Here is a 207,125-nt window from a genome sequence, read left to right on the forward strand (position 1 = left end):
GAGACAGAGATTAGAGAGAGATTAGAGAGACAGAGATTAGAGAGAGATTAGAGAGACAGAGATTAGAGAGAGATTAGAGAGACAGAGATTAGAGAGAGCAATAAAGAGAGACAGAGATTAGAGAGATTACAGAGAGATAAAGAGATAAAGAGAGACAGAGATTAGAGAGAGAGATTAGAGAGACAGAGATTAGAGAGAGCGATAAAGAGAGACAGAGATTAGAGAGAGAGATTAGAGAGACAGAGATTAGAGAGAGCGATAAAGAGAGACAGCAATTAGAGAGAGATTAGAGAGACAGAGATTAGAGAGAGCGATAAAGAGAGACAGAGATTAGAGAGAGAAAGAGATTATAGAGAGAGATTACAGAGAGAGAGAGAGATAAAGAGACAGCGATTAGAGAGAGATTAGAGAGACAGAGATTAGAGAGAGATTAGAGAGACAGAGATTAGAGAGAGCGATAAAGAGAGACAGAGATTAGATAAAGAGAGAAAGAGATTATAGAGAGAGATTATAGAGATTACAGAGAGAGAAAGAGAGAAAGAGAGACAGAGATTAGAGAGAGAGATTAGAGAGACAGAGATTAGAGAGAGATTAGAGAGACAGATTAGAGAGAGAGAGATAGAGATAAAAAGAGAGAGATTAGATAGAGACAGAGATTAGAGAGAGAGAGAGAGAGAAAGAGAGAGGGGTAATTGTGTCAATTACAGACATACAGTACCAGTCAAAAGTTTGGACACACCTCTCATTCAAGGGTTTTTCTTTATTTTTACTGTTTTCTACATTGTAGAATAATAGTGAAGACATCAAAACTATGAAATAACACATATGGAATCATGCAGTAACCAAAAAAGTGTTAAACAAATCAAAATATATTGTATTTTTAAAGTAACCACGCTTTGCCTTGATGACAGCTTTGCACACTCTTGGCATTCTCTCAACCAGCTTCACCTGGAATGCTTTTGCAACCGTCTTGAAGGAGTTCCCACATATGCTAAACACTTATTGGCTGCTTTTCTTTCACTCTGTGGCCCAATTCATCTCAAACCATCTCAATTGGGTTGAGGTCGGTGATTGTGGAGGCCAGGTCATCTGATGCAGCACTCCATCACTCTCCTTTTTGGTCAAATAGCCCTTACACAGCCTGGAGGTGTGTTGGGTCATTGTCCTGTTGAAAAACAAATGATAATCCCACTAAGCGCAAACCAGATGGGATGGCGTATCGCTGCAGAATGCTGTGGGAGCCATGCTGGTTAAGTGTGTCTTGAATTCTAAATAAATCACTGACAGTCACTGATAAATCACATAAAACCAGCAAAACACCATCACACCTCCTCCTCCATGCTTCACGGTGGGAACCACACATGTGGAGATCATCCGTTCACCTACTCTCCGTCTCACAAGGACAGAACCAAACATTTCAAATTTGGACTCACCAGACCAAAGGACAGATTTCCACCGGTCTAATGTCCATTGCTCATTTTTCTTGGCAAGTCTCTTCTTATTGTTGGTGTTCTTTAGTAGTGGTTTCTTTGCAGCAATCCAACCATGAAGGCCTGATTCACGCAGTCTCCTCTGAACAGTTGATGTTGAGATGTGTCTGTTACTTGAACTTTGTGCTGCAATTTCTGAGGCTGGTAACTCTAATGAACTTATCTTCTGCAGCAGAGGTAACTCTGGGTCTTCCTTTCCTGTGGCGGTCCTCATGAGAGCCAGTTTCATCTTAGCACTTGATGGTTTTTGCGACTGCACTTGAAGAAACTTTCAAAGTTCTTGAAGCTGGTTGAGAGAATGCCAAGAGAATGAAAAGCTGTCATCAAGGCAAAGGGATGCCACTTTGAAGAATCTCAAATATAAAATATATTTTGATGTTTTACACTTTTTTGGTTACTACATGAATCCATATCTGTTATTTCATAGCTTTGATATCTTCACTATTATTCTACAATGTAGAAATTAGTATAAAAAAAAGAGAAACCCTTGAATGAGTAGGTGTGTCTAAACTTTTGACTGGTACTGTACATTTAATCAAAGTTGCCTCTTTCATTCCATACTCAGTATGTTCATAATATATGTCTTCTCCCCCCCCCCCCCCCCCCCCCCCACCTTGTTCTTGCAAAGCAAAGCATTGTGGTCCGTGTGTCAGGCCGCTGGGAGTAGGGAGCCATCAGGCCCAATGACAGCGCTCCGATTGGTCCCCTCTAAGGGATCAGTCATGTTTTCTAGCCCTGACAGCTACTGACAGCTGCTATATTAATACACTTAATACACTGCAATGCACTGCAGAACGTACACACACACACACACACACACACACACACACACACACACACACACACACACACACACACACACACACACACACACACACACACACAAACTAGCTAAGACTCTCCCCAGGTCTGTATATATTCTATAGTAGTTATTGCATTTACACATACAGTAGCCTAGTGTTTCATCCATTCCCCTCAGCATAAAGCTCTCAGTCATGCCAAGTAGCTGTCCAGTGCTGATCTTAACACTCTCGTCTGGTAGGCCAGGGGCAGGCAGGGTCTCTGTCTGGTCAATGGGTAGGGCTGCAGTGTAGGGCTGCAGTGCTCACTGTGAGGTCTGAGACAAAGGGCTCAGACCACCTCGTGACACTGTGACCCTGTATGACAGCATGTCCACAGATGCTTTATCCCCCCCCCCATGACCCATGACCCATGACCCATGACCCTAACTCAAATAAAACCCATGTGACCAGCTGCTGCTAGTTGTGGCACTGTAGCTTGTGTTAAGCAGAGGGGAGAGTCTGTAGCCTGTGTTACGCAGAGGAGGAGAGCCTGTAGCCTGTGTTAAGCAGAGGAGGAGAGCCTGTAGCCTGTGTTAAGCAGAGTGGAGAGCCTGTAGCCTGTGTTAAGCAGAGTGGAGAGCCTGTAGCCTGTGTTAAGCAGAGGAGAGCCTGTAGCCTGTGTTAAGCAGAGAGGAGAGCCTGTAACCTGTGTTAAGCAGAGGGGCAGAGGCCTGTAGCCTGTGTTAAGCAGTGGGACAGAGCGGACCCTAATCTTCCTGGCTCTCAACACACATTAACTTCAAGTAAAGCTAAACTAAGCAGACTTTCATCTCTTGACCTAATACTAAAGAGTTAATTTGTAAAAACACATTTAGGCTAACTGCTGTTACCATTTATGTTACCTTACCATTCAAATACATTACCATTCAATTCACATTACCATTCAATTTACATCACAATTTAATTTACATTACCATTCAATTTCTCTCCTCTCCTCTCCTCCTCTCTTCCTTCTCCTCTCCTGTCCTCTCTTCTCCTCTCCTCCTCTCCTCTCTTCTCCTCTCTTCCTCCTCCTCTCCTGTCCTCCTCCTCATCTCCTCTCCTCTCCTCTACTTTTGATCAGGGCCTAAGGGCTGAATAGGGAACAGGGTGCCGTTTGGGACGCGGACAAACCCAAATGCTCATTACACTGCTTTAGAAACCCACTTGGCTTGTTTGTCCGCTTCACAATCACCTGACAGAGGTAGAATAAATTCAGGAGATTGTGCTAGTAGCATACTTTCTCAGCACCGGGTGGTCAGACTTTAAAACGCCCATTCATCGTCCTGCTACTGTAACAGTATAACTTTAAACCGTCCCCTCGCCCCGACACGGGCGCGAACCAGGGACCCTCTGCACACATCAACAACAGTCACCCACGAAGCGTCGTTACCCATCGCTCCACAAAAGCCGCGGCCCTTGCAGAGCAAGGGGCAACACTACTAATAGGTTTCAGAGCAAGTGACGTAACTGATTGAAACGCTACTAGCGCGTACCCGCTAACTAGCTAGCCATTTCACATCCGTTACACTACCCACTGCCAACTCACCTTGTGTTTAATCAAGAGTTTCACCAATGCTTCTTCACATGAAGAAGAAGATGTTACTCTGAAACTAGCTGAAAGGTAAGTTTAATGAAGAGGGAGATGCAGTTTAGGGTTGGAAGAGAGAGAAAGTACAAAAGGATACTCCATTACGAAGCAACACCACCTAAATCATGCTCATGTGAAGAGGTTCCCACTGCCCAGGCTGTTTCTAATGATGTAACTCAGACAGCCTTATAAAACTCAGTGAATTTTGGCAGACTTTACGTACCCTTAAAACACATTCATTTTTTACAAATTTAATTTTTACATGAATAATACAAAAAAACAGTTAGTTACTAATGGAAAATTACTGGAAAATGTGCAATGAGATGTGCAAATTTGTCCGTATTGCCAGTGTAAAAAGTATAGCTTTTGTCCCTCTCCTCGCCCCTACCTGGGCTCGAATCAGGGACCCTCTGCACACATCAACAACTGCCTCCCACGAAGCATCGTTACCCATCGCTCCACAAAAGCCGCGGCCCTTGCAGAGCAAGGGGAACAACTACTTCAAGGTCTCAGAGCGAGTGACGTTACCGATTGAAACGTTATTAGCGCGCACCACCGCTAACTAGCTAGCCATTTCACATCGGTTACATCTGCTACATAAGATATATCTAAAAGTGACTATTCTGCACAGTTTTTGTATAATATAACCTATTCTATACACATAATATTTTAAATATAGAACCTAGCCATATCCAAAATGATACTACACTTGAAGGATGAGGGGAAACCCCATATAACATGATCAAAAACAACGGACAGAAGACACAATCTATCTAGAGTAGTTATTTATCATCCACATCTCTCTAGAATAGTTATTTATCATCCACATCTCTCTAGAATAGTTATTTATCATCCACATCTCTCTAGAATAGTTATTTACCATCAACTACTCTATGAAATTGTTATTTATCATCAACATCTCTCTAGAATAGTTATTTACCATCAACTACTCTATGAAATTGTTATTTATCATCAACATCTCTCTAGAATAGTTATTTATCATCAACATCTCTCTAGAATAATCTCTAAAATAGTTATTTATCATCCACGTCTCTCTAAAATAGTTATTTATCATCAACATCTCTCTAGAATAGTTATTTACCATCAACATCTCTCTAGAATAGTTATTTACCATCAACCATCTCTCTAAAATAGTTATTTATCATCAACATCTCTCTAGAATTGTTATTTACCATCAACATCTCTCTAGAATAGTTATTTATCATCAACATCTCTCTAGAATAGTTATTTATCATCAACATCTCTCTAGAATAGTCTCTAAAATAGTTATTTATCATCCACGTCTTTCTAAAATATTGCATGGACGCTGGCCAGCCGAACACTGAGCAAAGCATGGAAAAGTAGCAGACAATGTTATGAGAGAAAAAACATAATTTACTTAAGGAGGCTGATAAAACCAAAGAAGCCATCAGAGTATCTAAAAGCTACAGGTAACTGCCAAAATAAAGGAAACACCAACATTAAGTGTCTTAATAAGGCGTTGGGTCACCAGGAGCCAGAACAGCTTCAATACACCTGGGCATAGATTCTACAAGTGTCCTGGAACTCTATTGGAGGGATGTGACACCATTCTTCCACGAGAAACTCCATAATTCAGTGTTTTGTTGATGGTGGTGGAAAACACCGATCTCAGGCGCGGCTCCAGAATCTCTCATAAGTGTTACATTGGGTTGAAACCTGGTGACTGAGACACACACACACACACACACACACACACACACACACACACACACACACACACACACACACACACACACACACACACACACACACACACACACACACACACACACACACACACACACACACACTTTAAACCCCCCATGTTCCTTTTAGACCACTCTATCAAAGTCACTAAAATCTCTTTTTTTGAGCCATGGTTGGCAAAATAATGGGCATCGGCATTTTTATAAGTAACCCTAAGCATGATGGAATGTTAATTGCTTAATTAACTCAGGAACCACACCTGTGTGGAAGCTTTGTTCTTTGTATTTTCTCAGTTACCTGCACATATAATACCCTTCATTTCCACCAGTTTTATTCTATGATTAAAAAGCCTCCTCTTAATCTAATGTGATCATATTGCTACTCTGTAATGCATGTAACAAACACCATTACATTACACAACAACATCCCAATCCTCCAGTCTAACAAACACCATTACGTTACACAACAACATCCCAATCCTCCAATCTAACAAACACAATTATATTACACAACAACATCCCAATCCTCCAATCTAACAAACACAATTACATTACACAACGTCCCAATCCTCCAATCTAACAAACACCATTACATTACACAACAACCTCCCAATCCTCCCAACCGAACAGCAGTGGATGGGGGTTCAAGGTGACCGTTTGGTTCACCCACTCACACATACCCACACACATGCACGCACGCACACACACACACACACACACACACACACACACACACACACACACACACACACACACACACACACACACACCACACACACACACACACAAACACACACACACACACACACACACATTATGTAATCTTTAATTCTCTCATCAGATCCCGCAGCCCTTAGAATACTATGAAGCTAAACTGTTACAAATTCTAGGTTGATCTATTCTACACAGAGAGACAAGTAGAAACCCTTAAACCCTGAGGACCTGGTGACCTGAAATACCTTTACAAACCTTTACCCTGAGGACCTGGTGACCTGAAATACCTTTACAAACCTTTACCCTGAGGACCTGGTGACCTGAAATACTTTTACAAACCTTCACCCTGAGGACCTGGTGACCTGAAATACCTTTACAAACCTTTACCCTGAGGACCTGGTGACCTAAAATACCTTTACAAACCTTTGCCCTGAGAACCTGGTGACCTGAAATACCTTTACAAACCTTTACCCTGAGGACCTGAAATACCAATACAAACCTTTACACTGAGGACCTGGTGACCTGAAATACCTTTACAAACCTTTACCCTGAGGACCTGGTGACCTAAAATACCTTTACAAACCTTTACCCTGAGAACCTGGTGACCTGAAATACCTTTACAAACCTTTGCCCTGAGAACCTGGTGACCTGAAATACCTTTACAAACCTTTACCCTGAGGACCTGAAATACCAATACAAACCTTTACCCTGAGGACCTGGTGACCTGAAATACTTTTACAAACCTTCACCCTGAGGACCTGGTGACCTGAAATACCTTTACAAACCTTTACCCTGAGGACCTGGTGACCTACAATACCTTTACAAACCTTTGCCCTGAGAACCTGGTGACCTGAAATACCTTTACAAACCTTTACCCTGAGGACCTGAAATACCAATACAAACCTTTACACTGAGGACCTGGTGACCTGAAATACCTTTACAAACCTTTACCCTGAGGACCTGGTGACCTAAAATACCTTTACAAACCTTTACCCTGAGAACCTGGTGACCTGAAATACCTTTACAAACCTTTGCCCTGAGAACCTGGTGACCTGAAATACCTTTACAAACCTTTACCCTGAGGACCTGAAATACCAATACAAACCTTTACCCTGAGAACCTGGTGACCTGAAATACCTTTACAAACCTTTACCCTGAGGACCTGGTGACCTGAAATACCTTTACAAACCTTTACCCTGAGGACCTGGTGACCTGGTGACCTGAAATACCTTTACAAACCTTTACCCTGAGGATACGAGTCGATTTCCTAGTGACACACACACACAGACGTACGCATAAATGCAGGCCTGCACTCTCTCTCTCTCTCACACACACACACACACACACACACACACACACACACACACACACACACACACACACACACACACACACACACACACAGACACACACACACACACACACACACACACACACACACACACACACACACACACACACACACACACACATAAGTTATAGAGGACTAAGAGGTAAGAGTGTTGTGGCTCAGGAGGTTGACATTCAGAGCAGGTCCTGGTAGAGGAAGTAAAGACCGGGACCAGGTGGGGAGCGACTTGGAACGCGGACGCTTTGTTACACAACCCCTCTGGACACAACTCACAGTGGCTTAAGTTGTGCTCTTTCTTTGACCTGAATCAACTCGAGATATTTATCTGTTCATTCTCACAGTGGCTGGGCACTGGGCAAAACAGCTACGACTGTAGGGCTTCTTTATAAGGCCTGAATTAACTCAAGATATTTCTCTGTCCATTCTCACAGTGGCTGGGCACTGGGCAAAACAGCTACGGCTGTAGGGCTTCTTTATAAGGCCTGAATCAACTCGAGATATTTCTATGTCCATCCCATCTTATCCTTGCCATGAAATCCAACCGTCAAAGGAGGATAGAAGTGTGAGTGATAAGACTTACAGAAGCAGTGACCGTAGCACATCCCAGATACGTGAGAAGACATATGAGCTAAATGACTGTGGTGTTGCCCGTGAGCAACAATCAGGGTTCCCAGTCATAAAGAGAACAGTGAATTCATAATCATGCCTCCACAGGCTCTGACTCAATGTGAGTCTCAAATGGCACCCTATTCCCTACATAGTGCACTACTTTCAACCAGGGCCCCGATCAAAAGTAGTGCACTATAAAGTGAATAGGGTACCATTTGGTACTCAAGCAATGTGTCTCTTAACAAATCCTCCTTCGACCGGTAGAAATGTCTACATCAACTGCCTCTATGAGTGACTAATATGCTTCATATTTGATCTTGGGAGTCACGCTCGCACACACCCCCGCAGCTCGCCTATGGCCACAAAGGGATTTTATAATGAGCACCTTTGCCGAAAATAAGTAGAAACCAACGTTTCCTACCCAAGGCTCCTATGAAGGATATCCTACGCCGAAACCTAAGCCTGTTTGTATGTCCTGAAAATACATTCTCAGATCCGATGAGATCGGATGAGATCAGATCCGATGAGATCAGATCAGATGAGATACTGAGTGTTCCATTTTCTTTCTTGTTCTTTTCCTGGATATCCCATTAAAGTGTCCTGTCCTGGACATCCCATTAAAGTGTCCTGTGCTGGACATCCCGAAACCTGATCTGACCAGCTCTGCTTAGATTCTTCCTCTTGGTCTCCCTGTTCTAATTGAGCAGAAAGCGGGTGCAGTAGTCTACTTCTGAATGTGAATGTGTTGTTGTTGTTGATTATGTTTTACTAACTTCTCTTTTATATTGTATAATGTAATTCAGCTCTTAGACACTGTTGATACTATTGTAGTGTAATTCAGCTCTTAGACACTGTTGATACTATTGTAGTGTAATTCAGCTCTTAGACACTGTTGATACTATTGTAGTGTAATTCAGCTCTTAGACGATGTTGATATTATTGTAGTGTAATTCAGCTCTTAGACACTGTTGATACTATTGTAGTGTAATTCAGCTCTTAGTCGCTGTTGATACTATTGCAGTGTAATTCAGGTCTTAGACACTGTTGATACTATTGCAGTGTAATATAAAATCTATTGCCCTAATGTACCGGTCTGTTTCCCCACAAATGACAACCTGGTACACAACAATCAAAACAATCAGCATGAGCTGTAACATAACATGTTGTTCCCCTCCTCTCACAGATTCTCCTGTTATTCTCCTGTTATTCTCCTGTTATTCTCCTGATATTCTCCTGTTACTCTCCTGATATTCTCCTGATATTCTCCTGTTATTCTCCTGATATTCTCCTGTTATTCTCCTGATATTCTCCTGTTACTCTCCTGATATTCTCCTGTTATTCTCCTGATATTCTCCTGTTATTCTCCTGATATTCTCCTGTTATTCTCCTGTTATTCTCCTGTTATTCTCCTGTTATTCTCCTGATATTCTCCTGATATTCTCCTGTTATTCTCCTGTTATTCTCCTGTTATTCTCCTACTTCTCACAGGAGACAGCCTTTAAAGCAGCTTACACACATCACATGAATATGTCAGTGATTTTCTCCCTCCATCCTTGCTCCCTCGCTCTCTTCCTTTCTGTATCTTTCGCTCTCTCTCCATCTACAATACTGCAGCAGAGAGCCTTTGATTCCTCATTTCCACCCTCCCTCATCCCTCTTTCCTCTCCTCCCTCTGAGTCCTCACTCCTTTCCTCTCCTCCCTCCTTTCCCCACCCCTCCCTCTGTGTTCCATTGCGACAGCTTCATTCAGCAGCTCCTCCTGCTGCATTCACCCATCCCTCTATCCCTCCTTCTCTCCATCCCTCCATCCCTCCTTCTCTCCATCCCTGTGTAACGCAGCCTCCTCTCCCTCCATCTGGACTCTGGGGAGGTTTGCAGGCCCGGCCAGAAAAACACACTGCCTGTGAGCATAGTGTACGTTATGGGAAAGAAGGGCTCTCATTCCCTCCATGTTTCAGAAAGGGGAGCCGCATAAGAGACTTCATTCCCCACTAAACAAAGAGAAAAAGATACACAACCGTCACCATGCCACAATATGTACAGTTGAAGTCAGAAATTTACATACATTTAGGTTGGAGTTATTAAAACTCATTTTTCAACCACTCCACAAATTTCTTGTTAAAAAACTACAGTTTTGGCAAGACGGTTAGGACATCTACTTTGTGCATGACAGAATACATTTTTCCAACAATTGTTTACAGACAGATTATTTAACCTATAATTCAATGTATCACAATTCAGGTGGGTCTGAAGTTTACATACACTAAGTTGACCGTGCCTTTAAACAGCTTGGAAAATTCCAGAAAATGTCATGGCTTTAGAAGCTTCTGATAGGCTAATTGACATAATTTGAGTCAATTGGAGGTGTACCTGACGATGTATTTTAAGGCCTACCTTCAAACTCAGTGCCTCTTTGCTTGACATCATGGGAAAATCAAAAGAAATCAGCCAAGACCTCAGAAAATAAATTGTAGAACTCCACAAGTCTGGTTCATCCTTGGGAGCAATTTCCAAACGCCTGAAGGTACCACGTTCATCTGTACAAACAATAGTACGCAAGTATAAACACTATGAGACCACGCAGCCGTCATACCGCTCAGGAAGGAGACGCATTCTGTCTCCTAGAGATTAACGTACTTTGGTGCGAAAAGTGCAAATCAACAACAGCAAAGGACCTTGTGAAGATGCTGGAGGAAACAGGTACAAAAGTATATATATCCACAGTAAAACAAGTCCTATATCGACATAACCTGAAAGGCGGCTCAACAAGGAAGAAGCGACTGCTCCAAAACCGCCATAAAAAAGCCAGACTACGGTTTGCAACTGCACATGGGGACAAAGATCGTACTTTTTGGAGAAATGTCCTCTGGTCTGATGAAACAAAAATAGAATTGTTTGGCCATAATCACCATCGTTATGTTAAGAGGAAAAAGGGGGAGACTTGCAAGCCGAAGAACACCATCCCAACCGTGAAGCATGGGGGTGGCAGCATCATGTTGTGGGGGTGCTTTGCTGCAGGAGGGACTGGTGCACTTCACAAAATAGATGGCATCATGAGGGAGGAAAAGTATGTGGATATATTGAAGCAACATCTCAAGACATCAGTCAGGAAGTTAAAGCTTGGTCGCAAATGGGTCTTCCAAATGAACAATGACCCCAAGAATACTTCCAAAGATGTGTCAAAATGGCTTAAGGACAACAAAGTCAAGGTATTGGAGTGGCCATCACAAAGCCCTGACCTCAATCCTATAGAGCATTTTTGGGCAGAACTGAAAAAGCGTGTGCAAGCAAGGAGGCCTACAAACCTGACTCAGGTACACCAGCTCTGTCAGGAGGAATGGGCCAAAATTCACCCAACTTATTGTGGGAAGCTTGTGGAAGGCTATCCGAAACGTTTGACCCAAGTTAAACAATTTAAAGGCAATGCTACCAAATACTAAATGAGTGTATGTACATTTCTGACCCACTGGGAATGTGATGAAATAAATAAAAGCTGAAATAAATCATTCTCTCTACTATTATTCTGACATTTCACATTCTTAAAATGAAGTTGTTATCCTAACTGACCTAAGACAGGGAATTCTTAATAGGATTAAATGTCAGGAATTGTGAAAAACTGAGTTTAAATGTATTTGGCTAAGGTGTATGTAAACTTCCGACTTCAACTGTACCTGCTTTTATTAATTCCAAAAATGTTGTCTGTGTGGCAAAGCTTTACTAAAATTAATGCCAACAAGGCCGAACGCAAAACAAACCTGCACAAAATCCTGTCTAAGGAAGCCACAAACAAAGAGGTAAAAATACCTGCAGCACCTGTTTGAGGCGCTCGCCACAATCCAGGCCACCTCCGTGAAGGCCGATAGATCCTTCTCAGTCTGTGGCCAATGTATGACGAAGATCAGAAACCGCCTGAGTCTGGGAAGCATTGACGCACTGTGCTTTTTGAGATTCCACTTCAGCAGAAAAAAATCTAAGTTAAACAGGTCAACCTACCAGGTCTATGCAAATTATTTTGTTTGTTCATCTGCTACAGGATAGGCAGGTTGTTTTACGTAGCCTATAGCCTAAGTTTGTGTTTAACATGTTATTCTGGGCCTCCCGAGTGGCACAGCGGTCTAAGGCACTGCATCGCAGTGCTTGAGAGGTCACTTCAGACCTGGGTTCGATCCCAGGCTGTGTCAAAACTGTCCGTGATCGGGATAGTCCCATAGGACGGCGCACAATTGGCCCAGCGTCGGCCGGGTTAGGGGAGGGTTTGGCCGAGGGGGCTTTACTTGGCTCATCGCGCTATGGCGGGCCGGGCACCTTGTTACAACCTGCAGGCTGAGCTCTAGTGACCCCTTGTGGCTGGCCGGGCGTCTGCAGGCTGACTTCGGTCGTCAGTTGAACGGTGTTTCCTCCGACACATTGGTGCAGCTGGTTTCCGGGTAAGCAGGCGGGTGTTAAGGAGCGCGATCGTGAGGGGATATAGAAAGCAGCTGTTGCTTCCGAAAGGTATCTCTACCTGAAAATACATAATCTAAGTGACTGATAGTTGGTATGCCTTATTTACTTTGAAGATCTACTAAAATAGTGATTTTGTCAGACAGCAGCTCTATAGAGGTGAGATGATGACTTGGAATGAAATAATAAAGTCATTAAATAAAACACATGTAATATACACAACAACTGAAATATTGTATTAAAGTAAAGTATATAAATGATGGTTAATAAGTGCTGAGCAGTAATGGTCAGTCACTACCATCATGGGTTTTGTATCAACTGTTTTATTCTGTGTTGTTACAGCATTCAACCCCATAATGCATAGTGCATTTAATGTTTTAAAAATAATTGAAACCGAAAAAAAGAAGGAAAAAAAGTGATTATTTTGTAATAATCTAAACCGAAACTGAACCGGACGCAAAACGTACTAATCGCTCAGCACTATTAGCTGGTATTATAATATTTTAAAAACCACTTCTGGTTTGAATGGGAATACCAGGAAGCCTGGTCATTTCTTGCAATTTTCTTGGGAAGGAAAATTGGTGCAGTCTCAAGGATAATATGAAACCCTAATTCAAACACAGGAAACAGTCAGTTGAGATCTATTATATTACTGCTACTGTTCTGAACTCTACTGTACATTTCAGCTGTCCCTGCTCGCCAAATATCCTCCATTGTTTGAAAAAAAAGCACGACACAATTCAAAGGCCTTGAAGAGGTAAACATTGCCAAAACACAAGCTTGAATAACTGTTATTTTATTCAGACACACGCACTTCACTCTCTCTCTGTCTTCCAGCTCTCTCTCCCGTTCTCTCCCTCCCTTCCCTCACTCTCTCTACCGCCGTCTCTCTCTCTCTCTCTCGCCCCTCTCTTTCTCCCAACCTCTCTTTCTCTTCCCTCCTTTAGCACGTTCTTAATCAGCCTGAAACATAATCAAGCTGGACGCCGAGGCCTAACTGTGGATGTTGAGCCCTTCACTGAACAAGCAGATCCCTCCCTACACAGTTCTGTACACAGTCTGTGATCAAAAAGCCTTAGGAATAACACTATCTTTTCACTGCTGATCATTCTGTTCTTATGTGCAACTTGCTATAATGTCATTATATTATGCGTGTGGTGGTGCACATTAAGATCAGGTCTTTGTAGCTTTCAGACTGGATTAATGCTGTCTGCTAAATCCTTTGATGGCCCCTGCCTTGCTGTTTGACCCTTGGTTTCGTTTTTCTGTTTGACCCCTGAAGTAGTTTGCTCCCATTACAGATACTACTGTATGATGCTGCTTATCATTGGGAGTGACTGGGCAGAGACTACTTCTGCATCCCAAATGGCATTCTATTCCCTACATAGTGCACTATAGGCCCTTGTCAAAAGTAGTGCACTATATAGGAAATATGGCGTACTTTGGCACGCAGACTACTACCGTATGGCTGACTGGCTTAGCCTTAGTCAGCTGGGAGGGAGGGTGCATAGAGACAACTGAAAAACCCCATGCAGTATTTCCATCAAATTCATTTATGTAACCGACTAACTGTAGCTGTCTACTGGCCAGGGCGTACTGCTAGGGTTGTCGACATACCGTGGCTATCCTTAGTGTATTGTGGCGAGGACATGGTAATGCACAATTTGTCGCTGAACTCCATTGCTATGCAATTACAGAGCTATTACCAAATGATTATGTAACAGCAATGTTGTTTCTGTAATTACAATGTTATTACCAAGGTTTAGGAGTTGAACTCAAACTTTAGTGGTGATAACGCAGCCGGCAGAAGAGAAAACTTAGATCTCATAGACTCCCGAGTGGCGCAGCGGTCTAAGGCACTGCATCTCAGTGCAAGAGGCGTCACTGCAGTCCCTGGTTCGAATCCAGGCTGCATCACATCCGGCTGTGATTGGGAGTCCCATAGGGCGGCGCACAATTGGCCCAGCATTGTCTGGGTTTGGCCAGGGTAGGCCGCCATTGTAAAAAATGATTTGTTCTTAACTGACTTGCCTAGTTAAATAAAGGTTACTTTTTTTATTAAATAGCCACAATAACACAGATGAAAGTAGTGTGCCAGCCAGGGCACAAATACTTTACCTCACCCACATCAGGATCCAGTGGTATGACATTACCCACATCAGCAGCCAATGGTGTGACATTACCAACATCAGGATAAAGTGGTATGCAAGCTGTAGTATTCAGGCCAGATCCAGGGAGCTAGCTGTAGTATTCAGACCAGATCCAGAGAGCTAGCTGTAGTATTCAGACCAGATCCAGAGAGCTAGCTGTAGTATTCAGACCAGATCCAGAGAGCTAGCTGTAGTATTCAGACCAGACCCAGGGAGCTAGCTGTAGTATTCAGACCAGATCCAGAGAGCTAGCTGTAGTATTCAGACCAGATCCAGAGAGCTAGCTGTAGTATTCAGACCAGATCCAGAGAGCTAGCTGTAGTATTCAGACCAGATCCAGAGAGCTAGCTGTAGTATTCAGACCAGATCCAGAGAGCTAGCTGTAGTATTCAGACCAGACCCAGGGAGCTAGCTGTAGTATTCAGACCAGATCCAGAGAGCTAGCTGTAGTATTCAGACCAGATCCAGAGAGCTAGCTGTAGTATTCAGACCAGATCCAGAGAGCTAGCTGTAGTATTCAGACCAGACCCAGGGAGCTAGCTGTAGTATTCAGACCAGATCCAGAGAGCTAGCTGTAGTATTCAGACCAGACCCAGGGAGCTAGCTGTAGTATTCAGACCAGATCCAGAGAGCTAGCTGTAGAATTCAGACCAGATCCAGAGAGCTAGCTGTAGTATTCAGACCAGATCCAGGGAGCTAGCTGTAGTATTCAGACCAGATCCAGGGAGCTAGCTGTAGTATTCAGACCAGACCCAGGGAGCTAGCTGTAGTATTCAGACCAGGTCCAGAGAGCTAGCTGCAGTATTCAGACCAGATCCAGAGAGCTAGCTGTAGTATTCAGACCAGATCCAGGGAGCTAGCTGTAGTATTCAGACCAGACCCAGGGAGCTAGCTGTAGTATTCAGACCAGATCCAGAGAGCTAGCTGTAGTATTCAGACCAGATCCAGGGAGCTAGCTGCAGTATTCAGACGAGGTCCAGAGAGCTAGCTGCAGTATTCAGACCAGATTCAGGGAGCTAGCTGTAGTATTCAGACCAGATCCAGAGAGCTAGCTGCAGTATTCAGACCAGATCCAGAGAGCTAGCTGTAGTATTCAGACCAGGTCCAGAGAGCTAGCTGCAGTATTCAGACCAGGTCCAGAGAGCTAGCTGTAGTATTCAGACCAGGTCCAGAGAGCTAGCTGTAGTATTCAGACCAGATCCAGAGAGCTAGCTGTAGTATTCAGACCAGATCCAGAGAGCTAGCTGTAGTATTCAAACCAGGTCCAGAGAGCTAGCTGCAGTATTCAGACCAGATCCAGGGAGCTAGCTGCAGTATTCAGACCAGGTCCAGAGAGCTAGCTGCAGTATTCAGACCAGATTCAGGGAGCTAGCTGTAGTATTCAGACTAGATCCAGAGAGCTAGCTGCAGTATTCAGACCAGATCCAGAGAGCTAGCTGTAGTATTCAGACCAGGTCCAGAGAGCTAGCTGCAGTATTCAGACCAGGTCCAGAGAGCTAGCTGTAGTATTCAGACCAGGTCCAGAGAGCTAGCTGTAGTATTCAGACCAGATCCAGAGAGCTAGCTGTAGTATTCAGACCAGATCCAGAGAGCTAGCTGTAGTATTCAAACCAGGTCCAGAGAGCTAGCTGCAGTATTCAGACCAGATCCAGGGAGCTAGCTGCAGGGCTGGGATGGAAGGGATGGCATCCTGTCTAACAACAGCTTGTGATGTTAACTAGCAGGGTGTCAACCTGGCCTATTTCAAAAAGAAAACACATCACTGAAAAGTCCCTCTCCAGTATAGTGTTGAGAGCTAAGATGGCATCCTGTCTAGTAACAACAGCTTGGATGTTACCTAGGAGGGTGTCAACCTGGCCTATTTCATAATGAAAAAATGTCACAAACTGTGAAATCCCTCTCCAGTTCAGCCTTGTTTACTTGATGCTGGTACATTTGACTAGCTGAATTGTCGCAGCAAATATATTTTTTTCATTACTCCCTGTAACCTTGATATACACTTCCTTCTTCTATGATGTGACATGATATTCAAGTATTGATGATCAATGCAAAGACATGTCTAATCAGAATCGATTCAGACATAACGTTTAGCAGGAAACCTCTCTCTCTCTCTGTTGGAATGGGACCATCGTTGGCTGAAGAGTTTGCCCTCCATCTCTAATTCCTCAGTGAGGTGACCGTGAATAGTATTATCTCTGATGATGCGATCTAACTCACTGGAACTCAGTGGAGGATGCCAGCCTGCCAGGCCAGCCATACTTGGTTTAGACATTGGGCTTCCTGCCTCAGGCTTCACTACGATGCCAGCCTGCCAGGCCAGCCATACATAGTTTAGGCATTGGGCTTCCTGCCTGAAGGCTTCACTATGCCACTACTCCCAAGATGCTCATTACCAGGGATATCATGATGTACCTAGTCGCCATAATTAAGGACAAATGGCATCATCCATCATATGGCGGGGCAGAGAGACAGACTGACAGACAGACAGACAGACAGACAGACAGACAGACAGACAGACAGACAGACAGACAGACAGACAGACAGACAGACAGACAGACAGACAGACAGACAGACAGACAGACAGACAGGCAGGCAGAGAGAGAGACAGGCAGAGAGACAGTGACAGACAGACAGCGAGAGAGAGACAGAGAGAGACAGAAACACAAACAGAGAGACAGACAGATAGACAGACAGAGAGAGAGAGAGGGAGAGACAGACAGAGAGACAGACAGACAGACAGACACCTACAAACTGTAGGACAAGAATAATGAATAATAGATGATTAGGTGAATGGCGATGCTTTAAAAAAAATGTGTATATCATTCAGATATGTAACACTGGTGGGAGAGCTATCGATTATTTGGTTCTGGTTCTCACTTTTATTCCTGATATTCTATGATCTCCTTCAAGTTTCATATTCTTCGGGCTGCTGTCTGTACTGGTAATCCTGAGGCTTCCTTTACATCTCAGCATCCTCTTATATTTCCAGAACATGACTGAAGAATGCGGTCCAGACATTGATCCCAGTACAGGAAGCTATGATATTCCCCAAACTAGATTATATTCGCCTTGAAGTCATTGTTTCAATCCCATGTCTTTTCTGATTATGTTTCCAAACGACTTATCAAAGGAATATTTGCAGTCTGTACGAGCCATCTCTCAGGCCTCTTGAGGTGTCAAATTTACAAAAACAACACATTGTTTAAATACATTTTTTTTTTAAAAGGTGTTCTCATTTTTGTCACTGAGTGAGCATATTGCACCATTCCATTAGTGACCTACTACAGTTGTCCTGTATCAATAATGTATTGTATTCAATGTCTTTGCTGCATTAGGATGACTACAGCTCTTCCCCCAAATAGAGGCATTTTTAGTTTTTCCACAGTCTCCAATCTTTCTATAGGCTTATCATATACAGTAAGGCACTGCCCCGACACATCTCATCATCACTGTGCAATAACTATGTCAGGTGGTCCATTCATTCATGATCTTTCTAGATGAATCAATTTACTCTTCAATACAAATGAGTAAATGTGCACTTTATAATTGAGATGGTTTGATGCAAAGGCATTCTATAGGAGATGGGAGTCCATTGTCCACACATAGGCTATTGCACAAGGTGCAAATGACATCAGAGAACGGGTTGGAATACATGGCCATGTATAAAGCACTGGGTGAATGGTCTACCGTTCAAGTTGATAACATCTAATTCAACTTCATTGTAGGTCTTGATCAGATCTAAAGAAGCAATGTCAATAAGTAGAATTATTTGCACCTAGTGTTCCTCTGTCGTGTACACGCATGACAGTTGGATATGACGCATTCTATCTGTGTACTGTAATTAATTGCCACATTACTAGGACAGGTGAAGTGACTTCAATCAGGCACGGTGTATTATCCAACAAGGTTGTCAAAATAATATTGAATATGATCAAACCACGTAGAAAATATAGCTGAAATAGCCTTATAAACTCTAAATAATAGACTACCATTCATTCCTGTATGGCCATATTCATTGATGTTGCAACATTGTTGCCATTATATTATCAACTGCTGATACATAAAGAAACCACATCAAGCATATATGCACTAGCGGAAAAACAACATTTTGTCCTGCATCAAAACGATATCCTATCAAATCAACGCATTTTTAACACTTCCATCACACTACTACCCACCGATGTATAATATAGCTACACAGGACAACAGAGTCAAATCAAAAAAGTTTGTTATTGTCGCTGTCGCGTTCCAAAGCGGAAAGCATTGGTTAACCTTCGTAGCAGATCAATATTCACCACCCCACCCTTCAGCCGTTCCCGCTGCATTAATATCACTTCCACCGCATCGCTCCCGCACCACACCGCGCACACCTACCATTCCGTGCCAGCTGACGACGATCCTAGTCCGGTGACAGTTCTGTTCAAAACATTCCGACGGGAGACATTTAACGACTTTTACACGCACAGAATAATAAACGTGAAGATGGAGATAACTAGAAAGAAAGAAAAACCCAGCGATGGATGAAGAATACCCTAGAAATCGAGATTGCAATGCTGAATCACTCCCCGTTCACCGTATTGCAACCATTGTGTTGTAAGATGCTGGCTGTACAACCATTGTGGACCTACCAGAGAAGAGGAGGGAGAAGAAAAAACACAAGGGGTTTAGGGAAATAAGTTGCTATGGCAACTGAAAGGAGCAAATGTGACGTCAATGCCCGGAGCACATAGGAGGGCCTGGATGGGAGGGGTGGGTATGGAGGAGAGAAGGCTCGAGCTACCCCCTCTCTCTCTCTCTTCCTTTCTCTCTGATCCTGCACCTTCCTCCCTCTGAGCATGGCCATATCAGTAGGCCTCACTCATCAGCCCACTCACACACAGCTTTCCTTTTTTGATTCTATAAACATTTAAGAATGCTAACACAGTGTAGGCGACAGATAATTCATGTAAAAACACCCCACAGCTCAAATTCAGTGACTGTGCCTGTGCAAAGCTACAGATTTGTTTTTATTTTTTAACGCAAACTGAACCGTTTTAATGTCTTTTTGTATATATTTTTTTACCTTTATTTAACTAGGCAAGTCAGTTAAGAACAAATTCTTATTTACAATGACTGCCTACCAAAAGGCAAAAGGCCTCCTGCGGGGACCGGGGCTGGGATAAAAAATTATAATAATAATATATAAATATAGGACAAAACACATCACGACATGAGAGACAACACTACATAAAGAGAGACCTAAGACAACAACATTGCAAGGCAGCAACACATGACAACACAACATGGTAGCAACACAACATGTTAGCAGCACAAAACATTGTACAAACATTATTGGGCACAGACAACAGCACACAGGGCAAGAAGGTAGAGACAACAATACATCACACAAAGCAGCCACAACTGTCAGTAAGAGTGTCCATGATTAAGTCTATGAATGAAGAGATTGAGATAAAACTGTCCAGTTTGAGTGTTTGTTGCAGCTTGTTCCAGTCGCTAGCTGCAGCGAACTGAAAAGAGGAGCCACCCAGGTGCTTTGGGGACCTTTAACAGACTGTGACTTGCAGAACGGGTGTTGTATGTGGAGGATGAGGGCTGCAGTAGATATCTCAGATAAGGGGGAGTGAGTCCTAAGAGGGTTTTATAAAGAAGCATCAACCAGTGGGTCTTGCGACGGGTATACAGAGATGACCAGAGGAGTTTACAGAGGAGTATAGAGTGCAGTGATGTGTCCTATAAGGAGCATTGGTGGCAAATCTGATGGCCGAATCGTAAAGAACATCTAGCCGCTCTAGAGCACCCTTACCTGTCGAACTATAAATTATGTCTCCGCAATCTAGCATAGGTAGGATGGTCATCTGAATCAGGGTTAGCTTGACAGCTATGGTGAAAGAGGAGCGATTACAATAGAGGAAACCAAGTCTAGATTTAACTTTAACCTGCAGCTTTGATATGTGCTAAGAGAAGGACAGTGTACCATCTAGCCATACTCCTAAATACTTGTATGAGGTGACTACCTCAAGCTCTAAACCCTCAGAGGTAGTAATCACACCTGTTGGGAGAGGGGCATTCTTCTTACCAAACCACAATCTTTGTTTTGGAGGTGTTCAGAACAAGGTTAAGGGTAGAGAAAGCTTGTTGGACACTAAGAAAGCTTTGTTTAAAGCATTTAACACAAAATCCGGGGAGGGGCCAGCTGAGTATAAGACTGTAGCATATGCATATAAATGGATGAGAGAGCTTCCTACTGCCTGAGCTATGTTGTTGATGTAAATTGAGAAGAGCGTGGGGCCTAGGATTGACCCTTGGGGTACTCCCTTGGTGACAGGCAGTGGCTGAGACAGCAGATTTTCGGATTTTATACACTGCACTCTTTGAGAGAGGTAGTTAGCAAACGAGGCCAAAGACCCCTCAGAGACATCAATACTCCTTAGCTGGCCCACAAGAATGGAATGGTCTACTGTGCCAAAAGCTTTGGCCAAGTCAATAGAAATAGCAGCACAACATTGCTTAGAATCAAGGCAATGGTGACATCATTGAGGACCTATAACGACTTGGGGCTAGCCATTATAAGTTCAGAGTCACTCGCCCAAACAGTGTGTGTGTGCTGGAGGCGAGCGAGAACTCAGGAGAGAGGGGGGAGTGTGGTGGGGGTACCTGTACCAGACAGGGGGAGACAGGCCAGGAATCCAACAATGTCGACCGCCATATCTTAGAAATGTTCTTTAAATCTGTCCTGCAGAGCGTGCTGTCCATTGGTCTGATATGCTCGTCCATATATTTATACAGTTGAAGTCGGAAGGTTACATACACTTAGGTTGGAGTCATTAAAATTTGTTTTTCAACCACTCCACAAAATTCTTGTTAACAAACTATAGTTTTGGCAAGTCGGTTAGGACATCTACTTTGTGCATGACACAAGTAATTTTTCCAACAATTGTTTACAGACAGATTATTTCACTTATAATTCACTGTATCACAATTCCAGTGGGTCAGAAGTTTACATACACTAAATTGACTGTGCCTTTAAACAGCTTGGAATATTCCAGAAAATGATGTCATGGCTTTAGAATCTTCTGATAAGCTAATTGACATCATTTGAGTCAATTGGAGGTGTACCTGTGGATCAGGTACACCTCCATCAGCCAATCAGCCAAGACTTCAGAAAAAAAATCGTAGACCTCCACAAGTCTGGTTCATCTTTGGGAGCAATTTCCAAACGCCTGAAGGTACCACGTTCATCTGTACAAACAATAGTACGCAAGTATAAACACCATGGGACCACGCAGCCCTCACACCGCTCAGGAAGGAGATGCGTTCTGTCTCCTAGAGATGAACGTACTTTGGTGCGAAAAGTGCAAATCAATCCCAGAACAACAGCAAAGGACCTTGTGAAGATGCTGGAAGAAACGGGTACAAAAGTATCTATATCCACAGTAAAAACGAGTCCTATATCGACATAACCTGAAAGTCGGCTCAGCAAGGATGAAGCCACTGCTCCAAAACCGCCATAAAAAAGCCAGACTACGGTTTGCAACTGCACATGGGGACAAAGATCGTACTTTTTGGAGAAATGTCCTCTGGTCTGATGTCCAATGACCCCAAGCATACATCCAAAGTTGTGGCAAAATGGCTTAAGGACAACAAAGTCAAGGTATTGGAGTGGCCATCACAAAGCCCTGACCTCAATCCTATAGAAAATGTGTGGGCAGAACTGAAAAAGCGTGTGCGAGCAAGGAGGCCTACAAACCTGACTCAGTTACATCAGCTCTGTCAGGAGGAATGGGCCAAAATTCACCCAAAGTATTGTGGGTTGCTTGTGGAAGGCCACCCGAAACGTTTGACCCAAGTTTAAATTGTTTAAGGCAATGCTATCAAATGCTAATTGAGTGTATGTGATGAAAGAAATAAAAGTAATCAGCCCGGTGCCACCTGTACCGGTCCCACGCATCAGGCCTCCAGTGCGCCTCCACAGTCCAGTACGTCCTGTGCCTACTCCTCGCGCTCGTGCTGAGATGCGTGTCACCAGCCCGGTACCACCAGTGCCGGCCCCACGCACCAAGCTTCCGGCGACAGTTCCCAGTCCAGAGCTTCCGGCGACAGTTCCCAGTCCAGAGCTTCCGGCGACGGTCCACAGTCCGGAACCTCCAACGACGTTCCACGGTCCGGAACCTCCTGAGAACCTCCTGGTACTGTCACGCCCTGACCATAGAGAGCTGTTTATTCTCTATGTTGGTTGGGTCGGGGTGTGATTTAGGGCGGGTTATCTAGGGGAATTGTATATTTATGTTTTGTATATTGTATATTTAGTACAAAAACAAAACAAACAAAAAAAGTATGAATGTATGTACTTGTAAGTCGCTCTGGATAAGAGCGTCTGCTAAATGACTTAAAATGTAAAAAAATGTAAATGTATGTTGGCCTGATATGGTTCCCAATCAGAGGCAGCTGTTTATCGTATTTAGGTAGCCATTTCCCCATTGTATTTGTGGGATCTTGACTATGTTTGTGTGTAGTTGCTTTCTGCACTGCATGTAGCGTCACGTTTCGTTTATTCGCTTTATTGTTTTTGTGCTTTAAGTTTCTCTTCTAAATAAAAGGATGGAAACATACCACGCTGCATCTTGGTGCACTCATTTCAACGACCGTGACAGTTTTAGGTATTTGTTGTGAAATTGTTAGATATTACTTGTTAGATATTGCTGCATTGTTGGAACTAGAACCACTGGCATTTTGCTACACCCGCAATAACATCTGCAAAACACATGTATGTGACAAATCAAATTTGATTTGATTGGACTTGATATGCGTGTTTGCAAACATACGAGTGCAAGACCAAGTCAAGCTTCAGCGCGTGATTAAGACGGCGGGAAGGATAATTGGTATAGATCAAGAATCAGCCTCCAACCTGTAAACTCATCCTCCTAAAACTCGAAAGCATTTTACAAGACAGTACTCATTACCTTCACTCAAAACTCATCCTTCTAAAACATGACAGCATTTAACATGACCATACTCACCCCCTTCACTCAAACTTCAGCAGCAGCCGAACAAGGGGAAAGAGACTTCTTCAAAATAAAATTAAAACAGATAGATGTGGGGACTCTTTTATTCCAACAACCATTGGGCTGTTTAATAGATATAGTCTGTTGGTCCCCCCCTACACAGCACATTGCACTTTCACTTTAAATGTGTAGCTATGGCACTTTCAATTCATTATATTGTGTAGTTTCTGTGTTTTCATGTTTTATGTACCGTATTTTTAATAAGCACATGATAATAAGCACATGATAATAAAGTAGATCTGAATCTGAAATACATTTAAAAATAAGAAATAAATAATGTCATTAACACAAAGGACATGACCAAATTTTTAGGAAGGCAGAGCTAACCTGAGAAGTCTTTCACACACACACACCCACACACACAAATACATTCATGCTACACACACACACACATCACAATTGCTGCTATCAGACTCTTATTTACTATTCCTAATACTTCACAATTTAAGCCACATACACCTACAGTGACGTTCTTCACATTCACGCAAACTCACGTACACACACACACACTCATGCACCCATACTCACACACACACACACACACACACACTCACTCATTACCATGCACGCAACACACACAATGATGCCATTCTTGATGGATTGATTATAATGATTATTTTTACCATTAGTATTGATCCTGCTATCAGACACTTTTACCCCTGTTTACATGTACATTGCTTACTCAAATCACTCTCATAGGGCAGCGCACACTTGGCCCAGCATCGTCCGGGTTTGGCCGGGGTAGGCCGTCATTGTAAAATAAGAATTTGTTCTTGACTGACTTGCCTAGTTAAATAAAGGTTAAATAAAAAATAAAAATATCAGACCTGTATATTAAACCTGTATATTTAAGCAATAAGGCACGAGGAGGTGTGGCATACGGCCAATATACCACGGCTAAGGGCTGTTCTTTTTAAGCACGACACAACGCGGAGTGCCTGGACACAGCCCTTAGCCGTGGTATATTGGCCATATACCACAAACCCCAGAGGTTCCTTATTGCTATTATAAACTGGTTACCAACATAATTAAAGCAGTAAAAATAAATGTTTTGTCATACCCGTGGTATACGTTCTGATATACCATGGCTGTCAGCCAATCAGCATTCAGCACATGAACCACCCAGTTTCTACCCTTATTTCAGACCTGCATATCAGACCTGCATATCAGACCTGCATATCAGACCTGTATATTAGACCTGCATATCAAACCTGCATATCGGACCTGTATATCAGACCTGTATATCAGACCTGTATATCAGACCTGCATATCAGACCTGCATATCGGACCTGTATATCAGACCTGTATATCAGACCTGTATATCAGACCTGCATATCGGACCTGTATATCAGACCTGCATATCAGACCTGTATATCAGACCTGCATATTGGACCTGTATATCAGACTATTCTCATGTTTTTTTAATGCATTTCACGTTTTTTCTCTTATCTATATTCATACCTTTATTGTTGGGAAAGAGGTGGCAAGTTAAGCATTTCACTGTATTGTTTTACACCTGCTGTATCCTGCGCATGTGACAATAAACCTTGAAATAACAAATAAACAAACACACACAGTTACAAAGACCTGTGTGTTAAAATGAGTTTGTATCGGTACAATTGACACATTCCTGAAAGATATCCCTCCCCAATGCATGAAGGAAGTTGGCCTCATTGAGCAGAATATGCACTAAAAGTCTGTTATCACATCCTGCTTGCAATGATTTAAAAAAACCACTAGATGGCAAATAATGAGCTTGAAACGGCCAGCCCAGTGCAAACTGAGGAAGTGCTTGATGCAGAATTACTTCCTGACTGACTGACTGGATGGCATCAGATTTCCAAACAAAAGAGTTGCTGTGGCAGTGCTCTCATAGCTGCTATTTTTTAACTGCAATGTTCAAAATGTTTTTTTGTTGTTGTTGATATTGTGATTGACATATAGGGCATATACAATACAATATTGTTTATGCTTCTGATAATATTTTGAAAGTTTACATTTAAGTTCGTAAAAGTTTTGTGCTACTTCTTGAAATGCATGGTGTCGTCAAAGGATACACATCTGTGAATCCCAGATGACCAATTATCCAGGCTGTATCGAACCGGGCCGTGATCGGGAGTCCCATAGGGCGGCGCACAATTGGCCCAGCGTCATCTGGGTTTGACCGGTGTAGCCCGTCATTGTAATTAAGAATGTGTTCTTAATTGACTTGCCCAGTTAAATAAAGGTTAAATAACTAAAAATATATAAATAAATACCAACTGACTGTACCACGATATATATTCTCTCCTCCCACTCCTACTCCTGTATTTGCTATCATGCATGTCATTAGGTGGGTTTAATGAGTTTGGTCTATAGGCACTGCTGGCAAATGCTTTCCGTTCGGTCCACAGGTTCTAACAACGTATGGTTTAAAATAGCCTAGCCTGCTTCCATCCCTTGTGGGTAGGATGTTCTCTCATTAAAATACAAAACATGAATCATCATCTATATTGTGGTCAATAGTTACAAATAGTTTACAGTGCAGATAAAGAAAAAGTTAAAGGAGAAGTGGATTATGTTGGATTACAGCATAATACAGTACAGTACAGTATTGAATCACTTAGCCTATTTGCTGTGCTCTGATTTAAATCTTGTGGGAAAAAAATGTCCTGAAACAAACATTTTGTGGTCTGCTTGGAAATAGCTTACTTTCTGCTGCTCTGGATAATGTTTCTGAAAGAGAAATGTAGAGGCTTAAGAAAAACAACAGAACCAGAGTTGAGCCTATTTCTTCCCTTCATACCCCGCCATTTGTGGTGTGAAACCTCATTCTTCTCTTGTTAGTCATTGAAAGTGGTGAAATGACGTGCTACTTTCCTCACGAGTAACTATGGCCGAAATAGACCCCCCCAAAAAAACACTCGTATTGTGTCAATAGGACTACAACGATTGATAGTTGTTTGTTAAAAAGTGAGAAAACGAGTGAGAGAAAGTGTATGAGAGTGAGCGTGAGAGACAGAGAACAAGAGAGAAAGAAAGAACTGAGAACGTCGTGCGTTTGTGTGGAGGAGGGGGAAGCTTGGAGAGATACTGTAAGTATACCGTAGCCCATTCCTAGCAGCCTCTGTGGTAGGTTAACTGAAGAATATCCACGCTAGACATTGGAGTGGAGAGAGAGAGTTTGAATGCACGATTACTTTACGTTTGTTATTTAGTTGTTTCTATTTGTTGACCTGCCAAAATGCTTTAGATTCAAGGGCCCAGCTATTGTTAATTACTCAGACCATAGAATAGAATACATAGGCCTGCTCCATTGTCGATTTTTGTACAAATATACTGTATACCACTGTTCAATAATACCCACCATGAATGGCTACCCTCTATCCCTAGAAAACCACATATGGAAAACCTTGGACAGATTTTATACTTGACCAAAAGAGTACTGGTACACCTATATCAACATTAGTAGCCTTAGCCTACTGTACAGTATTTTCCTCCCTGTTGAGGGTAACTATAGAGACGTCTCAGATGCTTATATGACGAAGACGGTCCCCGTGCAAAGAGCCAATGAACAGTGTGAATATGGCGTCTGGTTACTCCCAGTCCGCCACAACTAGATGGGCGAAGGGAGGGGACTGGAGAAGGAACACGCTCATAAGCAGTAATGGTTACAGGGCTTCGCCGAACAAACTGGGGATTGACAGACAAACCCGCCACGACTGTTTAAAAGTAGATATTTTTTTTCAACGCAGGGTTTTGTTGCTTTTAACGGATATATATATATATTTTTTGATCGAATACGTTGTCGTGAGGACATTAACCTGTTGCATCCTTTCCGACAGTCTCGCGGCAGCGGTCAACTTTAAGATGTTCTATTGTGGATGCGATGACGTTCCGTTTCGTCTGTTTTTTGCGCTTCTGTAGGATAGTCGGACTGCGAACATTTTTCCTTCAAGCTCTTTAGTGTCATACGTTGCTCGGTAAGTTGACTAATTGTATCTATTTTTCCAAAGGTTGGGCTTTCTTTCTAAAGTTTGTTTAGCATAAAAGTTTATGGACGTGCAAAGCGGCTAGCACTACTCAGCCAATCACTCGCTCTTCACAACCGAAACGGTGCTAGTGTTCTAGTTTTGTTATCATGGGGTTAAAGCCAACCTTTTTTTTTCAGGCAGGAATGTGCGGAAACACCCATTTAAAAAAAATATATATAATAATTAGTCTGTTTTACTTTTCATTACTTGTCTTTAATGGTTACATAGTTGCTGCGTTTTAGTGGAAACTTGACCTATGCGGTTTGAACGTAGCATGGAATGTGTGTTGCAACAATGTTGTAAAGAAAGGTATCGCTCGAGGAAAAATGCTGTAGCACGAGATGCCACAGGATGGAACAACAAAAAAGCCCAGTATCAGCGCTCTGAAGTAGCCAGATGAATCAACTGCAACATCGCTCTGTGTACATTTTGTAACGATGTTTCAACGTGCATCTAAAAGGTCTAATGTATAATATTAATCATCATTCCTAATAAAAGGCTCACAGTTGCTTTAGAAGCCAGGGTTGAAATCCACCAAGGGTCATTTTGGCGGTTCTGTCAGATTGTAGGTTACATATAGGCCTGTATCCTCTAAAACCTGTGGAATTCTCATGGGGGGGGGGCTACAGCTAGATAATCTAACGCGTGTTCAATTAGATTAATGGATCATGACTCAATATAGAATTTCAGCTGTTCCTTGAATCTCACTTAACTTTCAGATTTTAAATGGAGAATCATCCACTTATCTAGTCTTGGTTCCTAGGTTGACAACATTGCATAAAGCCTAATGCAGATCTCCCCTCCCCCCATCCATAACTATAAGTTGTTTGGAAAGTCAACACTCAGGTTTTTTTGGGGGGGGGGGGGGGGGGGGTTGGCCATGCAGCAACTAATGAGCAAAGTCCCAATTTTAACAAGGAAAAGTTTGATTAGGAAGGTGTTACTTTACCGTCTCCTTTATCACTGATGGGCTAAAAGGCCGTTTTTATGTTTGAGTTCTAATACTATGGGGAAAACCAACATGCTTCATTAGTTGTATGTACATGGTACACATTGTGTGTATATATCATCTAACTGAATGTTTACTTTCAGGCTCCTTTCTTGACAATGCAACAACAATAAGAAATAGGAAAACATAAGAATAGGAACATTGAGTCTTGGGTAAGGTTGCAACATTCCAGAAACTTTCTGGGAACTTTACCCAGATTTTTCAGAAGTTCTGGTTGAAGTCAGGGATGTCAGAAATCCCAGAATCAGGAGTGAAGGGGGGGGGGGGATGTATGGTTTAGTAAAAACCATGAGCTGCATGTCACTGTCTCCATGGTAATGCTGTGATGAGCAGGAATGGGCGGATGAGGTGAAGACCAATAGAGTGCTGCGGGGGAGGGGTAGAGAGGGGGAGAGAGATGACTGAAGGGCTTAGTAATGATGGACCTGCTTTATGTCTAGCTGCCTGTCATCAAAACATCAACAACAGGACATGATGTTTTCCCCCACATTTAAAGGAGAATGAGTGACAGAGCGAAAGCCGTTGCTCTTTCACCTGACCAGGAAAGCCGTTTCTCTTTCACCTGACCAGGAAAGCCGTTTCTCTTTCACCTGACCAGGAAAGCCGTTGCTCTTTCACCTGACCAGGAAAGCCGTTGCTCTTTCACCTGACCAGGAAAGCCGTTGCTCTTTCACCTGACCAGGAAAGCCGTTGCTCTTTCACCTGACCAGGAAAGCCGTTGCTCTTTCACCTGACCAGGAAAGCCGTTGCTCTTTCACCTGACCAGGAAAGCCGTTTCTCTTTCACCTGACCAGGAAAGCCGTTTCTCTTTCACCTGACCAGGAAAGCCGTTGCTCTTTCACCTGACCAGGAAAGCCGTTGCTCTTTCACCTGACCAGGAAAGCCGTTGCTCTTTCACCTGACCAGGAAAGCCGTTGCTCTTTCACCTGACCAGGAAAGCCGTTGCTCTTTCACCTGACCAGGAAAGCCGTTGCTCTTTCACCTGACCAGGAAAGCCGTTGCTCTTTCACCTGACCAGGAAAGCCGTTGCTCTTTCACCTGACCAGGAAAGGCTTTGGTGATTCCTCATGAAACTAGAACAAAATAGGACCATGAATTTTCACAATTGACTCTATAGAAGAATCCTTTGGAGGAAGGAATGTTGACATATGTTTGACATTTGTATCTTAAATCATAACTGAGATAATGAATTGAAGTTGGAACATTTGTGACATTTTGCCCTTACCATGCCTCCTTTTTAAGATGCCATAATGTTTCGTCTGTAGGTGCTACAAAGCAAAAACAAAAATAAATACAAATTCATACTTAGTCAAATATCCATATATCGTTCAAAAATAATATTGTGATGTGCAACTGTCGAAAAATATATATTTTTTCCTTCTCCCCCCTATCACTATTACAGTTGCTTCCCCCCCTTCTGATCCAAATGGTTTTACCGGCTCCAACACAACCTAAGCTCTAAAGTCTGGAGAAAATGAACCAGCAGCTCGTTTTCAGATCTCTGAATTATTATGCCGTTGGAAACTAAAGCCTGCATGTGTAACATTCTCAGCTTTTCTTTTGATTGCTTCAAAAGTTGTCAATTATTACTTGTGAGTTTGAGGGATTTCTGTGAAGTTCGGAAAGGAAGGTGTGTGTGTGTGTGTGTGTGTGTGTGTGTGTGTGTGTGTGTGTGTGTGTGTGTGTGTGTGTGTGTGTGTGTGTGTGTGTGTGTTTGTTGTCTCCTTTAAAAAAAAAAATCTTTAGTAGGCCTAAAAGGCAGAGAAAAATGGCAGTAAAATCTGAGGCAATTTATGTTATCTGACTGATTCAGTCTTATTCACCCACTTGAAAATGTAATTTTACAGAGTGGGTTGTTTTTCATGGTGAGTAACTGCGCCAGTCAGACCGGCGAGAGGAAAAACACTACAGCACCACATAATAGGGCTACGTCCCACATGCCGCCCTATTCCTTATGTAGTGCACTACTTTTGACCAGGGTCCATAGCGCTCTTCTCAAAAATAGTGCACTAGTCACTCTACCTACATGTACATCTTACCTTGACTAACCTGTGCCCCCGCACATTGACTCTGTACCTGTACCCCCTGTATATAAAGCCTCATCACTGTTGCTCTTTCATTATTAGTTATTTTTCTATTGTCTTTTATTTTTTCAGTTTATTTTAGTAAATACTTTAACACTTCTTAAAACTGCATTGTTGGTTAAGAGCTTGTAAGTAAGAATTTCACTGTAAGGTTTACACCTGTTGTATTTGGCGAATGTGACAAATACAATTTGATATAGGGAATAGGGTGCCATTTGGGACAACCTAAGACTAGGAACTCTTAAGTTAAAAGCCTTCTTGTGACTGTTACCCTGTATACCATAGTAGTCTTAGTTAATATCCTTCTTGTGACTGTTACCCTGTATACCATAGTAGTCTTAGTTAATGTCCTTCTTGTGACTGTTACCCTGTATACCATAGTAGTCTTAGTTAATATCCTTCTTGTGACTGTTACCCTGTATACCATAGTAGTCTTAGTTAATATCCTTCTTGTGACACTAACCATGTTTCCATCCACAGTTTTTATGGGAGTAAAGTCATAACATGTTAACAATAACATGCTGTGATGGAAACGTACTATTTTATAAATGCCGTGACGTACACTAAGGCATTTTTTGGCAGAATAGATGGATGCAGTTCAATGCTTGATTAATATAATTTACCAATACATTTTCTTGGTAGTCAAAAAAATATTGCTATCATTGTTTGCTGCCTCCACCCATTCGGGATGCACTGTTTTATGGGCGACTAAGGCTGGAAATGTCAATATAATCAGACTAGCAAGGGCAATGATCACAAGTCAGTCATAAGGTGGCAAATAAGCTAGCGTCTACCTGTCAAACCCAAAGCCTGTGGGCCGACTAGGACAACCAAGCGAGTCAACAGTTGAGCCATCTACTTTATGAAATTAAATTGACCAATGCCAGCACATCAGGCTTTAACTTGAATTGCTCTGAAATGCGTTTGTCCCGTTTACAACGCACAGTGGAGGGAACGTGTAGTAATGCGTTTGTCCCGTTTACAACGCACCGTGGAGGGAACGTGTAGTAATGCGTTTGTCCCGTTTACAACGCACAGTGGAGGGAACGTGTAGGAATGCGTTTGTCCCGTTTACAACGCACAGTGGAGGGAACGTGTAGTAATGCGTTTGTCCCGTTTACGACGCACCGTGGAGGGAACGTGTAGTTCTACAGACACACTTCAGTCATAGCTAAGCTACTCAAATGTTGCAGTCTGGCTTTGGGTTTTTAAAGCTTCATAATGAATAACCAAAACAAACTAAACCTGCAACAAAACACCATGCAGAGGACAAGCATGTAGACCTGTTACAGCAACGTTAGAGCAGTAGAACATGTAGACCTGTTACAGCAACGTTACAGCATGTAGACCTGTTACAGCAACGTTACAGCATGTAGACCTGTTACAGCAACGTTACAGCATGTAGACCTGTTACAGCAACGTTACAGCATGTAGACCTGTTACAGCAACGTTAGAGCAGTAGAGCATGTAGACCTGTTACGGCAACGTTACAGCAGTAGAGCATGTAGACCTGTTACAGCAACGTTAGAGCAGTAGAACATGTAGACCTGTTACAGCAACGTTACAGCAGTAGAGCATGTAGACCTGTTACAGCAACGTTACAGCAGTAGAGCATGTAGACCTGTTACAGCAACGTTACAGCATGTAGACCTGTTACAGCAACGTTACAGCATGTAGACCTGTTACAGCAACGTTACAGCATGTAGACCTGTTACAGCAACGTTACAGCATGTAGACCTGTTACAGCAACGTTAGAGCATGTAGACCTGTTACAGCAACGTTACAGCATGTAGACCTGTTACGGCAACGTTACAGCATGTAGACCTGTTACAGCAACGTTAGAGCAGTAGAACATGTAGACCTGTTACAGCAACGTTAGAGCAGTAGAACATGTAGACCTGTTACAGCAACGTTAGAGCAGTAGAACATGTAGACCTGTTACAGCAACGTTAGAGCAGTAGAACATGTAGACCTGTTACAGCAACGTTAGAGCAGTAGAACATGTAGACCTGTTACAGCAGTAGAACATGTAGACCTGTTACAGCAGTAGAACATGTAGACCTGTTACAGCAGTAGAACATGTAGACCTGTTACAGCAGTAGAACATGTAGACCTGTTACAGCAGTAGAACATGTAGACCTGTTACAGCAGCAGAACATGTAGACCTGTTACAGCAGTAGAACATGTAGACCTGTTAGAGCAGTAGACCTGTTAGAGCAGTAGAACATGTAGACCTGTTAGAGCAGTAGAACATGTAGACCTGTTAGAGCAGTAGAACATGTAGACCTGTTAGAGCAGTAGAACATGTAGACCTGTTAGAGCAGTAGAACATGTAGACCTGTTAGAGCAGTAGAACATGTAGACCTGTTAGAGCAGTAGAACATGTAGACCTGTTAGAGCAGTAGAACATGTAGACCTGTTAGAGCAGTAGAACATGTAGACCTGTTAGAGCAGTAGAACATGTAGGCCTGTTACAGCAACGTTAGAGCAGTAGAACATGTAGACCTGTTAGAGCAGTAGAACATGTAGGCCTGTTAGAGCAGTAGAACATGTAGGCCTGTTACAGCAACGTTAGAGCAGTAGAACATGTAGACCTGTTAGAGCAGTAGAACATGTAGACCTGTTAGAGCAGTAGAACATGTAGACCTGTTAGAGCAGTAGAACATGTAGACCTGTTAGAGCAGTAGAACATGTAGACCTGTTAGAGCAGTAGAACATGTAGACCTGTTAGAGCAGTAGAACATGTAGACCTGTTAGAGCAGTAGAACATGTAGGCCTGTTAGAGCAGTAGAACATGTAGGCCTGTTACAGCAACGTTAGAGCAGTAGAACATGTAGACCTGTTAGAGCAGTAGAACATGTAGGCCTGTTAGAGCAGTAGAACATGTAGGCCTGTTACAGCAACGTTAGAGCAGTAGAACATGTAGACCTGTTAGAGCAGTAGAACATGTAGGCCTGTTAGAGCAGTAGAACATGTAGGCCTGTTACAGCAACGTTAGAGCAGTAGAACATGTAGGCCTGTTACAGCAACGTTAGAGCAGTAGAACATGTAGACCTGTTAGAGCAGTAGAACATGTAGGCCTGTTAGAGCAGTAGAACATGTAGGCCTGTTACAGCAACGTTAGAGCAGTAGAACATGTAGACCTGTTAGAGCAGTAGAACATGTAGGCCTGTTAGAGCAGTAGAACATGTAGGCCTGTTACAGCAACGTTAGAGCAGTAGAACATGTAGACCTGTTAGAGCAGTAGAACATGTAGACCTGTTAGAGCAGTAGAACATGTAGACCTGTTAGAGCAGTAGAACATGTAGACCTGTTAGAGCAGTAGAACATGTAGACCTGTTAGAGCAGTAGAACATGTAGACCTGTTAGAGCAGTAGAACATGTAGACCTGTTAGAGCAGTAGAACATGTAGACCTGTTAGAGCAGTAGAACATGTAGACCTGTTAGAGCAGTAGAACATGTAGACCTGTTAGAGCAGTAGAACATGTAGACCTGTTAGAGCAGTAGAACATGTAGACCTGTTAGAGCAGTAGACCTGTTAGAGCAGTAGAACATGTAGACCTGTTAGAGCAGTAGAACATGTAGACCTGTTAGAGCAGTAGAACATGTAGACCTGTTAGAGCAGTAGAACATGTAGACCTGTTAGAGCAGTAGAACATGTAGACCTGTTAGAGCAGTAGAACATGTAGACCTGTTAGAGCAGTAGAACATGTAGACCTGTTAGAGCAGTAGAACATGTAGACCTGTTAGAGCAGTAGAACATGTAGACCTGTTAGAGCAGTAGAACATGTAGGCCTGTTACAGCAACGTTAGAGCAGTAGAACATGTAGACCTGTTAGAGCAGTAGAACATGTAGGCCTGTTAGAGCAGTAGAACATGTAGGCCTGTTAGAGCAGTAGAACATGTAGACCTGTTAGAGCAGTAGAACATGTAGACCTGTTAGAGCAGTAGAACATGTAGACCTGTTAGAGCAGTAGAACATGTAGACCTGTTAGAGCAGTAGAACATGTAGACCTGTTAGAGCAGTAGAACATGTAGACCTGTTAGAGCAGTAGAACATGTAGGCCTGTTACAGCAACGTTAGAGCAGTAGAACATGTAGACCTGTTAGAGCAGTAGAACATGTAGACCTGTTAGAGCAGTAGAACATGTAGGCCTGTTAGAGCAGTAGAACATGTAGGCCTGTTAGAGCAGTAGAACATGTAGACCTGTTAGAGCAGTAGAACATGTAGACCTGTTAGAGCAGTAGAACATGTAGACCTGTTAGAGCAGTAGAACATGTAGACCTGTTAGAGCAGTAGAACATGTAGACCTGTTAGAGCAGTAGAACATGTAGACCTGTTAGAGCAGTAGAACATGTAGGCCTGTTACAGCAACGTTAGAGCAGTAGAACATGTAGACCTGTTAGAGCAGTAGAACATGTAGACCTGTTAGAGCAGTAGAACATGTAGACCTGTTAGAGCAGTAGAACATGTAGACCTGTTAGAGCAGTAGAACATGTAGACCTGTTAGAGCAGTAGAACATGTAGACCTGTTAGAGCAGTAGAACATGTAGACCTGTTAGAGCAGTAGAACATGTAGACCTGTTAGAGCAGTAGAACATGTAGACCTGTTAGAGCAGTAGAACATGTAGACCTGTTAGAGCAGTAGAACATGTAGACCTGTTAGAGCAGTAGAACATGTAGGCCTGTTACAGCAACGTTAGAGCAGTAGAACATGTAGACCTGTTAGAGCAGTAGAACATGTAGGCCTGTTAGAGCAGTAGAACATGTAGGCCTGTTAGAGCAGTAGAACATGTAGACCTGTTAGAGCAGTAGAACATGTAGACCTGTTAGAGCAGTAGAACATGTAGACCTGTTAGAGCAGTAGAACATGTAGACCTGTTAGAGCAGTAGAACATGTAGACCTGTTAGAGCAGTAGAACATGTAGACCTGTTAGAGCAGTAGAACATGTAGGCCTGTTACAGCAACGTTAGAGCAGTAGAACATGTAGACCTGTTAGAGCAGTAGAACATGTAGACCTGTTAGAGCAGTAGAACATGTAGGCCTGTTAGAGCAGTAGAACATGTAGGCCTGTTAGAGCAGTAGAACATGTAGGCCTGTTAGAGCAGTAGAACATGTAGGCCTGTTAGAGCAGTAGAACATGTAGACCTGTTAGAGCAGTAGAACATGTAGACCTGTTAGAGCAGTAGAACATGTAGACCTGTTAGAGCAGTAGAACATGTAGACCTGTTAGAGCAGTAGAACATGTAGGCCTGTTACAGCAACGTTAGAGCAGTAGAACATGTAGACCTGTTAGAGCAGTAGAACATGTAGACCTGTTAGAGCAGTAGAACATGTAGACCTGTTAGAGCAGTAGAACATGTAGACCTGTTAGAGCAGTAGAACATGTAGACCTGTTAGAGCAGTAGAACATGTAGACCTGTTAGAGCAGTAGAACATGTAGACCTGTTAGAGCAGTAGAACATGTAGACCTGTTAGAGCAGTAGAACATGTAGACCTGTTAGAGCAGTAGAACATGTAGGCCTGTTACAGCAACGTTAGAGCAGTAGAACATGTAGGCCTGTTACAGCAACGTTAGAGCAGTAGAACATGTAGACCTGTTACAGCAACGTTAGAGCAGTAGAACATGTAGACCTGTTAGAGCAGTAGAACATGTAGACCTGTTAGAGCAGTAGAACATGTAGACCTGTTAGAGCAGTAGAACATGTAGACCTGTTAGAGCAGTAGAACATGTAGACCTGTTAGAGCAGTAGAACATGTAGACCTGTTAGAGCAGTAGAACATGTAGACCTGTTAGAGCAGTAGAACATGTAGACCTGTTAGAGCAGTAGAACATGTAGACCTGTTAGAGCAGTAGAACATGTAGACCTGTTAGAGCAGTAGAACATGTAGACCTGTTAGAGCAGTAGAACATGTAGACCTGTTAGAGCAGTAGAACATGTAGACCTGTTAGAGCAGTAGAACATGTAGACCTGTTACAGCAGTAGAACATGTAGACCTGTTACAGCAACGTTAGAGCAGTAGAACATGTAGACCTGTTAGAGCAGTAGAACATGTAGACCTGTTACAGCAACGTTACAGCAGTAGAACATGTAGACCTGTTACAGCAACGTTACAGCAGTAGAACATGTAGACCTGTTACAGCAACGTTAGAGCAGTAACCTAGGCTGGCTACTTAACATAAGGACATTTTGAGTGCGCAATGCTGCATTCAACTGCACTGGTGATCCATGCTGTGCAAAAACACGAAAAACATGTTTGAAGTTTAAATGTTACAACAACTTATAGCTGCATTTTTGTTGTTTTGAAGTTATTAAATACTTTTTGATTAGTCGCAGCATATTATGCACATCTGCAAGCATAGCAGCACAGGCTGTATAAATATTATTTTTTGTTTTTTTAATTTTAAAATGCTATATACAGCATCCTGTGGACATTTATAAAGGGACATGTTTTTTTTCTAATAAACAATGGCCAGTTTGGGTCGCAGTTGCTCGTGTAAAATACAAAATACATTGTTGTTTTCACTGATTTATTCCCCTTATTGTTTTTCACTGCCTACAACTAGAGATGCAGGTGTCAATTGCTTAGCTAGCTATTCTGAACATGAATGACTGTTATCCACAATTAGCATATCTGTTTTCAGTCAAATGTATTTGTCAGGCAGGCAAGTTCCCTGTCAGTTGTCAAAACGTGGGTTGGGACAAGCGTGCATTGGCAGGCAAACTGCAGAAGGATGAGCAAGGCTACTGTTCCCCATCGTTTATCAGTGCAGTTGACGGCCAACTAGCTGAAGAAAGTTTGATCGAATTTATCTAGTGTTACCTCGTTAGATTTTAGCGCGTCTCACTCTGGCTAGCATTAGTTGTTGATCTTGTTGTTGATGTGCATAGGCTCTCGCCATCAGTTGCCTATCTTTTCATGGTGTTTTATCAATAGGACTGTAAAGTTCCCAAATGTGAGGCACTCCTGTGGTATTTGCAGAAATCCATTCAGGTGTGGCTTTTGGCAAGGGAATGATGGCAGGCCCGTGCGGCAAATGATATAGGCCTAATGCAGCTCTGATTGGCTATATATAGGCCACCGGTCTGTGTAGGCTCCAGTCCTGGACAAGACAGATGTTTTTATTAGGTTTTATGTACTGCAGTGTCTTAATTGTACAAACGCACAGCCGTTTTCCCACTCTATATTGCTACAGAATTTTCACAAATTCCTTAGTATACAGTACCAGTCAAAGGTTTGGACACACCTACTCACCACGCACTCATTTTGATCTGCAACAGTTTGGTGGAAACACACCACTGGAAACACCACTGGTGGGAAAAGGTGCATTTTTTGGGGGTGAATTTTAGAATATACAACCTAGCTTGTGACCATGTATAGCACCTTCTTGTGACTGTGACATAGTAGTCTTAGTTTGTTCCTCTCTAAATGTAGTGTGGGAAATAACTTGGAATAGAACAAACCACAACCCTCTTTTGGAAAGAGAAAATGACACTCACACCCTCTTTCTCTCCTTTCGCTCTCTTCTTCTCTTCTCGTTCTTGTGCTCTTTCTCACTCTTCTTCTCTTCTCGTTCTTGTGCTCTTTCTCACTCTCACACACTTTCTTTTTCTCTCTCGCCCGCCAGCTCTCTCTCGCATGCCAGCTCTTTCTCTCTCTCTCTCTCTCTCAGAGAATAGGGCCTGCCCTCCATAGCAGCCTCTGTCAGGATAAAAACATTCCTCTGTTAGGTCTCTGTTGAAATAACAAGAACGCTGAACAATTGGGCCAAGGTCTTCTCCACGCTACTCACTCTCACCCATTCTGTCGTTTTTAATGAGTATCGTTATAGGTTGTAACCCACTTTCCCTTTAGTCCTGGATCCATCTCATTGACCAAAGTATTTTAACTTGCATTCTTGCATAAATATGTATTACTATCCCTACATGCCTATTCATCAACTCTACCGTACTGATCCACTTAACATCCATTAGAATAATTGTGTCCACATTTGTACCCATTTGGCTGATTTGTAGATTGTGATGCTGATTCTTATCTATTTTTTTCTGCGTTTTGACCAGCGTGGATTGTGTTAGATAAGCTTCAGGATTTAGCAGAGGTTTCTGCAAAACCGATCCATCCCTGCGTGTAATATTCATGACAGAATCTATGTTTCAGTGTTTTATTTGGTGGTGGTGAGCAGCAACTGGTTTCTTCCTGGGGCCATTCATCTATACACATATATAGGGGAAACACTACAACCCATAAGTGATGTAGCCCTGTTACATCAGCATTACAGCAACAGGCAGTAAACCCCACATACGGTCCGACTCCACATTTCAATTGAAATGTGGCGCACATCTATTTAGGTACTCATGGTTTTTTGCTTAGTTAAATGTAATCCCTTTAAAACCCGACGTTTCCGATAGTTCACTTGCATCACATCGGATTCAGAGGATTTAAACATACTTTATCGTCCCAGCCTAGCAGCTGGGGTTTATCACACTGAATGCGTCCCAAATGGAACCCTATTCCCTATATAGTGCACTACTTTTGACCAGAGCCCTATGAAACCCTATTCCCTATATAGTGCACTACTTTTGACCAGGGCCCTATGGAACCCTATTCCCTATATAGTGCACTACTTTTGACCAGAGCCCTATGGAACCCTATTCCCTATATAGTGCACTACTTTTGGCCAGGGCCCATATGGCACTATGGGGATAGGGTGCCATTGGGGACAGTGAAAAAGGTGAAAGAAGGCATCAAACAACTCTTTCTTTATTAGTGTGACTTACATTGAGCTGGATGTATCATTTGTAGAAAGTGACTTTTTGGACCTGAATGCCAAAACATTCAAGAGGTCAAGGTGCTGAAAGTTGAGCCCCTGCCACTATACCGTGAGACATAGAAACATCAATCACTGGAAAAGATAAACGGGTGAGATTGCTAACATTTTTAAATGCTTACACACAAGGTTGTCAAACTATTAATTCTTAAGTTTTAAAATACAAATGTTGACATTTTTTCACAACAAAAAAAATCCTACCGATTTTAGTCTAGTAAAATCCTCACCAAATACATGTTTATTATGTTGTAGTCTAAACCCTACTAAACCCTACATCTGAGGTGTTTGTTGTGCCCACCATTGGTTGAGTCATAACATTCTTTTGAATACAGGATGGGTGATATGTTTTGGCTGATAAATGTACATTTTAACTTTTCAAATGGCACCATAAAGATGGTTGGAGGTCCACACATCAGAGAATAACTTGAATGGGAGAATACCTATCTGTAGTAAATTATACTGTCATTCCTCCATAGAAAACCTATTGAAATATAGATAATGGAATGGACGTGGCCATTTTTAAATTGCCATTCGACAGTCGGTGGACCAGCGACCGTCTTATAGAAAGCGCAATTCCGGAATTGCGTTTAACAAACCATAACTCTATGCACAAGGACTACTTTTAACAATGTACGCTGGACATTTCACAATAACATTTACTGGAAGAACGGTGCATATGCAAAGTTTGTTAACAAGAATTTCGGTAAAACCTCCCTCCGTTTATATCCACGTTTTCCAAAAACTCTTAAATATCTGCTCCGGCTATGACGTGACACAAATCTATTTTGGTAATTGAACTACAGTAGGTGAAGTGGATTTACACCTGGTAACCACCTTTCTGTAATGGAATTTTATCATGGGTCCCTGATGCATAAGAAATTAATAATTATGGAAATGAATATCGTTTTCTTCATGGTGATGTATCCTAAATAGGTACACAAAAGGTATACATATGAAATATCCTCCTTTTGCTTATTTGGGTGTTATTTTACACACTATTATATGCTGCTATTTTAATGAGGTCTGCCCTCCAAAAAAATACCAAATCTGGTTGGTCTGGACTGGATCAAGTCTGAACCAATCAAAGATGTCTGTTTCACAAGTTTGTACAGTACAGTACAATACAGTATATTATAGTGTACTCAACTGTAGAGTTCTCTACTGTGTAATGAACTCTACTGTAAGATATACTTTATCATCCATTTACATAACATTTTTTTTGTGGCGTCAGCATACAAATACACAACACTATTACATGCAGTACTGAAAACTTGAAAGTCACAGATTTACATGTTCACATACTGTATTCAAAGCCTGCAGCCTACCGTCCCACTGGTTCAGCAGCTCGATGGCTGATGGAACAACTTACCCTGCTCCTATTCTTAACATTGGGCAACATTTTGTGTGGGGTCCTATATGATGCGCTTCGCCTTGTCCGTTGCCCGTTAATCATAGACACTCTAACCCCCCCCCCCCCCCCCACACTGCAAACTCAGCACAAACTGTTCTCCATTTTGGGAATACATTTGTTTTCAGCACTTTTTATTTCCATGACTGATCAAAACTAGTTTTCTCATGTCTCATGTCTCTATCCCTCTGCAGCAGACATATGGTGAGCAATGTTTGGAACATCGAATCGCAATAAAATCACAGTATCAAATGCCATTATATAATGACCAAAAATATAAACGCAACATGTAAAGTGTTGGTTTCATGAGCTGCAATAAAAAAAAATCCCAGAAATGTTCCATATGCACAAAGCTTATTTCTCTCAAATTGTGTGCATATACACTATATATACAAAAGTATATAGACGCCCCTTCAAATTAGTGGATTTGGCAATTTCAGCCACATTGCTGACGGGTGTATAAAATCGAGCTCATTGCAATGCAATTTCCATCGACAAACATGGGCAGTAGATTGGCCTTACGGAAGACCTCAGTGTGACTTTCAACGTGGCACCGTCATAGGATGCCACTTTCATCAAGAAGTCAGTTCGTCAAATTTCTGCCATGCTAGAGCTGCCGCGGTCAACTAAGTGCTCTTTATTGTGAAATGGAAACATCTAGGAGCAACAACGGCTCAGTCGGGAAGTGGTAGGCCACACGGTCTTTAGAACGGGACCACCGAGTGCTGAAGCACGTAGTGCATTGAAGTCATCTGTCCTCATTTGCAACACTCACCAAGTTCCAAACGCCAGCACAAGATCTGTTAGTCGGGAGCTTCATGAAATGGGTTTCCATGGCTGAGCAGCCGCACACAAGCCTAAGATCACTGTGCGCAATGTCGCAATGTCAAGCGTCGGCTGGAGTGGTGTAAATCTCACCGCCGTTGGAATCTGGAGTGATGAATCACGCTTCACCGTCTCGCAGACAAATCTGGGTTTGGTGGATGCCAATAGAACACTACCTGCCCGACTGCATAGTGCCAACTAAAGTCTGGTGGAGGAGGAATACTGGGGCTGTTTTTCATGGTTCAGGCGCTAGGCCCCTTAGTTCTAGTGAAGGGAAATCTTAATGCTACAGCATACGATTCTATTCTAGACAATTCTGTGCTTCCAACTTTGTGGCAAGAGTTTGGAGGAAGGCATTTACCGTTTCAGCATGAGAATGTCCCTGCGCACAAAACGAGGTCTATACAGAAATGGTTTGTCAAGATCGGTGTGGATGAACTTGACTGGCCTGCACCGAGCCCTGACCTCAACCTGACCCATTGAACACCTTTGGGATGAATTGGAACGCCAACTGTGAGCTAATGCTCTTGAAGAGTGGAAGGCTGTTATAGCAGCGATGGGGGACCAACTCCATATTAATGCCCATGATTTTGGAATGAGATGTTCGACGAGCAGGTGTCCATATACTTTTGGTCATATATTCGTTTACATGCCTGTTAGTGAGCATTTCTGCTTTGCCAATATAATCCATCCACCTGACAGGCGTGGTATATCAATAAGCTATTTAAACAGCATGATTATTACACAGGTGAACCTTGTGCTTGGGACAACTGTACATTTTCAAGTGGCCTTTTTTTTCACAACACAATGCCACATATGTCTCAAGTTGAGGGAGCCTGCAATTGGCATGCTAACAACAAAACAATGTCCTTAAATCTAGACAATACCCCATAATGACAAAGCAATAACAGGTTTTTAGATTTTCTAATTTATTAAAAATAAAATTGCATTCACAGTTGAAGTCGGAAGTTTACATACACCTTAGCCAAATACATTTAAACTCAGTTTATCACAATTCCTGACATTTAATCCTAGTAAAAATTCCCTGTCTTAGGTCAGTTAGGATCACCACTTTATTTTAAGAATGTGAAATGTCAGAATAATAGAGATTTATTTAATTTCTTTCATCACTTTCCAGTGGGTCAGAAGTTGACATGCACTCAGTTAGTATTTGGTAGCATTGCATTTAAATGGTTTAACTTGGGTCAAACGTTTTGGGTAGCCTTCCACAAGCTTCCCATAATAAGTTGGGTGAATTTTGTCCCATTCCTCCTGACAGAGCTGGTGTAACGGAGTCAGGTTTGTTGGCCTCCTTGCTCGCACATGCTTTTTCAGTTCTGCCCACAAATTCTCTATCGGATTGAGGTCAGGGCTTTGTGATGGCCACTCTAATACCTTGCCTTTGTTGTCCTTAAGCCATTTTGCCACAATGTTGGAAGTATGCTTGGGGTCATTGTCCATTTGGAAGACCCATTTGCAACCAAGTTTTAACTTCCTGACTGTCTTGAGATGTTGCTTCAATATATCCACATAATTTTCCTCCCTCATGATACCATCTATTTTGTGAAGTGCACCAGTCCCTCCTGCAGCAAAGCACCCACACAACATGATGCTGCCACCCCTGTGCATCACGGTTGGGATGGTGTTCTTCGGCTTGCAAGCATCCCCCTCTTTTCATCCAAACATAATGATGGTCATTATGGCCAAACAGTTCTATTTTTGTTTCATCAGACCAGGGGACATTTCTCCAAAAAGTACGATCTTTTTCACCATGTGCAGTTGCGAACCACAGTCTGGCTTTTTTATGGCGGTTTTGGAGCAGTGGCTTCTTTCAGGTTATGTCGATATAGGACTCATTTTACTGTGGATATAGATACTTTTGTACCTGTTTCCTCCAGCATCTTCACAAGGTCCTTTGCTGTTCTGGGATTGATTTGCACTTTTCGCACAAAAGTACGTTCATCTCTAGGAGACAGAACGTGTCTCCTTCCTGAGCGGGATGACGGCTGTGTGGTCCCATGGTGTTTATACTTGCGTACTATTGTTTGTACAGATGAACGTGGTACCTTCAGGGGTTTGAAATTTGCTCCCAAAGATGAACCAGACTTGTGGAGGTTTCTTTTGATTTTTCAGAGGCACTGAGTTTGAAGGTAGGCCTTGAAATACATCCCCAGGTACACCTCCAATTGACTCAAATTATGTCAATTAGCCTATCAGAAGATTGGCACACCTGTATTTTGGGGGGGGTTCTCCCATTTCTCTCTGCAGATCCCCTCAAGCGCTGTCAGGTTGGGTGGGGAGGGTTGCTGATCAGCTATATTCAGGTCTCTCTAGAGATGTTAAATTCTGGGCTTTGGCTGGGCCACTCGAGGACATTCAGAGACTTGTCCCGAAGCCACACCTGCGTTGTCTTAGCTGTGTGTTTAGGGTCGTTGTCCTGTTGGAAGATGAACCTTCACCCCAGTCTGAGGTCCTCAGCGCTCTGGATCAGGTTTTCATCAAGGATCTCTGTACTTTTCTCTGTTCATCTTTGCCTCGAGCTTGACTAGTCTCCCAGTCCCTGCTGCTGAAAAACATCCCCACAGCATGATGCTGCCACCACCATAGGGATGGTGCCAGGTTTCCTCCAGACTTGACGCTTGGCACATCATAGAGTCCATGCCCCGATGATATGAAGCTGATTGAATGTAGACATTGTCTAGACTTGTTCTCAGGTCTTGCCTCATTTGACTGTATGAAATGAATTCAAATAGGTTTTTCCCAAGCAGAGCTTTGTTAAGACACGTCTCTAGTGGAACACATGTTAGTTCTGCAGTTAACCTACTGTAAATGAGGCATGTCTATGATAGTCCTAATTGACACCCTATTTAGTTCATTACTTATGAGCAATTCCATAGTAAGGTCAACCTGCGCATGGAAAAACAAAATCCATGAATTCCTTATGAAACTGCTTAAAAGATTTACCTTGAATGTGTGCATTTTGAAGTAAAGACTACATTTGGCCTTTTAAAAAGGCTCTTTTCAGTCAACCAGAATTCCTAGCTTTTGACAATGGGCTCTTATAACTTGTTTTGTTACTCCCATCTGTCCCCCTGTGTTTCTGACCAAGTCGGAAGGTTAATGAAACTATAAAGAAATGTTTTTCCATTCAGTGCTATTATAGAATGAACACTGATTTGGACAGGCAGTGTCACATCCGTAACGGATGAGGAGAGGTTGTTATTGTCGACTCATTTCGAGTATGACTGAATACAAACTTTCTGTGCAAAGTTGACTTTCGCCAAGAGCTTAGGTGTGTGTGATTGGTTTCCTTTTGTCTCTTTGTCAGTACTCGTTCTAAGCGTACCGGATGTGACCATTACAGACAAGCTAGCGGGCAATCTTTATCTGTGTGTGTGATCTATCTATACTCCCGTTCTCATATGAACTGTAATCATGTGTTCTGCTAACTGGAGCATTGCATGTGATCACATGGCATAATAAAGGTCTGATATGTATTTCTTTTTATCCAGAAACCTTCACTGGTCATACTGAGTTTAACTTCCTGAGTAACTACGGGTACCCCCCAGTGACAATATTGGTCTGTGTATGCATGCTTGTTAACTGCAACTGGCAAGCCTTAGGTGATTTTACAATCTGACAACAAATGTATACTAAAATGCAAAACCTGTGCCACTGGTAGGTTATAATTTAATGGTTTTTTTTACCATTTCACATGACGAAAATTAAGTTTAACCCTTCATAGGAAAGACATCAACATAATGATATATGTCAATATATAGCAGGGATGAGTTAAGAATGAGTCCATCTGGCTCAAATAAACAAGGGAATGAAATGAGTATCAGTCCCTGAGTCTAGGGTTAGAGGTATACACTTAGTCTCTTAGTCTCACATTAGGCTCTTTCCATGACAGACTGACCAAGTGAATCCAGGTTAAAGCTATGATCCCTTATTGATGTCACTTGTTTAAATCCACTTCAAATCAGTGTAGATGAAGGGGAGGAGACACGTTAAAGAAGGACATGCCTGGAGGACATGGATTGTGTATTCTGTGGTATACTCAGTGTATATACACAGGTAGTTTGTGCGACTGGTGACTGACTCTGATGCTGTTGAGATGCAGTTCTTAAGGAGAAACGACCACACAGGATTTGTGTACATCTCGCCAGCCAATGACGACCAGGCCTGGGTGGCTGCAGGTCAAGTTGTTCAGTCTCTGTCCTTTTTGTGGACAACAGAGAGGAGGTACCATTTTCAAATATTCTTAATAAAACATCTGTCATTAATACTATAGAATGACATTTCTAAATCGTTGTAAATTTGCTTTCTGTCTTTTGGGACCCTGTCACATCCATAATGCAGAATATCTCGTCCATAACGTTTTATCTCTAGTGTTTTTATGAAAGTGCAGATAATTATATAATTGTTGAGGTATGCAGCACTCTAATTCCTAATGAATTTCAAGGAAAGAATTGTAAATGCATTTTATAGCACAGTTTGTATTTATTGTGGGTTAAGAAAGGACCCAGGCGTGCACTAGCCTAAGCAATAACTATTCAATATACTGGTGATTTCTTTAATATATGTATGTATGTATGTGTGTATATATGTATGTATGTGTGTATATGTATATATATACATACACGTGTGTGTGAATGACAAATGTTATATTTTCATCATTGTTGCTATATCCCTGGTATAATGTACATTTTCTGCAGCATTACGACAACTCAGCGACACAATGGTAGGGATTAACGGAGCTGTTCTTGGGTCATTGTCTCAACGCAGCCTTGAAATGCGTGGACAGAGTCCTGGAGCCAAGATGATTTGGATGGACTCCTGTAGAACATCTTCTGTTTCCTAAAGGCATCAAACTAATCTATGAAAGTGATTCCACCAGTGCTACAGTGTTGTGTGTTTGTGTGTCCAGATGTGTATTGCCAGTAGCCTGCTGAATCTTTCACGTCCACGGCCCAACGATGGTACCTGAGATAATTGGCCACTTTTTAAAAATTCTTTCATTGCTAGAATCAGTTCTTTTTAAAATACATTTTCAGGAGTTCTGAGCTAGCCCTCCTGATGTCGTTTGACCCCACATTGTTTATTTACATTTATTTTATTTCACCTTTATTTGACCAGGTAGGCTAGTTGAGAATAAGTTCTCATTTACAACTGCGACTTGGCCAAGATAAAGCAAAGCAGTGCGACCAAAAACAACAGTTACACATGGGATAAACAAAACTACAGTCAATAGCAATAGAAAAATCTGTATACAGTGTGTGCAAATGAAATAAGTAGGTACGGCAATAAATAGGCCAATAGTGGCGAAGTAATTACAATTTAGCAATTTACACTGGAGTGATTATGTGCAGATGAGGAAGTGCAAGTAGAAATACTGATGTGCTAAACAGCAGAAAAACAAATATGGGGATGAGGTAGGTAGTTGGTTGGATGGGCTATTTACAGATGGGCTCCTCTGACAGCTGACACTTAAAGTACATTTTATTTTATTTGTTTATTTTTTTGCAATTCATTCAAGTCATTGGCAGCAGAGAACTGGAAGGAAAGGCGGCCAAAGGAGGTGTTGTCTTTGGGGATGACCAGGGAAATATACCTGCTGGAGCTCGTGCTACGGGTGGGTGTTGCTATGGTGACCAGTGAGCTGAGATAAGGCGGACCCTTACCCAGCAAAGACCCATAGACGACCTGGAGCCAGTGGGTTTGGCAACGAATATTTAGCGAGGACCAGCCAACGAGAGCATACAAGTTGCAGTGCTGGGTAGTATATGGGGCTTTGGTGACAAAATGAATGGCACTGTGATAGACTGCATCCAATTTGCTGAGTAGAGTATTGGAGGCTATTTTGTAATGACAGTTTTACTAGGGTATGTTTGGCAGCATGAGTGAAGGAGGATTTGTTGCGGAATAGGAAGCTGATTCTAGATTTAACTTTGGATTGGAGATGCTTAATGTGAGTCTGGAAGGAGAGTTTAGTCTAGCCAGACACCTAGGTATTTATAGAAAGATGCCCAGGGTCCCTGCTCATCCGCGTGAACGTGCCTTAGGCATGCTGCAAGCAGGCATGAGGACTGCAGATCTGGCCAGGGCAATAAATTGCAATGTCTGTACTGTGAGACGCCTAAGACAGCGCTACAGGGAGACAGGACAGACAGCTGATCGTCCTCGCAGTGGCAGACAACGTGTAACACCTGCACAGGATCAGTACATCTGAACATCACACCTGCGGGACAGGTACAGGATGGCAACAACTGCTTGAGTTATACCAGGAACGCACAATCCCTCCATCAGTGCTCAGACTGTCCGCAATAGGCTGAGAGAGGCTGGACTGAGGGCTTGTAGGCCTGTTGTAAGGCAGTTCCTCACCAGACATCACCGGCAACAATGTCGCCTATGGGCACAAACCCACCGTCGCTGTACCAGACAGGACTGGCAAAAAGTGCTCTTCACTGACGAGTCGCGGTTTTGTCTCACCAGGGGTGATGGTCGGATTCGCGTTTATCGTCGACGGAATGAGCGTTACACCAAGGCCTGTACTCTGGGGCGGGATCGATTTGGAGGTGGAGGGTCCATCATGGTCTGGGGCAGTGTGTCACAGCATCATCGGACTGAGCTTGCTGTCATTGCAGGCAATCTCAACGCTGTGCGTTACAGGGAGGACCATCCTCCACCCTCATGTGGTACCCTTCATCCTGACATGACCCTCCAGCATGACAATGCCACCAGCCATACTGCTCGTTCTGTGTGTGATTTCCTGCAAGACAGGAATGTCAGTGTTCTGCCATAGCCAGCGAAGAGCCCGGATCTCAATCCCACTGAGCACGTCTGGGGACCCCCCCCCCCAGAAATGTCTGGGAACTTTCAGGTGCCTTGGTGGAAGAGTGGGGTAACATCTCACAGCAAGAACTGGCAAACCTGGTGCAGTCCATGAGGAGGAGATGCACTGCAGTACTTAATGCGGCTGGCGGTCACACCAGATACTCAATCAAATTTATTTAAAAAGCCCTTCTTACATCAGCTGATGTCACAAAGTGCTGTACAGAAACTCAGCCTAAAACCGCAAACAGGTGTAGAAGCACTGACTGTTACTTTTGATATTGACCCCCCCCCTACCCCCACCCCCCTTTGTTCAGGGACACAATATTCAATTTGTTAGTCACATGTCTGTGGAACTTGTTCAGTTTATGTCTCAGTTGTTGAATCTTATGTTCATACAAATATTTACACATGTTAAATTTGCTGAAATTAAAGTTGACAGAGGACGTTTATTTTTTCTGAGTTTTTACATGTAAACAGGAATAATAGTGACTAGTAGCAGGATAAATAACAACTAATGTAATGACACTCAATAATCAATGGACAGCAGGGTAATGGGGTTATTTAATCAATAATCATTTTAGCAGCAGCGTAGGTTGTCTTGAGTGTGCACCTGTGGATGGGCACAGTCAGTGTGGATAGTCTGTAGTAGAGCAGTAGTTGTTCGCCATTTAACAGTCTAGAAGTTGTGTGAGTCTGTTGGTCTGAGCCTTGATGCACCGGTACCGCCTGCCGGACTGTAGCATGGAGAACAGTCTATGTTTCGGGTGGTTGGAGTCTTTGGTTCATTTTTAGGTGTTTCTCGTATATAATAGTGTCCTGTGTTCTTGGAGGGAGTTGTTATTCCTCACACTTCCTGGCTTTTATAAGTACGTCAGCGGGCCGGTGCGTCGCGTCAGCGGGCCGGTGCGTCGCGTCAGCGGGCCGGTGCGTCGCGTCAGCGGGCCGGTGCGTCGCGTCAGCGGGCCGGTGCGTCGCGTCAGCGGGCCGGTGCGTCGCGTCAGCGGGCCGGTGCGTCGCGTCAGCGGGCCGGTGTGTCGCGTCAGCGGGCCGGTGCGTCGCGTCAGCTGGAGGAGAGCACGATATGATGGGAGACCTAGCCCGTATTACAGTGCTGGTCTTGGGAGTAGTGACATTGCATTCTCTCCTCTCCTTTAGCGGTTTTAAATCTTATGTGGAAGAATGAATCACATAACATAAGATCTGTTTACAGGAGATCCCCACTCCCTGGAATGAACCCCCCCCTAATTACAACAAACCACTAAGCTAAAGTATGTTTTAAATGTATTAGTTATTTCTGTCCCTCAGTGATGATGCAAGTCCATTATTTTATTTTTTAAATTGGTTTTGTTATATAAAGCAATATACTGTAAGCCACTGTCCCCACTTGGCACGTTTTAATAATGTGTGTGTATGTTTTCTCCTCTCAGGGACGATGCATGTCTCTCTGGCTGAAGCTCTGGAGGTACGAGGAGGTCCCCTTCAGGAGGAGGAGGTCTGGGCTGTCCTCAGTCAGAGTGCCGAGAGCCTCCAGGAGCTATTCAGAAGAGGTACGTTGATATAGCACCCGGCACAGCCAGAAGAGGACTGGCCACCCCTCATACTCTAGTTCCTCTCTAGGTTTCTTCCTAGGTTTTGGCCTTTCTAGGAAGTTTTTCCTAGCCACCGACCTTCTACATCTGCATTGCTTGCTGTTTTGAGGTTTTAGGCTGGGTTTCTGTACAGCACTTTGAGATATCAGCTAATGTAAGAAGTGCTTTATAAATATGATTGATTACAGTAATCACAAGATTCATCAAAGTTTCAGTACCCCCTGAGACGAGACTGTTGAGCATAAAGCGAGTCTGCCATTATTCAGTGGAGCGACTGCAGCCACGACATATCGCTAGGTAATCAGAGTTCACTGTGTATATACCTTAGGGAGTGAGACTGCTGAGAGCTCGTTGTCCAGACACACTCTACTTCTTCCAGCGCACGCACACCAGAGAGATTCAGAGGTGTGTGTGTTCGTTGCGTCATCCAGTTCCCCCGGTTTGTCTGGTCTGATCGGATGAGTTGAAGTCTTTTATCTTTCTGTCATTCGCTGTTCTCTCTTTTCTTTCTCTCCATTCTCGGCATTAACCATCCTTGTTATGTTAACTGTTGTGTATCGGCCTCCATTTTGTTTTCCTCACCCCAAACACAAAGCCCACAAAATACCCCTCTTGTTTTCTTTCGCCTCTCTTTCTATCTCTCTCTAATTTTCATCTCATTTACACATTTCCCAGAAAGTCTATGGTCCTGTTGAGACAGTGACCCAGGATGGTGGTTTATTTAAATGACTCATGATTCTTCTCTGCTATATCTCCAATGTCTCCATGGCTGTGGTAACTATATTTTTTTTATATGCAGTGCATTCAGAAAGTATTAAGACCTTGACTTTTTCTATATTTCGTTACGTTACAGCCTTATTCAAAAATGTATTAAATTGTTGTTTTTCCTCATCAATCTCCACACTTAACCCATAATGACAAAGCAAAAACAGATTTTTGCAAATGTATAAAAAATGTCAAACTGAAATATCAATGAAATGTATTTATAAAGCCGTTTTTACATCGGCCGATGTCACAAAGTGCTACACAGAAACCCAGCCTAAAACCCCAAACAGCAAGCAATGCAGATGTAGAGGAAGGAAAAGGTTAGGAGGCTAGGAAATACTCCCTAGAAAGGCAAGAACCTAGGAAGAAACCTAGAGGAACCAGGCTATGAGGGGTGGCCAGTCCTCTTCTGGCTGTGCCGGGTGGAGATTATAACAGAACATGGCCAAGATGTTCAAAATGTTCATAGATGACCAGCAGGGTCAGATGATGATGATGATGATGATGATAATCTCAGTGGTTGTAGAGGGTGCAACAGGTCAGGACCTCAGGAGTAAATGTCAGAACAGTTGAAACTGGAGCAGCAGCATGACCAGGTGGACTTGATATAACATTTACATGAGTATTCAGACCCTTTACTCAGTACTTTGTTGAAGCACTTTTGGCAGCGATTACAGCCTCGAGTCTTCTTGGGTATGACGCTACCAGCTTGTCACACCTGTATTTGGGGAGTTTCTCCCATTTCTCCTCTGCAGATCCTCTCAAGCTCTGTCAGGTTTGGATGGGGAGCGTTGCTGCACAGCTATTTTCAGGTCTCTCCAGAGATGTTAGATTGGGTTCAAGTCCGGGCTTTGCATGGGCCATTCAAGGACATTCAGAGACTTGTCCCAAAGCCACTCCTGCGTTGTCTTGGCTGTGTGCGTAGGGTTGTTGTCCCTTTGGAAGGTGAATCTTCGCCCCGGTCTGAGGTCCTGAGCGCTTTGGAGCAGGTTTTCATCAAGGATCTCTCTGTACTTTGCTCTGTTCATCTTTGCCTCGATCCTGACTAATCTCCCAGTCCCTGCCGCTGAAAAACATCCCCATAGCATGAGGGGGGGAGTCCAGGGGTCTGAATACTATCATTTATCCGGACTGTTAAAGTAGGGGGATGATCTGATTTCAAGAATGTTAGGAATTTCTTTGCCGCAAAGCGCAGACGGATCAATATATTGATTTCATGGATCTAGTTCACTAGTCCCAAACAGAAACAAGCTAGGCGTGAGGGATATAAATCTGTTAACTTTCTGAAATTGTGTCGATTTACGGATTCCCAAAACATTGAATTAAGATTCCATGTCCACAAACGTGATTAATAAGTACCCTTTTTGCCTCTTACAGCGCCAACAAAGGAAAGACATTTGGGCATTCATTCTCGCTGTCTGCAGCGTTGCATCATGCTTTGATTCCACCCCTCTGATCCTGTGTTACTTTGACCTTTCCTCTACCATGTCTCTACCGTCTCCTACTGTCTCTCCACTCCCGTCTCTCTACTGTCTCCACACCCGTATGTGGAGTCTCCTACTGTCTCCACTCCCGTCTCTCTGCCGTCTCCTACTGTCTCTCCACTCCCGTCTCTCTGCCGTCTCCTACTGTCTCTCCACTCCCGTCTCTCTGCTGTCTCCTACTGTCTCTCCACTCCCGTCTCCTACTGTCTCTCCACTCCCGTCTCTCTGCTGTCTCCTACTGTCTCTCCACTCCCTCTCCACTCAAATCTCTCTGCCGTCTCGTACTGTCTCTCATCTCTCTCCTCTCCTATTCATTCAGCTTTTCCTGGTTGTCCCCCAGTCTCTCCCCTCTACCATCTGTCCTCTCCTCTATCGTCTCCTACCTCATCTTTATTCAGTTTTTCCTGGTTGTCCCTCAGTCTCTGAATATCTGTTGCATTTGTTTTTTGAAAATGTACCTCATTTGATAAATAACTAAGCTAAAATACAACAGCGTGGTTGAGAGCCAGCTTAGTGCAGAACTGACGAGTATCAGTAACTGGCTCAGACAACAAGCTGTCTCTTTATTTGGGGAAAACGGAGTCCAATTTATTTGGCTTTAAGATTAGGCTAGGTAGATCATCAGGTGTTCGTCACGGTTGGTGACACAGCGGTTACAGCCAAGAACTGTGTTAGATAGTTAGGCTGTGAACAAGACCGGTTCCCGACAGGGGAGTAATTGCCAAGGTCAACCAGAAAGTGAAGTTTCTAGTCAGAAAAGGCCACATTTCTAGAGAAAAAGGGACCTTGAAAACACTTGCAGCAGTGTTCGTGCAGCCTCAGTTTGACTGCGTACAATATGTGGTACAGAAGCTCTCATTTGTTCATTTAAGAACAAGCTACAGGCAGCTCAGACTATAATGTCAAGGGTCATTCTGAATCTTCTCCCTCGGGCTCTTGTTGGCCCTTCTCAGCTCACTACGGTGGCTATCAGTTGATGAAAGAGTCATTCATCTGACGCTTGAATTAGAACATGAAATCGTGCACGGTTCAGTCCCCCAGTATCTGAAGAGCTGCCTTACTACTGTTAGGGACTGTCATTCCTGCGCCACGAGAGGCAGTGCTACAGATTTTGTGCCATGTCGATTCAAGAACGGTACGGGCCAGAACACGTTTTTATATATGGCAGTGGTAGAGTGGGAAAAAAACTCCATTGCTGAGAAACCGTTTCTGCCAGTCTTTTGGTTCAAACAATCCTGCAAGGCTTGGTTATTGTTGAGATGGCATCCTAGCCAAGTGTAAAGCCACTCTGCGCTAGTGTGTGTGTGTATGTATACACGTGTATGTGTATATGTGTATGTATATGTATGTGTGTATACAGACAGTTGAAGTCGGAAGTTTACATACACCTTAGCCAAATACATTTTAACTCAGTTTTTCACAATTCCTGACATTTAATCAGAGTAAATATTCACTGTCTTAGGTCAGTTAGGATCACCATTTTATTTTAAGAATGTGAAATGTCAGAATAATAGTAGAGAGAATTATTTATTTCAGCTTTTATTTCTTTCATCACATTCCCAGTGGGTCAGAAGTTTACATACATTCAATTAGTATTTGGTAGTATTGTCTTTAAGTAGTTTAACTTGGATCAAACAATTCGGGTAGCCTTCGACAAGCTTCCCACAATAAGTTGGGTGAATTTTAGCCCATTCCTCCTGACAGAGCTGGTGTAACTGAGTCAGATTTGTAGGCCTCCTTGCTCGCACACGCTTTTTCAGTTCTGCCCACACATTTTCTATAGGATCGAGGTCAGGGCTTTGTGATGGCCACCCCAATACCTTGACTTTGTTGTCCTTAAGCCATTTTGCCAAAACTTTGGAAGTATGCTTGGGGTCATTGTCCATTTGGAAGACCCATTTGTGACCAAGCTTTAACTTCATGACTGATGTTGCTTCAATATAGCCACATCATTTTCCTCCCTCATGATGCCATCTATTTTGAAGTGCACCAGTCCCTCCTGCAGCAAAGCACCCCCACAACATGATGCAGCCACCCCCGTGCTTCACAGTTGGGATGCTGTTCTTCAGCTTGCAAGCCTCCCCCTTTTTCCTCCAAACAAAATGATGGTCATTATGGCCAAACAGTTCTATTTTTGTCTCATCAGACCAGAGGACATTTCTCCAAAAAGTTCGATCTTTGTCCCCATGTGCAGTTTCAAACCGTAGTCTGGCTTTTTTATGGCGGTTTTGGAGCAGTGGCTTCTTCCTTGCTGAGCGTCCTTTCAGGTTATGTCGATATAGGACTCGTTTTACTGTGGATATAGATACTTTTGTATATGTTTCCTCCAGCATCTTCACAAGGTCCTTTGCTGTTGTTCTGGGATTGATTTACACTTTTCACACCAAAGTATGTTCATCTCTAGGAGACAGAATGCGTCTCCTTCCTGAATGGTATGATGGCTACGTGGTCGGTGTTTATACTTGCATACTATTGTTTGTACAGATGAACGTGGTACCTTCAGGCATTTGGAAATTGCTCCCAAGGATGAACCAGACTTGTGGAGGTCTACAATTATTTTCTGAGTTCTTGGCTGATTTCTTTTGATTTTCCCATGATGTCAAGGAAAGAGGCAATGAGTTTGAAGGTAGGCCTTGAAATACATCCCCAGGTACACCTCCAATTGACTCAAATTATGTCAATTAGCCTATCAGAAGATTCTTAAGCCATGACATAATTTTCTGGAATATTCCAAGCTGTTTAAAGGCACAGTCAACTTAGTGTATGTAAACTTCTGACCCACTGGAATTGTGATACAGTGAAATAATCTGTCTGTAAACAATGTTTGGAAAAATGAATTGTCATGCACAAAGTAGATGTCCTAACCGACTTTCCAAAACTATAGTTTGTTAACAAGAAATTTGTGGAGTGGTTGAAAAACAAGTTTTAATGACTCCAACCTAAGTGTATGTAAACCTCTGACTTCATCTGTATGTATAGGTGTAAAATATGTTGTTTTTTTTGTAAATATGTGGACGTTGTATATGATTGCGTTCATGTCAGAGTGCCCATGTCACTTTTATGTTTCTGCCACTAATCTAGCAAAAGAGGACAACAATGGAAACAAGTCTCTGACTTTGTGTAATTGTATTACATGTGTTAGTTGCCTGGCCTTTATGTATTTTAAAATGGCTAATCAAATGCTGGACAAATGACATGTTGTGTTTCAGTACGTCATGAAGATGCAGTATGTAGCTACCTAAATGTTTTGTGAATATTCCTTAAACCGATTTGGTAGGCTCACGAGTCAAAGGACGTAACCACCTACTCTCGTAAAACTTGTTTTATTTTATTATTTTTCGTTTTATTATATTTGAGCCAATAAGCCTACTGTTTGGTGTGAGATTAATCATAGCAGATGTCAAACAGAATATGTCATAGTTCTAATGCCCGGTCAAAATATAAACACACACTTTCTTCCAAACCACAGCGATCCTGCCTCTAGCTAGTTACCTCACTTAATGTGGAAATATTTGTCTTTGGCATTCTAAGCTCTGGATGCATCTCAATTGGCTCTCTATATAGTGCACTGAGCACTATTGGCCCTGGTCAAAAAGAGTGCACTATATAGGGTGGGATTTGAGACTCAGTCTAAGTCTGTTAGCGCTTCCATATGATGGTTTGGCATTCCTAACAATGGAACTGCTCTTGAGCATTTCAGCCTTTAAAAAAAAAAATGTATATATATTTGAATGAACTTCTGTGATTTGAGGCTCTCGATCCATTTTTGATTTATGAACATATTTAAAAGTGAATCCAATATGACTTTACTTACTGGACTTCATATTAGCTGTTAAGGGAGAAAAGTTGCCTCAACCATGTTTTCTTTACTTCATTCTAGGTGGTTCTTTGCCTTCTCATCCTCCGTTAGTCCTTCAATGAAAACAATGTAGCCTATATTTTGTAGTGCGATGTTCAAGGAAATGTGTGGCAGATTGACTTATAGAAATATGATTCATATATTTTTTTATTGATTGACTAATTTCTCATCTCCAGCAAATGGCCTACTGAGCTTTGAGATGTTCCACAATGCAAGCTGCTGGTACCTCAGCCTGCACAACCCCAGTGTTCAACAGATAAGGATAGGGGGGGTTGTGGTGCTGGCCAACAGACTTTCATACAAAGGATGCTTTATTTTCCACTGCCTGTGGTCTGTATTGACAACATGGAGGTTCAAAGGGCTCTGCTGCCGTGGGTCGCTCTCTCGGGGCCGTGGGTCGCTCTCTCGGGGCCGTGGGTCGCTCTCTCGGGGCCGTGGGTCGCTCTCTCTCGGGCCGTGGGCCGATCTGTCTTGTATGCCTGCCAGCCTTTTTGACCACATACTGGTCATCTATGCAAAGGCCCTTGATGTCATCATCAGACCGGTCACTGTAGAGAGACAGAGATGGGAGACTCTGTGTAGATTGTCTGTGTCACTAGGGTCAGAGGACAATACCCAGCTTCTGTCATATGATCCTTGAAGTAGGGTTGTACAATTCCGGTAACTTTTCCAAACTAATAAGGTTTTCAGAGAAATCCCAGTTGGAGGATTCTGTTCCTGATTCCAGGAATCCTCCTTCAGGATTTTGCTAACCTACTTCTGAGTGAGACAGTCTCCTTGCTCCCTCTTTGACTCAGGCCTGCCCTGTGTGGTTGTGTAATTGGCCTGTACCTTCAGGGTGGTGGGTTGATAGTCTGGCATGCGACTTCAGAATGCTACTGTCCTTGGTTAATGAATGTGAAATGTAGCCTTGGTCTAGGGCCCTCATGCATACAGTGGCATGAAGAAGTATTTCCCTTATTTTCTCTACTTTTTGCATATTTTAGTCACTGAATGTTATCAGATTTTCAACCAAAACCTATTTTTAAAGGGAACCTGAGTGAACAAATGAGTCCAACATATGGATACTCCTCCCACACACACATTTATTTAGTAAACCGTTATGCAACACCCTATGCCCCTGTGTGAAAAAGGAATTTGACCCCTTACTCTCAATAACTGGTTATGCCACCTTTGGCTGCAATGACTGCAACCAAACACTTCCTGTAGTTGTTGATCAGTATCTCCCATATAGGGATGGGCATTTGACCTTTTTTGACTGTTCCAAGTAGTCACATGATTTTTTTTCCCCTGGTACTAAAATAAAAATAAAAAAGCTATTTTTAGAACAAAGGCCGTACTGGGAAAGAATTTGCACATTTATCTATAGACCTAACAGTGGTGTGTGTGTGTGTGTGTGTGTAGAACATTTAATTCAAAAATCATGGGCTTTGACATGGCGTTGGTTCCCCCTTTGCTGCAATAACAGCCTCCACTCTTCTGGGAAGGCTTTCTGCTAGATGTTGGAACATTGCTGCAGGGACATTCAGCCACGAGCATTACGAGATACAACCTCTCTTATCATCACTCAGTGCCTGGGCTTACCTCCGCTGTACTCGCACCCCACCATAACCCTGTCTGCACATTATGCCCTGATTCTATTCTATCACGCCCAGAAATCTGCTCCTTTTATTCTTTGTCCCCAACGCTCTAGGCGACCAGTTTTGATAGCCTTTAGCCGTACCCTCATCCTACTCCTCCTCTGTTCCTCGGGTGATGTGGAGATAAACCCAGGGCCTGCGTGTCCCCAGGCACTCTCATTTGTTGACTTCTGTGATCGAAAAAACCTCGGTTTCATGCATGTCAACATCAGATGCCTCCTCCCTAAGTTAGTTTTACTCACTGCTTTAGCACACTCCGCTAACCCTGATGTCCTTGCCGTGTCTGAATCCTGGCTTAGGAAGGCCACCAACAATTCTGAGAATTCCATACCCAGCTACAACATTTTCCATCAAGATAGAACTGCCAAAGGGGGCGGAGTTGCAATCTACTGCAGAGAGAGCCTGCAAAGTTCTGTCATACTTTCCAGGTCTATACCCAAACAGTTTGAACTTCTAATTTTAAAAATGAATCTCTCCAGAAATAAGTCTCTCACTGTTGCCGCCTGCTATCGACCCCCCTCCGCTCCCAGCTGTGCCCTGGACACCATTTGTGAATTGATCGCACCCCATCTAGCTTCAGAGTTCGTTCTGTTAGGTGACCTAAACTGGGATATGCTTAACACCCCGGCAGTCCTACAATCTAAGCTAGATGCCCTCAATCTCACACAAATCCTCAAGGAACCCACCAGGTACAACCGTAAATCCGTAAACATGGGCACCCTCATAGACATTATCCTGATCAACTTGCCCTCCAAATACACCTCCGCTGTTTTCAATCAGGATCTCAGCGATCACCGCCTCATTGCCTGCATCCGCTATGGGTCCACAGTCAAACAACTACCCCTCATCACTGTCAAACGCTCCCTAAAACACTTCTGCGAGCAGGCCTTTCTAATCGACCTGGCCCGGGTATCCTGGAAGGATATCGACCTCATCCCGTCAGTCGAGGATGCCTGGTCATTCTTTAAAAGTAATTTCCTCACCATCTTAGATAAGCATGCCCCGTTCAAAAAATGCAGATCTAAGAACAGATATAGCCCTTGGTTCACTCCAGACCTGACTGCCCTTGACTAGCACAAAAACATCCTGTGGCGGACTGCAATAGCATCGAATAGTCCCCACGATATGCAACTGTTCATGGAAGTCAGAAACCAATACACGCAGTCAGTCAGGAAAGCAAAGGCTAGCTTTTTCAAGCAGAAACTCGCATCCTGTAGCTCTAACTCCAAAAAGTTTTGGGACACTGTAAAGTCCATGGAGAACAAGAGCACCTCCTCCCAGCTACCCACTGCACTGAGGCTAGATAACACGGTCACCACTGATAAATCCATGATAATCGAAAATTTCAATAAGCATTTCTCAACAGCTGGCCATGCCTTCCTCCTGGCTACTCCAACCCCGGCCAAAAGCTCTGCCTCCCCAGCTTCTCCTTCACCCAAATCCAGACAGCAGATGTTCTGAAAGAGCTGCAAAACCTGGACCCGTACAAATCAGCTGGGCTAGACAATCTGGACCCTCTCTTTCTAAAACTATCCGGCGCCATTGTTGCAACCCCTATTACCAGCCTGTTCAACCTCTCTTTCGTATCGTCCGAGATCCCTAAAGATTGGAAAGCTGCCGTGGTCATCCCCCTCTTCAAAGGGGGTGACACCCTAGACCCAAACTGTTACAGACCTATATCCATCCTGCTCTGCCTATCTAAAATCTTCGAAAGTCAAGTTAATAAACAGATCACTGACCATTTCGAATCCCACCGTACCTTCTCCGCTGTGCAATCCGGCTTCCGAGCCAGTCACGGGTGCACCTCAGCCACGCTCAAGGTACTAAACGATATCATAACCGCCATCAATAAGACAGTACTGTGCAGCCGTCTTCATCGACCTGGCCAAGGCTTTCGACTCTGTCAATCACCGTATTCTTATCGGCAGACTCAATAGCCTTGGTTTTTCTAATGACTGCCTCGCCTGGTTCACCAACTACTTTGCAGACAGAGTTCAGTGTGTCAAATCGGAGGGCATGTTGACCGGACCTCTGGCAGTCTTTATGGGGGTACCACACGGTTCAATTCCTGGGCCGACTCTTTTCTCTGTATATTTTAATGATGTCGCTCTTGCTGCGGGCGATTCCCTGATCCACCTCTACGCAGACAACACCATTCTGTATACTTCTGGCCCTTCCTTGGACACTGTGCTACCTAACCTCCAAACGAGCTTCAATGCCATACAACACTCCTTCCGTGGCATCCAACTGCTCTTAAACGCTAGTAAAACCAAATGCATGCTTTTCAACCGTTCGCTGCCCGCACCCGCCCGACTAGCATCACCACCCTGGACGGTTCCGACCTAGAATATGTGGACAACTATAAATACCTAGGTGTCTGGCTAGACTGTAAACTCTCCTTCCAGACTCATATTAAACATCTCCAATCCAAAATCAAATCTAGAATCGGCTTTCTATTTCGCAACAAAGCCTCCTTCACTCACGCCGCCAAACTTACCCTAGTAAAACTGACTATCCTACCGATCCTCGACTTCGGCGATGTCATCTACAAAATAGCTTCCAACACTCTACTCAGCAAACTGGATGCAGTCTATCACAGTGCCATCCGTTTTGTTACCAAATCACCTTATACCACCCACCACTGCGACCTGTATGCTCTAGTCGGCTGGCCCTCGCTACATATTCGTCGCCAGACCCACTGGCTCCAGGTCATCTATAAGTCTATGCTAGGTAAAGCTCCGCCTTATCTCAGTTCACTGGTCACGATAACAACACCCACCCGTAGCACACGTTCCAGCAGGTATATCTCACTGATCATCCCCAAAGCCAACACCTCATTTGGCCGCCTTTCCTTCCAGTTCTCTGCTGCCAGTGACTGGAACGAATTGCAAAAATCGCTGAAGTTGGAGACTTATTTCCCTCACCAACTTTAAACATCAACTATCTGAGCAGCTGCAGCTGTACATAGTCCATCTGTAAATAGTCCATCTGTAAATAGCCCACCCAATCTACCTACCTCATCCCCATACTGTTTTTATTTTATTTACTTTTCTGCTCTTTTGCACACCAGTATCTCTACTTGCACATCATCATCTGCTCATTGATCACTCCAGTGTTAATATGCTAAATTGTAATTATTCGCTCCTATGGCCTATTTATTGCCTTCCTCCTCATGCCTTTTGCACACACTGTATATAGACTTTCTTTTTTCTACTGTGTCATTGACTTATTTATTGTGTTATTGGCTTGTTTGTTTACTCCATGTGTAACTCTGTGTTGTCTGTCACACTGCTTTGTTTTATCTTGGCCAGGTTGCAGTTGTAAATGAGAACTTGTTCTCAACTAGCCTACCTGGTTTAGGTCTAGACTTTGACTAGGCCATTACATAACATTTTTAAAATGTTGCTTTTCAGATGTAGACTTGCTTGTGTCTTTTTGGATCATTGTCTTGTTGCATGACCCAGCTGGGCTTTAGCTCACAGACGGATGGCCTGACATTCTCCTTGTAGAATTCTCTGATTTTTCAGAGCAGAATTCATGGTTCATTTATGGTTCCTTCAATGATGGCATGTCATCCAGGCCCCGAGGCAGCAAAGCATCCCCACACCATGATACGAACACCACCATGCTTGACCGTTCAATAGGAGATTCTTACTGTGGAATGCAGTGTTTGGTTTTTGCCAGACATAACAGGACCCATGTCGTCCAAATTGTGACCTCATGTGCATGGTTATGGAATGCTGAGTGAAGGATTTGCAATGAGAACCATATGTAATTGAAGTAACTACAATGGTCCGGAACATTCCCCTACCACCAAAACAAACAACCATCCGCATTGAGATTGCATGCTCTACTGTGTCCTTGGTTAGTTGATGGGAATGCTATGGAATGTTTATTAGCCAAGCGGAATCCTGTGCATGTCAACCATGTCCAAAAAGCCTTCATTTTATACATGTAACCATACATGACTATACCAAACATTAGCAAACACCTTCCTAATATTGAGTAGCACCTCCCCCTTTTGCCCTCAGATTCCGGCCTATGTCGACTAATGCTTCCCACAGTTGTGCCAAGTTGGCTGGATGTCCTTTGGGTGGTGGACCATTCTTGATACACACAACTGTTGCGTGTGAAAAACCCAGCAGCGTTGCAGTTCTTGACACAAACCGTTGCGCCTGGCACCTACTCCATACCCCATTCAAAGGCACAAATCTTTTGTCTTGCCCATTCACCCTCTTAAAAATCCTTCTTTAACCTGTCTCCTCCCATTCATCTACATTTTGAAGTGGATTTAACAAGGGACCTCTAAGGGTTCATCGCTTTCACCTGGATTCACCTGGTCAGTCTGTCATGGAAAGAGTATCCTTTAATGTTTTGTACATGCATGTACAGTGCCTTCAGAAAGTATTCATACCCCTTGACTTACTCCACATTTTGTTACAGCCTGAATTAAAAATGGATTAAATAAAACATTAACCATCTACACAATACATCATGACAAAGTGAAAACATGTTTTTAGACAAATGTATTAAATGAAATACAGAAATCTAATTTACATAAGTATTCACACCCGAGTCAATACTTTTTATAGAAGCAGCTGTAACACGGAACCCAAACCGGCTAAGCGTGTGCGCCATCGTGCATACATGTATTTTGTCCCCCCTACACCAAACGCGATCACGACACGCAGGTTAAAATATCAAAACAAACTCTGAACCAATTATATTAATTTGGGGACAGGTCGAAAAGCATTAAACATTTATGGCTAGTTAGCTTGCTGTTGCTATCTAATTTGTCCTATTTAGCTAGCTTGCTGTTGCTATCTAATTTGTCCTGGGATATAAACATTGAGTTGTTGTTACCTGAAATGCACAAGGTCCTCTACTCTGCCAATTAATCCACACATAAAACGGTCAACCGAATCGTTTCTAGTCATCTCTCCTCCTTCCAGGCTTTTTCTTCTCTTGACTTTATATTGCGATTGGCAACTTTCATAAATTAGGTGCATTACCGCCACTGTTCTCATTCGTCTTTCAGTCACCCACGTGGGTATAACCAATGAGGATACCTGTGGGTACCTGCTTCTATAAACCAATGAGATGGGAGAGGCAGGACTTTCAGCGCGATCTGCGTCAAATGGTACTGATTTCTATTTTAGCCCTTGGCAACGCAGACGCTTGCAAGCGGTGTGGGTGGAATAATTGAATAACATAGATTTCCACATTTATTTTGCAACGCGAGCGGTATGGTCAGCCTAGCCTGTAAGTCTCTAAGAGCTCTGCACACCTGGATTGTACAACATTTGCCCATTTTATTTATTATTATTTTTTATTTAAAAAATTCTTCAACCTCTGTCAAGTTGTTTGTTGATCATTGCTAGACAGCCATTTTCAAGTCTTGCCATCGATTTTCAAGATTTTTAAGTCAACTGTAATTAAGCCACTAAGGAACATTCAATGTAGTCTTGGTAAGCAACTCCAGTGTAGATTTGGCCATGTGTTTTAGGTTATTTTCCTGCTGAAAGGTGAATTCATCTCCCAGTGCTTGTTGGAAAGCAGACAACCAGGTTATCCTCTAGGATTTTGTGCATATTCCATCTCTTTTAAGCCTAAAAACCTCTAGTCCTTGCTGTTGAAGATCATACCCATAACATGATGCAGCCACCACCATGCTTGAAAATATGAAGTGGTACTCATTGATGTATTGGATTGGCCCCAAACATAACACTTTATCAGGACAAGAAGTTCATTTCCTTGCCACATTCTTTGCAGTATTATTTAAGTGCCTTGTTGCAAACATGATGCATGTTTTGGAATATATTTTTATTCTGTACAGACTTCCTTTTTTTCCCCCTCTGTTATTTATGTTAGTTATTGTGGCGTAACTACAATGTTGTTGATCCATCCTCAGTTTTCTATCACAGCTATTAAACTCTAACTGTTTTAATCTCACCTCATTGTCAAATCCCTGAGCAGTTTCCTTCCTCACCGGCAACTGAGTTAGGAAGGACACCTGTATCTTTGTAGTGACTGGGTGTATTGATACACCATCCAAAGCCTAATTTAATAACTTCATGCTCAAAGGGATATTCAGCATCTGCTTTTATTTGTTTTTTTGTTATTTTTACACATCTACCAATTGGTGACCTTTGTAAGGCATTGAAAAACCTCCCTGGTCTTTGTGGTTAAATGTTTGCTTGAAATTCACTACTCTCCTGAGGGACTTTATCTGTATGTGTGAGGTACAGAGACTGGGTAGTTATTAAACAAATCATGTTATTATTGAACATGGAATGAGTTAAGCAAAATGTCACTTTGACATTTATTGGGTATTGTGTGTGTCGATCTGTGACAATCTTAATTTCAATACATTTTACATTCAGGCTGTGTAACAACAAAATGTGGAAAAGTGAAGGGGTGTGAATACTTTTTGAAGGCTGTGTGTGACTGCGATTTTTATTTGCTTGTAGTCCTCTATATTCTTGTATACCAGTGCCCTGCTTTTACTAACAGATTCATAAAGTTTTGTTTTTGTGGAAATAAACCAATTGATTGCAGGTGTTACTACCACTAAACTAGAGGGTACAAGTAGAGACCTTAGTTCAACCCAGCCCCCATATTATTCCTAGTCAGGAATGTGTCCTGCTCCGAGACGAACTAAAGAAATGATACCCTCTGTCTATATCCAAAATGGCTCCCTATGACATGCTCTACTTTTGACAAGTCACAATTACCTTTTTTCCCAAAGGAAGTGCACTACGTAGGGAACACAGTACTATTCTGTTTACAACGTTATGACTGTGACAGAGCAACACTGTCTGTCCAAACACAAAGTCTTCACCTCCAGTGATGTCATATATAACCTACTTTGTGTAAAATAGTAGTTTGTTTGTTTGTCCGGTTTATTAGTTACCTACAGATTTTGTTAGCTACCATGTTCGTGGGAATGGAGTTGTTTAACTAGGTTAAGTAATGTGTTGGGTTTTCGTGATTTAAGTGGCTTTTCTGCTTCCTGCTTATCACTTCAATTCTAGACAGTATGATCTAAAAAAATAATAAAAAAAGGTCTTGTGGTGATACCTAGTGCCCTCAAAGCTTGTTTAGTTTGTGCGATAAAAAAAAAAAAAAAAACTGATAGCTGGTTAGCATGATACTGTACAGTTTGCTGCCTGCCTGCTGCTATTTTTAGAGCCCTAGCTACTCCCTGGCCTGGCTCTCTGCCTCATCATTGATCTGAGTCCCAAACCCTGATAACAAAGCTTATCTGATGGTGCTGCCTGACTGGAGTAGTTTAAGGCTGCTTTTAACCAAGGGCCCATGTGGCTCAGTTGGCTTGCAACATCAGGGTTGTGGGTTCGATTCCCATGGGGGACCAGTATGAAAATGTATGCACTCACTACTGTAATTTGCTTTGGATAAGAACGTCTGCTAAATGACTAAAATGTTAATGTCAAGTATATAGGGAATAGGGTGCAGTCTTACTGTGGGATCTCCTTCAAGTGCGTTAAGTGTTTGGGTTGTTGGACTGCCTTTTTGTCTCTCTGTTGAATTTTATCAAGTATGGGTGTTGCCTTGAAACTCAAGTGTTTATGATGGTACGGATAGGAATTGGAGTTGTACATGGATTTTCTTGAGTAAAATTACTTACAATGACATCCAGCTTTTCCAGTGAGGTCTTTGCAAGACGGTCAAAAATAATTCAACAGGAAACATCCTATTTACTTTGTGAATTCCAGTCTTTGAAAAAATGTTGTACTTAAACCTTTTTTTCCCCGTCTTTTTTCTTTCTTCTCTTCCTCTCGGAGGAGCAAAATATCAGTCCGTCAAAGAAAGGAATTTTGCAATGCAGCTCTAACATTCCTTTGTATATTTTTAAGACGTTAGTTCAGTGTAACTCAACCTCCTGAGTGTTGCTTTGTAGGAAAGGAGAATTACTCCATTTCTGAGGGCCCATTTCTCTCTCTCACACCTTTCAAACCAAGAGTTTTATTTATTTTTTTCGACCTTGAGCATCCCGACAACATTTCTTTATCTGAAAGGTATTGGCGGCGAACCAAGCCTCTACTTTTTATTTCCGCCCAACCGACCTAGTCATGATTGCGGTAAAGTTCTGCCTATGGCTTAGTATGTAATGCTGATGCTCTTAAGTTCTTGATGGTTGCTAGGTGGCAGCAGTTAACCATCATCCTGGCGTTTTCTGAACTTTGGCTAGCTAAGCTCCTGCGCAGAAACACGTCATCGGGTGTAACGGTCATCTCATGCCAAACTGCGGATGTGCAAACTAAAGACGCGCCTTTTCATTTTTGTCAATAAAAATGTACTTTCACAAAGTTGGAGTAATAACGGGACTTAATAATAATGAATTTCCCCAAACATTATTTCCTACTGACCCCCATTGTAAAACAGGCGACTTCCTTGTTGATAATTTTTGCTGTGTTTCCTCTGAAAAAAAGTTGTTCATTTTGGAGTAGAATGTACCTTTAAAAAGTCCCTAGAACTGAGCTGCTCAGTCCTTCTATATAAAAAAATGATCCGGGGGAGGACACCGGACCCCCAAAACAAGGAGGGGAAGGACTTCTCCTTAAACACCCCCCCCCCTCCCGGGTCCTCCCCTCAGATAATTTTTATGTAGAAGGACTTTCTTCTCCAAAATGAATTAAAATAAAATGTCTATAATTTCCACCTCCCAGAAATCAGCCGAATAACATATTGGTAAAATTGTTTTAAAAATATATACACTTCAACATATTGGCTATAAATAAATAGGCTGAGGCATGGGGTTGCCGATCTGCATTTACCCTACTGGGCTAATTATTAGCTAGATCCCAAATGTGATCATTTTAACTACTTTGCATCCTATTGATGAATTTTATGCCCTAAAAACATGCATAAACTGTGAGAATAATGTGGGCCTACCTGTTAGGGTAACATGCCACCTGCCTGTACTTCTCACTTCATGTCACTATTTTTCCTCCCAACACTTTCCCTGGTTGCCACTACTCTAAAAATGTCATCGGTCTCATCGCAATTTAAGTCAGTCCCTCAAAAATAATTGTGTTTTGGTGGTGTTACCCTACAATTGACTCGTGTTACATTTAGCCCCTCTCTCCCCTATGCACTCATGGTGAATTGCTGAGTGGTAATGTGCTTTAACGATGACGCTACTAAAAACTCTGAAATGGTGCAGTTAGTGCATATTTAGGAATTGACAAATAAATTAAGTAGGAATGGAATGCTGGGAACATCTCTTTAGCAAAGGGAATTTTAAAACGGCTGTTTTCCTGTGATTGCAAGAATTGTTGTGCATTGACTGCTTGTCAGAATGCAGGTTTTCCGCCCTATGGCACTCGTTACTTGAATGCTCCTCGAGAGTAATGTTTCTCTCTGAGGACACAACGAGCAGACTAGGTAAATAGGTTCAACTATTGTACCATGGGGTTATCTGACTTTTCTCTATACATTTACTCATTTTGTTGTCAGAGGAAAAGGAAATGTGGACTGTTCTAGCATCTTCAAACTGCGCCTTGACAAATGTTTAAAAAATATTGGCATGGCGGCAATGATTTTGCCTTGGCTCAGTGCCACAGTTGAATGAGTGCAGTGGGAACACTGACTGTGTTTTTAAATATATTTATTGACGGTTATTTTATTTTCATGACTGTCTTCATCCATAACCGTACTAAATCATCATACCTGCAGGCTTTGATTAAAGTCTCTCGGCTAAAGCAACTGAAGTCCTAACAATTGAGATTCATGATGATGTGCTGTGTGACTGTTGTATTGAATCAAGACGCTCCGGTTCCCTCTCATCCCATGCTGTCTCCCTCCAGACCCCTCTGCCCTGGGCTTCATCATCTCTCCCTGGTCCCTGTTGTTGATGCCCTCAGGCAGCATCTCCTTCACAGACGAGAACGTGACGCAGCAGGACCTGAGGGCCTTCACAGCTCCAGAAGTCCTGGAGGGAGTCACTCTCTCATCTCTGTCAGATATAGAGAAGGTATTTATCATACTGTGTATTATTATGTTAGAAGGTGCAGTGGTCAAACAGGGAAATGGTTCCAATCGTTTTCCACCATTTTTTGATTTTTCCCATAGGGGATTTTTAGAAACATTTAAAATAAGAACTGTTTTGTGTAGGCTTATCCTTTTGATAACCGTGTAAATCTCTCTGACAAAGGTGACTTTTTTTTTTAATAGATTTTTATATTTTACTCTCGGATTTGTAAATGCTAATGAGCATCAAAGTAGACGTCATGTAAAACTTTCCTGTCTCTCTGCCTCTCGCTCTCTGCCTCTGTCGTTTCTCTTCGCTCTCTCTCGTCTCATAGAGAAGATACTGTATTGTTTCAGTAGCAACACATCTGTTTGTGGGGTTGTTGCTTTGTGTACATAAAAAAACTGTCAATCAAAAGCATAACAGAGTGTGGTAGGGTTGGGGTCAATTCCATTTCAGTTTACTTCCTGAATTGACCCCAACATACCTCCTATCTCTGGCCAAGAATCACATACCTCAACACACAGCGCTGTACACAGTCAATAGTGACTATCCACTGTAACTGTATAGGTTAGGCTACAATAAGGTTTCGATTCTCATTTATAATAGAAATAAATATGAATGATATTACAACATCCTATGCTTTTCTCTTTTTTTATGTTTTTAATATATTTTTTAAATTTTACCCCCTTTTCTCCCTAATTTTCGTGGTATCCAATCGCTAGTAATTACTATCTTGTCTCATCGCTACAACTCCTGTACGGGCTCGGGAGAGACGAAGGTCGAAAGTCATGTGTCCTCCGAAGCACAACCCAACCAAGCCGCACTGCTTAACACAGCGCGCCTCCAACCCGGAAGCCAGCCGCACCAATGTGTCGGAGGAAACACCGTGCACCCGGCCCCCTTGGTTAGCGCGCACTGCGCCCGGCCCGCCACAGGAGTCGCTGGAGCGCGATGAGACAAGGATATCCCTACCGGCCAAACCCTCCCTAACCCGGACGACGCTAGACCAATTGTGCGTCGCCCCACGGACCTCCCGGTTATGCTTTTCTCTTTTATTTGCACTATAAATGCCATGCTCTGTATAATTACAGAGAGGACATGGCGATTATGAGGGGTTTGTGAATCACATTCATAACTCAAGAAATTGTAGTTTTACTCTTTTAAGCTTGTGGTGAACTCTGACTGTTCCTAAGACATTCAAGGCTATGATGTTGCATTCTTTGGCAATCCTCTAGTTATTCTTTCCTTCACCAAGCCCAACTCTGAGGGGAAGCTATTCCTCTGCTCTTGGGAGCTTTCCTGCAGAATTCTATGGAATAGAACAGGTTTGGATCTAGTCGCTTAGTTCCAGAACAGAACAAAGGGTCAGGATATTGTTGTACTAGTCAGACGAGAGCTCGTCCTCCCTTGTTTCCCCCCCCCCCCCCCCCCCCAACTACAGCTGCTACTTTTTTTGTGTGTGTCTAAATGATTGGAACCACTTATCCTGTTTGTATTTATTTATTAATTTTTCACAGATGCACATGTATTCCCTTGGAATGACCTTGTTTTGGGGAGCTGACTATGAGGTTCCACAGAGTCAGGTACAGCTACAACATTCATAATCCATAGATGATATATTCACAAGTTGGAAACGGATCAGCAATCATGTTTTTCTAATTTGCAGAAATTATGTTTTTATGTCAACTTCTCGTCCCGTGTAAGTGTTCATTAACCCCTCTGTGATGTCTGTCTCAGCCGATGAAGCTGGGTGAGCACCTGAACAGTATTCTCCTCAACATGTGTGACGACACCACCCTGAGCCGTATGTCTGTTCTCACCGTAATGGACGCCTGCAGCACACACATCAGAAATTCTAGCTGCGAACCCTCCTTCACACACATCAGAAAGCTGGTCCGACTGGTGCTGGGCAGCCTCTCCCAGGTAAACAACTACAACACATCACTGTTAGCTAGTGTTGTAACATTTATAATGGACCTGTGGGTTTAATGCCCCTTATTCTTAACAAAATACAGTATGCTTGGGCGGTATAGAGCTTTTCATACCATTCTTACGGTATTACCTGGATAGCACTCAAGGGGTGCGTAAAAAAACACAAAAATAATTCCTTCCTGTTGGCAATCTTACCAGAATGCTAACAAAATTAGCAAAAGTAATAGCTAAATCAGATGGACGTTGTTAGCTAAATGCTCACGAACATAAACTAATTGCAAGGACAGGCAAATTCGGCTCAAAGTTATAGAAGCATAGCTAGTAGCTACCGAGTGTCAGTTTTGGTGAGTGTGGACATTTACAGGCGAAAGTGAACGAGAGAAATTGTCCAAATGAAGAAAGTTGTGATGCATGTGTTAGCAGGTGATGTTGTTGTTTAAATAACACAGACCCCAAAGCAAATCAGGGGGAGAAATAGTTTTATTCGAAGAAGACAAATCATACGAGGAGGTAGATGGTCATTCTCCCCTGTCCTCAGTGATGCTCTCCTGTGATTCTCTCCACAGAACAGAGGGACAGGATATAGTTTTATAACCCAGCCCTAGCCTGTGGTTGACCAATTAGAAGTCCTTGCAGTACAACTGGGCCAATGGCCAAATAACAAGTATCCTGTTTCAGGCTCAATGTATAGACACATTCCTCCCATGTCTCTGACCCATTGATCAATAATTCCCTATTACAGAAAAAACACTATTTCCATTCATCGTTAATTCGATTTTACTTCTCCTCTTGACCTCTCGTACTCGGTCTCTGCGTTGTGTATTTATCTTCAAAAAATTCTTAGAAATGCTTTTCTGAAGGAAGAGCAGCATGTGTACGCGGAGCGGAGGGCAGAAGAACGGAGGAACAAGATAGCAAACATTTAGTAGTGAATTGCATATGTGTAACTTCCTCACCTCGTGTGCTGCACCACAGAGATTCTCCAATAGATATAGAACTCTATGGACTCACCAGCTCCCTCTTTCTACCGTTGTGCTATTTACTAACTAACACGTGACTGGCTCAACTTTTCTGGGGGAACTATGGTAAGCTTCATAATGTGACCGGTGAAATGAGGAACGCAATCTGCTTTTTCTCCTAAGGTATTACACAAGTTGACTGCAGGTATTTAACTTAAAGTAGCTACAAATATTTCAATTTATTGGGAAAAACTTAAAATAAATCATTTTGATGGTATTTTTCCAAAAATACCCAGGTATTTGGTATATTGCCCAAGCCTAAAACACATTAATTCTCTATAGTCATATTTTGATCTATAATAGAGAACTCTTAACTGTTTAGTGAAGCCCATTGCCAAATGGCAAAGCTTGAAACATAACAGTTTGAAGGGACTCTACTTTACCTACTGTGCGCCCCGCTCAGCCTGGTCAAAGCTCTTCTCTGTTCTGGCTTCCCAATGACAGAACAAGCTTCCCCATAACGTCAGTACAGCGGAGTCCGAGCCAGTCTTCCCAAAATGTCTGAAACCCTACCTCAGAGTATCTTAATTAAATACCACTGCGCTTGTCTTTTACTACTACCACTGACTTTGCTGAAAGCTACTTTGAGGGGAAAATGCTACGATTGTGGTATGCTGTCTCCCTAGCTCCAGTATCTTAAGATGAATGCACTAACGTAAGTTGCTCTGGATAAGAGTGTCTGCTAAATGACTAAAATGTATGACTGAATCCAATACGGTCTTTCCCTGTGTCACACTCCCTAGCTTCTCATCGAAGTGCAAGCAGAGGATGGACAACAGGCTTAAAGGCCGTTATCTGATTGGTTACAGCACAACGTAACCAATATACCATGTTTCTGTTGTGAGGAATGTGGTCCACGTCAACCCCAAGTGATTTTATGACACCTCAGACAGACTATTTAATGTCCCCTTCAGCTCCTTGTGATAACCTCAACCATTGTCTTTTTTTCTTTCTTGCTTTCCTTTATTCTCACTCTCTCCTTCCTGCTCACTCTCTCATTTTGCTCGCTCTTTCTCATTTTCTTGCGTGCTCTTGCCCATTTGTTCTCTCTCTCTCTCGCTCCCACTTTTTCTGTCTTTCTCCATCAGTTGGATGGCCTGCTGTCCCAGAGTGATAGGGAGTCTATTCCAGAGAGGAGCAAGGAGATTCGGGAGAGGCTTCGGGGCAAAGGCCTTCCCTCAGGTAACATGATCCTCACAATCTCAACCTCCCAACCTCCTGCATAGAGGCTTGTAGTGACAATAGAGAACCTTACCCTCTACCTCTGTGTACACACACACACACACACACACACACACACACTGTGGGGTCCGAAATGATTGACACCCTTGATAAATATGAGCAATAATGACGAAAATAAAGAATTAAAATACTGAGCGACATTGTATGCCACTTTTTTTTTGGTGCATTTTATACTAATACAATTGCTCAGATTTTAATACTTTTTCTCAACAAGGTAGGGGTTCAAATTATTGACACCCCTAAAGATTTTTATAAATGAAGTAGTCCAAGTGTAGTATTTTGTCCATATATTTCCAGCACACAATGCCTAAATCAAGCTTCGGACTCTACAAACTTGTTGGAATCATTTGCAGTTGTGCCCAGTAGGCATGAATGACTAAATATTGTATTGTCATTTTGGAGTCACTTTTATTTTAAATAAGAATAGAATGTTTGTAAACCCTTTTCTACATTAATGTGGATGCTACCATATTTACGGATAATCCAGACTGAATCGTGAATAATGATGAGTGAGAAAGTTACAGATGGTCAAAGATAATACCCTCAAAAACATGCTAACCTCTCCTGTTATTGGTAATGGTGAGAGTTTAGCATGTCTTTGGCCCTCCGTAACTTTCACTCATCATTATTCACGGTTCTTTCAGGATTATCCGTATTCATGGTAGCATCCACATTAATGTAGAAGTGTTTAGAACTATATTCTATTGTTATTTACAATAAAAGTGAATCCAAAATGATACAATGTGTTTTACCATTCATTTCTTTTGGGCAAAAAAATTATCTGAGACACAACCAAAACAAACTGCAAATACATCCAATAAATTTGAGTCACAAACTTGATGTAATCATTGTGTGCTAGGAATATGGGACCAAATACTAAACTTTTGGCTAATAATTTCCCTCGTTTAAAAAAATATATATATATATTTTGAATTTTATGCAGGTATTATTTCTCATCTTCATCAAGGGTGTCAATCATTTAGGGCGCCACTACAGGAAGGTGGGCACCGTGCCTTCAGAAAGTACTCACCTTGACGTTCTCCACTTTCCATTTTGTTGTAACATCCTGAATTTAAAATGGATTAAATTGAGATTTTGTGTCACTGGCCTACACACAATACCCCATAATGTCAAAGTGTAATTATGTTTTTAGAAATGTTTACAAATTTAATTAAAAATTAAAAGCTGAAATGTTTTGAGTTTAATTTATTCAACCCCTTTGTTTTTGGTAAGCCTAGATAAGTTCAGGCGTAAATGTGCTTAAAAAGGCACATTGATTGGACTCACTCTGTGTGCAATAATAGTGTTTAACCTTATCTTTGAATGACTACCTCATCTCTGTACCCCACACATATAATTATATCTGTAATGTCCATCTGTCGAGCAGTGAATTTCAAACACAGATTCAACCACAAAGACCAGGGAGGTTTTCTAATGCTTCACAAAGAAGGGCACCTATTGGTAGATGGGTAAAAAAAAAAATAACATTGAATATGCCTTTGAGCATTATGAAGTTATTGATTAGGCTTTGGATGGTGTATCAATACACCCAGTCACTACAAAGATACAGGTGTCCTTTCTAACTCAGTTGTCAGAGAGGAAGGAAACCGCTCAGGGATTTTCACCATGAGGCCAATGGTGACTTTAAAACAGTACCAGAGTTTAATGGCGGTGATAAATCTGGGGATGGGTTAACATTGTAGTTCCTCCACAATATTAACCTAAATGACAGAGTGAAAAGAAGGAAGCCTGTACAGAATAAAAATATTCCAAAACATGCATCCTGTTGGTAATAACGCAATAAAGTAAAATGGCAAAAAATGTGGCAAAGAAATTAAATTTGTCCTAATTCAAATCAAATGTATTTATATAGCCCTTCTTACATCAGCTGATATCTCAGTGCTATACAGAAACCCAGCCTAAAACCCCAAACAGCAAGTATTGCAGGTGTAGAAGCACGGTGGCTAGGAAAAACTCTCTAGAAAGGCCAACACCTAGTAAGAAACCTAGAGGAACCAGGCTATGTGGGGTGGCCAGTCCTCTTCTAGCTGTGCCGGGTGGAGATTATAACAGAACATGGCCAAGATGTTCAAATGTTCATAAATGACCAGCATGGTCAAATAATAGTAATCACAGTGAACAAGTCAGGGTTCCATAGCCGCAAGCAGAACAGTTGAAACTGGAGCAGCAGCACGGCCAGGTGGACTGGGGACAACAAGGAGTCATCATGCCAGGTAGTCCTGGTGCATGGTCCTAGGGCTCAGGTCCTCCGAGAGAGAAAGAGAGAATTGGAGAGAGCATACTTAAATTCACACAGAACACCGGATAAGACAGGAGAAATACTCCAGATATAAGACTGACCCTAGCCCCCCGACACATAAACTACTGCAGCATAAATACTGGAGGCTGAGACAGGAGGGGTCAGGAGACACTGTGGCCCCATCCGAAGGTACCCCCAGACAGGGCCAAACAGGCAGGATATAACCCCACCCACTTTGCCAAAGCACAGCCCCCACACCACTAGAGGGATATCTTCAACCACCAACTTACCATCCTGAAACAAGGCCGAGTATAGCCCACAAAGATCTCCGCCATGGCACAACCCAATCCAGACCACGTCAGAAGACCACGTCAGTGACTCAACCCACTCAAGTGACGCACCCCTCCTAGGGACGGCATGGAAGAGCACCAGTAAGCCAAAGTATTATGTTTGGGGCAAATCCAACAACACATCACTGAGTTGCACTCTTCAGATTTTCAAGCATGGTGGTGGCTGCACCATGTTATGGGTATGCTTGTCATTGGCAAGGCCTAGGGAGTTTTTTTTATTTTTAGGATGAAACGGAATGGAGCTAAGCACAGGCAGAATCATAGAGGTTAAACCTGGTTAAGTCTGCTTTTCAACAGACACTGGGAGACAAATTCACCTTTCAGCAGGACCATAACCTAAAATTCATGGTAAAAAATACACTGGAGTTGCTTACCAAGACGACGTTGGCATAGTTAGTTTTGACTTAATTCGTTTTGAAAATCGATGGCACGACTTAAATGGCTGTCTAACAATGATCAACAACCAACTTGACAGAGTTTGAAGAATTTAAATATTGTACAATCCAAAGCTCTTAAACTTAAACAGAAAGCATTGACACAGGTGTGAATACTTATGTAAATTCGATTTATGTAGTTCATTTTCAAATACATTTGCCAAAATTACTAAGAGCATGTTTTCACTTTGTCATTATTGTCTTGTGTGCAGTAGAAGGGTGAGAAAATAGATTTAATGTTGAATTCAGGGTGTACCAACAGTGTGGAAAACGTCAAGGGGTGTGAATGCTTTCTGAAGGCACTGTACATACTTACGGTTGGCCTACAGTCAATTCACCTGACTGAGTATACACCTGATTTGATGAATATCTGATCTAATGACTTTCTGAGTCATGTCAGTGTTGCTGCTGTTACTGGGAGGAAGTGATTCACAATTTCAACAGAGACGGGCCTTGGTCTGGTTCTAACAGGCTTGGTCTCCTCTAGCTGATGGAAGAAAATAAATCCCTGGGGGTGTTACAGTAGGCGGGCTGAACATAACACTGACTATAGAGACCCTGGTAGGCTGGTATAGACAAGTTGGGACAGTGAACTGAACACTAGTTTTAGTTCATAGATCCTTCTTTTTAATGGGAGGCGGTGCATTACCACTGTCCTAATGTTGACTGACTCCCACACTTCCTGAACCATGGCCAAGAGGGAGGTGCTCAGAAGACAAGTCAGTGGTGAGAGAAAAATGAACGGCCTTGAAATGTGCTAGAAGTTAGCTAATAGAATTGGTGTGGATACAATAGAAAGTATCAAGTGTACATGTGTGGATTTTAAGTATAATCCAAGGGTTTTGAAGTGTTTCTTAAGGTAGGAAGATCCAGGGGCTTTCTGTGTTACCCTTGTAGATTAAACTCCGTCACTCCTCAGGGCATCAGACTTTTTATTAATACTTTAAAGATGCCTACTTCCTTCGATGAAAAAAATGGGAGGGGAGAGGTGGGTTATGTAACCATTGCATGGTATTGATTATAGTTCCTAAGCTGGTCTGGGTTCAATACTAATTTAAATACTTTAGCTGGACTTGATTGAGCATGCCTGGCACAATGGAACCAATATAAAAGTCTCAAAAGACCAACCTCCTCCCACCTGGCACTCCAGGCAGGCTAAAGCAAAACCTAGAAGTATTTGAGCGGCATAGACTAAGATACAGTAGGATAGAATACAGTGTATACATATGAGATGAGTAATGCAAAATATGTAAACATTATTAAAGTGTCTAGTGTTCCATTGTTTAAGTGGCCAGTGATTTCACGGCCTATGTACATTCCACCAGCCTCTGTGCTAGTGATGGCTATTTAAAAGTCTGATGGCCTTGAGCTGTTTTTCAGTCTCTCGGTCCCAGCTTTGATGCAACTGTACTGACCTCGCCTTCTGGATGATAGCGGGGTGAACAGGCAGTGGCTCGGGTGGTTGTTGTCCTTGATGATCTTTTTGGCCTTCCTGTGACATTGGGTGCTGTAGGTGTCCCCCAGGTAGTTTACCCCCGGTGATGCATTTGGCAGACCGCAACAACCTCTTGAGAGCCCTGCGGTTGCGGGCGGTGCAGTTGCCGTACCAGGCAGAGATACAGCCCGACAGGTTGCTCTCAATTGTGCATGTGTAAAAGTTTGAGGCTTTTAGGTGCCAAGCCAAATTTCTTCACCACACTGTGTGGGTGTACCATTTTCAGTTTCATTGATGTTTACGCCAAGGAACTTGAAACTTTCCACCTTCTCCACTGCGGTCCCGTTGATGGGGGGGGGGGGTTAATCTCTCTGCTGTTTCCTGAAGTCCACGATCAGTTTTGTTAACGTTAAGTGTGAGGTTATTTTCCTGGCACCACACTCCCAGGGCCCTCAACACCTCCCTGTAGGCTGTCTCGTCATTGTTGGTAATCAGGCCTACTACTGTAGTGTCGCCTGCGAACTTGATTGAGTTGGAGGCATGTGCGGTCACGCAGTCATGGGTGAACATCAATTGTGTCTTTCTTTCTGCAGATCAGACATGTCAGTGGTTAGAGTTGAAGTGACTGTGGAGAAAATGCTGTCATTGCTTTGTTTTTCATGCTGGGCGACGTGATTGTTTTCCTTCTGCTTTAGTACCACAGCGCTGACTGTGCTGTGGCAGCTTACCCATGCCAACCACCACTAATAGTTCTAGATAAACCTCCTGGAAACAATTCTCTGAATGTTGCAACTAAGAATGAAAGGCCAATGGAGCCTCAAAACAAAGATTCTATTTCGTTATTTTTTTTAATCAATCTTGTCCTGGTCTGTCTGCTTCCATAGCAACAGTGTTCCTGGAAAAGTTTCTGTCTGCCCCATAGCGAGTGTTCCTGGAAAAAAATTAATTCTGTCTTTGATGTTCTGTTTTACTGTAGAGATGGAGCCATATGCTTTGTAGATTAAAGCAAGGCACTACATGTTTTATAGGCCCGAGTCCCCTCCCCCTCTCGCCAACATTAGCTGCTCCGTCTCTCTCGTTCTTCAGTCGGAAGAGGTCCCAGATCTATTTGTGCAGTTTTCACAACTCCTTATGGTTGTGACAGCATTGGCAAGACAACACAGATCGGACACCAAGCTAGTTATACAGTGCCTTCGGGAAAGTATTCAGACCCATTGACTTTTTCCACATTTTATGTTGCAGCCTTATTCTAAAATGGATTAAATAACCCATAATGACAAAGCAAAAACATGTTTTTAGAAGTTTTTGCAAATGTATTACAAATTTTAAAAAACTCATTTTATATATGTATTCAGACCCTTTACTCAGTACTTTGTTGAAGGACCTTTGGCAGCAATTACAGTATTGAGTCTTCTTGGGTATGACCCTACATGCTTGGCACACCTGTATTTGGAGTTTCTCACATTCTCTGCATATCCTCTCTAGCTCTGTCAGGTTGGATGAGGAGCGTTGCTGCACAGCTATTTTCAGGTCTCTCCAGAGATGTTTGATCGGTTTTAAGTCCGGGCTCTGGCGGGGCCACTCAAGGACATTCAGAGACTTGTCCCGAAGGCACTCCTGTGTTGTCTTGGCTGTGTGCTTAGGGTTATTGTCCTGTTGGAAGGTGAACCTTCACCCCTATCTGAGGTCCTGAGCATTCTGGCGCAAGTTTTCATCAAGCATCTCTCTGTACTTTGCTCTGTTCATCTTTGCCTCGATCCTGACTAGTCACCCAGTCCCTGCCGCTGAATAACATCCCCACAGCATGATGCTGCCACCACCATGCTTCACTGTAGGGATGGTGCCTGATTTCCTCCGTACGTGATGCTTGGCATTCAGGCCAAAGAGTTCAATTTTGGTTTTATCAGACCTGAGAATCTTGTTTCTCATTGTCTAAGAGTCCTTTAGGTGCCTTTTGGCAAACTCCAAGCGGGTTGTCGTGCCTTTTTCTGAGGAGTAGCTTCCGTCTGGCCACTCTACCATAAAGGCCTGATTTGGTGGAGTGCTGCAGAGATTGTTGTCCTTCTGGAAGGTTCTCCCATCTCCACAGAGGAACTCTGAAGCTCTGTCAGATTGACCATTGGGTTCTTGGTCACCTCCTTGACCAAGGCTCTTCTCCCCCGATTGCTCAGTTCGGCCGGGCGGTCAGCTCTATGAGTCTTCGTGGTTCCAAACTTCTTCCATTTAAGAATGATGGAGGCCGCTGTGTTCTTGGGGACCTTCTATGCTGCAGAAATGTTTTGTGCTCTTTCCCAGATCTGTGCCTATACAACGATCCTGTCTGAGCTCTAAGAACAATTCTTTCGACCTCATGGCTCGGGTTTTTGCACAGACATGCACTGTCAACTGCGGGACCTTATAGACAGGTGTGTGCCTTTCCAAATCATGTCCAATCAATTGAATTTACCACAGGTGGACTCCAATGAAGTAGAAACATCTCAAGGATGATCAATGGAAGCAGGATGCATCCATTTGCAGACATTTATAAAAAACAGTTTTCACTTTGTTATTATGGGGTATTGTGTGTAGATTGCTGATGGAAAATATTTATTACATCTATTGTAGAATAAGTCTGTAATGTAACAAAATGCATACAATTGAGCACACAGCCATGCAGTCTCCATAGACAAACATTGGCAGTAGAATGGCCATACTGAAGAGCTCAGTGACTTTCAACGTGGCACCGTCATAGGATGCCACCTTTCCAACAAGTCAGTTCGTCAAATTTCTGTCTTGCTAGAGCTGCCCCGGTCAATTAACTGTAAGTGCTGTTATTGTGAAGTGAAACGTCTAGGAGCGTCAACAGCTCAGCCGTGAAGTGGTAGGCCACACAAGCGCTACGCTGAAGCACGTAGCGCGCAAAAATTGCCTCTCCGCGGTTGCACTCACTACCGAATTCCAAACTGCCTCTGGAAGCAACGTCAGCACAGTAACTGTTAGTCGGGAGCTTCATGAAATGGGTTTCCATGGCCGAGCAGCCGCACACAAGCCTAAGATCACCATGTGCAATGCTAAGCGTCATCTGGAGTGGTGTAAATCTGGAGCAGTGGAAACGTGTTCTCTGGAGTGATGAATCCTGCTTCACCATCTGGCAGTCCAATGGACGAATCAGACTTTGATGGATTCCATCAGAACGCTACCTGCCCCAATGCATAGTGCCAAATGTAAAGATTGGTGGAGGAATAATGGTCTAGGTCTGTTTTTTCATGGTTCAAGCTAGGCCCCTTAGTTTTAGTGAAGGGTAATCTTAACGCTACAGCGTACAATGACTTTATAGAATTCTGTGCTCCCAAATGTGTGGCAACAGTTTGGGGAACACCCTTTCCTGTTTCAGTATGACAATGCCCACGTGCACAAAGCGAGGTCCATACAGAAATGTTTTTTTCAAGATCGTTGTGAAAAACTTGACTGGCATGCACAGAGCCCTGACCTCAACCCCATTACCTTTGGGATGAATTGTAACGCCGACTGCGAGCCAGGCCTAATCACCCAACATTAAGCTTTTATCTCAAGGCCATCAGACTGCTAAACAGCCATCACTAACATTGAGTGGCTGCTGCCAACATACTGACTCAATCTCTAGCCACTTTAATAATTAAAAATTGGATGTAACAAATGTATCACTAGTCACTTTAAACTGTGCCACTTTATATAATGTTTACATACACTACTCATCTCAAATGTATATACTGTACTCTATACCATCTACTGCATCTTGCCTATGCCGTTCGGCCATCGCTCATCCATATATTTTAATGTACATATTCTTATTAATTCCTTTACACTTGTGTGTATAAGCTAGTTGTTGTGAAATTGTTAGATTACTTGTTAGATATTACTGCACGGTCGGAACTAGAAGCACAAGCATTTCGCTACACTCGCATTAACATCTGCTAACCATGTGTATGTGACAAATTGTCTTTTTTTTATTTCACCTTTATTTAACCAGGTAGGCTAGTTGAGAACAAGTTCTCATTTACAACTGTGACCTGGCCAAGATAAAGCAAAGCAGTTCAACACATACAACAGAGTTACGCATGGAATAAACAAACACAATCAATAATACAGTAGGAAAATCTATATACAGCATGTGCAAATGAGGTAGGATAAGAGAGGTAAGGCAATAAATAGGCCATGGTGGCAAAGTAATTACAATATAGCAATTAAACACTGGAATGGTAAGATGTGCAGAGGATGAATGTGCAAGTTGAGATACTGGGGTGCAAAGGAGCAAGATAAATAAATAAATACAGTATGGGGATGAGGTAGATTGGATGGGCTATTTACAGATGAGCTATGTACAGGTGCAGTGATCTGTGAGCTGCTCTGACAGCTGGTGCTTAAAGCTAGTGAGGGAGATATGAGTCTCCAGCTTCAGAGATTTTTGCAGTTCGTTCCAGTCATTGGCAGCAGAGAACTGGAAGGAGAGGTGGCCAAAGGAAGAATTGGCTTTGGGGGTGACCAGTGAGATATACCTGCTGGAGTGAGTGCTACGGGTGGGTGCTGCTATGGTGACCAGTGAGCTGAGATAAGGCGGGGCTTTACCTAGCAGAGACTTGTAGATGACCTGGAGCCAGTGGGTTTGGCGACGAGTATGAAGCTAGGGCCAGCCAACGAGAGCATACAGGTCGCAGTGGTGAGTAGTATATGGGGCTTTGGTGACAAAACGGATGGCACTGTGATAGACTACATCCAATTTGAGTAGAGTGTTGGAGGCTATTTTGTAAATGACATCGTCGAGGATCGGTAGGATGGTCAGTTTTACGAGGGTATGTTTGGCAGCATGAGTGAAGTATGCTTTGTTGCGAAATAGGAAGACGATTCTAGATTTAATTTTGGATTGGAGATGTTTGATGTGAGACTGGAAGGAGAGTTTACAGTCTAACCAGACACCTAGGTATTTGTAGTTGTCCACATATTCTAAGTCAGAATCGTCCAGAGTAGTGATGCTGGTGGGCAGGTGCGGGCAGCGATCAGTTGAAGAGCATGCATTTAGTTTTACTTGCAGTTGGAGGCCACGGAAGGAGAGTTGTATGGCATTGAAGCTCATCTGGAGGTTAGTTAACAGTGTCCAACGAAGGGCCAGAGGTATACAGAATGTTGTCGTCTGCGTAGAGGTGGATCAAAGAATCACCAGCAGCGAGAGCGACATCATTGATGTATACAGAGAAGAGAAACGGCCCGAGGATTGAACCCTGTGGCACCCCCATAGAGACTGCCAGAGGTCCGGACAACAGGTCCTACGATTTGACATACTGAACTCTATCGGAGAAGTAGTTGGTGAACCAAGCAAAACAATCATTTGAGAAACCAAGGCTGTTGAGTCTGCCAATAAGAATGTTGTGATTGACAGAGTCGAAAACCTTAGCCAGGTCGATGAATACGGCTGCACAGTAATGTCTCTTATCGATGGCGGTTATGATATCGTTTAGGACCTTGAGCGTGGCTGATGTGCACCCATGACCAGCTCGGAAACCAGATTGCATAGCAGAGAAGGTACGGTGGGATTTTAACTTCTTATGGCTGCAGCCCGACACCGGTACACTTATGACAACAGCCAGCTCAAAGTGCAGGGCGCGAAATTCAAAAGATATATTTTTTAAATATTTAACTTTCACACATTAACAAGTCCAATACAGCATATGAAAGGTACACATATTGTGAATCCAGCCAACATGTCCGATTTTTAAAATGTTTTACAGGGAAGACACAATATGTAAATCTATTAGCTAACCACGTTAGCAAAAGACACCACTTTTTTTACTCCATCAGTAGCTATCACAAATTCGACCAAATAAAGATATAAATAGCCACTAACCAAGAAACAACTTCATCAGATGACAGTCTGATAACATATTTATTGTATAGCATATGTTTTGTTAGAAAAATGTGCATATTTCAGGTATAAATCATAGTTTACATTGCAGCTACAGTCAGAAATTGCACCGAAAGCAGCCATAATAATTACAGGCACCAATGTCAAATACCTAATTACTCATCATAAAACATTTCTGAAAAATACATAGTGTTCAGCAAATGAAAGACAGGCATCTTGTGATTCCAGCCAATATTTCCGATTTATTAAGTGTTTTACAGCGAAAACAAAATGTAGCGTTATATTAGCGTAGCCACAATAGCCAGAAACACTTGGGCGCCGACGACTAATTCACATACACGACAGATATATGAAATAGCATCATAAAATGTTTCTTACTTTTGGTGATCTTCCGTCAGAATGTTGGACAAGGTGTCCTTTGTCCAGAACAGTCGTTGTTTGGATCTGGAACGGCAACTTTCCCTCTTCATTTAGCATGCGCACTTGCCAAGTGGCACGGATCTCTCCAACGTCAACAAAGTCAGAGAACGGAACACGGCAAAACTCCCGAAAAAATTTCAATAATCTGATTAAACTATATTGAAAAAACATACTTTACGATGATATGGTCACATGTATCAAATAAAATCAGAGCCGGAGATAGTAGTCGTCCATAACGGCAGCTAAACAGAAGGCAATCCCACTGTCCACCTCGCGCTGCCAAGAGTACCGGAAATGAGGGACACGTCATACAAAGAGCTTGTATTCCAATTCAGACCAAGATAAACACAAAATTTCTTCTCTCACAGCATCTTGACATCCAGGGGAAGGTCTATGAAGTGCACGTAGACTCTTACGTATCATGCCCATGTATAGGCAGGAAGTAGAACAGAGCATCGATTTCAGACTTTCCACTTCCTGGTCAGGAAGTTTGTGCCAAATGAGTTCTGTTTGACTCACAGATATAATTCAAACGGTTTTAGAAACTAGAGAGTGTTTTCTATCCAATAGTAATAATAATATGCATATTGTACGAGCAAGAATTGAGTACGAGGCCGTTTGAAATGGGCACCTTTTATCTGGCTACTCAATACTCCCCCTGCAGCCCAAACAGGTTAAATGGTCGGTAATCTGTTTGATAACTTGGCTTTCAAAGACCTCAGAAAGGCAGGGTAGGATAGATATAGGTCTGTAGCAGTTTGGGTCTAGAGTGTCTTACCCTTTGAAGATGGGGATGACCGCGGCAGCTTTCCAATCTATGGGAATCTCAGACGACACGAAAGAGGTTGAAACAGGCTAGTAATAGGGGTTGCAACAATTTCGGCAGATACTTTGAGAAAGAGAGGGTCCAGATTGTCTAGCCCAGCTGATTTGTAGGGGTCCAGATTTTGCAGCCCTTTCAGAACATCAGCTATCTGGATTTGGGTGAAGGAGAAGTGGGGGAGGTTTGGGCGAGTTGCTGTGGGGAGCGCAGGGCTATTGACCGGGGTAGCCAGGTGGAAAGCATGGCCAGCCGTAGAAAAATGCTTATTGAAAATCCCAATTATTGTGGATTTATCGGTGGTGACAGTGTTTCCTAGCCTCAGTGCAGTGGGCAGCTGGGAGGAGGTGCTCTTATTCTCCATGGACTTTAGTGTCCCAGAACTTTTGAGTTTGTACTACAGGATGCAAATTTCTGTTTGAAAAAGCTAGCCTTAGCTTTCCTAACTGCCTGTGTATTGGTTCCTAACTTCCCTGAAAAGTTGCATATCACGGGGGCTATCACGATGCTAATGCAGAACGCCACAGGATGTTTTTGTGCTGGTCAAGGGGAGACAGGTCTGAAGTGAACCAAGGGCTACAGTGGGCTCCAAAATTACTGGCACCCCTGACTGGCAATGTACAAACAATACTTAAACAAATATAAACAATATAATTATAGAGACAAACTCAAAATACCAACATGTGAAAAATACTGTACTTTATTAATGTTTCAATGGAACCCTACAAAATAATTAAATTAAATTAAATATTAATGTCTTCCAAATCAAGGTTTCACAATTAATGGCACCCTTAAATATTATTGTAAATAACATCTACCAAAATTAAACCAGGAATTAAGTTCCACTTATTTAAGTTTATCTAAGTGTTAAGGAACTATTTTGAGCCATTATATCACTTCCTGTTTCACTAGGGTATAAAAATGAGGTAACACATGCAATATCCCACTGTCATCCAACACCATGAAGAAAACAAAAGAACTGGCAGTTCAAAAGAGACAGATGGTCGTAGACCTTTATAAATCTGGTAATAGCTACAAGAAGATTCCAAAATGATTGAATATACCACTGAGCACTGTCAGGGCAATTATTAAAAAATTCTAAAGATATGGAACAGTTAAACCTCACGGGTAGAGGACGCAAATGCATTTTGCCCCCCAGGATAGGGAGAAGGATGGTGAGAGAAGCAACAAAATCCCCAAGAATCACTGTGAAAGAATTGCAGGCCTTGGTGGCGTCTTGGGGTCACCAGGTTTAAAAAAGCACTATCAGACGCCATCTCCACAACCACAGGCTCTTTGGAAGGGTTGCCAGAAGAAAGCCCTTTCTGACCACAAGACACAGACGCAAACGCTTGGAGTTTGCCAAACGTCATTTAAATTATGACTGGAAGAAGGTGCTCTGGTCAGATGAGACCAAAATTGAAAGTTTTGGTCAGATACATAATAGGCATGTTTGGCGTCGAAATACCCACGGTGAAATATGGTGGTGTCAGTGATGTTTTGGGGCTGTTTTAATTCCAGAGGTCCAGAGGCACTGGTTAAGATTGATGGCATAATGAATGCCACCAAGTACCAGGCAATTTTGGCTGACAATCTGGTTGCCTCTGCCGGGAAGGCTGGGACTTGGCCGTAGGTGGACTTTCCAACAAGACAATGACCCGAAACATACCTTAAGATCCACACAGAAATGGTTCTGTGACAACAAAATCAATGTTCTGCCATGGCCATCTTAGTCGCCGGACCTCAATCCAATCGAAAAACCTGTGGGCTGAGTGGAAGAGGGCAGTTGATAAGCGCAAACCCAAGAATGTGAAGGATCTTGAAAGGATCTGCATAGAGGAATGGTCCAAAATCCCTCCAAATGTGTTCCTTAACCTTGTCAAACATTACAGGAAAAGACTCCATGCTGTTATCCTTGCCAGAGGTGGTTATACTAAGTACTAAATGAGGAGTGCCAATAATTATGAAACCTTGATTTTGGTGAAATGTATTTTGTATTAAATAATTGTATGATTTTGGTGGGTTCCATTGGAACATTAAGATGAGGAAGGCACTTTTAAAGAATAACCAGGCATCCTCTACTGACTGGATGAGGTCAATGTCATTCCAGGATACCCCGGCCAGGTCAATTTTAGGGAGCGTTTGACAGTGATGAGGGGTGGTCGTTTGACCGCAGACCCATTACGGATGCAGGCAATGAGGCAATGATCGCTGAGATCTTGGTTGAAAACAGCAGAGGTGTATTTGGAGGGCGAGTTAGTTAGGATGATATCTATGAGGGTGCCCGTGTTCATGGATTTGGGGTTGTACCTGGTAGTTCATAGATAATTTGTGTGAGATTGAGGGCATCAAGCTTAGATTGTAGGATGGCCGGGGTGTTAAGCATGTCCCAGTTTAGGTCACCTAGCAGCACGAGCTCAGAAGATAGATGGGGGGGCAATCAATTCACATATGGTGTCCAGGGCACAGCTGGGGGCAGAGGGTGGTCTATAGCAAGCGGCAACGGTGAGAGACTTGTTTCTGGAAAGGTGAATTTTTAGAAGTAGAAGCTCGAATTGTTTTGGTACAGACCTGGATTGTAAGATGGAACTCTGCAGGCTATCTCTGCAGTATATTGAAACACCGCCACCTTTGGCAGTTCTATCTTGGCGGAAAATGTTATAGTTAGGGATGGAAATTTCAGGGTTTTTGGTAGTTTTCCTAAGCCAGGATTCAGACGTGGCTAAGACATCCGGGTTGGCAGAATGTGCTAAAGCAGTGAATAAAGCAAATTTAGGGAGTAGGCTTCTAATGTTAACATGCATGAAACCAAGGCTTTTACAGTTGCAGAAGTTAACAACTGAGAGCACCTGGGGAGTAGGAGTGGAGCTTGGCACTGCAGGTCCTGGATTAACCTCTACATCACCAGAGGAGAAGTAGGATAAGGGTACGGCTAAAGGCTATAAGAACTGGCCGTCTAGCACGTTTGGAACAGAGAGTAAAGGGAGCAGGTTTCTGGGCACGATAGCATAGATTCAAGGCATAATGTACAGACAAAGGTAAACCTAGGCATTGAGTAATGATGGGAGAGATATAGTCTCTAGAGACGTTTAAACCAGGTGATGTCATCGCATATGTGGGAGGTGGAACAACATGGTTGGTTAAGGCATATTGATCAGGGCTAGAGGCTCTACAGTGAAATAAGACAGTAATCACTAGACAGTAATGGACAAGGCATATTGATATTAGGGAGAGGCATGCGTAGCCAAGTGATCGTATGGGTCCAGTGGGTGGTTGGGCTGGCTGGGGACACGGCGATTCATACAGTTAGCAGGCTGGGGCTAGCATAAGGGCCTTAGATGGACGTCTCGATGGGGGAAAGTCTGTTTTTGCCTCCTCGCGCAGTGACGTCGATAGACCAGTCGTGGAATGAATAGGGTTCCAAGTAGCAGAGGGGTCCAAGTCCAATTGGCAAAATGGGTATAGTGGTCCAAGAAACTGGCCGGTGGATCAGCTAACAGTCCAATATGCTATAGATAGCTAGCAGGCCGCGGTTAGCAGAATGGGCCTTCAGGGGACGTCGCGCCTGAGGGGCCTGTCGGTATTCCAGTCATGAAGGATCGGCCGGGTTCCGTGCCCCGTACCGACAATAGAAGGGGTCCGGAAATTGTAGCCGAGGAGTGGGCTTCAGGAGTAGCCCAGGAGCACTAGCCGGGAGATGGGTCTAGCATGGGCTAGCTCCAGGTTAGTTGGCGCTAGCTCCGGGACGGAAACGTTAGCAAGGAGTTGTCAACCCGGGTTGCGGTTAGCTAGCTGCCATGATCCAGATGAAAAGGTTCAGAGTTTGCGGTAGGAATCCGGGGATATGGAGAGAGAAATAGGTCCGGTATGTTCTGGTTTGAAACGCGTTGTACGAACTGGCGAGAGCTTTCCGAGCTAAAGGTTAGCTGATGACCGCTAGCAGTGGTTAGCTGACTGATAGCTGGTAGCTAGTTAGCTAACTAGCTTCAGTTGAGGTATTCCAGTTCGAAGGTAAATATAAATACTTTAGAAAAAAAACAGATCCACACCACATTGGGTGAGGTGGGTTGCAGGAGAGTATTTTGAAGTTGAGGTTTAGGAAAAATATTGAAAAGAATGCGAAGAAAAATATATAAAAAGATATACATGGGACGAGACAAGACAAAGATGTCTGACTGCTACGCCATCTTGGATATCCGAAGAATCTGATTTGATTTGTATGTTCTGTCCTTGAGCTGTTCTTGTCTATTGACGTTCTGTATTGTCATGTTTTGTGTGGACCCCAGGAAGAGTAGTTTACATTTACATTTAAGTCATTTAGCAGACGCTCTTATCCAGAGCGACTTACAAATTGGTGCATTCACCTTATGATATCCAGTGGAACAACCACTTTACAATAGTGCATCAAAATCTTTTAAGAGGGGGGGGGGGGGGGGGGGGTTAGAAGGATTACTTTATCCTATCCTAGGTATTCCTTAAAGAGGTGGGGTTTCAGGTGTCTCCGGAAGGTGGTGATTGACTCCGCTGTCCTGGCGTCGTGAGGGAGTTTGTTCCACCATTGGGGTGCCAGAGCAGCGAACAGTTTTGACTGGGCTGAGCGGGAACTGTACTTCCTCAGAGGTAGGGAGGCGAGCAGGCCAGAGGTGGATGAACGCAGTGCCCTTGTTTGGGTGTAGGGCCTGATCAGAGCCTGAAGGTACGGAGATGCCGTTCCCCTCACAGCTCCGTAAGCAAGCACCATGGTCTTGTAGCGGATGCGAGCTTCAACTGGAAGCCAGTGGAGAGAGCGGAGGAGCGGGGTGACGTGAGAGAACTTGGGAAGGTTGAACACCAGACGGGCTGCGGCGTTCTGGATGAGTTGTAGGGGTTTAATGGCACAGGCAGGGAGCCCAGCCAACAGCGAGTTGCAGTAATCCAGACGGGAGATGACAAGTGCCTGGATTAGGACCTGCGCCGCTTCCTGTGTGAGGCAGGGTCGTACTCTGCGGATGTTGTAGAGCATGAACCTACAGGAACGGGCCACCGCCTTGATGTTAGTTGAGAACGACAGGGTGTTGTCCAGGATCACGCCAAGGTTCTTAGCGCTCTGGGAGGAGGACACAATGGAGTTGTCAACCGTGATGGCGAGATCATGGCACGTGCAGTCCTTCCCCGGGAGGAAGAGCAGCTCCGTCTTGCCGAGGTTCAGCTTGAGGTGGTGATCCGTCATCCACACTGATATGTCTGCCAGACATGCAGAGATGCGATTCGCCACCTGGTTATCAGAAGGGGGAAAGGAGAAGATTAATTGTGTGTCGTCTGCATAGCAATGATAGGAGAGACCATGTGAGGTTATGACAGAGCCAAGTGACTTGGTGTATAGCGAGAATAGGAGAGGGCCTAGAACAGAGCCCTGGGGGACACCAGTGGTGAGAGCACGTGGTGAGGAGACAGATTCTCGCCACGCCACCTGGTAGGAGCGACCTGTCAGGTAGGACGCAATCCAAGCGTGGGCCGCGCCGGAGATGCCCAACTCGGAGAGGGTGGAGAGGAGGATCTGATGGTTCACAGTATCAAAGGCAGCCGATAGGTCTAGAAGGATGAGAGCAGAGGAGAGAGAGTTAGCTTTAGCAGTGCGGAGCGCCTCCGTGACACAGAGAAGAGCAGTCTCAGTTGAATGACTAGTCTTGAAACCTGACTGATTTGGATCAAGAAGGTCATTCTGAGAGAGATAGCAGGAGAGCTGGCCAAGGACGGCACGTTCAAGAGTTTGAGAGAAAAGAAAGAAGGGATACTGGTCTGTAGTTGTTGACATCGGAGGGATCGAGTGTAGGTTTTTTCAGAAGGGGTGCAACTCTCGCTCTCTTGAAGACGGAAGGGACGTAGCCAGCGGTCAAGGATGAGTTGATGAGCGGGGTGAGGTAAGGGAGAAGGTCTCCGGAAATGGTCTGGAGAAGAGAGGAGGGGATAGGGTCAAGCGGGCAGGTTGTTGGGCGGCCGGCCGTCACAAGACGCGAGATTTCATCTGGGGAGAGAGGGGAGAAAGAGGTCAAAGCACAGGGTAGGGCAGTGTGAGCAGAACCAGCGGTGTCGTTTGACTTAGCAAACGAGGATCGGATGTCGTCAACCTTCTTTTCAAAATGGTTGACGAAGTCATCCGCAGAGAGGGAGGAGGGGGGGGAGGGGGAGGAGGATTCAGGAGGGAGGAGAAGGTGGCAAAGAGCTTCCTAGGGTTAGAGGCAGATGCTTGGAATTTAGAGTGGTAGAAAGTGGCTTTAGCAGCAGAGACAGAAGAGGAAAATGTAGAGAGGAGGGAGTGAAAGGATGCCAGGTCCGCAGGGAGGCGAGTTCTCCTCCATTTCCGCTCGGCTGCCCGGAGCCCTGTTCTGTAGTAGTTGCCGCTTTTGCAACAGCTAATGGGGATCCTAATAACCCCCCCCGACCTCACTAATGCTTGTGGCTGAATGTCCCCGTAGCAATGCTCCAACATCTAGTGGAAAGCCTTCCCAGAAGAGTTGAGGCGGTTATAGCAGCAAAGGGGGACCAACTCCATATTAATACCAATGATTTGGAATGAGATTTTCGACAAAGAGGTGTCCACATACTTTTGGTCATGTAGTGTAACACAATCACCTGTGGTACACTTTCTCATTAGTCCCTATACGGTATGTTATTTCCCTGTTGTCTGATCTACCTTCTGTCTTTCCCCTCAGGGAGGAGTGCAGCCCCGAGGGTACTGGAGCGTTACAAGGCTCGTAGTCAGGAGCAGGCATCTCTGAACCGTGGCCTGAGTCGCTCCATGGGTTCCCTCCCCATCCAGGACCTCCTGAGAGGTGAGGGGGCCCTGCCTGGTCCCTACCCGCCATCGGACTACCATCCTGGGTCAGAGTCCTCCGCAGACCTCGAGCCCCAGCAGAGAGGCAGGCCGGTAGAGCTGGACAGGAGGTCCCTGCCCTATAGAGGAGACTCAACAGCCCAACACAAGAAGAACTGGGCGTCTTCTGTAGACCTGGCCCACATAGACCCGGATATGCTCCGCTTTGGAGCCCTTGAGGATGCCAGGCGGGGTAGCAGTGCCCTCAGTACCCGCTCAGGGGGAAGGCATAAGTCAGCCTCCCGGGTGTACCGGGATCGAGACAGGGAGAACCGCTACTCAGACTTTGGGGGATTGGAGACACCCAGGACGAAGGCCCACCACCACTCACCCCTGTCGGTCAGCTCAGCTCTGACCTCAGCCTATGACCGCATCAAGGAGAAGCAGAGGAAGCTGCAGGTGCTCCGCCAGGCCATGGATGGTGAGACTTTTTTTTCTGGTTTTAATGGTAGGATAAGGAAGTAGATGAAGAGATTCAAAAATCCGCAGCACTACCATGTAGACCAGACTCCTCCGTGGACCTGCTGCTATGAAATTGATAACTAGTAGTCTATCAGCTGTTGAGACGTTTAGAAGGGTGAAAAATGTGTGAGAGATGACATTATCAGAGCAGAGAGGCTGACTGGTTAGTGAGATGTTCTAGATGGCCGGGATGTGGGAAGCTGTGTTGGTCCAGGTGCATCCCAAATGGCATCCTATTCGCTGTAGTGAACTCATTTTTACCCCAGCTCTATGGACCCTGGTCAAAGTAGTACACTATAAAGTGAATAGGGTACCGTTTGGGATTAACACCCAGAGTGCATGAGACAGAGTGGCTGTGGTTTCCAAATGCCTGCTTTTTAATAAGAGACAGGATAATTCTAGCCCTTTAACCCTCTCTCACTTATAGCCAAGTCTGCCAAGTCTGCCTCTCTCTCCTGCTCTACTGTCTGTCTGTCTGTGTCTGTCTGTGTCTGTCTGTGTCTGTCTGTGTCTGTCTGTGTCTGTCTGTGTCTGTCTGTGTCTGTCTGTGTCTGTCTGTCTGTCTGTCTGTCTGGTCTGTCTGTCTGGTCTGTCTGTCTGTCTGTCTGTCTGTCTGTCTGTCTGTCTGTCTGTCTGTCTGTCTGTCTGTCTGTCTGTCTGTCTGTCTGTCTGTCTGTCTTTGACACTGCTTGCGTGCTGCAACCAGCCATGACAGCCGTAAGCTACTTGCCATGGCTCTTATTTAATTTCTGAGAAGTGTCACTGATATGAAGTCACATGGGACGTTAATGTTTATGTCCTTCTCTAATGCAGCGGTGTCTGGTGGCCATATGGAGGCTTTGGGGCTGGATGGAGGGAGGGAGGGAGGGAGGGAGGGAGGGAGGGATGGCTGGAGGGAGGGAGGGACGGATGAACGAGCTCCTATAATAAACCTCAGGCCTTCCTATCCGGCCTGCCTGCCCCTCCTCGGTTGCATCCCAATTGGCATCATATTCCCTTTTAAGTGCAGTACTTTTGACCAGGGCCCATACTACTCTGGTCAAAAGTAGCGCATTTTGTATGGAATAGGGTCCCAATTTGGATGGCAGCTTGCTCTGTTTCTTTTCTCCTTCCTCTGTGGTTGTTTTTAAATGATGGCACAGCAGCGGTTAATGCTCTCTGGTTACCTCCATGTATATGGAGCTTTAATCTGTGACTTGCTCCTCGGGCTGCAGTGTACCAGCCTCCTCCTCTTTCCATCCTCCCCTCTCCTCTTTAACCTTTCTCACCCCTTACCAACATATGGAGCCTTAAACTGTGGCTTGTTCCTCCGGCTGCAGTTCAACACCACCCTTCTCTCTTCCTCCACCACCCTTCTCTTTCCTCCTCCTCCTCCACCACCCTCTCCCCTCCACCACCCTTCTTTCTTCCTCCACCACCCTTCTCTTTCCTCCTCCTCCACCACCCTCTCCCCTCCACCACCCGTCTCTTTCCTCTACCCCCCTCCTCTCCACTTCAGGGCCAAGGTGCTTCAATCAGGACTATAGTTTCCTAGCTTCCCTGAGGTCAGTAATTGGAGTCATGTGTAGCGGATGAGGGGAAATCCAAATGTTATTGGACTTTCCGGTGCTTGGCAGCGGGTCATGTGGCGCTCGAATAGGCTGGGCTGGGTTCTGTAATGGGCTGGGATAGGATTGGCTGGGCTTGAGATATGATAGGATGGGCTTGGCTCCGGGATGGGATTGGCTAGACTGGGCTAGGATAGGATGGGCTGAGCTCCCGAATGGGTTGGAGAATGAGGGGAAGGGGCCTAACTAAACTAATTACCACAGTATTTCTAAATCGGGTTTTTCTGCTTGTTAACTTCAAAAGTTGTCGGCTGTCGCAAGGCTTCGTTAGGTTAAGTCGGAAGGGAGGGAGGGCTTTTAACAAGAGGTTGACGGATGCTTGGCAGTACTTTGGCTCAGAATAATTGTTGGGAATGCAGAAGCAGTAGCTGTTGAATCTAGTAGCTCTTGTATGTACAAGTCCATCAAATATTTTTCCTCTGGGTATAGCTAACCACCTTAATACAGTAAATGTGAGATACTATGAAACGGTGGTCAATTCATATAATGAAGAACATGTTGTCTCAACCTATGGTGGGTACAACACAACTTCAGATGACGAAAAATAGGGTCTGCTACAATATATGCGAATGTGAAAAAAATCTAGTTTTTAGAATTTACATTTAAGGTAAAAAATATACATAAATAAAGTAATGGAAACAACTTTGAGCACTTTCACGTCTAAAAAGCCACTTTCTGACCACTTCTACAATGGGCAAATATGAAAGGTTTCATTCAAATCAAAAGGGGTGCTGTCCAAGTGATTGAATTCAAATGGTTTACCCACAGTCCTCTTGTTTTGTCACTTACTCACCTTGCAGTGTGACTGAGCATGTGTTTGATTCACAGACCTAGATGATATGGTCCTCTAACGTAATCAGATCCATAGGCTCAAATCTGTGTCAGAGATACCTGGTGTCAGGAGCAGAAACTGGGGAAAACGGTAGCTGCTGAGGATTGCATTGCTTTGCAGGGCAGAGAATATTTATCTAATTTTGGTAAGGGGTAAAACCCCCTGAAAAAACACAATTCTGGAAAATGAAAATCTATCACACCAAAAACGTTTATTTCTTTGTATCATGTTTTGCACTGTAAAACAAACTTCAGTTACCGGAAATGCTGAGTTCTAGTAAGCTATCATTATCCAGTTAGCATATGTTCTAGTGGGAGGGAGGCTCTTCTGCTAGTAAGCTATCATTATCCAGTTAGCATATGTTCTAGTGGGAGGGAGGCTCTTCTGCTAGTAAGCTATCATTATCCAGTTAGCATATGTTCTAGTGGGAGGGAGGTTCTTCTCCGAGTAAGCTATCATTATCCAGTTAGCATATGTTCTAGTGGGAGGGAGGTTCTTCTCCGAGTAAGCTATCATTATCCAGTTAGCATATGTTCTAGTGGGAGGGAGGCTCTTCTCCGAGTAAGCTATCATTATCCAGTTAGCATATGTTCTAGTGGGAGGGAGGCTCTTCTCCGAGTAAGCTATCATTATCCAGTTAGCATATGTTCTAGTGGGAGGGAGGCTCTTCTCCGAGTAAGCTATCATTATCCAGTTAGCATATGTTCTAGTGGGAGGGAGGCTCTTCTCCGAGTAAGCTATCATTATCCAGTTAGCATATGTTCTAGTGGGAGGGAGGCTCTTCTGCTAGTAAGCTATCATTATCCAGTTAGCATATGTTCTAGTGGGAGGGAGGCTCTAATGCTAGTAAGCGATCATTATCCAGTTAGCATATGTTCTAGTGGGAGGGAGGCTCTTCTGCTAGTAAGCTATCATTATCCAGTTAGCATATGTTCTAGTGGGAGGGAGGCTCTTCTCCGAGTAAGCTATCATTATCCAGTTAGCATATGTTCTAGTGGGAGAGAGGCTCTTCTCCTAGTAAGCTATCATTATCCAGTTAGCATATGTTCTAGTGGGAGGGAGGCTCTTCTCCGAGTAAGCTATCATTATCCAGTTAGCATATGGTCTAGTGGGCGGGAGGCTCTTCTGCTTCCTCCTTGGAGCCACCAGACTGTAAATAATCTGAGTTGTCCCCTCTTTCTCTCTGTTTGAACATCGCTGAAGGCAATAGCTTCTATGCTGTCACACATTCAACAGCAAGGACTTTCTTCAGAGCTTGTTTTCCAACTCACCTAAGGCCCTATTCCCACTAGGAGATATGCAGGAGAGTCTGAGGAGCGGGGTGGTGAAAGAGAATTCGACTTTGGAAGTCACAACAAAAAGGCAAGGATGTCATGTGAAATTCTTTTGTCTGCAGCTCAAATTGACCATAAATGTCCCAGTAGCCACTAGCCAGTAAGCACAAACTGTTCAAAAATGACAAACAACTCGCAGGGTTCTGGTTCCGGTGGCATGCGTTGAAACGTGTGGCCTTATCGTGGTTTTCTTTTGCTGAATGACGACGAATTAACAGACTTGTTTTCTAAATTTGTCAATTGTAAACACCATATTAAGGTGTGGCACATTTCATTGTGTAACAAGTATCCGAGAGATTGTTTGTGAGGAGATTACCTCTGCCCTTGCAATTAAAACTGGTAAATGAATCACTCGCATTGCTCCCTTTTGAAAGTGTATGCCTATTCAACTAAAGTGGACAGTCAGTTGAAGGCAGCCAATGAGACAGAGGTACAACTCCATGACCTGGATACAACGTGCGCCAAGTTAGAAGGGAAATCAATCTCTTAATAGAGAAAATAGAATCACCTTAAGTTATTCACTTAAATTCAATGTGAGGATAATAGGATTTGAAACTGTCGTGGAAACGGGCAACACGACTTCTTTTATGAGCAGTCTTTTCTATGAACTGGTCAGGCAGGAGAAGCTGGGTCCCATGATGCTAATTAACACTGCACTGGTCCTCTCCGGAATGGATCTTGCTGTATGATTGTACGAATCCACAGAAGTCAAAGAACAAATTGTTCGCCTTGCAGCGGAATCGGGGAGGGTTCTGGCCTAATGTGGAGAAGAGGATCAGCATCTACCCAGACCTGAGTGCTGACTGCTAAAACAGAGGGAAACATTCAATGAAGTGAGATCCAAGCTATGTAGGCTAAATCTGAGATATGGCTTCATCCACCCGGCAAAACTCTTCTTCACCTTCCAGAATACAACACATTCTCTTCTGCCAAAGCAGCTCAAGACTTCTTTGAGAATATTATTAATAACATATATTTTTTAACAATGGTAACGCTAGCTATTCTCTCGTGGAATTTTAAAGGCCTTAATAGTCCTATTAAACCTTCCAATTGTCTTGATATTCTAGCAAGAAACAATGTTTATATAGCCATGCTCCAAGAAACACACCTGTTTCAAAAGGACACACATTGAATAGAGAACCATTTGTACAAACTGGCTGCTTTTTCATCATTCCCAAACAAAACTAAGTGTATTCATAATGATACATAAGAAACTCAACCACCATCTTGGGTAAAGGCGAAGACCAAGAAGGGAGAAACACTTCCCTTAATGTATTCAAAATGGAAAGAAAATGACCTTTTATTCATGCGTGTGTGTGCATCAAATTCATATTATCCTATTTGTTTTTCCTCTCTATCATTAATTAATTCCATTTGGTTATTGTGACCGACATGAATGTCATTTTGGACATGCGAGACTACAATCCACACACAACCAAGGCTCTCCAGCGTAGACTTTCTGATTTACAACCTCATTGATGCCCGTTGAGCACATAATCCTAAAGCAGAAGTGTACACTGTCTACTCAAACAGGCATAAGTCATTCTCACAAATTGAATTCAAACTATCTACACAATCTATTGTCTTTTCATTAATAAAAATAGTGCCTTCTGAAAGTATTCAGACCCCTTGACTTTTTCCATATTTTGTTAGGTTTCAGCCTTATTCTAAAATAGTTTTTTTTTTTATGTCCCTCATCAATCTACACAAAATATCCCAAAAAATGTTGCTAATTTTATAAAAATAGCACTGAAATACATTTATATAATTATTCAGACCCTTTACTCAGTACTTTGTTGAAGCACTTTTGGCAGCGATTACAGCCTAGAGTCTTCTTGGGTGACGCTACAAGCTTGGCACACCTGTATTTGGGGAGTTTCTCACATTCTTCTCTGCAGATCCTCTCAAGCTCTGTCAGGTTGGATGGGGAGCGTTGCTACACAGCTATTTTCAGGTCTCTCCAGAGATGTTTGATCGGTTCAAGTCCGGGCTCTGGCTGGGCAACTCAAGGACATTGAGACTTATCCCGAAGCCACTGTTAGACTGGGGCAAAGGTTCACCTTCCAAGGTCCTGAGTTCTCTGGAGTAGGTTTTCATCAAAGATCTCCCTGTACTTTACTCCGTTCATTTTTGCCTCAATGGTTATCCCATCTCCACAGAGGAACTCTAGACCGTTGTCAGAGTGACCGTCGGGTTCTTGGTCCCCTCCCTGACCAAGGCCCTTCTCCCCCGATTGCTCTGTTTGGCCGGGTGGCCAGTTTTACGAAGATTCTTGCTGGTTCCAAACATCTTCCATATAAGAATGATGGAGGCAACTGTGTTCTTGGACTTTCAATGCTGCAGTAAGAACTCCATCTCTACTTATGGAATCACAATCGTTTCCCATTTGAAATGCTTGTAGATATATTTCCTTCCTTTAGATAAAACCATTGCCAGACACTTTAACAGAACACTCAAATAAATTAAATTTACATTTACAGTTTACATTTAAGTCATTTAGCAGACGCTCTTATCCAGAGCGACTTACAAATTGGTGCATTCACCTTATGATATCCAGTGGAACAACCACTTTACAATAGTGCATCTAAATCTTTTAAGGGGGGGGGGGGGGGGGTTAGAAGGATTACTTTATCCTATCCTAGGTATTCCTTAAAGAGGTGGGGTTTCAGGTGTCTCCGGAAGGTGGTGATTGACTCCGCTGACCTGGCGTCGTGAGGGAGTTTGTTCCACCATTGGGGTGCCAGAGCAGCGAACAGTTTTGACTGGGCTGAGCGGGAACTGTACTTCCTCAGAGGTAGGGAGGCGAGCAGGCCAGAGGTGGATGAACGCAATGCCCTTGTTTGGGTGTAGGGCCTGATCAGAGCCTGAAGGTACGGAGATGCCGTTCCCCTCACAGCTCCGTAGGCAAGCACCATGGTCTTGTAGCGGATGCGAGCTTCAACTGGAAGCCAGTGGAGAGAGCGGAGGAGCGGGGTGACGTGAGAGAACTTGGGAAGGTTGAACACCAGACGGGCTGCGGCGTTCTGGATGAGTTGTAGGGGTTTAATGGCACAGGCAGGGAGCCCAGCCAACAGCGAGTTGCAGTAATCCAGACGGGAGATGACAAGTGCCTGGATTTGGACCTGCGCCGCTTCCTGTGTGAGGCAGGGTCGTACTCTGCGAATGTTGTAGAGCATGAACCTACAGGAACGGGTCACCGCCTTGATGTTAGTTGAGAACGACAGGGTGTTGTCCAGGATCACGCCAAGGTTCTTAGCACTCTGGGAGGAGGACACAATGGAGTTGTCGACCGTGATGGCGAGATCATGGAACGGGCAGTCCTTCCCCGGGAGGAAGAGCAGCTACGTCTTGCCGAGGTTCAGCTTGAGGTGGTGATCCGTCATCCACACTGATATGTCTGCCAGACATGCAGAGATGTGATTCGCCACCTGGTTATCAGAAGGGGGAAAGGAGAAGATTAATTGTGTGTCGTCTGCATAGCAATGATAGGAGAGACCATGTGAGGTTATGACAGAGCCAAGTGACTTGGTGTATAGCGAGAATAGGAGAGGGCCTAGAACAGAGCCCTGGGGGACACCAGTGGTGAGAGCACGTGGTGCGGAGACAGATTCTCGCCACGCCACCTGGTAGGAGCCACCTGGTAGGAGCGACCTGTCAGGTAGGACGCAATCCAAGCGTGGGCCGCGCCGGAGATGCCCAACTCGGAGAGGGTGGAGAGGAGGATCTGATGGTTCACAGTATCAAAGGCAGCCGATAGGTCTAGAAGGATGAGAGCAGAGGAGATAGAGTTAGCTTTAGCAGTGCGGAGCGCCTCCGTGACACAGAGAAGAGCAGTCTCAGTTGAATGACTAGTCTTGAAACCTGACTGATTTGGATCAAGAAGGTCATTCTGAGAGAGATGGCAGGAGAGCTGGCCAAGGACGGCACGTTCAAGAGTTTTGGAGAGAAAAGATACTGGTCTGTAGTTGTTGACATCGGAGGGATCGAGTGTAGGTTTTTTCAGAAGGGGTGCAACTCTCGCTCTCTTGAAGACGGAAGGGACGTAGCCAGCGGTCAAGGATGAGTTGATGAGCGAGGTGAGGTAAGGGAGGAGGTCTCCGGAAATGGTCTGGAGAAGAGAGGAGGGGATAGGGTCAAGCGGGCAGGTTGTTGGGCGGCCGGCCGTCACAAGACGCGAGATTTCATCTGGGGAGAGAGGGGAGAAGGAGGTCAAAGCACAGGGTAGGGCAGTGTGAGCAGAACCAGCGGTGTCGTTTGACTTAGCAAACGAGGATCGGATGTCGTCGACCTTCTTTTCAAAATGGTTGACGAAGTCATCCGCAGAGAGGGAGGAGGGGGGGGGGGAGGGGGAGGAGGATTCAGGAGGGAGGAGAAGGTGGCAAAGAGCTTCCTAGGGTTAGAGGCAGATGCTTGGAATTTAGAGTGGTAGAAAGTGGCTTTAGCAGCAGAGACAAAAGAGGAAAATGTAGAGAGGAGGGAGTGAAAGGATGCCAGGTCCGCAGGGAGGCGAGTTTTCCTCCATTTCCGCTCGGCTGCCCGGAGCCCTGTTCTGTGAGCTCGCAATGAGTCGTCGAGCCACGGAGCAGGAGGGGAGGACCGAGCCGGCCTGCAGGATAGGGGACATAGAGAGTCAAAGGATGCAGAAAGGGGGGAGAGGAGGGTTGAGGAGGCAGAATCAGGAGATAGGTTGGAGAAGGTTTGAGCAGAGGGAAGAGATGATAGGATGGAAGAGGAGAGAGTAGCGGGGGAGAGAGAGCGAAGGTTGGGACGGCGCGATACCATCCGAGTAGGGGCAGAGTGGGAAGTGTTGGATGAGAGCGAGAGGGAAAAGGATACAAGGTAGTGGTCGGAGACTTGGAGGGGAGTTGCAATGAGATTAGTGGAAGAACAGCATCTAGTAAAGATGAGGTCAAGCGTATTGCCTGCCTTGTGAGTAGGGGGGGAAGGTGAGAGGGTGAGGTCAAATAAATAAGGAGAGGAGTGGAAAGAAGGAGGCAGAGAGGAATGAGTCAAAGGTAGACGTGGGGAGGTTAAAGTCACCCAGAACTGTGAGAGGTGAGCCATCCTCAGGAAAGGAACTTATCAAGGCGTCAAGCTCATTGATGAACTCTCCAAGGGAACCTGGAGGGCGATAAATGATAAGGATGTTAAGCTTGAAAGGGCTGGTAACTGTGACAGCATGGAATTCAAAGGAGGCGATAGACAGATGGGTCAGGGGAGAAAGAGAGAATGTCCACTTGGGAGAGATGAGGATCCCAGTGCCACCACCCCGCTGACCAGAAGCTCTCGGGGTGTGCGAGAACACGTGGGCAGACGAGGAGAGAGCAGTAGGAGTAGCAGTGTTATCTGTGGTAATCCAGTGCCAAGAAGTCGAGGGACTGGAGGGAAGCATAGGCTGAGATGAACTCTGCCTTGTTGGCCGCAGATCGGCAGTTCCAGAGGCTGCCGGAGACCTGGAACTCCACGTGGGTCGTGCGCGCTGGGACCACCAGGTTAGAGTGGCAGCGGCCACGCGGTGTGAAGCGTTTGCATGGTCTGTACAGAGAGGAGAGAACAGGGATAGACAGACACATAGTTGACAGGCTACAGAAGAGGCTACGCTAATGCAAAGGAGATTGGAATGACAAGTGGACTACACGTCTCGAATGTTCAGAAAGTTAAGCTTACGTTGCAAAAATCTTATTGACTAAAATGATTAAAATGATACAGTACTGCTGGCTGGTGAAGTAGGCTAGCTAGCAGTGGCTGCGTTGTTGACTTTGTTTGAAAGTGTAGCTGGCTAGGTAACCTCGATAACTGGCTAGGTAACCTCGATAACCTCGATAATTACTCTAAACTACACAATTATCTTAGATACAAAGACAGCAAAGACAACTATGTATCTAGATAACACTACACTAATCAAATCGTTCCGTTGTAATGTATTAGTTTCTACAGTACTGCTAGTCGGTAGAAGTTGACTAGCTAGCTAGCAGTTGTTGACTAGGTAGGAGAACGGTGGCGCGGCGGACGAAAATAGCTGGCTAGCTAACCTCGATAATTACTCTAAACTACGCAATTATCTTAGATACAAAGACAGCAAAGACAACTATGTAGCTAGCTAACACTACACTAATCAAGTCGTTCTGTTGTAATGTAATAGTTTCTACAGTGCTGCTATTCGGTAGAAGTTGGCTAGCTGGCTAGCTAGCAGTGTTGACTACGTTAGAAGGACGAAAATAGCTGGCTAGCTAACCTCGATAATTACTCTAAACTACACAATTATCTTTGATACAAAGACAGCTATGTAGCTAGCTAAGAAAAAATTGCTCAGATCAAACAAATCAAACCGTTGTACTGTAATGAAATGTAATATTGCCTGTGGAGCGAAGTGCGACTACTCGCTTCCAACCCGGAAGTAAATCCGACCTCTTTAGATGGAATAATATCCCAGTTGCTTTAACCGGCAGATACCTATTGTCAAAATGTATACATTGCCACGGCAGAATTTCTGTAGTTCAGTGCTTCCCATGGTTCCCCCTTTTGGCTATTGGGATACAATTCCTAGTGTGGATTCAACATGTATATGGCAAGGTTAACGATCCCGAATAAAACATTTAAAAAGTACTATCACGTACCAAACTTTAAATTGTATTTCCAGGCACTAGCATTTCACCCCATCCTAAATTGGTTTAGACATGATTCTTCAGCCCCCTGGCTGAGTAAAGAGAAATATGGTGTCTCCTATTGCCCTGGAAGAGGTGCTCGTCATTGATCGGTCCCTTAATCTTGTCAATAGGGGGGCGCCATTTCGACTTTGTAAAAATGCGTTCCCAAATTAAACTGCCTCGTACTCAATTCTTGCTCGTACAATATGCATATTATTATTACTATTGGATAGAAAACACTCTCTAGTTTCTAAAACCGTTTGAATTATTTCTCTGAGTGAAACAGAACTCATTCTGCAGCACACTTCCTGTCAAGGAGTGAGATTTCTGAAATCGAGGTCTCTGTTTTAGGGTCAGTTTATAAATTCCCATGTAAGCTATGGGGCTACATGCACTGCATACGCCTTCCTCTAGATGTCAGTAAGCGGTGAGAATTTGAATGGAGTGGATTGCACCATCTGGGGCACTATAAAAGCCCGTGGAACGGAAGGTCCGACCTTTTCAACGGGGCGCCTGGCGCAGGAGGGACATCACAATGGCGTCCTGAAAAGCTTTCGTTTTAGCAGTGCTATATCTCCGGCTCTGATTTAATTTGATTTTTGTCTTAACTTCATAAGGTAGTTAATTTAAACCGACTTATAGCAGTTTATATCAGTTTATTGCGATTTTCTGGAATTTCTTTGTGACGCGCTATCACGAGTTGGACACCTTTCCGGCACATAGCTAGCGTTAGCTGCTATTTCTACAGGAGAAGAGGACATCTTTCAACCAAAAGACGATTGTTCTGGAGAAAGGACACCTTGCCCAAGATTCTGATGGAAGCTCGTCAAATAGTAAGAAGTCTTTATGCTGTTAATTCGTATTTATGTTGACAAATGTTAAACAATAATTCCGCCATGAATTTCGGTGCGGTCTCGCTTTAGCGCACGCTGTATGCGCAGTAACGTTAATTTTGAAAATTTAACACAGCGATTGCATTAAGAACTAATTTATCTTTCATTTGCTGTCCAACCTGTATTTTTTAGTCAAGTTTATGATTAGTTATCGATTAGAATAGGTGCCTTTCCCAAGATTTCTCCTGACATTTTCTTTGCAGCTTGGCTACTTTTCTCATTGTATAACCACGATTTGTGCCGCTAAATATGCACATTTTCGAACAAACTCTATATGTATTGTGTAATATGATGTTATAGGACTGTCATCTGAAGAATTCTGAGCAGGTCAGTGAAAAAATTAATATCTTTTGCTGGGTTATACGTTATCGCTATTTTTGGCTTGAATCAATGCTGTTGTGTGGTTTGCTATTGTGGTAAGCTAATATAATGCTATATTGTGTTTTCGCTGTAAAACACTTAAAAAATCTGAAATATTGGCTGGATTCACAAGATGTTTGTATTTCATTTGCTGTACGCTGTGTATTTTTCAGAAATGTTTTATGATGAGTATTTAGGTAATTCACGTTGCTCTCTGTAGTTATTCTAGTCGCTTTGGTGAGAGTTGTGATGGTGGCTGCAATGGTAAACTATGATTTATACCTGAAATATGCACATTTTTCTAACAAAACATATGCTATACAATAAATATGTTATCAGACTGTCATCTGATGAAGTTGTTTCTTGGTTAGTGGCTATTTATATCTTTATTTGGTCGAATTTGTGATAGCTACTGATGCAGTAAAAAAATGGTGGAGTAAAAAAAGTGGTGTCTTTTGCTAACGTGGTTAGCTAATAGATTTACATATTGTGTCTTCCCTGTAAAACATTTTAAAAATCAGAAATGTTGGCTGGATTCACAAGATGTGTATCTTTCATCTGGTGTCTTGGACTTGTGATTTAATGATATTTAGATGCTAGTATTTACTTGTGACGCTATGCTAGGCTATGCTAGTCAGCTTTTTTACTGATGGGGGTGCTCCCGGATCCGGGTTTGGGAGGAATTAGAGGTTAATATAATATGGTATCTCCTATTGCCCTGGAAGAGGTGGTATTCACGGATACTGTATATTCCTTAGACAATGTAAACTACGCTTTGGTCCTATTAATGCTCACAATTTCTATTTGGCGCCAAGTTGCAAAACAATATAACTGGGAATCAAAATCTCATGCCCGTACTCCAATATTTCACAATAATGCCTTGTGATCTGGAGTGTGGCCTTTATCATCTACCCCCAATGGTCCAAATAAGGAATCCATACGCTTGCCGATTTATGATGGACAGTAATGAAAACATTCCAAGATTTTAAAGATACATGCACATTACCGGGCAACTCCCCTTCTCTATATTTACAACTTAGGACAGCTATGCTGACCTATGAGTCCCTTGGCTAACCCAACTACCGAACCCCATCCAATGATGACATTTATAAATAAATTATCTGGGCTTCCACAAGGTCTGATGTCTCTAATATACAGTGCCTTTAGAAAGTACTCAGACCCCTTGACTTTTTCCACATTTTGTTACATTACAGCCTTATTCTAAAATTGATTAAGTAAAAATACAAAATCCTCAGCAATCTGAGGAGTATTCAGACCCTTTGCTATGAGACTCAAAATTGAGCTCAGGTGCATCCTGTTTCCATTGATCATCCTCGATGTTTCTACAACTTGATTGGAGTCCACCTGTGGTAAATTCAATTGATTGGACATGATTTGGAAAGGCGTGCACACACCTGTCTATATAAGGTCCCACAGTTGACAGTGCATGTCAGAGCAAAAACTGAGCCATGGGGTTGAAGGAATTGTCCGTAGAGCTTCGAGACAGGATTTTGTCGAGGCACAGTTCTGGGGAATGGCACCAAAAAATTACTGCACCATTGAAGGTCCCCAAGAACACAGTGGCCTCCATTTAAGAATGGATGAAGTTTGGAACTACCAAGACTCTTCCTAGAGCTGACCGCCCGGCTAAACTGAGCAATTGGGAGAGAAGGTTGATCAGGGAGGTGACAAAGAACCCAATGGTCACTCTGACAGAGCCTTCCAGAAGGACAACCATCTCTGCAGCACTGCACCAATCAGGCCTTTATGGTAGTGGCCAGACAGAAGCTGCTCCTCAGTAAAAGGCACATGACAGCCCGCTTGAAGTTTGCCAAAAGGCACCTAAAGACTCTGACCATGAGAAACAAGATTCTCTGGTCTGATGAAACCAAGATTGAACTCTTTGGCCTGAATGCCAAGCATCACGTCTGAAGGAAACCTGGCACCATCCCTACAGTGAAGAATGGTTGTGGCAGCATCATGCTGTGGGAAGGTTTTTCTGCAGCAGGGACTGGGAGACTAGTCAGGATCAAGGAAAAGATGAACGGAGAAAGGTACAGAGATCCTTGATGAAAACCTGCTCTAGAGCAATCGGGACCTCAGACTGGGGTGAAGGTTCACCTTCTGTCAGGAAGACCCTAGGCACACAGCCAAGACAATGCAGGAGTGGCTTCGGGACTAGTCTCTGAATATCCTTTAGTGGCCCAGCCAGAGCCCGGACTTGAACCCGTTCGAACGTCTCTTAAGAGACCAGCAGGGTCAGCAGGACAGCAAGAAGTCATCGGGGGGGGGGGGGGGGTTTAGAACTTTGCTTCTAAACCGTAGTACATTACTGAATGACGCAACGATTCACAAGAATGTATGTGCAGACAATTAAAGGGTTTATTTTCTCATCTGTAGGATACTCATTACGTTTTGGCTTCAAGACAAAAGCGCAGAGTTGGTAATAGCATGTCTTCAATTGTGGCAAAAGCAAGTTGCGACTGAATGTGGGTAAAAGTGAATTCACTGTGATTAGCTATTTTATATGGAAGCCCATACCACCACCATTTTAAAAAAGTATTTTAATGAAATGCCTCGTGATTTGCCACAGCTGCAGGTAGCCTACTGATAACAACCACAGCTGCAGGTAGCCTAGAGCACCATACTGATGTCAACCACAGCTGCAGGTAGCCTAGAGCAGCCTACTGATGTCAACCACAGCTGCAGGTAGCCTAGAGCACCATACTGATGTCAACCACAGCTGCAGGTAGCCTAGAGCAGCCTACTGATGTCAACCACAGCTGCAGGTAGCCTAGAGCACCATACTGATGTCAACCACAGCTGCAGGTAGCCTAGAGCAGCCTACTGATAACAACCACAGCTGCAGGTAGCCTAGAGCACCATACTGATGTCAACCACAGCTGCAGGTAGCCTAGAGCAGCCTACTGATGTCAACCACAGCTGCAGGTAGCCTAGAGCACCATACTGATGTCAACCACAGCTGCAGGTAGCCTAGAGCAGCCTACTGATAACAACCACAGCTGCAGGTAGCCTAGAGCAGCCTACTGATGACAACCACAGCTGCAGGTAGCCTAGAGCAGCCTACTGATGTCAACCACAGCTGCAGGTAGCCTAGAGCAGCATACTGATGTCAAACACAGCTGCAGGTAGCCTAGAGCAGCCTACTGATGTCAAACACAGCTGCAGGTAGCCTAGAGCAGCCTACTGATGACAAACACAGCTGCAGGTAGCCTAGAGCAGCCTACTGATGACAAACACAGCTGCAGGTAGCCTAGAGCAGCCTACTGATGTCAACCACAGCTGCAGGTAGCCTAGAGCAGCCTACTGATGACAACCACAGCTGCAGGTAGCCTAGAGCAGCCTACTGATGTCAACCACAGCTGCAGGTAGCCTAGAGCACCATACTGATGTCAACCACAGCTGCAGGTAGCCTAGAGCAGCCTACTGATGACAAACACAGCTGCAGGTAGCCTAGAGCAGCCTACTGATGACAAACACAGCTGCAGGTAGCCTAGAGCAGCCTCTGACAACCACAGCTGCAGGTAGCCTAGAGCAGAATCTGATCCCATCTGGTCCAGGGGAAAGCTATGTATTTATAACCTAAATTAGACACATTTTATTTGTGTTCTGAGAAAATGTGAATGTCATCAAATTTGGTTTATATTCAAACTTCAGGTGGTTAGGCTACCTACGCCTTTTTAATCCAAGATGATTGACTGGAATGAATCAATCAACACAATGGTGATGAAATACTGTGAGTATTCTTTTAAATTACAGATGCAAAGGCCTTCAGGATGCAACCCTGCATACAGCCAGTCCAGCCCTGTTTTAGTTTTTGTCCAATCGCAGTTGTTGTCTCTTTGTCTGTGTAAAGGGTTTGTTTTCATTGTTCCTAGGGCCAGGAGTTTTTTTTATTTATAAACCGTATGATCAGATTTAGAAAAGTAATCTGGTTCCATCATTGCCCATATAAAACCTTAAATATATATATTTTTTTTTACATTTACAGCAGATGTATTACTACATTATACGCTACAACCGCAGTTGGTTAGGGCAGCCTACTACCTCAACTCTCCCCAGGAAAACAACCCCCCCCCCCCCCCGACCACCACTTTTGCTTCCTTAGTTTTACGTGGCTCAGTGCAACCAGATGCTACTGCGACAATTTCAGAATGCAACAGGCTGTTACTGCAATTTCAGGTAAAAACACAATAAAACAAGTCTATACATTCAGCTGTTTCAAAAACATGGCTCTACTATTACCATTTAGTCTGTAGCAATGTTGGCTTAATGAGACAATTCTGTTTAGACTGCCGTGCTTCGGGGGTGGGGGGGGCAACTATCAGCGTGGGTATCGAGCGCTACCTCTGGAGGTACTGGTTGAGACGTAGCAAGTCCGCTAGTTTACATTTGAGTAATATGTTTAGCAGACGGTATTTTTAGGAAAGGTGTAGTTCGTGTGAAGAGGCTCTAAGAGTGTTCAGAATGTTGATTGACAAGGCTGAGAGGAAAAACAACCAGTTATAATGAATAAAGTCATACCGTATATTTAAATCACTACTACTCTGATGGAAACACTGTGGAAACTTTTTGTGGCTATAAAATTTATGCCACAAATTGGAGTGGAATTTCCCTAGTGTCTCTTCCCTAGTGTGACTCAGATTAACATAGTGGGGCCTTTCCTTCTCTCTCCCCTAGTGTGTGACTTAGATAAACATAGTGGGGCCTTTCCTTCTCTCTCCCCTAGTGTGTGACTTAGATAAACATAGTGGGGCCTTTCCTTCTCTCTCCCCTAGTGTGCGACTCAGATTAACATAGTGGGGCCTTTCCTTCTCTCTCCCCTAGTGTGCGACTTAGATAAACATAGTGGGGCCTTTCCTTCTCTCTCCCCTAGTGTGCGACTCAGATTAACATAGTGGGGCCTTTCCTTCTCTCTCCCCTAGTGTGCGACTCAGATTAACATAGTGGGGCCTTTCCTTCTCTCTCCCCTAGTGTGTGACTTAGATTAACATAGTGGGGCCTTTCCTTCTCTCTCCCCTAGTGTGCGACTCAGATTAACATAGTGCGGCCTTTCCTTCTCTCTCCCCAAGTGTGCGACTCAGATTAACATAGTGGGGCCTTTCCTTCTCTCTCCCCTAGTGTGCGACTCAGATTAACATAGTGGGGCCTTTCCTTCTCTCTCCCCTAGTGTGTGACTCAGATTAACATAGTGGGGCCTTTCCTTCTCTCTCCCCTAGTGTGTGACTCAGATTAACATAGTGGGGCCTTTCCTTCTCTCTCCCCTAGTGTGTGACTTAGATAAACATAGTGGGGCCTTTCCTTCTCTCCCCTAGTGTGTGACTTAGATAAACATAGTGGGGCCTTTCCTTCTCTCTCCCCTAGTGTGCGACTCAGATTAACATAGTGGGGCCTTTCCTTCTCTCTCCCCTAGTGTGTGACTTAGATAAACATAGTGGGGCCTTTCCTTCTCTCTCCCCTAGTGTGTGACTTAGATAAACATAGTGGGGCCTTTCCTTCTCTCTCCCCTAGTGTGTGACTTAGATAAACATAGTGGGGCCTTTCCTTCTCTCTCCCCTAGTGTGTGACTTAGATAAACATAGTGGGGCCTTCTCTCTCCCCTAGTGTGTGACTCAGATTAACATAGTGGGGCCTTTCCTTCTCTCTCCCCTAGTGTGCGACTCAGATTAACATAGTGGGGCCTTTCCTTCTCTCTCCCCTAGTGTGCGACTCAGATTAACATAGTGGGGCCTTTCCTTCTCTCTCCCCTAGTGTGCGACTCAGATTAACATAGTGGGGCCTTTCCTTCTCTCTCCCCTAGTGTGCGACTCAGATAAACATAGTGGGGCCTTTCCTTCACTTTCCCCTAGTGTGACTCAGATAAACATAGTGAGGCCTTTCCTTCTCTCTCTGCTAGTGTGTGTGTTGGTGATTATTGCCTTGGAAGCAGAAAATCCAAACAGTTATAAAATAGAAAGACAAAAAATGTATGAATCAATTATCAAATGATTCACTGGGAGGATTAGATCTTCAAAGTAAACTATTCATCTTCCCACACACACACACACACACACACACACACACACACACACACACACACACACAGTCTCTCTCTTTCCCACTCTGCCCTGTTCTCCTTCCTCCCTTCCCTCTGCGGAGTGTGTTGGCGTGGGGAATGTGCTGAGATGTTCATTCCAGATTAGCTGGGGGTGTGTCTGTGTGTTTGAGCCTGGCCCTCCTCGGCTCTTTATCCTCTGTGTCTTGGCCTTGACTGCCACCCTCCCACAGCCTGTGTGACGATGCCTAAGGCAGTACAGGGCTGGATGGCCTTACCACGTTACCGTTTCTCTCCCAGAGAGGAGTCGGTGGCTCTTTTTTGATTTGTTGACAGCAGACTGTGTGAGTGGAGGCAGCAGGAAGCACCTGTGTAGAATACAGATGTGTGTCTTGTCCTCTGGGAGTCTTTCTGGCTACTCTGACTGCATGAAGAATCATGTCACCTTTACTGCTGGTCTGCTCCTCTCGCTCTCTCTCAGCAGAGCTGTTAGTCTAATGGTGAAAACAGATTGATTTAATGACTCTTTTTTTGTTTGTTGTCTGAATTAAATTAAAGGTTAATGGTTGGTTAAAAGTAATAGAGCTCCCATTCGAAATTCATTATCAGGAGGCCATCCCTTTAAACCACTGTCCACACCCTCTCTTCTTTATAGTTAGATACCGCTGGGCTATATTACCCCGGCTGGGATATATTACCCCGGCTGGGATATATTACCCCGGCTGGGCTATATTACCCCGGCTGGGCTATATTACCCCGGCTGGGCTGTATTACCCCGGCTGGGCTGTATTACCCCGGCTGGGCTGTATTACCCCGTCTGGGCTGTATTACCCCGTCTGGGCTGTATTACCCCGGCTGGGCTGTATTACCCCGGCTGGGCTGTATTACCCCGGCTGGGCTGTATTTCCCCGGCTGGGATGTATTTCCCCGGCTGGGATGTATTACCCCGGCTGGGATGTATTACCCCGGCTGGGATGTATTTCCCCGGCTGGGATGTATTTCCCCGGCTGGGATGTATTTCCCCGGCTGGGCTGTATTTCCCCGGCTGGGCTGTATTACCCCGGCTGGGCTGTATTACCCCGGCTGGGCTGTATTACCCCGGCTGGGCTGTATTACCCCGGCTGGGCTGTATTACCCCGGCTGGGCTATATTACCACACAGACGTATCAAGACAGATAGCTGAGATCAGACAAGTAAATGCACGTTTTGCTCTAGTTTTGACTAGGAAAGTCAGCTGAATGGGAGGTCAACCGGGTGAAGAGTGAATAGAGTCTGAACTGAACGTGCATGTCGGACGGCAAAGGTCATAGTGAATGATTTTAAAATAACAAAAACATATATACACCGGTGTATTTAGACGGACGGACGGCACCTTCACAACCTGCGTTAGACTGAGTCTGTATGATACAACAACTTATCTCTTCATCAACGTGACGGAGACTACTAATGATCCCCTTCCCTCTTCAGTACCACAACCGTTCAGAGAGTGGTCACGGCACTGAACCTTATCAGGGTTGGTGGAACAACGGGGCCGGAAGGAGGACCGGAAATAAAGAGAAGTCATGTTAAACAGGATGGGATCAGACATGTTGGTACTGTTGTAGACGTGTGTTAACAGGATGGGATCAGACATGTTGGTACTGTTGTAGACGTGTGTTAACAGGATCAGACATGTTGGTACTGTTGTAGACGTGTGTTAACAGGATCAGACATGTTGGTACTGTTGTAGACGTGTGTTAACAGGATCAGACATGTTGGTACTGTTGTAGACGTGTGTTAACAGGATCAGACATGTTGGTACTGTTGTAGACGTGTGTTAACAGGGTCAGACATGTTGGTACTGTTGTAGACGTGTGTTAAACAGGGTCAGACATGTTGGTACTGTTGTAGACGTGTGTTAACAGGATCAGACATGTTGGTACTGTTGTAGACGTGTGTTAAACAGGGTCAGACATGTTGGTACTGTTGTAGACATGTGTTAACAGGATCAGACATGTTGGTACTGTTGTAGACGTGTGTTAAACAGGGTCAGACATGTTGGTACTGTTGTAGACATGTGTTAACAGGATGGGATCAGACATGTTGGTACTGTTGTAGACGTGTGTTAACAGGATGGGGTCAGACATGTTGGTACTATTGTAGACTAAACCAGCCTCTCTCTCTCCCTCTCTCTCTCACACTCACACACACACATCTTTTGATTGTACGTTTCCACTGTCTCATGAGTCATTTGGCTCAGTCAGTGCGTCACTCACGAGGCTTTTGCCTCAGAGCTGCTGCTGGTGGGCAGAATGACAGAATCTCCATTTGACATACCTTTGCTGTCGGAAATGTATGTACGCGCGCACATGATGAAAATATATTTAGCTTACAATTATCCATGAAAGATGTCCCTTGAATCATTTGATTGGCTGTAGGCCTACAAAAAACCATAACCACTTGACCCCGCCCTGTAGCATTTAGTAAGGTCTTCAAAGCCAATGTCAGATTTATTTACTACTTTTACTTACTTACTTTATCATCTTTATTCCCAATGGGACAGACGTAAGTCAGGGTCAGTGTGAATCCACTTTATTCTCTGAGATCTGGAGTCGCAGTGGAAGGATCTGAGGAACTATTTTTTTGTCAATAGGTGAACCGGTCGATCGTGGCCTACTCGCTCAGCATCGATATCCCTGTTGCTTTAAGTGTCTTACCATTCTGCTCTGCTCAGCTCATTGTTTACATAAGACACCAAATAGGCCAGAAACCTACTGTACTGACAAGTGTTTTTTAACCCCAAGCCCACATGAGAAATCTCTGAAGAATGTTGTTTTTAAATATGTGCAGTAGCATGGAGTGAGCAGGACTTTCTGGTTTTGTAAACACTTGAAGGTATGTTGGACTGATGTCATGGGTTTTACCACAGAGAGGTATACTACAAAGCAGGTTCAATGAGTTAGCTAGCTAACTTACCTAAATATTCAAGCGTATCCTTTTTTCTAAGGATACGCTTGAGTTGTGCGTGGTCTAATTGACTCAACCAAAAACACATCTAAGTTTGTTTTTCTGATTGATTTAAGAAAGCTAATGGTGATTTCTGGTTCTTTATTCAAAGTTAGATGGCTAACTCATTGAACCTGCTTTTGTAGTGTACCACTCGGAGGTTACATATTTTATTAATCAAATGTTTATTTGTGTTTTTATAAAATAGTAACGTTCAAATATATCACAGTCCGCATTTTGGAATGACAGAATGCATTTTAAACGTGTGGTTGTGCATTGATAAGCGACGAAGACATTAACGTTCAGTAATAAAGTAAAGACACCACAGAAACCCTCTTACACCCGTAGCCTGATGAATTTTCCAGATCACTTTTCTTTCATTTTGATTTCGGCACAAATGGAAAATATGGCACTGACTCACCAATGGATTGATCTTTTAGCATTGTCTCATTGAAGAGTTCGGACTCACCCATGGAGTCTAGTCAGATCTCCTCTCACACAGCCAGCCAACCCTGCCTCTAATCCATCTAGTCAGATCTCTCACACAGCCAGTCAACCCTGCCTCTAATCCATCTAGTCAGTTCTCTCTCAGCTAGCCAACCCTGTCTCTAATCCATTTCGTCAGATCTCTCACTCAGCTAGCCAACCCTGCCTCTAATCCATCTCGTCAGATCTCTCACTCAGCTAGCCAACCCTGCCTCTAATCCATCTATTCAGATCTCTCACACAGCCAGCCAACCCTGCTTCTAATCCATCTATTCAGATCTCCTCTCACACAGCCAGCCAACCCTGTCTCTAATCCATCTAGTCAGATCTCTCTCACACAGCCAGCCAACCCTGCCTCTAATCCATCTAGTCAGCTATCCTGTCACACAGCCAGCCAACCCTGCCTCTAATCCATCTAGTCAGATCTCTCTCACACAGCCAGCCAACCCTGCCTCTAATCCATCTAGTCAGCTATCCTGTCACACAGGCCTGCCTGTCTTTAATCCATTTTGTCAGCTCGCCTGTCACAAAGCCAGCCCTGCTGCTATTCCATCTAGTCAGCGCTCCTCACACAGCCCTGCCTCTTTCCCTGCCCGAGGCTGTTAAGACTAGAGGAATGTTCACAACGCTTTGCAGCGTCAAGCTAGCTGGCTTCACCTATTAAATATGATATTTTCTATCTGATTTATAGGGACTTTTCATGACATCTTTCCATGTTTGTTTACTTTCCTGGTATGAGTTATTTGTTTTCTTACTGTTGTCTCCAACAGGTTTAATGTGTTTGTTCACAAACTATTTTGGAGAATCAAATTCCCCCAGCAGTTGGAAAGGAACCGCTGCTCAGAGTTCTCAGGCTGTGTCCCAGATGGAACCCTAGTCCCTATATAGTGTACTACTTTTAACCAGAGCCCATATAGGGAATAGGGTGGCATTTGTGACACTGCCTCAGTCTCACCACCACGTGTAGACTCCATTTCCCCTGAGTTAGAACGTCTTCACTGCTAATCAGTCAAATCCTCTTAAAACAAATTTATTTAAATGTATTTGGTCGGGACATGAAATATGGCATCTTGGCTCACTAGTTTTTCTGTGTCAAAATGAAAAACCTACTTTGCATGATTTTATAGCCATAACTCAGAGTGATGCTGTGTCTACGGATGTGTTGGAGCTGTGAAAGCAAAACGTGACTATGATGCAGTGGCTGTTCTGTCATGAAAATTCACTGAGTGTACAAAGCATTAGGAACACCTCCCTAATATTGAGTTGCACCCTATTTTTGCTTTCAAAACAGCCTTAATTCGTCAGGGCATGGACTCTACAAGTTCTCGAAAGCGTTCTATCGGGAAGCAAATTGACTCCAGTGCTTCCCACAGTTGTGTCAAATTGGCTGGATGTCCTTTGGGTGGTGGACCATTCTTGATACACTGAAAACTGTTGAGCATGAAAAACCCAGCAGCTTTGCAGTTCTTGACACACTCAAACTGGTGCGCCTGGCACCTACTACCATACCCCGTTCAAAGGCACTTTTGGCTTGCCCCATTAAATCTTTTGTCTTGCCCATTCACCCTCTGAATGGCACACATACACAATCCATGTCTCAATTGTCTCAAGGTTTAAAAATCCTTCTTTAACCTGTCTCTTCATCTACACTGATTTTGAAGTGGATTTAACAGGTGCCATCAATAAGGGATCATAGCTTTCACCTGGTCAGTCTCATGGAAAGAGCAGTTGTTCCTAATGTCTTATACACTGTCTATTTGACACACTGCAGCTTCTCTACTGTCTGAGTAAATGTCTGTCTTTCAGAGCATAGAGATCCAATATAATAACTCTGATTTTAATATGTCTATCTTTCAGATCCTCTCCACTCCCATCGGAGGTACCACAGTGACTACAGCTCGTCCAGCGAGAGCCCCTCTGTAGCATCCTCCGACACTGACTACAGACAAGGTAGAATATCATTCAAGCCAGTCCTTTTTAAACTTTAAAATACAAACACTGCATGTTCATTACACACAAGGTGTTTCAAATTCCACAGCGAAAGAGGAAAATGTGTCACTGAATGTAGATTCGTTATGAGTCATGTATCTTAAAGCCACAGCTGACTATCCACCAGTGGTGGAAAAAGTACCCAATTGTCATACTTGAGTGAAAGTAAAGATACCTTTTTAATAGGAAATTACTCAAGTGAAAGTCACCCAGTAAAATACTAATTCAGTAAAAGTCTAAAAGTATTTGGTTTTAAATAGACTTAAGTATCAAAATGAAATGTAATTGCAAAAATTTTAAATTTAAAGTAAATTATTTCAAATTCCTTATATTAAAGAAACCAGATACAATTGATACCAGATACCAGATACAATTGTTTGTGTTTTTAAATTTACAGATAGCCACGGGCACACTCCAACATAATTTACAAACAAAGCATTTGTGTTTAGAGAGTTGCCAGATCAGAGGTAGTAGGGATGACCAGGGGTGTTCTCTGTTTAGTGAGTCCGCCAGATCAGAGGCAGTAGGGATGACCAGGGGTGTTCTCTTGATAAGTGCGTGAATTGGACCATTTTCTGTCCTGCTAAGCATTTAAAATGTAAGAAGTACTTTTGGATGTCAGAGAAAATGTATGGTAAGAAAAAGTACATCATTTTCTTTAGGAATGTAGTGAAGTAAATGTTGTCAAAAATATAAATTAAAATACAGATACCCCCCAAAAAATGACATAAGTAGTACTTTCAAGTATTTTTTACTTCTGTATTTTACACCACTGCTATCCACTTCACGTCCCCCTCATCTTGGAAAGGAAATTATATACAGCTTAACTGCACTCCCAGCAACCTCACTGACACACAAAGCTGCTGTTAACCGTTGCCTAGTTCTATGAATGTGTGATACTTCTGATTCGTCTGTTCCACTTTCACCGTCCCTACTCGACCAACGCCCCTCGGAGCCTGCTGCCCCTCGGAGCCTGCTGCCCCTCGGAGCCTGCTGCCCGTTGGCGCGTGCTGTTGATCATGTGATGTAACTTGATATATTTGATTTCTTCTGTTTCAGTTAAGAAACCAGAGGAAGTGAGACGTTACAGCTCCCAGTTGGCTCTCTCAGACCATCACGGCATGTCTCACACCAGACACAGGTACGTCCCTGTTAAGAATTACACCTGAGATGCAGGTATGTCCGTTCCCAGAAGATTCACCTGGGCTTTGTTCATTAGGATACGCAATGGAAGAAAACAGTCGGAAACAGGGAGGTACCATCTGAACTTGTCCAATAGCAAAGGCTCCTTTTTCGGGTTTTTTCTTTACACAATGTTTAAAAAAAAATACGTTGTGCTCTAATGAAAACAACCCTTCACCTGAGTGTGCTCTCTCCCGTCTCGCATTCCTAGTGTCCAGTCAAATGTCTGAGTCCTGCTATAGAAATGTGTGTTTGTGTGTGTGCACACCCTGCTCTCTAGCATTTAGATTATATATCCAGCAGTATGTGGACACCCCTTCAAATGAGTGGATATGTCTATTTCAGCCACACCTGTTGCTGACAGGCGTATAAAATCGAGCACACAGCCATGCAACCTTCATAGACAAAACATTGGCAGTAGAATGGCCTTACTGAAGAGCTCAGTGACTTTCAACGTGGCACCGTCATAGGATGCCACCTTTCCAACAAGTCAGTTCATCAAATTTCTGGGCAACTGTAAGTGCTGTTATTGTGAAGTAGAAACATCTAGGAGCAACAACGGCTCAGCCGTGAAGTGGTAGGCCACACAAGCTCCCAGAAAGTGACCGCCGAGTGCTGAAGCGAGTAGCGCATTAAAATCGTCTGTCCTCGGTTCCAACACTCACTACTGTGTTCCAAACTGCCTCTGGAAGCAACGTCAGCACAATAACTGTTTGTCGGGAGCTTCATGAAATGGGTTCCCATGGCCGAGCAGCTGCACACAAGCCTAAGATCACCATGCGCAATTTCAAGCGTTGGCTGGAGTGATGAATCACGCTTCACCATCTGGCAGTCTGATGGAGGAATCAGGGTTCGGTTGATGCCAGGAGAACGCTACCTGCCCCAATGCATAGTGCCAACTGTAAAGTTTGGTGGAGGAGGAATAATGGTGTGGGGCTGTTTTTCGTGATTCGGGCCCCTTAGTTCCAGTGAAGGAAAATCTTAATGCTACAGCATACAATGACATTGTAGACAATTCTGTGCTTCCAACTGTGGCAACTGTTTTGGGTAAGGCCCTTTCCTGTTTTCAGTATGACAATGCCCTGTGCACAAAGCTAGGTCCATACAGAAATGGTTTGTCGATCGGTGTGGAAGAACTTGACTGGCCTGCACAGAGCCCTGACCTCAACCCCATCGAACACCTTTGGGATGAATTGGAACGCCGACTGCGTGCCAGGCCTAATCACCCAACATCAGTGCCTGACCTCACTAATGCTCTTGTGGCTGACAGGAAGCAAGTCCCCGCAGCAATGTTCCAACATCTTGTGGGAAGCCTTCCCAGAAGACTGGAGGCTGTTACAGCTGCAAAGGGGGACCAACTCCATATTAATGCCCATGATTTTGGAATGAGATGTTTGACGAGCAGGTGTCCGCATACTCCTGGTCATGTAGTGTATATTCCGTGGCCCAGGATAGACACCTGTTAATGTTCAACTAAATGTATGTATCTCTGAGTAAAGCTATTCTCACACCGCTCACTTTGCACAAGCCTGGGAAAACGGAGAGGTGTGTCGTTAAGGTATGGAAACACGTCAGTCCGAGTGGAGTTATTTATCAGGATAAAGGTTAAATAAAAATCTGGAAACGTATATCATAGAAGGTAAATCATCCCGTTTTCAATTATTCACACCTGTTCCAGTGTAAGGTGTGCTTCCTAAAGAGTAATGTTTTAACTTCCTGAAGCAGCCTTACCCATTAGCTGTATGATGTTTTATCTATGGCCCTCCTGCACCCCCTGCTGGTTAAGTTAATGTATAACCTGGCTCTATGGTCTAGTCTTTTATTTTTTACCTTTATTTAAACTAGGCAAGTCAGTTAAGAACAAACTCTTACTTACAATGACGGCCTACGGTAACTGCCTTGTTCAGGGGCAGAACGACAGATTTTTGGTCTAAAGTAGTGCACTATATAGGGAATAGGGTATCATAGGGCTCTGGTCTAAAGTAGTGCACTACATGGGGAATAGGGTTCCATAGGGCTCTGGTCTGAAAGTAGTGCACTATATTGGGTTCCATAGGGCTCTGGTCAAAGGTAGTGCACTATAGAGGGAATATGGTTCTATAGGTCTCTGGTCAAAAGTAGTGGCACTATATAGGGTTCCATAGGGCTCTGGTTAAAAGTAGTGCACTATATAGGGCTCTGGTCTAAAGTAGTGCACTATAAGGGAATGTGGTGCCAGTGGGGACTCGTAGTGGGTTAATGGGTCTGTCGTGGTAACAGCAGTCTGCTACTGGCTGTGTGTGTGATATCAGTGTGACATACACAGTCGGCGGCAGGCAGGCTGTCGTGTGGTAGGTTAATCAGTGCCAGTTTGATTTCATAATTGATCCTGTGTGTAGGCAGACAGTTTGGGCACCGGGCCACAGAGTGGAACGACACACTCACCGAACAGCTCGGGCTGCCAGCTCTAGGATGAGTCTTGGTGGTTCCAAACTTCTTCCATTTAAGAATGATGAAGGCCACTGTTTTCTTAGGGAGCTTCAATGCTGCAGACATTTTTTGGTACCCTTCCCCAGATCTGTGCCTCGACACGATCCTGTCGATTCACGATTCGACCTCATGGCTTGGTTTTTGCTCTGACATGCACTGTCAACAGTGGGACCTTATATAGACAGGTGTGTGCCTTTTCCAAATCATGTCCAATCAATTGAATTTACCCAAGGTCGACTCCAACCAAGTTGTAGAAACATCTCAAGGATGATCAATGGAAATAGGATCCACCTGAGCTCAATGTCGAGTCTCAATACAATGGGTCTGAATACTTATGTAAATACGATGTTTCGGTTTTTTATTTTTAATACATTTGCAAAAATTAAGAAACCGGTTTTCGCTTTGTCATTGTGGGGTATTGTGTAGATTGCTGAGGATGATTTTTTTTATTTCATCCATTTCAGAATAAGGCTGTAATGTAACAATGTGGGAAAAAGTCAAGGGGTTGGAATACTTTCCTGTGTGTGTGTTCATATGTTTATCTCTATCTATCATCTCTAGAACCAGTAACCTAATGTCCATAAAGTTAATGGAGTATGTTCAACTATCCAGTTTTATGTATGTGATGCAGGCAGATTTGCTATGGAACCAAGATGTCTGTTCTCCATGTTTTAGTTGCTTGGGGGATTTTAGGACGACTTAACAAAACCTTTTGTGGTGGAAGAATGAAAGAAGGTGATACTCGTGACTAGTGACTGGCTAGCGACTGGCTAGCGTGAGAGCACAGCGTGATGATGAGAGAAGGTGATACTCGTGACTAGTGACTGGCTAGCGTGAGAGCACAGCGTGATGATGAGAGAAGGTGATACTCGTGACTAGTGACTGGCTAGCGTGAGAGCACAGCGTGATGATGAGAGAAGGTGATACTCGTGACTAGTGACTGGCTAGCGACTGGCTAGCGTGAGAGCACAGCGTGATGATGAGAGAAGGTGATACTCGTGACTAGTGACTGGCTAGCGTGAGAGCACAGCGTGATGATGAGAGAAGGTGATACTCGTGACTAGTGACTGGCTAGCGTGAGAGCACAGCGTGATGATGAGAGAAGGTGATACTCGTGACTAGCGACTGGCTAGCGTGAGAGCACAGCGTGATGATGAGAGAAGGTGATACTCGTGACTAGTGACTGGCTAGCGACTGGCTAGCGTGAGAGCACAGCGTGATGACTCAATCACCATTCATGGCACTGTTTGAATGACTGACCATCTGTGGGCTAACACAGTGGTCAAACACACCTGATCTGTAGCAATCTCTTTGAAGAGACATTCCAACAGAAGTCCTAGGCTCACTGAAGCCAGGAGAGTTGAAGACTGATTAAACTTGAATCGACAAAATGGATGTAACTGTGAATTAAATTGTCATGTTTGGATTGTTTCAAGCGTTCATAAAGAGCCTTGCATTTTGATATGTTTCATTGTACTGTAAGTTGTATGGAATTACTGTTACAGAGACACTGTGTTATTCTGTTCATCGGAAGGCTGATAGTTCAAAGAGGACCGACACAGGGGTGCACCCTGTATAATTTAGACGAGTTGTGATGATTCGTTTTTTTTCATGCCTTTTTTGTTTTAATGTTTTGGGCCATGCAAAGTGATGTTAATTAGACGATAGGAGATACTGGGCCATGCGAAGTGTGTTAATTAGACAATAGGAGATACTGGGCTGTGCAAAGTGACATTAATTAACGATTGGAGATACTGGGAGTTAGTGCTCAATTCCGAGTCTCATTGCAAAGATTCTGAATACTTATGTAAATAAGGTATTTCTGTATATTTTATATATATATATATATATTTTTTGCAAACATTTCTAAAAACCTCTTCGCTTTGTCATTATGGGGTATTGTGTGTCGATTGATGCGGAAAACATTTTAATCAATTTTAGATTAAGTCTTTTATGTCACAAGATGTGGAATAGTGGAAAGGGTCTGAAAACTTTCCAAATGCACTGTTATGTTCTTGTGCTTTAGATTTATGTCTAAGCTTCAGTTTGGCATTAAGCAGACAGGGCCGTATCACATCCATGAAAGACTTGAATTTCGGGTTTTTCCACATCTAAAATAAATCTCCTTGACATAGCTTGTCAAAAATCCAATGAATGCATAATTAGGACAATACACAACCTTTCTCAGGCATTTAACTTTGTCACCATGTTGCTGACTGACAGTGTCTGGATAGAAATGTCTAATGTAGAACATACACTGAGTGTTAAAAACATTAAGAACACCTACTCTTTCCATGACCGACTGACCAGGTGAAAGGGAAAGGGGGATACCTAGTCAGTTGTTCAACTGAATACATTCAAATGTGTCTTCCGCGTTTAACCCAACCTCTCTGCATCAGAGGGTTGCGGAGGAGTGCCTTAATCGACATTGACGGCGCCCAAGGAACACCAGGTGAGAGCTCTGGTCCCTTATTGATGTCACTTGTTAAATCCACTTTAATCAGTGTAGATGAAGGGGAGGAGACGGGTTAAAGAAGGATTTTTAAGCCCTGAGACAATTGAAACATGGCTTGTGTGTGTGTGCCATTCAGAGGGTGAATGGGCAAGACAAAAAATGTAGGTGCCTTTGAACAGGGTATGGTAGTAGGTGCCAGGCGCACCGGTTTGTGTCAAGAACTGCAACGCTGCTGGGTTTTTCACGCTCAACAGTTTCCCGTGTGTATCAAGAATGGTCCACCACCCAGCATCCCTGTAGAGTCCAAGCCCTGACGAAACAAGGATATTCGGAAGAGCAACTCAATATTAGGAAGGTGTTCTTAATGTTTTTGTACACTCGGTGTAAATGCTTGTCTAGGTCATGTAGAGTAAGTAATCATGGCAGTTCTATGCATCTTTTTTCTATGTCCTCCCCATGCAGGCTGTATGAAGGGGCTGCACACATATGAATGTCTGCAATGTATAGTATGGAATCCATCGTGTCCGTTCTGTTGTACATTTCAATCTGTTTTTCCCCAGGCGATATGAGGGTGCAGCCGACGAGGGTCTGATGCTCCAGAGACGTGAGGAAGAGGTTCAGAGGCTCCAGACTCACCTGGCTAACAGGCTGTCCAGGGCCTCCCTATACCCAGGGGACGACCCCCGAGCCAGCCTCTACACCGGGGATGAGCCCTTGGCACGCACCTCCATGCTGGACCTCCGGGACCCTCTCAATGCAACGCTACCACACCACCGCAAACCTAAGGTAGCCTACCGCATAGCAGACCTAAGGTAGCCTACCGCATAGCAGACCTAAGGTAGCCTACCGCGTAGCAGACCTAAGGTAGCCTACCGCATAGCAGACCTAAGGTGGCCTACCTACATCTCAGGCCTACACTAGATCTAAACCAAAGCTGTCTCTTTGTGAAATGGCTGCTGGTGTGATTTTTAGATAGTGAGAACAAGTAGGCCTAACATTTTTACAGCACGACATGGTGCAGTCTGTGTGTGTAACCTCTTCTTACTCTGTCTCTCATTCCTATTGCAGAATTTCTTTGGTCCTGAATTTGTGAAGATGAACAGCGAGCCATGTGTTGCCTTGACGGTTCCCTCGTCAATAATGGTGAGACTCCTCAAGGTGTTTCAGATGGGGTACTAGTGGAGCAGACTGATTTCTAGCCCGGTGGTTGTGGGAGTGAGGGTTATGTCAGTGTAGTGGAATACATCCTAACCTCTCCTCTAGCTCTGGGTTCAAACAGAAATCTTTCATTTTGAATCATTTATCTCTGCTTGATTGAGCTGGCCTGGCTATAATGGAACCAATGAAACCCTGCCTACCTAGAACCTCCAGGCATGCTCAATCAAACTGTCTCAAACTATAAAAATACAAATAAATAATCCGCTCTGGAGAGGAGAGATCCCAGGTCTGGTGGTCAGTGTAATGTACTGGCCCCCTCCTGGTACAGGGCAATGTACTGGCCCCCTCCTGGTACAGGGCAATGTAATGGCCCGCTCCTATCCCATGTCTCACCCTAAATTACCCCTTTCTATCTCTCTTCTGTCCCGTGTCATCTCTCTCCCCCAGAACAAGCGTGGGAAGCTGGATGAGGTCCAGAGGAAGGTGGGGGTGGTTCTGCTGACCGGCCAGAAGCTGGAGCTGAGCTGTGACATCAAGGCTGTGTGTAAGGATGTGTTGGACATGGTGGTCGCTCACATTGGACTGGTGGAGCACCACCTCTTCGGCCTGGCCTGCCTCACAGGTATGGTATGGGTGGAGGGTTCATCCTGTGTGTGTGTGTGTGTGTGTGTGTGTGTGTGTCAGGGGCCGACTGGGACAAGAATTCGGCAATGACATTTTAACCACACCAGCCCACATCCCTGCATGCGGCGGCAACTTTTCCCGCAGTTGCATTTTGAAATGTTATATGATCAGAACGCGTTTTTCTCTGGAACGTATGCGGGGAGAGTAGAGAGGCTTGCTCATTACAGCAGCAGGCGAAGGGCTGGGAAGACACTTTCATTACAGAAATCATGGAGGATAATGCACTTTACTGTTTGAACAAATCATGCTTTTAAGCCCCTCCCCTCCCCCCCAAAAAACGATGTTTTGAGTGAGGTGACAACGTAGAATGTGCTCTTTCTACATTTATAGGCAACCTTACCGTTTTTCATGATCTTGGCTGTCTAACTGATGAGTCGGAGCAGCTCTCTTTGCTGATTCTGTGTTTGACTTTGAATGTGAGTTTATGTGACCTTAGGCTGCGCTATCAGAAAACCGGTCCTGCCCATCTTGGTAGAGGGGTCAGCCAAAGTATCATTATAGATTAGTAGAACCTTTAGAAATTTGTATTTTGTGCATATCAATTTCGACCAGCCCACTCAACAAAATAATGGGCCAGCCCATCATATGACCAATCTGCTCCTGCTGGGTTTGCGCTCTTCTGCCCTCCTGTTGTCTGTTATAAACCAGAATCTAGACACTTGTTGATTTTCCTGCCTACTTTCTGACTGCAAGTTTCTTAGTTATTTTCAGTGTGTCTGCAAGTGTCCAGCTCATTCTGACTTATTCCTATGTTATCGCTCTCTCTCACTCTCCCCACTCCTCCTTTCCCCCCTCCTCCTCTCTCCTCACTCCCTGCTGCATCGTTCCCTCCCTCTACTTCCTCCTCTCATCTCTCCTCCCTCCCTGCTGCATCTCTCCCTCTCACCTCCTCTCCCTGCGCCCTCCCGCCTCCTACTCTCTCCCTCTCACCTCCTCTCCCTGCGCCCTCCCGCCTCCTACTCTCTCCCTCTCACCTCCTCTCCCTGCGCCCTCCCGCCTCCTACTCTCTCCCCTCACCCTCCTCTCCCTCCCTCTGTGTCTCTTTTATCTAGACAATGAGTTCTTCTTCATTGATCCCGATGCCAAGCTGTCCAAAGTTGCTCCTGAGGGGTGGAAGGAAGAACCCAAGAAGAAGAAACCAGACATCCAGTTTAACCTATTCCTACGCATCAAGTTCTTTGTGGATGATGTCAACCTCATACAGTAAGACCATGGGGCTATTCATCTTCTCAGAGTATGAGTGATGATCAAGGAGCAGTTTGACATTTTAGATAAATAATGATTACGAAGACATGGAGAGAAGGGGACCTGATTCCCCACTCTTACTCCGGGACAGGCCCTGTCCTCCATAAAGTAAGACAATGGAAACATGTTCTGCCCACTTCCTGTCAGTGGAGTTCGGCCATTATTCATGAAGCATCACAGAATAGAAATGCTAAATCTAGGATCGCTTTTGCCTTTATTGGTCGAGCATGACTCTTGCAACGTCAGGATAGTGGGTTCGATTCCCGTGAACAACCATATGTAAAATGTACGCACGCATGACTGTAATTCGCTTTGAATAAAAGAGCCTGCTAAATGGCACATATATACAGTACCAGTCAAAAGTTTGGACACATCTACTCAATTGTTTTCCTTCATTTTTTATTATTTTCTACATTGTGGAATAATAGTGAAGACATCAAAACTATGAAATAAGACACATGGGATCATGTAGTAATCAAGTGTTCAACAAATCAAAATATATTTGAGATTCTTCAAAGTAGCCACCCTTTGCCTTGATGAGAGCTTTGCACACTCTTGGCATTCTCTCAACCAGCTTCATGAGGTAGTCTCCTGGAATGCATTTCAATTAACAGGTGTGCCTTGTTAAAAGTGAATTTGTTGAGTTTCTTTCCTTCATGCGTTTGAGCCAATCAGTTGTGATGAGGTAGCGGTGGTATACGGAAGATAGCCCAAGTCCATATTATGGCAAGAACAGCTCAAATAAGTAATGGACTGTCGTTTCTCTTTGCTTTAAGACCTAAAGGTCAGTCAATCAGTAAAATTTCAATAACTTTGAAAGTTTCTTCAAGTGCAGTCGGAAAAACAAATCAAGTGCTGTGATGAAACTAGCTCTCATGAGGACCACCCCAGGAAAGGAAGACCCAGAGTTACCTCTGCTGCAGAGGATAAGTTAATTAGAGATACCAGCCTCAGAAATTACAGCCCAAATGAATGCTTCAGAGTTCAAGTAACAGACACATCTCAACATCAACTGTTCAGAGGAGACTGCGTGAATCAGGCCTTCATGGTTGAATTGCTGCAAAGAAACCACTACTGAAGGACACCAATAAGAAGAAGAGACTTGCTTGGGCCAAGAAACACAAGCAATGGACATTAGACCAGTAGAAATATTTCCTTTGGTCTGATGAGTCCAAATGTGAGATTGTTGGTTCCAACCGCCGTGTCTTTGTGAGATGAATAGTAGGTGAACGGATGATGTCTGCATATGTGGTTCCCACCGTGAAGCATGGAGGAGGAAGTGTGATGGTGTGGGGGTGCTTGCATTCTGCAGCAACATGCCATCCCATCTGGTTTGCGCTTTGTGGGACTATCATTTGTTTTTCAACAGGACATTGACCCAACACACCTCCAGGCTGTGTAAGGGCTATTTGACCAAGAAGGAGAGCGATGGAGGGCTGCATCAGATGACCTGGCCTCCACAATCACCCGACCTCAACCCAATTGAGATGGGTTGGGATGAGTTAGACCGCAGAGTGAAGGAAAAGCAGCCAACAAGTGCTCAGCATATGTGGGAACTCCTTCAAGACTGTTGTAAAAGCATTCCAGGAGAACCTGGTTAAGAGAATGCCAAGAGTGCGCAAAGCTGTTAAGGCAAAGGGTGGCTACTTTGAAGAATCTCAAATATAAATATATTTTGATTTGTTGAGAACTTTTTTTGTTTACTACATGATGCAATATATGTAGAAAAACCTTTGAGTAGGTGTGTCCAAACTTTTGACTGGCACTGTATGTGTCCAAACTTTTGACTTACTGTATATATATAGTACCAGTCAAAAGTTTGGACACACTTACTCATTCAAGGGTTTTTATTGTTACTATAATAAAGAATGCTGTGGTAGACATGCTGGTTAAGTGTGCCTTGAATTCTAAATAAATCATCATAATATGGACCCTGATCTCAGATCTGTGCCAAGCATGGCAACAACCAATAGGACTATACAGCACAAACAGATCTGGGACCAGGTTAGTCAAAGCCTTTAGCTGAAGTGAAACAAGCCCTTGGTTAAACAACAATAGCCTGCTTCAGAATAAAGTATCAATACTGTGCTCCACTCCAGACACACCATGACAAAACACCAGTACTACTTGCAGCTGAGGAAGGATATCTTGGAGGAGAGGGTGTGCTGTGACATGGAGAATTCCATGCTCCTGGCGTCCCTGGCTCTTCAGGCAGAGTTTGGTGACTACCAGGCAGAGGTAGTAGTATAGTTATTATACAGTGTTTACCACATTGACATAATGGGGTGGTTTCCTAGACCATATTAAGCCAATCCTGGACTAAAAAGCTATTTCAGTTGAGGCTCTCCATTGAACATGCCTTTTTAGTCCAGGAGTCGGCTTAATCTGGAACCAGGAAGCCGACCAACCCTATATGTGAGGGCTACAATTATACCATCTGTTTCTTCTAGCTCCATGGAAAGACGTACTTCAGAATGGAACATTATATGTCTGCCTCTGTGCTGGATAATATTGACCAGAGCTCCATCAAGGAAGAACTGCTCAAACTACACAGCACATACTATGGAGCCACAGAGGCAGAGACAGAGTTTGAGTTTCTCAAGGTAAGTGCCCAGATGGCTAGCCTAGCCTGGTCCCAGATGGCTAGCCCAGCCTGGTCCCAGATGGCTAGCCCAGCCTGGTCCCAGATGGCTAGCCTAGCCTGGTCCCAGATGGCTAGCCTAGCCTGGTCCCAGATCTGTTTGTTCTGTCTTTCCAACTTGATAACAAATCTGGTCCCAGATGGCTAGCCTAGCCTGGTCCCAGATGGCTAGCCTAGCCTGGTCCCAGATCTGTTTGTTCTATCTTTCCAACTTGATAACAGATCTGGGACCAGGCTTCAAGATGGCGTGATTGAACTACTATGTCAAATGACGTAAAGATGCTGTAACGTCAAGGGGGTGGAAACGTTATGGTGATCGTAATTATGATTGATCCCTGTTTTTGAGTTTTAAAGACTCCTTTTATCCTGTTTTCTTTCCTGAAGGCGAGCCAGAGGCTGACAGAGTACGGGGTTCACTTCCACCGTGTCCTCCCTGAGAAGCGGTCCCAGACAGGTATCATGCTAGGGGTCTTCTCCAAGGGTGTCCTCATCTTTGAGGTCCTGAATGGAAACAGAACCCCAGTACTAAGGTTCCCCTGGAGAGAAACCAAGAAGATTTCTTTCACAGTAAGTGTATTGCACTCTGAACTCCAAGCAGAGTTCAATTCCATCATTAAATCGTTTTATTTAAATTTTATTTAACCAGGCAAGTCAGTTAAGGACAAATTCTTATTTACAATGACAGCCTATGAACAGTGGGTTAACTGCTTTGTTCAGGGGCAGAATTACAGTTTTTTTTTTACCTTTTACCTTTACCTCTGGATTCGATCCAGAAACCTTTCGGTTACTGGTCCAACGCTCTAACCACTAGGCTTTCTGCCGCCCCTTTTAATAGACATGTTGTGTGGGGGACGATGAGGTACTTATGTTAAAGGCTTTCAACTAGGTGCTCTATAAATCCAATATGTTAATTAATCTCAACATTTCAAAAGACTTAGTCTATAAATGATAAAAGTGAAGCCTCTAGTCTGGTGTAATGTTTCTCTCACTCACTGGAAATGTACCCTGTTTCTTCTGCATTGCTTTGTAAACATTTCTCCATCACTCATGGAATGCAATTTTTTTTCTGTTGTATTTCTCTCACTCACTTTTCTTATCCTTCCGTTTCTCTGCAGAAGAAGAAGATCTGTCTTCAGAACACGTCAGACGGGATTAAACACCTGTTCCAGACAGACAGCAACAAGACCTGTCAGTACCTGCTGTGCCTTTGCTCTGCTCAGCACAAGTTCCACCTCCAGACGAAGGCCCGACAGAACAACCAGGAGCTGCAGGACTTAGGTGAGACAGAGGGAGGTGGTGAACTTAACTACAGCATGTCTACATGAGCTTTGTCACATGTCCTCATCCTAAACAATAGAACAATTTAACTGATTCTGTTAGACCTACTTATGGGGTGGAGACATACATTTTAGTTAACCTTTACTTGACACTTCAGTTATATGAATTATTGTATAAGATTTAGCATTTAAGACCCTCTGATAATGTCTTGTCATAATATCCTACCTGGTACTTCTCCCTGTTCCACAGAGAACTCTCCACTGAACCTCCTGCAGTACTCTCTGGGCCAGGGGGGGGTGGAGGGGATGGGGAGGGCCGTGAGCTCTGCCAGCCTGACCCCTAGCTCCTCAGCCCGCTCCGCACACTCAGACTCAGACCTGAAGAGGATTTCCTACTCAGAGGTAATTGATGTTTTACATCTTTAGAAATCCCCGGTCCAATCCCCAGTTCCTCTATGTTCTTTTTGGTGTGTAGTTTTAATTACATCCATTTTTTGTGAAAAACGTTTTATCTCAGGTGGCCCTGAACAAGGCTCCTGGCGGCCGGCTCCATGCCCAGGAAGAGGTGCTCTTCCCTGGGTTCAACTCCGGCCTCGGCCCCCACCACCACCACCCTTCCAATGCCCGGCTAATGATGAGCAGATCACACCACAACCTGGGCCAGGTATGATGCCATTTAATCATGCTGTCTTATGGATGTCTATGGCACTTCTTATGGCTCCTGACTATGTATTTTATTATTTTTGTTGTGCGTGTTTTTATCTACTGTTGTATGACATTTTCCCATCTGAGATAAATAAAGTTCCATCTAAGTAGCTATTAAAATATTTATCTATCCATGTATGGCTCTATCCAGGTGCCTGAATCTCCAGAGCACCGTGCAGTCTCCTTCAACAGCCAGTCTCAGTCTGCTGTGAACCATGCCCAGCTCCTGGACTGCCACCACCGAGCCAGCTCAGACACAGACTCCATCTCTGTAGCTTACCAGCAGGATAGGTGAGTCACCTATACCTTAAGTGCTCACCTAAGCCTCTTTAGTTAAAGGGAGAGACCATCCGATGATCCAAAACACTTCCCTGATATTGATTTAGAAGATGGATTACGGTATATGTTACCATAACGATAAAACATTTTGGAAAATGGCATGTTGTAATGCGAAGTCAGGCGCAGGAGAATGAACTAAAAAACGGAGCTGTTTAATAAACATTCAAAAATCCTCCGAAAACCAAAGTATACAAAAATATCATAATAGGGTGCAAAACCCGTCGCACACCAGACCAAAATAACACACCAGACCAAAATAACACACCAGAACAAAATAACACACCAGAACAAAATAACACACCAGAACAAAATAACACACCAGAACAAAATAACACACGAAGAACAAATAACACACCTACTTACAACAAACAATATCTGATAAGGACATGAGGGGAAACAGAGGGTTAAATACACAACAGGATAATGAATGGGATTGGAACCAGGTGTGTAGGAAGACAAGACAAAACCAATGGAAAAGGAAAAATGGATCAATGATGGCTAGAAGGTCGGTGACGTCGACCGCCGAACACCACCCGAACAAGGAGAGGGACCGGCTTTGGAAGTCGTGACACATTTTTGGGTCTAATCAAATCATCACATTTTATTAGTCACATGCTTTGTAAACAACAGGTGTAGACTAACAGTGAAATGCTTAGTCAATAACAAAACTTTTATTGTATTTAACTTTTTTTTAACTAGGCAAGTCAGTTAAGAACAAATTCTTTTTTACAATGACGGCCTACCGGGGAACAGTGGGTTAACTGCCTTGTTCAGGGGCAGAACGACAGATGTTTATCTTGTCAGCTCGGGGATTCGATCCAGCATCATTTCGGTTACTGGCCCAACGCCCTAACCACTAGGCTACCTGCCAGGCCAATCCCAGCTCTTTTCATGTGTTCTGCTTCCTTCTCCAGCTTACTCTTCATTGAAAGCAGAATCTGACTTTGTCAGGCAATGTTTTGGTGCTCCATAGAAACAGCCCGAGCTTTTGAATAAAGAAGGTTATTATTGCAGCAGACAGCACTGTGTCGTCCTGACTGAGCCGGGGGCCATTTCTAACATTCATCTTGGTGGGGCAAACAAACAAAAAAGCTAATGGGGGGGATGAGTGCCAGCAAAGTCACAACATTAAACAATACATTAAGTGCACTATAACGGTGACAAACGGTGCCCACAAACTGTTAGGGCCTACATATAAAGCTGTCCCAACTGCAGATTCCCAACTGCAGACTCCCAACTGCAGTCCCAACACATTACCACTGCTACAGTGGAGTGGAGCTTTGTCTGGCAGTGAAGCAGTTCATTCAGCCTCTTTTACTGCTTTAAAAAAAAAACATAGCTGAAATGGCTGACTTAAACAAATGTGGTTTCTACTGACTATTGAGATGTACAAACTATGGCATAAGAGGACGACAAGCGGGTAAGAGGCCATCCGTAATTTCGATTAAGGCACTAATGCGCGAGCTAGGATGGACGTAGTCGATATAACGATTTGTTCAGCACTTTTGAAATGTACAGCGCCAGAATTCAGAACATGGGCAATAGTGTTCTCCCTGTACACCAAGTCAGAAGCGTAGGATAAATAAAGGGGGCGTATAAGCAGACAATGAAAGCTCTTACAAAATTCAATGATTACATTTCTCTAAAACAGGCTTTAGGCTACATGTGCACCACCAAGTCAGAACAGTAGGTGAAATTAAGAGGGGAAAATAGACCAACTTATTAGGGTGAGGCTACTAACAACTTACTACACAACATACACTTAGTATTACTTTCTTAGCTACAGTATACATATCTCCCTGGCATATTATGTAATTTATGCAGCATATAATACATTTTTGGACTCACCTTGTTGTGGTCACTTGAACAGGAAGGTGGTGCGGCGGTCCTTCGTGGGCAAATTTTGTAATCAAAGTCTGGTATTCTCTGAATTTATGGTGCTTTCAAGACAACTGGGAACTCTTAGGGGGGTGGGAACAAGGTCCAATCATGATAATGTCAGTGATCTTCAGGTACTAGCTCTAGAAAGACGCCCGAGTTCCCGACTTACAATTTCGAGTTGGATGACCGTTCAAAACGTATTTTCGCAGTCGGAGTTCGTTTTTTCCCCTGAGTTCCCAGTTGTCTTGAACTCACTGAAATCAGATTTCCCAGTTCTGAGTTAAGTTGTTTTGAGCACGGCAGAAATCATGCTGGATTGACAGCATGGCCAATGTTGAATGTTTATCATTTTAAGTTTGGAAAAGAGACACTTAAAAACTTCTTAACGATCAAATCCCGTTAACGGGATAGATTTGACAACATCCGGTGAAATTGCAGAGCACGAAATTCAAATTACAGAAATATAAATATTTAACTTTCATGAAAATACAAGTGTCATACATCAAAATAAAGCTAAACTTCTTGTTAATCCAGCCGCTGTGTCAGATTTCAAAAGGCTTTACGGCGAAAGCACATCATGCGATTATCTGAGGACAGCGCCCCGCATACGAAAGCATAAACCATTTTCCAACCAAACAGATGCATAACGAAAGTCAGAAATAGCAATAAAGTAAATCGCTTACCTTTGAAGATCTTCATCTTTTTGCAATCCCAAATGTTTCAGTTACACAATGAATGGTCGTTTTGTTCGATAAATTCCTTCTTTATATCCCCAAAATGTCCATTTATTTGGCGCGTTTGATTCAGAAATACACCGGTTCCAACTCGCCCAACATGATTAAAAAGTATCTAATAAGTTACCTGTAAACTTGGTCCAAACATTTCAAACAACATTTCTAATCCAACCTCAGGTACCCTAAAATGTAAATAATCGATAAAATTTAAGATGGAATAAACTGTTTCCAATACCGGAGAAAAACAACACGGAGCGCACAGTCGTTCACGCGCACCAAAAGACTAGAGTCCACCTGAGTGACACTTACAAAGAATACGATCACTTCTTAATTTCCCCCCACAAAAAACATTGAACAATTTCTAACGACTGTTGACATCTAGTGGAAGCCATAGGAACTGCAATCTGGGTCCTAATAAATCAGGTTTCCCATAGAAAAGCATTAGAAAATCCAATGACCTCAATTTTTCCCCCCCCTGGATGGATTGTGCCCGGGGTTTTGCCTGACAAATCAGGTCTGTTATACTCACAGATGTTATTTTAACGGTTTTAGAAACTTTAGAGTGTTTTCTATCGAATACTGCCATGCATATGCATATCCTAGCTTCTGGGCCTGAGTAACAGGCAGTTTACTTTGGGCACCTCAGTCATCCAAACTTCCGAATACTGCCCCCTAGAGAGAATTGGGACCACACCCACTCCACTGAATAGCAGGCTATTGATTGCTTTGCAGTGCTTGCAGATAGCCACTGATTCCTTCCAAACCACTCATTGTTGAATTTATGATTTCCAACTTATTGTGTAATGTTTATGTTCAATGGCCGATGTGCACTTCTAATGTAACTCTATGGCAGCACCTAAAGGGCTTGAATTTTCTAGCTCTACCCTTAGATTTGGCAGTGACTTAGTGTCCCCATGAGTGACAGAACACTGAGCCAATCACAGCGCAACTAGAGAACATTACCAACCCCTACGCTACACATTTTCCGCTGGCTGCCCCACCACCACAGAAAGCACTGAGCTAGGCTGAAACACCTGCATTTTGGAGCTGCCTTACTCAAGAAAATGAAAAAGAGACCATGTTTGTATGCAGGGCTTTATTAATTATTCTTTTTTACGTTGTTTGAAAACTGATATGTGACACGTATTAATGCCAAAATAACTTTGCAAAATAGGCAAAAAATGTGGGACTCAAAACAGGTGGGCCTCTGTCCTGAATGACGGGTCGCCACTGGACTGAGTTGACCTTAGAGCAGGGCAGGGGTTGCCTACCTTCAGCATCACAGAAGACTCTTTACTATGTAATGTCTCTTCATTCCTTTGTCTGTGGATCAGTGGGTGTTCTCGTCATGTGTTTAATTAGCCCTCTAGGGGAGGAGAGGCGAGGGAGGGCCTTTCTGCTTCAGTGCTGAGTTGACAGTACTTTGTCTTCCCTCGTATCTTCCTCCCACCGAATTTTGTTTTGAGGCTTTTTTGGAATGGAAAGACGTTCTGCTCTGTTCTTAAAAATGTGTTTGGTTCTGACCCATAGACTAGAACAGGGCTTCATATTAACATCATGTTAATTAGTGAAGGGGTTTGTTGTATTCAGCCACAGTCTCTCTGTTGTTTTTGCTTCGACAGATTGTTAACTACCATCTGAATATGGATTTAGTTCTATCCTAAGACTTTCTCTTTTAATACAGCAGTATAGTTTGGGCTGTCCCAGATCAGTTTGCCCCCCCCCCCCCCTGGATTGAATAGTAACAGAAAGATCATGCTCTGTAGAGGCCCTGTAGAAGGGTGTTAATGCTCTTTCTCTTTCCTTCCTCTCTCTCTTCTCTCTCTCCCTCTCTCCTCAACAGAAGGTTTGGCTCCTCAGCATCGCACGGCAGCACCGCCTGGAGTCTTAAGAGCTTCCAGAAAGAGTCTGACTCCTCCTCCGTGGAAGAGACGGGACATGCTGATGTCGTAGGTCAGGGTCTTTTTCTGGTTGCTATGAGACATGCTGTGCTTGTCTTTCTGTTTTTGGTTGTTTGCTTTGACATTGGCCTTGGCAGTGCCAACACTGTCTGTCTGTGAACATTGTCCAACGCCATGTGTTATGTCTAGTAACCATGTGAGGATGTTTCTTGTATTCAGGTAGGCATACCATACTTGTTTGTTCCCTTTCCAGGTGTGAGCTCTGACTAGCGTCAGCGCCTGTCTCACTGACTGGCGTTGGCGCCTGTCTCCCTGACTGGCGCCGGCAGGAGGTTCTCCTTGGGCTCTGTCTCATTCTCAACAAGCTATTGTTTTCATCCTAAATGGCATCCTATTCCCTTTATAGTGCACTGCTTTATAGTGCACTAATACCCTATTCCCTATAGTCCACTACTACCCTATTCCCGTTAGTCCACTATTTTATAGTGCACTAATACCCTATTCCCTATAGTCCACTACTACCCTATTCCCGTTAGTCCACTATTTTATAGTCCACTACTACCCTATTCCCTATAGTCCACTACTACCCTATTCCCTATAGTCCACTACTACCCTATTCCCGTTAGTCCACTATTTTATAGTCCACTACTACCCTATTCCCGTTAGTCCACTATTTTATAGTCCACTACTACCCTATTCCCGTTAGTCCACTATTTTATAGTCCACTACTACCCTATTCCCTATAGTCCACTACTACCCTATTCCCGTTAGTCCACTATTTTATAGTCCACTACTACCCTATTCCCGTTAGTCCACTATTTTATAGTCCACTACTACCCTATTCCCGTTAGTCCACTATTTTATAGTCCACTACTACCCTATTCCCGTTAGTCCACTATTTTATAGTCCACTACTACCCTATTCCCGTTAGTCCACTATTTTATAGTCCACTACTACCCTATTCCCTTTATAGTCCTATAAAGGGAATAGGGTGCCATTTGGGACACTTGTCGGTCTAGTGAGTGTGGGTTTTTAGCTGCATTTAGCCTTAGTTATATAGGGGTAAGTAACTGCAACAACACTAAGTCTCATTGGTAGAGTTCCAGAACTCTGGCTTCTGTTCCCCATGTGTGGCCAAAATGGCACCCTATTCCCTATATAGTGCACTAAATTGGACCAGGGCTCCCCAGTTGAATAGCCTCATGCTTGGCACCAGAATGTATCGTGATCTTTTACCCTAGCTTAGCCTGTGTTAACTCCCATTAGCCACTGGCCAACACACACACACACACACACACACACACACACACACACACTGCTTCTGTTGCGCTGGATGACAGTGATATATAGATGTGCTAAAGCGATCAGCCTGTTTAAACCTCTTCACTACGTCATACATACAGGCTGCTCCCAGTTAGAGAGCAGGGCAATGTGTTACATCAGTCTCTGTGACTAGACCGGAGAGAATGCGTACAGACACACACCCACAACAGATAATGCTGTCCATTCACACTTAGTTAATGTATTTAATCATGTAGGTCATTTATCTTGCGGAGTGATGTGCTCACCATAGCGTGTTATTAGGTTACCCAGGTTCCTGCAACACGCTTCTTATTATTTTACGTGTTATGGTCAGTGGGACAGGAAATCCTCAGTCAACTTAATACAACCTTGATGTTTTGATTCATAGTGGTACTGTTTAAATGTACATCACGCTCTAGCGACTCCTTGTGGCGTGTCGGGCGCCTGCAGGTTGACTTCGGTCATCAGTTGAACGGTGTTTCCTCAGACACATTGGTGCGGCTGGCTTCCGGGTTAAGCGAGCGGGTGTTAAGAAGCGCGGCTTGGTGGGTCATGTTTCAGCTGACACATGACTTGACCTTCGCCTCTCCCGAGCCCGTTGGGGAGTTGCAGCGATGAGACAAGATCGTTATCATGAAAATTGGGGAGAAAAAGGATGGTATTATTATAATAATAATAAATAAAACATCAGATTTGTGATGATGACATGCAAGAGATCTGTCATTCATTCATTGCTATGATCATTGAGCTTCTGAAGAAGATATCCCTCTTCCTTACTTTCTGTGCCCCCTGAATGTACTGGTAAAGTTACCAGGTAGTTAGTTAGCTAGCTAGCAATGAAGTAACATGACTGAACAAATGGTTAACTATGTCAACGCGAGAGCAGTTTTAGAACATGCGGTCCCGGCGATCTGCTACAGGAAGCAGAAGATGTTGTACACATAATATGGGTCAGATCTTTTGACCTGATTATTATCTGGGATTTTTCTTTTCGTAGTCACACAGTGCTCTCAAAATAAAACTCCTGGTCACACAGCAAAATATTTAGTCGCATATGTGACCAAATTGGTTGCACTTTAGAGCCCCGAGAGCCATTTTAGTCATTTAGCAGACATACTTATCCAGAGCGACTTACAGTAGAGAGTGCATTCATTTTCGTACCACATACATGATCTAGTTTTCGGTAGCTTTATATACACACTTCTGTAAAGCTAACTAAATGCTTCTCCTTGGATGGCGTTTTACCAAGATTCCCTGAAGACCAAGCTGAATGCCTTGCCTTCCCCAGAGAGAGAGATTACCACAGTCAATCTGAAGAAAGATGTGAAGTCTGGGCTGGGTGAGTTCCCTTCTTACTCTGTGGTGTAGCTTGGATTGTCGGGACGGGTTTGACAGATTGGGAAGTAATAGATCCATGGAACCTGGAATAGAACCGGCTGAGTTGATACAGAGACACTGATAAATGGCTGAGGTTAGTCCCACGGCTTTCAGAAGGGTTTTCAGGCCTAGAGCAGGTACACTGCATAGACGTGCACTAAGACTCTCAGACAAAAACAGCCTCATTTAGTGCTGCCAACTACCACGTCACAACATTTAGCTGTGATGGATGGACCTCCAACATAGGGGAAACACTATTGGGCTACAGTGCCTTCGGAAAGTATTCAGACCCCTTGACTTTTTCACATTTTATGTTACAGGGGCAGAACTCTGGTCTGTTGCTCTGTTCATACTAACCTGCTGTCTCTCTGTCTACTACAGGGTTTCAGATAGTAGGGGGGCAGAACTCTGGTCTGTTGCTCTGTTCATACTAACCTGCTGTCTCTCTGTCTACTACAGGGTTTCAGATAGTAGGGGGGCAGAATTCTGGTCTGTTGCTCTGTTCATACTAACCTGCTGTCTCTCTGTCTACTACAGGGTTTCAGATAGTAGGGGGGCAGAACTCTGGTCTGTTGCTCTGTTCATACTAACCTGCTGTCTCTCTGTCTACTACAGGGTTTCAGATAGTAGGGGGGCAGAACTCTGGTCATGTTGATCTTGGCACCTTCATCAGCTCCATAACTCCTGGGGGTCCTGCTGATGTCAACGGCTGCCTCAAGCCAGGTCAGTGAGAAAACGATGTATAATAATAATGTAGTGTGTGATAATCATGTAGTGTGTGATAATCATGTAGTGTGTGATAATCATGTAGTGTGTGATAATCATGTAGTGTGTAATAATGATAATAATAATCATGTAGTGTGTGATAATGATAATCATGTAGTGTGTGATAATCATGTAGTGTGTGATAATCATGTAGTGTGTGATAATCATGTAGTGTGTGATAATCATGTAGTGTGTGATAATCATGTAGTGTGTGATAATGATAATAATAATCATGTAGTGTGTAATAATGATAATAATAATCATGTAGTGTGTGATAATGATAATAATAATCATGTAGTGTGTGATAATGATAATAATAATCATGTAGTGTGTGATAATGATAATAATAATCATGTAGTGTGTGATAATGATAATAATAATCATGTAGTGTGTGATAATGATAATGATAATCATGTAGTGTGTGATAATGATAATAATGTAGTGTGTGATAATGATAATAATAATCATGTAGTGTGTAATAATGATAATAATAATCATGTAGTGTGTAATAATGATAATCATGTAGTGTGTAATAATGATAATAATAATCATGTAGTGTGTAATAATGATAATAATAATCATGTAGTGTGTGATAATGATAATAATGTAGTGTGTAATAATGATAATAATAATCATGTAGTGTGTGATAATGATAATGATAATCATGTAGTGTGTGATAATGATAATAATGTAGTGTGTGATAATGATAATAATGTAGTGTGTAATAATGATAATAATAATCATGTAGTGTGTGATAATGATAATGATAATCATGTAGTGTGTGATAATGATAATCATGTAGTGTGTAATAATGATAATAATAATCATGTAGTGTGTGATAATGATAATGATAATCATGTAGTGTGTGATAATGATAATCATGTAGTGTGTAATAATGATAATAATAATCATGTAGTGTGTGATAATGATAATAATGTAGTGTGTAATAATGATAATAATAATCATGTAGTGTGTGATAATGATAATGATAATCATGTAGTGTGTGATAATGATAATCATGTAGTGTGTAATAATGATAATAATAATCATGTAGTGTGTGATAATGATAATAATGTAGTGTGTAATAATGATAATAATAATCATGTAGTGTGTGATAATGATAATAATAATCATGTAGTGTGTGATAATGATAATAATAATCATGTAGTGTGTGATAATGATAATGATAATCATGTAGTGTGTGATAATGATAATAATGTAGTGTGTGATAATGATAATAATAATCATGTAGTGTGTAATAATGATAATAATAATCATGTAGTGTGTAATAATGATAATCATGTAGTGTGTAATAATGATAATAATAATCATGTAGTGTGTAATAATGATAATAATAATCATGTAGTGTGTGATAATGATAATAATGTAGTGTGTAATAATGATAATAATAATCATGTAGTGTGTAATAATGATAATAATAATCATGTAGTGTGTGATAATGATAATCATGTAGTGTGTAATAATGATAATAATAATCATGTAGTGTGTGATAATGATAATGATAATCATGTAGTGTGTGATAATGATAATCATGTAGTGTGTGATAATGATAATCATGTAGTGTGTAATAATGATAATAATAATCATGTAGTGTGTGATAATGATAATAATAATCATGTAGTGTGTGATAATGATAATAATAATCATGTAGTGTGTGATAATGATAATAATAATCATGTAGTGTGTGATAATGATAATCATGTAGTGTGTGATAATGATAATAATGTAGTGTGTGATAATGATAATAATAATCATGTAGTGTGTGATAATGATAATGATAATCATGTAGTGTGTGATAATGATAATAATGTAGTGTGTGATAATGATAATCATGTAGTGTGTGATAATGATAATAATAATCGTGTAGTGTGTGATAATACTGTAGTATGTAGTAATAATAATAATGTAGTGTGTGATGTAGTGAATAATAATAATAATGTAATGTGTAATAATACTACTACTACTAATGTGTATTATACTACTACTAATAATAATAATGTAATGTGTATTATAATAATAATTGCTGTATTGAATAATAATGTATTGTATAATATAGCATCATTTACAAAATGCACTTGATGTCTAAAATGTATTGCACCATGTCTTTGAAACCAAGCCAAAGGGTCTGCTCGTACTTGTGTAATATACACTACATGACCAAAAGTATGTGGACACCTGCTCCTACTTGTGTAATATACACTACATGACCAAAAGTATGTAGACACCTGCTCGTCCAACATCTCATTCCAAAATCATGGGCATTAATATGGAGTCGGTCCCCCCTTTGCTGCTATAACAGCCTCCACTTTTCCGGGATGGCTTTCCACAAGATGTTGGAACATTGCTGCAGGGATTTGCTTCCATTCAGACACGAGCATTAGTGAGGTCGGGCACTGATGTTGGGCGATAAGGCCTGGCTCACCGTAGGCGTTCCAATTCTTCCCAAAGTTGTACGATGGGGTTGCGGTCAGGGCTCTGTGCAGGCCAGTCAACTTATAGTTGACCGGGGCAGCTCCAGCAGAGCAGAAATTTGACGAACTGACTTATTATTCTACATTTTAGAATTATAGTGAAGACATCAAAACTATGAAATAACACATGGAATCATTTAGTAACAACAACAAAAAATTGTTAAACAAATCTAAATATATTTAATATTTGAGATTCAGATGGATTTAGCCCTATTTGATAAAAGACCATCTTCTGTATACCACCCCTACCTTGTCACAACACAACTTATTGGCTCAAACGCAAAGCTGTCAGCCACCCTTTGCCTTGATATTTGAAGAATCTCAAATGTAATATATATTTTGATTTGTTTCACACTTTTTTTTTTTATTACTACATGATTCCATATGCGTTATTTCAAAGATTTGATGTCTTCACTATTATTCTACAATGTAGAAAATAGTAAAATTAAGAAAAACCCTTGAATGAGTAGGTGTTCTAAAACTTTTCACTGATACTGTATAGTGTAAATGGTTCAGAAAAGTGTCTTTTGCATCCATCAGGGAACCATATCTGAATTGTGTGGAATAGATGACTCCAGATTGCTCCAGTATGTGCAGTGTGAGTGACAGTACTAGTGTGTGTTGTGTTCTGCAGGGGACCGTTTAATCTCTGTGAATGAGGTGAACCTAGAGGGCCTTCTCCACACCGCTGCCACCGAGGTCCTGCAGAGCGCCCCCGATGATGTCACGCTGGTGGTGTCTCAACCCAGAGAGAGGCTTTATGAAGGTAGTTATAAAAGTTTATGGGCAGTTATTAGCAGCTATGTCGTGCATTATAATGCATTATGTATCGCTCACAGCCCAGAGAAATGCTCTTTGTATGTAGTTATTATAGATGTTTGAGTAGTTATAAGCACCTCTTGTTGTGCATTATATTCCATTATTAGTGCTGAGAGATTAGTGCTTTAAGGCGATTTCGGTTCAAACAGTTTTAGATTTATTTATTTTTAACATTAAATGCATAATGAAATAATGACTCTTCCTCTCTGATCCGTCTCTGTCTGAGCCGGGAAAAACAGGCGCAATGGATTATGGTCATTATAGTTAATTACCACGTTTCTGCGTCTGAACTAGGTTGAATATTTGCTTAATGAATTCTCTCGTGAATGATTTAAAATTCTCTCACAAAAAGAAACATTCAACGTAACTAAATGGAGGTCATGGAATGGAACCGACGTCAGGTCAACTAGTTGTTTAATAACCGAGGTTAATCATTCCGCACGATTCATTATGTAAGACTCACAGCCCAGAGAGAGACTCTATGAAGGTAGCTATGTACTTATTATAGATGTTTATGAGCAGTTAAAAGTGCCTTTGTCCTGAATTATTTTTACATTATGTAAAGCTCATAAGCTGTTATAAATGCACTTATAATGCATTACAAAGAGGATATTCATAGGAAGTGAGGTAGGTCTGACTGGCTGGGGTTAGCGCTAGGTCTGACTGGCTGGGGTTAGAGCTAGGTCTGACTGGCTGGGGTTAGCGCTAGGTCTGACTGGCTGGGGTTAGCGCTAGGTCTGATTGGCTGGGGTTAGCGCTAGGTCTGCCTGGCTGGGGTTAGGCTAGAGCAATCTTATAACTAGTATCCTTTATGAATGTAGTTATAGATGTTTGAGGCGCTTATAGTGCCTCAAACATCTATATGTCACGCTTTATAATCAGTAGCAGTGCAATCATAACCAGTATTCCTGTCTGTCTCCTCTAGAGCCTCCGTCAGGGTTTGTTTATAAACCCCAGGCTCCTCTGGCGGTCTCCGGACAGCGACAACAGGACATGGACTTTGAGTCTTCAATTGAGGAACAGGACGCAGGAACAAGCTCCCCCAGCCCTCCTCTCCCCACCACCACCACCCCGTCTGTCTCCACTGTCCCACGCCAGAGCAGCCTCCGCTCACAGGACTCCAGGACCGAGAGCACCAATGCACCCCTCCAGACCCCCGTCAACGGCACCCACCCCCATCGCACCCTGCCCACTGAAGCTGCCTCAGTACCCGTATCCATACTCCATCACCAGGATCGAACCAACAACATCGCCTTGACCTTCGACCCACTCAAAGCGTCTCCACCGGCGTTGCCACCCAAAACCAGGAAAGCTAAGATCCCTGAGGTCCCTAAAGACCCAGACTATTCAGATAGAGGGGACTCTGAAATGGATGAGGAGACGTACTCTAGTAGTCAAGAGAAACCTAAGTTTAAAAAGGTAGGTAGCGGCTGGTGTTTTTTCTGACAAAACTTTAACAAAAGTTCAACAGGTGCCAGCTCTGTTTCAGTTACCTGTAATGGAGAGTTTTTCTCTGGTGGTGTTTTGGTGCTTTTGACATGTCTGGAAGTCAGTAGGCTACAAGATCAAATTCAAGAGCAACATGTACAGCGAATAATGTTGAACATCTTGTGTATCACCTGAAAACTACCTGAGAAACAGTCCCTAGTATTTAGTCATATGTTTGTAGGTATCCTCAAGGTAGACTATACAATGCCACTACAAAGATGCATGCAGTTAACAAACAGCCTCTCAAATGCTTGACGTTTTTTACAAACTAATTGCATGTTTTGTTTAATCATGTCTGGCTACATGTCATTGCATTTAGAATTTTAACAAATGCAATACAGCGTATTTATAGTATGGCTGCATCTTGATCCTTTCCTATGTTATACTTCCTATACCAAATCCTCCCCCTCCTCTAAAACTACTTCCTGTTATTCTCTCTGCATGTCTGTTGCCTGGCAACAACCCCAACGTTCCATTTACTGCCATGTTCTCTGTTTGCAGGAGTTAACTCCTCCTCTCCCCAACGGCAGCATGGGAGGGTTAAGTGGCAATGTCCCAGGGGTCAGTAGTCTCTCTCCTGGAGATCTGTTTGACGTTGAGCTATCTAAAAAGGACAGCAGCTTGGGCATAAGTGTCACGGTACTGTTACTGATGGGTCACGCTTCTGTTACTGATGGGTCACGGTTCTGTTACTGAGTGTACTGTTTCTGGTACTGTTCTGAAAGGTTCTCTTTGTTTTTGGTCTTGTTTTCTTTCCTCATGACTGGTGTATGTGTTTTCCTGTAGCTCTGCTGCCTAGCGTCGCTCTGCTGCTTGATTTTCATTGTGGGATTTTGTAGATTGCTTTGCGTCTCTGCATGCACATTTTCTCAAACAGACATGTTGAATGGATGAGGATTCACACATGGTGACACAGCCGCTGTAGGTACAGATTACAGAAGGATCATTTGACCCTGTGATGACCCACCAGTTTAATCGTGGTTTTACTAATATCTGCTTAGATGTTGTGCCACTGCCTGTTTGACCACTTTGATTTGCTGAAGTGACCAGCAGTGTAATTTTCCCTGTGAAGGAGTGGTATTATTATTGTTAAAGGGTCTTTCAACTTGAGTCATGTGGTCTATCATGGTGATATGTCAGGTTAACAACACGACTTGGATAAATCTGATCTGTATAATACAACCCCACTAATAACCCCATAGACCGGTAGTCTGTGGAAGACATGAATACAGCATTATATTCCAACTCTGTCTGGTGGATGTAGTGAATACAGCATTATATACTCCAACTCTGTCTGGTTGACTGTAGTGACACGACCTGTTCTCCTCAGGGTGGAGTGAATACCAGTGTGAAGCATGGAGGGGTTTATGTGAAGGCCATCATCCCTAAAGGAGCTGCAGAACTGGACGGAAGGATCCAGAAGGGTAAGCTATAGCACCTAGGTCCTGTTCAGTAAGGCACACCGTAGCAAAAAGTTTTAAAACAAGGGTTTCTTATTGGACATGTCCAGGTAGTCCCTCCGTGTTTCAGTCTGTGTTCCATTTGGTGCCTGATCAACACATCAGTAGGGAGAAAACATTTAGAAAGGGGGAGTACTACCTGAACTTGTCCAATAAGAAAACAGATTTAAGTTTTCCGTAGCAAAACCTTGTGCCATGGTGTACCCTACTGAACATTACCCTGATGGACTGCAGCCAGCATGGAGGATTCCCACCAAACCTGCCGTGGTATCATGTTGTCAGCACATTAATGCTTGACTGGTGTTTGCTGAGTCAGACTGTTTATATACACTGAGTCTACAAAACATGAACAACTCTTTCCATGACAGACTGACCAGGTGAATCCAGGTGAATCCAGGTGAGAGCTCTGATCTCTTATTGATGCCACTTGTTAAATCCACTTCAATCTGTGTAGATGAAGGGGAGGAGACAGGTTAAAGAAGGATTTTTAAGCCTCGAGACACAGATTGTGTATGTGTGCCATTCAGAGGGTGAGTGGGCAAGAAAAAATATTTAAGTGCCTTTGAACGGGGTATGGTAGTAGGTACCAGGCGCACCGGTTTGTGTCAAGAACTGCAGCGTTGCTGGGCTTTTCCACAATCAAGTTTCCCGTGTGTATCAAGAATGCTCCACCACCCAAAGGACATGCAGCATTGGAGTCAACATGGGCCACCATCCCTACGGATACTTTCAACACCTTGTGGAGTCCATACCCCGACGAATTGAGGCTGTTCTGAGGACAAAAGGGGATGCAGCTCAATATTAGGAAGGTGTTCCTAATGTTTTGTACATTCAGTGTAAAACCCGTCTCTATTGTTACTAGGTGACAGGGTGGTGGCTGTCAATGGGAAGAGTCTGGAAGGAGCCACTCACAAGCAGGCTGTGGAGACCCTCAGAGATACTGGAAAGGTCAGTATTTAAACTGTTATCACTGTTAAAGCGATAGTTCACTTTCATCAAGTTTTACCTTATTTCCACTTACCTATGGTGGTGATTGATTGCCTACTACGGTATGATTCAACCAGACTGTTTTTAAAGTCCATTAGCTTGTTTAGCAAGTTCCAGCATCTACAGTGGAAGTCTGAAGTTTACATACACTTAGGTTGGAGTCATTAAAACTCGTTTTTCAACCACTCCACAAATTTCTTGTTAACAAACTATAGTTTTGGCAATCGGTTAGGACATCTACTTTGTGCATGACAAAAGTCATTTTTCCAACAATTGTTTATAGACCGATATATTTCACTTATAATTCACTGTATCACAATTCCAGTGGGTCAGAAGTTTACATACACTAAGTTGACTGTGCCTTTAAACGGCGTGGAAAATTCCAGAAAATGATGTCATGGCTTTAGAAGCTTCTGATAAATTATGTCAATTAGCCTAAGTCAATTGGAGGTGTACCTGTGGATGTATTTCAAGGCCTACCTCCAAACTCAGTGCCTCTATGCTTGACATAATGGGAAAATCTAAAGAAATCAGCCAAGACCTCAGAAAAAAAATTGTAGACCGTCACAAGTCTGGTTCATCTTTGGGAGCAATTTCCAAATACCTGAAGGTACCACGTTCATCTTTACAAACAATAGTACGCAAGTATAAACACCATGGGACCACGCAGCCCTCACACCGCTCAGGAAGGAGACGTGTTCTGTCTCCTAGAGATGAACGTACTTTGGTGTGAAAAGTGCAAATCAATCCCAGAACAACAGCAAAGGACCTTGTGAAGATGCTGGAGGAAACAGGTACAAAAGTATCTATATCCACAGTAAAACGAGTCCTATATCGACATAACCTGAAGGGCTGCTCAGCAAGCGAGAGCCACTGCTCCAAAACCGCCATAAAAAAGCCAGACTACGGTTTGCAAATGCACATGGGGACAAAGATCATACTTTTTGGAGAAATGTCCTCTGGTCTGATGAAACAAAAATAGAACTGTTTGGCCATAATGACCATCATTATGTTTGGAGGAAAAAGGGGGATGCTTGCAAGCCAAAGAACACCATCCCAACCGTGAAGCATGGGGGTGGCAGCATCATGTTGTGTGGGTGCTTTGCTGCAGGAGGGACTGGTGCACTTCACAAAATAGATGGCATCATGAGGGAGGAGAATTATGTGGATATATTGAAGCAACATCTCAAGACATCAGTCAGGAAGATAAAGCTTGGTCGCAAATGGGTCTTCCAAATGAACAATGACCCCAAGCATACTTCCGAAGTTGTGGCAAAATGGCTTAAGGACAACAAAGTCAAGGTATTGGAGTGGCCATCACAAAGCCCTGACCTCAATCCTATAGAAAATTTGTGGGCAGAACTGAAAAAGCGTGTGCGATCAAGGGGGCCTACAAACCTGACTCAGTTACACCAGCTTTGTCAGGAGGAATGGGCCAAAATTCACCCAACTTATTATGGGAAGCTTGTGGAAGGCTCACCAAAACGTTTGCCCCAAGTTAAACAATTTAAAGGCAATGCTACCAAATACTAATTGAGTGTATGTAAACTTCTGACCCACTGGGAATGTGATGAAATAAATAAAAGCTGAAATAAATCATTCTCTACTATTATTCTGACATTTCACATTCTTAAAATAAAGTGGTGATCCTAAAACAGGGAATTTTTAGATTTGGCTGAGGTGAATAGAATAGATTGAATAGATTTGGCTGAGGTGTATGTAAACTTCCGACTTCAACTGTATCTACTATATAGGCTTATGGTGTCTTCTCTCCTACTTGAGACTCTGTGCTTTCTGACCAGTGGTGTTACTCTCCACTTCTCCCCTTCTCCTCCGCTTCTCCCCTTCTTCTCCCCTTCTCCTCCGCTCCTTCCCTTCTCCCCTTCTCCCCTTCTTCTCCCCTTCTCCTCCGCTCCTCCCCTTCTCCCCTTCTCCTCCCCTCCTCCCCTTCTGCTCCGCTCCTCCCTTCTCCTCCCCTCTTCAGATGGTCCACTTGCTGTTAGAGAAGGGTCAGCTCCCTGCGAACCGTATCCACGCCCCTCTGACGCCTCAGTGCACCCCTCCCAGCGACCAACAACAACCGGCGCCAGAGGCTGCTCCGCCTAAAGCCCAGCCAGAGTACAGCTTCATCACTGATAGTGAGTGTACAGTACACACTCATTACTTTCTTAAACGTCACCAGCAGTTGCTAATCTTTGATGTGTAATGTTTGATTATGACATTGTGCCCTACTGCCGTTGTGCCCTTGAGCAAGGCACTTAAACCATAATTTGCTCCAGGGGCGTTACTCTGCAGTTGACCCTGTGCTCCTACCAGTATCTCAGGTGTGTGTGGTGTCAGAGTTAGCAGTCAAATACACATTTACGTTTTGTTGGACAATAAAGTTTTCTTGTCTTCCTGTCCCCAAGACAATGTATTTGAGGTGCCCTTGCTGAAGAATTCGTCAGGCCTAGGGTTCAGCTTCAGTAGAGAGGAGACCCTCCCTGACCAGAACACTGGTAACGGCCCTGGTAACAGCTCCAGCATGGTCCGGGTCAAGAAGCTTTTCCCTGGGCAACCTGCCGCTGAGAGTGGACGAATCAACGTGGGTGACGTCATCCTCCGTGTCAACCAGACGCCCCTCAAAGGACTCTCACAGCACGTATGTCACCCTTTCAATATTGATCAATCAGTCAAACAATAGGTTACATTAGGGGATGGGGTTTCAAATGGCTTTTTCAGTTGAAGAACTGACTCCCTTGTATGCCAATACTACATGACTTTTAACCATTTTCATATCAAATATTCTGTTGTGTTTCTCTGCCCTGCCACTAGGAGGTGATCTCAGCGCTGCGAGGGACCGGTCAGGAGGTCACTCTGCTGCTCTGTAGACCTGACCAGGGTGTCTTACCTGAGATGGACGCCTCTGCTCTGGTGAGGAACTCTACCAGCCAGCAGCACCTCTCATGTGGTCCACAAACTGGGCAAAATGTCTGCGCTGCTTTTCTCTTATAGTGATCGCATAGGACCATTTATCACTATAACTGCATTCACTATAAGTGGAGTGCAGTGTATTTTTGATATTTAGTGAGCTATACACTAATATACTTAGTGTATCTCATTCTCCCTCCCCAGACTCCCATGGCGTCTCCTCGTAAGGAACCAGTAGTCCAGACCCAGCAGCCTGAATCCAGCCTGGCCAGGCCCAGAACAGCTTCTCCTGTGGGGTCTGAGGGGAAGAGGAGCCTGGGTCTGGGGCCTGGGCAAATGGAGGAAGCTCTGGACAGGCTGCTCATGAAGTCCCCCAGCCGTCGGGACAGCTACAGCGACAGCACGGATGATGAGGAGGTAACGATTTCATTGATAATTAGTAACAATTGATAACAAGAACCACAATAGGAATGGGTCTGTAAACTATTGAGTTTTTAATCGTCAAATTATTTTTAATGTGTGTATTGTTTCACTCGGCTGAGGCAACTGGACATTTTGTCAAATTCATGAATGACTAAACAATGGATTTATTTATCCATTCATTCATTACTTAATTCATTCAGGTGGAGGAGGCCTTCAGCCCATCTCAGGAGCAGGGCCGACAAGCCTGGGATCGTAGTATCTACCAGACCCCCAGCAGTAACCTCACTCTGGGGAGACTCCGCCAGTATGAGACCCCCTGTGAGCTGGATGACACCATCCGTTCTGCCTACTACTCTTCCAACCTGTCACTGCCCAACCTCAGCAGAGGGTAAAGATTATATCCTACTGCTGATATTACTCAAGTTAGCCTGATCCTTGAGAGGGGGGGTGTGGCCTGATTCTTGAGAGGGGGGGTGTGGCCTGATCCTTGAGAGGGGGGGTGTGGCCTGATCCTTGAGAGGGGGGGTGTGGCCTGATCCTTGAGAGGGGGGGTGTGGCCTGATCCTTGAGAGGGGGGGTGTGGCCTGATCCTTGAGAGGGGGGGTGTGGCCTGATCCTTGAGAGGGGGGGTGTGGCCTGATCCTTGAGAGGGGGGGTGTGGCCTGATCCTTGAGAGGGGGGGGTGGTGGCCTGATTCCGGAGAGGGGGGGTGGTGGCCTGATTCCGGAGAGGGGGGGTGGTGGCCTGATTCCGGAGAGGGGGGGTGGTGGCCTGATCCCGGATCTAACAAAGAAGGATTCATGAGTTAGCCAGCTAACCTGCCTAAATATTCTGAAAAATACTTGATACTTTTTAGAAAGATGAGCTTGAAATGGGGATAATAATAATAAATAATCATTATTTCCTACCAGGGCAGCAGCTGCTCTTCCTGGGGTCCAGCAAAATTAAGGCAGTTTATACAATTTTAAAACATTACAATACATTCACAGATTTCACAACAAATTGTGTGCCCCCTACTCCACCACTACCACATATCCATGTGTATGTGTGTGTGTGTATAGTGAGTATTTTATCGTGTGTGCATTCAACATGTCAATACAGCTCATAAATAGTAGTGATGTAGTGATGAAGTCAATCTCTCCTCCACTTTGAGCTTGGAGACATTGACATGCATATTATTAATATTAGCTCTCTGTGTACATCCAAGGGCCGTGCTGCCCTGTTCTGAGCCAAATGCAATTTTCTTAAGTCCCTTTGTGGCACCTGACTGAACAGTAGTCCAGGTGAGAAAAAACACCTGAAAGCACCTTGTCTCCCGAGTGGCACAGCGTGTCTAAACGCACTGCATCTCAGTGCAAGAGGTCGTCACTACAGTCCTTGGTTCGAATCCAGGCTGTATCACATCCGGCTGTGATTGGGAGTCCCATAGGGCGGCGCACAATTGGCCCAGTGTCGGCCGGGGTAGGCCGTCATTTGTAAATAAGAATTTGTTCTTAACTGACTTGCCTCGTTAAATTTTTAAAAAACTAGGGTCTGTAGGACCTGCCTTGTTGTTAGTGCGGTTAAGAAGGTAGAGCAGCACTTTATTATGGACCGACTAGAGTAACTAATGAGAGGTGATATAGTTTCCAGGTCATTAGTACCGTAACCAATGAGAGGTGACTCATTGCAGTTAGGTGAAATGTAATAATATTGTATGATCTGTTCTACACAAGATATTTCTATGTTAACGTTATAGACTAAGAATGTCACCTCAGTTTAACACTGTGCTTCAGCTTCTGCTTGCTCTGTGGGGTCTAAACCAGGTTACAGTAAAGAACCTTGCGACAACTGTTGGTTTAAATATCACTTATTCGATTGATTCCTTCTGTTCTATTTCCGCAGGTGTCCCTCTTCCCCTCGGGTCCCTGACCTGACCACCACCCCTCAACCTATGGTATTATCTCCAGAAGCCCCCAGTCCCGACCCCCTGCCTCTCCCTCGACCACCACACTTCAACCACACCCTGACGGACAACAGACAAGACATGGATGAGTTTGTGCCGGTAAGAGCAGGGGAACACTAGGACCTGTCTGAAAGCATAAGTACTTTGACCGTCCTGGTTTCCTCCATTCCTTTCTCTTACAGCACATCGGAGGTGTAGAAGGTCCAAGGGAACCTCTCATGGGCAGAGGAAGCAAGGATGTAATGTGTATTATCCATGTAATTATGTAACTAACCTCAGCAAAAAAAAGAAACGTCCCTTTTTCAGGACCCTGTCTTTCAAAGATTATTCGTAAAAATCCAAATAACTTCACAGATCTTCATTGTAAAGGGTTTTAACAATGTTCCCAATGCTTGTTCAATGAACCCATAAACAATTAATGAACATGCACCTGTGGGACTGTCGATAAGACACTAACAGCTTACAGACGGTAAGCAATTAAGGTCACAGTTATGAAAACTTAGGACACTGAAGAGGCCTTTCTATTGACTTTGAAAAACACCAAAAGAAAGATGCCCAGGGTCCCTGCTCATCTGCGTGAACGTGCCTGAGGCATGCTGCAAGGAGGCAGTGTTCTGCCATGGCCAGCGAAGAACCCTGATCTCAAACCCATTGAGCACGTCTGGGACCTGTTGGATCGGAGGGTGAGGGCTAGGGCCATTACCCCCAGAAATGTCTGGGAACTTGCAGGTGCCTTGGTGGAAGAGTGGGGTAACATCTCACAGCAAGAACTGGCAAATCTGGTGCAGTCCATGAGGAGATGCACTGCAGTACTTAATGCAGCTGGTGGCCACACCAGATACTGACTGTTACTTTTGATTTTGACCCCCCCCCCCCTTTGTTCAGGGACACATTATTCAAATGTCTGTGGAACTTGATCAGTTTATGTTTCAGTTGTTGAATCTTGTTATGTTCATACAAATATTTACACATGTTAAGTTTGCTGAAAATAAACGCAGTTGACAGTGAGAGGACGTTTCTTTTTTTGCTGAGTTTATGTAGTATTCAGTCTTGTTCATTTTTTAGCACAGTTTGATTCCAACAGTGTTTGTTTACCACTGTCTGTTCGTCAGGACGTGGAGCTGAAAGTGTCCCTTGTGAAGTCTGAGAAAGGAAGCCTGGGGTTTACTCTGACCAAAGGGAACGACCTGGGCTGTTACATCCATGACATCATCCAGGACCCTGCCAAGGGAGACGGCAGGCTGCGGCCCGGGGATCGCATGATCATGGTACACATCTGCTGAATGGAGCTACTGAACACTCTCAATTTGGTTTTCCTTGATTCCTCACCTCCTCCTCCAATGTGTTTTAAGGAGGTGAGGAGAGAGACTTTGGGTCTCCTCCAATGTGTTTTAAGGAGGTGAGGAGAGAGACTTTGGGTCTCCTCCAATACGTTTTAAGGAGGTGAGGAGAGAGACTTTGTGTCTCCTCCTCCAATACGTTTTAAGGAGGTGAGGAGAGAGACTGAGTTTCCTTCTCCAATGCAGTTGGAGGACACACGGAGAGAGGATACGAGGAATTGAAGACAGACAAATTGATAGTCATGTTTGAACACTCACTCTGTCATGCTGTATCACAAGCATTTCACCTGTAGCTCTTTACTAACGATCCCCCCCAATCCCCTTCAGGTGAACAACAAAGATGTGTCCAACATGGGTCACACTGAGGTGGTGAACCTGGTGAGAGCGGCCCCCAGGGTGGTCGATCTAGTGGTAGGAAGGGTTATAGAGGCTCCTAAACCCCCTATAGAGGCACACCTACTGCCGGACATCTCCTTCCAGTGCCCTGACCAAACATTAGGTAAGAGGAGATATAGAGATCTATTTAGACTGCCTAAAATGATCTATTTAACTAATGTGTATCATCTCAACTGTTGAACTGTTGAAAATATCTGTGTTGGTTTGGGGTTATCAACTTCAACGATGATGATGATGATTGTGAAGGAAACATGTGACATGGACAGGGCTTAAGAAAGCACAATATGTAAGGGTGTTAGATTGCAGTTTGAAAGGAATGTGTGGTTGGTTTTTTTGGGACTATAAATAAGCTTCCACTGCCTTGCTGTGGTGTTTTAGGTGACAGCTTTTGGTTCAGAAGGTCAGGGTTGTGTTTATTAGGCACCAAACAGAAGAAAATGGACTGAAACAGGTAGGACCTAGCTGGACTTCAGTTTTCCGTAGCAAAACATTTTAAAACATATTATTTTCCCTGCAGGGATGGTGTTGGACGGGGGAAGTGGCTGTGTGTATGGGGTGTTGTTCATAAAGATTAACGTTGTTGTATCGCTCCCTACAGGTTTAGTATTAGACAGGGGAAGTGACTGTGTGTGTGTGGGGTAGAGGTCTTTCTGTGTCCGAAAACTTTGATCCGAAGATAATCACACCGAACAGACCTGCGATTTAAAGGGGGACCTGGACCCGAGAACAATCAGGCCCGACGACAACCAGACCTAGCTAGACCTAACGGGTCCTGGTCTAGACGAGACCTAATTGGACCCGAGCGACAAATTATTTATCAGCCAAGTTGATGTTAGATCTTCATATGTTGGCTAGGCCTTCTATAAGTCAATAAATTGACCTTATTAGCGTAGAATAAATATGCTATAGACAAGACCCGACGACAATCAAACAGGACCCGAGGGGAAATGTTAGAATTTTGGACCAGGACCCTCTCGGCTATTCAGGTTCGGGGGGATCCATGAAGATCACCTAGTATTGGGCAGTGACAGTGTGTATGGGGTGTTGTTCATAAAGCTTAACGTTGCATCTCGCCCTGCAGGTCTAGTATTGGACGGGGGCAGTGACAGTGTGTATGGGGTGTTATTCATAAAGCTTAACGTTGCATCTCGCCCTGCAGGTCTAGTATTGGACGGGGGCAGTGACAGTGTGTACGGGGTGTTGTTCATAAAGCTTAACGTTGCATCTCGCCCTGCAGGTCTAGTATTGGACGGGGGCAGTGACAGTGTGTATGGGGTGTTATTCATAAAGCTTAACGTTGCATCTCGCCCTGCAGGTCTAGTATTGGACGGGGGCAGTGACAGTGTGTATGGGGTGTTGTTCATAAAGCTTAACGTTGCATCTCGCCCTGCAGGTCTAGTATTGGACGGGGGCAGTGACAGTGTGTATGGGGTGTTATTCATAAAGCTTAACGTTGCATCTCGCCCTGCAGGTCTAGTATTGGACGGGGGCAGTGACAGTGTGTATGGGGTGTTGTTCATAAAGCTTAACGTTGCATCTCGCCCTGCAGGTCTAGTATTGGACGGGGGCAGTGACAGTGTGTACGGGGTGTTATTCATAAAGCTTAACGTTGCATCTCGCCCTGCAGGTCTAGTATTGGACGGGGGCAGTGACAGTGTGTACGGGGTGTTATTCATAAAGCTTAACGTTGCATCTCGCCCTGCAGGTCTAGTATTGGACGGGGGCAGTGACAGTGTGTACGGGGTGTTGTTCATAAAGCTTAACGTTGCATCTCGCCCTGCAGGTCTAGTATTGGACGGGGGCAGTGACAGTGTGTACGGGGTGTTGTTCATAAAGCTTAACGTTGCATCTCGCCCTGCAGGTCTAGTATTGGACGGGGGCAGTGACAGTGTGTATGGGGTGTTGTTCATAAAGCTTAACGTTGCATCTCGCCCTGCAGGTCTAGTATTGGACGGGGGCAGTGACAGTGTGTATGGGGTGTTGTTCATAAAGCTTAACGTTGCATCTCGCCCTGCAGGTCTAGTATTGGACGGGGGCAGTGACAGTGTGTACGGGGTGTTATTCATAAAGCTTAACGTTGCATCTCGCCCTGCAGGTCTAGTATTGGACGGGGGCAGTGACAGTGTGTATGGGGTGTTGTTCATAAAGCTTAACGTTGCATCTCGCCCTGCAGGTCTAGTATTGGACGGGGGCAGTGACAGTGTGTATGGGGTGTTGTTCATAAAGCTTAACGTTGCATCTCGCCCTGCAGGTCTAGTATTGGACGGGGGCAGTGACAGTGTGTATGGGGTGTTGTTCATAAAGCTTAACGTTGCATCTCGCCCTGCAGGTCTAGTATTGGACGGGGGCAGTGACAGTGTGTATGGGGTGTTGTTCATAAAGCTTAACGTTGCATCTCGCCCTGCAGGTCTAGTATTGGACGGGGGCAGTGACAGTGTGTATGGGGTGTTGTTCATAAAGCTTAACGTTGCATCTCGCCCTGCAGGTCTAGTATTGGACGGGGGCAGTGACAGTGTGTACGGGGTGTTGTTCATAAAGCTTAACGTTGCATCTCGCCCTGCAGGTCTAGTATTGGACGGGGGCAGTGACAGTGTGTATGGGGTGTTGTTCATAAAGCTTAACGTTGCATCTCGCCCTGCAGGTCTAGTATTGGACGGGGGCAGTGACAGTGTGTACGGGGTGTTGTTCATAAAGCTTAACGTTGCATCTCGCCCTGCAGGTCTAGTATTGGACGGGGGCAGTGACAGTGTGTACGGGGTGTTATTCATAAAGCTTAACGTTGCATCTCGCCCTGCAGGTCTAGTATTGGACGGGGGCAGTGACAGTGTGTATGGGGTGTTATTCATAAAGCTTAACGTTGCATCTCGCCCTGCAGGTCTAGTATTGGACGGGGGCAGTGACAGTGTGTATGGGGTGTTGTTCATAAAGCTTAACGTTGCATCTCGCCCTGCAGGTCTAGTATTGGACGGGGGCAGTGACAGTGTGTACGGGGTGTTGTTCATAAAGCTTAACGTTGCATCTCGCCCTGCAGGTCTAGTATTGGACGGGGGCAGTGACAGTGTGTATGGGGTGTTATTCATAAAGCTTAACGTTGCATCTCGCCCTGCAGGTCTAGTATTGGACGGGGGCAGTGACAGTGTGTATGGGGTGTTGTTCATAAAGCTTAACGTTGCATCTCGCCCTGCAGGTCTAGTATTGGACGGGGGCAGTGACAGTGTGTACGGGGTGTTATTCATAAAGCTTAACGTTGCATCTCGCCCTGCAGGTCTAGTATTGGACGGGGGCAGTGACAGTGTGTATGGGGTGTTATTCATAAAGCTTAACGTTGCATCTCGCCCTGCAGGTCTAGTATTGGACGGGGGCAGTGACAGTGTGTATGGGGTGTTATTCATAAAGCTTAACGTTGCATCTCGCCCTGCAGGTCTAGTATTGGACGGGGGCAGTGACAGTGTGTATGGGGTGTTGTTCATAAAGCTTAACGTTGCATCTCGCCCTGCAGGTCTAGTATTGGACGGGGGCAGTGACAGTGTGTATGGGGTGTTATTCATAAAGCTTAACGTTGCATCTCGCCCTGCAGGTCTAGTATTGGACGGGGGCAGTGACAGTGTGTACGGGGTGTTGTTCATAAAGCTTAACGTTGCATCTCGCCCTGCAGGTCTAGTATTGGACGGGGGCAGTGACAGTGTGTACGGGGTGTTGTTCATAAAGCTTAACGTTGCATCTCGCCCTGCAGGTCTAGTATTGGACGGGGGCAGTGACAGTGTGTACGGGGTGTTGTTCATAAAGCTTAACGTTGCATCTCGCCCTGCAGGTCTAGTATTGGACGGGGGCAGTGACAGTGTGTACGGGGTGTTGTTCATAAAGCTTAACGTTGCATCTCGCCCTGCAGGTCTAGTATTGGACGGGGGCAGTGACAGTGTGTATGGGGTGTTGTTCATAAAGCTTAACGTTGCATCTCGCCCTGCAGGTCTAGTATTGGACGGGGGCAGTGACAGTGTGTACGGGGTGTTGTTCATAAAGGAGGTACTGCCTGGCTCGGCGGCGCTGCTGGACGGGAGTCTGAGGCCTTTGGACCTGGTCCACTATATCAACGGAGCTCCAACTCTGGACCTGACCCTCAATGAGAGCTGCAGGCTGCTGGAGATCTCCCTCAGGGAGCTCACTATCAAAGCTACAAGGTAAACTTAACCCTCACCCTGAATTCCAAATAGACCCCTAGCCCCTACACACTAGGCACTTTGGGTTAGGCGTTGACCTGCGAGGGTCCCTCAGGGACCTTACCAGGTAAACACTAGCCTTATGTACCGTAAACACATTTTGCAGTGCTTGCCAGCTAGTGCCAAAGAGGTTTGGAACTGAGAGACTCAACAAATGATTACTTCCTGTAACTCCCTCTTCAGATCCCCGTCCAAGAGGTACATGTGTTCATTATCCTTGACCTAATTGATATCTCTCCTCCCTCCAGGGATGGGAAACCAGTGTCTCCAGGACAGAAGAGTATTTCATTTCTCAACAACAACATCAGCCCTGAAGTCTCCACCAGCCTCAACGGTAAGTACTTGTAAAAGCCTATCCATACAATCGTAGATTGTTATCCTTTGAAAGATTTGCTGAATGTGTATAGCATTATGGTACATATACAGTAAGTACATCAGTCAAGTTCTCTCTTACCTTCTTCACAGTCAGGAAGTATACACACCCCTATACTTTTTCCACATTTTGTTGTTACAGCCTGAATTTTAAATTGAGTTTTTGTGTCACTGATATACACACAATAGCCCACATCATTTTTTATGACTAGCCAATCTCTGTACCCCAGACATACAATTATCTGTAAGGTCCCTCAACTGTGTAGTGAATTTCAAGCAAAGACCAAGGTTGTTTTTTTTATGCCTTGCAAAAGGGATGCCACCGATTGGTAGATGTAAAAAAATATATATATATTTTTTTTAAAAGCAGTTGAATATCTCTTTGAGCGTGGTGTGGTGAAGTTATCAATTAGGCTTTTGATTGTCACTACAAAGATACAGGCGTCCTTCCTAACTTAGTTGCCAGACAGGAAGGAAACTGCTCAAGGATTTCACCATGAGGCCACTGCTGACTTTAAAACAGTTCCAGAGTTTAATGGCTGTGATAGGAGAAAACTGAGGATGGATCAACAACATTGTAGTTACTCTACAATACTAACCTAATTGACAGAGTGAAAAGAAGGAAGCATGTTCAGACTAAAAATATTCCAAAACATGCGTCCTGTTTGCAGTAGGGCACTAAAGTAATATTGCAAAAAATATGGCAAAGCAATTCACTTTTTGTCCTGAATACAAAATGTTATGTGTGGGGCTGTAACGTCCTGACCAGAGTTCTTATGTGTTTTGCTTGTTTAGTGTTGGTCAGGACGTGAGCTGGGTGGGAATTCTATGTTGTGTGTCTAGTTTGTCTGTTTCTATGTTGGGTTAAATGTGTTGCCTGATATGGTTCTCAATTAGAGGCAGGTGTTTGACGTTTCCTCTGATTGAGAACCATATTAAGGTAGGCTATTCTCACTGTTTGTTTGTGGGTGATTGTTCCTGTGTCAGTGTTGGTGCTACACGGGACTGTGACGGTTAGTGTGTTTTGTCATTTTGTATAGTGTTTTGTTTTTGTTTGATTAAATTCATTATGTCTAATTACCACGCTGCACATTGGTCCTCTGATCCTTCTCGCCTCTCCTCGTCTGAGGAGGAGGACGACGTAGACTGCCGTTACAGGGGCAAATCCAATACAACACATCAATGAGTACCTCTCTCCATATTTTCAAGCATAGTGGTGGCTGCATCATGTTATGAGTATGCTTGTAATCGTTAAGGACTTTTCAGGATAAAGAAACATAATGGAGCTGAGCACAGGCAAAACCTGTTTCAGTCTGCTTTCCACCAGACACTAGGAGATTAATTCACCTTTCAGCAGGATAATAACCTAAAACACAAGGCCAAATGTATGCTGGAGTTGCTTACCAATAAGACATTTAATGTTCCTGAGTGGCCTAGTTACAGTTTTGACATAAACCAGCTTGAAAATGTATGGCAAAACATGAAAATGGCTGTCTAGCAATGATCAACAACCAACTTGACAGAGCTTGAAGATTTTTTTAAATAATGTGCAAATATTGTGCAATCCTGGTGTGCAAAGCTCTTAGATTTAGTCACACAGCTGAAATTGCTGCCAAAGGTGATTCGAACATGTATTGACTCATGTGAATACCTATGTAAATTAGATTTCTGTATTTCATGTTCAATAAATTTGCAAACACTTCTAAAAACATGTTTTCACTTTGTTATTATGGGGTATTGTGTGTAGATGGGTGACAAAAATATATATATTTAATACATTTTCTGAATTCAGGCTGTAACACAACAAAATGTGGAACAAGTCAAGGGGTGTGAATACTTTCTGAAGGCACTGTATGTTATGAACAACACATGCTGTCTTTAACATAACGCTGGTATGTTGTTGTGGAGTATGATGTGACCGTTCCTTCCCCTCTGTTACAGATTATGTCTATGGGGCTGATCACAGAGAAACAGAGGCCTTCTCTGCACTATGTCCTCCAGAGGTAATTACACCTGCTTCCATCAGTCTACCACTTTTATATTATTGGATAGATTGAGAACACGTTGCTTTACATGTGACTATAGCAACTCAACTTCAATCACTTACACACATTTAAATTGCATTAACTCTGCTATAAGGTTATGTAATTGGGTTAACTCGGCTATAAGGTTATGTAATTGGGTTAACTCGGCTATAAGGATATGTAATTGGGTTGACTCTGCTATAAGGATATGTAATTGGGTTAACTCGGCTATAAGGTTAACTCGGCTATAAGGTTATGTAATTGGGTTAACTCGGCTATAAGGTTATGTAATTGGGTTAACTCGGCTATAAGGTTAACTCTGCTATAAGGATATGTAATTGGGTTAACTCTGCTATAAGGTTATGTAATTGGGTTAACTCGGCTATAAGGTTATGTAATTGGGTTGACTCTGCTATAAGGTTATGTAATTGGGTTAACTCGGCTATAAGGATATGTAATTGGGTTAACTCTGCTATAAGGTTATGTAATTGGGTTAACTCTGCTATAAGGTTATGTAATTGGGTTAACTCGGCTATAAGGTTATGTAATTGGGTTAACTCGGCTATAAGGTTAACTCTGCTATAAGGATATGTAATTGGGTTAACTCTGCTATAAGGTTATGTAATTGGGTTGACTCGGCTATAAGGTTATGTAATTGGGTTGACTCTGCTATAAGGTTATGTAATTGGGTTAACTCTGCTATAAGGTTATGTAATTGGGTTGACTCGGCTATAAGGTTATGTAATTGGGTTAACTCTGCTATAAGGTTATGTAATTGGGTTAACTCTGCTATAAGGTTATGTAATTGGGTTAACTCGGCTATAAGGTTATGTAATTGGGTTAACTCGGCTATAAGGTTATGTAATTGGGTTGACTCGGCTATAAGGTTATGTAATTGGGTTGACTCGGCTATAAGGTTATGTAATTGGGTTAACTCGGCTATAAGGTTATGTAATTGGGTTAACTCGGCTATAAGGATATGTAATTGGGTTGACTCTGCTATAAGGTTATGTAATTGGGTTAACTCGGCTATAAGGTTATGTAATTGGGTTAACTCTGCTATAAGGTTAACTCGGCTATAAGGTTATGTAATTGGGTTAACTCGGCTATAAGGTTAACTCGGCTATAAGGTTATGTAATTGGGTTAACTCTGCTATAAGGTTATGTAATTGGGTTAACTCTGCTATAAGGTTAACTCGGCTATAAGGTTATGTAATTGGGTTAACTCGGCTATAAGGTTATGTAATTGGGTTGACTCTGCTATAAGGTTATGTAATTGGGTTGACTCTGCTATAAGGATATGTAATTGGGTTAACTCGGCTATAAGGTTAACTCGGCTATAAGGTTATGTAATTGGGTTAACTCTGCTATAAGGTTATGTAATTGGGTTGACTCTGCTATAAGGTTATGTAATTGGGTTAACTCGGCTATAAGGATATGTAATTGGGTTAACTCTGCTATAAGGTTATGTAATTGGGTTAACTCTGCTATAAGGTTATGTAATTGGGTTAACTCGGCTATAAGGTTAACTCGGCTATAAGGTTATGTAATTGGGTTAACTCGGCTATAAGGTTATGTAATTGGGTTAACTCGGCTATAAGGTTATGTAATTGGGTTAACTCGGCTATAAGGTTATGTAATTGGGTTAACTCGGCTATAAGGTTATGTAATTGGGTTAACTCTGCTATAAGGTTATGTAATTGGGTTAACTCGGCTATAAGGTTATGTAATTGGGTTAACTCTGCTATAAGGTTATGTAATTGGGTTAACTCTGCTATAAGGTTATGTAATTGGGTTAACTCTGCTATAAGGTTATGTAATTGGGTTAACTCTGCTATAAGGTTATGTAATTGGGTTAACTCGGCTATAAGGTTATGTAATTGGGTTAACTCGGCTAGAGAGAGTTCATTAGTCACATGCACAGAGTTGTAAATGTAGTGAAAAATCTTGAGCTGCAACAGTACCAATTGGGGGGGCGGTTAGCGGTCTAGTGGTGACTATTCAGCATGATAAATGTCCATTCGTTGGGGGGGGGCAGTGTAAATGTCCTAATGGTCTGGGGTTAGAAGCTATTGGCCAGTTTAAGTTTTTGCCATGATGCTCCTCTACTGCCCGCATCTGAATCAAATTAAATGTTATTTGTCACGTGCCGAATACAACAGGTGTAGACCTTACTGAGAAATGCTTACTTATAAGCCCTTAACCAACAATGCAGAGTAAAGTAAAAAAAAAAAAAAATGTAACACAATAAAATAATGATACAGGGGGTACTGGTACCAAGTCAGTGTGCGGGGCTACGGGTTAGTCGAGGTAATTGAGGTAATATGTACATGTAGGTAGAGTTAAAGTGACTATGCATAGATAAACAGCGAGTAGCAGCAGTGTAAAAAAGAGGGTCAATGCAAATAGTCCGGGTAGCCATTTGATTAACTGTCCAGCAGTCTTATGGTATAAAAGTCCTGGATGGCAGGAAGCTTGGTCCCAGTGATGTACTGGGCCGTATGCACTACCCTCTGTAGCGCCTTGCGGTCGGATGCCGAACAGTTGCCATACCAGGCGGTGATGCAACGGGTCAGGATGCTCTTGATGGTGCAGCTGTAGAACTTTTTGAGGATCTGATGACCCATGCCAAATCTTTTCAGTCTCCTGAGGGGGAATAGGTGGTGTTGTGCCCTCTACACAACTGTATTGGTGTATTTGGACCATAATAGTTTGTTGGTGATGTGGACACCAAGGAACTTGACGCTCTCGACCCGCTCCACTACAGCCCTGTCGATGTGAATGGGGGCGTATCAGTGAAGTCACTTGCCAGTTGGTCAGTGCATGCTCGGAGTACACATCCTGGTAATCAGTCTGGCCCTGCGGCCTTGTGAATGTTGACCTGTTTAAAGGTCTTACTGACCGGCTATGGAGAGCGTGATCTCACAGTCGTCCAGAACAACTGATGCTCTCGTGCAAGCTTCAGTGTTGCTTGCCTCGAAGCGCACATAGAAGTAATTCAGCTACTGTCACTGGGCAGCTCGTGGCTTGGCTTCCTTTTGTATTTCGTAATAGTTTGCAAGCCCTGCCACATCCGACGAGCCAGTGTAGTAGGATTCAATCTTTGTCCTGTATTGAAGCTTTGCCTGTTTGATGGTTCGTCTGAGGGCATAGCGGGATTTCTTATAAGTGTCCAGATTAGTGTCCCGCTCCTTGAAAGCGGCAGCTCTAGCCTTTCGCTCCGTGCGGAGTGATGGAAGCGGGGACAGCAGTCCGTGGCTGAGGTCCTTAATGATCTCCTTGGCCTTCCTGAGCCACCTGGTGTTGTAAATGTCCTGGAGTGCAGGCAGTGATGCGTTTGGCTGAGCGTACCACCCTCTGAAGAGCCTTGCGGTCCGTGGTGGTGGAGTTGCCATACCAGGCTGTGATGCAGCCCGACAGTATGCTCTCGATGGTGCTCCTGTAGAACACTGAGGGCCCTAGGGGACAGGCCAAATTTCTTCAGCCTCCAGAGTTTGAAGAGTCGCTGTCATGCCATCACCAGGGTGTCTGTGGTTTGACCATTTCAGCTCCTTGTAGATGTTTATGGCGAGGAACTTGATGTTTTTGACCGTTTCCCTATTGATGGCTATAAGGATATGTCCTTTAGTAGTCAATAAAAGGTGTAGACTAAAGTGTTCTGATCTGTTGACTCCAAGCTGTGTGTGTCTGAGATTTTCTATTGCCCCTGGACATTGGACAGTGAAAGTAATATTCTAATTCTGTTTTGTTGTGCTTCCAGGAGGAGATCATTCAGTTGGACCTGGACAAGCCTGCAGCAGGAGGCCTAGGCTTCTCTGTTATCGGAGGAGAGAGGGGCATCTTTGTCAAGTCCATCACCCCTGGTGGCATAGCAGATCGTACAGGACAGCTGCAAGTGGGGGATAGACTGCTCAAAGTAAGTCTGATCTACTCTTGAGGTGTTTTCAATGTAATAACAGCTCTTGTCCACTAGGTGGTGGTCTTTGACCATAACTCATCTGAATGCAGGGTTGTGCACTAGGGCACGTGGTAATAAACGTTTTACAACAGCAAAACAAAAAGATTTGTTCTCATTGGACAAATTCAGGCATTACCTCCCTGTTTCACTCCATTTCAAAATGTTTCACCCTACCGTACATGACGCAGTTTTGAGGTTTCCAGCTGACGGTGTATCTATCCATCAGGTGAACGAGGAGCTGATGACTAGTGTGTCTCACACTAAAGCTGTCACCACTATCCGAAAGGTCAAAGGACTGGTCCACCTCATAGTGTCCAGACCGCCTGACCAAAACCCCAACACCTACCTGGCCTACCTCCCCATCAACTCTGACAAGTGCAACGGCAACAGTGACGACATTGGGGTGAAGACTAAACCGTCTAGTCCACCTGGTGAGAACAGTAGCCCTCCTGACATACCGCCAATAGGTAAGTTACTACTCTTTATCCCTACAGATGTGTGTGTTGAAGGGTATGTTGATCCCTGCTCCACACTGTTGTCAACACCATGTGCCAGTTTGACAGTCTTCTTCTCTCCTGTGTCCGTCACCCAGACTATGATGCAGGTTCAATGGAACGGAGGACGAGAGAGGGTGAGGTGGAGAACACTGAGCTGTCTGAAGACACAGACCGTGACGGTTCCTCTCTACCAGAGGACTCTCCTGAGGTGGGTACATACCGTGACGGTTCCTCTCTACCAGGGGACTCTCCTGAGGTGGGTACATACCGTGACGGTTCCTCTCTACCAGGGGACTCTCCTGAGGTGGGTACATACCGTGACGGTTCCTCTCTACCAGGGGACTCTCCTGAGGTGGGTACATACCGTGACGGTTCCTCTCTACCAGAGGACTCTCCTGAGGTGGGTACATACCGTGACGGTTCCTCTCTACCAGGGGACTCTCCTGAGGTGGGTACATACCGTGACGGTTCCTCTCTACCAGGGGACTCTCCTGGGGTGGGTACATACCGTGATGGTTCCTCTCTACCAGAGGACTCTCCTGAGGTGGGTACATACCGTGACGGTTCCTCTCTACCAGAGGACTCTCCTGAGGTGGGTACATACCGTGATGGTTCCTCTCTACCAGGGGACTCTCCTGAGGTGGGTACATACCGTGACGGTTCCTCTCTACCAGAGGACTCTCCTGAGGTGGGTACATACCGTGATGGTTCCTCTCTACCAGGGGACTCTCCTGAGGTGGGTACATACCGTGACGGTTCCTCTCTACCAGAGGACTCTCCTGAGGTGGGTACATACTCTGGGGAGGACCTGCCTCTAAGGCGGGGCTATTCAACTACAGTCATGGAGGATCAAAACACAACTTTTTTTCTACCTTCTAGTTAATTCCATTCTCATCTGTTTCTGTGTTGTGTGTGGAATTCCAGACCTCCCGGAAAGCCGACTGGAAAGAGGAAAGTGTAGATGACCCACTGAATGAAAGGTAAGGTGGGGCTCCAGCATAGTGTGACTGAATGTCACCAGAGGACATTTTTGTATTATTTTTTTTTGTATATTTTTTAAAATCTCATATGGTATGTTCCTTCCCAGCTACCTGCAGATGACATCAGAGCTTCCAGAAGAGGATGAGATTACCTGGGGGAGTGACGAGCTGCCTATAGAGAACATCAACTCTAAATTCACTGACGGTATGCCCATCTATAGAGAATATTAACTGGAAATTGACTTTGAGCGTGAACACCCGCACCCAACGACTCAACCTCACCAATTTCATTGCCTAACCTCGATTGACCTTTGGATCCGCCGATTTGAATATCCTCTTCCAAAACACATACGATTGAATGGATTTTCTCGAGTGAGTGGTTAGCTGCGTCTCTGGTTAGCTGCGTCTCTGGTTAGCTGCGTCTCTGGTTACCTGCGTCTCTGGTTAGCTGCGTCTCTGGTGAGCTGCGTCTCTGGTTAGCTGCGTCTCTGGTTAGCTGCGTCTCTGGTTAGCTGCGTCTCTGGTTAGCTGCGTGAGTGGTTAGCTGCGTGAGTGGTTAGCTGCGTGAGTGGTTAGCTGCGTGTCTGGTTAGCTGCGTCTCTGGTTAGCTGCGTCTCTGGTTAGCTGCGTCTCTGGTTAGCTGCGTCTCTGGTTAGCTGCGTCTCAACATTCTCCTCCCCTCCTCCCCAGATAAGCCCATCATTACAGAGGATCAGCTGACCTCTCTGCCCCTGGTGAAGGTGATCCCTGATGGACAATACACTGGGGCCAAACTCAACACTGTGGTGCGTATGCTGAGGGGTCTGCTCGAACAGAAGATCCCTTTGCAGGAGTTTGAGGTACGAGCTGTCTGTCTGATCTAGTATAGAAACCTCACAGCTGGTGTCAAACTCATTCCACGGAGGGCCGAGTGTCTGCGGGTTTTCACTCCTCCCTTGTACTTGATCAATTAAGGTCACTAATTAGTAAGGAAATCCCTTCACCTGGTTGTCTAGGGCTTAATTGAAAGGGGGGGGGCCTGCAGACACTAGGCCCTCCATGGAATGAGTTTCACACCCCTGCTCTACATTAAACAGCCTCAGCGTAGCTCTGAAGGGAACCAGCTTTTTGTCTAGCGTTGATCTGTGTTTTTATTACATTTAAAATTACATTTAAAAAAACACTTTGATGCATAATACATGACATCAATATAATACAGGACATTTTATTTTCTTAAATCTGTAAAGTTACTTATTTGTGTCCATGGGACTGAGATTTTAAGGCCAATTTCTACTTCTCTCTCCAAAAGAATCTGCAGAATCTACAGCCGCTGGACGACTGTCTAATTGGTCAGACGAAGGAAAACAAGAAGAAGAATCGTTATAAGAACATTGTCCCTTGTAAGTGTAGATAGAATGTCACAACGGAAACACCACATTATCTCTGTAGATAGAATGTCGCAATGAAAACACCACATTATCTCTGTAGATAGAATGTCACAACGGAAACACCACATTATCTCTGTAGATAGAATGTCGCAATGAAAACACCACATTATCGCTGTAGATAGAATGTCACCACATTATCGCTGTAGATAGAATGTCGCCACGAAAACACCACATTATCGCTGTAGATAGAATGTCACCACGAAAACACCACATTATCGCTGTAGATAGAATGTCGCAACGAAAACACCACATTATCGCTGTAGATAGAATGTCGCAACGAAAACACCACATTATCGCTGTAGATAGAATGTCACCACGAAAACACCACATTATCTCTGTAGATAGAATGTCGCAATGAAAACACCACATTATCGCTGTAGATAGAATGTCACCACGAAAACACCACATTATCGCTGTAGATAGAATGTCACCACGAAAACACCACATTATCGCTGTAGATAGAATGTCGCCACGAAAACACCACATTATCGCTGTAGATAGAATGTCACCACATTATCGCTGTAGATAGAATGTCGCAACGAAAACACCACATTATCGCTGTAGATAGAATGTCACCACATTATCGCTGTAGATAGAATGTCACCACGAAAACACCACATTATCGCTGTAGATAGAATGTCGCCACGAAAACACCACATTATCGCTGTAGATAGAATGTCACCACATTATCGCTGTAGATAGAATGTCGCAACGAAAACACCACATTATCGCTGTAGATAGAATGTCGCAACGAAAACACCACATTATCTCTGTAGATAGAATGTCGCAATGAAAACACCACATTATCTCTGTAGATAGAATGTCGCAACGAAAACACCACATTATCGCTGTAGATAGAATGTCACCACGAAAACACCACATTATCGCTGTAGATAGAATGTCGCAACGAAAACACCACATTATCTCTGTAGATAGAATGTCACCACGAAAACACCACATTATCGCTGTAGATAGAATGTCGCAACGAAAACACCACATTATCGCTGTAGATAGAATGTCGCAACGAAAACACCACATTATCGCTGTAGATAGAATGTCGCAACGAAAACACCACATTATCGCTGTAGATAGAATGTCACAACGAAAAACACCACATTATCGCTGTAGATAGAATGTCGCAACGAAAACACCACATTATCGCTGTAGATAGAATGTCGCAACGAAAACACCACATTATCTCTGTAGATAGAATGTCGCAATGAAAACACCACATTATCTCTGTAGATAGAATGTCACAACGGAAACACCACATTATCTCTGTAGATAGAATGTCACAACGGAAACACCACATTATCTCTGTAGATAGAATGTCGCAATGAAAACACCACATTATCGCTGTAGATAGAATGTCACCACGAAAACACCACATTATCGCTGTAGATAGAATGTCGCAACGAAAACACCACATTATCGCTGTAGATAGAATGTCACCACGAAAACACCACATTATCGCTGTAGATAGAATGTCACCACGAAAACACCACATTATCGCTGTAGATAGAATGTCGCAACGAAAACACCACATTATCGCTGTAGATAGAATGTCGCAACGAAAAACACCACATTATCGCTGTAGATAGAATGTCACAACGAAAACACCACATTATCGCTGAAGTGTTTTACCTGGGAATGGTGCAAATTATACGTGTCAATATTCCTCTATCTACTTCAATAATACCCCAGCACAGGAGGTTGGTGGCACCTTAATTGGGAAGGATGGGCTCGTGGTAATGGATTGAGTAGAATAGGATCAAATATATAATTTGATACCATTCCTTTCCAGCCATTTATGAGCCGTTCTCCCCTCAACAGCCTCCACCGAAGCCCAGTGCAGTATATAACAAGCCCAATCAAAGCTTCTCCTGTGTTCTCTTGTTTCTCCAGTCGATACCACCAGAGTGATCCTGGGTAAAAATGGTGGCTACATTAATGCCAACTTCATCAACATGCCAGTGAAAGATGAGAACTTCATGTTCATTGCTTGTCAAGGACCCCTACCCACCACTCTGGGTGACTTCTGGCAGATGATCTGGGAGCAGAAATCCAATGTCATTGCTATGATGACCCAGGAAGTGGAAGGGGGAAAGGTCAAATGTCAACGGTACTGGCCTGACACCCCGCGAACGGCTGAGATGGTGGACGAGAGGCTGCAGATCACCCTGGTCAAAGATCAGCACCTTGACAACTTTGTTATCCGTCTCATTGAGGTCAAAGATATCCAGGTGAGATTAAATGTACAGTAGGTTATAAGGACAGGAGTAATAGCCCCAGAACAGAGCCTTGCAGGACTCCATACTTAACCGTGAAGGGATTTCTTTTTCTAGAATTTTGCTTTATTACCAAGTAAATGTAATAATAAGGTTAAACAAATAGAAACAAAAGCCAGTGCATAATCATTTGGGTACTCTGTATTTAGAGCATCAGAGTGACGATAACGGCCTATCCCTCCTGTTCTAGACTGAAGAAATTCAACGCGTCACCCACCTGAACTACACCGGTTGGCCAGACCACGGTACACCCTCGCAGCCTGAGCAGCTGTTGATGTTCATATCCTACATGAGGCACATCCACCAATCAGGACCCATCATCACGCACTGCAGTGCAGGGATTGGCCGATCCGGAACCCTCATCTGCGTTGATGTGGTTCTAGGCCTCATCAGTAAAGATGCTGATGTAAATATGGTGACAAGACTATAGCTTTTATTATGCTACAAAAAAGGTCCAATCACATGTTTTCCTGTTTCTGAGAGATTCTATTTTAAAACACACTGTTTTTAGTTTGATATTTCAGATGTGGTACGTAACATGAGGCTGCAGAGACAAGGAATGGTACAAACGGAGGTCAGTTATACATTTTTATACAATATGTTGATCCCTTTAAAGAGTCTGTAATGTACATACTATTTCTGCATTAATAATTATATACATACTCATTGTTTATTCCACACAGGAACAATACATCTTCTGCTATCAAGTCATCTTATATGTGCTCCGATGTCTTCAAGCTGAGGAGAAAATCTCAGGATAGCAACCTTATTAAATTCCCAATGCTGCACACAACAATGACGGAGACTACACACAGCACAGAACCAAGCAGTGGATTTACAAACCACTGCTCAATAAACGCCTTAAAACAGTCTGGGATTGTGTCCCGAACACAGATCAAGCCTAATCTTGGATTTACTGGTACTTTCAATAGAGAATCTCCATTTAACATGGTTTTTAGTCCATGACTAGGCTTGATCTGTGTCTGGGGAAAAGTACATTCTTGTTTGCTTGACCTCTACCTCTGTAGCTGCTACCCCTTCTCTTAATGTATACACAACAATACAGTTGATGTTCCCGTCTTACCTACATGAAAGCAATGCTTTTTTTTTTAATAGATTGGCTTATGAAATATCTGGAAGTTAATAAATTCATATTTTAAAGATTTTGATGCTGGAAGTTGCCTTGACAGAATACGAGAGTATTTGCATTGTAAATCGTATTATGGTAGTTGCTGCCAGTGTTAAAGGAAATTAGTGTACATATTCATCTTTTGAAAAATTGCAATTTGTAAATAAAAGTGAAGAAAACATTTTGGTACTTTATTTAAATACAGATTTTGCCAGTAAGAATGCAATTAGCCTTTCCTATGCACTTTTCAGTAGTTGGGCTACTGCTCATGCTGAAATGTTATTCACCTGGAGTTAATGGTTGGGACTGACACACTTGAAAATATTTCTAATCTCATGACTGGGTAGGGGGCACAGTGGCCTTCTGTCCCCAGCTTAAGGTGGAATGTCAGGGAATGAAGTCGGTGAATGGCCAGAGAAGTGCAAGCCATTTGCTCCAGTCAGAATCTGGGCCTTTGATATACTGCAACCTTCCTCCTTGGGGTAGGGATGTATGAATTTTGCAAGGCAAAAGTTCTGAAATGTGGAAACCTGATACTCCGAGCATCAAATGTTTAGGAACCAATGTGATAAGAAGTCAACCAAATGCAGATTACACCGAAGAGCATTGTCTAATGCACATCAAGTTTGCGGACGACACTACAGTGGTAGGCTTGATTACCAAGAACGACGAGGTGAGGGCCCTCAGTGTGGTGTCAGGAAAATAACCTCACTCAACGTCAAAACAAAGATTGTGGACTTCAGGAAAAAGCAGAGGGAGCACCCCCCTATCCACATCGATGGGACAGTAGTGGAGAGTTCCTCGGTATCCACCCACACAGACAGCGTTGTGAAGGCGCAGCAGCGCCTCTTCAACCTCAGGAGGCTGGAGAAATTCAGCTTGTTACCAAAAGCACTCAAACTTCTACAGATGCACAATCAAGAGCATCCTGTATCACCACCTGGTACCGTGAGGTCTGTACAAAGCATCACCGGGGGCAAACTACCTGCCCTCCAGGACACCTACACCAAAGAACAACCACCCGAGCCACTGCCTGTTCACCCCGCTATCATCCAGAAGGCGAGGTCAGTACAGGAAAGCAGGGACCGAAAAACAACTTCTATCTCAAGGCCATCACTAACATTTAGTGGCCGCTGCAACATACTGACTCAACTCCAGCCACTTTAATGTATCACTAGCCACTTTAAACAATGCCACTTAATGTTTACATACATTACTCATATGTATATACTGTACTGCATCTTTATGTAATACATGTATCACTAGCCACTTTTACTCATGTATCTACTGCATCTTGCCTACGCCGTTCTGTACCATCACTCATATCCTTGTGTGTATAAGGTAGTAGTTGTGGAATTGCTAGGTTAGATTACTTGTTGGTTATTACTGCATTGTCGGAACTAGAAGCATTTCGCTACACTCGCATTAACATCTGCTAACCATGTGTATGTTACAAATAAAATTTGACATCTACCAAAAGTCAGTGGCTTTCATGTTATTCACAATTAATAACTAAATTGTTCTAGAAAACATCCTCCCCAGAGCTAGAGTCTGATACTGTAAACTGAATAATACATGAATACAAATGAAACGCAAGAATTCAAATGCATTTGGTTTTAATTGAAAGTTGCTTTGTACAAGTTATTTGAGAACAGGATTAACAGATTTAGTATTCATCTTCCTCGTCCTCACAGGCATCCCCAGAGTCTGCCCCCACCTCCTCATAGTCCTTCTCCAGAGCAGCCATATCCTCTCTGGCCTCAGAGAACTCCCCCTCCTCCATGCCCTCACCCACATACCAGTGCACGAAGGCTCTCTTGGCATACATCAGGTCAAACTTGTGGTCCAGACGACTCCAAGCCTCAGCGATGGCTGTGGTGTTACTCAGCATACACACAGCCCTCTGGACCTTGGCCTGGTCTCCTCCAGGAACCACCGTAGGGGGCTGGTAGTTGATCCCCACCTTGAACCCAGTGGGACACCAATCCACAAACTGGATGCTGCGCCGGGTCTTGATGCTGGCGATGGCGGCGTTGACGTCTTTGGGAACCACGTCGCCACGGTACAGCAAGCAGCAGGCCATGTACTTGCCGCGTCTGGGATCACACTTCACCATCTGGTTAGCCGGCTCAAAGCAGGCGTTGGTGATCTCAGGGACAGAGAGCTGCTCGTGGTAGGCCTTTTCTGCTGAGATGATGGGAGCGTAGGTGACCAGGGGAAAGTGGATACGGGGGTAAGGCACAAGGTTGGTCTGGAACTCTGTCAGGTCTACGTTGAGAGCTCCATCGAAGCGCAGGGAGGCTGTGATGGAAGAGACAATCTGGGCGATGAGGCGGTTCAGGTTGGTGTAAGATGGCCGCTCCACTCCCAGGTTACGCTTGCAGATGTCAAAGATGGCCTCGTTGTCCACCATGAAAGAGCAGTCAGAGTGCTCCAGGGTGGTGTGGGTGGTCAGGATGGAGTTGTAGGGCTCCACCACTGCTGTGGACACCTGGGGAGCAGGGTAGACTGAGAACTCTAGTTTAGACTTCTTGCCGTAATCCACAGACAGGCGTTCCATCAACAAGGAAGTAAAGCCAGAGCCGGTCCCGCCTCCAAAACTATGGAAGATAAGGAACCCTTGTAGTCCAGTGCATTGGTCAGCCTGAAGACAGAAGACATGGGATCATTAGTGATTTTAAACTAAACATTCAGCAGTAGAACAATCTTGTTTTTTGGGGTTATGATAAAGTTGAGCCAACCTAACCAGTCAATGGGTATATCAATATAAATGATCTAAAATGGATGGTAAACAGCAGTGGCCCTTTAAACGTTCAGCAGCAGCTCACCATTTTGCGCATCCTGTCCATGACAGAGTCCACAATCTCCTTGCCGATGGTGTAATGGCCACGAGCGTAGTTATTGGCAGCGTCTTCCTTGCCACTGATGAGTTGTTCAGGGTGATACAGCTGACGGTAGTGGCCGTTCCTGATCTCATCTACAAAAAAATCTATTTGTCACATGAGCCAAATACAACTGGTTTTAAACTACTGTGAAATGCTTGCTTATTTTGAAAACATAAAGTTATTGACAAAGCAACTTTACATTTTCAGTACTATACAAGCGCCACATACTAGGCTCACTGTAGAATGAATTGTTTTCCACGTCAGGCAGCCGTAGCCTGGTCTCAGATGGGTTTGTGTGGTCTTCCCAACTCCTATGGTCATTCATTGACAACATAGGAGGAATTGGCATGTTCAACTCAAATTGGTAGCAGCAAAATATCTTTAAGTTCAAAAGGGAAAAACCAACACTAACATTTAAGTTAGTGTATTTTGTAGCAGAGGTCAGAGCAAACAGTTGTGTTTTGGCAACAGCTGTTGTCAGCATTTTGATAGGAATCGCTATAAACAGATCTGGGACCAGGTTAGGGAAAACCATTACTATACAAGAAGCTTAAGCTTCCTCACCCACAACAGTAGGCTCCAGATCTAAGAAGATGGCCCTGGGAACATATTTCCCAGCCCCAGTCTCACTGAAGAAGGTGCCAAACGATGAGTCAGTCAATTGAGGAGCAGTGTTCTCGTGAATGGTTCCATCTGGCTGGAAACCATGCTCCAAACAATACAACTCCCAGCATGCATTGCCCATCTGGACTCCTGCTTGGCCAATGTGGACGGAAATGCACTCCCTCTGTCGAGAAACACTCCTTAGTCCAACAATAATTTATAAAAGGGGGGGGGGGGGGGGGGGAAACTGAGCCCAGCAATCATAAATCCTGACAGTACACAAAGCTGGGAGAAGAGACTTTGACCTCCAACAAATCTCTCAACTCCTTATCAGTTCTCATTTAGCCAAATGTACATTATATATTAACAAAATACAGGGAAGCACAACTCCAGAGAAGAAAAAATAACTGGTGTAAATACTTGTTGCATTAAAAATAACTCACCATTTTTCCTGCAGTTATGTGGAATAGATGGCCTTTTTGAGGAATTAATGAACCCTGAAACAGTTTCACCACAAGCGTTTACATATCAAATTGATGTAACTAAAGTATCACAGGCTAGGCTACATGTTGAACTCCAAACACACTCACTCACTTACCTTTGAACACAATGGCAGTCTGCTTCATGGGCCCAGTTTATATGGTATCTGGTGAGCTGTAGTAGGTGTGGCTTTTCAAATGACCTTTGACCATTGACCAAGGGGTAGTGTATATTTTATGATGATTATCCTGAGGTAAATGTTCAATTTCAAAGTTTATTTTAATTTTTTAAAGACAATAAAAATCCAACTACATGTTTCTGAATCTGCACGTCTAACAGTGGTTCAAATATTAGTATAAACTGGATGATTTGAGGCCTGAATGCTGATTGACTGAAAGCCGTGAAATGTCAGACCAACATAATATTTATTTGTACTGCTCTAATTACGTTGGTAACCAGTTTATAATAGCAATAAGGCACCTCGGGGGGTTGTAATATATGGCCGATATACCACAGGCTGTGTCCTAGCACTCCGCGTTGCGTCGAGATTAAGAACAACCCTTAGCCGTTGTATATTGGCCATATACCACACCCCTCGGGCCTTATTGCTTAAATATAGCGTTTTGGTTTGTTATCATGCATTTCTGCATCCAGGAGCGCCTACTTACGGGTTTCCTGCATGCTCGTGCTCAAATCATTGTGATGCACTAGGAGAGGTAGGAACGCTTTTTCTGTCGTCTTCAGAAAAGTTACATTCCTTTAAGCACAAAGTCATACACAGTGTTTTGTTCATGAATAATGTTGTATATTTAGAGTTTACTCATAAGTGGATGGTATTGTCAATGTGCTATTGGAATTGTACTTTTTAGGATGATATTAACGTTCTAAATTCAACATGTGGCTACTAGCTAGCTAAAGTATTGTATGTGTGAACGATGGCTAGATCCTCCACTGATTCCAGTCTTTTGTATTGTGCGTATGTTGTAGAAAGAGTCGAAGATTGGCAGAACATGTTTTGTATTTTCTTTGGGATTCAGGAGAGACAACTCTCATACATTAAAACAACCTGATCTCTTAAATCCGCGTTTTTAATCTCAATCACACACATCGCAGAGCTACAGCGGTGCAGTACAGCACCGGTTACATTGGTGCCTTCTAGACCCGGATTCATCGATGATCAACGTCAGCTCGATCACCGTGGAGCTGCTGCTCTAGAGACTGTTTACATCATGAGGCACTCCTGTCGCCATGTGTCAAAAAGCAGAACTGCAGTCTATTTTCATTCCTGTAAAAAAAAATCTGAAAACTATGTATTTTGAGTGCTGTTTATGGTTAACTAACATAGAAGTGTGTTCACAAACAGACATTTGAACATAGCATTAGTGGTTTAGTGAACAAATTCTTATTTTACAATGACGGGCTACCCCGGCCAAACCCTCCCCTAATCCGGATGACGCTGGGCCAATTGTGCGCCATCCTATGGGACTTCCGATCACTGCCGGTTGTGATACAGCCTGGGATCGAACCAGAGTCTGTAGTGACGCCTCTAGCACTGAGATGCAGTGCCTTAGACCGCTGCGCCACTCGGGAGCCCTAGATAATTAGTGTTAGTGGGTTGTGGTGGGGAAGTGTTTCTATGACTTGGAGATGTAAATCTATGGGATTGATGTTGAAGTGCCCACCCTAGTTGTTCCTGGACAGCGTGATGATCTCATCCTGGGATCGAATGTCATTAAGCATCTATTGCATGAGATGAAGGGCACTGACGAATACTGGAAGCTAGTCAACAACATGGATGGCCAGACCCACTCACCAGAGGGTGAGCTGTTTCTACAAGGGACAGGAAGTTGACGGCAAGATTGGGACCGTGAAGCTGTGACTCTTCTCTTTGTAGCCTGTAGTACTTCTCCACAACGTAGCACCCACTTGGGTGATACCTCTGCAGCTGCTACAGCGCTAAAAGCTCACCACACATCAGTCCAGAGCAGTAGTCATGCTCACTGCACGCTCCATGCCATTTCCACAATGCAGTCAGGTCTCACTGATCAAGAAGCCAGTGCGTGAGATACCCGTGTGATCAACAGGCACAATGGTTCCCACTAGTTGACACAAAGTCAAAATTGGCTATACCATAAAAATATATGAAACATAAATATGCTTTTTGGTCATAATTTAAGGTTTGGCATAAGGTTAGCCGTGTGGTTAAGATTAGGTTTCAAATCAAATTTTAAGAGTAGAAATAGGTGTGGTTTATGACTTTGTGGCTGTGTAGTAATGACCAGGTACAACTGATATAAATGTTTCTTCTCAAAGTTGCCAGGATGTTAGGTGCCCTAATTAAATCAGTACACTCATAACAACTTAAGCATTACATAAACCTCACATAGCAAATAAGCCGTTTATTTGTTGTTGTTAACCAAATCCGACACTCATTGACCTCTATACAAAACTCCTAATTTGGTGGGTGGAAAATTGCAAAAATGCCACCTGCTGGAGTGAGAGAATTTTCTCAGAGTTGGGTCTCTCTCCTTCTTCCTCTCTGGTAGCTATAGCTCTTTGTGAACAGGAATAATCATGGTTGTCACTAGTTAAGTCACAAAGGGTTTGTTTATAAATTCACTCTGGCTATCTACTCCTATTTCAGAGCACTCTCGTCTGAGTGTGCCAGAGCGCAGAATAACTGATGAATTTACAAACCCGCAACACCTGTTGAATATGACCGGTGTCAGTAAACGTCAGCAAAAAAAACTACATTAAATTGTTGCCAGCAGCACAGTCACCAATGCTCTAGACAACATGAAAACAGCCTAACCAGCTCTGCTAGGGAGAATAACTTGGTCACAGTGAGCTGTTCTCTCATTTGTATCAGAAAGGAGCTAGCAAGATAGACAAATACAAATTGTATTAATTCATTCCACTGACTGCATGTTTTGTTGGTTAAGGCACTTCCGGATTGTCATTTGGTTCACTTGCAGCCAAAACAACATTATCCTCAGCTTTTGGCTTTGCCACGACCACCACCACTGTCACCCAAGGGACATCCAGCCATCTTAACACAACTTTAGGAAGCGTTGGCGTCAACATGGGCCAGCATCCCTGTGGAACTCTTTAGACACCTTGTAGAGTCCATGCCCTGACGAATTGATGCTGTTCTGAGAGCAAAAGGGGATGCAGCTCAATATTAGGAAGGTGTTCCTAAAGTTTTGTACATTCGATGTATATTTGGCCTTGTGTTTTAGGTAATTATCCTCCTGAAAAGTGAGTTTGTCTCCCATTGTCTGTTGGAAAGCAGACTGAACCAGATTTTCCCCTATAATTATACCTGGACTTGGCTCTTTTCTGTTTCTTTAAATCCTTAAATAACTCCCATACCCAAAACATGATGCAGCCACCATCATGCTTAAAAATATGAAGAGATATACTCAGTGATGTGTTGGATTTGCCCCAAACATAACACTTTGTATTCAGGACAAAAGGTACATTTCTTTGCCACATTTTTTGCAGTATTACTTTAGTGCCTTACTGCAAACAGGATGTGTGTTTTGGAATATTTAAATTCTGTACAGGCTTCCTTTTCACTCTGTCAATGATGTTATTATTCCCCTCTTTGCATTGGAAAATCTCCCTGGTCTTTGTGGTTGGATCTGTGTTTAAAATTCACTGAGGGACCTTACGGATCATTTTATGGGGTGCAGAGTTGGGATAGTCATCAACAATGATTGCACACAGAGTGAACCCATGCAATTTATTATGTTTCTTGTTAAGCTAATTCTTAATTCTGAATTTATGCTGAACTTATTTATGCTTGCAATAACAACAATGTTAAATATTTGTTGACTCAAGACATTTCAGCTTTTCATTTATTAATTTATAAACATTTCTAAAAACATAATTCCACTTTGCCATGATTGTAACAGCTTTCTTCCTGGGATGAAGGAGAGGACCAAAATGCAGCGCGGCTAGTGTTCAACATGATTTAATAAAGAAGAGACAATAACGTGAACAAAATAACAAATGTGAAAACCGAGACAGTCCTATCTGGTGCAGAACACAAAGACAGAAGACAACCACCCACAATCCCCAACACAAAACAAGCCACCTATATATGATTCTCAATCAGGGACAACGATTGACAGCTGCCTCTGATTGAGAACCATATTAGGCTGAACACAGAAACAGACAAACTATACACACAACATAGAATGCCCACCCAGCTCACGTCCTGACCAACACTAAACAAGCAAAACACACAAGAACTATGGTCAGGACGTGACAATGATTGGGGTATTGTGTGGAGATCAGTGACATAATTTCAATTTAATCTATTTTAAATGCAGGCTATAACAACAAAATGTGGAAAAGGGACTCCTTCCCTTTTCCCACATTTTGTTACGTTACAGCCTTATTCTAAAACGGATTAAATTAATAAGTATTCAGAACCTTTGCTATGAGACTCGAAATTGAGTTCAGGTCCATCCTGTTTCCATTGATCATCCTTGAGATGTTTCTACAATTTGATTGGAATCCACCTGTGGTAAATTCAATTGATTGGACATGATTTGGAAAGGCACACACCTGTCTATATAAGGTCCCACATTTGACAGTGCATGTCAGAGCAAAAACCAAGCCATGAGGTCGATGCAATTGTTCGTAGAGCTCTGAGACAGGATTGTGTTGAGGCACAGATCTGGGGAAGGGTACCAAAAAATGTCTGCAGCATTGAAGGTCCCCAAGAACACAGTGGCTTCCATCATTCTTAAATGGAAAAAGTTTGGAAACACCAATACTCTTCCTAAACTGAGCAATCGGGGGAGAAGGACCTTGGTCACGGAGGTGACCAAGAACCCAGTGGTCAATCTGACAGAGCTTCAGAGTTCCTCTGTGGAGATGGGAGAACCTTCCAGAAGGACAACCATCTCTGCAGCACTCCACCAATCAGGCCTTTGTGATAGAGTGGCCAGATGAAAGCCACTCAGTAAAAGGCACAAGACAGCCGACCTGGAGTTTGCAAAAAAGCAGCTAACTGACTCTCAGACCATGTGAAGTGAAGATTCTCTGGTCTGATGAAACCAAGATTGAACTCTTTGGCACCTGGCACCATCCCTACGGTGAAGCATCAAATCAAATTGTATTGGTCACATACACATGGTTAGCAGATGTTATTGCGAGTGTAGCGAAATGCTTGTGCTTCCAGTTCCAACAAGTAATCTAACAATTCCACAACAACTACCTAATACACACAAAGTTAAGTAAATGGATGGAATTAAGAATATACAGTTGAGTCGGAAGTTTACATACACCTTAGCCAAATATATTTAAACTCAGTTTTTCACAATTCCTGACTTTTAATCCTAGTAAAGATTCCCTGTCTTAGGTCAGTTAGGATCACCACTTTATTTTAAGAATGTGAAATGTCAGAATAATAGTCGAGAGAATGATTTATTTCAGCTTTTATTTCTTTCATCACATTCCCAGTGGGTCAGAAGTTTACATACACTCGATTAGTATTTGGTAGCATTGCCTTTAAATTGTTTAACTTGGGTCAAAACGTCTTGGGTAGCCTTCCACAAGATTCCCACAATAAGTTGGGTGAATTTTGGCCAATTCCTCCTGACAGAGCTGGTGTAACTGAGTCAGGTTTGTAGGCCTCCTTGCTCGCACACGCTTTTTCAGTTCTGCCCACAAATTTTGGGATTGCATCAGGGCTTTGTGATGGCCACTCCAATACCTTGACTTCGTTGTCCTTAAGCCATTTTGCCACAACTTTGGAAGTATGCTTGGGGTCATTGTCCATTTGGAAGACCCATTTGCGACCAAGCTTAACTTTCTGACTGATGTCTTGAGATGTTGCTTCAATATATCCACATAATTTTACTTCCTCATGAAGCCATCTATTTTGTGAAGTGCACCAGTCCCTCCTGCAGCAAAGCACCCCCACAACATGATGCTGCCACCCCCATGCTTCACGGTTGGGATGGTGTTCTTCAGCTTGCAAGCCTCCCCCTTTTTCCTCCAAACATAACGATGGTCATTATGGCCAAACAGTTCTATTTTTGTTGCATCAGACCAGAGGACATTTCTCCAAAAACTACGATCTTTGTCCCCATGTGCAGTTGCAAACCGTAGTCTGGCTTTTTTTATGGTGGTTTTGGAGCAGTGGTTTCTTCTTCCTGAGCGGGCCTTTCAGGTTATGTCGATATCGGACTCGTTTTACTGTGGATATAGATACTTTTGTACCTGTTTCCTCCAGCATCTTCACAAGGTCCTTTGCCGTTGTTCTGGGATTGATTTGCACTTTTCGCACCAAAGTACGTTCATCTCTAGGAGACAGAACGCGTCTCCTTCCTGAGCGGTATGGCGGCTGCGTGGTCCCATGGTGTTTATACTTGCGTACTATTGTTTGTACAGATGAACGTGGTACCTTCAGGCGTTTGGAAATTGCCCCCAAGGATGAACCAGACTTGAGGTCTTGGCTTATTTCTTTAGATTTTCCCATGGTAGCCCTGTTAGGCTGGTACTGGATGAAGTGAGGCACCCTGGTAGTCCTGTTGGCCCGGTACTGAATGAAGTGAGGCACCAGGCCCCCTGGTAGTCCTGTTGGCCTGGTACTGAATGAAGAGAGGCACCAGGCGCCCTGGTAGTCCTGTTGGCCTGTTACTGGATGAAGTGAGGCACCAGGCACCCTGGTAGTCCTGTTGGCCCGGTACTGGATGAACTGAGGCACCCTGGTAGTCGTGTTGGCCTGGTACTGGATGAAGGGAGGCATCCTGGTAGTCGTGTTGGCCTGGTACTGGATGAAGTGATGCACCAGGCGCACTGGTAGTCCTGTTTGCCTGGTACTGGATGAAGTGAGGCACCCTGGTAGTCCTGTTGGCCCGGTACTGGATGAAGTGAGGCACCAGGCACCCTGGTAGTCCTGTTGGCCTGGTACTGGATGAAGTGAGGCACCAGGCACCCTGGTAGCCCTTGTGGGCTGGTACTGGATGATGTGAGGCACCCTGGTAACCCTGTTGGCCTGGGACTGGATGAAGTGAGGCTCCCTGGTAGTCCTGTTGGGCTGGTACTGGATGAAGTGAGGCACCAGGCACCCTGGTAGTCCTGTTGGCCCGGTACTGGATGAAGTGAGGCACCCTGGTAGTCCTGTTGGCCCGGTACTGAATGAAGTGAGGCACCAGGCACCCTGGTAGTCCTGTTGGCCTGGTACTGAATGAAGAGAGGCACCAGGTGCCATGGTAGCCCTGTTGGACTGGTACTGGATGATGTGAGGCACCCTGGTAGCCCTGTTGGCCTGGTACTGGATGAAGTGAGGCACCAGGCACCCTTGTAGTCCTGTTGGGCTGGTACTGGATGAAGTGAGGCACCAGGCACCCTTGTAGTCCTGTTGGGCTGGTACTGGATGAAGTGAGGCACCAGGCACCCTTGTAGTCCTGTTGGGCTGGTACTGGATGAAGTGAGGCACCCTTGTAGTCCTGTTGGGCTGGTACTGGATGAAGTGAGGCACCCTTGTAGTCCTGTTGGCCTGGCCTTTTTTATGTCTCTATTTTGGTTTGGTCAGGGCGTGAGTTGGGGTGGGCATTCTATGTTTTCATTCTATGTTTTGTTCTGTGTGTTGTATTTCTATGTGTTTGGCCTGGTATGGTTCCCAATCAGAGGCAGCTGTCAATCATTGTCTCTGATTGAGAACCATACTTAGGTAGCCTGTTCCCACCTGTGTTTGTGGATAGTTGTGTCCTGTTTTGTGTTGTCACCTTGCAGGACTGTTTCGATTTTCGTTGTTTCACTTTTGTTATTTTTTATTCTGTGTTCAGTTATAATAAATTTAACATGGACACGTACCACGCTGAATTTTGGTCCGATCCTTCCTATTCCTCGTCCGAAGAAGACGACGAAAGACAAACATGTCCAGTCTTTTAAAATGACACAAGGTCAGCCCTGTACTTCCCAAGCACCTGAAAATAACATGTTATAAAAGTGCATGGGTTGAATAATGCTTCCGAAGAAGATATTATACTGTACAGTACAGTATGTCTGACAGTACCTGAGGTTAAGATGTGGTCCTCGTTAGATTAGACCAGGAGGAAGGATCATTAGGATAGACCAGGAGGAAGGATCATTAGATTAGACCAGGAGGAAGGATCATTAGGATAGACCAGGAGGAAGGATCATTAGATTAGACCAGGAGGAAGGATCATTAGATTAGACCAGGAGGAAGGATCATTAGATTAGACCAGGAGGAAGGATCATTAGGATAGACCAGGAGGAAGGATCATTAGGATAGACCAGGAGGAAGGATCATTAGATTAGACCAGGAGGAAGGATCATTAGATTAGACCAGGAGGAAGGATCATTAGGATAGACCAGGAGGAAGGATCATTAGATTAGACCAGGAGGAAGGATCATTAGGAAAGTCCAGAGGAGGAAAACAGGATGTGGATGTGTATGCATGGAATATTTTCCTCTATCCACAATGTCTCTGTTGAAGACATATGGCTTCTCAGATGATGGCAGGCCATTCTGATCAGGATAGGATGAGACATGTGTAAAGTGGGTGTTGATAAGAAAGTAGAGAGAATGTTGAAGAGCATGCACATGTCAAATACTTAGAGAAAGCTGAAATTGTTTTGCATCTATTATGAAGAATAACCATGCATTCTTCATATAAAAAATGCACCATTTTACCCAGCTTGTAGAACACCAACAAAAGATCCTCAAGATGCCCATGGAAACTCCTGTTGAGAGGGAGGGCTTTACCAGTGAGTGACAGGCTGGTAAAACATGGCAACAACATAGTGACAGACTGGTAAAACGACATAGTGACAGACTGGTAAAACGACATAGTGACAGGCTGGTAAAACGACATAGTGACAGGCTGGTAAAACGACATAGTGACAGGCTGGTAAAACGACATAGTGACAGGCTGGTAAAACGACATAGTGACAGGCTGGTTAAACGACATAGTGACAGGCTGGTAAAACAACATAGTGACACAGCTATAAAACCAGGGTATTCTTTGAGGACTGCCATGTTGTTGCCATGTTGTTTTACCAGCCTGTCACTATGTTGTTGCCATGTTGTTTTACCAGCCTGTCACTCTGTTGTTGCCATGTTGTTTTACCAGCCTGTCACTATGTTGTTGCCATGTTGTTTTACCAGCCTGTCACTATGTTGTTGCCATGTTGTTTTACCAGCCTGTCACTCTGTTGTTGCCATGTTGTTTTACCAGCCTGTCACTCTGTTGTTGCCATGTTGTTTTACCAGCCTGTCACTATGTTGTTGCCATGTTGTTTTACCAGCCTGTCACTATGTTGTTGCCATGTTGTTTTACCAGCCTGTCACTCTGTTGTTGCCATGTTGTTTTACCAGCCTGTCACTATGTTGTTGCCATGTTGTTTTACCAGCCTGTCACTATGTTGTTGCCATGTTGTTTTACCAGCCTGTCACTCTGTTGTTGCCATGTTGTTTTACCAGCCTGTCACTATGTTGTTGCCATGTTGTTTTACCAGCCTGTCACTATGTTGTTGCCATGTTGTTTTACCAGCCTGTCACTCTGTTGTTGCCATGTTGTTTTACCAGCCTGTCACTATGTTGTTGCCATGTTGTTTTACCAGCCTGTCACTATGTTGTTGCCATGTTGTTTTACCAGCCTGTCACTATGTTGTTGCCATGTTGTTTTACCAGCCTGTCACTATGTTGTTGCCATGTTGTTTTACCAGCCTGTCACTCTGTTGTTGCCATGTTGTTTTACCAGCCTGTCACTATGTTGTTGCCATGTTGTTTTACCAGCCTGTCACTATGTTGTTGCCATGTTGTTTTACCAGCCTGTCACTCTGTTGTTGCCATGTTGTTTTACCAGCCTGTCACTATGTTGTTGCCATGTTGTTTTACCAGCCTGTCACTATGTTGTTGCCATGTTGTTTTACCAGCCTGTCACTATGTTGTTGCCATATTGTTTTACCAGCCTGTCACTATGTTGTTGCCATGTTGTTTTACCAGCCTGTCACTATGTTGTTGCCATGTTGTTTTACCAGCCTGTCACTATGTTGTTGCCATGTTGTTTTACCAGCCTGTCACTCTGTTGTTGCCATGTTGTTTTACCAGCCTGTCACTCTGTTGTTGCCATGTTGTTTTACCAGCCTGTCACTATCAATCAATCAATCAAGTTTATTTTATATAGCCCTTCGTACATCAGCTAATATCTCGAAGTGCTGTACAGAAACCCAGCCTAAAACCCCAAACAGCAAGCAATGCAGGTGTAGAAGCACGGTGGCTAGGAAAAACTCCCTAGAAAGGCCAAAACCTAGGAAGAAACCTAGAGAGGAACCAGGCTATGAGGGGTGGCCAGTCCTCTTCTGGCTGTGCCGGGTGGAGATTATAACAGAACTATGCCAAGATGTTCAAAATGTTCATAAGTGACAAGCATGGTCAAATAATAATCAGGAATAAATGTCAGTTGGCTTTTCATAGCCGATCATTAAGAGTTGAAAACAGCAGGTCTGGGACAGGTAGGGGTTCCGTAACCGCAGGCAGAACAGTTGAAACTGGAATAGCATCAAGGCCAGGCGGACTGGGGACAGCAAGGAGTCATCATGCCCGGTAGTCCTGACGTATGGTCCTAGGGCTCAGGTCCTCCGAGAGAGAGAAAGAAAGAGAGAAGGAGAGAATTAGAGAGAGCCAAGATTTTCAAAATGTTCATAAATGACAAGCATGGTCAAATAATAAATCAGGAATAAAAGTCAGTTGGCTTTTCATAGCCGATCATTAAGAGTTGAAAGCAGCAGGTCTGGGACAGGTAGGGGTTCCATAACCGCAGGCAGAGCAGTTGAAACTGAAACAGCAGCAAGGCCAGGTGGACTGGGGACAGCAAGGAGTCATCATGCCTGGTTTGCCGTGACGTATGGTCCTAGGGCTCAGGTTCTCAGAGAGAGAGAAAGAAAGAGAGAACGAGAGAATTAGAGAGAGCATACTTAAATTCACACAGGACACTGGATAAGACAGGAGAAGTACTCCAGGTATAACCAACTGACCCTAGCCCCCCGACACATAAACTACTGCAGCATAAATACTGGAGGCTGAGACAGGAGCGGTCAGGAGACACTGTGGCCCCATCCGAAGATACCCCCGGACAGGGCCAAACAGGAAGGATATAACCCCACCCACTTTGCCAAAGCACAGCCCCCGCACCACTAGAGGGATATCTTCAACCACCAACTTACAATCCTGAGACAAGGCCGAGTATAGCCCACAAAGATCTCCACCACAGCACAAACCAAGGGGGGGCGCCAACTATGTTGTTGCCATGTTGTTTTACCAGCCTGTCACTATGATGTTGCCATGTTGTTTTACCAGCCTGTCACTATGTTGTTGCCATGTTGTTTTACCAGCCTGTCACTATGATGTTGCCATGTTGTTTTACCAGCCTGTCACTATGTTGTTGCCATGTTGTTTTACCAGCCTGTCACTATGATGTTGCCATGTTGTTTTACCAGCCTGTCACTATGTTGTTGTCATGTTGTTTTACCAGCCTGTCACTATGTTGTTGCCATGTTGTTTTACCAGCCTGTCACTATGTTGTTGCCATGTTGTTTTACCAGCCTGTCACTCTGTTGTTGCCATGTTGTTTTACCAGCCTGTCACTATGTTGTTGCCATGTTGTTTTACCAGCCTGTCACTATGTTGTTGCCATGTTGTTTTACCAGCCTGTCACTCTGTTGTTGCCATGTTGTTTTACCAGCCTGTCACTATGTTGTTGCCATGTTGTTTTACCAGCCTGTCACTATGTTGTTGCCATGTTGTTTTACCAGCCTGTCACTCTGTTGTTGCCATGTTGTTTTACCAGCCTGTCACTATGTTGTTGCCATGTTGTTTTACCAGCCTGTCACTATGTTGTTGCCATGTTGTTTTACCAGCCTGTCACTCTGTTGTTGCCATGTTGTTTTACCAGCCTGTCACTATGTTGTTGCCATGGTGTTTTACCAGCCTGTCACTATGTTGTTGCCATGTTGTTTTACCAGCCTGTCACTATGTTGTTGCCATGTTGTTTTACCAGCCTGTCACTCTGTTGTTGCCATGTTGTTTTACCAGCCTGTCACTCTGTTGTTGCCATGTTGTTTTACCAGCCTGTCACTCTGTTGTTGCCATGTTGTTTTACCAGCCTGTCACTATGTTGTTGCCATGTTGTTTTACCAGCCTGTCACTATGTTGTTGCCATGTTGTTTCACCAGCCTGTCACTATGTTGTTGCCATGTTGTTTTACCAGCCTGTCACTCTGTTGTTGCCATGTTGTTTTACCAGCCTGTCACTATGTTGTTGCCATGGTGTTTTACCACCCTGTCACTATGTTGTTCCCGTGTTGTTGCCATGTTGTTCCTACCACCGAAGGTGATCTCTTTGCTGTGGCAGGTGGAGATCTGCCTGAGGTTGGGCAGGATCCTCAGCAGCCGCCAGATCTCCCCAAGGAGTTGCAGCCAGGACATAGAGAGAATGAATGGAGCTGCTCCTGGAGGAAACAGACAGGGAAAACAAGAGGGGGAGTGTTTGGTCTCCTGGAGGTGTATTAAAATAATGACATTGATTGATGGATGCTGTAGCTAGGCAACAACACTACTGTAGGCATTGTGCTACATTTCTCCAATGCCTGTGGCGTAGTCGGCATGATGGCGTGAAATGGAGCTGCCAAAGCCCGCATGTCATATTTGATGTATTTACTTAATATAAAAATTCACAACTCGTATGTTGTGACCAGAAATAGGGAAACCGACTTGTTTGTTCTTGAAGGCCTCCACCAGCTCAGCTGCGTTGGAGAAGGTCATAGTGAGGACCAGAGTACAGCTCTGGTACCTCCATGCTCTTGTAGCAGAAGTACCTCTCCCACCCTATGTCACGACAGATGTGGTTCTCACGGAAGAGGTATGAGACCAGGCTCCCTAAGAGGAAGATACAACACAGGCGCTTTGTTCCAATGTCCATAGCATCGTACTGCTTAGCATGTAAGCCAAATATATTGCTTCATTCTAATGAAATCAAAATCAAATCAAGTGGTATGTTAGTGTGGATTTATACATGTTTTCCACAGGGGGTAGATTGGATGGATTGGCTGATAGCAAAGTGAGCTAACGGAACTAGGAAAGCTAGTCTCCTGCACCAGACTTTCTCCCCTGTAGCCAGGGCTGGGACAAGATCAGAGGAATGCCCCTACTCCCAGATGCCCTTTTCATTTTCCCAGACTTTCTCAGAAAGTTATAAATGTCTTGTAAACAGTTTCACAAAAGGCCAAACCCAGTCCAAGGTTACAAGAGGCAGGCTAGATGCACTATAATCCAAAAAAAAGACAAACTATGTTTGTTAACAACACAAATGTGGTTCGACGAACCGCTGCCAATCCATTACATATCATATTTCTTTCACAAACTGAAGGACTTTGTCTGTTGAATCTTTACTCATCACTAGGCTTTTAGACAACTTGCGACACACCCCCTCAACACAACCTGTGGAAATAAGTACTTTGTGAGGCATTGATTTCCTCTCCACCAGGGCCTGTTCTCCACCAGGGCCTGTACTCCACCTCTCCCACCAGGGCCTGTACTCCACCTCTCCACCAGGGCCTGTACTCCACCTCTCCACCAGGGCCTGTACTCCACCTCTCCACCAGGGCCTGTACTCCACCTCTCCACCAGGGCCTGTACTCCACCTCTCCACCAGGGCCTGTACTCCACCTCTCCACCAGGGCCTGTACTCCACCTCTCCACCAGGGCCTGTGCTCCATCTCTCCACCAGGGCCTGTACTCCATCTCTCCCCCAGGGCCTGTACTCCTCCTCTCCACCAGGGCTTGTACTCCATCTCTCCCCCAGGGCCTGTGCTCCACCTTTCCACCAGGGCCTGTGCTCCATCTCTCCACCAGGGCCTGTGCTCCACCTCTCCACCAGGGCCTGTACTCCACCTCTCCACCAGGGCCTGTGCTCCACCTCTCCACCAGGGCCTGTACTCCACCTCTCCCACCAGGGCCTGTGCTCCATCTCTCCACCAGGGCCTGTACTCCACCTCTCCCCCAGGGCCTGTGCTCCATCTCTCCCCCAGGGCCTGTACTCCATCTCTCCCCCAGGGCCTGTACTCCATCTCTCCCCCAGGGCCTGTACTCCTCCTCTCCACCAGGGCCTGTACTCCACCTTTCCACCAGGGCCTGTACTCCACCTTTCCACCAGGGCCTGTACTCCATCTCTCCACCAGGGCCTGTGCTCCATCTCTCCCCCAGGGCCTGTGCTCCACCTCTCCCCCAGGGCCTGTGCTCCACCTCTCCCCCAGGGCCTGTACTCCACCTCTCCCACCAGGGCCTGTACTCCACCTCTCCCCCAGGGCCTGTTCTCCATCTCTCCACCAGGGCCTGTTCTCCATCTCTCCACCAGGGCCTGTACTCCATCTCTCCACCAGGGCCTGTACTCCACCTCTCCACCAGGGCCTGTACTCCATCTCTCCCCCAGGGCCTGTGCTCCATCTCTCCACCAGGGCCTGTACTCCATCTCTCCCCCAGGGCCTGTACTCCATCTCTCCCCCAGGGCCTGTACTCCTCCTCTCCACCAGGGCCTGTGCTCCATCTCTCCCCCAGGGCCTGTACTCCATCTCTCCCCCAGGGCCTGTACTCCATCTCTCCCCCAGGGCCTGTACTCCATCTCTCCCCCAGGGCCTGTGCTCCATCTCTCCATGACCCTCAGTGAGGAGACTGTGGGAAATAGGCCACAGTCAAGGTCTTTATTCATCTTCATGTTCTAACCATAAACAATGCTTTGCTGTGCCCCTGCATTGTAACCGCTGCCTACTCTGGACCACATATCCCCTCTGACAGGGATTTGATCTGTCGGATCAGCCACTTTCCTGCCATGCCTCTCTAACTTACTACTGTCATGTCCAGAAATGTATAAAAATACGAAAGGAGGTCAAAATTCCAAACTATACTGAACAAAAATATTTAATGAGTTACAGTTCATATAAGAAAACCAGTCAATTGAAATAAATTAATTAGGCCCTAATCTATGTATTTCACATGACTGGGAATACAGATATGCGTCTGTTGGTCACAGATACAGTACCTTAATAAAAAGTAGGGGCGTGGATCAGAAAACCAGTCAGTATCTGGTGTGACCACCATTTGCTTCTTGCAGCACGACACATCTCCTTCACATAGAGTTGATCAGGCTGTTGTTTGTGGAATGTTGTCCCACTCCTCTTCAATGTCTGTGTGAAGTTGCTAGATATTGGCGGGACCTGGAACACGCTGTCGTACACATCAATCCAGAGCATCCCAAACATGATCAATGGGTGACATATCTGGGGAGTATGCAGACCATGGAAGAACTGGGACATTTTCAGCTTCCAGGAATTGTGTACAGATCCTTGCGACATGGGGCTGTGCATTATCATGCTGAAACATGAGGTGATGGCGGTGGATGAATGGCACGACAATGGGCCTCAAGATCTCGTCATGGTATCTTTGTGCATTCAAATCGCCATCAATAAAATGCAATTGTGTTCGTTGTCCGTAGCTTATGCCTGCCCATACCATAACCCCACTGCCACTATGGGGCACTCTGTTCACAACGTTGACATCAGCAAACCGCTCATCCACACGACGCAATACACATGGTCTGCGGTTGTGAGGCCGGTTGGACTTACTCCCAAGTTCTCTAAAACGACTTTTGGTAGACAAATTCAATTCTCTGGCAACAGCTCTCGTGGATATTCCTGCAGTCAGCATGCCAATTGCATGCTCCCTCAAAACTTGAGACATCTGTTGCATTGTGTTGTGTGACAAAACTGCACATTTTAGAATGGCCTTTTATTGGCCCCCAGCACAAGGTGGACCTGTGTAATTATCATGCTAGTTTAATCAGATTCTTGATATGCCACACCTGTCAGGTGGATGGATTATCTTGGAAAAGGAGAAATTCTCACTAACAGGGATGTAAACAAATTTGTGCACAAAATCTGAGAGAAATAAGCTTTTTTGTGCACATGAAAAGTGTTATGCGATCTTTTATTTCAGCTCATGAAACACGGGACCAACACTTTTACATGGGACCAACACTTTACATGGGACCAACACTTTTACATGGGACCAACACTTTACATGGGACCAACACTTTACATGGGACCAACACTTTACATGGGACCAACACTTTACACGGGACCAACACTTTACATGGGACCAACACTTTACATGGGACCAACACTTTACATGGGACCAACACTTTACATGGGACCAACACTTTACACGGGACCAACACTTTACACGGGACCAACACTTTACACGGGACCAACACTTTACACGGGACCAACACTTTACACGGGACCAACACTTTACACGGGACCAACACTTTACACGGGACCAACACTTTACACGGGACCAACACTTTTACACGGGACCAACACTTTATATGGGACCAACACTTTACATGGGACCAACACTTTACATGGGACCAACACTTTTACATGGGACCAACACTTTACATGGGACCAACACTTTACACGGGACCAACACTTTACACGGGACCAACACTTTACACGGGACCAACACTTTTACATGGGACCAACACTTTTACACGGGACCAACACTTTTACACGGGACCAACACTTTACACGGGACCAACACTTTTACACGGGACCAACACTTTATATTTTTGTTCAGTATACAAAATAACAACACCTTCTTAGCCCACAGTTAGATCACAGGAAAGTCTTGAGTCTTTTTAATATCACAGCTGTTGTACCTGGATATTCTCTATGGGTCGTCTTATTGGAAAATGTATGATAAGAGTCGGAAAAGGATATTACATTATGATGGACAACTTTGATACTATGACAACAACAGCGGTAGATCAATGGCCCAATCGGGGACAAGCTATCCTGACTATAGTAAGGATGTAATGCCTTGGTATATTGGAGTGATGTGGCTGTGCCAACCAGACCTAAGATGTTTAAGAAGGACATTTCCACCCCTGATTGTTTCAGCAACGTTGAGCAATATAAATAATTGGTTTGACTTGTTGAATTCTCACTCTTCACTGATAGGACGGTCACAAGGGACTACAGTGATAGTGATGTCAGATGAATCTCTACCCCTTTTAGTTGAACCTCTAACTGACATTCATATCGGTTCATGTCAAGCTTGCTAAAGACCCCATTTTGTAGGCCAGGGTCTTCGTGTGGTGTCTATCAGATACAGCTTAGGCTGATCTGGATGAAGAAACCCCTGCATGTTCTGTTTCAGCTTGTCTTAAAAAAATGTCTCTGTTGATGTTATGGTTCATGGGTTCTGTGCTGTATTTTACTCCGCACGTTTGGCCTATTCGAAGTGTCAGAGAGAAAGAGTTAAAGTTCATCTCAAGTCATGCGAGTGAGTGTTTACTTGGGACTGACCCAGTTTGAGTCTCTGTAACGAGATCTGGGCTGATCGTGAGATATCTGCAGTAACAGATGCTACAGTAGCTGTAATCGTAACTTCTATTTAACTCTCAGACAGTTTGGCTGCTTTCTGGAATCCATGTCCTTGAATGGCAGGTGCAAAGCAAAAATAACATTTTCTTGGTTATCAGAGGAAGATTGCCACCTTTTCATGTTGGGCGAGCACTATAGGGAGGTGATTGTTGCAGTCCCCTTTAACAAGGAGTACTGTCTGGTTATCAATCCAACTCCCAGTTTTCATGGCAAGTTACTATTATCAACAGGCTGAGTCACAAATGGCACCCTATTCCCTACATAGTGCACTACTTTTTACCAGAGCCCTATGGGCCCTTTATAATCAATAGGGTGCCATTGGAGACGGAGCCTTCATAAAGAGCGGTCTTATGATTCTCCGCTTCCCTCGATGATGGGCTGAAAAAAAATCAAAAGCTCAATCAATGGTATCTTTGTGGGGTTTTTTTCATGTGAAGCTTGTTTACTGGTGTCTCAGCTTGCTGGATGTTTCATGTGAAGCTAGTTTACTGGTGTCCCAGCTTGCTGGATGTTTCATGTGAAGCTTGTTTACTGGTGTCCCAGCTTGCTGGATGTTTCATGTGAAGCTTGTTTACTGGTGTCCCAGCTTTCTGTATGTTTCATGTGAAGCTGTTTACTGGTGTCCCAGCTTGCTGGATGTTTCATGTGAAGCTTGTTTGCTGGTGTCCCAGCTTGCTGGATGTTTCATGTGAAGCTTGTTTACTGCTGTCACAGCTTGCTGGATGTTTCATGTGAAGCTTGTTTACTGCTGTCACAGCTTGCTGGATGTTTCATGTGAAGCTTGTTTAGTGCTGTCCCAGCCCTTCTGGATATTTTATGGAACTGATTTGATTTGTATGTCATGCCATGCCAGATGATTCAGGTAAAGTAATATCAAATATAACGCTTTAAATACAAAGCATATAACAGCAGCTGTACTCTCAGGTCTTGTACTAGATATCGTAGACATGGTTGCTCTTCTCCATGAAAGAAGCATCTCCCCCTCCTTCAACATATTACATTACATCATTTTGTTTCATTCATGACAAGTAGGCTATTTCATTTATTTTATCTTAAGAAACGCCTGCAAATGAATGTCCTATTATCTATTCTTCCAGGCTGAATCACAACCGGCCGTGACTGGGAGTCCCATAGGGCGGCGCACAATTGGTCCAGCGTCGGCCTGGGGTAGGCCGTCATTTGTAAATAAGAATTTGTTCTTAACTGACGTGCCTCGTTAAATAACGGTTACACACACACATCTCTTCTGAGGTAACAGCCAGCCACACATTATGTATTGCCCACTTGACAAGACTGTTATGTCTTGCTGGTTTCATAACCACGTCTTTATAACGATGAGACAGGAATCAGTTCAACCATTTAATGTGCTCAGTCTCAACGCACATTACCCATGATGCTTTTTGTCTATACAACTACGGTAAGTAGTCTCTCTCTCTCTCAATCTGTCTCTCTCAGCTCGCTCTGTCTTTCTGTCTCTCCTAATCTTTCTCTCTCAGCTCTCTCTGTCTTTCTGTCTCTCCTAATCTCTCTCTCTCAGCTCTCTCTGTCTTTCTGTCCCTCCTAATCTTTCTCTCTCAGCTCTCTCTTTCTCTCTGGTCCTTCTCTATCACCCCAACACTGTTTCATACTTGCAGGACATAAAAAATATTCCAAGGACAACCTGGTGTACGAGGAGATAAAGCTGAGGTTTCCAGGCCAATACAAACAATAGCTATTCTCTTCCTGCCCCGTTGTGAGCTTCCATTGGATACCCAGACCTCTACGAGAGCGTCACTATCAGTTGTACCAGTACAGCCTCCTCCTCTGCCAACTGAAGAACAACTAGTTCTTCCTCCATTACTGAACAGAGTCAAATTCATTAATTGCCACAAAACCACAAGTTGGTGGTATTTGCTCTGATAGTTGCATAGAGGCCAGACTGACCACCATCTTTCCAAAATGTATTTTGCGCACTTTGTGATGATGCTGGTGCTCTTTGGTTGTTCTCTGGGAAAGTCGTTTGTCCTCCAGCCCTCGGAGAAGGAACCTGCTGCTGCTACTGGCTCTGCCGTCCTCCACCCTGACAGGTTAGTAGTATCACCCCTCGCTGGAGCGACACATCACTGGATAGTCAGAAGGTCATAGAGGACACATCAATTCTGAAAATAATTCAAAAAAATTGAATTTTTTGAATTTCATTCAAAATGGCGTGATGGCGGTAATCTGTCCTTCTAACCAACACAGAAACTTAGTATGTTCTCATTGTGCCAATCCCTGACATAAACTATTTTCTAAATTCCATGCTCAGTTCTACAGGTCATCAAGACTTGAAATAGCCAACCATATATCCAGTGTTAGGCTATTTTAAATCTTGATGACCCATACAGCTGCACCAGGTTATATCATGACTAGCAAAGTCACCTTTGATGGATGCTTGCCGAGGCCTCGTGAAATGAGGCGGGGGTTGTTTGAGAGGTTTACTTGGCTGCATCTAGATTTGAGAGAGCTGACCTTACAGTTCTAAGTGTAACATTGTGTTCTCCCCAGGCATGAACAACACTATCAATCTTTCTTACATGACAACATTCAGGGCACAGAGACAGAGCAACGCTGTCTGCAAACTCTCCAGAGACAGCAGCACTGTCAGCAACACTATATTTAGACATAGAGCCGATCCACCTCAAATAGAGATTGTGAGAACAAACTCCCTGAAAAAGTATGGTCTCCGGTTATAGATTTAACGATGCATGCTTTGGTAACAAAGCCAACTTTAGTCTGAGTGAACAAGCTGTTTTAATACTTTAGAATTTAAAGGTTGAACCGGTTGGATTTGTAAAAATCATCTTCAGATTAAATCTATTCCATTAAATTACCAACATTACCCCCAATTTAACAGCATGCCATTAATACATTGATTGAAGTCCATTAAATATTTCATGTACAAAATGGTGCTGTTGATTCTTTTAGAGATTGCCAGATCTCACAAAATGGATGCAAGAGATTCAAAAGAACAGGATATCCATGGTTACGCAATCTGAAGCGTAGCCAGCCAGGACTGAATGCCTGAGAGAGAAGGCTACGCTCCATTGCTAACATTAAAATCTCCTTCTCTCTGTTGCGGTCAAAGGCAATAGGAGGCCCACGGGCCAAATTCGGCCCTTTTGCAATTTTATTTTTCTTACCAAAGATATCTTAGTAAAAATTACAAATAAAACTAATTTTTTTAAGTCACCAGGAATTGTGTAAAAAACAAATGTCACCAGGAATTGTTTTCTAAAGTATTTCCATGACCATAAACTTAATTTGTTTATTTTCTAACAATAAAATATTTGTAGCATTCCAGTTGTCTTTTTCTTTTAGTATTTATTTTCATTTTCAGTATAATTGACTGATTTACAAATAAACTAATTTGATTTGCAATAAACTAATTTGTCTGTTCTGTGTGCAGGGGCCGTGGAGAGTTGTTGAATGACATCAGAAAGACCCTTGTTAGAGCCCTCAACCTGCAGCAGGAACCCCAGGTGGCGGCGGACAGACTGACTGCCATCAGAGAGCAATGGAAGACAGCATTCTCTGCCATCTCTCACAAGACCCAGGACAAAGCAGGTAGCCACATTTTTGGTAGCAATAGAATTTCAGGATCCCACTTAATTTAGATAGTATGACCCTCTGGTCTACTGTATAGGATTAACACACGGTACACACATGGTACACACACGTACATAATAATATTGTTGTACAGTGGTATCATACATTTTGTATTGTGGATATGTGGTGGTGTGACAGTGTTATATGATGTACTGTTTAATTTTTTATTTTATGTGATATAAGTGTCTTAATGTGTCTGGACCCCAGGAAGAATAGCTGCTGCCTTGGCAGGAACTACTGGGGATCCCTAATAAACCCCAGGAAGAATAGCTGCTGCCTTGGCAGGAACTACTGGGGATCCCTAATAAACCCCAGGAAGAGTAGCTGCTGCCTTGGCAGGAACTAATGGGGATCCATAATAAACACAAATATACAATACAAATACTTTCAGATGGTCAAATTATCAACAAACTATCTTTTGATAAGCAACTGCTTGCTAAGGTTACGGTTAGGGATGGGCTAGGTTTAGAATTAGGGTAAGGGTTAGGGTATGGTTAAGTTTAGAATTAGGGTAAGGGTTAGGGTATGGGTTAAGTTTAGAATTAGGGTAAGGGTTAGGATATGGGTTAAGTTTAGAATTAGGGTATGGGTTAAGTTTAGGGTTAGTGGATGTTTAGTTGAAATGTTGTTGACAGTTATTGAACATCTACTGACTATCTACAAACCATCTACTAAGGACTATCCAAATAAAGTGTTGCCAACTTCAGTACCATCCAAATTGTAGATAACAGCAGAGGTGAGTAGCTTCCAATGCGGAGAATAAAACCCGGTTCGCCTGACCAAACGTGCTAGCCAGTTCGTAATGGGCTTAAGAGGGCCATATGATCATTACAGTATTCTGCTTCTAGTATTCTGATGCAGAGCATCATCACGATGTTTCTTATTGATTCATATATGTTCTTTCCCTTTCTCCATAGTGGCTGTACCCCAGGCTGAGGGTCCTGCAGCAGACAACCGTAGTGGTCTGAAATGCTGTCCGCTGACCTCACAGATCTTCCTGAAAGGTTCACACAAAAAAATTATAAAACACTGTTAATCTATGAAACATCAATAGAGTGTGTGTGTGCGTGTGTGCATGTGTGCGTGCACATATCTGTGGCCATCACCATAGCATTTAAGCCTTCTGTGCTGTCTGTCTTCATTTCTCAATTTAGATCTTGGCTGGGAGAACTGGGTTATCTACCCTGAGAGTTTCACCTATGTCCAGTGCTCACCCTGCAACTCCCAACTGGACCTGAGCCCCTCGCGCTGCCCATCACACACTCCTCCCGCAAAGGACGCCCCCTCACAGGTAAAACAACCCTTCATGTTTCTTAAAAAAGAAAGGCACTTTACTGGTGTGTAGTTGGACATTGTGTGGATTATGATCATGATCAATGTATTAGCATTATGTGAATAAGCTTACTATAATAGGTTTTTTGGCTTGTCCTATTGGATAATTGGATTCTGAGTTGGTCCGCTGCTCCAGGATCCACACCTGGTTTCCATTTTAGTCAGTCCGTAAGTCAAGCTCGATGTTTAGTTTAGTTCCTAGGAAAACAGCAGAACAAATACATGAATCAAAAACATTCAAATACTTGAAGTTGTCAGCGTGCCTGGTACAGTAGGAAAGTGCAAAGTCTTCCCACCCTGCATACCAGTAAAGCTAAAACAATCAGGCGCACATCAAGATGAAGAGAATTTGTCTCAAGTCTGGGAAAACAGCAGGGAAACAGAGTGTCCTGGAGAGACCCCAGGCTGTGCTGGTGGAGATATCAATGTTGTGTCTCGGTATCTGTGGAAATAAGCAGCTCTGTGAGTGAGAAGCACAGCCAGGTGCAAGGTCGATCATGAGGAACATCTAGCAGCCACCTGTGCTTTAGACTTATCACATTTCTCTAAGTGTTTCAACTTACTGTTAACATCTTTTTTTATATATATACTTTTTATGGAAATGTATTTGGCTAAAACTTCCCATTCTAAATCCACCAATATGTCAGCTTAATGACTTTAAATAATGTTTCCATCAGGATAACATTAGGACTGGGACCACCAATGAGACACCAATTTTAGGTTATTGAGGATTTTCTTCAAAGGAGGTCCCAGATGCTCAAATCTAAGGTCTTTAACCCTTTAAAAAAAACGTTTACTAAAGGCACATGATTCATAATTTTGCTCATAATGTTATTTCCCTTCATTTAAATTGACTAACACCAAGTGACACTGGATTTAGACACCAAATTATCAATGGGATTCTCAAATTTGTAACATACTAAAAGGGTGTGATTGCTATAAAAAAAAAGATGTATTATAAATTTGGTGGTTCGAGGCCTGAATGCTGATTGGCTGTGGTATATCAGAACGTATACCACGGGTATGACAAAACATATATTTTTACTGCTCTAATTACGTTGGTAACCAGTTTATAATAGCAATAAGGTACCTCGGGGGGGTTGTGGTATATGGCCAATATACCACGGCTAATGGCTGTATTCAAGCACTCCCCGTTGCGTCGTGCTTAACAGCCCTTAGCCGTGGTATATTGGCCATATACCACAACCCTTCTGCTCTTATGGATTAAATATAGACTCCTCCCCAGATAAATATATTAAATATGCTAGTGGTTGTCTAGGTAAAAAGAAGGCTACTAGAAGTCTTCCAAAAATAGTGAAGACAGCACTTCAACACCTAAGGTTGTGTTCAGGTTACTATATGATACTATGTTGTTGACTCCTCCCCCTCTCTCTTGAACTCTAACCCCAGATGTTGACTCCTCCCTCCCCCTCTGTTTTAACCCTAACCCCAATTGTTGACTCCTCCCTCCCCCTCTTTAACCCTAACCCCAGATGTTGACTCCTCCCTCCCCCTCTGTTTTAACCCTAACCCCAGATGTTGACTCCTCCCCCTCTTTAACCCAAACCCCAGATGTTAACTCCTCCCTCCCCCTCTCTTTAACCCTAACCCCAGATGCCGTGCTGCCAGACCACTTCTACAGAGCATGTGCCCTTCCTCTACATGGATGAGTTCAGCACCCTCACCATCTCCTCTGTGCAGCTCACCCGTGCCTGCGGCCCAGGCAACCCCCAGCCGCCGGCTGAGGACTGATCATTGACCCCCCTACCCCATCCCAGGGAGTCCCCCTACCCCATCCCAGGGAGTCCCCCTACCCCATCCCTATATCTCTTCTGCTCATGAAATACCTATAGAGTGGACATGGTTGCAACATTCCAGTAATTATCCCAAAATTCCCAGGTTTTCCAGAATTCCCATTTGGAAGATTCCCAGAATCAAGAAGGAATATTCAGGAAATTCAAAATCCTCCAATCAGGAGTTTTGGAAAATCTGTGAATCTTGGGAAAATTACAGGAACAGGTTTTGGCACATAGCCTACATTCCTAAATAGATTATGGCTATTTCCTAGTTATTTCCTAGTTAATTTTCAGAAACATTTGAATATTGAAATATGTTAATCTTGAGGAGCATAAAGAAAATTGATCATTGTGGCTTCATAGAATATCTGGACTAGCTCCCATATGAAACCCTGCTCTCCTCTCTTTTCCCAGAAGGGGGCTTATTGTAAGCAGTGGCTACATAAAAAAAATATACAGAGAGAATCCTGCACATGCGCAGAAGCTTCGGGACATTTAGGCGGTCTCAAAATAAGAAAAGGTCTGAGTAAAAACCAGATCCGCAGCCACTCCGTTCTGAAAAACAGAAAACTGACAGCTATTAGTTCTGGTTGAATAAACGTTGGCAGTCTTGCTTTAATGACATTTCATATGTGCTTTGATGTTATTTTTGACGACGATATTTCACAACCCTGAAGCGCTAGACTGGCAAGGGATCAAAGTAATGCTATTCCATGTTCCCCACAAAAATGTGAACACAGGCTTCCCATGCCAAAAAAAAAAATCTCTCAAGGTGGGAAAGCCGACCCAGCACTAGGCAATAACTGCGGAGCTCTCATCTCAACGAGCTTTTCCCTGGGACTGTAACATGCATGGAACCAGTTTTCTACAAAAGTATAACATTTCCAAAAAAATACATTCTGGGTTATGTAAAATAAAGATTCTGATCTCCCCCCAAACAAAAATCTTGTTCTTATATGTGCTGTGATTTTCCACTCCATTGGAAAGCTCCATGTTTGGACACGTAGAAACTTTGGGCATAGAGATAAATTATAGTGCTACAGGTTTCACCAAACAAAGCCTCTCATTTTCAGTTAAGACATTTGTTCGGTTGCACATATGCAGTCCAAAAAGTATTTCAGTCTGCTACATTTGAGACTTTAATTGTTATCCCTCAACGCTTCCCATGTGCTCCTTTCGACAATATTGTTGTCTATCAGTCCTAAACTTGGTCCACGGCGTTTTCTGGTTTTGGCAGTTGGATAAATATATACTCTTTTTATATTTTCTTTGAGATACACTAAATAAATGTATTCCTTTTACATTTACCTCACATTGCCACCTTTTCACAATGTATTTTCATCATAATATTTATCACCACGATATGGAATGTACCTGAGGTTGTCACAGCTTTACTAAAATGTTTTGGTTTTTAAAAAATGTGGTGAAATGTGTTATTGCCATTGATCACACAGTTTGAGAATTTGTATCAATTATATGTCTATTATCTGATTAAATTCTTTAATAAATGCTACTACAAGAATTCTGGATTCTAATTTCATTATTTCCAAGATTAAACAGTCAAATATCAGTATTTTTTTTTTTATGCATTGGAGAACTCATACTATTTATAAATGCTGTCAAAATGTATCTTTATTCACCCGAATTTTAAAACTGCATTTGAAGTGTAACCTAAAAGTGAATAACTATTTATACAGTGACCTCTTAATAGAGGTAGTGATTCATAGCCCCCGGCTGTGGGATCAGTTTGACAGGAAACCTAAATGTACAGTGGGACGCCAACAGGGAAACAAGGTTTCTGGGTCACTGCTCCAGCAACGCAGCACCATCTGTAAAACAGCATCGTCATCCTGTTGCGCACTTCTTATTCTGGGTCGTTCCATGAAAATACTGCCTTTTGCATCGCTTTTGATATTTTAAGTAGAAATGCTTGTGCACCCATATTGAATTTTAAATGCCCTTTATATTAAATAAAGTCCCATTTTAATATGGATCACATGAACAGATCAATAAATCAGATTTGTAATGTAAATAAAGACTTGCTAAAATGCCAAGATTAAGCATTTGGACATTTTCCTTCATGCACCATCTGTGACTTCTAGGACGATTTTAACCCACTTAACCCCAACATTTCTCCCAAGTTATCACCGTCATTGTAAAGCCCTAGTTGGCCTCCCGAGTGGCACAACGGTCTAAGGCACTGCAGTGCTTGAGGCGTCACTACAGATCCGGGTTCGACCCCGGGCTGTGTTGCAGCCAGCCGCGACCGGGAGACCCATGAGGCGACGCACAATTGGCCCAGTGTCGTCTGGGTTAGGGGAGGGTTTGGCCGGCCGGGATGTCCTTGTCCCATCGCGCTCTAGCGACTCCTGTGGCGGGCCGTTATTCTAGACAGGCTAGAATAACACGTCAACCCTGTTGCCTATAGATAGACAGGCTAGAATAACACGTCAACCCTGTTGCCTATAGATAGACAGGCTAGAATAACACGTCAACCCTGTTGCCTATAGATAGACAGGCTAGAATAACACGTCAACCCTGTTACCTATAGATAGACAGGCTAGAATAACACGTCAACCCTGTTACCTATAGATAGACAGGCTAGAATAACACATCAACCCTGTTACCTATAGATAGACAGGCTAGAATAACACGTCAACCCTGTTACCTATAGATAGACAGGCTAGAATAACACGTCAACCCTGTTACCATAGATAGACAGGCTAGAATAACACATCAACCCTGTTACCTATAGATAGACAGGCTAGAATAACACGTCAACCCTGTTACCTATAGATAGACAGGCAAGAATAACACGTCAACCCTGTTACCTATAGATAGACAGGCTAGAATAACACGTCAACCCTGTTACCTATAGATAGACAGGCTAGATTTTTTTTTTACAATTTTATTTGTTTTTGTGAAGCTTGCCTTCAACTGCCACTCCCTGTTGCACACAAGCTTATTTAAGATGACATTGAAACCCATTACAAAAAGTTTAACTAAACTAAAACTATTATATTTGACTCCAAAACTAACTAAAATTAAATATAAACCATTATGAATTATGTTATTTTTTTCTAACTGTTGGGTAGGCAGGTAAATGCTGCCAGGAGAAGGCAATGTTTCAAATAGGCCAAGCATCACTATAACTAGCTATTAGTAGCTAACAGGGGGAAAATTGTCTAGGTAGCTAACTTGATCTCCACGCTGATCCTCAACATTGGGGCCCCTCAGTGGTGTGTACTTAGTCCCCTCCTGTACTCCCTATTCACCCACGACTGCGTGGTCAAGCACAACTCCAACACCATCAATAAGTTTGCTGACGACACAACAGTGGTAGGCCTGATCGCCGACAACGATGAGACAGCCTATAGTGAGGAGGTCAGAGACCCAGCAGTGTGGTGCCAGGACAACAACCTCTCTCTCAATGTGATCAAGACAAAGGAGTTGATCGTGGACTACAGGAAAAGGCGGGCCGAACAGGCCCCCATTAACATCAACGGGGCTGAGGTGGAGCGGGTCGAGTGTTTCAATTTCTTTGGTGTCCACATCACTAACAAACTATCATGGTACAAACATACCAAGACAGTCGTGAAGAGGGCACGACAACACCTTTTCCCCCACAGAAGACTGAAAAGATTTGTCATGGGTCCCCAGATCCTCAAAAAGTTCTACAACTGCACCATCGAGAGCATCCTGACCTGTTGCATCACCGCCTGGTATGGCAATTGGCTCGGCATCTGACAGTAAGGCGCTATGGAGGGTAGTGCGTATGGCCCAGTACATCACTGGGGCCAAGCTTCCTGCCATCCAGGACCTATATGCTAGGCAGGCACAAAAAATTGTCAAAGACTCCAGTCACCAAAGTCATAGAATGCTCTCTCTGCTATCTTACGGCAAGCGGTACCGGACTGCCAAGTCTAGGACCAAAAGGCAACGTAATAGGTTCTACCCCACAAGCCATAAGACTGCTGAAAAATTCATCAAATGGCCACCTGGACTATTTACATTGACCCCCCCCCCCTTGTTTTTACACTGCTGATACTTGCTGTTTATTATCTATGCATAGTCACTTTACCCCTAACTACATGTACAAATTACCTCGACTAACCTGTACCCCCTTCACATTGACTAGGTACCAGTACCCCCTCTATATAACCTTGTTATTTTATTGTGTTACTTTTTTATATATATTTTTTGTTTGTTTATTTAGTACATTTTTTCTCTATTTCTTGAACTGCATTGTTGGTTAAGGGCTTGTAACTAAGCCTTTCATGGTAAGGAACAGTCATTGGTCTATTATAATCAGATCACGTTGTGACGTCATGACTTGGGCCAAAAGTTCCATCCCACCTGAACAGGCTGAAATTCCAGGAATTTTTTTCAAACAGCTTTTACACAAAATGGGCATTATTCTAATTTTCACAATTTTCGAGTGTTATTTTGACCTTCTAGTGTAGAAATATTATTTTTTTAAATGAAGGAAAAACACATTTTTAACTGCACTGACCCCTTTTTTTTTTTTTTTTTTTTTTTTAAACCAAGTTACACTTCTCAAAATCCACCGAATTGGTGGAATGACCCAACTGCTATTTCAGCAGCAGTACCAACATTTGCTTTCTAAACAAAATTTTTTTTTGGGGGGGGAGTGATGAGCAATGAAAATGCTTATTGGAGCTACTACGACACAGCACAGCACAGCACAGCACAGCAGCTGCAAGAGGCAGCAGCTCAACTTTTTTCCCTGACTTGACTTTTGGCTGGTTTGGGTCAGAATGGCTAACTACTGGTCTGTTCAGGTTTTCTGTGGGGTTTTGTCCACCATGTTCTTGGCCATGGGGGCACTGGATGGTGGGATGGAATGTACAGACAAGGACAGATTACTGACAGAGATATCCAAAGATCTGGACCCACCGTCGGAGTGTGTGCTAGGCTGCACTGTACTGACTTACAGAGCTATGCTGGAGACCCAAAATATACCTACTGTACGCTTCAAAGACTCTACAGCAGGTGAGAACATGATAGATATATTCTGTGATGGGCACTGATATGGAAAATCTATATCGATATCAGTTGTATTTTTCAATTCAATATCGATATCAAATCGGTTTGTAGAAAATACATTGCAATTGTTTGACTGTTCACTTTTCTGTGAAGTCCAGACAACTGCTTGCGGATTTTCCATTTGGGAATTTTCTGGTAACATGAACTTACCTAACCAGTTTGAATACAATGGGAAGCCCATCCACTGTTGATGGACCATCAGCAGGCAGTTCAGTATGATAAGTCAAGAGTCTGTGAGAGGGGTTTGTTCATGCAGGAACAATCATGTATGCGTTTCTTACAGAACAGTGTAGGTTAACAGGAAGAATAAACCGATTTCACAATATATCTTGCTCATGTTGATATCAAACAATATCAAATGGATATCAATATCATATTGAATTTTCAATATTGGTGCCCACCACTAAAAATATTATATTAAGCACTATATAGCATGATATATCACAGTCTAAGGGAATTGCTGATTGCTGAGAAAAAAAAAGCATTCGTTTCTAGAAAAAACATTTTTTTTTCACTGATAAAAAGGATATGCAGAATAGACTATCTGTGGTACTGTGTGTGGCTCAGTTGGTAGGAGTGTGGGGCTGGCAACTGCTAAGTGGCATATATCATATACCATGTACCATACTAAGACAATCCCCTTTCTCTACAGGTGCGCATGGAGAATACTGCTGGTCCAGGAGAACGAAGTGTAGCCCCGGAGAGAGCCTGCTTCATGCCTACATCGTGTTACCTGTGGATGTGTCACTGGTTAACCAGGAAACCCTTGGATTGAAAACTACTCTCCCCCACCTTAACAACATACTAACTCCTCACAACGGTCCCATGCCCCTCTCCAAACGTTGTGGTCTCCGCTTTGACGTCACAGACCAGTTCACCGTGACAAAGAGATTGCCAACGTTCTGTGTGCAGGTTGTCCCACAGCAGAGCATCTTGGAACACAGGATTCCTATTAGATGCCCACCTTTCCTGGTGACGATGTGGCAGAGGCTGAATAAGTAACCTACAAAGCCAAGGAGGGGGATGAAATGGACTTGTTAAACCGACGACCATCCAAAATGTTTAATGGCTTCAAGGTTAGTTTGTCAGAATTGTTAGGTAACCCTTCTCCTATTGTAAATGCATCTGGATCTGATAGTCTTGTTTATTTCACAGCTATCTATCTCGTCAGCAACATATTGTATATAACGGTGTTTCTTCATATATTGATTTAGCAGTGGCGCCCCGCCACTCCCCCCCCAAAAAAAATATAGAGTGACAAGTTACAACGTATATTTTGTCTTTAGATTCTCGCTACAATTGTCACTGCTGCTGAATGAAATCCTTAGGGAGGAGGACGACGACACTGTAACACTCACAGTAGGTTATATCATGTTTATGGAAACGAAAAAGGATGTCCGATTCAAATGGAAAGTCAGTCAAAACAACGGATTGTCCGATGAAATACCCAGAACTCTTAGACACAAGACTGTTGACTAAATGGAGTACTATTATTAACGATGACTTGAAACGGACTCAGTTTTGGCAGCATATCTTTAACTCTGAGATGTTGAGAAGAACCTGAGGTAAATGTATGGAAGGTGAAAATGAACCGTTGTATTTCATTGATTGATTGATAGATTGATAACAATATCATTGTTAATATGCCGTATGGATGTATGCTTTTGGGTCAGAATAGTTGATTCTAGATTGAGATTATATTTCAACTAATAGGGATTTGAGGCCTTTTGTGTTCATTTGAGCTCTATTGTGTGGAGCAAACATTTGATGACACATATGTATATAGAATGTATAAGCTTCTTATATGAAATAGACGTAGCTGCTAATTTAAGTGTGTGAACACCAGAAACTGTCCTAAAGCACATTTATTTTATTGAACTTTTATTATATTTACTTTAACTTCTATTTTATTTACTTTAATTTGCTATAACACCACACTAATTGGTTTGATGTAACCGCTGTAAACTGTGAGCTTTACTATAATGTTTTTCCAACCATGTCAAGTATCCACAATATTAAAACAACTTCACATGATTATGTAATGTGAGCTTGCACAAAAAGAAGGCCATAGTTTGATCTTACCATAACAAATCATTAAAAGTTGAGAGAATAGGAACTGTTTCAGACCTGGAATTCTTTAAAACTTTATATAGAAGCAAGAAACAGGAAAATGGTGGACAGTTTGCAACAACAGTGGGCGCTACCTTACCACAGCGAGCTGTAGAGCGCATTATATTGACTATAGCTCCCTCTGCTGGCAGAAACACAGTATCATGCACATGCCTACATTGCCCTATTTAACTCAGGGTCGCACACTCAGCACATTATGGTCCCCACCAGAGCTGAAATTAAAATTCAAGTGAACTGATGAGGGACATGCAGTGAACTGATGAGGGACATGCAGTGAACTGATGAGGGACATGCAGTGAGCTGATGAGGGACATGCAGTGAGCTGATGAGGGACATGCAGTGAACTGATTAGGGATATGCAGTGAACTGATGAGGGACATGCAGTGAACTGATGAGGGACATGCAGTGAACTGATGAACTGATGAGGGACATGCAGTGAACCAGAGAGGGACATGCAGTGAACCAGAGAGGGACATGCAGTGAACTGATTAGGGACATGCAGTGAACTGATTAGGGATATGCAGTGAACTGATGAGGGACATGCAGTGAACTGATGAGGGACATGCAGTGAACTGATGAGGGACATGCAGTGAACTGATGAGGGACATGCAGTGAACCAGAGAGGGACATGCAGTGAACCAGAGAGGGACATGCAGTGAACCAGAGAGGGACATGCAGTGAACCAGAGAGGGACATGCAGTGAACTGATTAGGGACATGCAGTGAACTGATTAGGGATATGCAGTGAACTGATGAGGGACATGCAGTGAACCAGTGAGGGACATGCAGTGCAAGTGCAGTAGAGTCAAATAAAATAAAATAAAATTGTATTTGTCACATGCTTTGTAAACAACAGGTAGAGACTAACAGTGAAATACTTACTTATGGGCCCTTCCCAACACTGTAGAGAGAAAGAAAATAGATAAATAATAGAACATTTAAATAAGTAATAATACAAGTAATAATAGATACACAATGAGTAATGAATGATAACTAGGCTATATACAAGGGGTACCAGTACTAATGATAACTAGGCTATATACAAGGGGTACCAGTACTGAGTAATGATAACTAGGCTATATACAAGGGGTACCAGTACTAATGATAACTAGGCTATATACAAGGGGTACCAGTACTAATGATAACTAGGCTATATACAAGGGGTACCAGTACTGAGTAATGATAACTAGGCTATATACAAGGGGTAGCAGTACTGAGTAATGATAACTAGACTATATACAAGGGGTACCAGTACTGAGTAATGATAACTAGACTATATACAAGGGGTACCAGTACAAATGATAACTAGGCTATATACAAGGGGTACCAGTAATGAGTAATGATAACTAACACTAACACAACACTGTAGAGAGAAAGAAAATAGAGAAATAATAGAAAAGTAAAACACCTAATAATAAAAGTAACAATAAATTCACAATGAGTAATGATATGTACACGAGGTACCAGTACAGAGTCGAAGTGCTAGGGTACGAGGTAATTGAGGTAGATAAACTACTTGACCAAAAGTGTGTGGACATCTGCTCGTCGAACATCTCATTCTAAAATCATGGGCATTAATATGGAGTTGGTCCCCCCTTTGCTGCTATAACATCCTCCACTCTTCAGATGTTGGAACATTGCCTGCGGGGACCTTGCTTTCATTCACAAGAGCATAAGTGAGGTCGGCCACTGATGTCGGTTGATTAGACCTGGCTCGCAGTCGGCGTTTTCAATTCATCAAAAAAGTTGTTCGATGTGGTTGAGGTCAGGGCTCTGTGCAGACCAGTCAAGTTCTTCCACACCGACCTCGCTTTGTGCACGAGGGCAATGTCATGCTGAAACAGGAAAGAGAATTCCCCAAACTGTTGCCACAAAGTTGGAAGCACAAAATCGTCTAGAATATCACTGGAACTAAGGGGTCTAGCCCGAAACATGAAAAACAGCCCCAGACCATTTTTCCCCCTCCAACAAACTTTACAGTTGGCACTATGCATTGGGGCAGGTAGTGTTCTCCTGGCATCCGCCAAACCCAGATTAGTACGTCGGACTGCCAGATGGTGAAGTGTGATTCATCACTCCAGAAAACGTGTTTCCACTGCTCCATTGTCCAATGGTGGCGAGCTTTACACCACTCCAGCCGACGCTTGGCATTGCGCATGGTGATCTTAGGCTCGTGTGCGGCTGTCCAGGGTGTCTGGGATGGTGGTGTTGATGTGAGTCATGACCAACCAGCCTTTCAAAGCATTTCATGGCTACAGATGTGAGTGCTACGGAGCGATAATCATTTAGACAGGTTACCTTGGCGTTCTTGGGCACAGGGACTATGGTGGTCTGCTTGGAACATGTAGGTATTACAGACTGGGTCGGGAGAGGTTGAAAATGTCAGTGAAGACACTTGCCAGCTGGTCAGCGCATACTCTGAGTATGCGTCCTGGTACTCCAAATGGCCCTGCGGCCTTGTGACTGTTAACCTGTTTGAAGGTCATACTCACATCGGCTACGGAGAGATTGATTACACAGTTGCTTGCCTCGAAGCGAACATAAAAAACCTCTAGCTCATCTGCTACGCTTACGTCTCTGGGCAGCTCGCGGCTGGGATTCCCTTTGTAATCCGTGATAGTTTGCAAGCCCTGCCACATTCGACGAGCTTCAGAGTAGTAGGATTCGATTTTACTCCTGTATTGATGCTTTGCCTGTTTGATGGTTTTGTCGGAGGGCGTAGCAGGATTTCTTACAAGCGTCCAAATGAGTCTTCTGCTCCTTGAATGTGGCAGTGTGAAAGATGTTAAGAGATGACAAGCTTCTAAGCATTTGGAAAAACATCACACCCCCAGTAAACAGAAAGAGACATTGTATAAACACACTGTAGTGTACATGACCTTTGACCCACGGGACCTAATGTAAACAACTGTGTCGTTCCAACAAGTCGGATGCTTTTTGAGAAGTGTAACTTGGGAGTTTTTTAAAATTTATTTCACCTCATTTTAACATTGTAATTTGGGAAGTATTTTTTATTTAGTTGAACTTGTGCTATTTATGACAAAATGTTAAAATTAGGTGAAATCTATTTTATCTTTTTACCAGGGTTGACCGTAACAGGGATAACGATGTCATATTAAATCAGCCATAAATCCCGTTGTGACAGGGGGAATGGAAGCTTGTTGTGTGAAACAGGGAGTGGCAGTTGAAGGCAAACTTCACAAGAGAAAAAGGTCATTGTAAAAAAAAATCTGGCCTGTCTATCTATAGGTAACAGGGTTGACGTGTTATGCTTGACCTGCTCAGTTTTCCACCACAAACACCAGAAAATGGCCAAAATGTTTTTACACTATGATTTGACTATTAGATGTTCAATGTTTCTTTTGAATAACATTTTTTAAAGTATGTTTCACCTTCTTAAAATGAGAGTTCAGTTCACGTACCAGGGTTGTACTGTTAAACCTTAAACGAGGGACAGACTTGTCACAAATCACATGAAATAAATAATCATCTTCAGAAATGCAACACAACTAGGTCTTATTATTTATTTACTTATTTTTCTGCCTAATTCTGTGATATACAATGGTAAACACAGGCTTGTCCCATCGCTGCAACTCCCGTACGGATTCGGGAGAGGCGAAGGTCGAGAGCCAATGCGTCCTCCGAAACACGACCCAGCCGCAACAATGTGCCAGCGGAAACACTGTCCAACTGGCAACCGAAGTCACCCTACGCCCGGCCCGCCACAGGAGTCGCTAGAGCCCGATTGGAAAAGGACATCCTGGCCGGCCAAACCCACCCCTAACCTAGACGACGCTGGGCGTCGCCTCATGGGTCTCCCGGTCACGGCTGGCTGCAACACAGCCCGGGATTGAACCCGGATCT

General features: G+C 43.7%; 3 protein-coding genes and 1 long non-coding RNA gene across 4 annotated transcripts in view; 2 read left to right on the plus strand and 2 right to left on the minus strand.

Moving 5' to 3' along the window:
• The first annotated feature begins 50,393 nt into the window (after window positions 1-50,393).
• Window positions 50,394-168,038, plus strand: ptpn13 (protein tyrosine phosphatase non-receptor type 13). The gene is made up of 49 exons (XM_038989535.1): window positions 50,394-50,513; window positions 52,307-52,309; window positions 68,134-68,300; window positions 69,818-69,883; window positions 70,038-70,223; window positions 72,340-72,433; window positions 90,780-91,361; window positions 114,459-114,551; window positions 115,650-115,731; window positions 121,257-121,482; window positions 121,765-121,839; window positions 122,302-122,476; window positions 123,591-123,741; window positions 125,883-126,021; window positions 126,234-126,386; window positions 126,809-126,991; window positions 127,540-127,702; window positions 127,952-128,103; window positions 128,219-128,365; window positions 128,558-128,697; window positions 133,204-133,313; window positions 136,556-136,663; window positions 139,832-139,963; window positions 140,942-141,435; window positions 142,006-142,143; window positions 142,835-142,928; window positions 143,827-143,912; window positions 145,936-146,089; window positions 146,360-146,592; window positions 146,766-146,864; window positions 147,066-147,278; window positions 147,485-147,672; window positions 149,169-149,328; window positions 150,342-150,497; window positions 150,897-151,068; window positions 154,933-155,143; window positions 155,431-155,516; window positions 157,496-157,557; window positions 161,339-161,494; window positions 161,763-162,003; window positions 162,129-162,241; window positions 162,958-163,013; window positions 163,121-163,218; window positions 163,704-163,852; window positions 164,302-164,392; window positions 166,346-166,683; window positions 166,919-167,134; window positions 167,240-167,302; window positions 167,412-168,038. Exons 1-49 carry the CDS (start codon window positions 50,399-50,401, stop codon window positions 167,487-167,489), a joined length of 7,587 nt encoding a protein of 2,528 aa, XP_038845463.1. The 5' UTR covers window positions 50,394-50,398; the 3' UTR covers window positions 167,490-168,038.
• A 1,418-nt stretch (window positions 168,039-169,456) lies between these two features.
• On the minus strand, window positions 169,457-171,948 carry LOC120044849 (tubulin alpha-8 chain-like). The gene is made up of 4 exons (XM_038989536.1): window positions 171,789-171,948; window positions 171,307-171,529; window positions 170,686-170,834; window positions 169,457-170,501 (listed from the first exon to the last, which is right to left on the minus strand). The coding sequence occupies exons 1-4, from the start codon at window positions 171,789-171,791 to the stop codon at window positions 169,524-169,526; spliced, it is 1,353 nt and encodes a 450-aa protein (XP_038845464.1). The 5' UTR covers window positions 171,792-171,948; the 3' UTR covers window positions 169,457-169,523.
• Window positions 171,949-191,248: 19,300 nt separating this feature from the next.
• Window positions 191,249-196,021, plus strand: LOC120044850 (bone morphogenetic protein 7-like). The gene is made up of 5 exons (XM_038989537.1): window positions 191,249-191,376; window positions 192,738-192,895; window positions 193,855-193,941; window positions 194,092-194,228; window positions 195,884-196,021. Exons 1-5 carry the CDS (start codon window positions 191,249-191,251, stop codon window positions 196,019-196,021), a joined length of 648 nt encoding a protein of 215 aa, XP_038845465.1.
• LOC120044851 overlaps window positions 193,238-207,125 on the minus strand; it is a 14,685-nt gene continuing 797 nt past the window's right edge. The window contains exons 2-5 of the long non-coding RNA XR_005476582.1: window positions 204,144-204,162; window positions 194,343-194,467; window positions 194,152-194,249; window positions 193,238-193,934 (exon numbers count right to left, since the gene is read on the minus strand). This is a non-coding gene — a long non-coding RNA (uncharacterized LOC120044851). The remainder of the gene's footprint in view (window positions 193,935-194,151; window positions 194,250-194,342; window positions 194,468-204,143; window positions 204,163-207,125) is intronic.

Source organism: Salvelinus namaycush, chromosome 3 (genome assembly GCF_016432855.1).
Source record: "Salvelinus namaycush isolate Seneca chromosome 3, SaNama_1.0, whole genome shotgun sequence".
In the NCBI taxonomy this organism is placed as follows: domain Eukaryota; kingdom Metazoa; phylum Chordata; class Actinopteri; order Salmoniformes; family Salmonidae; genus Salvelinus; species Salvelinus namaycush.

Excerpts from the sequence above, each read along its gene's own strand:
- ptpn13 (XM_038989535.1), top strand. The coding sequence starts at position 50,399 with ATGCATGTCTCTCTGGCTGAAGCTCTGGAGGTACGAGGAGGTCCCCTT. Across the intron at positions 128,104-128,218 it reads AGAGGATTTCCTACTCAGAG|GTGGCCCTGAACAAGGCTCC; the intron begins GTAATTGATGTT and ends GTTTTATCTCAG. Across the intron at positions 162,242-162,957 it reads TACCAGAGGACTCTCCTGAG|ACCTCCCGGAAAGCCGACTG; the intron begins GTGGGTACATAC and ends GTGGAATTCCAG.
- LOC120044849 (XM_038989536.1), bottom strand. Across the intron at positions 170,835-171,306 it reads TCTGGAGCCTACTGTTGTGG|ATGAGATCAGGAACGGCCAC; the intron begins GTGAGGAAGCTT and ends ATTTTTTTGTAG. Across the intron at positions 170,502-170,685 it reads TGGACAGGATGCGCAAAATG|GCTGACCAATGCACTGGACT; the intron begins GTGAGCTGCTGC and ends TTCTGTCTTCAG.
- LOC120044850 (XM_038989537.1), top strand. The coding sequence starts at position 191,249 with ATGTATTTTGCGCACTTTGTGATGATGCTGGTGCTCTTTGGTTGTTCT. Across the intron at positions 191,377-192,737 it reads GCCGTCCTCCACCCTGACAG|GGGCCGTGGAGAGTTGTTGA; the intron begins GTTAGTAGTATC and ends TTCTGTGTGCAG. Across the intron at positions 193,942-194,091 it reads CTCACAGATCTTCCTGAAAG|ATCTTGGCTGGGAGAACTGG; the intron begins GTTCACACAAAA and ends TTCTCAATTTAG.